This window comes from Anas acuta, chromosome Z, assembly GCF_963932015.1.
Source record: "Anas acuta chromosome Z, bAnaAcu1.1, whole genome shotgun sequence".
In the NCBI taxonomy this organism is placed as follows: Eukaryota; Metazoa; Chordata; class Aves; order Anseriformes; family Anatidae; genus Anas; species Anas acuta.
Window position 1 is genome coordinate 78,023,159 of NC_089017.1, and position 238,450 is coordinate 78,261,608.

A 238,450-nucleotide genomic window follows, 5' to 3' on the forward strand; every position below is an offset into this window, starting at 1 on the left:
GTATCAATTCTATGATCTTAAGGAGACCTGCCCAAACTTGAGGTGATTTCTAGGGCCACTATCCATGTTGAAAACTAATTAGAATATGTGTGATTCTTAGAAAAGATTAAACCCATAGATTTTTCCTCAAGGGGATTGCACTGATGTTTACATTTGTTTTTCATTGCCTGTTCTATGAATTTATGACAAAAGGAATACCTGAAAAACAGAGTTGGCTTAGTAAAACATTTACACGCCGCTGTTAGCTGGAGAGCTCTCACTGTAAGACATGGATGAGAAATTTACAAATTACTGTTGATTTTTTTCATTTCCTGTTTGTCACAAATCACTCTTGGATGGGTCATTCTTCTTAGTCTTTCATTACCCTCCTTCTGCTGAGTAAGTATGAACTGAGTCTGCAACACGTATTTAAACCCAAGCCTGAAAGGTTTCAAAATCTGGTGACCCTACAAATGGGATCAGGTTGATAAAAATGGGTATTGGAAGATTTCTGTCATTTCTGCCTATTTTTAAAGCAATGCTATCATTCTTCTGGAGGATATAGAGGAGAACACAGTGGCTTTCACAGTAGATTAATGTAGTGATAAAGATTTAAAGAAAAAAGCAAATCCTCTAACAAGTTTTTCCAAGCATTATTAATTTCTTTGAAACGTAGACCACTCCTCTGTGCTTCTCTGGCACCAAGGAGAAGGAAATGCATGTAATACTGAAAGTAGTAGGGTTTCTCATACTTGGCTAGGCAGAACAGTTACTGAGGATGCCTCTTCCCACCTCATTTGTGATGCTCAGGGTTAAATTGTTCTGTATAATTGCAGTAATATGAGCAACTTCATTATTTTTCAAACTTAATATTCCAACAGCAAGCAGGAATATATTGATTTAAACATAATAAAATTATATTTATGTAATTTTAATTTATTTTTAATTCAGTATTCGGAAAACTGCCAGACCTAATTCTCACCAATTTCCATCTTACAGACAAAACCAGGACCAATCAAGGCAGCCAGTTCTCACTCTGAGCAGTCGGCTGTAGTGTACTGCTACAACTGTTCCCGGAAAGGACATTTTGGATATGTAAGTCTCAGCAACCTCTACCTCAGTGTTGACTGCATCCCTGGAGCAGAAATTCATCACTCTTCTATAGATCATGTCTGGAGAAAGGAGCAGGAAGAGTCAAGCTAATGCTATACAAAGGGGTGCTCTAATGAAACATTTGTGAGTTTGTAATGTTGAAATCAGTGGAGGCCATCGTACAGTGATTTCACACATCTAATTTTAAAGACATAGAGAAAACAAAGAGTTACTATGTCAGGTTATTGATTTGTTTTTTTAAAGCCTAAGTCAAAATTGGACTGTTGGGAGAAAAAAATATTCATTGGAAAATGGACAGTTACAAAGCAGAGCTATATTTTTTTCTGTTTTTTCCACGGTTCATGAAGTGAAATAGTAGTGCCTTGCTGCCATGTTCTCCATCATGTAAGGTACCACAATCACCACAATCAACCCAACTATGTGAATTTCCATTTTAGGAATTTTCCATTTGCCTGCTTTTGAGGGACCTTAATTTGTAGCTGAATTGAACTTAATGTCAGTCTTCTGTAAGGTACAAAACGTGGTGGAGGTGGACATTATGAGCAGTGAAAAATGGAGGTGTGCTGCGTCTTATAGGATTGGTTCCTAATGTTTATCACCTTTGCTTAGCCTCCTATCATGAGAAGTGTAGCTCTGTACCTGCAAATATCTGAAACCAAAATTAGTTATTTTTATGAAATAAGTCCAGCAAACACAAATATTCCAGAAAATCAGTGTTTCTTCCTCATTGAGTGATATGAGGCCATCATGTACATTATGGGTATGTTCCAGTTCTCAGAGATGGCTTGGAAGAGCCAGGAAGTAAGCAGCTCTTGCAATCCAAGCTAGGTAAGAAATGTGTCAGCAGCGTGACATTACCTGTAAGCACTGCAAGCAATACAGGCACTACCTTGGCTATGATATGTGAATACAGATCTTCAACCTCAGGTGCAAGGTGTTTCCTTAAGACTGGCTACATATTTGGTGACCGTGTGAGACCTTTAGTCACACAAACTAGCTTGTATTCAAGACTTGAGTTGATAAAACTCTTTTTTGAAGGATAAAACCTTTTTGAAGGACTGAAACCAATCCTGTTAAACAAAAACAGAACAAAACCATTACTAGTAGTATATACACTAAAATGAGCTTATATGATAACAACCGCTTTGCCAGGCTTGAACAAAAAATGAGACTGATTGCTGGCAATGGGTAAGGAGTATTTCAGTAAGCTCTCAAAAAATGGCATTTGAGGAAAGCAGCAATACATGGTTACAAATAAGACTGCTTTAAAAATGATTAGTAAATATGTGGGAAGAGATGATAGTCATTACTTTGATGGAAAAGGTAGAAGCTGTATAAAATGAGTAAGGGCATAAAATGACTCACAGTCAACATTTTACAGCTATCAAAGTTTAAAGAAGGTAAAGTAGTATTTTTAATAGCATACAAGGAGCAGAAGTAGCCTCGGCAATGACTGAACGAAAATGAAGAAGTTGGTAATAACACAGAAAGGCAGAACCACTCACGAGATCTTCCAGTATGCTCACAGAAAAACATCCATGGTGCACATTGCATTATGTAATGGTAACCAAGTATTTGCCTTCAAATCACTAAACCTTCTTTACACAAATGGCTGAAGAAATTGGACTAGAGGGTCTGTATGTTCATCTTTATGGTGACCCAGCTGAACAGGCAATGCATTTGAGATTTGTACCTCTCACTGGCTAAGAAAAGTGAGCTCAGAATCAGTGTCTGAATTCATGCAGTAAAGGTAAGAGGGAAAGTAAATCAATCAGTGACAGCCTATGGCATTATTCAGGCTGCAGCAAGTTTTAAGGCAGCAGAGATAGAAAACTGTACAGTACCTGCAGATGTGCCTTGCAATCACATCCTAATATGCCAATCACACATAAATTTCTCCTGCAGGTTGGTAGCAGGCTCTCCTTTCCGTCCTCTGTACGTTACCTCCAATGGTGAAGACTGTGCCAAAAGTGTTTAGCAGTACAAAGTGTATGGCAGCAGTGGCAGCTTACTTGGAAGAGGAGGATATAGCAGCGCACAGACACTGCTGAGTTGATTTTTCAGTGAGGTGAAGTAACAAAGGAAAATACGAGTTCTGATTTTGGTGGTATACTCATTTCATTCGCTAATGCCAACAAATTAACAGCATAAAAAATAATGAAAAGGCTGTATTTCTGCAGCCCAAGCAGCATCTCAAACCCTGCATTTCACAGATATCACAGAAAGAAGAATAAATCTTTGCATACTCCTGTGTAAAGCTAATCTGTGTTATTTTCAGTAACCTCCTTGGCAATGTTTAGGGATAATTTTCTTCCTTTTATTCAAGGTAGACAGCCTTGTGCCCTTCCTAAAGGCCACTCTTAAGTTTAATTCACATAAAACAGGTATTGCAAGTGTCATTTCACTGCTTTCCTTTCCTCTTAAATCTGAAGAGGTAAATGGAGGACCTGGGAAAGGTGAGAGAGGATGTTTCTTTGCAGCACATGCTGGGTGTCCACTGTAGCTGAGTGGTTAAGGTGTTTACAGTGAAAGATTTTCTGTCTTCTAGGGTATGTATATCTCATATGGATAGCTACTGAGAACAGCACCAGGTGACGGGTGGACTTAAACATCCTCTCCTACGTCCCTTTCAGCCTGAGTTCACAGCCTGGCAGGAGTGGAGCTTGCAGACATGGGCTCCAGCTTTGAGCTGCCTTTGCTTGTCCACGTGGAGATGATCCATTGCCACTTAATCTAACGGTACCTTTTTTGCAGACACCACAAAGAATAATATGATTCTTCATATAATTTCAGCCAAGCAAAGAGCAAATAAAAACTGAGAAATATGACATACATGAAATGCATTTTTGATGTATTGTGTCTCTGAAAAGGAAAGGGGAGGACGCAGGAGGACACACAGGGAAAGGGAGGGCTAGAGTTACGGTATGGTAGAAGTGGTAAACACTGGAAGGAAAGCTTATGGTGGAGACATGGTGACTGAAAGCTGCTGAAAGTTTCTTGGGAATGTCCAGACCCAGAGTTCATTAGATTTGGGCAGTGTCCAAGAAGAAGAGACATGATACTACAAAGGACGACAGATAACAAGCATAGTCATGCAGTTCTTGCTGTGTGGAAAGGATGCCCCCATACTCTGCCCTGAAATTATATAAGTTTAAAAAGTTCTCCTGCAATTAGAGGTATTTGGCTTTCAAAGAGACAAGGCATGTGGTTGTGCTGTGAGACCAGAGGGAGCAATAAGAAGCAGTGAAAGCAGGTGCTGGTGGTGGAACTTGGCCCAGCTATTGGCAGGATAGCCTTGTTCCCGAGATCTAACAATGCATTTCCTAATTTGCCTCCTTTTTAATTCATGTTTGCCTCCTTTTAGTCCCCTGCTTTTAAGACTGTATGTATATGTCTGTATAAATTGTGGTAAGACATGAGAATCCTTCCACGTGCTGCAAGAGGACTACAGTTTGTCTCATGGAATGTGTCTTGTATGCAGGAAGGATTGTTGGAACTCTAAAATTATCAGTGTTTAAAGAATTGTTTGCCACATCCTCCATAGGTACGGACCAACACCTGCAGAATCCAGCCCATTTCCTTTACCATAAAACTCAGCCACATCTACACTGATTTAAAATGTGTTTTGCAGGAGTGCTTAGAAAAGCGGATGCATGGGAGCATGTTCCCCACTTCTCCATTCATCCACTACTATGATGACGACTGCGATATCAAGAGGAGAGCAAACAGATTAAAAAGAAAGATTGCAGGTATGGCATGTTTGGGGAGATCTGTTTGGTTTTCAGTTCTTTTAAATATTTTCTTTTGTGCTTGCTACTTTCTGAAATACTGCAGGATTATTTTTGTGATTTGGGAAAAGCGATAGGAATTGGAAAATGTAGTCTGGGGTAGTAAAAGAATTGTGACTTTATTCACCTGTCTGTCATGGAAATTTATTGTGTCAAAGTAACTGAGTGTGAGTGTTGTCACGTGGTTCAATTCTAAAAATCCACTAATATTAAAGTTGTGATAATCTAGCAGGATTAGAGTGTAATTTGTTAAGATTCTCGTCTGTTGACAGAAAAAAGAAACACCATGAAAAAAAATTGTTAGAGAAAACAGGTGGCTGTACTGACTCTATACACAGAGAACGTTCTGATGGCTCGGGCACTGGGTTTTAGCTTTTCTGAAATATGATGATCTGTTTTACAGAACTACAAGAAGCCGGCCTTCTGCCACTACAGTCAGAGATACCATGGCAGGAAGAAAAACATGGGGGATACAGCCATAAGAAAAAGAAAAAGCCTTGTAAAGAACATGGTAAACATAACAAAGATCACGAGCATCCCAGAAAGACAAGGAAGTCCCAGGCAGACAAACACAGAGCAAAGAAACACAGAAGAGATGTTGATAGGGGCCACAAGATGGAGGAAGACTTCCCTAGGGGGTATGAAAAGCAGACATCTAAGGGCCGCAAAAAACATCACAAGTCCATTTTCCAGGCACATGGCAGCAAGACAGAGTATGCCCAGGAGTTTCTGGAAGCTGCTAAAAGGAAGAAGAAAAGGAAAAAACAGAAAGATGCTGGTCCTGATATCGATGAGAATTTATTCCTCATAAAACAGAGGAGAAAAAAGTCTAAACAGAAATCCTTCTGCTGATGAGGAAGTAGATGGGCAGCACTGCTGTTTACTAGCTCTGGCTCTGCCTGTTGTTTATTTTTGTCCCTCTTTAAAAAACAAATTAAAATATGTCTGAATCTGGGTGGTCATGCCCAGGTACAAGTCACAGGAGAAGCATCCATCTCTGTTCCCAAAAGGGATGCTTTGTCTGTCGTGAACTGTTCACTTGATAGGGGGGGTTTAACGCTCGTGTCTGGAATGACTCACTTTTCAGCAATCCCAGGGTAGGCTGTAATTTTATTTTGTTTGCTTCTAATGGGAGGGGGTGGGAAGGAGGAAGGGTGCTCATGCAGGGTTTGGTAGGCTTTCTTTCTTTACTGGTGAGATATTGCTTTACCCGTCAGAGCAGGATCTGCTTCTCAGCAGTGCAGTCCGTCAGACCTGATGCTGCAGAGAGGCTTTCGCATTAGGGGGAGTCAGTGCAGACATGGGGATATGGATGTTCTCCTCAGCCACTCAGTCCCCTCCAACGCACAGCTGAGTACGTTCTCAGCACTCCAGTTCTGTCCCTCCTGAAAAGGTTCTGTGAACTTGTAGCCTCGCAATTTGGGATATGCCAGTCCCCACTTCACAGTGTGATGCCAGAAGTCTACCACCGTCAGTGCCACAGAACTGGGTGCCAAGCACAGGTGAGGTCTGAGTGAGCCCATTCCCTGTCGGTGCTGACTAGTCAGCACAGCAGGAGAAAGCAGCTGAGAAAAGAGAACAGAGTTTACATTTCAAATATGTCCTTGCTCCCCTTGGTGTGAAAGTTGTTTCTGCAGAAATGAGAGCAGAGCATGAAAAGTGTATTTGATTCCAGACATAAATGTGCTAAAATTTAGTAATTTAATTTTTGTAAGACAGTTATTTTTGTACTCTGGAGTTGAACAGTTATGTTGTTAAAAGCTTTGTAACAGTAAATGTTTGATCAAATTAATAATCCAAATAAACCTTTACATGAGAGATATCCAATAAATGTTGGTTTGTTCTAGGTTGTCTTGCATTGGCAAGCAGAACTACCTAAGATGATATCTGCTTCTCTTTCTCGATGTGGAAATACATCATCCTTGACAAGAGATCTTCTGGTTTCCAATAAGATATGACCTATCTGTTACTGATATATGACGTGTACATACATCATGTATGACACCACTTTTGCTCATCAAGAGATAGTAACTAACAGCACATTTTCACAAACGTACATGTCATGTCTTACTGCTTACTAAGACATGGGCCTTTGGCTACTCTTGTGTTTCAAAATCGTCAGGAATTTGTAACTTGTACAAATGCAAGGCTGTGTCTGAGGAGGAGACAGCTGAAGGGTAACTACACTAGAAAAAAATGGCATCAGTCTTTCTGCCAGTGCTATTTCACACTCCTTGAATTCATCAGCTTTTTTTATGGCAAGGTCCCCACCAAAAACACGAGAACTTCAGTGGCTGTATCAATTCCTCTGAGGTGTTTGGAGCAGACCTAAACTTACATAATACTTGGGAAGCTAATGCCCAGTTTTGCCTAAGTGCATCCCACTTGGCAACTGAAATTTATTTTTGCTTAAATTCATCCATTACTTGATTGAAAACTTTGTTTTGTTATTTAAAAAATAAATCACATTTAGCCCTAATTTAAAAAAATGAATAAATCCACTCCTAATAAGACTTGCCCCGAACGTTGAAACTCAACCCATCTCTTGTGTTTTGCATCCCTTTTTACTTATGAGTTCACTGTTGCATTTGAACAGAAGTCTCCAGCAGCCTTGAACTGTAACAGCATGCGGACTGGTAGGTAGGGAAGAAGAGTTGTTTTGGATTAAGTGTTGAGGTCAACTCCAACTTTTCCGATGCGTCAGTTTAGTGACATGGCCAGCAAAGTCATGATGAGGTGAGTAAAAGCTCAGGAGACTCTGTCCTTGCAATTCTGTCCCCTAGCACTTCTTTGGACAGAAGTGTAGGGTATTCCCACAGAATATTGCATATTGCTGGTTGTTCTACCTCCAGAGATAATTAGAAAACACCTAAGTACGAAAACAGAGAATGGAGAACTGCCCTTAGCTGTGGTTAGGTATATTTTAGGGAATCCCCCAGAATTATTTTCTTTACTGTTTTTGAAGCAAATATTCGGTAGTGTTTTTGGTTGGTTGCTTGCTTGCTTGCTTGGTTGATTTGGCTTGGCTTGCTTTTGGTCTAAGGTAAAAATGACTCAGTGAAATTGTGGCCTCATCATTCTATTCGCTGTACAATATTGTGTCCATGCTCTGGAGGCTTTTCAGGTCCACCATGAAGAACGTCAAGAACAGGGAGTTTTCTGTTTCATTCCCACAAAACTGAAGCAGCTGTGTTTCCAACAGTGTCCAAGAGACAGAGGAGAAACTGGCAAACTGCAATAGCATCTAAGAGAGGGAGATGAGTCCTCAGTCTGTTTATGACGGGCTTTACAGATGCTGTGTTGTGTGCTGTAAAAGGAAGCAGACAGTCACTGTTAACCATGAACACCAGAGGAATGTTTCTCTGGGACTCACGTGGGTAGCATGCCTCTTGAGACATTCCCCATGGAGATCTCTGAGTCTCTGCCTCTGAATGCCCTCACTCTGATATTCAGTTCCTCATTTGCTAAGAAAGCTACTCGGAAGTGCAATGTACGCTTCACCCAGGCATTATGCAATGGACGATTGTGCTGATGTGTTAGCAGTGTCAGAGGTGACTGGCAATGGAACGATTTTACGTGTTAAAAACACTCAACACTTTTATACTCAAAGTATAAAAGTATAAAAATATTAATACTGACATGCTAGTAATGAAGGCTGCTATACACATTCTTTTTTTCTTTGTATATTTATGTTTAAATAATTTGTAATTTAATTAATTGAGAAGAGCAACTGATGTCATCTACCTGGAGTTGTGCAAAGCATTTGATACTGTCCCACTCAACATCCTTCTCTGTAAATTGTAGAGACATGAATGGACGAGTCAGTGGATAAGGAATTGTCTGGATGCACAGACAATGTGATGATAGTGGAATAATTATAATTTATATATACACTGACACACAGTATCATGGACAGCAGTGTGTTTAAGAGATGTACATGTACATGTAGATGTCTTCAGGTTGCCAGTGTGCAATTCAAGGTGGCATTCTCACGTGAAATGACTGAGAGTGTTCTGTAACTCTTCCCTCTAAAATGAAGGTGTGTGGCTACTGGAGTTAAATCAGCCAGGAGTCCATGCTGAGTTGTTCCTATGAGGTTAATTGACATGAGACCAGCAAGACCCCATGGGGTTTTGAAGTAGGAGCTGAACAAACATGCGTGTAAGCGGGAGAAGACAGATCACTGAGGAAGCAGGTGAGTGGAGGGACTGCTGAGAACCCTTTCTTTAGTAATCTCTGAGCAGATGGATCCTGCAGCAGTGTCCTGCTCTGCCGCTGGGCAGAGTGGGGTCAGACATGTCCATGGCCAGACACTACTGGAATTGACAGTAGTGGAACCAAGACAGTTTACATCCCACCAGGTGTATTGGACCGTCATGCCTGCAATGACTGGTCTCCAACCTAGGTTAGCACTGGGGTGCCTCAAACTCATTTCCTTACATATCATAATCAGTGTATTGAGCTCCAGCTTTGAAACCTTCCCTCACACTGAGCGCTGGAGCGTTATTACATGTGGAAGAATGTAATAAGAAGGATTTGTCTCCTGCTAGCCAGCAGGACTGCAGCAGGAACCATGCTACAGGAGAGGGATGTGTTGGATGCTGCATACACCCAGCCATGAGTGACTCTGTTCCCCACTCACAGTCAATAAACTCTGTGTGAACAGGGAAGGAAATCATCTTTGCTTACCTGCTGGAGAACCCATACTACGTGTCCGGGCTATGTGCTCGGCTTTTCGTGGCCATGCTGCAGGGCTCCACTCGTAGGTCTCTTCCTTGTGCTACTTGAAACAAAATAGTTTGCATTCAGCACCAGCAGGCTGTCACCGGTAATCCGTGCCTCCCATAAGTATCAGTAGGTTTTCTGTCAAACAACAAATTAATTTTACAGAACTTAGTGCAAAAATAATAAGGTTGAAAATGTTTTTGGACTAGATGAAAAGGACACAATAAGGAACATGACAAAAAGGGTTGACGTATTTTCTACCACCAAAATATTGCTGCATTAGGGACTAGTGAAAGGAAAGCACAGTATTAAAATCCCGTTCTGTACCAGGTGACTTGAAGATTGGGCTACTTTCATCAAGCTCCATGTTATCCTATTAAACTAAAATGTACTTCAGCCTGTCATTCCTCCCACCTGCTATTTTTCCCCTCCTTAAAGGAACTGTCACTCTTTACTCCAGAGATGCCTGGGAGTGAAAAACATACTTATCCCTGGAGAGGATAGTGTATCGAGGTCACAGTTGATGTGCACTGGTAAAGCAGCATAAGGAAACCTACATTGCGTGAATAAATAAATGGCAGTAGCTCAGCCCAGACTGCGTGGAGGAGACGAGATGGATGGATCAAAAGGTCAGAGTCTTGTTCGGTAATGGGGGCAGTTGTCCCAAGAGTGAAGAGGGGAGAAGAGAGTATTTGGTGTATCGTTTGTTGCAGTCACTGCACAGCAACGTTGAGGAAGGAAGAGGTACTGTGAGTTGAGGTGCACATCTCCACAGGATGCTTGTGAGCATTAGAAAGTAATTAAACGTGTCTTTGTTGTAAGACTTCTTCCCATGTTGAAAGGCTTGTAATGACATCTCCCCAGAGCCTCCTCTTCTCCAGGCTGAACAACTCCAGCTCCCTCAGCCTGTCTTTTTAGGAAAGACGCTCCAGCCCTTCTTCATCTCTGTGGCCCTCCTCAAGACTCTCTCTAACAGGTCCATGTCCTGATGGTGCTGGGGGCCCCAGAGCTGAGCGCAGGCTCCAGGTGGGACCTCCTGAGAGCAGAGCATGGGGGGACAATCCCCTCCCTGCAGTGTGGAGCGGTGGGGCTGAATGTCCTGATGTTGCCCAGACGGATGCTGAGGAAGAATGCTGGCCCCCTCCCAGGCTGGTGGGATGAGAAGGGAGGGATTATCTCCCTGTTTTATTGGTGCAGAGCCAAAGCCTGGACAGATGCTTGCGCCCAAGGCCTGTCTGCACAGCCAGGAGCCAAGAGCAGACACGGCCCCAGCCTCTGTTAATACCATCACACGGGCAAGAGCTACACCTCTGGCTCTGCAGACTTGGCTGAGCATGCAGAGCTTTCGGTTCTCCATCTCGGCCAAGAAGTAGTATTTTTCTCCAAGTGATTTACATGGCATTATGGGGCTTTGCTGTGCCTTGCAATGGAGCTCCCTGGCTTTGGGCTTCTTCATTAAACATAGCTCAGAGGACAATGCTGCCTCCCCGCTCTAGAAACCCTAAGACCTATTTGTCTGAATAACACTTCATTTTGTTTTCAGACTAGCCAAAAAAGAAACGGAAAAGGGCTATTTCCCACCGGAGCACAGCAGGACGGGTAAAAGCCATGCTGTTTGAGGACTATTTTCTCACTGTGGCACAAGAAGTGGATCTGCTGCACTGCTTTGGTCCTTCTAAGGCCTACATGCTTAATCCCCCCCTCAGAGGCAGCAGAGTTGGGGTCTGGGTCAGAGATTTTCATCTTCCTCACCCATTCCTTGCAGATGATCTTCCAAACACCCTCACCTGCCTCTCTTGCTACATGGAGAACAAGTCCTTAGGGATGTGGTTTAGTGGGGACTGCTAGTGTTAGGTCAGAGGTTGGACTCGATGATCTTGAGGTCTCTTCCAACCTACAAATTCTGTGATTCTGTGATTCTGTAATTCTGTGATATGTACTGCAGTGAGGGTTCAAAGAGCATGATCCAAAGCCAGCAAAGGGACTGTTCCTGATTTTAAAGGGGCTGAATTTAGCTCGCACTGTGTGCATCTGCTTGGAAGATTCTTTGAGGAGTGAATTGAAATGATAATCCGAATTAAAGATTGTCCCCTCTTTTGCTTCAGCGCAAGCATCACCCAACATTACGGAGGACAGTCAGCTGCTTTATGGATCTTTGGCAGAATGAGGGCAGGCCATGGGTTTGTGGTTATTATTCCTATTATTATTGTTATTTTTCTTGTTATTATTAACAATATTAACGATAACAATAATAATAACAATCAGCATATTTTATTATCTGCAATTTCCAGCACCTAGCATAGCTGATAGCTGCACAGAATTTCTAGAACTACAGTAGAATTACTAGTTACACAGGTTTTTCAGTCACCTGGACCCCTGCAGATTGGGTCAAAATCTTATCAACCGGTGCAAGATACAAGCATAACCTAGACTCGGGATTTACATAGAAGAACAGGAGTCACTCAGTCACTGCTCAGAGGAAGAAGACAACAGCGGAGGTGCCCCTGCCCACTGAGGGACCACAGGTTTTGCCACCCAGCAGCAGCTCCAGTTTAAGACCCCCTTAGGGCTGGTAGCTGCCTGCTTCTATAGACAGCGCTCCTGGTGCCATTACACGTCCCAGGACCAGTGTCACCATCTCCTGGCAACCCCTCATGTGGGCCTTGGCACCGCTGGTGGGCCCAAGAACCCTGTCAGGGTGTGCTCCCCGTACCTCCTGTTGGCTCAGGACCTGCATCTTGGTAATGCTAATGCCCTGTCGCCCTAACAGGGGGCATCCCCACAGCCTAAAGCCAGGGAGAGGGAGAGAGAAGGGGGCAGGGGTGTACGTTAACAGCCTGCTTTCATATTATGGATGTTTGCTTTATTGGCAGGCATGCTAACCACACGGCTGGTGTCAGGAGCAGGGTTACTGGTGATGCAAGCCTTCTCAGGTGTCCTCCGGGTGGGAACCTCTCTGTTCAGGAGCTATTAAACAAGGCAAAATACCACACTTCAAGCTAACAAACGAGTGAGGGAAGCTGCCCACATTGATGAGGCTGCTCAATGAATTGCTGCTACCATTGTAATTGGATGCAGTTTCTAAAGTAATGCTAAAGCAAGAGGGCTAACATCATCCTGAAAGCCTGTCTCCAGCACTGTGACTTCCTAATCACTAGGTGCTCTAAAAATTCATCTTTATCATGTTCTTTAGGGCTTAGGAAGAACATAAGCTCTAAGAAACCCACTGTATGAGAAATTCAGCACATGCTGAAGCAGGCCAAGCAAAGCTTTTATCCTTCCCGTCCTCTTTGCTTGCATGTTAAGAGGTTTCTATTGAACTCCTGGTGGATTTTCTATGCACTATGGTTTTTCATTTTGTCTTACAATTTTTCCTTTAATGATTTACTTTCAACAAAAGAACAAAGTCAACATCAAGCTATAAAATAATAGCAGTATATTTTTAAAAACACATCCACACGTTCTGCACTTTTAAAATTTTAAAAATACGTTTGAAAGGCAAAGGTGTCACTACCTAAACTGCATGCTGTGTGACGATTATACCCCTCCGCAGCACTGTTGGAGTGCTGACTTGATACCTAAAAAGTCCTACTTCTTTGTCTTTCACATGGATGAGGAAAAGCCACGGGAAGTCAGATTAACGCTTAAGCTGTGAGTGCCCTGACAGGTAAATGTACTCACAGCAGTGTGGGTGCCTGAGGAACTTCCAGAGGAGTGCCAGTGCTGCTCCATCGCTACAGAAGACTGAACCAAGAAGACAAAGGCTAGTGGCTGCACATCACCTCTGCTTGTGTCCTCTGGCATGGATGAAGATGTCCTGGAGAGGGAAAGAAAGACTCATTGCATGGGCATAGTCTTCCCAAGCCCCTTGCCGTAACAGGAATTCACCATCTGCAGCTTGCACAGCTCACCAAACAGTTTGCCTCTCCCTCAGCAGTGCTTCCCAGGTAGGAGAACCACTGCAGCAGTGGGAAAACCAGCAGTGGCACAAAAAGCCCCACAGCCAGCTGGAGGGGTAACCTTGGCAAAGCAGAAACCTGGCCTGGGTTTTGTCTCTTGGCCCCACGTAATGCTTGGCGGTGTTCACTGGTAGAGAAGCCGACTTTCAGATAGTTACAACTGGCTGGGGCACTGTGAGGCACGACAGCCAGTAATTGCACTTCTTTGCATTGCAAAATGATTATTAGCAACTCAGTTCATTATCAAAGCAAATTTAATTTTTCAATGTAAAGGAAGCAGTTGTATTCATAAAGGAAACACTGTTTATATAGCCAGAAAAAAATTAATTCATGACAAATGTAAGGAAAATTAATAGTCTTTAACCACGACAATATTTGACTATGTCTAATTGTGCTTTGCCAGTTAAAGTACACTATCACCTTTATGAAGTCCTGACAGAGATTCTTGCAGAAGCGTTTTACAGTTCTGATGAAACCACATTTAAACATTTTTTTTTTTTTTTAATTAACCTTGTACCAGTCTGGTCAAATCATATAAAAAATGTTGTGGAAACTCAGAATTCTCTAGCGTATTTGTGCATTGGCAGAGGCATTGTGTACATTCAGGGAGGTCTTGTCTAATCCAAACCTGTTCAGGCAGAAAAAGAGAAAAGGGAGAGGAGAAAACAACAAGGGCAGAATGGCCATGAAGAGCTCATGGGTGTAAGTCCACAGCGGCAGAACCCTAGTTCTTAAAGAAGAGGCATACACGTGAGAAGGAGGAGGGTAAATCAGAACGGGAGGTTGCCAGCATAGGCGGTTGCTCTGCATTTCTCCTTGAATGGGAAGCCAAAGAACTGAGGTGAGCTGTGGTCCCGGTGGGTTCTGATGGCCCCAAACAGCAGGAGTCCCTGCACCTCTCTGGGGGCTCCTGCTGGCCCTGCTGTCTTCCCACTAAGCAGCGATGGACAGCAACACCGCATCATCACAAAAGCCCAAGAGCAGAAGGACAGCTGCATCCTTCATGTGCAGCAATCCCAGGTTCAGACCCCCAAGGACAGGGTCTCGGTTCGTTAATACATTCCCTGTTATGCTTGGGAGCAGGTCTGTCGGAGAAGCCAGTTACAATGCTCCCACTGGTCTCACTGGGTCAGTGTAGGTACCATGGCATTCTCCAACACTTTTCCACCAGATTACTTCTCAGACCTCAGTGTGTTTACAGTGACATGCAACTCTGAGCCAGCCCTGGGCCATACCTGCATTTCTACCTCTGTATTGTCTGCTGGCTGCCACTGCTGCCCCATGCCTGAGCAGGACACCACTTGCCTGGGTCCTCCTGGTGATGTGTTGATGCTGCCCATGCACGGAAGACTCTGAGGCCTGCAAAGAGGAGCTCCAAAGCCGTACTCCGTGCCACTCCTGATGAAAGCTCTGGGAAGTCAGGACGGACCCCTCACTTTCCCTGTGGGATGAGGATGGTACAGAGAGAATACCTGCCCCCTGTGCTCTACCCTCACCCCACAGGCAGTCCCAGCCTCCCACCTTGCCACCGTGCAGCTTGGCTCAGCTCTCCCCAGGACAGCTTGGAAACAGGCCATCTTTTCAACTCAGCCTGCCAACTTGAAGCCAATTTGCATTGGATAATTATTTTCAATTAAGTGATAACCATCCTGTTCTGAACAGAAATAATCTTGTCCAAAGGCCAAACAGTTTATCCTGTCTCGGAGATGAGGCTGCAGCTTTGTGAAGGTGCACGTCAGTGTCAGTGCCGTTATCGTCTGCTGTGCTGAAGGGTACGGCCCCGTGCTCAGGGAGGGCTGCACAAAACCCCATGCGCTAATTCAGCCTTCTTAAAGTGGCCCACACTGGTAATTGGTTCACGCTCTGGGCCTTTCGCAGGAGCTGCCTCTTCCACGCAGCAAGCATGCAAGGTGACCCCTTCTGCTCCCTGGGCACTGCAAGGTGAATGTTCCTCTGAGGAGTCTGCGTGTAGACTTTCAATCTGTAGGTCAGCATCAATGTGAAAAGGCCAGGGAGAGGGTCTGCTGCCACCAAAACAGAGCATAGGCCGGGCTGCATGCCCTTCCCTCTGTGGGGTCAAGGGCACACCCTCTGCAAACCTTCCGTCAGTTAGAGAGTCTTTTTGGGGAGTCTTGCAGATCCAGCAATTCGGTTGACACTGGCCAAAGGATGCAATAGGCGCTAGGTGGGGTAGCAGTCAAGCAGGAAGACATGCAGAGGAAAAACCCAATGTCGTACACCATTTTCCTCAAGGAAACAGGCAGACAACTCTGTCTGCAGTCTGCTGGGATTTCTGCGGGCCAGCAGAAGGGGCGAGAGGCTGGGCAGACATGACCCTGAGCAGCGTTGCCAGATGAGGCTGTGGCTTCCCCCCATGCCCTCCCAGCCGTCGCTGCTGCCGTCTGCACCAGCACAGTGGGGAAGGGGAGATGGGCAGGGGTTGTCCGGAGCGCAAGGCTCCTGTGCTGCGCTTTGCTTTTTGGAAGTTGTTGGTGGGTTTTTATTTATTTGTTTATTTTAATCCATCACAGCCCGGTCAGCTGGGAAGATTGGACTCCAAAGCTTCTGCAAGTGAAAAATAGCAAATCCAATATCTTTTTAGTGGTGTTTTTATATTCAAATTAGACATAATCTCCATGAATAAAATTACTGTTCCCAAAGGGATCATGCCCAATTTAAATGTATAAAATGTCATTAAAAGGGCACTGGCTTGCTATTAAAATTAAACGCCAGCAAACCCCCAATGTCCTTTGTATTACAGTTTTACAATTAACCCAGAGATGTTGGAAATAATAGTTTAGATGTACAGTCTGGTACTGTACAGTACAGTGCATTGTTTCTAAGACTGCAGCCAGACCACTGCTAGAAACATCACCACATCGGAGTGGGGCATGACAGGGCCTGACGAAACTCCATGAAATCACAGAATCACAGAATTTCTAGGTTGGAAGAGACCTCAAGATCATCGAGTCCAACCTCTGACCTAACACTAACAGTCCCCACTAAACCATATCCCTAAGCTCTACATCTAAACGTCTTTTAAAGACTTCCAGGGATGGTGACTCCACCACCTCCCTGGGCAGCCCGTTCCAGTGCCTAACAACCCTTTCGGTAAAGAAGTTCTTCCTCAGATCCAACCTAAAACTCCCCTGGCACAACTTAAGCCCATTCCCCTTTGTCCTGTCACCAGGCACGTGGGAGAACAGACCAACCCCCACCTCGCTACAGTGGGGTGGTCCCATCCAGGGGTGGTCCCATCCAGGGCAAACTGACAGAGCAATGCCACAGCTGGCACAAACTTGCATCTCCCCAGGTATGGTGTCGCACACCCTCCCCTTTGGGGCCAGGAAAACTGCCCCGGCTCACACCAAGCAAAGGAAGCAGATCCCCTTCCTTAAAGTCTGGTCACCTCAAAAGCAAAATGATCTGGGGAAAGCATGAGGGATGGAGACCAGCACAAGCTGTGCATTGTAAGAGAAGATCGGGTTCAAAACCATCTGAGGAACCCAAACATACAAAACTCCACGGGACCCAACCTGATGCATCCCAGGGTCCTGAATTAATTAGGCTGATGCCATTGCTAAGCCACTCTCCATCATATTTGAAAACTCATGACAGCCAGGTGAAGTCCCCAGATAATGGAGAAAAAAGAATATCATACATATTTTTTAAAAGGGTAAAAAAAGGGTAAAAAAAAAAGGGTAAAGGGGAGGACCCTGGGAACTACCAGCCAGTCAGCCTCTTCTCAGTGCCCGGTAAAAGCATGGAACAAGTCCTCCTGGAAGGCAGGTCAAAGCATACGGAAGACCGGGAGGTGGTTAGAGATGGCCACCGTGGCTTCACAAAAGCCAAAACATGCCTGACTGCTCTAGTGGCTTTTTACAATGCACCGACTGCATCAGTGGACAAGGTAAGAGCAACTGGTACAGCATCTACCTGGACTTGTGCAGGGCCCTCGATACAATCCCCCACATTCATGCCTCTACATGGGAAAGAGATTATTCTGATGGATGGATTATAAGATGGATAAGGAATTGTCCAGGTGACTGCGTCCAAAGAGTCAAATGTTCGATGTTTAAAAGGAAACCAGTAGCAAGTACTGTCCCTCAAGTGTCTGTGTTGGGACCAATGCTATGCAATATCTTCATTAATAAAACAGATAGTGGGAATGTGTACATCCTCAACAAGTCTGCTGATGACACCAAGCTGAGCAATGCAGTTGATATCCTGGTGGGAAGGGATGCCATCCAGAGGGAGCTGGACAGGCTTGACAAGTGGGACCATGTGAACCTCATGAAGTTCAACAAGGTCCTGCAAAGTGGGTCAGGGCAATCCCCAATATCAACAGAGTTGGTGAAGAATGGATTGGGTACAGCCCTGTGGAGAATGACTTGGAGGTACTGGTGGATGAAAACCTCAACATAGGTCATCAATGTGCACCTGTAGCCTAGAAAGCCAGACATATAATGGACTTCAGCAAAAGCAGTGTAGCCAGCAGAGCAAGGGAGGGGATTGTCCTCCTCTTCTCTGCTGTTATGAGACCCTCCCTGCAGCCCTGTGCTCACCTTTGGAGCTCCCAGCAAAAGAAGAACATGGACATATTGGAAGAAGTCCAGAGGAGGCCACAGAGATGATGAAGGGCTGGAGCACCTTTCCTATGAAGATAGGCTGAAGGAGTTGGAGTTGTTTAGCCGGGAGAAGAGAAGGCTCCAGGGAGACCCCATTGCAAACCTTTCAATTCAGAACGGAGTCTTAAAAGAAAACTGGAGAAAGACTTTATACTAGGGCCTGTAGTGACAGGGACATGGTTTCAAAGAGGAGGTAGGGTTAGACTGCATGTAAGGAAGAAATTTGTCACAATAAAGGTGGTGAGGCACCAGCACTAGCTGCCCAAGGCCAGGCTGGATGGGGCTTTGGGCAACCTGGGCTAGCAAGAGGTGTCCCTGCCCATGTCAGTGGGGTTGGAGTTAGATGATCTTTAAGTTTCCTACCAACCCAAACCATTCTCTGGTTCTTTGGCTTCCAAGGTGAGGTAACTCAGCTTTTGCAATGTCTTGCACTGTGAGGATGGCAGCCATCAAGGCAGGTTGGCATCTTCCCCAGAGCAACAAAAAGCATGTGTGTTGCCCATACAGCTCTACTCCTAAATGTGTGGTACTGCAGAAAACGCCCAACAATGCCTGGCCCTCCAGCCTCTCCTGCACACCCCCAAGTGCTGTAGTGCCCGGTCACCGGCTCCCAGGACCTCCTTTGGTTTCCCAGAGAGTGAGGCACAGCATCTGTGGAGGATGCTGTGCAAGTCCTGACTGCCCCTTCCGCGACATGGGAGAAGGCTGATGGCAGCAGTGGTGGCCTGAGACAGTGGGAGAGGCATGGCCAGCGTGGGGAGCAGCATGGGGAGCTATCCCTGTGCTGTCTGCCCTGCTCTGGCCACAGTGGTGGCACGGGGAGCCTGGTGCTGCTCCCCAGGGCAGGTCCTCCCCAGAGTGGAGCAGTTTGTGCTGCTTCGCAAAGCTGCAGATGTCCAGCAGCGCTGTGATGGATCTGGCAGCACGCTGCCAGCACCCCAGAAACATCACAGTGCACCGGGCCAAGGCCAATTCACACGCTGTGACCTTACAGACCTGCAGCAGTCTTGCTCCCAGAGTCAGCATTATGCTGTATACATAAACATCTATTCCCCAGGAAGGGATTTCTCAGAAAGAGTCTTTTTTCTCTACCAAATAATTACTATGCATTAAAGGGTATAATGCATATTTAAATATGCATTTAACTGTCAGAGTAAGCAGGTGAGTGAATACGCATGTTGTAAAAATAAGTATTTAACTAATGCGCAATTAATGGGGCAAAACATTCAAAACTATTTATTACTTGTGGGAACAGAACACCTTCCAAAGCATTTTAATTACTGCAAGAGTATTCCGAAAGCAACGACCACGTTTGATTTTCCTTGCTCTCTCTTCTTTCTCACAAACAATAGAAAAATCATGTTAAAATCTATTTTTTATATGTGTAGAGGAGAGATGCTGAGCTCCTGGAAAGGTTGTGACCAAGCAATCATCAGCAACAGCATTTCAGAAGCGAGTACCCCAGGTTTGGACACTGCAAAAACAAACCCATCTTCCGGCTTGTTCTTCTATGAGATGCAGCTGGCAGCCTCTGGGGGACAGGCAGAGAGGAGCGCCACGAAGAGGGGTCCTCCCTAGAAGGTGTGCAAGGACATGGAGGTGCAGCGGTGCCAGTGGCCTCAGAGTACTCCTCCAGAAGCTCACCATCCTGGCCACCACCCTGGGAAGTGAGAGGCCCTGGGCATGCACCCACTGCAGGCACCAGTGGGAGCCAGCATCACAGTGCTGTTGGTGAGCTTCCTTCTCCTGTCATCTATCTGGCAGTTGCCTGAATTACTGCTGCAGCTCATAACACACTTGCAAACCGCCTGCATTCATCTGAGGGAGGCATTCATCTGAGACATGCAGCCCAAATGCCCTGCTTGTGCTTCAGATTAGCCTTGTCATTGTGTTTATGAGGGTAAGAGAATTTTTCGCTGCTGCGATGTATTCCCGTTAGCCATTACATGAGATGCTGCTGGAGGGAACAGGGAAAAGGCTTCTCCTATGCATGACTGAGCTGCAAAGGCCAAATCAAAGGGATAGGTTGTGTCCTGGGTAATTCTTACCTTGATTTTCATGCCAACACTTGATAAGGCATGTAACAAAAAATCTGTTTCCATACCTGCATGCTGCTGGACCCCACCCTGAGTCCAGCCTCACAGCCATGAATACCACCAAAATTTCACTGATACAGCATCTCTGCCAGGTGCCTCGCACCTGCAGCAGCAGAGCTGGTGGGACTGGGGGGTCTGGTGGCTCACTCTGGAGCTGTTGGTGCAGGGCCGTGGCAGTGGCCGGCAGCAAGGCACACACAGGCAAAGATCAGACCCAGGGACTGACCAGTAGCAGAACAAGTAGAAGAAATGGGTGGATGTTTCTGCTGCCCTGGACAGCAGGGCTGTGCCACCAATGACCAGAGGTGCAGCAGGCTGAGGCCATCCTCTGGTCTCCCTGACTGGTGCCTCCTCCAGCTGGCTCCCCTCCAGCTGCCTGCTGGTGCACAAGCACAATGGGATGGAGAGAAGGCAGCAGCTGGAGGAGCCCCGTCCCTTCTGGGGCTCTCTGTAGGTGCCCAACATCTGCTTTTTCGCCCTGTGGAGAGAAAGAGACCTGTGTGTCCGTGGTGCTCCTGCTGGCTGTGCAGGAGGCAACTCCTTGTGCACCAGGTGGCAAGACGTGTGGCTGTCCCAGGGGGCCCTGATCACACTGGCTGGGTGGAAGGCTTCCAAGGGCGTGCCGCTGCTTATCTGCTGCTTGACTGCTTCTCCCCTCCACAGGGGAACATGCGGGTCTGCCAGTGGCTGCTGCAGTCAGAAACCCATGTGAGGACCAACAGGGGCCTGATGTACAGGTAGCAGCCAAATGTGGTGCTAAGCCTGCATCTTTACAGGCTTCTCCTAATGTGCAAAGCTGCATTGAACAGCTTGCCATGACTCCTGCGTGCACCCAGAGACCAAGAAACAAGCATGCATTCAAGATCCCCCCCGCCCCATTGTTTGCACTGCATGCCCTCCCCAGGCACTTTTTGTACATCTTGCCCCAGGGAGGGAGTTTTGCCTCTATTGTCAAAAAGAGCAGCAACTTAATGAAAAATACATCTCTTTTTTTTAAAGGAAGTTTCCAAATTTATGCTAATGCCTGAATGCTTCTGAGTCATTAGGTGACTGACAACACACCAGGTCATATTTTGTGTTAAAATACATGAATCCAGAATGGAAACGTTGGCACATTTAGCATCTACCAGTCTAGTGGGGAAATGCCCCCATCCGGGCATTTACAACAATAGATTGCATCTAAAACAGTTCTGAGTTCAGTTCTGACCACTAATGCTCTGTTCAATCGTATGAAAAAAGCCCTTTTTAATTCTTATAAGGAAAACAGTTTAATCATTGTAAGAAACTATACCTTCAGGGTATCATTTCAAAAATACAGGCAGAGATTAGAAGGGATTTGTGAGATTGTGTTTATTCCCAATTTAGGTGCTTTCCATAAATTAATTATAAAAGCAAGCCCAAGCCAGTCAGAAGTACACTGGGAAATTCTCAGAGTGTTAGTCATTTTCATGCAGTAATATTCATGCCATCTGCCTGCCTTTTTTCTCTTTTCTCTAAGAGCTCCATTGTTAACTGCAGCTTGCTTTCTTTTGCTGCCTTTAGTCCCTCTCCCTCTCACCCTACAGCAGGTAGTTACTCTGGGCACACTCTTATATTTTTATTGAAAGACCATCAAAAAGAAGGTTTGTTTTTGTAATTGGCATTGATGCACAGCAAAATGTACTTCAACAAGATACAGCCACCACTCATTCACATTGTTCCCGTTCAGAGGATTCGCTCCTGTGTGTGCGCTGTCAGCTTGCTGAACTCCCAGCTGTGGCCAGTTTATAGAGTGCCACGGGCTGGAGACTGCCTCCCAGAATCTCCAGTGGGGAAGCATGGAGATGGTGCCAAAACTTGCCCCCGTTCCTTCACAAAGCAAGGTTTTCAGTCCTAGAAACAGCTTTGAATGCAGTGTGTGAGTAGGAGAATCTCTGAGAGGCGTGGCACTGCCTGTGGCTGTGGGATAAAATGAGGCAGGTTGCTGATGTCTACATGTATTGTATCGTTTTAATGCAATCAAAGACTGATTTTTGAGATCCGTATATGATCAAAACGATAAACAGATGCTGAGTGTCTCCCAGGTGAGTTTCCACCAGCCACCACTAAATCTCTGAAAAACAGTCAGCAACATAAATCTAGCAACATTGTCCAGGGTGAAAACTCACCTGGTAAGACTTTGAGACAAAAGATCATCAAGTGAAAAAAAAACTAAAATAAATAAAAAATAATGAAAAAAATGAAAGTCTAAGGAACAGTCTGCAGCCAATAACACAGGATGTCAGTGAAGTAGCATTTTTATATTTTTATTCGTGATTGCAATGACAGGTGTCCTGCAAGCACGAGCATGCAGCGGAAGTGTATTATAATCTGACAGAAGTGTATCATAACCTGATTCCTCCCTCTGATTTCATCACTGACTGAGCACTACAGGTTCACAAACTACTCAATCCTTGTTACTATACCATATATGTACAAACCTCTAATTTCTCCTTTTTCCTTTTTTTTTTTTTTTTTTCCCCCTTCTTCCCTCATGACTGGAGGGGACCAAGATTTTTTGTTGTTGTCGTTGATGATTCTGCAACTGCTTGTCTTGGCTCCTGCTGGCTAAAGTCCTAGTGGGCAGACAGTGTGCTCCATGTGCAGTTCCTGCCTCCCCTAGCCTAGGAGGGGTCTTGGACATCCACAGGGAGCCAGGGGAGTGGGGAAGTACAGATCCCTGGTAGAGCAACCCTAGTAAGGGCTCCGACTCTCCATGGGACAGGGCAGTCCTTGCGTGTGTAGGAGCTGAGGGGCAGCACGGAGCAGTGCTTGGAGCTACAGAGTGCAAGGCAGGAGAGATGGCTGCTGTAGCTTTATGAGGGGCCACAGGAACACACTTTAAGGCCCTTCTGTGGACCAAAATTCTTCTGTCGTAAGAGGTACTGACAATGACAAGAAGGATGACTGATGGCACAAACAGCCCTTTCTCTCAGCATGCCTCTGTGAGTCCTCACCTCCATGCTTCATCCCCACTCTCCCTCCAAGGCCTGTAATATCTCTAGGATGCTTTGCAAATCCCTCAGCTTGCCAGTTAACCTAGCATTCACAGGACAAAGTGGCCAGAAGACGGCAGATGCTCAGCAAATTAATCCAGAGGCTTTGACTATCTGATCCCTTTCACAGTCCTACCACAGCTGCCACATCAAGATGTGGGATTCTGGTGACCCTAGTCCTGCCCATGGCACCTAAAGCAACCTGCAGGGATGACAGGCCTGTGTCTTATTTTACTTCTGAAGAAGAGACAGTGCAGCCCTGGAAGCAACAGCTCTGGTCTGCAGGTGATGAGAGCTGTGCAAGGCCACAAGTCCTGCTGTGCCGAATCAGACGTGTTTGCTGTTCTGTTCTGCTCTGTTATGTCCTATCCTGTCCTGTCCTATCCCATTCCATTCCATGATCCTTCAGCAGTGGAAGAGCGTTTAGCACCACCAGAATGTTTTTAGCGAGGGAAGTACCTTGCACCAAGGCAGCCAGTGAACATAGGTCCCAATGACAAGGCTGAGGTAGGTCCTAATCTGCTGAAGGGTTCAGGATGGCCACCTTCAGCAGCATATCCCTGGTTTATATCAAGATTAAACCCAAGCTATGGGTGCAAACCACCCACTCCACCACCGTCTGACTTGCAGTGGCAGGACCCAGTCTGAGAGTGGTCAGCAGTCAGCAGCCTCTCAGTGCAACATGGCTATGCTTCCCTTGCGCAGCCACAGAAGAGTTGGAGAAAGCACAGAGCCGTGGCCACAGGCCCGAAGGTCACCTTGCGTGGGCACCCTCTCCACCAAGCCGGCCCTTCCCAGCACCACAGCCTCAGTAAGCTGGGCTCATCAGTGTGCACCCCAGCAGCTCCACACAGCTTGCACAGCTCACCCCCAGCCCCTCTCCTGTGGAGCTGACCTCCACGCCTCCATGTGCCCAGACCCCTTTGCTCCTGGGGACAGTTTTTTTTTGTTGTTGTTACTGCCGTTGTTTTTTGCTGTTGTTCGTTTCTTTGCTTTTGTTTTCCATTTTTCATCCCCGGTAACATACAGCATGTCCTGAAAAAGCAATGCAGCCAAGCCCCGCAGCTCAGTTGTTAATTAGCCCGCCAGGCCCAAACAAATAATGTCTTCTTTTGGAACTGACTGATGTCTGGTTTGGTCCCAGCAGCAGCCCTCTGGGAGGTGCTTTTCTAGTTTGGGTTCATGTAAAACCCCAAGAAATCATTTCTCACTCCAGGCACCTCCTGGAGAGCCACAGCTTCTCCCTCAAGCCCCCAGCTTGTCGCTGGGCCAGGACAGTGACCCAGCCATTCTGCTGACATCTTGCAAGGAGCTGTCAGATCTCTGCATGCCTGTATTCTCTGGAGAAATGTAAGCTCTGTCAGGGGTGACCTGTATTTCGAAGGACATCACCTTTCCATCCTGAAAGCCTGTGATTGTTTTTGCCCTGCACTGACATGCCCTCCTAAGACCCCATCAATCTCCTGGTGTACTCAGGTGGATGACATTTCCACCTCTTTCGGTGGACCAACAAACTGCAGAGGTAGAGGCAGAAACGTACAAACAGTGCTCTGAGAAGGTATTGCAGTGGCAGGGTTTCTGCTGATGAGGTAGGATAGATGTGCTAGCTGCTGAGGCAAATCCCTGTGTGCCTGCACAGGAGGAAAGGAAAGCTGGCCCCGGAGCTGGCTGCGAGGTACTGGTGCCCTGGCTGCCCCAGCAGCAGCCCTGCCATCCACCAGCAAAGCAGAGGAGGATGTGGCTGTGCTCTATCTCATTTCAACTCTCAGAAAGGTTTTGCAGAGCTCTTCAGAGCTTCCCTGAGGTACATTCTTCTGCAGGTTTGGCTGACACAGAGCAGATGGCAAAAGCAGGATTTACAGATCAGGTGCTCAGGTAACAGGAAAGACGCCAGGTCAGGCACGTGTATGTTTATACACACACACACACACGGATGTGATATGTCTATGAAAAACAGAAACTGGGAATTTCTGTCCAGTTTGTCTCATGGGACAAGAAGAAAATCTTAGGTTGAATGGCATCCCATGTAAAACTGAGGAGGGGAGCCTCTGCCTACGGCTGTGGCTCATCCTTGGGCCAGGCAACAATAGGATCTCAAGGACTGCTGGGCTGCATGGTATGGCCTGAGGGTCAGCACTGGTAAGTAAGTGGCTTTGGGACTGCCAGTGTGGCTGCAACAGTTCCTGAGTTCCTCCAGGAAAAAAAAAAAAAAAAAAAAAAAAAAAAAAAAACTTGTGACACAAAAGGATTTTGTCACCAAATTGTGCAATGACTTTATCCAAAGGCGCACAGATCAGTCTGCAAGTGAAATGCATTCTGCTGAAGCTGACCTGCAAGCAGGGAAGCACATGCTGCCTTGTTCTTGCCTGGATCTTGTCACCACAAGCTTCTGGCATCAAGCAGTGAGCTTCTGAGACATCCTATACCGTGTCCTGGGAGCATTTGATGGCCAAGTCCCACAAGCCACTCTGTACCTGTGGTGGAACTGGTGGCCCAGGATGGTGGTGTCAATCCAGGGCACTTCAGAAAAGTGTTTTTGCCAGCTTAGAGCAATTCCAAGCCACACAGGCAAGCAACTGGTTTATACGCACTCTGTGGATTTTAGTGTAACAAGGAACACACCTTTGTTCCAGCATTATTGTTATTATTTTTTTTAGTAAGTCCTTTCAGGGAGTGTCTTGCTCATGAGGCTGCCACTGGAGGCACTGCAGGCATTCCGATGTCTCCACTGTGCACTGAGAAGTGACTCTGGCAAGACTTGGCACCAGCACCTTTCAAAGAAACCACTCCACTGCATCCAACTGCATAAGCAGGAAAGGACGGAAGGGATGGTAAAGGTAAAAAAACCTTGCCACCACTGCACCGCATGATTAGAACAGAGATGTCATGCTGGAGAGCGTATAGTCCTGACACAAATCCTTAGGCAATGAGAAAGGGAGATAAGATGTCAGCACTAATGATAACCCAGCTCAATATAAAAAAATGAAATTTCAAGCAATTATGAAAAAAATAAAATGGCCTCTGCTGGCATAATCTGACAGTATCCTGATGGTGGGAGAAGACGTGCATCATGATAAAGGAAAATCCCACAGGTAGAGTACAGTCTTATTAGATAAGCTGATACCTCATACAGCACAGATGATTTGTGCCAGAGAAAAGTACTGTAAGTCCTTGCCCTCTGAGTTTACTATAAAACTCCCATTAAGATCAGGTGGTTACACACTCTGGATTTCTTTAGGCCTCTTGTTAAAGCTTTCAGCAGATAATGACAGCACATATCTCCTAGGGCAGTGATGTAGGGGAGAAGCCCAGAGGCTGATAGATCCTTTGTTTTCCCATCATGGGCGATGCAGTGAAGCACAGTGACCAAGTCCAGGCTTTGCCCAGTGGTCAGACCACAGCTGTCAGTCAGGATGTCCCAGTGCCTGCAGATTATCATCCCTTTAAACTTAAAAACTGTGGTGAGTGCATGCTGCAAATCATTCACATTTGCTAGTACACACCTGTGGAGCACCTACTGTGTAGCTGCAGAAAGCAACCCAGTTACACATTCTGGGATGTTAATCCCACTTGCCCTCTGTCCATTGATGCGTTATCCTCACTGTTTTGACACCATGTTCATTCCCAAAGGTAGTACACCTGTATCACTTGACCTTTTTATACAAGAACGTGTCTTATTTTCTTTCCCTACCCCCTGCCCTGCACAAACCTGCTGTTTACATACCTGATGACCATTTTATTGTCATCAAGCAGATTCAGATCAGATCTCCAGCAAATTTAAATCCCACAAGATAAGGGTCTGGCTACTGCAGTTTAAAGAGCAAAGTCTGTCTTTAGCACTGGGAGAGGACTTAGTACCAATCTCTAGATGTTGGAGACCTCTCAAAGTAGTCGCTGGAGACTCTGAGGTGGAAACTCCTATCCTAAACCACTACCCAATATATCTAGCACCAAGTCTCTGCTAGTTGTGGCAATACTTTTCAATCCGTGAAACCTGGGCAGCCATCTCAGCCTATACTGTTGCTGTGTGGGTGATGTGTCAGAACTGGGGTGCTCCACAGCGGTTCTTTAAGCAAGTGAGCAGAAGCACTTACGGGGGATAAATGCTGCTCCTAGAGCTGCAAGCAGCACTGTTTGTTCCCCTCAGCCCTGTTTTGGGTTAGATGCACTCTGCTGTGACATACAGACTGGGACCCAGCTGGATCTGTCACCACAGTCCTACATGCCTCCAGGGCCAGCAGGGAAAGAAGAGATGTCTGACAAGCTACACGTGAAAGAGTATAGCTTGGAAGACAGTTTTGATCAGGGAGCTTGCTGGGTGACCACAGCACAACATAATGTGGGAGGATCCGGCACACTGTAAGCAAGAACAGAAATCCACCAACATCTCCCATGAAAAGCATCATCAGCCTAAAATGATGGCATGGGCATAAAGCCATGCCTCAAATCCCTGCTGGGTGATGCAGTTTGCACCCCAACTTACTTCCTTAGTTCACCAGGCCCTTGGCTGATGGGTGACAGTATTATATAGCCACACACATTATGTAACGTGATGAAGACATGAAATTGTCGTCATCGTCACTAAATGGTGGACAGAGTTTGATGCTGTAGCTGGCTGGCCGCGGCCTCCCTCAGTGGTGCTCTGTGCTTGCACTGCGATGGATCCGGAGCATGGGGGCACAGCCCTGGCTCGGTGCCTGCCACCCGGACACAGCATGCAGCCAGCCACCCTCCCAGGAGCGACCTTTCTTCAGGCGTTCCTGCTCTGGCGAGGGGGTTCATTAAAATTATCTCTATTCTTCCTCGCGGGCCACACAATCAGGAGCAGGGATCTCCCCTGGATTCGCATCCGCACCACGCGCACCCCACAGCAGCACAACCTCTGACATTTCCACCACCCCAGCAGCTCTTTCAGCGCTCGTTTCTCGTCAGAAAATCCCGCCTGCAGCCCCCCCCCCGCCACGGCTCCGCGGGGGCCGGGCCCGGGCCGCGGGCAGGGTCCGGGCCGGCGGGGGGCGCTGCGGGCGGCCATGAGGCGGGCCGTGAGCCGGGCCATGGCGGTGTTCGTCACGCGGCGGATCCCGGCTGAGGGGCTGCGGGTGCTGGCGGAGGCCGGCGGGTGAGGGCGGCGGGCAGGGCCGGGCCGGGCCGGGCAGCCCCATGGCCGTGGGCTCGGCGGCTGACGGCTGTCGGCTGTGTCCCCCGCAGGTGCCGCGTCCAGCAGTGGGACTCGGAGGAGCCCGTCCCGCGGGCGCAGCTGCTGGCGGGGGTGTCGGGCAAGCAGGGGCTGCTCTGCCTGCTCTCCGACCGCATCGACCGCGAGGTGCTGGACGCCGCGGGTGGGTGCGGGGACGGGGGGCAACGAGGGGCAACGAGGGGGGGGGGGGGGGCGAGGGGCGGCTCTGACCCTGGTGTCCCGCAGGGCCCAGCCTGAAAGTCATCAGCACCATGTCCGTGGGCTTCGACCACCTGGCCTTGGACGAGATTAAGAAGCGGTAACCTGCGGGCTGCGCGCTGATAACTGGGGGAGCGGGGGGTCAGTGGGTGGAAGGGGGAAGCCTTTACCCCCCCTGAGCCCTGTGCTTTCCTTTCAGAGGGATCCGCGTTGGATACACCCCCGATGTCCTGACCGATGCCACCGCAGAGCTCTCCGTGGCTTTGCTTCTGGCTACGTGCCGCCGGCTGCCGGAGGCCGTAGAGCAGGTGAAGAAGTGAGTATTTGCAGCCCTGTGCCGGAGCAAGGGCTGGCTTTTGCAGGAGCTGGATCAAATTGGAAAAAAAATCCCAGCCCTGGACAAATGAGATGGGGCTGAAGCCAGAGCGTCACCAAGCTAGTGGAAAATCTCGCTGGCTAGTGTGGAGTCCGCTGCAGTCCTGTGATTTTTTGCAGGCATGTTATTCAAGGGCTGCAGAAGGGACACTAGTCTCTTCTGAACACCCCGATGCATGCTGTAGATAGAGGAGCAGGGGTGAGAACCACTGAATCAGCTCTGAACCCCCTGAGATCTGGCCAGACTTCGCTGCCTGGCGCTTGGTCCAAGGCTCTACTTGGTAGCATGCTAAGTTCAACCAGTTCTGAGGCATCTGCTGCATACCCAAGGCTTGAGCAGATTCCTGCACGAGACCCCAGAGCGAGCTTGAAGCAGGAACCTCTAGCTATAAGATCATCCAGAGAGGCTAGCCTGCTGCAGTGCTTATGGTTTGTGGTGTACTTGCCACAGTGCTGGGCCAGGCTGTGTTGGCTCTCTGCTGCTGATTCCTTAACGTTTCCACCTGACTCTCTCTGCTAGTGGTGGCTGGACAACATGGAAGCCTTTGTGGATGTGTGGCTATGGTCTGTCTAATAGTACGGTGGGCATCATAGGTCTGGGAAGAATAGGTAAGTGCATGTCATGTGCAAGATTTGTGTGCCTCTGCTGGTGGGAGGGTGCTTTTGGTTTTGTCCCGTGCTCACTTATTTAAAATCTATTGGAACAACCAAGAGGGCCCAGTACAGCTTCTCTGAGCAGTGATCTTGACCCATCAGGCTTAGACCTTAAAGTTTTAATTATTCACATGCATCCACTGTACCTGAATGCCACAGCAAACTGGACATTGTCCTCCTGGTTTTCACTTAAACAAATACCCTTGACAAAGTCCAGTACAATGTGCTTTTCATCTGATCAGTTGTTGACTTTGTCTGCTGCTGGCTGTTTCTTTCCTCGCTTTTTGGTTTGCTCTCTAGGGTAGCTTCAGGTTTATTATCCCGTGGCTAAGAGTTCATTCCTGCTCCCTTGAGGAGCAGCAGAAGACATCTGCCACTCACCCCACTGGGAAATGAGCCTCACAGGAGCAATCCCAACCAGGAATGTCACAGCAGCCCTTTAGCAAGACATATATTCGTTCCTTCCAGCTAAACCACATGCATGCTTGCTAACAGGTGCATAGGATGGAGCAGCAGCGAGGCTTGTGTGACCCCTGTAGCTAGGTGCTAGTCACCGTGCTGTGTGCCTCTCTGCAGGAATCAGCACAGCAGGTAAAAGGTTTTCTCTCTCATTTTTAGGGCAGGCGGTTGCCCGCCGTCTAAAGCCATTTGGGGTCAAGAACTTTTTGTACACTGGAAGTCGCCCAAAACCAGAGAGTGCTGCAGAGTTTCAAGCCGAGTTTGGTAAGAAATACAAATGAGATGAGAGAAACAGTGAGTCTTCAGTTGTGGGGTAGAAAGCAGCAAAGCTGGGCTGGCCTTGGGAGATGCCACCTGGAGTGGGTGAGTCATTAGGGAGCAGAGGTGTTGAGTAGGGTATTCAGTACAGCTGGGCTGAACAGGTACGAAGGCAGCAAAAGGAGCTGGTGCTGAATGTCTCTTGCATGGTAGCAATGGATGGAAGAGAGGGGGAAAAAAAAGGAAGGAGTCTTCCTTTGACCCAGATGGTTTCAGATAGTAGGTTCGCTTGACGCATTTAGGCTTTAACTGACAAACCAAGATAATAGTGGGCTATGGGTTTTTTCATTCTTTTGTCTTTATATCTGTCTGCTTATAATTGCCAGTTGGTTTCACTCTTAAAATCAAGTGAAAGGTAGCGGTGCCATGGAAGGGTACAGTGGCAGCTACTCCTGTCAGGAGCAGTGGGAAGGGTCTTGTTAACCCAGTGAGATACCTTAAAGTCCCACAATGGGGCAGAAGCAGGGAGGAGGGGAGGGGAGGGGATGGGACTGACTGGAGATTATTGCTGGTAGTAGATGTTGGGTGCCGGAAACGAACACGGGCTTTAACCTTCTGCTTTAAAATGAATGTCATAGTCCAACAAAGCCTAGCAGTATTTCTTAGTTAGTAAACAGGACTTCTCTGCAGGCCTGTTGGAGTCCTGAGTCTTGCATCCAGTGCTAATTTTTCAGTCCAAAGACAATACATTTCCAGTACGTGCTTTTTCTTGCAGTCACTGCTAGTCCCTTGCATTTTCCTCTACTCAGGTCCAGGAGACTGCATGAGTTACATCTGTAGGTAATCTAGGGAGAGATTTAATGTTGATATAAACAGTCACTGCAGTATTTTGCTATCTAAACATGAAATACATTGTAGAGCCTCCTTTTGGCCAGATAACCAAAACATTGCTAGATTTCCCTGTGGATTGATCATAATATAAAAGTGAAACCAAACACTACGATAGTATCTGTAGGAATGTATCTCTGTGTAGTTCGTTTGATGTTTGCCCATCCTTGTGTCTCTCCTTCTGTGGAGAAAGGTTGACAACGTTTTTCCAAAGATAAACTTGCTTGCTGGTGATTCTTGTGAATTAGGAGGGTGGCTGAGAGAGCCTGGTGAAGCCTCTGACAGGAGCTGTGCCCTTTGTTTCTCCACTCAGTCCCACTCACAAGGCTAGCTGAAGAGTCAGACTTTGTTGTTGTGACATGTGCGTTGACTCCTGACACCCAGGGAATGTGCAACAAGGATTTCTTCAGCAGAATGAAGAAGACCTCTGTGTTCATCAACACAAGCAGGTAATGGTATCCCAGTCTCTGGCACAGGCAGCGTGACCCTGGCACCCTGCTGATAGCTCCGGCTGCAGAGGGATCCCGTCAGTGGTGAGATGTGCTTTGTCTGGGAGTCCATGCAGGATGTGAAATCATCATGACTGCAGCCACAGGAGCGGTTTGTCCACACTGTGGCCTGCTCCCTCCATCTCAAGGTTTCTTGGTTTCATCCAGAGTCAGGATAAGTTGCTTAGGGGGCTACAGCCTCTCTCTCCTGCCTGGGGCCCTGTGTCCAGCCCCAGAGGGGCGGATGACCCCAAGGTCTTTGTTGGCCGCTTGGGAGCGGTGTGAGCCCATCTCTCTGCTTTTCCCAGGGGGGCTGTGGTGAACCAGGAGGACCTGTACGATGCATTAGTCAGTGGCCAGATCGCAGCTGCAGGCCTGGATGTCACAACGCCAGAGCCGCTGCCCACTGACCACCCTCTGCTCTCCCTCAAGAACTGCGGTAAGTTGCTGTGTCTGCAGCAGGGGCTTCCCCTGTCACTCTCCTGGCCACCTGCTGCTTGGTGTGCCACCTCTGCTTAAGGCAAGGGACCTGCTAGTTGACTTCAGAAAGATTTTCTGTCTGTGCAAGCTTGAAAATGGTGAGTGAGAACTGAAATGTCTTTAACAGCTCCCCACACTACAAAATGGTTACCTACAATTTGCTTAAACACATGATTTTCCTGCCTGTGAAAGACCTTATTAATGTGATATAAAACAAGCATAAGTGGTATTTTAATACTCCAGAAAGCAGTTGAGATTGTCTTGTCTTACAATATCTTCCTGGTACATCTGCATTCAAAGAACTGAGACGTGAGGTGAAATTCAGGAAGGGGGTTGATATACTGGCAGGTGCTGGAATGTGAAACCTCTGACCATGCCCTGCGAAGTTCTGGTATTCTGTCGGCTCCTGGGCACAGAACTCTGTAAGAAAGGCTTCCTGTGCAGCTAAAAAGCTGGGTGCTGTGTCTGTCTAGAGGAGTCTGAGCCTCGGGAATGCTCCAGCAGGGCTGACCGTCTAGCCCATCCACTGTCAGTCTGGGCAGAAAGGTGTTGGCTCAGCATCGTGCACAGGAGCACAGTTAATTAAGTGCCAAGTTGTTTGATGTATGTCAGGAAACCAGAGAGCCCCCAGCTGAAGAAGCCAGTAAGAGCTTGTGCTGTGGGGTGAGCAGAGGTTTCTTTGCAGGAACACCTGAAACCAGGGACAATCAGTTATCACTTCTGACTTTACCAGTGCTTTCCTGAGAGCTGCCATGCTGGGCAGGGTGATGTTTTAGTGCAGCAGCCCCCAGGCTACAGGATGTTAGTGGCCCTCAGCATTTTCCTAGGATATCCTTGTCAGAGAAGGAGCTGACTATGCTGGGGGCTGTTTCCTGTGTCCTTTAAGCTCTTCCATGCAGCTCTGCCCCTGCAGGCACCACAGGCCATCCAGTGTGATGGTGTGGGAGGCAGCAGAGTGTCCTCTGCCAAGGAGGGATGTTTTTTGTGTAAGGAAAAATCTGTTCTGTGGAGAGAAAAAAAAAAAAAAGTAGGAAGGTCAGGGTGAAAATGTGGTCTTGCCCACAGAAACAAAAGTTCATAGCTGTTGCTTTGACTGTCATTTTATTAAACACCATTTTTGCTGTGTTTTGTTTAGATCCCATAGTAGGTAATGTGAGAAATGATAAAAGCAGAGAAATATTTCTGGAAATATTTTTGGTACTTCAGAGACCTTAGAATCTTGGAATAACACCAACCAAGACAAAAACAAATACCTTTTGTTCTGTTTTGTTTTTTAAGTGGAAATGAGGCTTTGATTTTGAAACTATTGACAGATTTCACCCAAAACTGCCAAGTAATTTCAGCAGTTGGAAAAACACAAGATAAGTAGAGGAGGAAGTGTTGGCCTTGTTTCCACAGCAAACAGAGAACTCACGCGTGGTTCTTGATTGTGAACCAAAGGACCTACATGTCCCCACAGTTTGCATTACAACCTTGGTGGTGAGCAGAACTTCCTACGGGTGTGTGGTAATGAGACCACAGTGAGGGAATTTCACTGCGTGTTTCTGTGTCAAAGGAATGTTTGTTTCACAGCTACCACTGACTCTGTCCATGCAGGAAGTACCAAGCCTGAATGTAGAAAGGAGGACTCGCTCTTGACTGCCTGTCTTCACAAATAGCTTAGTTAGTTAGTTATCAGATGTGCTTGGCAGCCGTGTGTTTTGTGTCAGCTCCTCGCAGAGAGGCAGCTGAGGGAGGACCGTGCTTGCCCACCCCATGGGAAGACCCCTGGGAGGGCTAGGCCAAAGCAAAGCAGTATGAGGTCAGTGAGCATAAGAAATCACTCAGTAACCCTTTCTGTCCATGCAGTGATTCTGCCACACGTTGGGAGTGCCACCTATGCCACGCGGACCACCATGTCGGTGCTGGCTGCTGACAACCTGCTGGCCGGTCTGCGGGGAGAGCGCATGCCCCACGAGCTGCTGCTGTGACAGCCCACAGCCAGCCACCTCTGTGGGGTCACCGTGCAGGATGCCGCATCGCCCTCCAGCCTGGAGAAGCCTGAAAGATGGGTCTGGTGCCTCTTCTCTGCAGCTACCGTGCCAATGACGTCCACAGTGAGAGAATTGTACCCTAGCTATTAAAGAGAAGCAGTGACTGTGGTGTGTCTTTTTTACTCGGGAAGGGGATTCCTCCACACACACGTTGTTGTCACGTTTGTAAAGTGGGGAAGACAACATTCTGGGTCTTTGGGTCAGTTTGAGAGGGCCAGGCAGTTCTGTGCTTGAGCTCCAAGCTCTCATCCAGAAACAGCAAAATGAGGTTATTAGGCAATAGGCAGGGGACCACAGCTGCCATCAAGGGAGCTGCTTCCAGCTCACTGCCAAGCATGCATTAAAAGACCTACCTAAATGAGTGCCAGTGCATGACTTTTCTGTTTTTCAGGTGTGTAGAGATGAACAAAGAAAGTCTTATATGGGTCTACTGGCTCCTCCAGCTTTGCCTTTTGTATCCATCATTAATTCTGGGCATAGCTGCAGTTCCTGATCTTTGAAGTGGGTTGTGAACCACCCTCAGTTGTCCTCCCCGTTCTTTCTATTTTATTTTTTTTTCAGACATGCAGTGATGCATGCTAATGCAGAGGAAAAAAGTCCAAAGTCTCAGGAAAGGCTTTGATGAGCACATTTCAGGGATTTGGATGGGGTTTGCTCTCTCCTGTAGTCTGTCCCGCTCACAGATGGGGAGTGGAATGCATCTCTACGGCTCTTCATCCTGGTAACTCTGCTCAAGCTGATGAAACAATCAGTGAGACATGCCACTTATTGTGCCCTCTGAGGAGGGCATATCAAGATGACACTGTTCCCATCAGAAAAAAAGGTGGCTATGTCACTGTGTGACCATGGAAGGAGGAGTTTAACTTGTATTTAAACATTTCTCAAAAATGCCACTTCGAGCACGTGTGCGTATTGCATGTTCACAGGGGTGTTTGTTCCTTCATTGCCAGCTGCCACCCTGGTACCGTGCCCACTATTTGGGCAGGAACGGGATGCAGCATGGTGCGCGTAGTGTTAGGCTGCTTAGTGCCAAGGGATGGATGCTGAGCTGCTCTGCAGAGCCTCTGGAGGCGCAAGCAGGTGTGTTTGTGTGACCAGTCTGGGAAAACTGCTGCTGGCCTCCCCAAATGAGTGGCTGAGCAGATCTGCAGACCATTGGTACGAGCACAGTTCCACGAAATCATTAAAGGAGTTCAGTTTGTTAATGAATGTGCTTGCTATGCAGCCTTAGTTGTCCTCAGGGATGCTTGCAGTTGCACAGCAAAATATAAATAAAGGCAAGTTATTCTTAGCATTTTTTGAAGTCCCTAATTCTATAGAAATGTGAGCAGAGTCGATGTTACTTTAAATGCCAGTGTGACAAGCCGAATTTCTAACAGAGCTAGGTACTAGTAAAATAACGTAAAGGAGTTGCTGTGAAAGAGCATGTGTTCTGGCTTCCTGACCTGCCCTGTGCAGCCTTGAATAAAGGGACCGTTGTCCCAAGGGGATTTTTTTGGTACTGAATTACGTACATCTTAATTTTCAGGTCATTGGGATAAGGGAGAGCCTGAACAGCGTTCGGCTGTATCAAGTTCCCGCTGGCTGTTTTGGGAAGAGAGCCCCAAGGGGCTTGCACCTCGAGGAGGATGCGGCGCTATGGGCTCCCGCAGCATGAAGTGCACTGGCCCGTGACCTGCCAGACTGTCTGGGGGCCATCGTCACAGCTTGTCACACCGCACGTGACTGCCAACATCCAACCTTTCATGAGCACTTTGGGCCAGTGGAGTTTCCCCACCCTCCTGCGCAGCCAGCACTTACGGAGTACTTCTGAAAAGGTCACTGCACAGCAAAGGACAAAAACGCTTCTAGCATTTTTAGAATAAATGGTGAGCATTGAATGCATAGAGATGCTGCATTTTGAAGCCGCCAGCAAAGAGTGTTAAACGAGCAGAGCAGCGTCAGCTACAAAGTACAAGGTCTCCAGGTTTCTGCTGGAGCCCTACCAAGGATTTACCCCATCCCTAGTCTTGCAGCGACAGCACTGGTCACATCTGTGAATTACAAATTTGTCTTCCCCATCTATGAACACCTGCGTGGTGATGAAGGCAGCTCCATTTAAATTATTTTCGTATGTATGTAAATGTCAGGGGATGGTGAAGCCTCTGCAAGCGCAGCCTGTGCTGGGGCTGAGAGGAGCGATCAGGCTTGCCTTGCCCTGCCTGGCAGCAGCGTGGCTGTTTGAGGAGCACAGGCTGGCCCTGTGGTGGCCCCATCCACTGATCTAAACAGTGAACCCCCTTGTATAATGTGGATTTTATGTATTTATTTCTCTATTTTTAGGTCTTTGGTGTTTTGGGTGGGGTCACAACACACACGCAACACCCATCCAGTCTCTGGATGCTTACCATCACCACACCGGGCCTCCCCAGCCACCAGGAGGGTTGGCATCAGCTCAGGCCTGTTGCTGTCATCAAAAGCTCTGTTTTCTTGTTGTTTGGTGTTCACACACTACATGGCTGCACAGAGCTGCCAGCAAGTGCCTCGCACCAGAGGAGGAAACAACATGAGGGGTGCAGCGAGGACATGCTGTAGGCACCAGCAAGAGCCTGGAGCCGTGCTGGAACGGTGGTGCTCTGTCCAATGGCGCTCTGTCTGGGTGTACAATGAGGCTTGGAGGAAAAGTCCAGGATGGGAACAAACCGTAATGTGCCCCAACTGCTCTATTTACTCTTTGTTATTGTTCAGCCCTGGAAGGATTCTGGCAAGGGTGAATAAAAGTTCTCAAGTCTGTATCTCTGCAAGCAGCAGTGTGCTGTTTTCTCCTACTTTCATCCTGTATAAAAGCAGAGCAGGGTGCTGTATAATAACGCAGAACATTTCTTGAGAATGAGAAAGGAGGTGAGAAAGGCAGCTGGCAGTGTGCTAAGCCTGTCTGTTGTGAGGTGCAAGCTAAAAAAAAACAAAACAAACAAACAAACAAAAAAAAACACGAGAAAGAAAAGCCTGTGCTTGGAAATTCTTTTAAGTTCACCTCGTGTGTCCTGTACTGCTTGTTCTGTCCTACGGAAAGCATTCTCCATGCTGAATTCTGTGCTTAATTTTCCCTTGATGCTTAATGAACCATACTCTGATAGCAATAAAAGCTATAGGAAGGTATTCATTAATTAGTTATCAATGCTGGCTAAAGAAAGACCTGTACTTCATGCCTCAGAGGGTATCTGACATATTCATCAATACAGTTTGATTCACAAGCCTTATGTATTACTACATACCTGCCCACCTTAACCAGAAAGTATTTGGGAAGCTTCTAACAAGACCTCTGCTGTCCAAGGAAAGGTTTGTAGCCGTGGGGGTAAATAGAAGGGAAATGGGCTTCTAAGCATTTTAATTGGCTGGAAAGTTTCCAAATGACATAGCAGAAATCAACAGGATTTACTTTGGTGCTGAAAACCTTTGATTTATTAAACAGTCAAAAGTCAGATTAGTTTGTTGGTCTGTACAATTTCTGAGACCTTTATAAATATTCTGATATTGGTGCAGTTATTGCAACACTGAAGGATGCTGACTCAGAAGGTTATTGCGACCCCTCTAATGATATGAGAAATACTTAAGTGTAAAGTGAACTGCTATCCAAGCACTTCCATTAGATTCCCCAGATGTATTAAGAAATACACATGAACTTGCAAATAAGACTACCTGAGTGATAGAAGCACATTTCAGGTCCTGCGTCTTGGAATTTCTTCACGAGCAGCACCTTCTGCAGTTGTGGATCAGTTTGTTGTGCCAGCCTTTGAAACTGTCAGTTTCTTGTTACATACATGCCTCATTCTTCCTGGCTCCCTGTGATATCAGAAAGAAGACAGTGTTCCTTTGGAGAAATTCATTTTATGCAAGAGTAACTGGTTTAGCAAACATCTTGTTCAAAAACAAGCTTGAAAGTGTTTTCACCAATCACTCCAACTGTGTTAAAAACAAAAACCCTCAAAGGTCGTAACACTGCTTTAAAAAACAAACAAACAAGTAAGATTTACCTGAATTTTTCTGAAGGGAAGTAGCACCTTCCAGGAAATGCTACTGCAGGTGTGCTGCCAGCATCTCTTTTTTTCTTTGATGGTATTATTGTTGTTTCAATAGCAACCATAATTACAAGCTCTAATGAACAATATATCCTACCAGAAACAATTTTTTAAAAATAATTGTACAGGCTTTTACAATTATTTTTTTTGCTAAGTATTTCTTGTTAAAGACTGGCATAAAGAATAGGCAATCACTTGAGATGCCTTTTAAGTGGCCTGTTTTGGAGGTTATTTGGCTGATGGTACTGATGTGAAATAAAGAGACTCCCACTAGCTCTGCTGAAGAGGAAACGGGATTTCACACTAGCAGTGATTTCCACATTCAGCAGCCACATGAGTCCGGAGGAACAGAGCCTGGACCACTGGAGCTCAGCAAGAAAAGCAGTCACCCTGGACAAGCAACTGGTGGCTGTGAAGCTGAGTGTCACACTTGTTATTTTCAGCAGTCTGCAAGGGTCAGGTGCAACCACCTAACACAAAAGCAGTGAAGGTGGTAAAACTGAGCATGTAAGTGAGAGTAACTGGTGTACTAGAGAACCTCTGGAGTACATACTGATGTTTAAATGACCACTGCCAGGGACAGACCCTTGTCTTGTACTGCTTGAATTCGTTCTTTGGCATGACAATGCTTTACAGGGTTGAGGTATGAGCAGGAGATACTGGCGGACAAATTCAGTGTGATCGAGGAACTCTGTGGAAGTCTTCTAGGTAAGACCCAGCCAATTGAGTGTGTGTCCTGCAGTGGCCACTGACAGAGACTGGCAAACCATAGGAAGCTCCAGACTGAACGTATTTGCATGTATTACGAAGAAAAATTAAGAGAACCATATAGTATTTAAAGACTGCTTTTATGGTTTATTTAAATGCTTACACAACTGCCTATTCGAGACATGAATTGTGCTATTATACATAGTTTAGTCTCCTCAGCATTAATACATTTTTTGAAGCAAGCTACCAAACCAGCCTTCATCCCCTTATATTCAGATACCTTAGCTGTCTTCTGCTGTAAAATCGGGAAGGTTAAAGATGGGCATTCAAATGTTTTTATAAAAATTAATCCTGACATTACCCAGACACTTACTCATGGTCCCTTGCCAAGAGGGGATTCCAAGAGGGAGCTCATCCAGCGGAAAAACGTGAATAATCTCTGTACAAAAGCAGGAATGCTTCCAGAATCCAAAGGCTTTCCAGACATCCTTTGGCCAGCCTCCATTTGGGGAGGGAGATCCAGGCAATGGACCGTTTCCCAGCAATGCTGTGGCAGAAGCAAGAATCCCTGCAAGTGGTTCAGCCAGCAGTAGGGCATTGAAAACGATTTGCAGGGGACATCCTAGTTTACCTCTGGAGCACACAGGTAGCCAGAAGGCAACGCACCATGTAGCTACAGTGGCTCCATGCTCGAGTGCAGTCACACTCTGCCAGCTCAGAATAGTTCAAAGTGTTGATCATAGATTCATAAAATTATTCAGGTTGGAAAAGACTGGTAAAATCATCATGTACAACTGTTTACCTAGCACCACATCTACGTATCTTCTGACTACCGTCAGGGATGGTGACCCAACCACTTACTTGGGCAGCCTGTGGATCACATCTGACCCCAAAATAGGACAAAATCCTTCAAGGCTTTATTGGCTCAAATACTGCCCTGCTTCTTGTTGGTTATATACTGTATGGCGTCTCAAAAGTGGTAAAACCCCAGCATCATGGAGGCCTGCCACGAGCAGTGCTATGCACTTTGCCTCACCTGGCAGACATGCCTGTGTGCCCACATTTCAATTTTGCACTGCAAAGTGCGACACAGAGCTCAAACTGCAAACACATAAAAATTACCTGCTTAGTCAATTAATTCTATTGCTGGCAAATACACAATAAAAAGTAAATCAAGTCAAACACAGCAGCACAAAAAATTATTTTCAGATGTTTCAAAACTCTAATTCACTGACGTCTTCACATGAGATCTCACCATAGGGTCTGTAAAGTTTAGTTTTGAACACAAGTTGGGGTGATAAAGCTCTTTGGCAATTTTATCAGGTTTTGAGATGAGCTACTTCTCATTTTACAGTAAGGGACAGCTAAGTGGACCTGTCATTGTAAGATACTGTGTCATACTGGAAGACTAGGAAGGCAACAAGTCAGCCACAAGTTCCTGGATTTGCAGCATGCTCCTCCAAAAACACTAGATGTCAATGAAAATAGAAAATCAAAGTTTCTTCTTACAAGGATGCTGCAAGTTTAATTATTTTTCTTTAAGAAAGGAGAGGAGTCCTCCCACACAAGGTCTGCTATTTCACAACAACATGAAAATTTATTATAAAAGAACAGATTAAAAAAAGTACAGTTTAATGCGTTTACCTGATCACATTAGCTTTTAATTAATCTCCGTACTCACATAGCTGCTTTATTCCTACATGCTGTAGGATTTTCAGATGCGTTGTAGGAAACACACAGAAAATGTACATTAAAAAAAAAAAAAATCTAGTTTTTAACAGAGTGGTAGAAATGCAAGAAAGATGAAACAATCAGCCAGAATGCTACCGATAAGGCAAGACACCAACAAGAATATACTGAAGTACAAAATATTGTATTTTATTAATGTTTTAGTGAGATTATTTAGTATCCCTCAATGCCTTCAGTCCCCCAATATCAAAATGGTTGTTAAAAAAAAAAAAAAGTGGCATGTCCTAAAGCTTTTTAAAAATGTCATACTGTTTTAATTCTTCAAAAATCAAGAGCTACAAATATGACCATTAAATAAAGAACTTTTAACTTGTTAAAGGAATCAATCCAATCACTCATGTTTCCATGTTCCTGTTTACCTTGGATGCTCAAGTTGCAAGTGACACATTGACAGACATTTGGCAATTTTCTTTTCAGCACAGAGAGGTGTAACTAGACATTTCTTCATTAGCTGAGTACTGTTTCACATAAAGCCAGGTGCAGAAAGCTTTTTATGTTTCCTTTGGTCTGACAATGAATGTTTGGTTTGTAATCTTCAACCATGTTCACAGTTCATCTTGATAAATGACCTATGGGACTGTGTATTAGGATTTTGTTTTCTGTTTAGCAAAACACAAGACCAAGATGTTTAAGAGTAACTACTAGGAACACAAACTCCTTAAAACTGCTGAGTATCATCACACAGGGTATCTTGGTTATATAGAACAAAACAAAACAAAAAACAAACAAAAAAAAACCTTTGCAAATCATTTTTGCATTAACAGAAAGCAGTCGCTCTGTGACTTAAATGCCAGGAAACATCAATCATCTGTCTCTCCAGAGTAGTATGGATGTGCTGAAGCCCTGACCCAGCTTCGATATGGTAGAACAACATTTATCAGCAGAAGTGCTCCAAAATGTAGAAACCCAGTGTTCTGAAAGCTGGTAGTTCACATGCATCTTTAACAAAGAAAACAAAAGACGCTGCCAATACTCTTAGATAACAAATGGCATCAAAGAGGAAGAAATTAAACAAGATGTACGCTGTTCTCTCAAAGAACAAAGATCACTGAATTTCTGCTTTACAAAGTGTGCAGTGCTACTTTTTAATTAAATTTATGCTATTTTTTTTACTTTATGTAGAAAGGTACATTTATGACACTACTTTAAACAAAAGGATTGGATTTGTTTACTACACTTTACATACAAATGTAAATAAATATGGCAAACAAGGATCATTCCTGACTCCTCTGATGTAAGAAACAATCCATAATTGCAAGGGAAAGTAAGTGTACAGAGTAGAAAATTAAAGCCTGAAGAGTACCAGAAAAGAGCAACATGCTTATGCAGTAAAATGGATCAGACCGACTATCGGCATGTCTGGGAACAGCAAGAGACTACCTTAAACATTAAAAAAATGCCATCACAAATTATCTCTCTCTCATTCAAAATAACAAAACAGACAAAGACAAGCTCTTTTCAGACTTCCGTGTATATGGAATTTTAAGATAGGAAATACAAATTGCTTAAGATACTGCTAAGAATAGCACAAACAAGAAACAGTACTTCACTTACCACTTAATACAAGTTTCTTCTACAGAAAAAAAAAAAAAAAAATCAGTGAAACATCCAGATCTTGCTGTATTCCAAGTATATATACAACTGGTAGTCCAAAAGTTAATTGCCTTGGATTTAATTTAAGCACCTTCATTACACAGTGTTCTTTACTACAAAACAGGCAAACATACATTCAGAACCCTAAAACTATTTCATAATTAGCATATTTTAAAGCATTTTATGTCAGACAGGTGCATCCAAAGTTGTTTTTCTTCTAAAGATATGCAATCTGCAGTAAACAGCTCTTTGCGTTACTGTTCACACATAATGAGCAACTCGATTTTTGCAGGTTATTTAAATGCTTTCACTTTTACAAAATACTTCAGAGAAAAAAGAAAAAAAAAAAAAAGGGAAATTTGCACTTCAGTTTTTCAATCTTGAAACGCGTTAATTCATGAGATCACTCTCACTCAATCCTGACCCCTCTGCCACGCAAAGGAACGTAGCTTTAGGGGCTGTATCCCCGTAGGCCCCAGGCTTGCATGTACGTAACAGTAATGTTTCACACATCTACGGACTGTGTAGTGCAGACTTCTGCGGACCACAAAGTTTTTCACTAACACTTGTTTAAGCCTCACAACACCCCTGTGAGGTAGGTATGGTATTATCCCCAATTTAAAGAACCAAGACTTTTGCGTGCGGCACAACCACACACAAGTGTTCACGGATCTACGAGAGCAGCTTCTTCGCTTGAGCAAAATAGTGTTAATGTTCCTGCAGTGCTTCAGAGAGTTAAGAGTTTGTACTGGCACTCTCATTCAGGCGGGAGGGTGGAAACGGTTAAAGCAAAGTGCTAGGTAGGTTGCTGCTCTGCCACCTCAGGCAGGTCGTTTTGGAATGTTTGTACAGGTGGCTGGACTGGCTGAATCGTTTGCCACACTTCAGACAGGCGTAAGGCTTTTCTCCTGTGTGCACACGGATGTGTTTCTTACAGTCTGTTAAGGTCAAAAAAGTCTTGCAGCAGATCTTGCATGCGTATTTGCGTGCACCTTCTACAACCAAGACGTTGTGCTCGGATAAGGCTTTCTTACATTTTGAAAGAACATCTGCAGATGCCCTTGTCAGCTGCGGTGGACCAGGTTGTGAAGAATGCCCATTATCGAAAGAAGTGGTCCCATTTATGATCAGCTGGGAACCGGATGAGTTATCCTGCAGCTGGGAGCTCCTGACAGAGGTCACAACAGGCATTTTGGGGGCTATGCGGCGGTAGCCAGGAAAGCTGCTGGCTCCCCCTCTTGCAGAGCCTATCATTGCTCTTGAAAGGGAATGGAGGCCCAAGCCCAACCGTGGAAAGTCCATGCCAAACTGCTCTGCAGCCCGATACCCCGAAGTCTGCACACAGGGAAGACCCATCACATCCTGCATTGGTCTAACGAAATGAGAGTCTGCAGGCTCACTGAAAGGATTTTCAACGTGAGAGACCGTGGCAGATGAATGACCACTAGCAGGCCCTGATTCTGGACTCATCAGGTAAGAGGCTTCGCTGTCCATTCTGCAGTCACTTGTTGTATTTGGAATGTTGTCATCATTATTTTGACTAGCACCATAGCTGCCACCTCTGCTTTTATTCAGGAAATTTGAGATACTGAAAGATGACTTGTGTTCCAGGTTATTTGACACCTCCATGATATGGATATCTCCCACCCTATCAGTACTGGACTGAGGATCAGAAAAGCTACGATCACTGCTCTCAGGACTTAGCTCTATCTTCTCTGCACTGACAACTCCTCCTTCCACTTCAACAGACTCGCTGCCTTCTGCTTGGGACGTGACATCGCTCACTTCATCCTGAGGCTCTGGGGAGCTCAAGGGCTCAGATTTAACCACCACCCGCATGTGCTCCTTCTCGTTTAAAGTGACCTCTGGATTGTCACATGGGAAGTTGTTCTTCTCAGATGCAGCCTCCTGGTCGAAGCTGGTTTCCACTTGTGTTGCCTGGGATGCCATGGACATCTGTGGAATGTTTCCTCCACTGTTGTCAGACTGGCTGGGCACTTGAGTATCTTCCTGAGCACTGAAAGACTGATCAAACATAATAGTACCGTCCTCCTGGTTATCAGTGATGGCATCAGCCTTTGAGTTGTCCACAATCTTCAGTGAATCTGCTGAGAAGAAATCCTCCCGTGAATGCACGACTAACTGCCCGCTCTCCGGAGTCACGTCAGAAACAGACTCATCTATGGCAGGCCTCATTCGCTGCCTGGCCCGATCTTCTGAAGACTGCTTACGCTTGTGGAGACGGCGAATCGGAAAAGTAGTGCGCTGCTCTATGTTACTTCTCATCGTGGAGCTCATTGCGTTCGGTTGCTCCTCCGAGTTCTGACTGGAATTTAAGGCAGAGCTCACAATACTCAGCCCAAGCTGCTGAAGCATGAAAGACCTCTGCATACGTGCATTCTGCTCTTGAACTCTATCAGTCGGTGGAGACATTGGCAGTGTTCTGGTAGTAAGGTAGTGTTTGCATGCTTTAACAACGGAGTTCAAATGTAAGTGAGATGCAGCCAGCAAGACATCCATAACATTGCTCTCTCCAAGCATTAGTGTGGAAGTGTACATCATGTCTAGGAGAGCAGCAAAAGCTTCTGCTGTCACCACTTCACTATCCAGCTGAATCATATTCATGGTTTGATCTCCTTCTGCTACAGTAAAGAGAGCTCGGAAGTGCGTGCTACACGCTGCCAAAACAGAGCGATGGGCTTTGAAATGCCTGTTTCCCACCACAATGACACAGTCGCAAAGTTGGCCATGAAGCCTCTGGTAGTTGAGCTGCTGAAAGATTTGCTCAAAGTGTCCTGGAAAATCCATGATCCTATAAAACAAAGCAGAAGAAACTATAATATTAAAAATGGATGAGGTTCTACTTAGACCACAGCGAGACTGGGTTTAAAAAGGAAGGATGATGGCTAAAATACAGATGAACAATAACTTGATCTTAACTCACCAGTGCTGTACTTTTACTTTTACTGTATCAGAACTAGCAATCTTGCAAAGAGCACAAGGGGAAAAAAAAAACAAAAAACAAAACTGATTCTGTCACGGAGGTGGCCTAGTGCAACAGCTACCTAAGCATCAGACTTGTCACCGGCAGCCCCACTGCAAACTGAATAATGCAGGTCATTTTACCTCTGTTAATTTCTGTCCGAACTAAAACATACTCCATAGTAAAACATCAGATCCTAGTTACATTACAACAATAAAAACAGAAACAACAAAAACTAATTGTGAAGAATCCACTAAAAGTTTTGTTAAATTGTCTATGGTATTAGATAAACTCCTGAAGTCTGAACTTTAATGCCAGTCTCATTTAATCCAGCTCTTTTTGTATAAAATGATGCACTATGCAAGACAACTAGACAAACCCAGGGGTGTTTTTTCAGAAATTTCCAGCAAACAAACATAAATAAAATCTTAGTACTCACCGTAAGACTAATAAGGTGTCACCTCTACTTTTTCTCATAAGAAATCAACAAAGTGCAAAATCTGGGGAAAGGAAAGGTTGCTTGGCGGGAAGGGATGTATGTCCATCTACATACAATACTTGTGGTAACATTTGTTTTTCAAAATCAATACCAAAGTGTCATGTGGCACAACTGTAGGGCAGATACAATAAAAGATCACACAGAATTATTCTTTTGAAAAAGGGTCACATATGAGTCTACTAGTACAGAAATTTTGTCCTCAAATTTACATGTTTACTTCACCTATCACACAAGTCGTGAACAAACCATGTGCTGCATTTGCGTATGAGCAGTCATGTGAATACTGTGCATAAACAGTTTCTGATAGACACATTCTATTAGTAAAGAAAAGTAAAGTCTGCCTGGAAATAATGTTTGTATTTGAGGCATCTCCACAAGTGGTTCACTTAACACAATGACTTTGCTCAGAAGCTATGTGGAGGCTGGAGACAGTACCTGTGAAATGCACACACTCATTCAGAGGAAAACTGGTAGCGTTTGGTAACATGGATGTTAATTACTTTGCAATTTTGTTCACCTGGATATATATCAACCATTTACCTCCGAATCAGCGCATTGTGCAGCATTCTACATTATATAGTGTACTGCATACCATTAGCTTGGAAGGATCAGCAGAAAAGGCATCACCTCAGAAACATGAAGCCCATCTCCAGGCATCCTAGGCATGAAGCAGCAGCACACGATCACAAAGGCTGTCTGAGGATGGAGAAGCATGTGGGCCCTGAGCAGCTTGAAGCTCTGTGTTCTCCTCTTCTGCTAGGCAAAAATCAACACAAGGCAGGGCAGACAGGGGACTACTACTCTTGAGACGCATACTACTGTAAAGAAAATGTTGGCAAAGGTCAAGAAGATGTGCAAGATGCAAAAGGTCACAACCGATGGGCTTACATTTGTGTAACCAGGCAGCTACAGAATGAGAAAGACCTGCGGACTTCCTACAGCAGCTCCAATGCAACTTTGATGCAGAAACATCATCAGTCAGCCTGTCAGGAGGCTACTACAGATGTTAGCATGTGACAGCATGTATCATTTTCTGATTCAGATTTATGAAATCCCGTAGAGGCAATCCGGATAAAGAAAGGACCTGCTCAAGTGTGCAGATTTTGCTGCACACGGGCTGGCACTGGGCTCTATCAAATGAGGGGAATCAGTGATGGAGTAGGCCAAGAGATCCAAATCCAAGGCAGAAGAGATGGCAAACTAACAGAAAAGAACGAAGACTAAAACCGTTGGCTGACAAAATCTGACGACAAGCCCGCTGCCCAGCCTGGCAGCTGGGGAAGAGCAGCAAGAGGCAGCTCCCAAGGCAAGGTGCACAATGCACACTTTGCAGGCCATAGCTTAAGAAACGTTTCACCATACGGTGCACTGGGCTCAGACCCCTCTCCTGGTCAAAAGCATACAGATTCACAAAGAACTGGCGTTTATGTAAACACCAAAAAAAAAACCAAAACTTCTGCTGACAAGAATCAGAGGCAGTTGAGAAGCATTTGCCTCAGCCTTTAATTGGGTCCCGTGTACTTTGAAAGTAGTAACAAATTGTACTCTTTGCCTTCCAGAAATGCTGAGGGTCCAGTTTTTAGTGCATCAAGAATCCTCTAATTTGGCAACACACAACCTATCATGCATGAATGCATGAAATATGCACTGTAAGAAGAATCAATTAAGTAATGTTTCACAGTTCCCATCATCTCTACAGATGGAGATATAACAGAAGGGTATGAAATTAAACTTGTTTGTAAGGAACAGAAATACAGGTAATAGGTGATTTCATCTACCTTGCACTACAAATGCATGTTTAGGAGTAAAACTGGACATTTTCAGGTAAACAAAAAAAAAATAAATAAGGACAGGCAATCTTTGGAATTGCGCAGTTTTTATTTCTGCACACTTCCTCTAAGAGAAGTGTAACACAAAGGAAAGTGAATAAATCCTCCCCGGTGGTTACAGAACGACCTGGAGCAATAGGACCAGCAGACCCTGAATCTCAGCAACCTCAGGCTGCAGGACAAAAGGATCCCAAGGAGACTGAAGAGCCACAAATCCCAGCAGGAAGTATTTGTAATTTGGTAGAGGTCCAGGATGCTCTGTGACCAGTGCTGCTACACAGCTGCCTGCCTTTCCAGCTTTTGCATGTCTAGTTAAACAAACGCTTTCCTCTGTTTCACCAACCACAGCACATTTCCTCCTCTTTAAGGACAACTCCCCTCCATCCAGGCTTCTCTGGAAAGCTGAAAAGGCTCTGAGAAACAATTTCTCGTTTGTCTTTATTTGCTCGGCTCAGATGAACCAGGTGTTATCTCCGGCATGACACTGTCCTTGGCTTTACAGGACTAAAAAATACGATTTAGGGAGAGGAGGAAAAGCAGACAGGGAGGCCTGGGAGCTGCCACAAGCACCAAAGAAACTCTTTCTTCTCTACCTTTGGACTACCATCACCGCAGTATGTTCACCCATGAGGGACCTGTACGCGGGCCAGCTTTGCTCTCAACTCACTCCCCGCTCAAGAGCAGCAGCTTTAAGGCTATGAAGTTTCACAGACCAGGCTGATCTGCACTGTGAACAGTGCTGCAGTCTGCAGGCAAAGACACTGAGAACACCAGGCATCTACTGAAGGAGGACAAAGAAGGGATAGAAGGGATCTCTTTTTCCTACAGCCTGAACAGTGGTATTAATCACAAGTATTTAAAAAAATACAGCAGTGCTGAACCATAACTACCACCACCTACAAATGCAGCCAAGGCAAGAAAGCTTCACTGTGCCACATCTGCAGCTGAGAACAGAGTCGTTCTACCTGCACACCTGGTCCAGAGGCACACAAAGGGCAAGGCCCAGCCAGCATCAGCTGCAAAGGAGCATCAGGAGCAAAGCCATACCCAGACAGCTGAGCACTGCCCATTCTCTGCACACTGCCTCAGGTCATTTTACAGTGCTTCAGGCACTATAAAGCAGATCCAATACTGAGAGCTTGTGTGTTGCCCAAAACAAAGCAGCTCCAGGAGGCAGAGCCCTTCAGCAGATTACACAGTAAGGCATTGTAACCCATGCAGTGTAGACAGGTTAGAAAAACAAATGCAGGACAGGAATCCACATCAGTAGAGAGATGGAGCTGGACGCCAGGAAGGAAAATGTTCCTTTCTGCCCAGGCAGCAACATGTACCGGAGCACGAGGTAATAGGCAAGATCTTCTGGTTTTGATCAGTGGTGAAAAACTGGATTTCTAAATTCAGAAAGGGTTCTGGCTTAAAGGCACCAAGAAATGCCTGAAGCCTGTGTGTATCTGGGACAGGACAACCACCAGTTTTGCTTCACGTAATGCTAATTTGGCTCAGTATTTAACATTTACTGCACTGTAAAGACTTAAGTCCTCAAACCAAAATCAAAAAACAGAGCAGCTGATATCTTCTATGTGACTTGCTTGAAAACCAGGAGACTAGATTTGAGTTGTACACTAAACACAATCCACAGATGTATTAGGTGAGATAGCAGTTACTTCAGGTCACTAAATACATGCAAAGCATCCAAGTCAATATCAAGAAAATTCCGAATGGCCTCTATCTAGACACAACCCCTCAGTCTTTCCTTTCCTGGCTCAGTGACAGCTCAACTTTCAGGAATAGCTGGCCAAAACGACTCCCCTGAAATAGTCCTGTGCTGCACATCCTCACCTCTTCCTTTAGAGCAAGCCAAAGTCTCAAAGTCTCTACATGTCTCTATGACCGAGTCCTGCGCAGCACCAAATGCTGTGCAAATGCCTGCTAGAAGGAAGAACACAGGTGCTTACAGCTGTGTGCGGTGGGCACTGCCAGGGATGGGGCATCCAAAACTTTTCCAGGCAACCTGTTCCTGTGCCTCACCCTCCTCTCAGTAAAAAACTTCCTCCTAGTCCCTAATCTAAATCTCCCCACTTTTAGGTTACAGCCGTTCCCCCTGTCTGCCCAAGCAGAAGTTGCTACCTATGTTATAAGCCCCCTTTAGATACTGCAAGAAGGTCACCCCAGAGCCTTCTCGTCTCCAGGCTGCACACCCCCAACCCTGCAGCCTGTCTTTGTAGGAGAGCTGCTCCAAACCACCCCTGTGGCCTCCTCTGCGCCTGTTCTTACACTTCCCTGTCCTCCTTGTGCTGGGGGCCCAGAGCTGAGCGCAGGCTCCAGGTGGGGCCTCACAGAGCAGAGCATGGGGGGACAATCCCCTCCCTCACCCTGCTGCCCACTGCTGTTGGTGCAGCCCAGGGTGCGGGTGGCTTTCTGGGCTGCAGCTCACATTGCTGGCTCCTGGTGAGCTCCTCACCCACCAGCACCCCCAGGGCCTTCTCCTATGCCCCCCCCCCCCGCCATGGCCGCCCGCCGCGTGACGTCACCGCCCCCCCCCAGGCCGCTCACCTGCGGGCCCCTCCCCCGGCCGCGGGCCCCGGCGGAGAGAGAGAGGAGAGAGAGAGAAGAGAGGAGAGGAGAGGAGAGGAGAGGAGAGGAGGAGGAGGAGGCGGCAGGGCCGGTGCGGGCGGCGCAGCTGCGGTGCGTGCCGCTCCTCGGCCCCTCGGTCGGGCTCCGCCCCGCCTGCCCCTCCGCTGAGGCGGCCGCGCGGCCCCGGCCGGGCGGAAGTGACGCGCGGCCCCGCCTCACCCCGCCTCACCCCGCCTCTCGCAGCGGCCAATCGGCGGCGCGCTTACTCGGCAGCAAGGCGCGCGGCGGTTGGTTGGTTGCTTGGTTGCTGGGCTGGGCGGGCGGGCAAGCAACATGGCGGCGGCCACCTGGAGCTACCGCGGAGACCCTGAGGCGGAGCAGCCCGCGCTGCTGGGTGAGGGGGGGGATAGGGGATGGGGGCGGTGGGGGGGGGCTGGCGGCCTCTGACGGGCTCTGACGGGCTCTCCCCGCCGCCCGCAGTGACCTTCGCCAACGGGCAGCTGCGGCGCCCCGCCGCCCTCCGCTTCCGCCTCTACCTCAGCGCCGCCGGCCCGCGCGGGAGGAGGCGCCGCATCCTGGTAAGCAGCGGGGCTCGGGCAGGGCACAGCACAAACGGGAAGGGGTCTGCGAGCCCCCAGCCCCAGCGCCTGGCTTTGTTTTGCAGGTGTCGGACACGGAGCGGCTGTCCTACGTGGGGACTAACTTCGGCAGCGGCGCGGGGAGGGGCAGCGCGCTCTGCAGGTATGGGAATCGCTGCGGTGCTGCCCTCAGACCTGGCTCAGGAGGGGCGGTGTGAACGCAGAGCGTTTCGGCAGCGCGGTGCTGTAGGAAGCAGTGGTGAGGCCACCAGCCTTCACGTGTCCTGGCTGAGGAAGGTGCCCTTGGTAGCCTTGAGGCACATCCCACTGGGCTCCTAAGAAGTGTTTTGTGTCTGAGATCTTCCTTATCCTCTGCACAGCGATCCTCTGCAATGTGCAGAGTGACAAAATGCTTCTGCCTTGTTATACCCGAAGCTATTTCTTTTTTCCTTTGATGCATATTACTGCCCTACTAGCCTACAGAGGTCTGAAATGTGCTTGATGTGTGTGTCAGGCTCTTGGTGCGATGTGCCCTGCTCTTTCAATGTGCTCGACTTGTCCTGCACTGTATGCTCTGTTAGCTTCAGGAGTCTCACTACTCTGACTCCTTAAATTATGGGTAGGGTGCGGCAGCAAAGAGCAGAGTTGTATAAACCACTAGGAAGAGGAGGTGCTTCCAGACATCAGTGTTCCAGTGCTCATGGCTTCTGAATAATTTCTTTACAATGAACTACTTGCATCCCTGGCAGACAGTACTTCAGAAGAGGCTAAGCTTAGTCTATTCTGTCTGAGAATTCAAACTAGACTAGAGAGCTCACCCTTCGACTTCAGCAGCCTTAAGATGGCATAGCCGAAACAAGGCTTCAAGGAGCTTTTTCTTGAGTTTGCAGAGAGGAGTTTAGTTTACTGAATACAGATAATGCTCCGTATGTTTTGTGACACGTGCACCAATGTAGCAGTATTTCTATACAGACTTGGCACTCCTACTTCTCTACACTTCACATCAATTGATAGTATTCAGAGAGAGTTTTAAGAGTTTAAGTGGTACCTGCCTGCACCGCTGAAAATCCTGAGCTATGGAAACTAACAGGGCAAGCTAACTGAGATTATCTGTTGGTCATTAGGTTTGCATATGCCTCAGAATCACCAGACATGCAGGCAACAACTAATTACATTGTTTCTTGATTTCCTTTCTAATTTTTCCACCTTTTCCATATAACCTAGTTTGTTTCCTCCCACATCTGCCTCACCTGCATTCATGACAATTTCCTGCAGTGTATCCATTCTCATAGATCTCAGCAGCTGTCAGCCTAAGACTGAATTCGCAGCTGCAGATGTTGGTGTGAAAGCAGGAACCACAGCTGAGCAAACAGTCTGGTTTACTCTGAGTGGGAAAAATCAATGAGTGCTGCCAGATCCTCAGGCAGCACTTGTTTCACCCATTTCCTAGAGCAGAAGGCACTGCTTATCACAGATTCAGCTGCGATGAGGTCCCCTCTCAGCCTCCTCTTCTCCAGGCTGAACAGGCCCAGTGCCCTCAGCTGCTCCTCATACGTCTTCCCCTCTAGGCCCTTCACCATCTTCGTAGCCCTCCTCTGGACACTCTCCAACAGTGTTGCATCCTTTTTGTACTGTGGTGCCCAGAACTGCACACAGTACTCGAGGTGAGGCTGCACCAGCGCAGAGTAGAGCGGGACAATCACCTCCCTCAACCAACTAGTGATGCCGTGCTTGATGCACCCCAGGACACGGTTGGCCCTCCTGGCTGCCAGGGCACGCTGCTGGCTCATATTCAACTTGCTGTCAGCCACAACCCCCAGATCCCTCTGTGGGCCTGCTCTGTTAGCAGACAGCCTGTTAGCAGACTTGTAACCAATCCAATGATGACACAGCCAGTACCAACAAATATCACAGTTCCTGTAGTGGCTCAACCTGTATCCAGTCCAGTGAGTACTGTAACAACACGGCCTGTAATACTCAATCCAGATTCCATTATGGATAAAACATCTGGTATGCTGTTTGGTGTGAGACAGAACTCAGGAGTTCCACAGTACCACACTGGGCCATCAGTCCAGCATACATAAAAAAAATCACGTGAAGTATTGTTGTCCAGATACAGTAAATAATTTCTTTCTGGGAGTGGCCAAAACAGAATGTTTGAGTACAACAAGCAAGATCAATGAATCTGAGAAAGGAAAATTGATCCTGTTAGTTAACGACTTCTATTATGGGAAACATGAAGGTGATACCCAGCAGGTACAACAGGAGTAGAAGACTCGTACAACATTTAAGAGCTTCAACTGTCTGAAAGTTCTTAAAAATAACGTAAGGTTTATGAAGCATGTGAAGCATCACTTAGAGCCTGAGAAGCAGAGCAGTGAAATCTGGGAAAGCCACACCACCTGCCAGCACTGCTACCATCAGTTCCCCCCCCATTCCAGCTGCAGTGCCACACTGAAAGTACACACACACCTTATGAAACATCTAATATTTGTAAAAGCCGTGGATTATTCTATGAAACAGAGCAAGTTCGTTTGCAACATGAAGGGACAATCATAAGCCAGGTGAAATGCTGTGTGTTTGCCTGGTATACAGCTACAGATCCTCAGATACATTTTCTGATGTAGAAACACATTTCAGGACAGTTCATGAGAATACAAAACGTTTGCTGTGCCCATTTTGCCTCAAAGTAATAAAAATTGGAGCACCATACATGCATCATTATATGAGGCATCAGAAAAAAGGAATATACTGCTGCACTAAGTGCAGACTGCAGCTTTTGGCTTGCAAAGAAAAAATGGATCACAAGACTCAGCATCACTGAACATTTAGAAAACCTAAACAGTTAGGTTTGCCTCCTGGAGCAATGGTTACTATTCAAGCATCTGTTGGATCTCTTCAGTCAGGATATTCTGTTACTACAGGTACATCCACATTTCAGCTATCACCTAAAGCTAAAAATACAACCACTAGAAATCATAACATTTAATACAAATAAAAGCAAAATGAAAACCGACAACTACATCAAAGAAGCAAAATGCATGGACCAACAGCAGCAGCAAAAAAAAAGTTATGAATACAGCACTGCACAATCTAAGGTATTGTTTGGGAGCTCACAAGTGCATTGAGCATTACTCAGAAATAAAAGGTTTTGCAAGCCACTTTCCTACATATGTCCGTTGTAATTTATGCAGATACGATACTAGCTATAGCAAAGCCTGTGTGAATCACATGGTGATTTTTCACAGTGCCTGTCCAAGTAAAAGATTTCAGTTCTACAAGAAGCATTCAGGAGAGCTATGAGGTGTGACTGTACCATGTCTTAACTGCGATTTTCTGACTGATGGTTCTGGCTTAGATAGCATGGCCACACATGAGTGAAAGCCACGCTCACACTTGTCAAGTTATTATAGAGGACGTTTCTGTAGATTTGCCAACTGCTGAACAAGTGTCCGAGGGAGTTGAAAGTGGGCAGGTGTCCTGTACTGCCTTGGCTCACTAATATATCATTGTGGAGCAGCAAACTGAACCCAGTCGAGTTTGGGATTATTTTGCAAACAAGAGCATAAGTCTTCAGAGGAAACAAAAGAATGCAATAGAAATCAAACTAAAAAAGTTGCATCAGTTGAAAAGATTTAAGAAAACTCATCATTCTTAGGTACAAAAAATGTTCCCAGTTTGGAACTCCATGATAACAGCTCCAAGATTTCTTTGCATGAGAAATGAGCACATTGTGATTCAGGTAGTAGCACACAGTTAGGAGACAAAGAACAAAAATATATTCATGCTGAAAGTGGGTTGAAAACTTGCCAAAGTTCAGATGGTGGTGTCTTGACTCACCAGACTAAAGTACAAAACTTGGATGAAACTACACTTTCAGCAATCAATGCAAAGGAATTAAAACTAACATTGGGTGAAGATGTTAGTTTTGAGCAGTTCCAGAGAAAAAGAAATGAACCTGAATCCGTTAGTTCAGACATTAGGGAACAAGACAGTATTCATTTGGAGCCTTTGGTTCTATCAGAGGTGCTGGAGCATGAAGCGACTGAAACTCTTCAGAAAGGTAATGTTGCACCTTCATCAAAGAAAGCTGAACGACCCTCTGGGCGAACAGACGAGGCTTCTAAAGAAAGTGGAATGGAAAAAAGCAGAATGGAAACAACTGTAAACAAGACAGATGAAAATGAAACAAGCGGAAATTGTGTTCATTTTATTGTTTATTATAAATAATGGTAGGAACACCATGGACCATTCCGGACAAGCGTGCTCATAGTTGCTCATAGGGCTGTTTGAGAGAGATAAAGAGGCACAGCAGGGAAACTTGGCATATGAAGGTAGCATGCACATGTGTATACAACTGAATTAACTAAGTGTATGAAAGGTACCACGTTTCAATTTGTCTGCCTGTCTCTTCTCTGTGGTATTTATTAATAAACCAACATTTGAAAGGAGGAATAAATCCTGGTTTTTAAATATCAAATAAAGTGATTTGCTAGTCAGGAACATTTTTAAGAATCCTTAAGCGAAACGGTGGAATTTAGTATGAATTCAGTTCTGATGCTGAAGTGGAGCACACTTTTAGCAATGGTTGTAGGTCTATTGATAAATTGGGTAAACAAACTTCTGAATTTAGTGTCACATTCCTGTCTGCAAAAGCACGTAAACAAAATTACATAAATCTGTGCACCTCTGTACAGGTGTAATCCTGCCGGACTGTAAGCTTACCTTAATAAACTTTCAGTGAAAGCAGAAATACTATGACAACTTCATGGGGTTTCCAACATACAGGCTGTGCAGAAATACTGAGCATAATTGTATAAAGTAGGACATACTGCTGAAAGTACTGTAGAAAGTACTGTAGCTGTTAGGCTTTTATGATTGTTTTAAATATTCTTAGTAGTAGACCCATAGGAATGGTCAGTAAGTCAAACCAAAGTATGATTTAATGTAAAAATTGTTTTAAGCAGAAGGAAGGAAAACTCCGAACTGGAAATACCAGCTGGCATACATTCTGCCATTTTGCAGCTGCTACTTGCTAACTGCTACAAAAAGGATTGGACAGCATAGGAATGTACAGCTCAGTTTCAGGACTGTTGTAAATTGTTACTTTTTGAGTAAGTATTTGCAACAAAATTTTGTCTTTGTGAATACTTCATTGCTTATTGCTCAGTTCTGAGCTATGAGGACTTAGGCTCACAATGACTTGCAGTAAGCAGAGGAGCATACACAGGGAACACAACTTTTACAAGCAATGTGAAACCAAGGATTAAACCTACCATACTAGAAAAGACAGGAGAAAGTAGTAACTAGCACTCAGGCATGTACAATTGATCTGTGCATTGTGAAGCTAAGTCAGTTGATTTAAGATGAATACATTTACCTAGAGCAACAAGTCTTTTATATATATGTATCATGTATAGAAAACACGTATGTCTATAAATGTATTACCTCAAGGTAACTTTTTTTTTTTTTTTTGAGCGAAATTCTGAATTTTCTTAGAAAATTGGTATTTGCAATGCAAAAGAACTGGCAGGAGATGTGTAATACATGTAACTCTGCCCCATGTCATGTTAAAACATCACTTGCACTGGGCTGTCTCTTGCTAATAATTTGCCCTTGTTCTCTCCAGGTATTTTGTTGGTGTGTTAAACAAGGACTCGGGGCAAATGGAAGTCTACAATGCTGAAATATTCAACATGCAGCCCTTGCTGTCAGGTAGGAAGATACTGTGTTTAACCCTAGCACCATAGTCACAGTGACCTAGAAATAGGTATACATTCAGCTATTGATTGCTTTGTTACTGACAGCATTGCATTCTGTTTTCTCCTCAGCTACCCTTTCTTACTTGTTTCTGCCATATTCCCTCAGCATGGAGGAAGGAGGATACATTACACACTCCCTCTAAGGCACAGCATGGCATGATAAACAGAGGGAGAAGGAAGGTCATAGCTGAAATTTAGGACAGGGCTTAAGCAGGGAGCAGTAGGGGTGGGAGGGATGGACTGACAGAGCTGGGAGCCAAGTTATCACTGCTCAGAACAAATGCAGCCTTGTCGAGGTAGGCCCTGCTGAGAGAAGCCTGGAAATGGCCAGGTCAAGGGACTGAATCACTGAAAAAGAAAACAGCTTTTCTTCAGCAGAACTCATTTTTATTACTGAAGGCAGGAGGATAACCTGGCCAAAGAATATGGTCTTCAGGGATCTATTTTCTGTGCAACAGGACATGACTCTTGCTTCCGTCTATGCATCATGCTTATAGACTTTGTAGCAAAAATTGGGCTGCCTTTCCCTCTTTGATCCAGGTCCATTCTCATTCACTGTGTTCTTTAATTGACAAAGTCCCATAGAATTCTTAGTCTAGTCTTTTATTAATGGCTTAGAGCTTAAGGAGTGCCAAACACGCGTGCTTTCCCAGCTGCTGCAAGCCAAGCCTACTAATTTTTGTTCTTTTATAGATAATGTAATACCTGATGACACAAAGGATTACCAGAATAAATCCTTCAGGGAGAAGGTAAGGTTGAAACCCCATATCACATTCTGCTACGATTATCCAGCTGACAGTGACAGATACTTGTCTGAGACTGAGATGCTTCGTTTACTGCAGTGTAAATGTGCGGGTTCAGCCCTCTTTCTCTGCACTCAGGGTCTGAGACAGCACATTACTAGTGCCTAGTGTTAGCAGCATTTTGATAATTATTTCATTCTTGATTACAGTTCCACGTACTTCCTACCCTCCTCTCCTCTGCCGCAGTGCTTGTGTTGTGGTTGGGTTGTTCCAGTGATATGTTTGAAATTTTTTTGAAAAATGTAGCATAAATGGTGGTTAGCTGGGTTTTCCTCTTGGATCCAAAGTGTCCTGAGTTCAGCAGTGTGTAGTCCTTTGTGTCTTTCTCATGCACAGGTGGATTTGTGCATTGAGGCCTTTGGCACCAGCAAGCAGAAGCGAGCGCTGAATTCTCGACGAATGAATGCAGTGGGCAATGATGTTCTTAACACAGCTGTGACAAAAGCAGCAGCAAATGTTATAGATGCAAAAGGAGTAACAGGTAAGAATGTTGTGTGAGGTGTCACTGAAGAAAATTAGATATGCTTTTCTGTCTGTTGCCAAGTATGGCAGGAAGAAGAAAGGGTTTTTCTTGTAGTAAGCAATGAAGCTGTTGGTTTAACATCTGAAATTGGCACGTGTTGAGGAAATCACAGGCCATTCTGGAAGAAAAGGAACTGCTTCGTTCTGATCCTGCTAGGTTTAGTGTGGGAGTTGCCTGGGTAAAGGAAGGTCCATGTGTCATCAGTGTCCATTTCTGCCCATATTTTGTCAGTGTTCTGGAAGTCCACTTAGAGGCATAAAGGCAGTAAATTCACCTGGCTTGAAAAGAGATGCTTGATGTTCATTAAGGTGAGCTGTACTCTGGCTTCACAGTGGCGAGTGTGTGGAAAATGGTCTATGCCTTATTCTGGGTCCCAGCACCATCGTGTGCTATCCCAAGTGCTGTCTTGAGTCAGTCTGATAGACTTGGTCCTCTGCTATGGAGAAGCTGGCAGGAAAAAATACCTGCCATGGTCTTAGTTATTGCCACTACTGTAGGAAAAATTCTCCCAAGTATCACACTGAAACATGAGCTATGTTTCAAGGACAGCTGATACCCCCTTCTATTGGTGCTGGTGAGGCTGCATCTCTGTCGCCTTGTGCAGCCTGTGCCAGAGAGACTATTAAAACTGGTCAGCTCTCATTGACGTGAAAGCTCTCAGTTCTTGTGTTCCAGATAGGATATGCACTGTACTCTGTGTTGTGCAGGGCCAGATGATGTCCAATGGAACCCAGGGTGTCAAAACAATGTTCTCCCGCTCATGCTAGAGGCAAGAGGTGTAGCAGCAGCAGCCAGTTTTGCCTAGTCTGGAGCAGCATTTCTGAATCTAAAGTAGCAGAGTAGAAAGTTCTTACAGAAGTGATGACACCAGGCTAAAAGGCAGCATGCTGAGTACATTACAGGCAAATTAGAAACTCTCAGCCTCTCTGAGCCTCCTAGAATGCCTTCTGTACCCACACACGGCACTAACCAAACAAAATGAGAAAGAGCTGTGACTTTCCTTGTCACTGTTCCCAGTGAGATAAGTCTTTAAAACTCCATTTCAGCCTCCCACTTAAACTAAACTTGTGTTGACCCAACCCTCCCCTCCTCCCCCCGAATTGACTTGAATTTCAATAAAGTATTTGGGTGTGGTCATATTCTCTCAGTTTTTGTCTGCACGGTCTAAATGCCATTTTGTTTCCTACTTCTCTCCTAAGCTTTGATCCAAGATGTGGCCCAAGACGATGTACAGAACATGTCCGTATTTCTGCCTCCCTGTCATGAAGATGCCGACAAACCGGAACATGTTTACAAGTTTGAAGACAGTATCTTTTTCAGTAGCAGAGTGTGGTTTCTGATTTCTGTATGCTTGATGCCAGTACTCTGGCATGTGGGAGAGAGTGCAGTCAGGCACGTGGCAGCACTGAGCTGAACCTTCACAGAATTGTAGAATGGTTTGGGTTGGAAGGGACCTTAAAGACCATCTAATTCCACCTCCCCTGCTATGGGCAGGGACACCTTCCCCTAGACCAGGTTGGCCAAGGCCCCATCCAACCTGGCCTTGAGCACTTCCAGGGATGGGGCATCTAAACTTCTCTGGGAAACCTGTTCCAGTGTGTCGCCCCCCTCAGAGTAGAGAAGTCCTTCCTTATAATCTACCTAAATCTACTAGATCTAGGTAGATCTAGTAAAAATCTAACCTAAATCTACTGTCTTTGAGTTCAAAGCCGTTATTCTCCCTGAGAAAGAGTCCCTCCCCAGCCTTCCTTTGGCCCCCTTTAGGTATTGGAAAGTTGTTAAAAGGTCTCCCTGGAGCCTTCTTTCCTCCAGGCTGAACAATCCCAACTCCCTCAGCCTGTCTTCATAGGAGAGGTGCAAGCACACTTTGCTGGCTCCTGGTGAGCTTCTCATCCACCAGCACCCCCAGGTCCTTCTCCGCAGAGCTGCTCTCATTCCATTCTCTGCCCAGCCTGTATTTATGCTTTGGATTGCCCCAGCTCAGATGCAGGACCTTGCACGTGGCCTTGTTGAACCTCATGAGGTTTGCACAGGCCCACCTCTCAGGCCTGCCCAGGTCCCTCTGGATGGCATCCCTTTCCTCCAACGTGTTGGCCACACCTTAGAGCTTGTAATCATCAGCAGACCTGGTGAGGATGCATTCAGTCCCTCTGTCCATGTCACCAGCAAAGGTGTTAGATCATGCCGGTCCCAATACTGATCTCTGACAAACACCACTTATTGCTGGTCTCTGCCTGGACATTGAACTGTAGACTGCAACTTTTTGAGTGCAACCATCCAGCCAATTCCGTACCTGCTCAGTGGGCCATCTGTCAAATCCGTGTCTCTCCAATTTAGAGACAAGGATGTTGTGCAGGACAGTGTCAAATGCTTTGCACAAGTCCAGGTAGATTATGTCAGTTGCTCTTCCCCTATCCACCAATGCTCTAATCCTGTTGTAGAAGGCCACCAGATTTGTCAGGCATGTTCTGCCCTTAGTGAAGCCGTGTTGGATGTCACCAATCACCTCCTTATTTTCCATATTCATTAGATTAGTTTCCAGGAGGATCTCCTCCATGATCTTGCTTGGTCCAGAGGTGAGTCTGACTGGCCTGTAGTTCCATGGGTCTTCCTTTTTCAGGGCTTTGGCTTTCCCCACCTTATCCCTGTCTGCTCGCACAGTGTGTCTGTATCCCTCCCAGGCTACTGGCCTTGCTTCCACCCACTGTAGGTCTCCTTTTACTGCTTGAGTTTGGCCAGGAGCTACTTGTTCATCCATGCAGGCCTCCTGGTGTTTCTGCCCAACTTCCTCTTTGTTGGGATTCATCGCTACTGACTTTGGAGGAGGTGGATATCCTTGAATATCAAACATCTTTCTAGGGCTTTGTCCCATGTTACTCTACCAGGCAGATCCCAGAAGAGGGCAGTCTGCTCTCCCAACGTCCAGGATAGCGAGCTTTCTGTGCTCCCTACTTGCTGCCCTCCGAATGCACAACCACACTATTTCATGGTCACAGTGGTCAAAGCTGCCCTTGAGCTTCGTGTTTCCCACCAGCCCTTCTTGTTGGTAAGAATGAGGTCTGGCATAGCGCCTCTCCACATTGGCTCCTCTATCACATGGAGAAGGAAGTTGTCATCAGTGCATTCCAGGAACCTCCTGGATTGCCTCTGCCCTGTTCTGCTGTCCCTCCAACAGTTACCAGGGTGGTTGAAGTCCCCCATGAGGACCAGGGCTTGTGTACGTGAGTCTGTTTCTGTCTGTCTATAGAGAGCCTCGTTCTGCTTGGTCTTCCTGATCAGGTGGCCTGTAGCAGACCCCTGTTATAATGTTCCCTGTCCCTGCCATCTCTGTGATGCTGACCCAGCTCCAGGCACTCCAGCTGCTCACTGACATAGAGGGCGATGGCCCCTCCCGTACCTGTCCTTCCATCCTAATGCTCCAGTCATGGGAGGCATCCCACCACGCCTCCATAATGCCGGTGCCAAAGCCCTGCAGCTGTGCATACATCTCTAACTCTTGTTTATTCCCCATGCTACCTGTGTTAGCATAGAGACATTTGGTTTGGGCTCCCAATGAAGCTGACTTACAGGCTGCAGTGGCTGCACTTCCTTTGCGCTGCTCTTCGGGTGCTCTCTTGCTGACCTGTGACCCTTCTCCAGGCTGTGGGCATCAAACAAAAAGCTGAGAGAGCAGGGGAATACTGCATTGACACTTAGGGCCTGCAAGTTTGCTATCTTTCCTCCTTCCTACAAACAGAAGGATGCCATGCCCCTCCCTGCTGGAAGTACTTCAGCTAAGAGTAGTAATGAGGTTAGAAACGTAGGAGAAACGATTTCTGGTTGAGCCACAGCCCTTTAGAGACTTATTGGTCAGCTTCCAAGTCTTGCTATTACATCCTGCTTATTTATAATTTAATTCCCCACTTTCCTTCCCCACATATTCCTATGGCAAGAGTGAAGAGAGCACATCTTTTTATGGGCTGCTCTTACCAGAAAGGAGAGATGGTATTCATCTTCTTTACTTTAGAATTTCTTTAAAATCCTTCCAGTTCTATCCCCAGCAGAGTTCGAAGCGTTGAAGGGTCCAGCAGCAGCCTTTATTAACATCACTCCAGAAGAAGTCACCAAGAAAACAGAAGAGAAAAGGTAATACTGCTGCAATCACCCTTTTAATAGTTAGGGATGGCCTTGAGAAACTGCAGTTCTTCTGAGGTGCAGGATGGCAGCCGCTACCAGCTTCCCAGTATGGGACCAGCTCCCTCATATGCGTATTGATTGGCTGATCTTTCCAGTCCAAAGGGAAGACATTTGACCCAAACAAGCAGCTCCATCATGCCTTTGTGGAGTATGGAGGGAGCTGTACGGGAGAGGAGGTGGTGTGCACTGCAGTGTGGCTGCCCTTTTGGGAACTGATTACAGAAGAAGAGGGGATAAATCCAAAGTGGGAACCAGAGGCAAATTTGTACAAAAAGGACCATGGAGCTGTGCCGAGAATGGTACACCTGTGGCCAGACACTGTCCCCAGCAAGTCGTTACTGTCTTGGTGTGGAAGTTGCAGTGGCTTGGCAAATTGACATAGAAGTACACTTTGTGTGTTAGGTCCTGGTACTGGGCAGCAAACAAAGTAAGCAAACAAACTGCCTATGCTTCCCATCTGCCCACGCCTAAGTAGAAGTGTCTGTGCCCCATAGTGAGCCTGCAGATCCTACAATACAGGGGCCTGCACAGTGGCTGCGCACTGAAAAGGCCTGGCTGAATGTTGTGGGCACAGAAAATGTACTCAAAGAGCAGCCTTGTGAACTTCTGTTTGTTCCTGTTCTGGGAAACCTGTTCCAGTGAGTCACCTAAAAACCTAAAACAGCTGTGCATTGCAGTCAAGGGTTTGCTGTGTCCTGTTCTGGTAAGTAAGATAGTCCCCGGTTCTTTGGTCCTCATGCTCCCTCTCTTTCCTCTTCAGCCATTGCTCCTTTGTCTTAGAGGAGCTGAAGTTCCTCCCTGTTGATGAGAAGAGCAGGGATTACAAAGCCCGATGCCTGTGGTTCCTGGACATCCTTATTAAGTTCAGCTTCCTGAAAGTCATCAAGAAGAAGCGTAAGACAGTTTTCAGCTCTTCACCTTTTCAGCTACCTGCTGGAACCTGGTTTGCAATGAGTGCAATAGAAAACAATACAGCTGCCCAGAGTTAGCTGTTCAATAAGCAGCCACTTGCAGCAGTTCTAGTTCAACCTATGGCATGGTGAGGTTGAGGATCATTCATGTTGTTGTCGGGTATTAGGTCTGCATCTGCTGGAAGATGGATGTCTAATCCTTTTCAGTCCCTTTCTAACAGTCACACATCAGGGTGGCACCAGGAGATCCTCCTTGTAGGAGATAAGGTTGCTTAGAGTGGAATTTGAGATTTGTTTTTGTTTATTGATACGTTATGGTTTCTGTACTTTAGACATGTTTTATATTTTCAAGCTTTACTTTGGGAGTAGGGAAGTTGGAAATTGTCAGCTCTCTCATCTAGCTTCTACATTCCAGATGCAAGAGGCGTACAGTACACAATACATACTTTATATATCTCTCTGTTCTCTTCAGTATCAGGGTTTTCATTATCCCTTACTTCACAGCTCAGTGTGTGAATCCCAGTAGAATGACAGGATCTGCTTTTTTCAAAAACACCATACAAAATATTTTGGTTGAGATTTTCAGGTCTTGGTATATTTCACAGAACTCTAGTATGTGATTCTCATTCTCAGTCCTGAAAGCTCCAATGGTAGCATTTTCAGTGGCAGGGCAATGGTGTGTGAGGAAAGGGTAAGCCTGTCTGTGGATATCTTCCTGCATAGCTGGAGACAAAGGAGTCATCCTGTAGGAGTTAGTTGAGGAGGCTTGAAATGGATGTTGAAAACGACTAGTTTGGTTCTAAAAGGAATTTGTTAATGTGGTTTTAGTTTTAATCATCTATCTGACAGGACTATCTATAAAGAGACAGGAATCTATTAAAAGAAAGGTTTGTGTAGTTGCACGTGTACATGTTTATTTTAATCTGTCTCGTATTGAGGTGGGACATCCCATTTGTAGTAAACAACAAAAGTTGTTAGGAGCCCCTCTCTTACCTGAAAATTGAGTAGACCCAGAAATCAAGCGTGCAGGTTCTTTTTAGTTTGTCTGCATTCCTGGGTAGAGGTCATGAATGCTGTAGTCAGGAACATGCTATTATGATGGTTGATGGACATTATGAGGAAGAGTACGTGCCTCTTACTTCACTGCAAAAGCTCTTTCTATCCTAGATCCGATGGGTCCTGAATGTCCGCACATTATTAGCAGGAAACTCATGAAGAACTTCACCTCACTGACCTACAACAATGGCAGGTAAGGAACTTCGTTTGCTTTGATATTCTTGAGGTTGAGATATATTAGAATTCAGCTTGGAGGGCCATGGTGTCATTATTGGGAAATATACCAAAACAGAAGACAGCAGAAGCTTCTTGAGTAGCACCCTGGACTGTGTATTCACTGTTTTATGACTGACAGTCCGTGGACAGTGCAAGTCTAAAATGTGACTGGGAGAGGCAGAGTCATGTGTGCAAAAGCCTGTGCCTGTGAATTTAGCTAGCCTGACCAAATGGCACGCCTGTCTGTTTCTGGAGTTTGCTCCCTGATTGCAGGATAGGAGAACATATGCTTGTGTTGCAGCTCACTCAGCTGCATGGAGGAAATGGGTAGCTGTCTACACATACATTTTTTACTGTAAACCAAGGCAGCTGACAGGTGGCTGTGCCAGCTCTTCCACCATCTCAGAGCAGGGTTGGGACAGAGGCAGAGCAGTGACTAAATAATGGTGCTTCATAGCTTAATTAACATAAAAGGGATGCTTTTGCATGAAGTAGACCCAACTTATTTGAATTCTTCAGACCTACGCAGACCAAACCACATACAGATTTGTGCTGCTTAACCCCTGGGCTGAGACCAGTGTGGGCTGATGTACAGAAACTCATGCCATTGCACATGTATGCTTACAGGACAAAGAGCTCTGCTTAAGTTTTGCCCAAGCATTACCCAGCCAGCAGTGGCAAAGCTGCTAAGATGCAGCTAAGATGGGTTCTCACTCCGCCATGGAGATCAGACAAGACAAGTCATCACCTCGTGACAGGAGCAGAGTAGGGGCTGGGAAGCTCATCCTTTCCAGCAGTATCAGAGACACTTGCTCAGGCAGCTGTTGGAGGCTGCCTTTGACCAGATGGCCATTGGTTGCTACCTTACGAAGGATGCCTTTTATAACTAAGCAGTGATAAATCTGGATAAATGTTTTCAGTCGTCCTGTTGAGAGGAAGCACCAAAATACTGGCAAGGGTGAATAGTATTCTAATTCTTGCCACTGTGCCTTTCCTGCAGTCGAGGAGTCAACAGGCTCTGCATGGAAGAGGCGTAACTGCTGTTGCTCAGCCATCATGCAGCTGCACTGTTGATGTCAGACTGAAATTAACAGAGAATCTGGGTCCACATGGGCAAGCATTTGTCTATGAGGACTCAAACTATTGGTGAGCAATCAAAATAAATGCTTCCAAATTTGCTCTGTGTGGACTGTTTATTTAAGTAGCCATTAGTAGTTATACTGAATACCCTCATAGCTTCTCTTTGCTTTCCTCTTTCAAGGAATCAGAGTGCCAGAGAGACAGAAGTGTCATTAGTGGGTGATTTTGTCAAGGCCATAAAGCAATAAACAACTCCAGAGGCCTTTGCTTTTGAACAGAAACATAAGCAGCTAGTGAGACGGACAAAGAAGTCTGAGGTCCTCATGAACAGGGATATTTCTTGCTTAAAGCTCTTTTTTCATGTCTAGGAAAAGTCTGCCATCGCTAACAGAGGCTCCAGTTCTCTCTGTACCTCATGGGGGTTGTGTTTTGGGTTCACTAACACTCCGTATTTCATGTGTTCTCCCTCTTGCCCTTCAGTGTCCAGAATTTAATCTCTGCATCAATGAAGACTAAAATCGCAGCATACGTCATCGCGTTGGCTCTGCACATTAACAAATTCCAAATAGACCTCACCATCCTGCAGAATGACATGAAGCTCCATGAAAGCAAGTGAGTCATCATGTTTGTTCATACCTGCTGAGATGCCCACGGTCCTCATACAAACAGTCCCCCAGGGAAGAGAGCTCTGGAGCCTCTCTCGCACCAAAGTATTACACAGTGTTACCTGCTGTGAGAACCTTTTGTTATAATTGGACTCTGAGTGTGTTGGAGTTTTCTTTTCAAGCCCTACTGCTTGTAAAGGAGGGTGGTTACACATCTCAAGCTTTGTGATGGTGCTTATTGCAATGCATCCTCAGGTGCATTAAGAGGATATTCATCTACATTGCAGGCAGGGAAACTGAGGAGGGCAGCACCCAAACAGCCAACTGGGGCAGATTCCAGCAGAAAAGCTACCCAAATGCTTCCCAGCCCCATTTCTTCCCTGACAAGTCTCATCACTCGTCACTTTCCTGTCCCTGATACGCCTTCTTTCTGCAGAGTTCTGGTCCCTGCTAGGTACCAGTCTGAGTGCAAGCTCAGCTTTGTAGCAGGCTGCAACAGGAAAACTTGAAACAGGTTTTTGTCTCACAGTCAGATAGTAAGTTGGTGGTAACATGGAGTAATCCCATGCTCCTGGGAGAATTGGGGAGAGGTTGGCCGTAGTATTTGAAATAAGGATTTGCCACAGAATGACAGACTGAATGAGGTTGGCAGCGACCTTTGGAGGTCATCTGGCCCTATTTTCCTGCTCAAGCAGGGCTACCTAGAGGCAGTTGTCTAGGACCACGTCCAGACAGCTTTTGAAGATCTTTCCAACCGGAGAGACTCCGTAGCCTCTCTGAGCAACATATTTCAGTGCTGTCACCCACACAGTGAAGAAGTGCTTCCTGCAGTTGAAGGGGAACTTCTTGTACTCCAGTTTGCATCCATTTCCTCTTGTCCTGGCACTGAGCACTACTGTGAAGAGCCTGGCTCCATTTTCTTTGCAACCACCCTTCAGCTGTTTACAGACATTGATGAGATCCCCCTGAGCTTCCTCTTCCCCAGGCTGAACCATTCCAGCTCTCTCAGCCTTTCCTTGCAGAAGTGCTCTGGTCGCTTCATTGTCTTTGTGGCCCTTTGTTGGACCACATTTGTATGTCCGTGTCTCCCTTGGGGAGAGGGGACAGAACTGCACATGGTACTCCAGGTGCAGCCTCACCTGCACTGAGTAGAGGGTAAGGACAACATCTCTTGACATGCTAGCAACACTTTGCCTAATGCAGCTCGGAATACTGTTAGCCTTTTGCAGTGACAGCACGTTCCTAACTAATGCTCAGCACGGTATCCACCAGGATTCCTAGGCCTCCAAACGCTGCAAAGCTGCTTTCCAGCTGGGTGATCCCTGGCATGTCCTGATGCCTGGGATTGTTCCCCCCCAGGTGCAGGACTTTGCACTTTCCTTGTTGAACTTCATGAGATTCTGGTCAGCCCACCTCTCCAGCTTGTCAAAGTCAGTGTAGATTGCAGCACGTCCCTCTTCTGTATCTGCCACTCCTCCCAGTGCCAAGCCAAGGGTAGAGATTATGAGTGGGTAGAAACAAGCTTGCAGAATAAGCAATGGGGCAAACAATGCTTGCTGTGTTAGATTTTTTTGGAAAGTTGCTCCCTAGACTTTAATTTTCTGTAGAAACATAATTATTCCCCTGCCAAGTGGTGTATATGCTGTTAGCTGCAAGGCATGCTTATGCCAGCAGGTGTCAGCCAGAGCCTCCTCCGGCTCCTCAGTCTCCGAGAATTCTTTCATTACAGTTTGCACTGTAGTATCTCTCTGGTGCCTGCAGAATAAATCAGGAATTGATCAGAACTAATCAGCCAGTCTGCTGAGCTTGCTGGGAAATTGCCCAACAAGCAGACATCGGCTTAACAAGCAGCTTGTTACTACTGTCTGGGAATGGGTCAGGTGGCCCTGTTAGTAGCTGTTCAGCCATGCACACATCTCTGTCCCACCCCATCCTGTTCTGTGAGTCATGGTGACTCTTAAGCACATTTACTGCCTAGCTCAACCGTACTGGTCTTTTCTATCGGGATTCTTTAGAGGTAATGCTGCTGTAGAGGAGGTGCAAATGGTCAAAAGCCCTTCGCTACAACAGAGGAAGACATTGTAGAGTATCCTGGGCCTTATTGTTGAGGGACACAATCTCAAGATCCTAGGAAAACTGAAAGTTACCAGAGCCCTTAGGAGCCCTTAGCCCCATCTGGGTTTTATAAACTGTATAGTCAGACCTGATGCAGCAACTTCTGATTTTTTCTGCAATTCTGCTCTTTGCTCTTAGATAACTAACACCTATTTTAACTGGGCTGGCTGGTGCTGGTTACCATTTTTATTTTTTTGTAATGTGTTTTAAAACAAGTTAGTCGGTTGTTGTTGTTTTTTTAATTTCAGGTTTTCCAAGTTTTTGATCTTAAACACTGTACTGGAGCTGGGAGCACAGGTTATAGGATGCTAGTGACAAAAAGGTGGGGGAGGCAATCACTTGTTGGAAAAACAGAGATGAGGCACATGTCCCTGTGACACTTCACTTAGCCACAGGATGATTCGTGCTTGGAGTGGGAGGTTTTGTTGAAGAACACCTGACATCTCTTCCTATCTGAATCTGTATGTATTTCAAAGCCATAAAGTCATCTGGGAGGGTGCTGGGGCTTGTGTGTTCTCAGGGCACCAGCAAAGGCCAGATAACTTACTTCCTTGCTAGATTCCTCTCAGACAAACTTTGTTTGTTGACAGACCTCCAGGTATGTTCTGGCTTGTGACTTCTTGCCCAAACCCATCACACTACAGATCTCAGCCAAGACCCTTCCTTCACATGTAGGCGTGCTGAATTTCAGCAAATGAAGGGAGATGGTCTCACTGTATTAGATTCCCTCCATTGTACTACATATGAAAGATGAGTCCATTGGGAATCTAATATGGGCTGCCTGCAGCAGCAGCTGTAACATCTCTTCACAGAAAAATGGAAAGCTGCGTTATTTTTACCGAGTCAGCTGGCCATTGGGTGCTCTCTGATGCTTATGCTCTCTGAGGTTGTTGTGCAGTTTGGTAGCATTTCAGCCTCCCCAACAAGGCTCTGCCTCATAATCTTGAAATACTTCCAGCTTCTAGTTAGATGATCTTTCAAGGTCCCTTGCAACTCCTAACATTCTGTGATTCTGTCCCCACAGTGGCACTGAGACACAGAGCAGACATCCTGCTTGTGGCTTCCCTCCATCAGGTGGATGGCTGCTCGTATTTTGTATGGTGTCTGTCCCAGAAGATGTGTCTGCCCCACTGACATAGTGTTTCTCTGGTGTTTTCCAGGATGATGGACATTGCAAAGGCCATGCGGTTGAAGATCTCCAAGGCAAAAGGGCTGCCAGGACTTGAGAATGATCAGAACCACAAGCTTGGCACACTGTCTCTCCCCTTGCCTGTGCAAAAGACATCAGGGAGCCAAAGGAAGCGCAAGAAGATGAACTAAAACATCTGAGTGGTCTGAGCAGGTGTGAAAAAGTTCCCCTCAGAACAGTCACCCTGCACATACAGAGTCACGGGAATGCTTTTCTCCGTTGTGTTTGCTTGTCCAGCATTACTACACTGACGTCACAGTGTTGGGCTGGAACCAGTGTTCGTTAAACTGCTGATCTTTTCTATTAAAAAAAAAAAAAAAAGCTCTAATAAACCCTTTGTCTTTCTTCCTGTCTGTATGAGAGAAAAGGATGTAGGATGTGCCGCAGCAAGAGGATACTGGTTGAAACTGCAAGTGCTCCACTGACTGCTTACTTCTGGCAACATAGTGGTCAGCTCATGGCCAGTTTTACGTTTTTGACACAAATGCAGTGTAGAGGGCACAGAAAGAGGGGGAGAAAAAGCTAAGTTTTATATACGCACAATTTCAGCTCCAAGTGTTTCTCCAGAAGTTTCAGCGTAATTCTGTCTTCACAAAGTGTGAACAGACAAATATGTTGTCGACGGAAGGAAGACACAGACGCTCAATAGGAGTGATCAGTGAACTTTGATTTATTGTATAGCTCAGCCGTCTTTTATATGATTCGATATAATTAGCTCATACATATTGCAAAAGCTAAGCTCACCATTGGTTAGTGCAACTTTCCCTATCTTATCAGCAGGCCAGAGCCTTTGCACAGTTTGGAGCCACCGCTGTGCCTGCAGGGCCAGCTCTGGCAGTGCCTCCGAGCAGCCCCCCTGGCTCTGGGATCCCCGCCCCCCCCCGCCCCGCCTCCGGGCCGCGCCCCCGCGTCGCGGCTCTGCGTCAGGCGGCGCGCGCCCCGCGTCACACGGCGGCGGTGGCGGTGGAGGCGGCGGCGGCGGCGCGCGCGGACGGCGGAGGCCGCGGGGCCGGGAGCGGGGCCGCGCCCCCCAGGGCCCGGCATGGCGGCGGGCACGCGCGCAGGTGGGCGGCGGGGCGGGCAGGGCCGCGCCGGGCAGGGCCGCGCCGGGCAGGGCAGGACCGGGCCGCGCCGTCCCCCCCGGCCTGACCTTGGGCAGGGCCCGCGCCGGCCCCGCCGCCGGGAGCGGTTGTGTCCGGGGCGCGGGGTGTGGGCGCCCCTCCGAAGGCCCGGCGGCAGCAGGGAGGGGGCCGTGCTGAGGCACCCCCAGGGGGCCGGGGATGTGGCACAGGGCGCTGCGGGGGGCAGGCAGCCGCAGGCCCGAGGCCTGCACGGGGAGCGTGACTCAAAACCTTCCCTGGGCAGCCTGTTCCGATGCTGCATCGCCCCTTTGGTAAAGAAATCCCTCCTAACATCTAACCTACACCTCCGCTGGCAGAACTTGAGGTCATTTCCCCTCATCTTGGTGCTTGGTGAGAGGAGCCTGATCCCCACCTCATTACACCCTCCTTTAAGGTAATTATAAAGTACAGCATCTCCCCCAAACCTCCTTTTCTCCAAGCTAAACACCTGCAGCTCCCTCAGCTGCTCCTCACAAGTCTTGCTCTCTAGAGCCTTCACCAGTCTCGTTGCCCTTCTCTGGATACCCCTCAGCACCTCAGTGCCCCTCCTGTGGGGAGGGGCCCCAAACTGAATGCAGCATTCAAGGTGCAGCCTCATCAGAGCTGAGGACAGGGCGACAAACACTTCCCTAGCCCTGCTGGCCGTGCCATTTCCGATACACGCCAGGATGCTGTTGACCCTCTTGGCCACCTGAGCACACTGCTGGCTCTTTGTTAGATGTCTATCAGCCGATAGCCCAGGTCCATTTCTGCCAGGCAGCTCTGGAGCCACTCTTCCCCCACCTGTACCATTGCATGGGGATGATGTGACACCGCTCTGAATCACTCTTAATTTGTGATCGCTGTGCCCAAGATGGACTACAGCCTTCACATCCCCCAAAAGTCCTATTCTGGTGACAAGCAAAAGATGCCTTTCCTAGGTGGCTCGCTCCCCAGTTGTGTCACCATATATCTTCCACGCACTCCAGAAACCTCCTGGGCTGTTTCCTCTCCGCTGTGTTGTATTTCCAGCAGAGATCTGGGAAGTTGAAGTCACCCTTGAGAACAAGGGCTAGCGATTGTGAGACTTCTCTCAGTTGCTTGTAGAATGTTTTGTCTGCCTCTTCATCCTGGGTGGGTGGTCAATAACAGAATCCCACCATGACATCTGCTTCACTGGCCTTCTTCCTGATTCATACCCACAATCACTCAACCCTGTTGTCACTCCTTTTGAGCTCTAGGCAATCAAAAGCCCTATAATGTACAGGGCTACCCCCCCCCTCTCCTTCTCAGCCTATCCTTTCTGAATATTTTCTAGCCATACACTGCGTCACTCCACACTGTGGGGTGTGAGCCATCCCTCCGTGTTTCAGTGATGGCACCTATGTCATAGTTTTCCCACTGCAGTGCAGGTTCCAGCTCCTCTTGTTTGTTGCCCATGCTGAGTGCATGAAGGGTTCATATCTCAGTTTGCCTCCCAATTTGTTTCTGTTTTACTTAGAAAATTTACAGGGAGAAAAAACTGCGTTTATTGAGGCCTATGAGACTTGTGTAGAAAACAGCGCAGCATCTGACGGATCTGCATTTACTGCTTTTCTCCTTCAAATTTTAAGGGCTTTTTTTTCTGGCTGTTTGAGTGTTACTGAGCTTGAGTGTCACTGAGTGTTGTTTGAGTAAACCACTGGCGTGAAAAGAAGCTGGGTCACCTGCAGCTTTGCTCATGTTTTTTCTTCTCTTTTTGATGCAGGAAAAGAGGACTGAGATATACAACAGTAAGAAAAACAGTATGATGGATTCAGAAGGTTTTGCCCCAGCAGATTCCAAGGAAGAGCTCAGCAGTGACAGTGCAGATACCTCTGGTAAACATTACCTATGTGGCTACTGTGCAGCCTTCACAAATATAGCAGTTACTTTTCCCATCCAAAAGGTCCTCTTCCGACAGCAGTTGTATGGTTTGAAAACAAAGGATGCAGTACATCAGCTGCAGAAGGATGGAATGAGAAATCTCTACCGCGGCATCCTTCCTCCATTAATGCAGAAAACAACAACACTGGCTCTAATGTTTGGCTTGTATGAAGATTTCTCATCCTTGCTCCACAGCCACACAACCGCTCCTGAGCTGCTCACGCGCAGTATGGCAGCCGTGCTTGCAGGGACTACAGAAGCTGTTCTTACACCTTTCGAGCGTGTTCAGACTTTGCTTCAGGACTACAAACACCACGATAAATTTACAAACACGTACCAGGCTTTCAAGGTACTGAAAGTGTATGGGATGAGAGAATATTATCGGGGATTGGTGCCTATTCTGCTCCGAAATGGACCGAGTAATGTACTCTTCTTCGGTCTGAGAGGACCTATTAAACAATGCCTGCCTGAAGCAACTTCTTACAGCACTCACTTGGTCAATGACTTCATTTGTGGAGGGCTGTTGGGTGCCATGCTGGGATTCTTGTTTTTTCCAGTGAATGTTGTAAAAGCTCGTATGCAAGCACAAATTGGTGGTGAATTTCAGTCCTTCTCAACAGTTTTTGTGAAGATCTGGCTGGAACGTGATAGAAAATTGATCAACCTTTTTAGAGGAGCTCATCTGAATTACCATCGCTCTGTCCTGTCCTGGGGCATAATCAATGCAACTTATGAATTCTTGCTAAAGCTGTTATGAAAACCACTTAATCTTCCTTCAGTCCTGCTGTTCTTTTGGGTGTTGGCATGTTTGATGTCACTTAATCCCTGGGAACAGTTCCTGCAGAGCGTAAAAGGTAATTCGTCTCGGCCTTCACTATATATGGAGTAAATGGTGATGCATCTAAACCTTGGTGCAATTATGACTAGCTTTTTGAAGTATTTATTTGCCATCAGGTGAATTTACCCATAATGAAACTACTAGACAAATGCAAGATATATGTAGAAAAGCAAACCAAAACCAAAACCAAACTGTGTATCCAACGGGTTATTCCATATCAACTCCCAACAGTTTTCAACACTCCGTGTCTGAATGCGCTCCACTGTGCACGTTGTAGAACATGAAAATCAAGAAGGGTCTGATGAAAACTAACTCTCTTGCTTGATAAACTTCAAAATCTTCATTTAAGAACTATGTTTTCAAATGTTTTAGGGTCCGAAGTACTCATTATTGTTCAAAGCTAAATGAACAAATGCAGATGGGGATAACTAAGTTTTTGAATTTTATGCTTAAACTAAGCCTACACAAACTTTTCTGCCAGCTGTTGTGATGCTTGGCTTTAACAGAACATTTCATTCAGCAGCGTAAAAGTAGTTACTGAATGTTGACTCCAGTGTAAGCTGACTCAAGTTCAAAGTGGGATTTGTGTGTGTGTGTGTGTGTGTGCATGTGTGCACACCTTCATGTGGAAAGGGAAAAGTGGAAGGAATGAAACAGAAACTATACTGAAGCTTTAAAGTGTCCTTCCTTGTTAAAATTCTTCTACTTGTAAATGTGGAGCTTGTTCTGTGCTTTTTTTTCATTCTTTTTCTGTTGTTTTACAGCTGTGGGGCCAGAAAGAAGACGGCTCTTTTTGTAATGCTTGTGAAATAGATAAGCTTCCCATTGTTGTAGAAGTAGGTCAGGAACAGCTTTTCTGTACTTAAGGTATCTTGTCTTTTGCAAATTACTTTTATTTTTCACTTGGGCTATGAGTTAATTGATCACAAAAAGTTTTTTTTTTTTTTTTACCTGAAAATTGGAGTTCCGTCTCCTTGATACGTACACTTAACAGTTCTGTAAGACAGAATTGTACTGCAGCACTGAGAAGATAAAATTTCTGGGTCATAACCCACATTGGTGAAGTCTGTGATCATAGTACAAGAAGATAACCAGAAGACAGACAAAGTTTGTGTGAGAAGCAGCTAAGTAGGAAAGATGCAGCACTTGGAGAAGTGTCAGAAGACTTCTGTAGGCACGTGCTGTTAAAGACTTACAGAAGTGTGCAGTATTGTGTGTCTTACAGGCTTGGAAGTTGAGATGTGTAAGACTACAGTCCTTAGGGAAAAGGACAGGAGAGGGATAAGCATGGTTATAAAGCAGGGGACGGTCCTAATGAAAAGCGTTTGAGTCTCCTGGGCACTTTTTTTCATTAAACTATATTTAAAGCCACCGTCAATTTCTGGAAGAGGGAGGGCAGGAAAGCTTTCAGAAACTTTCCCAAGTTGTTCTTTTCATAAACTTTGTAGTAGTTACTGCTTTTCTTGTTTGCTAGACTGTCTTAAAATACTGGTTTTAATCAGTGTGTTATGATTATTATCATAATATACTCCGTAGCTTCACAGTCAAAAAGAGCCTGGCACATTGCTATATCTGAATGTTGTGGTTATCTGCATTGAAATAAAATGTTTATTGAATGTTTGTTAGTGGCAGAATCTGATTTTTACCAGTGTATTGTTTTTTGTAATCACTCCTTGATGGAATAAAAAAAAATGTATCCTGTTTGTCCTGTGGAAGATATTGCATGCTTCTCTAATGTTGCAGAATTTGAAGAGTTGAACCGAAGAGTTTAATGTCAGTCTGCCACTAATTGGTGGTGTTCACTACTGCAGCAAAAAACAATAGCGCATCTGTTGCTGTCTCTACTTATGTGGCATGGTTCAATGAACATGGTGAAAGTGCATCATAGTAGAACTATGTTCAAGTGTAATCTTTGCTTTGTTTTATAAGTACTATCAGTTTTACAACACAAAGCAATTCTATGTTTAACAAATTACAGATCTTTCATGTATAAGAGGAGAGACACTCATCAGGAGTGAAGAGAGGGGTCCAGCGAGCTTTGGCACAGTAAGTCCACGTACCAGTTAGAGTGAGATGGAATAGGATGTGTTGCCAGTGTTGAAAAAGGGCACAGAAAGAGCTATGATGGTTCAGCTGAACTGAGAACACATTGGTTCAAGCTAGTTTCAGGTTTGTTTTCAAATATTAACAAACTGATTATAACCAGGCTGAGTTCCATGTCAGAATTTAAGAGTAGAGCTGACACACACATCTCCAGAGTAGTCATGAGCTAGCAGCATTTCCGTGTGTTGTGTTGTGTGTAGCCCAGGGTTACGAGCTTCACCAGTATTGTTCTTAGGGGCACGACAATGATCATTTCTAGCTGAAGGAGGGAAAGGGAATGCTACTGATGATAAATAACAGGAATACTGCTGTGTGACAGAGTTAATAGCGAGACTTCTGGTGTGATAAACAGCTTGAGCACAGAACAACATTATAGGAACTCCTTTGTCCCTGAGGCATGTTTCTCTTCTGAATACCTTGTACACCTATTTAGGCAAATTAGGTCTCAGCAATTGCATGTGTCTTAGATTTGGCCAGTTCTTAGTTGTAAGTCAAGATCATATTGAGCAAAAGCACTGTGCCTCTTGCATGTGTTACAGCAAAGTGGCAGTCTGTGCCACAAGTGACGCCGAGGCAGAAATAGCAGGTTTTTTTTCTGGCAGGTGCTGTTTTCGTTGTGCTTAATGGTAAGTGACTTTGCAGAAATGCCAGCTTTCACATGACTGCTAAGTGTCATGCTTCACAGGAGCTTGCAGGCCTGCCCAGGCACACCTGTCCCTCACCAAGGTGGGGGAACCAGGTTTCAATTTCATCCTGTCCAGCAGGGGCATGCAGTAGCCTTTCACCACTGCAGTGCTCTTGGGGTGCTGCCTTAAAGGGTATGAAGAGAAGGCACTCTACCCAAGAGGTAATGGCTCAGGCAACGGATAGCTCAGCAACACTTAGGTTTGTGATCATCAGTGTTGCTTCAATGCCTATCCTGCTTTCTAGCTATCAGGAGTGAGCTGTTTCTTCCCACAAATGTGCTCGAGCAAAGAAACTAGTAGAGGGTGATGTGTGTATGCAGATTTCACTCTAAAGCACACTTTTTTCTCTCTTGGTTCAAGTTAATATGCAAGAAGCAGTGAGTGTTACAGAACAAAGCTCAGTGTAGGATAAATACATTAAAATAGATTTTAATTCACTGAATTATTAAATGTTTAATTTATTATGCAAGCAAGAGAAACTGTCCACAAGTAGTAAGTTACTGTACAGCTCTAAGTACAATATATTCAGAGCAGTTCTGATACTTTTTGTATTGTATTAAAAGGCTACACTTCATACTATGAAATCTCAGGTATTTCAAAATATTTACATGCACAATTTGTTCTAGTATTAAAAACCTTACACTTAAATGAAGATACTTAGTGCGTAAGAAAATGCACCATCAACTAAGATCACGAAATTAAAGTTTGTTTTTTTTTCCTGCAGGACAAAAATATTATGGTTGTCAACCTTCTTTTATTCCTACTTAGAATCTTGTGAACTCGATTTTTTTTTAATTTTATTAAAAAAAAAAAAAGCCTCCATAGGGCAAGTTTATTTCTTCTTGCTAAGGGTTTGTATATCATAGAACAACAGACCCACTACTTACGGTATCAGGACCTATTATATATTATACATCAGTGTTACCCAAATTAAAAACAACAAAACCCACAAAAAAAAAAGATCTTTACATTCTTATTCTGGTAGCGGGCAAGCTGTCTTTACTGAGTGTCAAAGAGTGCAAACAAATGCGTATGTGGGTATCAAGTGTGCTTTTCCCCCTATCCCCAATAATTCTGTGGGAGGTTATATTTTTCCCTGAACTAACCATGTCTGAATGATGCCCAGTGGCTGTATATATACTGAAATACACACATGTACTTCATCAAAAAATTGCACATACATGAATGTCAATTTACAGTCCCATTAATAGCATCTCTCCCTCTCCCCACAAATGCGTAACAGTGCTACAGTGATGTAAAGGCTGACCTCCAATGAAATACTTGGAAAATGCATTTACTCCCATGACATACAGTCACTGGACTATTACAAAAGGAGTGCTAGCTTCAAATAAGAGTTTGGTTCCTGTGAACACTGCTAAATGTTGACATTCCCATGGAGATCTTAATTAGGCAGTTTATCTGCTTCTGCTGACCTATGTTGTGAAAGAAGCAATTACTTTACTATGGAAATCAATGAATATAAAAACATATTGCATGCTTTACAATCAAAGAGCTCCATCTTCATTAGAAAAAGTATGAAATGCATCAAGTGATTTAACACTTCAACAGTCAAAAAGTTTAAAGACACTGGTTTAAGCCACTACTGTTAGTGCAGTCTTTAATATACCATTTAAGTTTTATACAGCTTTGTCCCTAAGACATTTAAGGATGCAAGGTTAAGATTTTGTCTTTTGAAACATAACAAACTTTTTTTGGCTACCTAGAGAGATCCAAAGCTCACTGAATTACTTCGGTAATTCAATAAGGCAAGATAAAGGTTTAGAAAGACAAAAAAACTAAATCACTCCTTCCACCAAACTGTAACTGCAAGGCATAACAGTTCTGAGTAATTGAATAGTGTCTCCGTGTTTTATGAAATTTACAGATAAAATATATTATCTTTAACTGAAAACTTCTAAGTACTGCTGAAAAGGAGTAGTCAAATACTCACAATCTAATTTTATCTACTTCTTCTAGTTCTAACTTACCACAACTGTAATCAGAAGAGTTAGGTAAGATTTCTACAGCATATATGGACAGAATGCTTCTTACGAATTGTGTTCCAGAAGCATTCAAAAAGTATGAGTGTTTAAAACTAAGAGTGATGCTGTTTTGGAAAATAAGGCATATCCCCATTCTCTGAAGTTATATATCTGATTTTTTTCCAAAGCACAACTTATTATCATCTGAGAAGTCTGTGGACATGTACCTGCATGTAAAGTTAATTGCGCGTATTCTCCCTCCTCCAGCTGGGATGATATTCTACTTAGACACTAATGCCAAATGATTCAGTTGGAAAACCATGGGAACTGAAAATTTAGGATGCTTACTAAATAATAGGAATTTTGTCAGTTTCATACGCTTGATGACTTGAAGGTACTCCTTTAGCACCCAGTTGCTAGAGTTACTGAAAACCCAGGGCAGTAGTAATTGACCAGTCCTCAAACTATCAAATATCCATTACTGAAGGCTTTTTATTACTAAATAAATTCACCAAAATTTTAGAATCAGAGAATCCCAGAATGGTTTGGGTTCGAAGGGACCTTAAAGCCCCCCCAGTGCCACCCCCTGCCATGCGCAGGGACGCCTCCCCCCAGCCCAGGCTGCCCCCAGCCCCATCCAGCCTGGCCTTGGGCACTGCCAGGGATGGGGCAGCCACAGCTCCTCTGGGCAGCCTGAGCCTCACCACCCTCAGAGTAGAGAAGTTCGTCCTTACATCTTAATCTAAATCTACCTTCTTTGAGTTTAAAGCCATTATTCCTTGTCCTATTGCTATACTCCCTGAGAAAGAGTCCCTCCCCAGCCTTGCTGTAGGCCCCCTTAGGAAAGCTGTTACAAGGTCCCCCGGGAGCTTTCTCTTCTCCAGGCTGAACAACCCCAACTCCCTCAGCCTGTCTTCATAGGAGAGGTGCTCCAGGCCTCGACCATCCTCATAGCCTTCCTCTGGACCTGTTCTAACAGGCCCATAATGCACAGGAGCCTTAAATTTCAATGACTTCACCACTACCACCCTGAGTATGCTACCTTCAGAAATTCAAAACCTGAAGAGAATCATCAGGAGTATACATTCCCAGCTGTCTTCACAGGTATCTCCTAAAGCTGAATTTTTGCAAAAAGCCTTTTTAAGAGACAATCTTTGAAAGCATGCTCAGTAGAAAGTGAATCTGAATAACAAAACGACGGCCCTTTTAGGGTAAAGTTTGCTACTGAAATCATTGTATGATTTCTCAGCAAAATCTTAGTTAAATATTCACAAAATATCTTAGAACACTTATGTGATAAACTCATATGCACATAAGAAACTGAAAAGACTGCATAGGATTAGCTATATTACAGTGAAATAATCAGCATGATGGGTGAGGGAAGAGCAGAGGGCATTGCCTACCTGGATTTCAGTAAGCCCCTTGGCACTGCCCTCCGTAAGATCATAGCAAAGCTGCTGATTTATGGGTGAGATAGGCAACAAGGTGGTTACAAAACCAACTGAATGGTCAGGCCCAGAGGGCAGCACAAAGTCAAGTTGGAGGCCAGTGACTAGTGCTGAATGCCAGGGGTCAATACTGGGTCCAGTCCTGTGTTAATGTCGTCATTAATGATCTGGATGATGGAGCAGAGTGTACCCTCAGCAAGTTTGCAGATGACAAAACCAGGAGGAGTGGCTGATGGGCCAGAGGGTTGTGCTGCCATTCAGAGGGACCTTTACAGGCTGGGTTAGGAGCCTCCCAGAGTTCAATAAGGGCAAGTGCCAAGTCCTGCCCTTTGGCAGAAACAACCACAGGCACCAGGACATGCTGGGGGCCACCCAGCTGGAAAGCAACCTGGCAGGAAATGCTTAGGGGGCCTGGTGGACACCAAGTTCAACGAGCCAGCAATGAGCCTTTGCTGTAAAGAAGGCCACCTGTACTCTTGGCTATCTTAGGCAATGTATTGCCAAGCAGGTCAAGGAAGGTGATCCTTTTCCCCTCTCTCCAGCACTTGAGAGGCCACACCTAGTGCACTGTGTCCAGTTCTGTGGGATGCATGGAGCTGCTGGAGAGAGTCCAGCAAAGGGCCACAAAAATGATTCAAGGCCTGGAGCATCTGTCCTACAAGGAACTAAGAGAGTTGGGACCACCTACAGAAAGCAAGGCTCAGGAAGTATGTCATCAGTACCTAAAGGGACAGTGTAAAGAGTACAGAGCCAGGCTGTTTTGGGTAGTGCCCAGTGCTGGGAAAAGAAGCAATGGGCACAGATGGCAACATAAGAGGGTCCCTCAAAACCTCTGAAACACTTTAGTGTGTGGGTGACTGAGTACTGGAACAGGTTGCCCAGAGAGGTTTTAGAGTTCTCCTTTGGAGATATTCAGAAGCCATCTGGGATATGGCCCTGGACAACCTGCTGTCAGATGGCCCTGCTCAAGCAGGAAGGCTCAGATCAGATCACCTCCAAAGGTCCCTGCCAACTTCTACCAGTCTGGGATTTTGTGATGAACCTGAGGGATAAAACTTGGCATTTGTAACTCCATATGTGATTTAACAGTGAACATTAACATTTTTCAGATTTTATGATTAGCCCTGTTAAATCCAAATAGATCTTACTTTAGACTGGAATGTTTCTAATCCATTCCTTTACTGACAATACATATGAAGAAATATTTATCTAGTTACACTACAGAAACTTCGTAGTTGAATTTCTCTCCTCACATTAATTTGTAGAATGATTAAAGGAAATACGAAATACAGCCTTAAAATGAGCAGAAATTCTGCGGTGTACATTTCCAAACACAGGATGAAGGTTTCTGTAACTGATGTGGAAAGCTTCCCACAAAAGAAACCCTACTGACCGAGGAGTAAGAGACATCCACTAAACATACACGTTGTGTACACATTTTCTTGATTCATTTGCAGTGGATACAGCATAAGATGTTTAGATCTGTTAAGCTCTTGTTTCGCTGCCCCAGCCTTTTCCAACTAAATTTTGAGGAAAAAATGCAGCTACATCTCCATACAGAACCTCTTCCTTCTAGCAATAATCACAAGATATGCAATTAAGGAAAAACAGCCTAGAAAGACTCTTAAGGACAACAAAACATTACGAAAAAAAAAAAAAACTTTTTTTTCTAGCCAATCACAAATAACCAAATGAGTAAATAAATGAAAACATTTTTGTCTTTTTGTGCCAGCTAAACTAGCATGCACAAAACCTGTTCATTATCAATCACGGTATAGCGGTTTTGGCAACAGAAAAAGTCCTTTGAAACAAAGAGGTATTGTAACAGGGAAGCCTGGGTGAGTTTTAGCTGAACTCCTACCCACACACCATCGACATTTTTTTCAGATAGCCCACTTCAAGTCATGTTGCTGAAAATTACTTGCAAGTATTATTGTACAAACCAACCAGAACGATGACTCAATGGCACAGGATCAGCAGGAGCAGGGTTCTGCCTAGAAGGCTAAAAAGACAAAGCATGGAGCTTGACTTGCAGATATGGTATGAGAATGTATACAGTGCTGGACTGAGAACTCATGTCATTATTATGTTCTGAGACCATAGTAACTATGATCTTCTCTGGATTTATGGGATTTCGAACACACTTCAACTGAACTGAAGTAATTGAAACCACAAACATCTGAAGGTCCTGTTGATGCACAATGCGCCTAGAACTTTGGCTGATACAAAGAAACACGTCCACTAAGGCACCCCGAGGCAATCTGACAGTGAGTTGGAGAGAACTTTGTTGTCAGTACCACATCATTGTGAGAATAGAGGGAACGGATTTCTTTCAAGGGACCAGCTTCTTTGGGCAAGCAGTCAACAAGTTCGCTGCAGTATGCATCAAACCCCAACAAGCGGATCCCAAAGCCATGCGGGGATGAAATCATCCGGCCATCAGGACTGAAACAAAGCTCTTTGATGTAACCCCGGCCCACATTGGCTTCTTCAATGCAGTGAGTCAATCGCAGGGAGCAACGAGGTGAGACAGGGCGCACAGGGGCTCCTTCCTGGAATTCATAGACACAAGTCCACTAAAGGGAGAGTCAGAGAAAGGAACACTGAGAATAAAGCACTGCAAATACGCATTCACTTCTGCTGTATGTAAAGTCAGTAACAAAGGAATGACCAACATGTTGCTTATCTACTCCTTGATAAGCGTTTACTATGAGACACTGAAAACTGGCAGGTTCCTTGGCATCTTGTCTTTGAGTGGCCTATGTACACCAGACATTTAGCATAAGAACTTTTTTTTTTTAATTAAATAGTTGCTAGATATAACCTTTGAAATCTACTTTTTAAAAAAGCAAAGCATAATTCTTTGGACTAGAGTCTGCTCTAATGTAGTGAGCGTTTAAGTGAAATCTACAATAAAGCAGAACTCAGCCTTGTCCAATATACAGTTGCCCTTTGACATTTTGTGCCCTTAACTTCAAAAGGAAGAAAGCCTTGAAACAAGACAAGTAGAGGAAGGAATGCAATGAACAGCTCTATAACCAGCTTGTTACCTGTGAGATGGACAGGGACTTTAACGAGTAATCTAATAATCTAATCTCAAACCAAATGCAAGATCACTCCATGACAAACTAAATTTATGTAATCATGGAAGACTCAGATTTAATCACAAGACAGAAGAAATTAGTTTTGTTCTGTTCAATGTATTCTGTTAAAGTAAACACAAAGGAAACAATACTAATGAATATTAAGAGAAAACAGTAAAGCAGACACTTGGACTCTGGGAAATGATAACTAGGTCAGTCATCAGTATCAACCAACCCAATATGATATTTGCCTTTTCAAAAAATTCAGCACTGGGTACTAGTTTAATAAGCTTACAGAATCAGCACTGAAATTTCTAACCAATCTGCTATGTTTCCACTCAGTCCTCTACATATTTGTATGCTGCCATTACAAAGAGTGGTTTTATTCCAAAAGTAAATAAATAAATAAATAGATCAATTTACATCAGTTACCAGATTAACTAAACTATTTGTTAAACACTTAAATATTCAACGAAATCAAGTATTCGAGTAATTATTTGGAATGGGTTGCCCAGGGAGGTGGTGGAGTCACCATTCTTGGGAGTGTTTAGGGGAAGGTTGGCACTCGGTGCTCAGGGATATGGTTTAGTGGGTGACATTGGTGGTAGGGGGATGGTTGGGCCAGATGAACTTGAAGGTCTTTTCCAGCCTTCATAATTCTGTGATCTGTAATTTTGAGATAAATATAAAACCTCTGTCCTAGATTAAATAGGTCTGCACAACTGTTAAAGCAATGATATTGAAGTAAGCTTAGGAGGAAAAGATGGTTACAAGTTGACTGACTGGTGTAATCAAGGTGTTCTGAGACTGGCTGGAATTTGAGTTATAACTGAATTTGAGTTAACTCTGCAAGTTGCTACATCAGAAGCAGATACTCCCAAACAAAGTTGCAGGTTCTTGCTTTTTGTACACAATCCATGAAGAAGGGTTTTTTCATTATTTCTGGCTGCATAATAGACTGCTTGTTTTTCTTTTATGTCCCAGTGCAACATATGCCTTTATGGGACAATTCACAAATACAATCTAGGGAACGTAATACAAAACCGGTCTCAAAGTCCACTGTAACTTATTTAAAGCAGTATTTAGGGGAGTGAAATCTGCAAATGGCATTTGAGCTGTAGCAGGTCTTGTAACTTAGTATTTCACGTAAAGGCTTGAAATGGATTCTGCCACGAAGATCACTGATATCCCCTGTATTTTTAAGTTGCAGAATTTTTCAGATGAGATCTCTTTGAAGTTGCATAAGCATCACTGCAGTTAATAAGGTTCAAACCCATGATGTCGCAGTTTTAAGCAGATGCAGAAATATGCCCCCAATTTTTTTCATAGTGGTGCAGGAGCAGCCTCTGGAAAGCATCCATTGGCATAGCAGAAGCACTTCATCCTTGCAACACTGACAGATATGCACTTGAGAAATTCAGAGGAGTTTCTCTGCTTAACTTAAGATATGCTCACCACTACACAACTGTGTAATCCTCTGTCTTTTACAAGTTCCTTCTTCCTATATTTGGGTGAGTACATCTTTTTAAGTCATGTATTTGGCAGCCCAGGAACTGTTTGAAAAGTTTTAACTGAGCTGTACCTATAAAATGTATTCCATGGAAGAGTTAGGCAAGAGGAATACTGAATAAAAGATACAAAGCTTTGTAAAAGAACTCTTTAAGAAAGAGAAGTACTTCATAGCCCTGGGCTAAAATTAATGATTTCTGCTTACAAATGCACTAATTTATTCAAATGTAAACTTACCCCAAATAACAGATTTTCAGTATAGTTGTATGATTGATACATCTTACTCAAAAGTTCCTAAGAAACATTTGTGTTACCTCTTGGTCATCTGTATTACTTGAGCACCGAAGAAGAGTAGCCCACCCTTTTGGATGTAGCTGTAATGACGTAATGCAGTTGCCTCGGTCTCTCTCTCCAGGAACCTCTGGCGTTAAGACCTCCAGACTATTTCTAGGTGATCCACCTAAAAGGGGAAGTAAACTTTAAGTCTAAATGAATTCTATGCATTAACTTTCACTTCTCTCTTCAGTCTACTGCTGAAATTATGTCAAGTGTATTGACACCCTCGTCTGTCTGTTAGAAAAGATTGTGACTTATGAAAGGCTAGATCAAAGAGAGGTTCTACTAACAACTGAAGTTAATACCAATGAACTCAGTCCTGATTCCAAATAGCTTCTTATTTTGAAATTAATCCTCCAAAGCCTGTGTTAAAGCATCCCATGCTGTGGTCTAAAGTTAGGGTTAATGTTCCACACAAACACATAATTAAAACAAAATATAGAATACTTTTTTTGTTTTAGTAAGAACTGCTATTTTTAAAATGTTAGTGTCCTTCTCAAATTCTTATAAGTCTGCTCAGCTGTGTGCAGGTATACTCCCTTCTCCTCCTCACTCTGAAAGAGGTTTTCAGTGGTAAATGATACCCTAGGGTCCAGATAAGCTTCCTTTTGTCATAACTGTGTTTAACATCTCACAAACAGAAGTAATAAAAACTTTATCCCTAGTTTAAATCAGCAAGCAAATTAAAAAGTATTTATCAATTTGCCAAGTTCATGCTGACTATTTGAAAGTGTGTCCTAGATTCAGAGGAAGCCTGCTAATCATGGGATCATCGGTCTTCCTAGTTCTGTGTTTATGATTTGCATAGAGAAACAGCAGGCACATGTTCCCAACATTAAGGAAAACAAAAAGCAAAACACAGCTATGTACTGCTCTGTTCATTTTTTCCCTTAAGATCATTCAAATGAGGTTTGCTGGAGGGAAAACAAAACAAAACAAACAAAAAACAGAGTAAAGGCAGCACGTCTGCGTAACAAAAATAATGTACTAATATGAAATAAAGTCTCATTCCTATTTTCAGGCTTCCTGGAGGGAAAAAAAAAAAAAAAAAAAAAAAATTAGAACTCCAGATTTTGATGTGCAATGATATTTTATTGGTTTAACAGAAGTCATTGCAAGGCTTTTAAAGTCCACACAGGATTTCCCTGTTATTCTCTGGTCTCTTTTGGCTACAATGAAATTAAGTTCCTGATACTTATTTTCCTACCTTCCCGCTGCGAGGACCGTGACATCTGTTTCTCAGACAGTAGACCTGAATCATTCTGGTGACATGGTGAACCAACAGTTCGAGGAGCAGACGAACTTGAAGATGTCATCTCTGCAAACAGCAACACCACATGAACATAACTAAACACAGCCCATTTACTATGTCCTTCACTTAATTCTCCCTAGCAATGTTAAATAAAGCATAAGAGGAAAGGATCTTGATAAGAAAACAACTTCAAAAGATCCACCTACAGCCTAAAAGTACTGTTTTGATGTGCCTCGTGCAAATAAAATGCCAGCACAACAAACTATTACAAATAAGGAGCATGTTGTACTCCTTCACTACTTTTCCTCTGGCCACTAACAGACATCCGAAACAGGAGTTTGTCACTGTTTGGCTGTTAGTGCCCCAATGTGGGAAGAAGCTGTAAAATTTAAGAGAATATGATTCTACCAAGTCTGTTTTTGAGAGCAACTGCACCAGCACGTAATTGCTGGAGTGTGCACAGTCAGCCTTCTCAACGTGAGTTACTTTTATTACAGGATCAAGGATGCTAGGTAAGTAACCCTAGTATAACAGCCTGAGGTGACAACATTCCACAGACTATGTCCTGTGATGCTCAAGTCTTGATAACAAAAATCACATTGCCTGAGTCACAACGTTATGCAAAGTATAGATGTGAGACCCACGAAGAGCCAAAGAGCTCCTCTGCAAAATCCTTGTGACTCTACCCCTGCCTTCTTTTGCTAAGAGCATCACATAGAACACCTCTATCATAGAAACTGTTAGAGATTTTTGCACAAGCATTTACCTGAACTTGATGTAGTCCTCCTAGCTCTTAAAATTGGGTAGCTGCCAACCTCTAAAGATTTGTTTAGATCAAGGTCATGCAAAATCAGAAGATATCCAGAGGATGTTGAGATCAGCATTTTGGAACAGTCTGGTGTCAACCTCATTCTCATAAGAAAACGGGTGTGAAAAAACTTCTTGTGAGGACATCCATCTTCTGTGCACCTGGACAGTGGAGGAAAAAAAAAAAAAAACAACCAGGAAATTGCCACAATGAACTCTGACTGGGGTCCCTGATAATGTCCAGAGGAGTCCAGGACACACTAAGCATCCTTGCCCACCCTAAACCTTTCTAACCTTTCTGCATGTTGTCTTTATTCTACTTATTTCATTACTGTTTGGTCTATCAGTACTCACATTTTCAAAACATCCTGATGGTGAAGAACTTTTCATAAAGGACAAACTACATTTTGTAGTATTAGCAAACAGCTCTCTTCTCTTTTTAGCAACTGGACTATTACAATATAAAGCTGATGTGAAGTCTACGCAAGAGTAAGAAATCTAACAGCACAAACACAGACACATACCTGTTTGTATCCCAGATGATCACATTTCCATCAAACCCTGACGTTACTAGTAGTCTGGTATTGGTATCATACTCGATGTTCTTAACCCAACTGGTGTGACCATGCAAAGTGCACACTTTTGTGTTCAGCTTTCTCAGATCCCAAAGTGCTATTGTAGTGTCATCAGAACAAGTTGCAAACAGTCGATTATCTAGAAATCTGAAAATTCAAGAAAAATACTGTGGCTGCTTACTGCCTTTTCTAAATAAAATAAACTGGGATTTAAGCTAACACAGAAAAAGCAGAGTGGCTGCACAGAAAAAAAAATCGCATATAGCAATATATTTGTCAGTAAGCTTTGCAGTTCCGTTAAAAAACAGTGCTGCGCTATTGTTTAATACCTCAGCACCTCTAATAACAAAACAATAAACCTGCACAAGCACAGTAGGCTACTTTTCTTCCTCTTTTTACAAGTTAATCATATAAAGATTGCACAACCACCAGTGGGATGAATGCACACACAGAACTCCTGTAGTAATTACATCAGTTACATATCTGTACAATATTCACCTTTAATGAAGCTTAGCAAGTCTTTGGAAAGCCCAAATGCCACAGGAGTAGCCAGCACTAGTCCACTGGCAAGATGTTCAAATTGACTGCTTGTCCCTGCAACAGAAGCCAGCTAGCCTAGGCTATCTGTAATTTATGCCTTTCATTTTCCCCTTATTTGCCAGGTCCCTTTGCCACTAAGATCAGCCATCACTAGAAGACACAAGTTCTATGTCCTTTTCAGACTACACGAAGTCCTATCAGCTTGTAACACATTAAACCCATCCTCCTCTTGACTCTTCAGTTCTACCCACATGTCCCCCCTTATTCTTTCCCTACTACTCTTTAAATCTTTTTTTATCCCACCACAGATGTAAGTTCTATCTACTGAAAAAAAAATAAAATATATATATATATATTTAATAAATACCACTCTTTGTTATTCCTACTGGCACTCCCCTACTGCTTTTAAACATTGCTGCTCTGTACAGTGCAAATCCCACTGACTTTGCCAAAGCACTTTGTACCCACACTTCCTTTAGTTAAAGTCCTGAACTCCTCACTGTGGAAGGCTTGTCTTTGCTAGGCATGATACATTGTTACTTGGCATCTAATTCAGTCATTCACAACTGAAATACCACTCTAGATCTTGAACCCACTATAATAAACAGAACACTTGTCGTAAAGCTTGCGATAGAAGTTCATTAACAGGAACCTGCTTTCAAAAATGCCCTGCTTCATCACCTTACAGGCACCTGCACAAAGAACTGGTGACACCACCATTGCTGGAAATACTTAATGCTAAGCTTACCAGGGTGCTGGTAAACAAATCTGTAGCCCTGTTTGAATCAGAATGTTGGATCAGACAATCTCCAGACACCCTTTCCAGCTTAGGCCTTTGATTCCGAATCAAAATTTTTGATGCTGTGGTATGACTACAACTTTGTACAGGCAGCCGAGGAACTCCTCTCCTGCACTGAAGACACTGAAAAACTGGCCCCATTGTTTCACACAGGATATATAGCAGTGCTTCTCTTAGAGACCTAATCAAGCTGATTAAATGGCCAACGTACTGCTTGCTTTACTAACCACATGGTTTATACCGCATACAGCAGTGCTGTCTTGGAAATATTTATTAGATTAAAATCTGAACGCAGTCATTGCTTGCTTATTTCCCAATAATTTTAACTAAACTTCAATCATCCTTTGTCCATCTTTTGCTGTAGAGCCCATTTGGCTTCACAAAACCCTAGGAAAACTGTTCACTGCAGCTGCAAAGCCAGGAGGAAGAGCCATGTAAACCTTCTGCATCCAGGCTTAGGTAGCACCTGGAACAGTCCCAACCAGCAAAGGGCTTTTGCTCCCACATTCTGCCTTTCCTTTCTCCCCAATACAGTTTATCTGAATCTAGAGGTAGACATATGAACCTGTGTTTCTCAAATGCAAAAAACAATGGGCATACATATCAAAAAAAAGTGTTTACAATGAGAATTCCGGATCATCCTTTGAAACATCTGCAGAAATGGCACAAGCTGCCCAAATTTATTCAGTACTTCAATACAAATCTCCATCAGAAGAAACTGAATTGCAACATAACGTGAAATTCTGTTAAACTAGTGCAAGAACTGCATGTGTAATGCCACGTATGTCACAAGATATTTGCAGATTATTTCTGCATCAGAGAGTAGTGTAGAACTACTACAGAGAGTTGAATTGAATGGATTTGTATAACATGCGTGGTGCTCGATATGCACCACATATGTGGTGGATATGCACTTAACAGGTCTAGAGTTCCTGCTCACCTAACAGATGGCAGGCTTGTCACAATGCAGTGGAAAGAGAAGAAGGGAAAGTGAAAAAGAACATAGGTCATACTAGTGGTATTACTACACTTAACAGATTAAGGTCTTAATATGATCAGATAGTAATTCTTTACCCTGATAATCTTGCCTTCTGACAAAATTAAATATATGTAATCACTCCAAACCAAGGCAGTGTAAGTCTGCTTGACCACCTTCAAGTCATTATATAAAGAATAACATATGATATAAAAATGCTCTATCAGAAAGAAGAGGATGGAAGGGCTAGAATCAGGGTAGAAGAGGATGGATGGCTAGGAATTAAAGAGAATAAATTGAATCTAAAGGTTACTGAAGACAAAACAGAACTATTTTCAAAAACACCATGTGAAGAGAACGCTTCATTTTAAGATGTATTTAGACAAGTTATTCTCCTCATTGAGAAAAACACTGGAAAAAATATTCAGCTTGAATTACCCAAAGCGAAGTTTATCATACTCCAATTCTGCTGTAGTTTTTCAGATTAAAAAAAAAAAAAAAAAAAAAAGGAGTAGCTATGGGAAGACGGAGTTCCAAGAAATCACATCAGCCTAACCTGCTGTAGTTACAGTCAAGATGCTAAAGCAACGATGACCTACACAGAGATGTGGTAAGCTACCCCTAGAAACTGCATTTTATCTTTTAGTGTTAGAACCTGACTACACCCGGTAAGAACAGCAACAAGTCCAATCACACATAACCAACTACAGTGAGACAAATCTGAATGTCTAAACAATAAGTTTATGTCCTTTAAATTTTCTAAGCCCTTCTTTAAGTAGTATGGTGAAGTAGTGAGATTTTAATTGCCCTTATGCCCTAAGCTACAGCCAGTTGTTTATGTCCATTAAAATATCTTCCCACAGTGATATCACTACAGATGCCAAACATGCAGCAGCTGCATTACATGAATGTCACTGAAATAGCCCCTGCATTCAAAACACAAGTATTAGAAAAACAAACAAACAAGAAAAAAAAAAACAGGCAAACAGCATGGTGTCAGTGCCTAGCTATTCAGAAAGAGGCAGACCGCTGCCAGACTGCCAGAGAACAATTCTACAATACTGAGAGCACAAGTGATAAAGTGAAAAGTAAATGTCTGACGTACATAAACATAGCTCTCCTGGTAAGTTGATCGTGCCTCGATTTTTACAATTATGAGCTCTAACTCACAACAAGCCGTAATATTCCTGAGGCTGCACTGGGTTTATGCTGCAAGGTTTTGTTGAGGGGGAGCTGCAGGGGCACCCTCTGTGAGCATAGCCCAGAAGCTGCCCCACGTCAGCTCAGAGCCAGCTCCAGCTGGCTTCACAAGGGACCCACCACTGGCCAGAGCTAGGCCATGAACGACTTTGGTTGGGTTTCTGGGAGAGTGTGTTTTTTGCCCCCTTCTTAGGGCAAGAAAAACACTGCATTGCCGCAGCTGGGAAAGAGGAGTGAGCAACCAAGAGAGAACGAATCCTGCAGCCACCCAGGTCAGTGAAGAAGGAGTGGCAGAAACAAAACATCCTGGACTGACCACAGCCTCCATTCCTTTTTCCCCCTGTGCTGCTTGCGGGGAGGAGGTAGAAGCAGGTGCATGGCAGGAAGGTGGTTTTAGGATGCTTTTAGTTCTCACTGCTTGTCTGGTAATAATTGGCAATAAATTAATCTTTCCGATGATTATTTTGCCCATGATGGTAATTGAAGAGCAACCTCCCCTTCCTTGCCTCAACCCATGAGCTTGACATCATATTTTCTCCCCCCTGTTGTGGAGAGGGAGTGAGAGAACGGCTGTGTGGTGCTTGGCTACCTGTTGGTGTTAAACCACGACAGCATCATATACAGTCACTGCTAAGTAACAATCAAGGGAAAAAAATAGAATGAATCAGATTTGCAGTAAGAGTTTGGAACACACTACTTCTCCTCAGTGCATAAATCCACCTTTTGCCTTGATCTTGAATGCTGTAGGCAACGCTGCTCTAGTCTACCAAACAGGTTCCAGAAGAAATGGAAAAAACACAGGGAGATACAAACAGCACAGAACAGCTTTCATTTAAGTAATGAAAATGTAAACTAGGATTCTTGCACTTGAGGAAGTCCTAATTGAAGGTACATATTATTCAGGTGTATAAAACTGAGTGCCGGGGAGAAAGTAAACAGAAGTTAATGGTTTGTTGTCTCTCTTGTTTTCAAAAAAAAAAAAAAAATAGAGAATATCACATTAAGCTCACAAGTTTTAAAAACCTTCTTAAATATACCTGGAAAAACAATTTTGCTGTGGAACTCTGCCACATGAGGTGCAGTTACTGAAGCTTAAATGAGCTCAAAAACTGACCAAATCCAGGTGCAAAAGATGTCTGTCTCAGGTGATTATACCCAAATCTGTAGCAAGCAGGAGACTAATGAAAGAGGATCAGTAAATACTTCCCTTTTCCTACATACCTCCGAAAGCACCTGGCACAGGTTGCCTCAGTAATAATATTTGTAACATTGGAATGGACTGCCCAGGGAAGTAGAGCCCCTGTCCCTCAAGGTTATTTAGGAGATGTGTGGATGTTGCACTAAGGGACATGGTTTAGTGATGGGACTCAGTAGGCCAGGCAGATGGTTGGGCTTGATGATCTTGCAGGCCTTCTCCAACCTAGATCATTTTATGATTATAAAATAAAATCAAATAATTAATGCCAGTTAAAACAAACACTAATGCCAAGAACTGCAGCTCCTCCATCAACAAGAACGCTTGGCAGCATTAAATACCACCATCAGTGCTTTCAGATTCCTCCTCTGCCCCTTCCCAGCCTCAAACGCAAAAGAAAAGGCAAATGGCACAAAGCAAACTGCAGCCTAATGGCTACACAAAATACACCTTCCCCAAAATAAAGCAGAACACATACTTACTACACTCTTATCAGAAGAGCACCCATGTTAAGAAAAAAAATAAATCTTTATTCTGACCAACCTGATATTATTTACACAATCTTCATGAGCTTCAGAGAGAGTTTTGATGTGCTTTGAAGATATTGGGTCAAAAAGCAGCACTTCAGTCTGTTCACAAGCAACAGTCAACACAGACCTGAAGAGAAGCAGAGCAAAACGGAAACATTTGCATTTGGTAAAAGAACACAACACTTGTGCACACTCAACACTTGTGCAATCTTCAATCCCTTCATCCATAGAAACACAGCTTTGTAATTATTTAGCTTGGCTTTCTCTTCACATTGCACAGAACCTACAACAGTGTTGTAAGTGACTGCTCTCAGACATCACATTACTAACCAAAAGAAAAGTAAGTTCTCTGACGAAAGGTGTTTTCTGAATGCGGTAGTACTGTGACCATCAACAGAAGTGATAGTCAAGGACATCAAAAGCAAGGCACTGGCACCAGTCTAACTTTGGTTTTAGCAGAGAGTCGGCTGGGAGAGCAGGGAGGCTGTTATCCATGTAGTCAAATTAATCTTAAAAAAACAGCCATCGAATCAGGCTGCCGTTACTAAAATAAGGACATGCAAAAGTCTGGAGCAAGATTTACTATCTTGTATCAACTAATTCATTTTCTGGGAACAGGACAACTGTTATGAACTGCAATATGAGGGACGTACTTTACTCAGTCTAAAACAACAAAAAAATCCTTTTCTTCTGCATATAAGACCTCCATTTATCCACCCACAGCTTGTCATGGAGATGAAAATCAAAGACCTTTTCCACATTACGCATTATTTATGAATGAGATCAGAAAAATTTGCAGTAAGTTCAGAGGCCCCATATAGGCATTGAAAACATCACCTGATTTCAATTTTGGCAGGTTGTCTAGTTTTCCATTAGCCTGTTCTAAGTTATCGATATTTATTTCTGTCATATACATGGAAAGTCTGATTTTAACTACAGTAACAATACAGCAACAGTGAAGTTTGTCCCGAAAATTAATGAGCTAAATTAGTGAAGGCGACCTCCACGAAAGCTGTGATGTTCCCCCAGCTCAGCAACAACTCCGACCAGTTACAGGAAGGGGGCAGAGTACCCCAGCAGTCCTTGGCCAGCAAAGCAAGAGCCTGAACAGCAGCACCCCATGGGGAGGCCAGATCTAGCTGAAACTGCACGGCCAGTCGACAGGGTCAGATCCTTGCCCGCCTCCTGGAGTAGTATTTTGAGGAGCCAGAATCCAACAGCACGTGCAAGCAACGGGAGCACAGCACAGCTCACCACAGTTGGCTCTGCTGAGGGAGGCTAAAAAGGAATCAGAAGTCACCAAGGCACAGAGGTGTTCTGGTCAGCACAGGTCAGAGCAGGCCTGCAACAAACAGTCTGACAATTAAGCAAGCGTAAACAAGGCTTAGGCTGCTTCACCTGATATTAAGGTAACTGAGGTTCAGCGCCAGTTTATGCCCAACACCACTTGTGGCACACGGGGACAGGGAAGATGTCCCTGCGTAACCACATCCTTTTTGCTGGATTTGGCTTTGGACAAGAAAGATCTCTGCTTTAGCTACAGGGCAGCCTCTCGAGCACCAGATACAGGGGGCAAGAAGAATGCAGAATTGCACCTTGTGCCAGAGTCCTGCACAAATAACCTTAAATCGGAGTGCAGTTGTACAACTACCACAGGTGAAACTTCTGACACTGCTATAGGAAACCTCTGTGTGGGTATTTTTCGTATCACATCACCACGGCTAAGCCAGAACTTTCTCAGCTAACTGCTTTACCCTGCAGAGAGGCGATGGTAGCACCTCGCGTTGTGGGAAGTCGGTGCACAACCTGGTGAGGATCTTCAACAGACGCTGGCTTCCATCACGGCAGTCTTTCAGGACTAGTTTTGGTAATAGTGGGAGCTCGGCTTTACCTTCTCTGAATAACAGCGGGGTGGGTAAGGAGGCAAATTGTGGCACTACAGCGCAACCATGGCCAAACTGCCACGAGTCCAGGGAGCTGGCACGCGGCTCCAACTAAAACCGGCTGGGCACAGAGGAGGTGACTGGCTATGGCAGGTGAGGCGGGTTTCAGGTGAGCCTGCACACCCAGGACGCCACCGAGGTCGCTGCGTGAGGTGATCCCAGTCCCTCTCCGTGCCAGGAGCACGCAGCACGAAGCCCCCCGCCAGGCGGGATCCCGCAGACCCCTCCGGGCAGGCACCTTGTGGGGTGGGCTCCCCGCAGCCGGACCCCGCGGCCTTTGCCCCTTTTCCTGCCGCAGCTCCCCGGGCTCTGCCCCCCGCCCGTCCCGCCCCGCAGGCCCCGGGCGCGGCCCCTACCCGTCGGGCGAGTACTCGAGGTTGAAGACGGCGCCGTGCGTGCGGGTGCTGAGGTACACGGAGTCGGCGGGCTGGATGGAGCCGTACAGCGCCGTCATGGCGCGGAAGCTGTCCCGCGCCGGGTCCACGGCGGCGCTGCGGCCCAGGCAGCGCCCGCGCAGCCACCCGAACAGCCCGGGGCCGGGGCCGGCAGCCGGCGGCGGCTCCATGGCGCCCAGCGGCGGTGGCGGCGGGGGGGGCCCGGGCCCGGAGGGGGCCGCGGCGCTGCGGGGCGGCTCCGGCTCCGCGCTCATCCCGCGCCCGCCGCCCCCCGGCCCGCACCGCGCCTGCGCCGCGCCCCCTCCTCGCGTGAGGCGCGGCCCCCGGTGACGAGGCGGGGGGCGGGGGCCGGGCGGGCTCTCATGTTGTCGGGGCCGCTGCTGAGGCGCTCCGTGAGCCATCAGGCAGCGGGGACACCTGTTCGCAGCACTGGTAGCCACGACGATGAGCTCTGTGTCTGCCTTGCTGAGTTGCCCTGAGGGGAAAGCAAAAGATTTGGGAGGCTTTGTTATCAAAAATATCCGCCACAGCACCGCTGTTATCAAAAATATCCGCCACAGCACCGCTGTTATCAAAAATATCCGCCACAGCACCGCTGAGGCAACAGGGAGGAGAGGGCTCTGTGCTGGCTGCAGGCAGAGCTGCAGAGAGCACACAGCCAGGCCCTTAGGCCGTCCAGGCCACCAGCTAACCTCGACTGCTGCTTCTGACGCAGCTGCTTATGAGGGACACGACAGGGTAACGAGGGTTCTACATGATAGGAGAATTCAGAGCACAATGCCTTGTTCTGTCAGGCAGAACGCTCAGCCGGTACTTTCCTGTTCCTGTCTCTGCAGCAAGTGGCTCAGGGCAGGGGGTGGTCTGTTCTTTCCCTGACACATACTTTATTGCTGCTTTTACAGGAAAGGGCAGCGTTCTAGAATTTGCTAGGTAGGCTTAAACAAGTAAACAACTTTTGAAGTTAGAGAGAAGAAAGCAGACAGGAGCAATGAGATACCCTAGGACTGCGGCTTTGAGAACTTCTAGGAACCACAGCTTCGTCAGTGTCCAGCCCTGTGACTTCTCCAAAGAAGCTCTGAAGAAGATGGCTGTACTGTGTTATACTCAGAATCAACACTAATCATTTCGACAAACAGCTTCACAACAGGGCTGTGCACAGGACTGGAGTAACTTACCTGCCTATCAGCACTCATATTCTTTGCCCTTTTTATCACATAATTAGAAACTGAGTATTTTGAAACCACACTTCACAGTGAAGGCCAAGGTCCCTCTTCCTCTCCACAAAAGCTATGCTTTACTGGACCTTGCAAATACTTCCATAAAACAAGTGTCTTGCAAGAAAGAGTGTGAAAGATGCTAATAAAACCTCTTGGATGAAGAGGAATCAGAAGAGGACTTCTTGCTCTGAAATGGGGTAGTGCCAGAAGGTGGCAATTCTGTGATACTTCCAGATAGATGCTGAAAAGAAAAGGGAATGATGCAAGATCGTACTAGAATCCTGAGCCAAACAGGATGGAAGCGTGGCAATGAGAAGGGAAAAATATGACTCTTGTATAGTTGGCAGCATGGCTTCACTCCAACAGCACCCCCAAAGAAGAAAGCTTCATGCATAGACTGTATGTATGACTGTGTGATCCATAAGGTTCCACTCCTTGCTGTCCACAAAGACCCTGCCTGCAAACCCTCATCTCCTCTAAGCAAGAGTCTACTCATGACAGCTTATTTTACACAATCCTGATCTTCCTTATGTACCAGTACAACAAAAACAATGAGAACAGGCACCTCAGTGGCCCACAGCACAGGAAACAGGAGGGGGGATGAAGCAGTCCTCAAACTCTGTTTTCTCAAGGGTTAGAAAACTGCGCAACATTCCCTACATGAAGCCCAGCCCGAGCTGCACTGCAGCAACCAGCCCTCCATCACCTTCTACTCCAAGGACACCCGAATCTCCCAGACGGTATGGAAGCAGCATCGGCTTCTTCCTGCTTCTACTGGATATGTTCAACAACACAGGTTTGGACATCCACGGCAGTGTGTCAGGGCCCACAGCGTACATCCTCTCTCACACAAATTTTCTGTACGGCTGATGGCCAGTTCACTGGGAAGAACTGTTGTGAAGAAAGAGCCGCAGGAAGCCTCAGCAAGGACCTTGGAACATCTCCCTTTCCCTGGAAGCTGTTTTTATGCTGCGCCCTTAACTATAGCTCCCATCTGACCTACGTGGCAGCTGCAGTGTCTGGACATGTAACCGTGCTGATCTGGAACTTGACGCAGACACAGACCAGCTTTCTGCCTCGATCTTGGATCCACCTCATCTCTATGGCCATGTCTGGGGAATCTGGACTCTTGGCAGACTCTGGTCACCGCTGGCAGACCTACTGTGTTCACCTCGCTCAGGTAGTGAGACACTGTAGCACTGTCTGTGAATCCAGTGCCTCTGCCTGTGCTCTACTCATGCTCTACTCCTGACACCTATTCCCACAGGCAGCTAACTGTCCTTTTCTGTTGTGACACAGAGCATGGTGTAGCAAAGTAGCTCAGCGTGGCTTCAGAGCTGCTTTTTAACCACAGGATTAAGTATGAAGATTTACACAACATGAGAAAGCCATAAGTACCTACGCAATTCTTAGCTCTGACTGTTGTTATTATGAGGTGAGACAAGGCTGGTGAGGGAATAAAACTGACAATGTCAGAAATGCTGCTTCTAGGACTTTTTACATCTATAAAGAGATGGGCAGTTTTGAGGTGGTTGTATGGTTTACCTGTCTCCTTGTTCATAATGGCATTGTAATAAGCAAAAAAAGCTCTGAACTCGTCAGGTCGGTGAGACAAGGCTTTGAAGACATTGGGCAGAAATCCAGTCTGTTCAAGGAAAAAGATAAACAAGTCAAGAACTGTAACTTAACAGAGAACAGCAGGCCACACTAAGCTTAGATAATAATTAATTAGCACAGCAGTACTGAGCAATCTCCACAGACCCAATCTCTTTGTGCTTTGAACCCATTTATACATGACTAAAAATGTAATGACGTTGTCCTTAACTAAGTGTTGCTGCAGTTCCATAGCAGGACTGATTGCCTTGCTCACTTCAGACAGTATTGCCTTGGGGCAATATGACAAACTCCTTTGCAAAGAGAAACATTATCATCTGTTTCATCTCCCTGCTCAGCAGCGACAATGCCCCTTTGACTATCCTACAGCTCCTGGAGCTCTCCTCATTCCTTCAAGTTTACTAGACACAAGACAGAGCCAGTCCAGCCCAAACAGCACAGTGTAGGAGGTACAGGCACACTGAGTATAACATGCTGGCACAGTGATGTTCCTCTGCTTCTTTCTCCATTCTCTCCCGGGTAATTGGCGATGCACAGCACATCTCTTTGATGGCATGCCATTCACAGGGAATCACTTGCTACCTCCTACAGGCAAGAGAAGCTCTTACAGCGCCCACCTGTTCCAGCAGCCAGCATTTATCAGTATGGGATATCAATTGCCCCTCAGTGCCTGGCTGCCAGACATGGTGAGATCCCACTGCAGTTTTACACGCTCATTTTTTTGTCGTGATTGCAGTAATCATCTGTAGACTCTACCAGCGTATGGGCTGCTGTTCTTCAGGGTGTTTATGTAGAGTAGCTCATAGCGTAGCTCAGGTGTGACTGGCTCTCCCAACAATCTCCCTCCAAACAACTGCCTAAGTATTCCTCCCGTCTCACACGTCTATTAATTGATAGCTAACAAAGGGGAGGCTCATCCCCTTAAGCCAACACTGAATAGTTGGGAGCACTTTTTGAAAAGCAAGTTTTCTATGTAGCTTTGATACTATACATAGGTCTTTTCTGAATCTTCTATGCATTGGCACAGAAGGGTTTTTGTCACAGCATCTGAAATCTGTGCTGACTCTTTCTCAGTGTATCAGATTTGTTATTTGACTCGTTTTGTTAATAGACAACTTCCCTGAGGTCACTGTAACAAAGCAAAGATTCAGCAGACTCACAGGACAGGAAGGGATGGACCAGCTTTCCTGTGAGAGGAAGGTCTTGGAAAAGAGAAGTCTCAGAAGAGCTGTGGCTTGTGCAATGTTTCAGCATCAGTGAAGCATGTGCAACGTTCGCTCTCCGCAGCAGTAGGGAAGGAAACTCTCGTCCTCCATACACTCAGCTGTGTGTTAGGCTTACTGTTCTGTTGTGCCAGTATGACAAATGTGGTTCCCCATGTAGTGTTGGGTAAAAAAGTCAAAGCACAGCAGCAGAAGTACCCTCTTAGCCTTTTCATGCTATCATCAAAACAGCTGCCACCACTTTTTTTTTCTCCAATTCAAATATATATATATATATATATATATACATATATATATTTGTAGCAGTGTTTCAATTGAATGCAGATGCTCTCCCCAGAAAACATGCCAACATTCCTGCTTCCACCCTATACAACCCAGTCTGACACACTAGCCTCAGGGAACCAGGAAGACATACAGTGTTTACCCTGCAGAATTACCAGTAAAACCCCCATCCTATAGATTGGAAAGAGCTTTGGAAGAAGTGCAGCTCACCTCAGTCTTGTATCAGGATTGTGTTACATCAAAGTGTACGGGAACTTACAATGTATTACAACGTCTTACAATGTATTACCTACTCAAAGTTTGGATGCTTTCCACTGATGTAATTTTACAACAAAACTTCTTACCTTCCTTTCTACTTCCTCCATGAGCTCCACAATATCGTATGGCATGTCCTTCTTATTTGGCACTGGGTATCGTCCAATAGGTTTGGCAGAGCTATCTTCCGTGGTGCTGTATGCATGGCACAGGGCTGCCATGCGGGGCCTTGTCTTTAGTCCCCCAGCGGCTAGGAAAGGCAGATGCTGGTGAAAAAGGAGAGAGGAAAATGTATTATTTGGATGGACATTTATCGTGTTGGGAGCCTGGGAAGGGAGGGTTTTTCCTCAGCTATGACAGGACTGAAGGGCACCTCTGTCTCTGTAAGTCACCCTGTGCTGTTAGCAGGCAGCTGGCACACTGGAAAAGAGAACCCAAGCCTCACGCTTGGCTTTAGCACTACACTGCTGAGTGGACATCAGATGAGCATGACATCCCCTCACCTCCTTCCTACACATTTGTCTCAGATGGCAGGCTAGCGCTGCTGTTCTGCATAGCTCTCACTATTCGTGGATGACCCCATCTGCTCCAGTGCTGAACCTGAGGCATCTCACAAGCTAAAATGTTTTCTCCACTGCTCTTCATACAACATCACGTAAACATCCAGCAGTAGACCTAACAGATCTTCAGTAGCGGGCAGCACTACGCATAAATTGAAGACTTTGTTTTTTTCTTGTCTGATCCACCTTTTTTACACCAGTCAAAGCAGCCTCACCTCCTGCAGGCCAGTAAAGTGGCACCAGATTCAGGCCTTTTGGTGGCCTGTAGTAAACAGCATTGTCATACCAAGACCATTGGAAAGAGTTTGGTACTGACAGGACTGTGTGTCACACTTTGAAATACTGCACTAATGTATTAAGTAAGGTGTTGTGATCATGCAGTGTTTGGTAGAGAAGCTATAGGCATTTCTAGGTTATGGGTCTTGGTAGCTCTTCAGCTGTGTCTCAAAGCGCTGTACTCCAGCAGCTCTAATTTACAGCTGAGGAAAGTGGCATTCAAGGAGGGGTGACTCCCGCTGGGTGAGCCTTAGGTCGGTGGTGAAGGTGTGGGAACAGCACCAAGGTGTCTCGACTCCCTGTACAGAGCGTACTGTGAGCAGTCTCCACAGCTCTTCATCACTCACCACAGCAATACCCAAACTCCCAAGGAACACCGTGTAATTGCCAGTCATTCCAACAGCATTCCCCACAAATTTGGGGTGAAAATTAAACCCGTTAGATCATGCACACTCCAAGTGTTCTTTTTTGGCATGGGTGTAGCTGAGTTCCAAACCGAACTGTCAATCCACTCCTACAGCATGAGCGAGTCACCGTGATAACCAGGGTCACGTCTGCTTGCTGCTGTGAAGGATGACTCCAAAGCAACTGCACCAGGAGGCGTCTACGCAGCACAGATGAAAACGAGCAGGACGCTGCAGCAAGTAACTCATGAAAGGAAAAACCATCTCAGAATGAGACTGCTGAGGCTGAATGGAAAAATAAAGATGGAATACGAGAAGCAACTTTTAAAATAAATAAAATAAATAAATAAAATAAATAAATGAATAAATAAATAAATGAATAAATAAATGAATAAATAAATAAACGAACGAACGAATAGATGAATTAACGAATTAATAAATGAATGAATGAATGGATGAATGAATGAATCAGCCCGTGCCCAGACGGGTAGGGTGGACACTCTCCGGCAGGGCTGTGCCTCTCTCTCTCTGCGCGACCCCATCCCGGGGGCAAGCCACCCCCTACAGCTGCCGCGCTGTTCAGCGGCTTCAGAAACCTCTCCAAGCGCAGGAAGGGCGACGCCGGGGCCGGCCGCCCCCCGCTCCGCCCCGCTCCGCCCAGCACGGGCAGCGCCGGAGCGGAGCGGCGCCGATGGAGGGCGGCGAGGGCGAGGCGGGGGAGGCGGCGGCGCTCCACGAAGCGCTGCGGCTGCTCCGCATCGAGCCGGCGGCCGCGGGGCCGAGCGCGGCGGCGGGGGCGGGCGGAGCGGCGCCGTGCTCGGTGGGTGCCGGGGCCGGGGCCGGGGCCCGGTGGGCGCCGGTCGGCCGCGGGCCCTGAGCCGCGTGTCCGCCCCGCAGAGGAACGTCCTGCGGAAGCGGAGGCGCTGGGAGCGGGTGCTGGCGGCGCGGAGGAGGCGGCGGCGGCAGGAGAGGGAGCGGAGCCGGGCGCGGCGGGACGGGGGCCGAGGTGAGCGGCGCGGGGCCGGGGGAGGGCGGCGGGGGAAGGGGGGGGGGGGCAGCCCCTGGAGGTCTCTCGGCTCTGTCCCGCAGGGGCCGCCCGGCGGCACAGCAAGGCCCTGGCGGAGCAGCGGCTGCTGGAGGCGCGGGCGTCGGGGCCCCGGCTCTGCGTGGACCTCGGCATGGCCGACCGCATGTCGCTGAAGGTACGGGGCCGCCCTGCAGCCGGGGGTGTCCCGGGCTGGACGCCGCGGGGGGCGCAGCACCCCCCTGCTGCTGGCCGTGTCACTCAGTAACGTGGGGCTCGGTGTCTCCTGGAAGGAAACCAGCCGCCTCGCTTCGCAGATCAGGAGGCTCTACGGGGCCAACAGGCAGGCCGAGAAGCCGTTCTGGCTCTACCTGACGGAGTTTGTCGTGGGCTCGTTGATCTACGAGGAGTGCTTCCGCATGAACGACGGCTTCTCCAATTACTTGGTAAGGGTTGCTGCCTACAGTGCTCTTCAGGCCTAGAAGGAAAGGCTGCCCCATTGCAGCGGCTTGTGCTCCTGCCTAATGGCACCCTACAGCCGTGCTGCTGGCCCTGTGCGGGTCAGTGGTGGGCTGACCTGGCCTGCTGTACCAAGCTCCGTGGGGCTTAGGGATGGGACCTACGCATGCAGGTTATGGTAGTGACACTGGGGCCGTGTGTTGTGACAGTGAGGGGAGAAAATCACGTGAAACAGAGATTCCTGAATCTTTCAAGAATTAAAATCTCACTTGAAATGAGGAAGTTGTTTCTCTCTCTTTCTCAAACCATGTCCAGAGATTTTGATGAGAATTTAATGGATCTTGACGTACTCAATCAGTGCCCATGTAGAATTATTTTTTTTTTTCAGTTAAAAAAAGAAAAACAAAACAAAACGTATTTGTAGGGGTTTAGACGCCTAAAAGCAGTGGCATCACTTTCAGTATGCTTCTTTCTGTCTGGAAGCTTGTGGCAGCTGAACTGAGGACTAATGGGCTTCTCTTACTGTGTTGCATTTTTCAGATGGATACTACTCAAGAAAGTTACCTGGACCTGTTTCCTTTAGATGCAATTGTTTATCTCACTCCTGACTCTGAGAATGGTAAATATTTTATTTGCTTTAAGCACAGGGAACCAAGGCATAGGATTGATTTTTTTTTAAAGCTTTTATTTTAGGAATATTTCATGCATCGTATTCCAAGCACTCGTTGTCTCAAGCTGCATGAGATATACTGTGTCCTTAGATCTTACGCTCAGTCTACTCCAATTTCAATCTGTTTTGGCACAGGATGAAGTTCTGAAGCAATGCTGCTTTGATTTGCAGCAAACCTAACCTAAAACTCTGTGTAGACACCTGCAGTTTGTTATACTACCAAGTAGAAAAGTGGAGATGCAGTGGCAGTTTTGGATGCATTATAAATATCCCCTTTATTGTTTAATTTGGTGCTGAGTTCATTTTCTCCTCTCCCTCCATTTCTACCTGGCCCCATGTTCATGGGGACACAGATCCCTTTCTCATTCTGTGGAAGAAAGCAGCTCTGGTAAAGAATCTGGTGAGGGGGTGCGTGTGTGTGTGCGTGTGTTTGTTTGGTAGGTGACCCTGACAGTGGGAAGCTAACTTCAGAGCAGATTAGGATCACACCACATCAGCCTTGTGCCAGAATAGAAGTTATGAAAAGGAGCAAAGCATTGCTTATAGAGCTGCATCCCTGGCAGTCTGTGCTTTCAGTCTACGTGTGCTCTCCCCTTTTCACGCTGCCTGCAGGTTCAGGCAGACACTTCTGTCTTAGAAGCCTTGGCTTCCTGCACAGTCTGAGGGTGAAAGGTGACTGGCCACAGCTTTCTCATGTAAGTTGGGCCTTGCCTGGAGAATGGTGTAGCGCATGACTTTACTGTTTTAGGTGATGAGCATGTACTTATCTTGTTTCTAGTCCTTGAAGATATTGATCCCAAAAAAGTGTACATCCTTGGAGGCCTGGTGGATGAAAGTATTCACAAGGTGGGTAGTAGCCTGTTGGAATCTGAAAGTCTTGTCTGCCCTACATTCTACTGAGCAGACATCCAAGTGGCAGCACCCAGTGCTGCTGCTGCCCTGATTTGAGACATCACTATTGTGCCACCATCCATTTTTCTGACAGAACTTCAAGGTTCTGCCTGGATCCAGCACCAGGCAGAGACCAGAACAGTCCGAGTGAAATGAACTCCAATACAGTTTCCAGCTTCATAGCTGCTTGTCCTCAAAATGATGTTCATGCTATAGATGTTTGTGCACGTTGGGTACCTTGTTCTTGTTCCCCTTGCAGAAGCTGACTCTGCGAAGGGCACAAGAGCAATCCTTGCAGACAGCCCGCCTCCCAATTCGTGAGTACATGGTAAAAGCTGTAAACACCAAGAACTACCACTCGGAGACACTAGCAATTAATCAAGGTGAGGGGCTGAGCCATGTCCTGTCATGTGCCTGGGTGGGTAAAGTTAACAGGCTCTGAGAGAGCATTTAAAATGAGTGGTGAGGGAAACTGGTAGCAGACTTCTCTTTTGCTAGGCCTTGTCCCTAGTGTTTCAGTTTTAAAAGTCTCACACTTCTCTGTATCAGCCCATTCTCAGGGAGCAGGACTGCACCATTCAGCTTTGCACAATTCAATGTGAGGAGGCTGCCCTTGCTAGAAGTCACTCAAGCTCCTAGGCAAGGGAGGACAGGCCAGTGTCAGCCTGAATCAAGGCAAGTTGCTTTGGTTGTCAAAGCCTATGCTTTTCCTAGTCAGAGCTTCCCCGTCATCATCAAAATAGGTACGTCGCTTGCTCTCAGATAAGCTAACTTAAACATTTGCTCGTAAGATTTGAAGTGAAAAGGAGCACAAGCCCTATGCTAATCTACTCTGGCATCATCTATTCTCAGTTCCTAATGTTCTGCAGCCAGTGGAATATGTAGTATGGCTTGCCATGGATAAGCGTATCAGAGCATGGTACATGTCTCTGTTCCTAACAGTCTTTGATGTCTTGTCAACTTACTACAAGACCCGAAGTTGGCCAGATGCCTTGAAAGCTGGAGTTTCTTCTGGAAAAGGCTACGTGCTTCCAGATGCAGAGAAGTAACTGGAGATACCTCAGCATGACGATGCACAAGAAAACTCTTTTATTTTATGATGTTAAGGAGTTCTGCAGGGAAGAGCAGCAAACTTCAGATTTCAAGCAGAGGCACTAGCATGAACATGTATAGAAAAAACAGCTCTGCTTAAATTTATTTGCATACAGACCTCGTCAAGAGTGACACATTCTGCCTCAACAGTACAATGCTGGAAATGACTTTTCATCCTGAAATGAAAAACAAAAGCCAGTTGAGCCTTGGCATCAACGAAGAACTGACAGGAATTCAGTTTAGCAGGCATCTGCGAATGAAAATAGAGAATCTGTTACTCTTAAACCTGCAACTGTTCTAAGACGGGGAGGAGAGCTTAATGGTTATTTCTTTCACCTTGATTAAATAGGAGGAATTACAGAGCACATTGTTGAATAAAAGTCCTTCCTAAAGAAAAGGGCAGTGCTGTTCTAATTGGGGAACATGGGATGGGAAGAGATTCTGCAATGAATCAAGTTCACAGGTACACCATGTGCTATTTTCTTCATACCTCTTGTACTGAAGAGTTGGCTGAAGCCTGTAGGTAATTCTGTGCATGCTGCTCACAACCTAAAATAAAATGTTTAAAGTCACATTGCATCCTTACAGCTACTGCTGTGTTACCATTATCCATCATCCTGCACTAATGTGCGACGTTCACTAACTCTGATGTTCCTCTTGAAAAAGGTATCTGGGATTTGACTGTGCTCTGCACAGAACCATGATGCATTTTATGTCCTGAGCAGAGAGCATTTTTGATGCACACAAGATAAAGTTATCAAAATCATTGTTGCTTTAAAAACAAACAAGAACACCACTGTCAATGACTGAAGCTGTTGATAGGCAGTAGTTGTTGATCCCCATATAGGCAGAATTTGTCTTTGCAGGTGCCTGTTGCTTTATTGTAGCCTGTGGGCTCTTTCTGTTTGTAGTCACACAGCACTGCTCATCAGTTGTTAGTGCATAGTTATGTGTCACTGCACCCTGCTAAAGCAGCAAGTCTGCACTTTGGCTTAAGTATAAGAGATTTTGTCTTGCTTATTCATCCCCTGAGATTGTTAGGCAGCAGCACACACACTAACTAAAACAACCTGCCAGCGATAACTGTCACAAAATCCTGCTTCAGTGAATATTCATCTATCCTCCCCCCCGTGGCTGAAGGCACTTTAGCCTCTGCAGCCAGGAAAGCAGATGGCCCTCGGGCAGCTTGCCTAGCTTTCTGCCTGTAGGTGCACAGTGAGAGGCAGCACCTGCACTGGAGTCAGTGTAGGGCTGCTAAAGGCTGCCAGATTCCTATGGGTGTTTTTCAGCATCTCCATGGCATGGGAGGTCCCTTAGGACTGCTACAGCATCCATGTAGTACCCACCCGCCAGCACCCTCAGCGGCCTCCATCTCCTACACTAGGGTTCAGCTGCAAGGACTTGTCCTTTACTTCAGAAGCATGGGACAGTCCTGACCACCCGCTTCCTGGGCACATGAGGAGATGGGGTGACCTTGTGTGGAACAAGGCAGCTGGGAGCCTACCTGCTCCCCTTTGCTGCCTTAGGCAGGCCCCTCCATTCTGAGCACACTCATCTGCAGGGACTGTTGGAAGCACCACCCCTGCAAACAAATTCCTAAAGTCAGGAAACAGCACTCGGGGACCTTTTGCTGCCTTCTTTATCACTGGAGACCTGAGGATGTACCTCCAGCACTGGAAGGCACACTGATTGACCACGCAACTTAGAAAACGTTTACATGCTAACAGCTCATACGTAGCTAGGGACACCTAGCACATAATGCAAGATGAGCTATTGGTAAGAAAGTTGGGAAAAGGGGCTTGCCTTCTCCAAGGGAGGCTAACATCATGGCTCATCTCAAGGGCTGTCAGGTTGGTACTTCAGTCTTAGGACTTCCTTTTTCGGAAGACAGGGATTCTTAAACACTTACACGGCTGATATATCATAGCGAGGGGGGGCAAAGGGAAGAAGATGCTGATTAGGGACTTTCTTTAGCATCAGCAAATGGGAACAGAAGATATGGCTGACCTGCAGAAACCATGTCAGAAGGAGAGGATATGGTGTATCCCCAGCCTGGGAAAACCTTCTCTACCCCCTTTGCAAAAGCAGTCAAACAGCACATATATAGTGGTTTCCCCCCCCCCCCGCCCCCCGAAGTGTTTTCAATCACAAGCTCAGCCACAGAGACTGGACTAAGCAGCCTGGGTTTCTTTGTCAGACCAGGGTGGACGTCGATTTCACTCAACTTCAGAGCCTGCTTGGTCATCTCCCTGCCTGGCATGTTTGTAAGGACTGAGGAAAGGCAGACAAAAGGCTGTCTCCGCAGGTGACAGAAAAAGGCTACGACACCACCCTGAGACTAGCCGTCTGCAAAGCATTCGGGAGGTGAGGGACAAACCCCAGGCTAGATAGGTAAGTTACTGAAGTTACTGCTCTATGAGTTTGCATATTACACAGTGCTTGTGTACACAGAATTACACAAAGCTTGGCTAGAGCGGGGCATGCCCTTCCCCATGGCCACCCTTGAACTGGGCAGTTGCCAATGCGCATGGACATGCCCTTCCATGACTATTTGCTGAGCTGGGGGTCTAAACATCCAAGGCAGGAGAGCCTGGTATTGCACGGAGGGAACACATCTGAGCTCCTCTCCACTCACCGCATCCATCTGCCACCAACTGGCCTGTCAAAACAGCGGGGGCACCCTGAACTGCTGCATGAGGCAAAACATGGCAGCAGTGAGGGCTGTGTGCTGGCGAGTGAGGAGCTTGGTGCCCAGGTCTGGGCATCCTTGCCTGTGAAGCTGCTGGTGAACAGCCTGCAGAAACTGGTGATAGGTGCCTACCACATCCACAAGTGCGGCCCTGAGCTCCTGCTGCCTCTGCCTGCACAGCTGGCAGTGTGTCACCTGGAAGCAGGCCACTGCCAGCTGAACAAGGTGCCCAAATGTCACCCTCAAAGCATCCTGCAGCTCTTCAAGTGGCCGCTCTATTTTCAGAAGCTCCTTGCAACTGGACAGCAGGTCCTGGGAGGCTAAGCCAAGGGCACCCTTGCTCTCAGCACCCTGCTCAGCACATCGGTCTTGCAGGTGGGTTGCTTGGTTCCCTGAGAGGTTTCCCACAACCTCCTTGAGCTCTGTGGTGTAGGCCAGGAAGCAGGAGAAGTCTGCGGGGCTCATCTGTGCCTGGTCATTCAGCTGGCTGAGGGCTTGGACATGAGGGTCCCACACCGCCTTGTCCCTAGCGATGGTCACAGGGTAACTGTCCACAGAGGACCCAGGAAGACTGCGGTTGGTGGATGGTGGGGTGGTGAGGGGCTGCAGAAACAAGCTGCACATAGGAATGGTGGTTTCCTGCTCTCCTTCTTCGTCAGGCCTGTGAAAGCAGCTGACATAGGATAGCTGACAGCTGCACTTGTCCATTCCAAATTGTGGTGGTGATGTCTTCATCATGGAAAATCCCCAAAATCTGGTCATGATAGGTCCAGAAAGTGCCTGCTCATCCTTCTTTTGGTTAAAGCAGAGGAAGGAGTAATTTGAAGTCCTGTGGTCTCCTGCTTTTTTTTCCAATGAGCCCAAGGGAATTGCGCCTGAGGAGATGGAAAGCCCTTGAGAAGGAGTCAGGGGAGAGTCTTTCTCCACTTCTGTAACCTGTTCTCTGGGAGAAATCTGAACAGACCAGGTCTGTTCGTGAGCAACATTTTCTGTGTCTTTTCTGGACACCCCTTCATCCAGCCCATGTCTGCTTTTCAGCTCTTTCTCAAAGGGTAGTGTAGCTGAGGATATCTGCATCTCCTTTCTGACAACATCAACCTCGAGGCACCTACTGGTCCTCTGAGAGTCCAAAAGCTCTAGTGGGGCATCTGTTCTCTTCTGAGATGGGCTGGGTGATGTTAGGTCTGATCTTGCACCAAATGAGAGCCAGGAGAGGCGAGTTATAACCCCTGAGGTGCTGCTGCAATCTGTTAACAGCTGGGTTGCATCTGGAAAGCCCATGTGACTTTTACTGTGCACTTTCTGTAAGGCTTCCTTGTTTATTTCTTGTCTGGTTTTTGCCTGCAATGAGGCATGGTCACTCTCATAGTCAGCACAGCTGTCAAGGTTAGCTTTTCCTTCCTCACAGGGAGCCAGGACAGGCTTCTCCCATGCAGCTTGCTCCCCAGCAGTAGGAAGCAGATCCTGGTCCTGTGTCACCCCATGGGGAATGGCCATGCTGGCAACACAGCACGAAGAGGGCAGAGTACCTTCATCAGCAGGGCAAGTCACCTCTCGGACCTGGAACAGAGGGACATTGCCAGCCTCATGCTTGACTTCCATCATCTCACCCTCCCCTCCCAGTGCCGCTTGGGCCAGCCAATCTCCGATGCTCACACAACTCTCATCACTTGGCCACCCAGCATTTACCTCCACTGTGGGACTTCCCTGGACAACTCTGCTTTGTTCCCTGGGAAGGTACATGGGTTCCTCCAGGAACAAGAAAGGTGGGTATGCAGCACGTGCTGGACAAAGGTCATCCACAGGTATGGCAATGCCTGCACTCTCCTCCCTGTGGTCACCCTGCAGGCGAACAGCTGAAATGGAAGAAACCACCAAATCAGTCACTGACTTTGTTTCCATGGTGTCAGGTTCCATTTCCATCATGTCAGAGGATGGGTTTGTGCTAGCCGTGTCTCTCTGGGCCTGGGTGGCAGCAGGAAGTCCTGACTCTGCATCTTTCTCGAAGTTCTCTGGGGATGGTGGATCTGGGGGCTGAGCAAGCAGTGGTGGTGTGGGTGGCCAAGTGCAGTAGCTCTGCAGGGAGTCTGGTAAAGCCAGCGGGAAAGTGACCTGTGAGGTATAATTGGTTTTCAGAAAAGATCTCCTCTTCCTCAGGCTCTTGGCATATGTCAGCTGCTTCTCCTTTCCATTCTTCTCTCTTGCTGTCTGCCTTGTCATTAGGTTTTCCCCCAGGCTGTAACACCTTGGTTTCTTTGGGATGCAGGAGTTGTCTATACCTTCCTGGGACATTATCTTGTAGGCTGCTGGCAAGGAAAGAGGATGCAAGTCAGAAAATGGCCCCAGGCAGCAGGATACACATACACCTACATAGCGGGCCAAAAAGCTTTTAACTCAAGTCCTACAATTGCAGACATAAGGGTTTGGCAACAGAGCCAAACTTCCTAAGTGCCAAAGGAAAGCCTCTCTTATTGTCATGCACCGACTTAGACCAAGCTACATCAAGAAAAATTTATTTGGACCTATGGCTATAAAAACTGAAGTAGAGGATTAGTTATGAAAGGAGCTGGATAGATAATCTCTCCCCTTGCTTACTGAAGTCGCTTGGTCTGACTGCAGGTACAGCTATAATTCTCATGTTAAATTTGGTGTTATAAGCAGCACGCTAGAGTATTACCTACAGGAGCAGATTTATTAACACTGAAGAGAAGCCTCAGAAATTCCCAGCCTGGATATTTAGACCATAAAAACACACAGAGATAACAGCTTTGTGCCTGAACATTGTATTGTCACCATGCAAGAACTCAAAAGCCAACACTATTTTAACTACATAAAATGAATTCTTTGGTTCAGTTAGTGCTAGCAGAGCTGGTTAATTCAGAAAACAAGAATCCTCTCCTTGGTGAGAAAATACGATTACAGAGAGCTGTTGCTCAGCCGTAAGTCTACCCTCCCCATTTACATGGCATGCCTCTAACCCCAGAATTTGTTTTGATCTCAGGGGTGCATGGAGCAATAAGCTGTTTTACTGCTTCCAGCTTTCCCAAAACTTGAAGAATAGCAGAGTGAAGGTAGTGCCTGACAGGAATATCTGCCATCAAGGTGTCTGCTAGTGCAAAGGCATATATCTTTCTTGCATTCTGTTTCTGGAACTCGTTACCTTTTCCATCACCAAAGACTCAGCCTATACAGAAGGATGCACAGAACTTACTCCTGCAGCATGATGGCTTCAAGATCAGCCAGAGCCATGCTTTGGTATTCTGGAATTCCTCCAGAAACCTGGGGACTTCCCAGAATGCCAAACTCATTTGAAAACCGACTCTTTTCAGATTGAGTGCTTAGATGTGATGACAAATCTCTCTGCCAAGCTGCTGTTCTGACCTCTATATGCACATTCACTGGCAGCTTTGTAAAGTATTCTTTGATGAAGAGTGGCTTGCAGAGAACGGGCGTTCAAAGGTCTTACAACAGTCTTGGGAAAACTCTGAACAGCTGAAGGATGCTCTTTCCCAGAAGACTGACATGGCAAACAGCCATCACCCTAGCTTAGGAGAAGGGAGGAAGGAAGGTGAGGACAGGAGGTGACCTGCAGTGGGGTGGGTACAGGTTTACCTGCCAGGGTGTCCGGGGGGCTGAGGCTGTCTGCAGCATCATAGAACTCTTCCTCAGAGCTGGTGTCACCAAAGCCTGGGGGTGGCTCCAAAATGAGATCACTCGCTTCTGCTACCTGCTCTGCTCCACAGTGTGCCTCTTCTTGGGCTGACACATCTTTCCAAGGCCTTCTTCCAGGGCTGTGACTGGTGTTGCTCTTCTCTACACTGCCTGCAGGGGATACGCTGCAACACAGGCTGTAATAGCCCATGGCATTTCTCTCAGATAGCTTGGACCCTAGCATAGACACACCTATGTCCACTCCTCTCTCCTCCCAGGGGCTGTGCTCACGTCCATGCTCCTCTGCTTCTGGTACCTGCAAGAAACAGAAGAAGTCCCTGCCTTTTGCCCTGCTGGAGCCTTCTGCAGCACAAACAGGAAAGAAACTCTCATCTGAGTTGTTCATTTCGTGTACAGTTGGTGTGTAGAAGTGGAAGAACTCTGGCCTGGAGGAAGAGCAAGCTTCCAACTCATCTTCCTCCAGTGCATCCATCGAGTCACTTGAACCGCTTGTCTTAAACCCTCGGCTCTCTGTGTTGGCTGAATCTGAAGCCTCAGATGTACTGTCTGTTGTGTTGCCACCTGCATCGTGTTGGTCACTTCCTCCAGCCTGGGGCTTTGTGCTGCTGTCCTTCTCTCGGCTGTGAAGCTCTCCCAGCTCCTTCTCACACGCAGGAGGGGTGCTGCTGTATGCTGCGGGCATGCCCAAGCAATGCTCTAAGGAGGAATCCAGTTCCCAGGAGTCTTCAGAATCACTGCAGGTTCGAGATTCGTATCCTGTGATTTAAACACATCTGTCAGCCTGTCCTTTGCGGTGGCAAAGAGGAACAGCCAGAAAAGGGTTTACAAACTTGGTCACAGAGTAGGGATTCAAAGCCCAGAGAACTCTGCCTTCAGATCCTCATCAGTAAACAATGTAAAGATGCAATCTGACCTGCAGGACCATAACCCGTAAGTGGAGGCTTGGTCCTTCCCGCCTGCTTTGTCTGCTTTTACTGCAGCACAGTAACCAAAGGGAGCTGCAGAAAAGCAGCCAGGCAACACGTTGCCTAAAGCCTCTGCCTGCAAACCCTATTAGACTGGAGTTACCCTTACAGGAGACAGGACAGCATGGCAAACAGACTCTCCTTCTCCTGGTCAGCAGATGCTGGCCAGAGGGTAAATTGTTCTGGAGGCTGGTAAAAGCGCAAGTGCTCAGTAACAGGTTCAATGGCAGAAACCGCCTCCACTTCTTGGAAATAGATGATAATCATTGCTTCTCTCCCCCTGCCCAACATGTCTGGGGTTCAAGGAAAAATGGCAGTGCCACTAAGGCTGATAGTCTCAACATTTTGTAGATGTCACTGTTCATTCCCAGGCTACTGTTCTAGCATGACACTGCTCTTAAGAGGGAATAACACCAATACTGCTGGATGATCCACCCACTTTCTCCCCATTCTTTGGCAAATTAACCTTCTTCAGCTGAGACACGGTGCGGTTGCTGTCTTTTCTCTCCCCAAGTAAATATGGAGGCATTCGCATCCACGAACAGTCTGTAGTAGCCAATGATGAGGCAAACAAGATCTTTTGCACTGTTTGATTCCAGCAGCAGAGTCAGCATCTTTTTTTTTTTCCAGTAAGGGAACAGAAAACAACAACGTTAGAACAGGCGAACATCACCTGTACCACAGTCTGCAGGAACATGCGGCACACTGAAAAGACATTTCTTCTCCCCCATATGGCCATATTTGTACAGCACTCTGTTTCTGTATGAAACACAGAGAAAGAAGAGAAATAGTTTTTGTTGGGTTTTCTTTGATAGGTCTCGCTGATAAAGCACAGCAAGAATAATAACTTTTCTTCACTCATTTGGTATTCTTCCTAGAATAGACTCAGAAGGAGAGCTCATAAGCCTTTTGTACTAATGATACCATCAGCTTAATGTCAGATTTAATTAAAAAAAAAAAAAAAAAAGACAGTGTGCATTACTCCCCCCTTTTTCTCTGTCCCTGATGCAGCCACATGCTGGCTACCACAAGAGCACCACTTACCTTCAGATCCTGTAGGTAGATTTTTACCATGCTCACTTTCTCAGACTCCTCTGTAAGCTCCACCCTGCTGATGTTTGCAAACTCTGCCAGACTTGTTATGATGTTTAGCTTGCTATTGATAATCTGGCTCACCCCATACTTGGCACCCACCAGCAATGCAACGTATGATTCTCTGTCCTGTAGCTGTAGGGAGAGAGGTTGAATCTTTAGCTGAAATCTAAGCAGGAACCCATTTGCCTGTACTGGGCAGGGACTCCTCAGCCACCCCTTCTTTTGTGGTATCTTTAAACACTGGACTCCCTTTACAACTGGGCTCTAGCCAGCTGCAAAGGGAGCCCCTTGTTACTTACAGGCCGTCAGGTCACCTGCTCCTGGCCGTTCTCTTCTCTGACTTGGGGACCGCAAGTTTCCCTGTGCCCCCAAGGCAGGTGGCCCCAGAGGTGCACCAGGCATCTAACAGATCCAAAGAGGTGGTCAGCAGCAGCTTGCTATCAGAAGTGTCACCTGGCTGGCTGTGCCAGATAGACCTAGTAAGACCTACTGGAGCTGGCCAGAAACTTCAAGAAGGCATTTTTGGATTTGGAAGCAATATCAAGACTTTCTGTTAGGATCTGACACTTAAAAAAAAAAAACGTGTTAACTTAATGTCCATATAGTTTGGCAGAAATATTTCAATTTGCACATACGTGTAAACCTAGACATTCCTGCAAACCATTCAGAAAGCTCCTCCTCTGGTACAGGCCCACCTATACTGCTCAGCACTCCATGAACTGTGGTCCATCATTCATTACAGATCCACATGGGGAGAGGCAACTAGCCAAGAAACCTCTTGCCTGAACAGAATTCTTTTTTACAGAAAGGTTTAAGATTGGCCAAAATATTTTCATAACAGTTGTTTTTTGAAACATGCTCAGATCTTAATCTTTGAATACCTTTTGACATTCAGAACATGGACAGATTTCATCTGAAGGGCCAGTCACAAACTTCAATTAGGAAACTACACATAATTATTGGGTAACTGTTTTGTTATTGACTTCAGTGGAGCTACGCTGAGTTACCCTTGCAGACACCCTGGCCAATATTTACCAAGAGGTCCCAAGGAGGGGAAGAGTGGTATCATACTAGAGCTCATTGAAACAGAATCAGCAGAGCCTTCTATTACATTTTCTACAAGCATCAAAGCAAAGACATGGAAGAAGGCTCAGCTGCTAGTCTTATGTCAACAGTGTAGAACAATATTTAAATATTCTTGCTTTAGATAGGGTTTGCTTTGGTTTAGAGCTGATCCTGTTCACCGTTGGAAAAAAAGGGTAAAACTACTCCTTGTGTCCTGGATTTCCAGTTATTGTCCAAGTATACTGCATGGAAGATGCACAGAGGAGGCGCTGAGACAGCATATTAAACCCCAATTACATTGATAAATAGCACTCATACCATCAGGGTGGCATTAAAGATCTTCCCATTGTACATCTTCAGGTCACTCAGGATTTGTAGGTAGTTCAGACGCACTTGGACTGCTGCGAGCATATGCTTCATTTTGCAAGACAAGGAACATTGTTTAGAAACATGACAGAGAATAAAAATTTGTCAGCTAGCCTATTGGCTAGAAGACATTCTTTTCATACAGGACACAGTATTTGACCAACACATAAAGCTTGCTTTCCATATGCAATAAATCTGAATAGGACCATACTATATTACCACAATTACCATCTGACAACTGCACAAGCAAACTGCATCACAACACACTATATGGGGAAATTAAGGTGCATATGCTGCAGAGATTACAGAATGAAAATATGAGGGGAAAAAAAAAAAAAACAAAAACACAGCAAGCAGTCACATAGAGAAGAGACCCGCACAGGAAAGACATGCCCTCTTTGGCCTTGAGAAATGCTGCCAGTATTCCAGGAGGCACCTCCAACCCAGGCCACGCATACTACCTTCTGCCGAGGGTCCAGCAGGATCTGGTTCCGCTTCATATGGTAGCTGATGGCTTTCTTGATATCCTTCCCTCTCATGTTTCGAAGCAGAGTTGGTGAGATGAAGTTTTCAATTCCCCAGTCTCTCCTGACAGAAAGACAGGAAGGGGAACAAAAGAGGTCCCAACTGTGCTGTCCCACAGCAGCAAGAGAACATGCTGAACGGCAGCCAGCTGATGGGGCTGGAGGAGCATGTGGTCTCATGTAAAACGCCTGTTTTTCCACTGTTACGCAGGTAACAATCTAAAAGGTCAGTAAGCATATTGGTCTTGTCTGTCCTTGCTACGCACAGGATGAAAACTGTCTTTACATGCACTTTACTTCGGTTACAAGATTACCATGTTTCAACACCTCTGGTTCCCTACACCTAAAAATTGGGCACATCTGCTTTGCTGAAAGGTTTACTCAACTGAAGTATTAAATATCCATGAACTAAGAATGGCGTACTTGTCTGTACTTGCTTCTCACTCTCTGCTGACTGCATGTGGTCGAGTATGTCTGGCTGTACACAGGGAATTAGTGGCACTGTATAGGGTGGTTTTGGCTCTGTGGTGCAGTTACAGCACAAATGCCAGTTACTTAATGATTGACCCACGACAATTTCTTAAAGCAGGGCTGGTCTTCAGGGAAAGTTTGATTTAACATCACTGGCAGGCAGCACAGCACACCTGCTGGTTTTTCTGTAGTTTTCCAGATCTTATTATTTCACATAATGACAGAAATTAGGTATTTCTGGGAAAGTTCTGGTGGGTGAATGGATGTAAAGTACTGACTGTGAAAAGTTGGTGATTATTCTCTCTCCAAATTACAGCTTGTGTATTTCAGTATACTGGCAGAAGCAGCCTTAGTAAGCACAATTAAGCAGGAGATTTGCAATTTGATGTCCCTCCTGAACCAGAATCTCTGCCTGGTTAGGGAGATGCTCAGATGTTATAATACCCATACTATTTAGGCAACTCAGCAGGTTAAAGACAGGGAGGCTCAGGCAGCTAGCTACCTTGCATTAAAACACCAGGCAAAATGAACGGAGTGTAGTCTCTTTGGGTCAGAGACAGTCTCCTAACCGGAACTAAACACTAGGCAAACATAGAGATGATGACACTATTTTTTCCAGGCTTACTCACAACATAACACAGAAATTTTCAAACTTACTCAATGTATTTCAAGGATACTTTCTGTGGGTGAGCACAAGCATAGATTCTCTCTTGTATGTGTAGAGCAGCCAGACGTAATGCCACACTGCATTTCATTTCCACAGCAAACCTTTCCTGAAGCACATCGCTGCAGCTCTGGAACAAACTCAGCTCAGTTAGCATGATGTCACTATTACAAAGCTCAAAAAGAAGTCAGGATAAGACCTCCTATATGACTAGTATGGGCCAAATAGAGGGAGTCACCCAGCTCATTTCATTGTCATTCTGTTAAAAAGCCAAGCTCGCAAACTGATTTAAGAATTTACTGCAAGTTCAGTACAAATGCTTTATTCTTATATGCTCTGCATTTCATATTCACGTAACTGAACTGGCTTAAACCATGCTTCAGCATAAAGAAGAAATGAGTACTGGATGGGAAAAGATCCAGAATTATGAAATGCCTCAATTTCACCTGCAGGTAAAGATATTCGAAGGCAACTGGGTCTTCCTGCAGGAGGTCTAAGGGATCCTTTGGGACAAAGCAAATTCTGAAGAGGCACCGGTAGTCGTGGGATTCTCTTTTTTGGACCACCTGCAATGGACAAACAGCATCATGCCAGAACAACTGGTGCAGTCCCTCCATACATGCATACTGAGCACCTGGCTCATATGAACTCACAGAAATCATTCAAAGCACTGGCAAGTGGGATGGCTGCAGATCAGCCACTGTCCTTAGCAAACACAGGGAGATGCTTCTGTATTTATATCTTAGATTCTTTTTCTGGTTTTCGCTTCTTCCTGTGGTAGTGCCCAAACAGCATTTGATAGAACTTTATTAGTATCTACTGATCTCATATTTGTAGCATAAGAATGACAGAGGTTTCAAGGCCATATGAAAATTGCAAAGAGGCAGGTTTCTCTGCTTTAAAGTTTAGTCTTCAGATACAGCAGCCCAAAGCAGACACTTGGATCATCATGATAATTTCACCACAATGTAAAATCCCTGGGTTAATATTAGCATATTTAATTCTGGGCAAATCCAGTAAAAGTTAATCAACAAAATCTACACAGAAATTCTCAGACACATGCTTAAGGGATAGATGGTATTACCTACCAAACCTCTCTGCATTACAGTGGATCACCAACCACCAAAGCATCATGTTCATACTGTTGACTCACAAGTAGACTCATTCTCCCACATTAGATTAGCTCAGAATTACTAACAGAGCTAACAACATGTTTGTTTCCTTGCTAGGAGCTTGATCAAAGTTGTTGCTTGGCTGGGTTAACTCTCTTTGACTATCAAAGAAACTGCAAATGGCTCAATACAGAGCTATTTTAAGACAATTTCAACTGATCCTCTGTGTTGATGGGCCTGTCTGATAGGTGGCACAAACCATGCTTGTTCCCTGATTGCTCTACGTAATCCAAGCCCTATCAGCCTGTGGGTATTGCTTTGCAAGTTCTCTAAAGGGAGCGAGGCACTTCTGAAAGCTCTGTTACTCAGGGGGCTCTGGCTAATGCAGTGGTAACACATGCAAAAAGCAGAGAGAAGAGGGAAGCATCTCTCTCTGGAGATGGGGCAAAGCCCATTCTCTTGTGACACCTGCAGAGTTGGGCCTTCTCCGCACCTCACTAGCTACAACTCACTGGTATCCGTGCCCCCTAGCACGGCTGTGGGGCCATGCAAGGGGTTCTCCACACCTGCTCAATGAGCTCCTCCTCATGCAGCAAGTGGACCTTTGCTGCATTGTACTGCTCCTCCAGGGTGAGGGCGAAGTGTGCAATGCTCCGGATAGAGAGCTTCTCCTTCAAGGTGAGAACAATATCCTGGGAAGGGAAGGCACATGGATGGTCAAATAATTAAATATAGTTGTTGATCAATACTAGCACACTCAGCGTAGACAATTCCGGTCAGCCTCTGGAAGCTGTGTGGGACAGCAATGAAAAGGCAGCGGCCAAACCCAAGAGTCTCCGCAGCCAAGAACAAGCTTGCTGCAGCAACACAGCAGCAGATTTTTTAGTGGTGTTTCACAATAAACCCGTGCCTTCCTTTCTTCACTGACAACTTCTGAACACAACGATCTAGACCACAGAGGTCTCAAGGTTAAAGAAAGCCTGTAAGTTCATCAGAAGTGGGGGTACAGATGATGACAGACTCTCTGTGATGCCACACGCAAGCTTGGGGGTTAGCTGCTGTGCTATCCCAGCAGGACAGCCAAGCAACAAAAGCGTACATCGGCCAGGCAGGACAGTGTTCAGAGCCACCCATGTCCACTGATGCTATCCCGTGGGCAATGAAGGGAGCCAAAGGAACTGCAGGGGAAGCATGGGAAGAACAGATGAAGGCAGGAAAACACATTATTTTTAGTAGGTCAGGAGGTCAAGGGAGGGAAACTGCAGCTTGCTAAGAGCGCAATAAGATGCAAATCTTCAAGATGTAGTAGGCATCAAATTAATTTCCTAGAATTGCATTGCCTGGGCTGCTTCATGTCCAAAGTTTTTGCATTACGGTTTTTAAGTTTGGTGGTTTTGAACACTTTGTCACCTTCAATTCAATTGTTTGCTGTTAACCATTCTAGCTTTCTAGAACTCTACAACACTTTTTGAAGAAAGTGAAAACAACTGGTGAAAAACATTTTTCTCCACCAAACCCCAAGAATTTGAAACCATAATCATTAGTGAAAATCTTACCAAATTTGATGTAATATTTCAGTTATATGAAGAGTTCTGTTGGAATACTAAGCGTCATGGAAATAAATGGGTTTTTGGCAAACAGAAAACATTGTGTAAGGCTTGACTAAGTACAAACTGAAACAGAACTCCTCCAGTGCATTCAGTTCTCATGGGGTGAGCATAAATATTTGACTTGTATCAGTTTTATGCAAGGATCTCTAACACAACACAGGAACTTTAGAAAACAATTATTTCAGAAAGTATTTTACACATTTGAGTGTTACTGTGATGATGCTGGTGAGGGTTTCACTCAACTCCGGTACAGAAAAGGTTGTTCCAGGTTAGAGGTGAGAAACTCAAGTCAAACATGAGGAGCTAATCCATCTTTTAGAAGTAAATCCCTTGCAGGTGTACATTCAAATCTTTTTTCAACTCATTCCCCACATCCTCACTGCCTCCTTGTTTGATTACGCTATTTTCTTTTTATTTGCTCAGCAAATGATTCTCACAAGGTTTGCAGGGACTTCACTGCATGAGAGACCACAACAGTTTTGTGAAGTTGGGATGAAGCAGACAAAATTCTTCTTCAAGAAAATTTTCATTGCATTACAAATAAATTCTCCTTGCTTTGCCCTGAATATTCTTCCAGCCCAATTATCTCTAGTCTGGTCATCACATATCTTTCCACAGTGACTGCACTGCTGCAGGATAATACTTAACACTTAAAAGAAATTACGGCCTGCTATCAATGTGAACGAGCCAAGTTCATTAACTCCAACAGAAACAGTGAGCAACACTGCAGATCAGGCCAGGAAAAAATCAGTTTTTAGGCCTCAATCTAAATAAGACAATTATGGAAAGTGTTGTATTAATGGCTTTAGAATCTGGTGCCTTGTACTTTGAAGAGAATAATGGTTAACTCATCTGTGATGCTTCCAAGCACAACTAATCCTAGGGAGGTGGTGCTGCTTTTCATCTCAAGGGGTTCATTGGTTTTCATGTCCCTGCAGGGAAGATGTTTTCACCAATGCAGAAATGAGGCTGCAACGTGGACATGGGCTTCAAATAACAAGGCAAAAGTGCACTTGCTGAGCTCACACAATACCCACACCTGGACTCCACTCTCCACGTCCCAGACCAGGAAACTTTTTCTCCTTCTCAGGTACGTACATCATCAGTGCTGTATTAAACAACCTTCTCCTCTGCATTTGGTCATGTGGCTTCCTAGGAAAGCAAAGTTTGTGTGGACAGCTGGTGATCTGTCAGTCCTCCAAGTAAGCTGTCTTCTTGCACAACTTCAACCACACTTAACAAAGTTGTAGTGGTCTCCTAGCCAAGCTCCTGTAAGTTCTGTGAAAACCAGTTGCTGAGAAGAAAAAGAACCAAAGTAATGCTTCCCCTTCAGGAAGGACAAGGAAAATCCAGCTTGATCAGCAGCAGTTGACAATCCAATTGGCACCAGCTGGCCAATGCAACTAAGAGGTTGCAAGTTCCACTACATGCACTGTTGCAACTGGACTGAATAGAGGTGGTGGGAATGAAGACAGATAACCACGTTACCTTTACAGTAGTGCTTGTCTCAAACCTGAAAGCTTTTGTCTGCCCATTTTCCAAGTATACCTTGAGAACGTTTGGCATACAAAGAAGAGAATTCCCCTGCAGAACAACAACAACAAAAAAAAACACTAATTAATCATTAGACATTATGCCTCTGGGCACCAGGCTGCTCTGCCTGACACAATACATCCTAGTATAAACCATAGAATGGTCTGGGTTGAAAGAGACCTTTAAAGACCACCTAGATCCAATCCATCTGCCACAGGGAGGGGCACCTTCTGCTAGATCAGGTTGCTCAAAGCCCCATCCAATCCAGCCCTGAACATCTCCAGGGACGGGGCTTCCACAACTTCTCTGGGTAACCTGTTTCAGTGCCTCACCGCCCTCACAGCAGAAATTTTTTTCCTTACATCTAATCCAAATCAACCCTCTTTTAGTTTAAAACTGTTACCCCCTTGTCTTATTACTACAGGCCTTGGTAAAAAGCCTCTCTTTATCTTTCTTATAAACCCCCATTGAAAACATTGAAAGGCTGCAATAAGGTCTCCTAAGATCCTTCTCCACACTGAACAACCCTCTCAGCTTTTCTTCACACGAGAGGTGTTCCAGCCCTCTGATCATTTTTGTGACCCTCCCCTGGACCTACGTTAGCAGGTCTGTGTCTTGCTTCCTGGGCTGAACACAGCACTCCAGGCAGGGTCTCATGAGACCATTGAAGAGGGTCAGAATCACCTCCCTTGCTGCCATGCTTCTGTTTATGTAGGTGTGCTGGGTCTGGCTGGGATGGAGCTACCTTTCCCGCAGCAAACCACAAAGTGCTGTGCTCTGCACATGCAGTTAGAACAGCGTTGGTATCACACCAGTGTTTTTTCTATTGCTGAGCAGTGCTGGCTGCAGTCCCTCCAAGCCCCACAGAGCCACCCTGCTGGGGGTGGGCAAGAGGTGGGAAGGGACATTTATCAAATGAAAATCTTTCTCTACGTTTACAACTGTCTTTATGGCACCACTTATTCTGTAAGTATGTTCCCAGGACAGAGCAAGGGAAGGAGAGTCTAACAAATACCTTTACCAGGTATCTCCAGCTAGTTCAACAGCTGCACATGGCCCAGATATGCCCACTGTCTGGTTCCCACATAGCATAGGAAGACCTGACAGGTACAGAAAAGCTGAGAGCTATCCTCCCGCCTTATCAGAGAAGGAGAAATGTCTGTCAGAAAAGACATCTTCCTGTTACTGGGCACTACCCTCCCACTCTGACACTTTCCTCCCACTGGCAGCAGCCATGCCTTCAGCTCGAGACATACTTAAATCATCCATGCTACCAAAATAGCACCTCCCTTGAATGCTCTGTGAAAGAACTGGGAACATATTATATTCTTTCTGGGGCTGTCTAGAGTTCTTCCTTTAGTAGAGGTTATTTGCACCTTCCTTCTTGTTTTTAGCCTTGTTCTTGTTCTTCTTCTGTACTGAGAAAGCTTACTCCTCCATCCTTGGACATTCAGCACATCTTTATGTTTTCGAAGCAGCATATTCCTCCAATTTTAAAGCAGTTCATTCTACTTCTCATGATATTCCCAAGGTTGAAAATGGCATTTTGAAGATGACCTCTCTTATGTTTCATTTGCTGTGCAACACCTTATAAATCTCACAACCTTAATTGCTTTTGATAGTGAGTCCATATGCCATGTAAGTACCACAAGTAAGAATATAAAGACACTTCTGAATTTTGTTCCTTGTTTCTCCACTGCCTGTTTTGTTGGGTTCAAACAACTTACAGTCACCACTGAGAAAAATGAGCAAACATTGCCACTGCTCCTGAGCACAAGCTCTAACTCTTTCATGCTAAGTAACATGAACACATCACATTTTTGACAGCCTTTGCTTCCTCCACCAATTTCAGAAAAGTTGTGCTGGTTTACACCTAATCCAATATTTTTCTAGTAGCTCCACATATTGTCATATGAATATCACCTTGTACAGCCAGAACTTGAAATCTATATATAAATTCTCATCTACAATTTAAGTATCATCACTTCCCTGGTCAGATCCAATTAGCTGACCAGAATATCCAGATGGGATTTCTCTCCTTTCATGCAGGCTCTGATAGACTACTACAAATTCATTCTGAAAGCTTCACCTATTGCTTAAGCCTGTACCCCTCATGTTTTGTCTGGTACAAGCTTGATTTACTCCAGATTACAGCTAGGCCCACAGGTTCTAGTAATACATTGACTGATGCTGACTTCATGATCCTGAGGGACCTGACTCTTGCATATCATTCAGCTGTATGGAAATATGTACTGAGCTCGTAACATAAAATGGAGGCTGGGTAGCGCTGAGGCTCATCAACAATTTATGTTTCTAAACTGTGGTTTCAGGTTTCAACTGCAAAAGGCAGCTTCTGGGTTCCTTCCAATTGCCATAGAGATAATTTAGTCATCAGCATTAATGCTCCATTAAGATCACAAGAGTGGTGTATTTACTGAAACAGGAGTCTCTGCAGTTTTTCAGGGCCATGATACATTCGGCCAGGGCCAGAAGGAGATAACCCAGGTACTTTGGCAGAAAAAGAACCAGCACTGACAGCAGGATTCACCTCTTATCTTTAGGGTTAGGATTTTTCATGCCCAAACTTCAGTCTAGGTTTACTACGGAGAGAATGGCAATTCAAGAGATGACTAGTACATCCCTTGGTAGCAGTGTCACAGCTGTCTAATGCTTGCATAAAGTTTACTTAAACTTTAAGTGGCAAAAGGATAGAAGTAGTACATGCAGATATTTTTCATTAGCCCTAATAAGAAAATGAAAGATAAAGCCTTCTGGAGATGCCAGCACTTCACCGAGGAGCACAGGAAACAAGATGGGACCAAATGCCTGGATAAAAATCCAAGTCAGACAAGCACAGTGAAGGTACAGCCACTCTGTGGGTCCTGGCCATGTTGACCCAGCCCAGCATGGGACCCATTTCTTCTCAGCACACAGTGCTCACAGTGCCCACATGCAGCCATACCCCACTGACCTGTGTGTGTCCATTCACCAGCACTTCCTCTGCAAAACGTACTTTCACAGGGTTTGTTTTCAGCCTTGCCCTCTTCTCTGCCGTGAGGAACGATGACTTAGGCCCACCCTGAAAAGATAACAGCACTCAGTTGGCAGCTCGGCCTGTTGTACCTATGCACAGAAGGAGCAGCCCACAGTATAGTCATGGGTGCAATCACAGCCAACGCTGCTTCCACCACACCACCTCGCACCTACAGAAGCGGGAGACGTTAGGAGCCTCTCATCTTCCTGCACAATCCAGGCATGCTGCAGGATTTCAGACCTATCTGGGCAGTCACTGAGCCCAAACCCAGCTGCCCAATAACAAGTGGACAAACATGCAACACATACTGTGCACAACCAATTTCACTACATATTTGTACAGTTACTGTGTTTAAGCACCTGCCCAGCTCCTGCAATGAAACCAGGATCCTGCAGAAAACCTGTTAACCCAACAGCTGGCTTGTGATGGGTATGTGCATATATATATATATATATATAAACACAGCATACCATAAACTGCCACACACAGAGTGCCTGAAGTCATAGACAAAAACTCTTCTATCAACGTATCACATGAACACAGCAGTGTATGTAGCACCGATGAGATTTCTAGAGCATACTGACCTATTGCAAGTGTTTTAAGAAAACTGCAAGGCTAAAAAGACATCTTGATGTCATCGTGCTGCTGTCACATAACCACAATTTCACCATGACACTTTCACAAGAGATAACACGAGCTTAGGAACCAGAACCACTAGGTTTTTGCACCAATAGGTCCCTCCTCTTGTAAACCATGATATTCCCTACAGAGATGCCAACAGGCGATCAGAGACAGCATCTCTTAGTATCCACCCAAACAGCTTCCAGGTGGAGCACTTACCACAGTCTCAGCAGAGGCACAAATGCCTCCCAGCCTGCCACAGAATCATCTTATTCCAAGCGCATTTGGCAAGGACAGAGGAAGAGAGGTGGGCAGGAGTCTCTGTGCCCTGCCAGCAAGTCCTTCTAGAGACTGCCAGGGCACAGAGAGCATCATGCCCATCAGCTACTCCCAGGAAAGCCTAGAACATCCTGTCTGGCATGGCCAGAGCAGCCACGTCAGAGGGTCTGATAGCCATCAGTGGGAGTTGTTACCTCTCAGCTCTAAGCACAGCTGCCTTCAGAGTGGGGCAAGAGCCAACCCCAAACCCAAGAGATAAGCTGTGGCTGTACTTGGAGGTGTCCTTAAAGTGACCTGCAAAGGAAACGACAAAAATGGATTTGTGTCCCATTTGCTTCTAAAGCAATGCATAAAGGCCTGTGAAGGGTTTTTCCAAATCTCATGAAGGGTTTTTCTAATCTCTTTTTCTCTGAAAAGCAGTTGCATTTCCCCTTGCTGGCTGACATTCAAGTCTTGTACATCTCTCATTTTTCTTTTATCTCCAAAGCTAGACCAAGCATTGGCAAGACTTACTGATGTACTGGACGTGGGAAATCCAATTAACAAAAGACAGGAAGCCACCATTCATGGGATTTGCCTAACACTTTGGCTTTGTGCACATCTGTTCAATGCCAACACCTAGAAGACTTTGTGTAGGAAAAAGGTATTTAGGAGGCTTTGTCTTTAGTGCATTTTCACTGAACTGTCAAGAAACCTCATTAACCTTAAGCCTGAGAGCTCCAGCAACAATTCTGAAGGAAACCAAACATTTTTCTTTTTTCAAAGAACAGAGCTAAATTTAAAAGTCCAAACAATCAAACGAAAATAACTTCCCAAAATGCTTTGCTAGAGGGAAAAAAAAGTTATCTCCTACAGGCCACTGTCATACATTAAAAGAAGCCAAAAAGCACACAAACCCAATTTTGTCCTTGCTTTGCAGCTCAGCTTTTACCCACTTTGAAATCTATGTTGGCACACACATTATGCTGGCAGTACACCCCTGCTGGTGATTTTTACACTGTAGGAATGGGCAACCAGCACTAAAGTTTGTATTAAAACTTGGCTTCTCTTCCCAAAGTAGGATCAACACCCAGGTTCCAGACCTTCCTAGAGATAGATCAGGGAAGCACAACCCAGCCGGCACAAGCATGCTTGCTTGCTCAGGAGAGATGGAAGAGTAAAGAGCAGGGGACAAATTTATAGGCCATAGGACGAATTTATAGGCTCAGCTCAGTCACAGGGCCTGCTGAACTATCAAGGGGAAATCCTCAGGTGATTAGTACTGAGTCCTCAGGTGATTCAGTACTGAATAGGCAGGCAGAGCCCAGAGAAAAAGGGATAAACGTTTTCCTACAGTCAGAAGGAGTGCTAGAAAGCACCCGAGGCTTGAGAAAAACTCAAGAGCTTTAAAGGAGTGAGGGCAGGGCGGTGGTGGGGGATTCCACAGCCTCAGCATTTGCCTTACAAGTCCTGGAGTGTAGAAGGCTTCCTGACCCCTCTGGGGCCAAGACAGCTGTGGCACGTGGGGAGCATTCATGCTGCTCCTGGCGGGCTGGCACGAGACATGGCATGCTGGGTGAGATGCCTGTGGCCTTGGGGGAGGCCTCCCCATGGCCATGCCCTCCTGGCTCACAGGGGGCTGATGCAGAACCATGGCCAGTCACCTCCTGAGCCCTTCTCAGGATGCCTCTGGCTCCAAATCACTGACTGAGCCCCCCGCATGGGGCAGATTCTGTGGGGGCTCTTGCCCCCTGACCAGGGGAGCTGTGAGGCATTACCACTGATTATCCCTAGAAGCTCTTCAAAAGGCACAGGTGTGCACAAAGGCAGTAGTTCCTTGCAGCTCCCTCACAGCTTCGGCCAAGCCCATGCGTCCTGCAAGCCAGCCCATCTGCCCCACCTTCCCAGGGCTGCCCAGGATGGGAAGCACAGCTGCTGAGAGTGCTCGAGAAGCCATTTACCGACGTGCTGCGCAGGACGGTTAGGAAGAGCTCGTCACCAGCCTCCCTGTAACAGAGACAGATGCAATCAGCCAGGGTCAGCAGCTGCTCGTACCATTGTAAACCCTGGTGAAAGTGGGTTCCCACACTTCCACTCTTTGCCCCCGTCCCCTTGTCCGGACAGGGTGAACAGGACCATACCTGATCATGTCAGCCACCCGTTCAATGGACATGTCCTCTACCATGGTGGAGTTTATCCGGAGGAGCTGGTCACCTGGCAGCAGCTTCCCATCAGCAGTGCTCCCTGTGGACAATTGGCACACTGTTAGTCATGGACTGGCAGACCTCCTTCCCAGGGGATGCACACTGAGCTCTCCTCTTCCCACCCACCACCCGCTTGCCTCAGCAACTCCCTCTGTGTGGCAAAATAAAAAGGGGCCAAGAGGCTCGGGGCGCTGGTGTGAGCTGGTACACTCAGCCTGTATTCACACCACCTAGCCTGGGCTGCTCTCTGGCCACCAAACCTCTTAGCAGCCCTCCTGTGCATGCCTTGTCCATTGTCACAGCACATTATATAGCACTCACAGGCACTGTGTGCCTTGGGCATAGTGGGGATGTTCATAGGATCTTGGGAGGCCACAGGATGACTGAGAGGGATCACCAGGCTGCCTGCTACACCTCTCCCTGGGAGAGAGAGGCTACGCTCCTGGCATAATGATGGCCCTTGGCCACCCAGGAGAGCATGGAGGTCTTTTCAACCACACTGGTTGCTGTGAAGACCCACAAAGAGGTTTTCTAAAGACTAACAGCCACAGGACCCAAGAGGCTACAGAGCAGGTAGACTTCTGGTCTGAAGAACAGAATTGTGCAGGCAGCCCCTGGCTCCATTACCACAAGCCTACTGGTCAAGGTATTTTATTTCTCCACCAGACAGGTTTGCCCACATAGCACACTAGCACCCAGCACCCTGGCACACAGAAAAACGCAGAACATAAAGACAAAGGGTTGGAATTAAACACAGGACTCGTAGCCATGGCCAAGACTTAAAAGGACAAGTTTCTCTGTGTCTGTTTTAATAAAACACTGATGCTTTCAAATTAGGAAAAAAGAAGAGCCTAACAGAAAACACTCCATCTACACTTTTTACCCCTGAATACTCAGCTAATTTAGTCACAGGTTTCACATGGGGGGATGTCACAGCCTACATAGCCTGCTGGAGTCAGAGCCCAGACCACTCTTCAGCTACCTTTACCACACCATCTACCTGTCCAGCTTGGGCAGTTTTTCCTCTGGCTGTCAGACTGTTACCAATGGGGTACAAAGCAAGATTTTTGTGTATCTATTAGGAAAAACAAACAAACAAACAAACAACAAAAAACACTTTAGAAGCAGAGTTATGTCCCTTCTTATGGGGAAAAGTTGATTTGCTTGACGTAAGCAGAACTCCAGCTAGATTGCCTGTATCTAGCAGTGATCCTCTCTCTATTACAGGGCATTAAGCCCAGACAGCATTTTCGGCAACAGGATCTCACTGCAGAGTAAGAACTGTAAGATTAGATAAAATTCTTCCTTGGCATTTCAAATTCAACTCCAAAAAGAACTTTTCTTTCAAACAGCTTTTTGTGTCTCTCAAGATCAGCTGTGTCTGAGTGCAACCAAACAATTCATGGTGAAGCTGGCACTGTTTTAGATTTCCTCTGTGCTGTGAGAAATCAGACAGATGTTCAAACACTCTGCATGTCACAGGCACACAGGCTTTCTCTCTTCAGAAATCAAGGTTCACGTGCTAACCATAGGCATCTGGCAGAAGTTTATCACAAAGGCTATCTGGGACAGCTCAGGCTTCTCACACACATGCTTGTAGGGAGAAGAAAATGGTGCTTACCTGCAGTGACAGATGCAATTGTAAGAGGAAGGTTTGGGCAAATCTCAAAGCCATAGTGATGGAGGACCAAGTCTTTGTACACTGTGACAGTGAGCCTGACATGGCTGGCAGGCTGGCCTCTGCCATCCCTGGTGGCATTTGTCACAGGCAGTCTGCCACTGCGAGACAAGAAATTGGTGATTAATTAAGATATAGTCAGAAAAAATGTTATCAAAGGGGCTTAGGTTCCACAACCCCCCGATTTCAATGGGCTGCACAAATATACATAGAGGTCAGAACTCTTTCGGGTACCCATGGGAGTCTCCATGGTGGGCAGGCCAGCAGTGCTCCCCTGTGCTCCAGGGAAATGTGAAGATAACAGGCCAGCAGTACCAGGCAATTGCAGCCACAACTCTTTCAGCCACCTCAGTCCAGTGGTTGCATGGAAGGAGAAATCCAGGTGAGCCCCACAGCAAGCCCTGACCTCCATGGGTCCAAGCAACACCTTCACCCAGCAATGTGGTGAGAGAATTTGCAGCTCTCAGCTCCTGCCAGGATTCCATCCAGTTTAATTTTGATTCACAGACCTTAGAAAAGCAAAGCAGATACAGGCCACGATCTCTTGCAAATGCAACACTGCCTTGTCCTTAAGACCTGGGCCAATGGCAAGACACAAGAGTTACAAGCCCATCTTCAAGCACATTTCACATTGAACAGTATTGTGTTTCTGTAGGTATGGTTCACAAAATAGGAATGGGTGAAAGAAGGAACGTTTGGCCCACTTGAAAATGAGGGAGATGCTTGAAAACACTGCTTATTTCTATGGAATGCAGTATGCATATTTTGAAGGAACTGTGACAATGAGCGAGAACTGTGACCTATGACTCTCCACGTTCACTGGAAACAAGCTTGTGCTGTCTCTGATCAAAGCTGATCAACAAATGCAATGTTTACCTGGACGCACCATCCCGGGAGCGATGAAGCCATTTCGCTACCATTTGCTCTATTCTACATGCTTTACGTGTCTGGATTAGGTTAGTCTCCAAATCTTCCATTTATCTGAAAGTGACAGAAATCACAGGAAAAAAATCATAAAAGATTGAAAAGTCTGAACAGTGCCTAGAAGATTTAACACCACCAACTCACAACTCCTGTTTCCCGTGCCTGCACTTTTGTTTTGTCCAGAGTGATGGTTACACTGCATTAAATTCTCATAGCAGAGGACAACCTAGTAGTCTCTGCAGTCCTTTCTCAAGGTATCTGGATCCTGCAATTAGTTCTCTCAGAAAAGGGAAAACTGAGCTTTCTTATGACTATGGGAAATGCCTGGGATCTCCAATTAATATGGTCCTGCCCAGGACCACATCCGGATGGTTTTAAATATCTCCAAAAAGGGAGACTCTAAACCCCTCTGGGCATCCAGTGCTACTACTGCTCAGTTGAAAAGTGCTTCCTGATGTTCACTGGGAACCTCCTGTGTTTCAGATGGTGCACACTGCCTCTTGTCCTGGCACTGGGCAGCACTGAAAAAGATTCTGGCTCCATCTTTGCACCCTCCATTCAGGTATTTATACATATTGAGATTCCCTCTCTGGCACTCTGTTCTCCAGCCTGAACAGTTTCAGCTCTCTCAGCCTTTCCTCATAAGACAGATGCTCCATTTCCTTTATTGTTTTCATGACCCTTTGCTGGATATTCTCCAGCAGCTCCGTGAATGCCCTGGGGAACACAGAACTGGACACAGTGCACTAGGTGTGGCCTCTCAAGTGCTGGAGAGAGGGGAAAAGGATCACCTTCCTTGACCTGCTTGGCAATACTTTCTTTCTCTAATGTAGCCAAGAGTACAGGTGGCCTTCTTTACAGTGAAGGCTCACTGCTGGCTCATGTTCAACTTGGTGTCCACCAGGCCCCCTAAGCATTTTCTGCCAGGTTACTTTCCAGCTGGGTGGCCCCAGCACGTCCTGGTGCCCGGAGCTGGTTTCCTCCAGGGGCAGAACTTGGCACTTGCCCTTATTGAACTCTGGGAGGCTCCTAACCCAACAGCACATTTCTCCAGCCTGTAAAGGTCCCTCTGAATGGCAGCATGACCCTCTAGCCTATCAGCAACTCCTCCTGGTTTTGTCATCTGCAAACTTGCTGAGGGTACACTCTGCCCCATCATCCAGATCATTAATGACAACACTAAAACAGGACTGGACCCAGCATTGACCCCTAGTATACAGTGCTAGTTACTGGCTTCCAACGTGAACTTCCAACTCCGGGCCCAGCCATTCAGCCAGTTTTTGTTTCACCTCACTGTCTGCCCATCTTACCTGTATATCAGCAGCTTCTCTACGAGGTTCTCATGGGGAGCAGTGTCAAAAGCCTTAAAAAGTCCAGGTAGATAATGCCCACTGCTTTCCCCTCATCCATCAGGTTGGTCATTTCATCATAGAAGCTCATCATATTAATGAAGCATGACCTCCCCAATGTGTATCCATGCTCACTCCTGCTGATGATTTTCTTGTCCTTCAAGAACTGACCCTTGACTGCCTTCGGAAGGCAGATAACTAGTATATCCCCTCATTGTGAGGGGTTTCCTGGGATTAATATAACCACAGAAATTAAACGTAGAGCAGTAAGGAAGCAGAAAACTGAGTGGCCAGTGCAAGCTTCTGCACATAGCTCACAAACTTAAATTGAGTTCATAAATGATCTCAAATGAATTTCTCTAAATGAAGTTCATAAACTTAAACCTGTCTCTGGTAAAACTGATCTAGAGTACTGATGTCTACTAATGCTAGAACTCTGAACATACGTGGTTCCAGAAATAATCAGTGAAGTGAATGGCTCATTCTGGATCTTCTAATTAAAAGTTCTAGTTAAGCAATATGAAAATGGTCACTCAGCCAACCTGTTCCTTGTGCTTATACCTCCTACTGTGAAACCTATGGGATGGGGCATGACACAAGCAACGTGGTGAAAAAGTGTATCTACCAGAGTAGTAAGGAATGACACCCAACCCTCCAAAATAGGTTCTGTGAAAAAGGTTAGGCAGTCAAAGACCCAAATGAAGTGCCGTTATACACAAATGCACACAGTATGTAGTAACAAACAAGAGGAGCTGATAGCCACTGCCCAGCTAGAAAACTGAATTTGATTGCTGTCACGGAAACTTGATGGTATGAATCAAATGACTGCAGTGCAGCAAGCAATGGCTATAAACCATTCAGAAGGGATAGGCAAGGAAGGAAAGGTATGGGAAATGCCCTGTGCAAAAAATGGAACTGACTGCACAGAGAACAGCAACGCACAGATTGAGAGCTTATGGATGAAAAACAGAGACTAAGCCAACAAAGGAAAATTTGTGGTTTATGTCTACTACAGGCCACTCAATCAAGGAGAGGATGCTGAGAGGAGTTCTTTCTTCAGCAACAGTAAATATCATGCTCACAGGCCCTGACCCTGCTAGGGGACTTCAACCAACCTGGTATCTGCTGGAAAAGTGGCACACCAAACTGCAAGCAGTCAAGGAGACTACTGTAGTATGTTGACAATAACTTCTTAGTACAGATGATGGGAAGACCAACAAGAAGAGAGATGTTGCCAGACCTGTTATTCACCAATGTGGAAGAATTTACGGGACAGCTCAAGACTGCAGGTAGCCTGGCCTGTAGTGAACATGCCCTGGCAGAATTCTCAATCTTGAGGGATAGGCAAAAAGTAGAGTTAACACCCTAAACCTCAGAAAGACAAACTTTAGGCTGTTTAAGGGACTAGTTCATGGGATCTCTCGGGAAACTGCCCTAAGAGATGAAAGGGAGAATGAGAGCTGGGAGATATTTAAAGACATTTTTCTTCGGGCACAAGAGCTCTCAATCCTGACATGCAAGAAGTCAGGCAGGGAAGACAGGAGACCAGTTTAGCTAAGTCAAAACCTCTTAGCCAAACTCAAAGCAAAAACAAAGTGCAGAGGCAGGAGATACACATGCTGGAAAGATTATAGAGAGATGGCCTGAGAACACTGGAAGTGTACCAGGAACCACAAGGCACAGATGGAGCTGAACTTGGCCAAAGATGTGAAAAATAATCCAAAGGTTTCTTCAAGTACACAGGACAACAGAGATAGATAAAAAACTGTGCACCCCACAATGAGTGGTACAGGAGACCTGGCTACAATCAACATGGAGAACTCAACTTCTTTGCCTCGATCTTCACCAGCAAGCTACATCACCCAAGTTGCAAAATCCAAAGACAGGTACTTGGAGAATGACATAATGCTGATGCGCTAGGGGAGTTTTAGGTTGGATCTTAGGAAGAACTTCTTTACCGAAAGTGTTGTTAGGACATTGTAACGGGCTGCCCAGGGAAGTGGTAGAGTCACCATTCCTGGAAGTCTTTAAAAGACGTTTAGATGTAGAGCTTAGGGATATGGTTTAGTGGGGACTGTTAGTGTTAGGTCAGAGGTTGGACTCGATGATCTTGAGGTCTCTTCCAACCTAGAAATTCTGTGATTCTGTGATTCTCAACATTTTTGGAGATGACATCAAGTTGTGTAATGCAGTTGACATGCTGTACAAAGGAATAGCATCCAGAGGGACCTTGGCAAGCTTAAGAGGTGGGCCCGTGCAAACGTGAGGTTCACCAAGGTCAAGTGCAAGGTCCTGTGCCTGGGTTGGGACAATCCCAAACATGAATACAGACTTGGTTACAAGTGGACCTTGCAACCCATGAAGCCAACTACATCCTGGGCTGCATTAAAAGCAGCATGGCCAGCAGGGTGAAGAAGGTGATTCTCCCCTTCTGCTCTTCTCTCAGGAGACCCCACCTGGAGCCATGTCCAGCTTTGGTGCCCCCAGCACAAGAAGGACAGAAACTTGTTTGAGCAGGTCCATAGGAGGGCCACAAGAATTATCTCTGATCGTCCAAAGGGCTGCTCTCATCCTCTAATCTTCAGATGGCTGGAACACCTCTCCTACAAAGACCGGCTGAGAGAGCTCGGGTTGCTCAGCCTAGAGAATAGAAGGCTCTGGAGAAAACTTACACAAGCCTTCCAGTACCTAAAGGGGTGAAGACAGGGAGGGACTCTTTAGCTGGTAGTGTAGTGACAATGGGCAATGGTTTTAAACTCAAAGAATGTAGATTTAGATTAGATATTAGGAATAAATTCTTTAATACAAGGGTGGTGACATATTTGAACAGGTTGCCCAGAGAAGTCATGGATGCCCTATCCCTGGAAGTGTTTAAGGTTGGATGGGACTTTGAACAAACTGGTCTAATGGAAGGTGTCAAGTGGAAGGTGTACTTGCTCACAGCAAGGGGACTGGAACTAGATGATCTTTAAGGTCCCTTTCAATCCAAAGCATTCTGTGATTGTTTTAGTCCTTCTGAAATGAAGAACTGTGGCACTGAAATCCTCTGGCTCAGATTTATTTAATTCATTATGACTTTAATTGCACCTAAAAACGTTAAAAAAAAATGCTGTTTCTTTTGAAGATGTGAAGGTCAGGTCAGCTTCCAGACCCCTAACATAATCTGCCAGTCTACCTCTGCTCTACAAAGTCGGCTCATTAGTAATTTTAATATCATACCTTCCAAGTTACAGAAAGCCTGTAGCCACCATTCTTATTACTTGTTCAAATGCTGTAAAGAACTGTGGGCTGCACGTGGACCAAATGCAAAATGAATCAGAAAATATGTTTGCATCTACAAAAATTTATAAATAATATCAACACTTTGTATGTCAAACATTGCCAAAGAAACAATCACCTTTCACACTGTCTTCCACTCAATCTGCAAGATTTGTAAGTCCTCAGCTCTTGATCTTCTGCTCAGACAGTAAACTCAGCACGTCAGGGACATTCTTTGTTCTGCTGAGATGACAGCAGCTGCTGATCCATGGCAGAAGCTCTGCTGCAAGAGAAACATTAGTAAGTGAATATCAGAATAACAAGGTATAAAAGAGACGCTTGGAAGCTGACAGAAATGAGGCATGAGACATTTTGTCTGAACACAAACTGGATCTCTATTCCTCTTCACATTCTCCACTCACTACATTCTTCCTAACAATGATGAAAGGATGGGACCAACATTTGTTGATTTCTCTTTTCCTTCCCCGGAAGCTGTTTTGGCCCCTTTCACTACCCAACCACATAGCAATGGACAGAAAAGAGGGTCATAAAATTCAACCCTTCATTTCTTTCATGAGCATTTTTTTGGCTGCTCTTTCTTATGCAGCACAATCAGAAAGTGATTCTAGCCACACTGCTCCTACACCTGCCTCTGAACAGCATCTTTGAGCTGAAATGAGCATCCTTGCAATCAAACAGTACTTTCTGAAGGAAGAAATAGATTATTGGATAGGAAATCTGGCCTCTTTCCAGATGGGTGACTGGGGAATAATCATAGCACAAGTACAAGCATAGCAGTTCTGCAGCCAGGAAGACATAAATCGGACATTTCAAGCCAAGGCCTAATCATTCATCATCTACACTTAACATCACTCTTTTAGTCAAAATATTTCACCTTCTCTGTCTGTAGGCAGCCCTAGACACTGTTACACGTGTGTCACAGTGTGGCCGCTCCGTCCTCTATCCCTGCCCCTTCTATTTTTCTTCTTTGCAGAAAGGACAGACTTTCCTTTCCATACTTGTGCTGCCCTTCATAAAAAAAAGGATTTCTGGAGGAAGTCTGAGTCCACATGACAAGGACAAAAATCTTGAAGAATGAACATAAACGCTCAGAAACCCTTGATGGAATATAAAAGAAGAAAAAAAAATCACTCTTCTTCCTGTAAAACATAACGTTTGAGAAAGGCGTCTCAAAAGAGAATGCTTTGGCAGTTATTTCTTCAAGCAGTGCAAAACTCAGTGCAGTTGGGTTTGTTTTCTTTCTCAGGGTATCCCCTGGGCACGCAGGCACCTACACGTGCTGTGTGTGACAGGGTTATCCCTTTGCATGTGCAAACCAAGCTTGTGTGACTGGCACCTCCTCTTTGCTTCAAAACATCCCCAGAAGAGCTCTAACCGGAGTCTTTTTCCCACTTGCACCTGCCATTTTGAAACATTTTTGGATCAAGTCCTCAAACACATCATGGAACTGCTTGAGTGGACCAGAATCGTAATACCAAAAGATCCTTAAACTTTGTTAGAGGAAAACAAGACTTAGAGGAAAGCAAAGAGCTGCACAAACAGAAACAGTTGAAATAACCTGTCATAAAACATCTCTAGATGTGGTCCAGCCTTACTGCCACTGACCTGAACCTAGAAGCATCATTCTCAGTGATGACTACAATACAATCAAAATAGTGCACCCTTTCCTTCCCCAGTTCCCAAACCCCAGTACAATAACATATACTGACAAAGAGCTTCTTCGACCTCCCAAGAGGGAGGCTTAAAGAGCTTCTTTAAGGCTTCTTCGACCTCCCAACCTCAGGCCAGCTTCCTAGTCACTCTGCAACAATGCTTGCAGGCAGAGATAATCATGGAAGTACATAGTTCAGGCACCCAAGCTCCAGCTAATACTGTGCAGCCCCGACATGAAGCCTTGCCATGCTGAGCTGAACTGTCTGACCATGGAAGACACTGAAACCTTGCCTCTGGCCACCCTAGCATGCCACGGACCAAATACTAGCAGCAACCTCCACAGCAGCTGGGGTGTTGAAAATACAGGCAAATAAGATTCAATGTCAGTCACTGCCACGATCCAAAGCATAAATACAGCCCTTTGTGTTGGTTCTGTCTATTTTTCATTTAAATCAAATCTCTCTTTTTGTGCATGATCAAAACCTGAACACTAAGTTAGATCTTTAAAAAAAAAAAAAAAAGCTGTATGTTGTCCCTCAGGAGCAGCTCAAAGTTCCTAAAATAACCTCTTGTCCTCTTCCCAATTGTCCTTTATGGGGCTGTTGAGTCTCACAGAAGCTGCAAGACTGCTCCATTCATTGAAGCTCATCAGGCCTCAGCATCTTTTCATATCCTTTGATGGACGGCTAACTTCCTGATCAGACCTCTCGGTCTTCAACGTAATCCTAATGATGTTGAACTTCAGCAGTTCCCCCGGAAAAGGAGCAGAGGTGTCTCTGCCTTGCATGCAGTGCTACGGGGATACTATGCTCTACAGCAGTGAAAGCCACTAGAGAATGAGCTGTGAAAAACCATGACACGGCTGTGCACTTCGAGATGTCTTCTGCTTTTGCCTTCTTGTGGCACAGACACGGCAATATAAACAAGTCCACAGTCCTGCTGGTATCCAAACTGCAGCTAGTCCTGCTGAAAAGGCTTGTGCAGGAGAATTTTACCTCCAATGTAGCTGGCGACTGATCCTCAGACAGTGCAGTTCGGAGACAAAGCGGGGCTGCTCCCTGCACAGGCTACCCAAACTCGTTAAGGCCTGCTATTCCCTAGAGACCAGTCACCTTCTACGTGCTGCCATCACAAGCTCTAAGAAGCAGAAACTGCAGCAGCAGAGGGTTTTCTTGTGCAACGTGGCTGATCTTGGTTTGGAGAACAGCCCAGAAACACTCTAGCTTACAACTCAGCCTCTCTGCTGTCAGGAAGTGTCAGAAAGCCCCAGTTTTCCCACCTGCTTTCAGAGATCAAAAGGACAGTGAATAAAGGGTTCAGCTCAGGTGCTCTTTGAGGTCATCCCCAGGCAATGAACACGTCTGACTCTGGAGGAAGGCTGGGCTCCTACAGGACAGTTTGGGATCCCTCGGGCAAGGGATGGCTCTCCACTCTTGACAGCGTAAGCAGGCGTGGAACCAGGCAGATGCAGGTTCAAGAGAACAGGCAGGTTCTCACACAGCCAAACTCATGTCTCTGTGACCTGCCAGGGTCATGGAGTGGGTCCCCTACGGGGTAGAGAGGTATCAGGGAAACTAGCCATGTCTGTCCTCGATTCTTAAACACTTCTTCTCCTGCATGTGCCATCAGAGGGCAAGCCCATTCCTTGCTTTCCAGGCAGACAGTAGAAAACTAAGCTAATTCCTGACAAACGTAGTCATTGTGAGCCTGAACTGCATCAGAAGACACTTTTGGGAGGACTGGCTGTCTCTGCAGCAAAGCTTTTGAAGGTCAGCCAGTCCTGACAAGTCACTGGGACAAAACAGTATTTTACAGACATTCCACATACTAGCTTCTAAAGATGTTCTCTGAGATGTGATCAGAGGAGATAGCTGGTCCAAAGGACCAGGATTAAACCTGCAATGGCAACCTGCACTCCCATCAGAACGTGAGAAAGCCCCAGCCAGGAGGATGATACTAGAGCCCCCTCCCCAGAACATTGTCTCCATTGCACCTGCCCATAAGGGCTTTCCTCTTCTTTGGAGACATTCTACCCACAGCACTGACCCTGCAGTGCTGCTGAGATGCACACACCAAGGATTCAAGCTGTGCCATGAGGCAGGACAAGCTGGATGGCACATGAACACAGAGGAAAAGCACATGCCTGCAGCTGCAGCCCAGCAGCCAGCACTCGCCCACTACCTCCCAGGTCCCACATCTCCTGAGACTCTCCTCAGGCTCGCTCCCATGCTAACACAGCAGATGCTGACAGGGCAGGCCTCATTCCTCCTCCAGTGGACACGACTTTTACAGAAACCAAAGACTGTTACATCCCCATCACAGCTCCCTTCTTCCACCTCTGTAGTGAGGCAGGTGAAGATTTGAGGAAAAATAAACAGGAGCACACAGGCTGGGGCAAGCTATGCTGCTTTCGTTATTTGAGTGTGATTGAGCTGTTGCTAACAAGTTTTCCACAATCACACAGTTAAGTAACATGCCTTTGGAGAAGAAAAAAAAAAGCATAACGGAGGGGAAAGGAGAGGGGAGAGAGTAAAGAATCACCATGGTCATCCTGTCTTATAAGTCAATTCAGTATGAGGAGTAGCTCTCCCTGAGCAGATCTATAACTCTTCCCTGGCTTCCGCTGAAACAAGCTGCATTCACACAGACTTGCCCAGCTCACAGGACAGCCCAAAGAGCCCAAATGCATTGTGGTGTCTCCTGAGGGGCATGGGCCTGCCTGGGGCTCATCCCAAGGAGTCCCTCTCTATGCTCAAAGGGCAGGCAGCCACAAACATCCTTTTCTGTCGGTCCCCTCACCCATGCAGCAGTGCAGATTCTACTCATGAGGAAAACACCCCCATGACACTGTTCAGCGTTGCCAGATGTCTCTAATGGGATTTAGACTATCCTCCACGCCCTTATGTCAGCTACTTTTCCAGTCACCCTGGGGCTCTCATTATAATCGCTTTGGTACCACAGAACAGCCTGCTCTCTTACAAGGACTTTACAACTGAGCTAATGTCCCCCTGACTGTACGACTGTTCCGAGTGTTTTTCCTCAGCTTCCCCATGTCAAAAAAGCTCATCTGGGACAAAGAAATTGAAAAGCTTTGACTTGGTTAAAAGGGGAAGGAACCCTACAGCATCAGTCGGTGGGTCAGCAAGCCCATGGCCTAGCACTGAGGAGCAGGTGACAGTTGCTTTTCTGCTACCAAGAAAGGGATCTAGCACAGTCCACGTGACTTACAGCTTGTGTTAGCAAAATGTCCTCCAAGGTCTGTACACACACCCTTTTACCAAGCTGTTCCTAGAACACCTTAAAAACAACCGGCATTGGGTGTTTGTGTTGGGGTTCTGGGGGAAGGCAGACAACAGTGACTACATGAATTCCTCTTGCGGTCAACCTTCCTCTGAAAGCTGGCAGACGACGCTGATGTGTGCTCTGAACAAGTACAACCCCAGCCTCACTGCTTCCCTGCTCAGGGAGATAACAGGCAGAAGAACAAACGTTGCAAGAAGAATAGGTCTGCGGCATCACAGGACCCTTCCTCTGACAGTGCAGAAGTGTGGACCACATCCCTCCAGCCTGGTCCTGCAGCACACCAGCAGATCCTACATAGTCTATTGTACAGCCTGTGGTTCACCTCCTGCCATGGGCAGCCAAAAAGAGAGGCTGTGCTGCTCCGGAAACATATGGTCTTCTTTGCTAAGCAGCACCAGGCAAGTCTAGCAACAACTAATTCCTGCTCCAATGTGAACAGGCCTTCTTCTTGTGTTCCAGTAGTCACCATTTCTGATTGCAATGCTTTCAGTGGGGGCAAGCAAGCAAGTTCTGGCTCGTCAGGTGTTGTCACTAACCACCTTAGAAAAAAGCACCAATCCAACTTAGTTTTTTTTATATAGCCATCAATGTATCTTGGGCTTCAGGTTTTTGTCTTAACACAACAAAAGGACTTTTTGCATGAGTGGTACCTCACACCTCAAGGAACGAGACACCACCATCAGCCCACCCACAGAGCCAGGACCAGCCTCTGACACTGTGGGTCAGGCCCTCACTAGCTGAACGTGTTGCAGCAGCCTAAGGGACTTGTCATTTCTAGTCTGCAGCTAGTAAAGTCATAGTCCTTGACTGGACTCCTCCTCCCACAACATACCATATCCGCCACTTTGAACTGAGGAAAACAAGGCAACATGGTAATGAAGCTCTGAAACATTTCAGGAGGTGCAGTCTGTGTCAGAAACACGATGTGTCCCAGTCATTGCCCCCAAAAAGTGCTTCCAAGTCATAGCGTTATTTCCTTCTTGTTTTTCTTCTTGTTTAAAATGGAAAAAAAAAAAAAAAAAAAAAAACCAATATTCAGCACTGTTTTTTTGTTTTGTTTTTTTTTTTTTTGTTTGTTTTGTTTTTTTAATATCAGGGAGAATTGCCACTTGCCTTTCTGACTCTGTAAAACAAACAAACAAAAAAACAACAGCCCAAAAAAAACCAACAACACTACTGCCTTTTAATCTTAATGAAAACCCAGGTTTTCACCTAAAAACAGGTGCTGCCAGGAAAACAAACAAACAAACAAAAAAAAACAACCAACCAGCCAAAAACAACAACAACAACAAAAAAAAAACTGTCCACCTTCTTGAAGTCAAAAGCCTTCACCACAGAAATACCAAGCACTTTGGAAATGCAGGAAAGACAAGAGTTTCTCCTTCAGGCCTTCTTGCTGGTGAACCCTGCCTGATGAATATGCTGCACACAGAAAAGGATTTCCAGGAACATCAGGGATATCTAAAGACACACCACTCATGTTGCCTCTACTTGGATATTCCAAATACCCCTGGAAATCCTATGGTCTTTCTGTTTTCCACAGTGCTGGTCAGCAAGGATCAGGTTTCCCTCAGACTCACTCTGGCTCACCCAGACCACAGCATCTTCACAGGTGCCTGTCACTTGGGACAGAGCTTCTCAGGGCCCCAGATTCACCTTTCAGGTGCTCTTCACAGGGGAACCCGCCTTGCAACATAAAATCATAGAAAATCCCGAGTTGGAAGGGACCCATAAGGATCATCAAGTCCAACTCCTGGCACCACACAGGTCTACCCAAAAACTCAGACCGTATGACTAAGAGCACAGTCCCATCGCTTCTTAAATTCTGACAGGCTTGGTGCAGTGACTACTTCCCTGGGGAGCCTGTTCCAGTGCGTGACCACCCTCTTGGTGAAGAGCCTCGTCCTGATGTCCAGCCTAAACTTCCCCTGCCTCACCTTAACACCATTCCCGCAGGTCCTTTCACTGGTGATTACGGAGCACAGGTGAGTGCCTGCCTCTGCACTCCCCCTCGCTAGGAAGTTGTACGCTGCGATGAGGTCCCCCCACAGCCTCCTCTTCTCCAGGAGGAACAGGCCAAGCGACCTCCGCCGCTCTTCTTACATCTTCCCCTCCAGGCCCTTCACCATCTTCATCATCCTCCTCTGGAGGCTCTCCAACAGTGTTGCATCCTTTTTGTACTGTGGTGCCCAGAACTGCACACAGTGCTCGAGGTGAGGCGGGACTAGCACAGAGTAGAGCGGGACAATCACCTCCCTCAACCTACTAGCGATGCCGTGCTTGATGCACCCCAGGACACGGTTGGCCCTCCTGGCTGCCAGGGCACGCTGCTGGCTCATATTCAACTTGCTGTCTACCACGACCCCCAGATCCCTCTCTGCGGGGCTGCTCTCCAGTGTCTCATCGCCCAGTCTGTACGTATAGCCAGGCTTGCCCCATCCTGGGTGCAGGACCCGGCCCTTGCTTTAGTTAAGCTTCATGTGGTTGATGATCGCCCAGCCCTCCAATCTGTCCAGATCTCTCTGGACAGAGATGATTAGCAGATGTGTCCAGTGGAGCAGCACGGCCTGGGGACGAGTTGACCATGGAGGAGAGGAATGTCATGAGACCGCTCAGCCTGCAGACACACCGTCCACTGGCAGAGGTACAGACTCAGCCCTGCTGAGGACCTGTGCAAGGTGGCTCCATGCCCCACCCCAGAGGAGGAACTTATTGCAGCAGAACAGAGGAAGGGACACAGCAGCTATTGACAAGCTGAAAGACGAATCTGAGGGTCCAAATGAGCCATGCCCTCCACAGGAATTACCTAGAGTAGCCACTGCCCAAGAGGCCCAGAAGAACCACTGCCATTTGGAATCTGTAAGCAAAATCCAAGTAATGCTTGGCAAGATCTGAGGAGGCAGGAGCGCTTCTTGCGGTTTGCCTGAGAACAGGCACAAACAGCAAGCTGACAGTGTGCTACCAGATAGTCGTTAACACAGTCCCTCTCATTAGCCTGACCACTCTTACTACTGGTGCCCAGAAGCTGCTACTGAACACAAGCTGTTGGCTGCTGTGCAGCTCAGCCAACCTGCAGGGCCGTGCCAGCTGCTGGCTTTTTGTCGGCAGTCATTTGCAGTACTTTGGACTATACCGTTACACCTTCATACTGCTTTGGTTTAAGAACTTTCTGCAGACCTAAGAGGATTCAAGTCCAAATTAGTTTCAAAATACAAGGTTCTAGACATAGTATGGAAAGAGTTTACGCACCGAATAACAACATTAGCAAAGACCTCACATTCCTGCCTTGCGCGTAGATTCAGAACAGAAGAAGAGAGTAGTAAGAATAGTGCCATGGGCCACTGCACACAAACCAAAGAAAATTATACATGTTTTTGAGCAAGGGGGAGAAAGGAGAAAAATCAATGCCTCTCTTCCTGTATACCTTTCACTTCTAGAACTAGACTGGTGTGGAAGTGTGTGAAGACTTTGATCCCTTCAGTTATATTTCTCTGGACAAGAACTACCAGCATATAAGGAACTGTTCCCCTTTAATTTCACACAATCACAGAATTGCTCAGGTTGGAAAGGATGTTGGAGGTCATCCAGTCCAACCCTCCTGCCCAGTAGGCTCACCTATAGCACATTGCACAGGATGGCATCTAGATGGGTTTTGAGTATCTCCAGAGAAGGAGACTCCACAACCCCTCTGGGCAACCTGTTCCAGTGCTCCGTCACCCTCACGGTAAAGAAATTTTTCTCATATTCAGCTGGAACTTCCTCTGTTGCAGTTTATGCCCATTGCCTCTCGTCCTGTTGCCAGGCACATCTGAAAAGAAACTGACTCCATCCTCTCAACACCCTCCCCTCAGGTATTTATATAGATATTGATGAGGTCTCCCCTTGGTATCCCCTTTTCCAGGCTAAACAGGCCCAGTTCTCTCAGCCTGTCCTTGTGTGACAGGTGCTCCCATCCTCTAATCATCTTAGCAGCCCTCATCCGAACCCACTCCGGTACTTCTATGTCCCTCTGGTACTGAGGAGCCCAGAACTGGGCACAATACTCCACGTGTGGCCTCAGCAGGGCCAAGCAGCTGGGGAGGATCACCTCTCCTAAGCTGCTGGCAACACTCTTCCAAATGCAGCACCTGAAGCTTGCACAGCATGGAGGGAAAACACACACACAAAGCAATCCTGTGCAGAACTCCACGTACTGGCACTGGTCTCCATGTTCTGGTGCAGACCTTGAACCGAGAAACATGCCTCTGAAATTCAGCACTCTGCAGTATTCCCAGGATCTTCCTGTGGTCGCTCATGCAGAAGAAAACTAACCTGATCATGCACAAGCTCAGGGCAGGCAACGTAACAGGTTCTTCCACGTCTGGAGGTGGTCGTCACTTGTGCTTGGGGTTTTATCAAGCTTGAGGACTACATGTTGGGAAACAACTTCTGCATAACCTTTCAGTAAATGATATGAAAGGAAGATTAAAGAAAGGAAAACCACACGCGCTTAAAGAACACTGACTTGGGAATGTCATGCTGCATACAGAGCCGTTCATTTCACAAGCAGCCTAGGAATCCTCTTCAGTTTTAACAGTATCAAGCTCTTTGGAAGCATTACAGCCCAGATGGCTAAGCAGCACTAAACACATCGCTCTATTTGCTGGCAGTTTGCTTAGAGAGTAATTTACTAAAACTTAGATGGGTGAAATCACCTAGGGATGGTTAGATACATTAGATAGCACGACGCTTGGAAGCATGTGCCATATGCCTGCTACCAAAGGCTACATTACGGAAGCAAAGGAGTCTCTATGGCAAGCTCCACACTTAACTGCAAGCCCCGCTGCAACTGAATGCTTGCGGTTCTGCTGCCCAGCTGCTCTTCCCCACAGCAGCCATAATTGGCACAGAATGCAGCTGAGAGGCTCTGGTGGAAAAGAATTTCCCTTGCTATTCCCTGGAAGTTTTCACTGGCTTCTTTCATGCCTCCTTTTCTTCCAGAGCACTCCTACCCCAATAGCCAATCTGAGAACCCATCTCCACACTGCCATCTCTACCATCCCCTTTTGCACAATGGGGCCAGCACCTCGTTTTCAGTTATGCTGAGTCCTTGCAGATGGTCCCAGTGCCTCTCCCCCCCCCCCCCCCCACCTCCAGTCTTCCCACCCAATTCAGTCCCTGAGCTTACTCATCACAGGCAATTCAGAAACAGAGAACTGGACCACAAGCGAAGTGCCTCTCTAGTTGATGTCAGGTAAAATGTACACAGAGAGAAAAGTTCCGCTTTGCAGGCTTCTAGATTTTTTTTCCCAGCTTTGATTTTTATCAGGTTGTATGACAGCCTTCTCAACATTTCACGATTTGCCTTGTTACAGATCACCCAATATGGGAGTGGGAACTGCAACAAAGGAAAAGCGGAGAAAATGGTTCACTGAGGGCTTCGTATCTCACATCACTACACTTCATCTCCAGTTCTGCAGATTCTTCTGCATCGGTAGGACTGCTCCTCCAGGAGGAGACCCTTGTAGCTAACACACTTCCTGGTATTTCTGGTCTTACAGCCCCTTTAGACCATTGGTCCGATATATATCTCACAAACAGGTAAGTCTGGAACCCAAATCTGCCACGAAGGAGAAACCTCAGATAGTTGCCCATTGCTTTAGTTACAATCACCTTCAACAAAAGAGCCACAAAGCACACAGAGTGTTATCAAAAACACAGAAGGTAGAGATCAACACCTACATCCAGAACAGGTTTCTCAGGTGGAATGTGGCAGGTGCGTTTCAGTGCTTAGATAGCCACCGTAAGCACATACAAGTGGAGCAAATCCGACCGAAATCCATAGCACCTACCAGACAAACACGCACAGGGCGTCTGATCCTACCTACTGTCCCCTGCAGAGTTCTGATTTCTGCATGTCATCAGACCCACAGAGACCCTGCCTCTGCACAGCAACACCAGTGCCCTTGGTCACGAAGAACCCCTCTGGAAACCAGTTCACCCACCACTCACATGTTAAAGCCGCTTTGACTTCAGCTCCCTCAACCTCAGGTAAAATTGCTCCCGTCATATTTTCCCATTGCGGTTAAAAAGCCAGTATCACGCACTGAATTCTACAACTGAAAGCCTTCTTTGAGAAGAGGGGAGCATCTAGAGCTTCTTCCCACGCAAAGGAAAATCAGCTCACGGCATTTGGTGCGAGAGCGAGATCAGGCCAGGAACAACCAAACAAGTCACACGCAGACAGCCACGCAACGTGCAAGGTCGTTAGCATTTCATTCAGACTGACGGAACAGAAAGAGCTGCCATGCAGGTAGGCACGCATTTTTTGGCTAAGAGAGAAGAGCAGGACGCGAGACCACAGCCCAGAGCCGCTGTTTTTCTGCTGGACCCGACGCAAAGCGGGGCAACCTCTCCCCTTTGTACTGGGCTGACCACTGCCAGCAAAGCCCCCGCCGTGGCTCTCGCGCCTCAGCCGGCAGCTTTGGGCCGGACAGCACCGAAGCCAACCGAGCACGTCGGGAGGACACCGGGAGAAGCCCGGGAGAAGCCGCGGCAGCGCCGCGCTGCCCTCGCCCCCCCCCCGCGCCCCTGCCTTGCAGCCGCGGCTCGGGCGGCGCCGCTGGGAGCGGAGCTCGTTACCTGCTGCGCGGAGGCGAGCGCAGAGCCGCCGGCGACAGCGGGACAGGCGCGGCCTCTGCCCGGAAAGGCGGAGCCGGGGCGGTGGGGGCAGGGGGCACCGCCCCCGGCCCGCCCCGCGCAGGAGGGCGCAGCGGGGGTCCCGGCGGCCCTCGGCTCCGCGCCGCCCCCTCCCGTGCCTCTTCCTCGCCGCCGCTGCGCCCTGCTCGGTCCCGCTGCCTGCCCCTTCGGGGGCGGCTGTCCCGCTCTCTCGCCCCCCGCAGGTCTCCTCCGCGCAACCTCCGCTGTTTCGGAGAGGCTCTTTCCGACTGTGCGCCGCGTCTCCGGGCAAGTCTCGGGCTTGCTCGGTCTCTGCGATGTCTTGAGGAAGACAAGTCCGGAATCCTTACAGAGGTGAATGCGCTGCAACTCTTTGCCCCGGGTAAAAGCAGCAGTGAGACTGGGAATGCGTTCCCCAAAGGCAGACACAAAACACATTTACACAACACACCTCAGCGAGATGAAAAGAGATGCATGAAGTACCCGCAGAAACACAAACAGCACCAGCTGTCTCATCCTGTTCTCGCTGGATGCTTGGCATGAAGGTCCATTACTGAGAAAATGATCTATGGATATATAGATATACGTACGCACACATGCATGCAGATATGTGTGTTAGAAGTAGAACGCTTCAATTGGATGGGACCTGCAAAGATCATTGAGTCCAGATGCCTGACCTCTTTCAGGGCTAGCCAAAAGTTAAAGCGGTTACTGAGGGCGCTGTCCAAATGCCTGTTGAATCCTGACGTGCAACCACCTCCCTAGGAAGCCTGTTCCAGCGTCTGACTGCTCTCATGGGAAAGAAATGTTTTCTGACGTCTGGTCTCAGCCTGCCCCGGCGCAGCTCTGTGCCATTACCGCGTCTCGCCATCAGCTACAAGGAGCAGAGGCAGGCACCTCCCTCTGCGCTTCCCCCCTCCTCTGGAAGTTGCAGAGCGCAAAGTCACCCCTCAGCCGCTTTTTCTCCGAGCTAGAAAACCTGAGTGTGCTAGGAGACAAAGCTGCGCATTTCCAACCTCACCTGCAAGGGAGACCTCCCTCCCTTAGTAGCACCTCTGCCTCTGATTGCAGCTCCTGCTCACAGGCAGCGTAACCCCTTCTGCACCCAGGCCTCCTTGCCAGGTTGTTCCTGGGTCACAAATCACCAGTGGTACCAGCAACTGTGATCTGAAATTTCCCTTTATGCCCCTCAGTCCCGCTTGCCCTGGTTGCTGGCGCCAGCAGGTGGGAGCCCCTTGCAGCAGCAGCACTGCTCCAGCTGCTGGCACAGCCCGCCTTGCACGCACTGAGCTTCACGCAGGCACCGGCACACAGCTGCCCAAGGCTGCCCTGGTCCCCCCTCAACAGCCAGTCCCTCCGGTGGTCTCACGCCTTGAGACCCGCACCCCCTGGCTCCCCAGCCACATCCCCTCCTTGCCCACCTGCCCGGCTGGATCTCCACTTGTGCTTGCACGCTCACGTGCACACCCGCGCTGCTCCAGGTGCTGCACCACTGACACGTGGGCCCTGTGACCCTGTGCACACATACACTCCAAATAGAGACCCTCCCCCAGGAAAGCAACTAGAAGTGGAGTTCAGCTGGGAGGCAGGATCAGGCAGAGGGCGTCAGAAGACAAGCATCCTGACCAGCAAACCATTTATATGCTGCTGGCCCTTTTTATCCCATTCTCTCTCATTTTTCCCACATTTGTTCACCACAGGCTATCCACCATCCCTGCCCTTCCCTACGTTTGGTTCCTGCCCTGAGCATCGTGCAATAAGTCCTCTGCAATCTTGAAATGCTCTTCTCCTGCACGCCATAGCATTTCCCATGCTCCTGGCAGGGACCCTCCTAGGTCCCAAGGGTGCTTGGGCTCTGACCCCCATTGAAGAGTTTTATGCCCGGACCCTGGGGCTGAGGTTCTCCTGAGAAAGCTCTGGGAGGGTCCTGGGTAGGGTACCCCTTCTGCTGAGTTCCTAATTTGAGTTTCCACCTGCCTTTGTGCTCCTCTGCTCCTCTGAGCTTGTGGAGACAGACCTTTGTTAGGCTGATGGCTCCTGGGAGTAAGTGGCACAAGATACTCTTTGGGTTCCTCCGCCACCATTGCCTCTCCGTGCTCCTCTGAGTGTGCAGAGCAGCTTCTATCACATAACACGGTGTGCTGTGCTCTTTCTCCTGATGTGGACAAAGAAAGTGGGTGTAGGGCTGCTTGGTGATTGCCCAGCACTGCACAAATGGGTGTACAGGAACCCACATCCACTGTGTCAGCTCTTCCTCTCCATCTCTGACACTAGCCTTCCCTGTAAAAATGCCCTGTTCTGTATTTAAACGCCTCTGCTACTCTCTGCAGCCCTTTATTTAGCATAGGGTTGGACAAGAAAAGAGTCGCCTACTGAAAGGTATTGATTTTTTCTGTTTTGTGCCTTTCTGGTTTTGCTTTTTCAGACTCCCTAATTAGCCAGAGTATTTCCGCACTGCGGGTCCTTCTGCCTTTACCTTTGTTCTTTTTTGCTCCCGGCTCAGGAACTGCTCGTCTCCCAAATCAACACTGATTGAAACTATCATTATTTTTCTCTTCTGCTGTTGTAAAAGCTGAATTTGTCTGTCACTGTTCATGACCAGTACTATTTTGTGATTGCTGAACTTAGCCAAAATTACATTTGCTCCTGCCATCTGTAACTAATATAGCATTAAATAGTGCCCTGGAATAGGTTTTGCATCAACTGCTGATTCATGTACCTTTCATGGACAATGGACAAGCATACATCTGTACCTACCAGTGCCGATAGATGGTGTTTCCAAAGCAATCTACACAGGAAGCAGAATCTGAATTAAAAACAAAATTAAACAATAGTTGTCTTTCATGTGGATGAAAAGTGGAATCCATTAACAAGATGAATCAGAGCTCCATGTCAAACTATCAGATGCATTAGGTATCTACCTGTGTACATTGTAGAGCTGAACATGTAGTTTTCCTCTCTCTGAGTTTTCCAAGTTTCAGAAGTTTGGGAAACATCTATCTAAAAAGGTATGAGACACTTTATCTCTCAGCAGTGTTCTTCCTTGCCTGTGTATTCATCACGTCAGAGCTGATCTATAAAAGCCTTCCGTCTGGGGAAACATTGCAAAACCATGCGGAAGCGTCCAAATGGTTGATTCTGAGATGTTCTTCTGAAGAATGCAAGAACAGTTCAGATGTGTGGGGGTTAAACTAGATGGCCCACAATTTGGCCTTGAAACTTGTGACTTCCTTCTTACACCTTTGACAATGTATTTCAAAGGCAGAAAGCTCAAAAAGGAACCCACACATTTTATATCTGTTGTAAAAGGCAAAAAGGGGAGAGAGTGACAAGAGAGATGCTTCTGCTAATGAAAGTGACCAGAAAACATTCCCAAGTGACCAGAAAACATTTCTCCAGAAGGTTCAGGCTCACTCAGACTGCAGACACACATCATAATACTCTGTCATTCTTAAGAGTAGCAACTGCTTCTCAAAGTCACCCGCACAAATGATACAAGTGATGTTCCCTTTCTTGTTCTCCTCAGTATAAAGTGCATTAAACTTTCAGAAGACATCAGAAATAATTTTCAATCATGTCTGGGCAGAACAGGAGGAAAAGCCTTCCCTTGGAGTCCTAGCAGAGCCAGGGTACCCCCTTGGAGCTGTAGTCCCAGGCTAGAATAGGAAAACGGGACTGGCCGAAGACCTGGGGTGTTGGGGACATCGCTGGGATTCCTGAATCAAGAACCGATGGGGGATTTCAAACTGTCTGACCTCACCTGGGTTGACTAATGCAGATTCCAGCCTGACTAGTCAAATAACACTTCTCTAAGCATTGTCTCTCAGAAAAGAAAACGTACTTTGCAGGTGCTTACTTTGGCACCAAAAAGCTCCTTTGCACAAACAAGAAGAGCCCCGGACTCAAGGGCTGTCAAAGGATCCCCACTGATACACTCCAAGACAGAAGCCCCTGCCCAGTCCCTTCTGGAAAAGGTAGCTTGGCCACGTGTGGGGGGTGGACACCCACCCTACCCTGACCACCCCACAGACCCTGCCAGGAGCATGGGAAATGCTATGGCGTGCAGGAGCAGAGCATTTCAAGATTGCAGAGGGCTTACTGCACGATGCTCAGGGCAGGAATAAACGTGGGGAAGGGCAGGGATGGTGATAGCCCGTGGTGAACAAATGTGGGAAAAATGAGAGAGAATGGGATAAAAAGGGCCAGCAGCATATAAATGGTTTGCTGGTCAGGATGCTTGTCTTCTATGCCGTCTGCCTGATCGGGGCAGCCTGTCCTGCCTCCCAGCTGAACTCCACTTCTAGTTGCTTTCCTGGGGGAGGGAGTGTCCTTTTCATGTGCAGGTGTTTTTTGGCATTTCAGAGACAGAAAGAGAAGCAGAATAAGGTTGTTTGGGCCATCTGAGTTTGTAGGAGTGCTGAGGGGGTCTGTCTGTGTTGGTGTGTGTGGCCAGCCATGTACCTAAGTGTGTGCACGCACCTTCTGGTAACACACATTCAGATTTGCTCCTGGCAAATCCTGGAGATGCAGCAAACTTGCCACTCTTGAGCTGCTGGATCCATCATCCCCTGACAGGGAACAGCCAGAGATCATGTCTTTGCTGATGAGGCAGTTGCAGCACTGTGGCAGAGGCACACAAGGGAAGATTGAAGCATTACCACTAGTAGTACCCAGTAGTGGTAATACTGAAGTATTACCTGAGTATCTGTCCAGGTGTGTTTTTTCCCCATATTATCCACTTGGTTTACATAACACAGGACAGCGGGCCTGAATGCTGCTTTATTTGTTGTTACTTGGTCTGCAGGAAAATAACATCTCTCCCACGGTCCTAATGTCACCTGAGGATTCCACTTTCTCCAGGAGTACCATGTTGAATGTACTCCTGCATGAGAATCTATGCAGTCTCCTTCCTTATGCCTAACAGAGGTCACTGCAAGATAGTATTTTAAGTCTCTTTCTCCGATTAAGCTCCTTACCATTCTGCTTCCCCTTCAGATTAGGAGTTGACAGCACTACTACAGCAGAGCATTCAAAAGAGTAATGTAATTTCCATTTTGGTCTCTGTCATTCAATGCAGTTATCTGGGCCAGAACATCTTCCCCCCTTGTACAGTCACCAAAAGAACCCTGCTTGGCTCTGCTGACTCTCCTGGACCTAAGAAGCAGACATGAGCTGCAATCCATGGCGGAGCTTCTGGCTGGAATTAGTTGAAAGGACAAGATTTCCAGTCTGGTGAACTCAGAAGCAGAGCTTTAACTGTGCATAGTTAGATGCCTGTCTTGCAGACTTTGTCTCTTCAGTGACCTGGGGATGGTTTTACCTGCTGCAGATATGAAGAGAGGGACTAAACAGAGGGAACACTGTGCCCCCTCTGGGTGTCTGTTACGATAGCCCTGGATGCTATGACTGCTGTGAACACTGACCGGACACTGATGTTGCTGTACAGCTGCCCCTGACACACCATGTACAATGTCTGGATTTACATGTGCACCATTTGAGTAGATACACTGGCCAGAAACTCGCAGAATCCCTACATAATAGCCATTGTCATCTTCCATGGAAAACAAATGCAATTAATAAGAAAGCTATCCAATATTGACTGGCCCAAAAGAAAACAGCTTGCACAATGACATGGCAGACCAAGCCTCAGAGGCAGTTCTGCCAGTGCCATCCTGTCTGGGAGGGTCTGCCACAGCCTGGCTTAGATACCTGCATCTTCCCATGTGCCTGTGCAGTATTGTCTGCAGAAGATACATGCTGTAGTTTAACACTGGTGGGTAGCTAATAACCACACAGCCACTCTCTCACTCCCCCTTCTCAGAAGAACAGAGGGAGAAAATATGATATATATATAAAAAAAAAAAAAAGTGGGTTGAGATAAGGACAGGGAGATTGCTCACTCATTACTGTCATGTGCAGAACGGACTCAGCTTGGGGAAGACTCATTTAATTTATTGCCGATTACTAATAGACTAGAGCAGTGAGAACTAAAAGCAACCTAAACCCACCTTCCCATCACCCACTCTCTTTTACCTCTCTGCCCAAGCAGTGCAGAGGAATGGGGAATGGAGGTTGTGGTCAGTCCAGAATATTTCGCTGCTCTCCCACCCAACACTACAGAGGACGGGCAGGTTCCTCAGGGACCTTTGGCAGAATGAGGACTGGCCACAGGTTTGTGGTTATAATTATAAATATATATATAAAAAGAGATTAACAGTCAACATATTTTATTATCTGCAATTTCCAGCACCTAGCATAGCTGATAGCTGCACAGAATTTCTAGAACTACAGTAGAATTACTAGTCACACAGGTTTTTCAGTCACCTGGACCCCTGCAGATTGGGTCAAAATCTTATCAACCGGTGCAAGATACAAGCATAACCTAGACTCGGGATTTACATAGAAGAACAGGAGTCACTCAGTCACTGCTCAGAGGAAGCAGACAACAGCGGAGGTGCCCCTGCCCACTGAGGGACCACAGGTTTTGCCACCCAGCAGCAGCTCCAGTTTAAGACCCCCTTAGGGCTGGTAGCCTGCTGGCAGACAGTGCTCCTGGTGCTGTTACGCTTCCCTGAACCAGAACCCATGCTGACGTGTGCTACTAAGTTCTACATCTACACATTTCGTGAAGACCTCCAGGGATGGTGACTCAACCGCTTCCCTGGGCAGCCTGTTCCAATGCTGCATAAGCCTTTCAGTGAAGGAATTCCTAATATCCAACCTAGACCTTCCCTGGCACAACTTGAGGCCATTTCCCCTTGTCTCACCACTTGGTGCTTGGGAGAAGAGCTCGATCCCCACCTCGCCATAGCCTCCTTTAAGGTAACTGTGAAGTACACTAAGGTCTCCCCTGGGCATCCCCTTCTCCAGGCTAAACAATGCCAGCTCCCTTAGCCACTCCACACAAGACCTGTTTTCTAGAATATTATGGATATTTCACATATTCTTTGTCATGCTCACCATACTGCCAGGGATCAGGAGCAGGGAGCACCAGTCACATACTTCTTCACGGTCACTCTCTGCCCATGCGCCATGTGGGGTCCCTCCCATGGGATGCCATCCTTCCCAAATTGATCCTACGTGGGCTTCCCACAGGAAGTGGGAGCTCTTCAGGAACATCTCCAATATGGGTCTGTATCATGGGGTCCATCCCTCAGGAGCAAAATGCTGCAACATGGGTCTCCCGTGGGCAGCAACTACCCCCAGATCCCCAGCTCCTGTGTGGTCTCCTCTCCACAGGCTGCAGCTCATTCTCTGCAGGGTGTCTGGAGCACCTCCTTCCTTCCTTCTACACTGATCTTGGTGGCTGCAGGGTTTCTTCTCTCTCAGTTTCTCAGTCCCCTCTTCCAGCTGCTACAATGCAGCATTTTTTTTTTTTTTTTTAAACTCTTCTTAAACACCTCCCAGAGGCACAACCGGCATCACTCACTGGCTCGGCTCTGGCCAGCAGCAGGTCTATTTTGGAGCTGGCTGGAGCTGGCTCTGATCTGACATGGGGCAGCTGCTGGGCTTTGCTCATCCATGCCAACCCTGCAGCCTCTCCCACTACCAAAACATTGCCACGTAAGCCCGTTGTATATGCATCAGTCCTAGACTCAAAACACACATGGAGGGGTGGCATGGCCATAAACCAAGCCTGAGAAGCTGGGGAGGCGTCAGTAGAGTGGATGGGAACCGTCCCTTCAACTTGAAATAGCACTGACATTCACTTGTTTTCAGGCTGGCTTAATGAAACCCAGGAAATGCATCTTTGCACAGTCTGACTGACTGTACGGAGCCCATACAGAGAGATCACAGAGCTGAAATTTATTGGCCAGATGAAGACAGACAAACTCTTTTTGCTTTCACAAAGGTAAACACTGCCATTAGTGTATGATCAATATTGATCCTTTTGATGGGGCGAAAGGGTCAACGTAGTAGGTAGCACCAAGGCTCCACCGTTATCTACTTTGCCTCCCCTTTGTGCTTCTGCAAGTCTTCCCCTGGGTCTCTGAAACCTCTTTGGTATGCATCAGTGATAAACGTCCTGATCTGACTGCAGCAGCGAAGGTTTCTGGTACTTCTCTGGATCTTCTTAGCAGGTGCTCAAGGGGCCAGAGAAAGCTACCGTTGCCTTGCCTAAAGGGAAGGTGTGCTGTCCTTTCAGGTGGCTGAGGAGCCATCTCCTGGAGGTTGGAGCAGCCCTGGAGAAACACCCCAGAACAGCGTGTGCAGGGCCACCTCACAAAGCATCTTCATCAAGGAGGATGCAGGCGTCTCGCCAAGTTCCTTTCCCCCCACAGAAGTGCTTGAGATCGCAGATGATGAGATCTGGTGTACTTTCGTTTAGGGCCTTGCCCTAGAACCCTTGGGAGGACAGCCTTCCAGCTGTGGTAACGAGGAAGGGCTGCCCATTCCTTCGGACTCGGGGCTGCAAGCTGGGAAAAGTCCCAGTTCGGAGCAGGGCGCTTTGGGAAGGCTCCTCCTCGGCCATCCTCTGCCAAAGCCAGGGCTCTGTGGGAGCCCCTAAGGGCAGAGCAGCTTCCCCAGGCGGCAGGGACGCACCGAGCCCCACAGCCCCCCGCCCCCCAGAGGCCCCGCCGCGGGGGGCCGGGACCGCCGCCGCCCTCCGTGCGCATGCTCGGAGCCCGCCCCGCTGCCCGCCGCCGCCTGTCCCTGCTCGGCAGCCGTAGCGGCGCGGGGCCGGCGGCATGTTCCGCATCGAGGGGCTGGGGCCCAAGATGGACCCGGAGGAGCTGCGGCGGAAGATGCGCCGCGACGTCCTCGCCTCCGTGCGCAACTTCCTCATCTACGTGGCGCTGCTGCGGATCAGTGAGTGCGCGGCACCGCGCCGGGCCGGGCCGGGCCGGGCCGGGCCTTGCTGCTGGCGGGGCCGGGCGGGCAGAGCAGCGGCGGCGCGGCGGGGGGAGGGAGCTGGGTGGCGGAGACGCAGCCCGGCTGGGTAGGCGAGGTGCGCTGCAGCTGGGCGGCAGGCTCGGCGATGCTCCTTCTGTGTTCTCTTTTCAGCTCCTGTCATCCTGAAGAAGCTGGACAGTGTATGAACAGCGGACGAGGCGCAGAGAAGACGCGGCTTCTGCAGACGTGAAATGAACTGTGGCTGCTTTCCCTTTCTTGTTAATTAAACGCTGTGCGAGAGACAGGCGTGCGGTCCTAAATGGTGTTAAAAATGGACATTTAAGCATATCTGACCTGAAAATGATAGCTTGGTTGGGAGTGTGGGGAAGATGTCTGTTTTTCCTGCAGCTGACTTCTGGTCGCAGAGTACTCTGTACTACAGGAAGCAGTATGTTATGATGGAATACTTCTGGTACTGTTTAAACAACAACAACAAAAACCCACCTCCATCTTCTTTTTGTATAAAGTGCCAGGACGTTGCTTTGTTACGCATCTGCCTCTAAATTGCCACATAGCTGTTAATATTACTGAACCTGTCTGTATGAGAAATCAGGTTGTTAATGAATCCAATTCAGAAAGTTGATTTAAAATAAATGGAAGAGCAGTCCTATCAATTAATGAACAACTCTGGTACTGATTGATTTATAAAGTCTCCCAGGGGGAACAAAGTCACTCCCATAGTAAGCAAAAAGAAGGATTGATACCACCTGATCAGACTGAACAGGTACAAGTCTGGGGGGTTCATGGTGTGCATCCCAAGGTCCTGAGAGAACAGGCTGATGCAGATGCCAAGCCTCTCTCCATCCCATTTGAAAAGTCCAGCGATCTGACCCAAGGAAGCCAGCTGATGTAGTCTCTCTGGATTTCACTAAAGCATTCGATACTGTCTCGCAGAACTTGTCTGGACAAAATGACCAGAAAGCAGTTAGATAAAATCACAGTAAGATGGGTGAACAATGGGCTGACAGGTGAGACCCAGAGGGCTCTTGTAAATGGGGTTACATCAGGCTGGTGATCTATCACTAGCGGGGTTCCCCAGGGCTCCATTTTAGGACCGGTCCTCTTCAGTGTTTTCATAAACAATCTGGATGAAGGGCTTGAAGGATTTTTGAGCAAGTTCACAAATGATTCCAAACTGGATGGAGCTGTTGACTCCATCAAGGGTGGTGAGGCCTTGGAGAGAGATCTGGACAAATGAAGAGAGCTGGACAGTCACCAACAGTATGAAGTTTAACAAGAGCAAGTGCCAGATTCTGCACCTGGGAAGGGGCAACCCTGGCTATTTATAAAGAGTGGGGGATGAGAGGCTGGAGAGCAACCCTGCAGAAAGTGATCTGGGGTTTTTGGTTGACAGCAAGCTGAACGTGAGCCAGCAGTGCGCCTTGGTGGCCAGGAGGGCCAACCATACCCTGGGGTGCATCAAGCACGGCATCGCTAGCTGGCCAAGGGAGGGGATTGTCCCAGTCTGCTCTGCGCTGGTGCAGCCTCACCTCAAGTGGTGTGTGCAGTTCTGGGCACCAGAGTATAAGGAAGAAAGACGTAAAACTGTTGGACAGTGCCCAAAGTAGGGCAATAAAGATGGAGAAGGGTCTAGCGGGGAAGACGTAGGAGAAGCAGTTGAAGTCGCTTGGATTGTTCAGCCTGGAGGAGACAGGAGGAGACCTCATTGTGGTCTGCAGCTTTCTCACAAGGGGAGAGGAGAGGCAAGCACTGGTCTCTGCTCTGGTGACCTGCAACAAGACCTGAGGGAATGTCAGTGTTCACCGAGAGGGTGGTCACGCACTGGAACAAGCTCCCCAGGGAAGTGGTCACAGCACCAAGCCTGCCAGAATGGAAGAAGCGCTTGGACAGTGCTCTCAGGTGCATGATCTGATCTTATATATTTTATTATTATTTTGAGTGGCTCTTTGGGGAGCCAGGAGTTGGCCTTGATCCTTGTGGGTCCCTTCTAACTCAAATATTCTAAGATCCTATGATTCGATGAAGTCTGTTGGGCCTGATGACGTGCATCCCAGGGTCCTGAGGGAAATGGCTGATGTCGTCGCCAAGCCTCTCTCCATCCTACCTGAAAAGTCTTGGCAGTCAGGTGGAGTAGCTGGTGACAGGAAAAAGGGAAACATCACTCCCATTTTTAAAAAGGATGGAAAAGAGGACCCTTTTTTTAAACTAAGAGAGGGGAGACTTAGATTAGGGGTTAGGAGGAAATTCATCACCGTAAGCAATGTGAGGCACTGGAACAGGTTGGCCAGAGAAGGAACCTGTGGATGCCCCATGCCTGGAGGTGTTCACAACCAGGTTGGACAAGGCCCTGAGCAGCCTAATCTAGTGGGTGGCATCCCCGCCTATGGCAGGGGGCTTTGAATTGGATAGTCTTTATGGTCCCTTTCAACCCAAGCCGTTCTATGGTATGATTCTAAGGCCCTCTCTCGTTCACAGTACTTCATAAGGCACTCTGACATAGTCCATTGTCTTAAACTAATGTGAGAAAAGTGCTGACATTCATGAGACCCTTCAGAGAGATGAGGACAAGACCCACCCCCAACAGGTGGCAGATGGGTACTCCAAACTTAAGAAGTGTTGGAAGAAGCTGTCCCTACATTGCTATCAGCAAGGAAACAGATAGTGAACTAAGTTACCTGAAATGCAGTATGACAATAGAGAACCTAAGCGTGGGAATGCAGAGCCGCGTCTGCTTTTAAATGCTTAAAGTGGTCTTCCTGTACAAGTTCCTACTCATACCTTTCTCCAAGTGGTGCCAGGAGTGGGCACTTTATTCAGTTCATGGGGTAGATATGGCCAGGCCCCTGTGACATTGTGAATTTTCTTCGGTAACGGAATGAGCACAGGAGCTGGAAGAAACTAAACACTTACCTAGATGTGGCTACCTGGCATGGCTAGCATTCCCCCCGTGGTATGCCAGATGCACCAGGCAAGCTGTCTTTGTGCAGGCAGGCGGGGTGTGAAATCATCTACTGGCAGAAATAGCTTGGGCTTTCAACTCAGCTGTCAGGGAAGCTCACATTCTTGTGAACCAGAACTAGGTGGTTTGCAATTTCTGATGTTTAAACATGCAAAGAGACTGTCAAAATTAATAAAGATTTAATCATAGAATCATAGAATACCCCGAGTTGGAAGGGACCCATAAGGATCATCAAGTCCAACTCCTGGCACCACACAGGTCTACCCAAAAACTCAGACCGTATGACTAAGAGCACAGTCCCATCACTTCTTAAATTCTGACAGGCTTGGTGCAGTGACTACTTCCCTGGGGAGCCTGTTCCAGTGCGTGACCACCCTCTTGGTGAAGAGCCTCGTCCTGATGTCCAGCCTAAATCTCTCCAGATTCCCAAAATTGTTGAAAAATAATTGAGAGAGGTCCCGTGATGACATCAGCCAGCTTTTTAAGCACTCTGGGATGGATCCCATCCGGACCCACGGACTTGTATGGATCCAGGTGGAGCAGCAAATCCCGCACACATTCAGGGTCGGTTGGGAGCTTGTCACATCTTAAAGGGCATATTTTGTCTGTGTTGACGCACTGAGGCTGTGACCATCACGCTCACAAGCTAAACATCATTAGCTGGTTTTACCCACTCTGTACCGTGTCTTTCAGTGAATGAAGAAAGATCAATCAACACAGAAGAAAATTGCAGAGGGCCCTCCGGTACCACCTAGCTGCTGCACAGGAATGCATCTGTTCCAAATCAAACTTCACTGGTCCCTCCTGTGAAGGGAAATGTCTCCGGTGGAAGTGTCCCATGCTCAGTCAGCCTGCTCCCAAATACAGGAAATCTTAGAATTTCTGTTGAAAACCAACTCTCCTTGGGAAAAAAACAAGCAAACAAACAAACAAACAAAAATACTCTGATTTAAGGACTAAACCTCCTGCACACCTTGTCCTATCATCTTACTTAGTGCATGTATACTGCATTCCTCACTTGAAACTCTGTGGGGACATTGCTCCCCACATTCCTACTTCTGGAAGACAGCTCAGGAGGCAAGCTAATAAACATGTCTTCATGGAGCAAGCATTCAACCCAGTCCCAAGAAAAGGAGAACTGTTATTTCCAGGCAGAAGGTTTAGCCTCTAATAAGGACAACTATTTTAACAGCGATACCAAACCCATGGTCTCAACACCTATGGGTGCAATACCTTCACAGGTTTTTACAGTGGGTCAGTGTGTCCTTGGCTTTGAGTCATACACTAAAATTATTGGCTTGATCAAACGACACCCTCTGTTGGGACAGGAGCCTTCTGGGTCAGGGCATTTCACATGTACGGCAGGTCTTAGATACAGGGGATTTAGGATGGCTTCACACACTCTTACAAGCAGCAGCAACGATGCATTTTCACTCTGAAGAACTTTGCAAATAGTAAGGAAACTGCATGTCTCATCCCTAGGGATCAAATATCAGCTCAGATACATCAAGGCAAGCATCCACTGAAGGAAAGGCTCCAATGGAAACTTGAGTGCAAGAACTTTCCCTGTGCAATCTGAACTCCAGCTCAGGTTGGAAAGATCCCAATAGTCTGGAGCGTGTGCAGTAACAGCAAGAATAGGTTTTACTCCAGCATATTACACCAGTTCGGAGACCTACATCTCTCCCATAAGATTTGCTGGTGTCATACTCTATATAATGTAGACAGATAATGTAGATTCAACTGCATCCTAGTCCCTGCCTGTTAAGAACACCTCACAAAATCATCAGTTTCATCACCAATTTCAGTAAGAACTGGTCTGACCTCAGGCAATGTCCCTTGTAAGTATATTCCTATTCTACTGTGAGCATCTTCCTCAAGCAAGAATCTGGATGTCCCTGATGAAACATGGGGATTCACCTGAGTAGAGCCAAGGACCTTTTAACTCATCAGCCCCAACCATGACCAGAAAGGCTCGCTGTGGCCCCATGGCAATGGCAGAACTTCATAAAACAGGCTCTCTTGAGTCCCTAGGCACACTTCATCAGACTGCACCTGTGCTGGGGCAGGCACTGGGTAGAACCAATGAGAATGGCATGCTCCTAACTGCTCTCACTAGTACTCCTCTTCAGGACCTGAACCATGGCAGAAAAGCAACTGTAAGCAGTCTGAACATAAGCCTGAGGAGATTAGATCCATCCACAGACATGGCTCATTCTGTAGCAAACGAGGTGCAACAACTAGCAAGCAAGGAGGTCGTTTTTTGAAAGGAATGAAAAAACCCGTCAGTGATGGGACAAAAGAACCGTTCTTGCAGCACAGATCACAACATCACACATAAGGGGAGCATGCAAGCATTTGGACATAGCATGAGAAGGCAGACATAAGCAACATGGCACAGCTGTTGGACAATTGTATAAGCCCCAGAAAGAACTTCAGTTCTCCTGACCTCAGCGTGTTTCTCCTGAAGTGCTGGAGCCTCTTGAGAACATTTTCATTTGTACTGCATCAACCTGGCTGGTAGTTCAAAGCAGCAGAAGGGTGGTCTGGCACCCCTCTGACCTTTCCCCATCCCCTCAAGACCTTATCTGCACTGGTGGATGAGCAGATAAAGCTCCACTTTTTCTGTTATCCTCATCCCATGCTTCCTCTCGATCCTCAGGTTCTGCATTGTTATTGTGATTTCCCAGCTCCTCTTCCTCTTTTAGGACTCCCTCACTGTTCAGCCCCTGCAGGAGTGCCACCACTACCTCCGGCTTGGGCAGTTTAGTTATCTTAAAAGTGTTTCTTATAATGGGGTGTGTCCTTGTGGATAAGCCTCTGTTTCTGCACTGGGAATGGTCACTTTTCATCTTCATCCTCATCTTCACTCCTTATTAATGTGTCCTCAGTAAAGTGTACAGTGGGCTGCAATGGCAAAGCCCCAGAAAGGCTGCGAGCCTCAGATAACAGCCATAGCTGCAGGCAGCACATAAATCTGCTGTCCCTCTACTACCAACACATGCAAAGCCAGCATTTCTGCTTTAATGTTAAAGAAGATGCAGGAATACATACCCCAATTTCCCTATACTTGTTTTTGCCCCATCTCCCATATTAACTCCTTCACCTAGACACATCTGTCAGCTTCATGGGCACTCAAACCTGTAAGCCTGACTTTTGCACAGTCCCTGCCCCATTCCCATGCTATTTTTCCTAGTCTTTGATGGACCCTGTTCCACCACGCTCCCTGAATCTCTCCTTGCAGTTAGCTTCCAGGGCCTTTACTTGCCTCCAGCAATGCCCAAATCATACTCTGGAAATCCATTTATCATTTTCTCAGAAACTTTCAAATCCTTCCACTTTTTAACATGACCCTGATGCAGTTCCTAGATTCCTACCTCATTGTATTCTACTTCTACATCTTCCTCCTCTTGGACAGCTGCTTCTTTATGCTCCTCTTCAGCTTTTGGCTTTACAACCTTCCCCAGCTCCTGCATCTCAGACAGCTGCCCATTTGGCCAGCTCCTTTGTCCCTCTTTTCCCTGCTCCTCTCCCCTAAGGTCAGCAAGAGGTGGTGCTGTTAGAAAGGTGGCAGTCCTCACTGTGATTTGATGTGGCACTCAGTCTTTCTCCTGGGAAGATGATAGATTACAAAAATCAAGACGGAAACCAAAGTAGGAAATGGATCAGTATAATCTGATTGGTGCAGGGTGGGGTATGGTCCACTGCCAAAAGAACCAGCTTTTTCAAGTTGCCCACTACCTTCCTAGCTCTACCCCTGTTTCACCATCTATGTGGGCATTTATTGTCAATATCACACCTGGGCAGCAAGGCAACATCCCCCAGTACTCTATTCCCATCAATCTTTATTCAGTATATCAGAGCCATCTTTTTCTCTCCCTCTTCTGTGACTGAAGTGGCACTGAGGCACACATTCCCCGTTATGGCCTTTTCTGTATCCTTGCTGCATCTTGTGCTGTCTCAGTGGCCCTAGCAGACACCACAAGGTAGGTTCTAACTCATGAAATGCAAGCAATCCATGCTCAGTCCAGTCTCACATTTCCCAAAAGTTAAGTTCTTTCTGCCCAGCTTACAAACACTGCCTCTCCATTTCCCCCATCTGCGACATGCTCTGTACAGTTATCCATTTCTTAGTGAACAGCACTCGCTTCTGACTTAGGTGAATTCAGGTCTGTGCCAGGTTTTGCAGCATGTACCTCATTGCATGGAACTTCAATCACTTTCTTCATACCCTTCAGCTCGCTGGGATGAGGGGTTGCTCTGCGCTGTAGGCCCTACCGAAGAAAAAGCACTCATGCAGAGCATGACATTTAACAATCAGAGGAATACGTGTCATACCTCAAGATTGAATCAGTTCAAATGACATGTTTTATCAGACCACTAGAGCCCAAGCTGGACATGAACAAAATGTCACAGAATCTGATGCGGACTTCTCTGCTATTACAGCGTGCAGCTGGGTACGGGACTTCATTCTGGTCTAACCAAAGCTCGCACAAGTTTGGTAGCACTCCCAGAGTTATCTGGCTGTAACAGAGCAGGGCAGTAGCAGTGTCACAGCAGTAGCAGTGTCAGTCCTTTCCAGGGGAGAAACTGCTCTAGGATATTCCAAATCACACTAAAACTCTGCAAAACTCGATGGTACTGCTTTCACACCTCCGACAACCATTCATCAAATGGTTTATGAAACTAACATTTTGGTGTGCCACAATACTGCAGCAAATATGTTTGGAAGTGTCTGGGTTAGCATACTGGCTGCAGAAGCTCCCAACAGGAAACATAGAAGACAACAGGAAGGACTGTCCAGTAGCAAGGTTTTGGAAATGCTGGACCCACAGTAGAAATGTGTCTTTCTCCCCCTCCTCCCAGACATGAATAAAAGCTTTTGGTTAACACTGACAATCCCAACATGATATAGCAGCGCTATCAGCAATGGTAGACGTGTTCATAGTGTTGCTCCTTTTGTTACCTGTAAACACAACACACTCTGATGAGTGTTTGGTTTAGGACTTAAAGCACCACTCGAGTGCTGTTCAAGCGTCAGCCAACTGTTCTCACAAGCAGGCTGCAGCTTTGTGCGTAGGAAGCTGCAAAATCTCTTCTGTCCCCATTTTAGTTGGCTTTCTGCCAAAAAGCATTTCAGAACATTAAGAACAGGATTCAGTAACAACTTGATCCACAACTGCAAAGTTAAATATCACTGGATTTCCCCCAGTGTCAAGACGAGCTGAAATTCAAGATTATGCACTGGCTCTCAGCATACTTAGGTTTAGGCTTGGGTTTAGAGCCCTCCATGGAGGCACCCTGATCCAGAGGGCACACACCACATGCTAGGCTGACATAACTGTCAGGAACAACATGGAATGGTCCTGTACTTTCTAAAGGAGAAAATAAATTACGAAGGGAAATGCAGAAAGTCAGCCCAGCAGAAGTGGAAAATGACAGCTGGTGGCAGTGCAACACCGCAGATAAATAAAGTACCAGACAAGAATTTCATTGGAAAGGAAAGATCTTTAGGCAGCTAGATAGCAACAAAGAATGTCTCAGAGCAAAGGGGCTTGGAAAAAGCAGAGCAAGGTGTGTATAGGGGTAGTAGAAAGTGAAACAGGGCCAACACACAAAGAAAACATTATACTGGGAACAATGACTAGGCCATCCTGGGCAGATCAGAATCTTCCCAAACAACCTGAGGGTCTACCTCTTTGCATTTCAGACAAAACAAAACAAAACAAAAAACACGTCCACAAAGGTACAGATGCTACCTCTACCAACCACCCATATTCCCTCCCCACCATCCCTCACCTACCAGTAATTCCAGGTCATTAGCACCAAGGTCCAACTGTTCTAACTTGACAAGGAATGAGAGCGAACTGCAACACACAGGGAATGGAAAGGGAAAAAGAGAGGAAGAGGAAGAGAGAATGAGAGAGAGAGAGAGAGAGAGAGAAAAGAAGGGAAGGGAAGGGAAGGGAAGGGAAGGGAAGGGAAGGGAAGGGAAGGGAAGGGAAGGGAAGGGAAGGGAAGGGAAGGGAAGGGAAGGGAAGGGAAGGGAAGGGAAGGGAAGGGAAGGGAAGGGAAGGGAAGGGAAGGGAAGGGAAGGGAAGGGAAGGGAAGGGAAGGGAAGGGAAGGGAAGGGAAGGGAAGGGAAGGGAAGGGAAGGGAAGGGAAGGGAAGGGAAGGGAAGGGAAGGGAAGGGAAGGGAAAACTAATAATACAGTGTACAAACAAGTGATGTACAATGCACCCGCTGACTGATGCCCAGGCTATTCCTAAGCAGCCAGACCCCCCACCCCGTCCAGCCCCCCATATAATTGTTCAGCATGACGCCATATGGTATGGATTAGTCCTTTGGCCAATTTGGGTCAGCTGTCCTGGGTTTGTCCCCTCCCAGCTTCTTCTTCACCCCAGCCTGCCTGCTGGCAGGACAGAGCAAGAAGCTGAGAAGTCCTTGGCTTAGTGTAAGCACTGCTCTGCAACAATTAAAACATCAGGGTGATACCAACGTTAGTCTCATACTAAATCCCAAACACAGCTCTGTAACCTGCCCTGACACTGACATCAGACTGACGGGCCTGTAATTCCCTGGAAAGTCCTTCCAGCCCTTCCTGTTGCCTGGAGGCACGTCTGCCAGCCTGCAGTCCACTGGGGCCTCCCTCATCACAGTGGGCAGCAGAAGAGACCTGCTGCGCTCCTCCCTTGCCACGGGAGCCCCACGGCTCCCACCGTCCCTCCAGGCCACAGTGAGCTCCACAGCCCTTCCAAGGAGGCAGGAGCAGGTGGTGCAGCAAGGCTGCCTCTGCCCTCCGCAAGCAACCTCAGGGCCCGATACACAACAGCCTGGCAGCATGGCTCTTACCCTCCAAACCGTCACACAGGTAGTCATTGTGGGCTTACATATGATGTTACAAGCACCCTGAAGTCCATAGCACTAATATCTACCTCTCTGTGAATATAACAGGCCATCAAATTATGGTCCCTTCATTTCGTATTTCATGTTAACAGTTAATATGTCACTCAGTAGTCATATAACTTATTTCTCTTGAGACCTAAGACAATATTAAATTACATCTCATGCTTCTTCTATATTTGTCAAGGTGTGTGATTTATGGACTAATCAACACATTTCATGTGAACTTTTACAATATTCACCTCTGTTTCATTTCCATACTCAATATGATGTTCATGAAGGTGCATGACTACAGGACTGCTTTTCTCCAGTTAATTAGAAATCAGAGCATTTCTCTAGGTTAAAAGCAAAGAGTATGCAGCCACTTATGTTAAAATTGTTGCCCTGATTTTCACTGCTAGTGATTTCAAATTCTTTTCAGGCTGATCGGTCTGCTTTTCACATTACTTAGCTTTCATCATCCCTTTGCACTTCATTTATAACATATTCATTTTTTATATATCAGAATCCTACTCACTGCACTTTAGAAAACAGTCTTCCTGGCAGGGGAGAAGGAACAGAGGTCTATGAAATAGGATACAGCTAATGATGTAATTAGCAGAATACCAAGCTAGTACCAGACCCAAAGGATTATAAATTTTATAAATATTTCTAAATCTAGTTATCTGATTAATTATATATTTTGGCTTTTGGTTTTGGTTGGATGGTTTATTGGTTGGTTTGGTTTGGTTTGGCTTGGTTTTGTTGTTGTTTTGTTTTGTTTTTGAGAAAGCCTGAGAAAGTCATAATTTTGATAAGGCTGAAACTCATGAGTGGTATATGGATAACTTTTCAGCCCAGGGAGGTTTGCATCTCTTTTTCCAGTGAGCTATTCATTCAAGAATAGCTCTAGAATAGTTGAGCTATTGATCAGCATCCAGGTGACTTTTTTATATTGTTTTTGCAGATGTGGAGGGATGAGGCATGTGCTACAGGGTAATGGATGCAGTGGAGTTCTCTGTGAAGGTGATCTAGTGTATAGTGTTGGAGGGAAGGCACTACAGTTGGTGACTACACGAAAATGGTTTTTGCTTGTTTGGAAGCTCTCAACAGGTACCTCAAAGGAGGCTGTAGCGAGGTGGGGGTTGGCCTGTTCTCCCACGTGCCTGGTGACAGGATGAGGGGGAATGGGCTAAAGTTGCGCCAGGGGAGTTTTAGGTTGGATGTTAGGAAGAACTTCTTTACCGAAAGGGTTGTTAGACATTGGAACGGGCTGCCCAGGGAAGTGGTGGAGTCACCATCCCTGGAAGTCTTTAAAAGACGTTTAGATGTAGAGCTTAGGGATATGGTTTAGTGGGGACTGTTAGTGTTAGGTCAGAGGTTGGACTCGATGATCTTGAGGTCTCTTCCAACCTAGAAATTCTGTGATTCTGTGTGATTCTGTGAAGATGCAAAGCAGGGCATGACGTGGAATGTCAGCACCAGAGTCTACCTGAGCAAGTTAAGTGATGACCACCATGTTGAAACAGAGGTTATTTATTTGAGGTACTGGTGTGGCAGTTTTAAGTATTTCCCATTTGGGTATTACAGGTGATGCCCAGTCCTCAGTGTGGGAGAATTATCCTTGGGGCAGGTGAATGGTTTGGGTAAAGGAGTGGGAGAGAAGAATCACGGGAGGTAGATGCAGAGAATAGTCAGACTTGCTAGTGTCTCTGATAAGCACTGGCCTTGGGCAAGGTGGGAGTTGAGCAGCCTGCTTCCACTTCTCTCTTACACAGATGTTGTGGATGGAGGTCTGTAGGCTTGGTATGAGAGGCTACTGAGGGACAGTGTCTTGCCATATGAGGATGGTCCTTATCTGGCAGCAGAAGAGAATCTTGAAGGCCATGGTGCCTGGAGTGAAACGTTTCATTTGATTATTTGTAAAATGAATCTTAATGAAATACATGCTAAACATACATGTCTTTACTATTTGACTCTCCACACAAATCATGCTAAACATCACTCCAGGGAAGGGAACAGATAATGTAAGGATATAAAGGAAAAGGTTTTAGTGTTAGGAAAAAGCGTTGGTGTTAGCATTAGTTGATAAAGTGAGATGAATGTCATAAAAGAGCTGGGGGGAGAAAGAAGAGATTGGAAAGCTGGAAGAGGTAGTTGAAAGGCTGTGCTCCGTCTTCTCCACCAAGACAGGGATGCCTTGTTGGTAAGCTCTGCACCTTCATCTGTTGGAGAGGAATACCTGAGATAGCATTTTGCTAGCACTGTTTTCAGATATGAGCGCTATTGCAGAAAGGGCATTTACCAAAAGCAATTCCAAATCTCATATAGAAAATAGAATCATAGAATCATCCAGGTTGGAAAACACCTCTAAGATCATCTAGTCCGGTCCCATCTGTCACCTTATTAAAAGTTTTCAACTTTGTGAAACTGTCTCAGTGAAAGTCCTTGGCAGGGCTCTTCAACAGGCAAGTGTTTGACTTTGATAGGCACCTTTCAATGTGACACAGATCCTACTCCCACTCCACCTAGGTCTCCCACAAAAAATTATTTACAACAGAAGCCATTTGGTATATCTCAACTTCCTTTAGCAGTGTGAGAAAAATCTCAATTAATTTTCTTCAGACAGGATCTTCTGCAAAGCTATTTTATTTGTGATTGGAATAGCGGAAGTCCTTTCAATTACGAGTGCATTTTAGTAAACAAATCATAACCTTTTATTTCCTATTACCCGACGCCTGATCACCTCCCCTGTTTCCTCATTGACTGAGTACTACAGGTTCACAAGCTACTCAACACTCCTCTATAGCATATATGTACAATCTTTCTTTCTTTCTTTCTTTTTCTTTCTTTCTTTCTTTCTTTCCTTCTTTCTTTCTTTCTTTCTTTCTTTCTTTCTTTCTTTCTTTCTTTCTTTCTTTCTTTCTTTCTTTCTTTCTTTCTTTCTTTCTTTCTTTCTTTCTTTCTTTCTTTCTTTCTTCCTCTTTCTTTCTTTCTTTCTTTCTTTCTTTCTTTCTTTCTTTCTTTCTTTCTTTCTTTCTTTCTTTCTTTCTTTCTTTCTTTCTTTCTTTCTTTCTTTCTTTCTTTCTTTCTTTCTTTCTTTCTTTCTTTCTTTCTTTCTTTCTTTCTTTCTTTCTTTCTTTCTTTCTTTCTTTCTTTCTTTCTCTTTCTTTTTTTTCTTTCTTTCTTTCTTTCTTTCTTTCTTTCTTTCTTTCTTTCTTTCTTTCTTTCTTTCTTTCTTTCTTTCTTAGTTTCTCACAGCAGCCTTTTCACACACTCACTCACAACGGAAGTCTGTACTCTCTCTGTCTCCACATCCTAACCCTAACTCTGAACTTTCTGTGAAACAAAACAATTTGTGGACTTTGACTGATTCCAAAGTCCTGCCCATACAGCAGAGCCCCACGTGCCCCAAGGCTCCAAGAGCCCTGCTGGCATATCATAGTGGGACTGGCTCTGGTCTGCACTCAGCTCACAACCACAAGATGTGTGCTGCTGTGTCCCCAACCCCAAAGGCACATCCTTTGAAAGTCCCTTCACAGTCACACTAACAATGGGAGTCTGTGTTTTCTCGCTCTCCAAACCCTAAGCCTCACTCTAGACAGCGCCCAGGTCCAACACACACCACACCCAGCACTTCCATGAAATGCTGCTTGCAGCGGAAGCAATTTATTTAGTAGCCCTCGATGTCCTTTGGCAGCCTTTTAATGAAACTGTTCACAATGGGAGTCTGGACTTTCTCTGTCTCTCTCTAAACCCTAACCCTAGCCCTAGACATTGCCTAGATCCAAGAAACATTTCACCTAGTGCTCCCAAGAAAAATTGCTCGCAACAGAATCTTTTGGTAGCCCTCCACTTGCTTTGGCAGCACTCTCACAACTTCAGTCACAAGGGGAGTCTGTGCTTCCTTTCTTTCCAAACATAAGGACAGGGCTAAGACAGCTCCCAGGTCGAACATTCATCCTAGCAAGAGCTCCCATGAAAAAGCGTTCACATCTGAAGCATTTGGTAGCCCTCAACTTCCTTTGGCAGCCCTTTTACGAACCTTAGTCCTAGAGAGAGTTTGACCTTTCTCTCTCAAAACCTTAATCCTAACCCTAGACAGTGCCCTAGTCAACACCCTTTTCCAATACCCACCCCACCTAGGCTCCCATAGAATAGTGCTCACAACAGAAACCTCTTGATAGTCCTTGGCCTTCTTTGGCAGAATTTTCACAAACCCACTCAAAAAGGGAATCTAAACTTCTTCTGCATCCAAACTTATCTGTAACAGTGACCATAACTCTACTTGACCCTTGTTACTCTAGGACATGTTGGAATGCTGTGAGGACATCCTTTAGTGTTCCTTGGAGAACCACTCTTTCTCCCAGAAGATGCTTGGTTTGCCATGGAGGTGCTTTGGTCCACAGGGAAATGCTAGCTTGTTAAACTGCTAATTACATCATTACCTATGTCCTACTTCATAGACCTCTGTTTCTTCTTCCCTGACAGGAAGACTGTCTTGAAAGTGCAGTGAGTAGGATTCTGATCACACTAATAACAGAAGGATTCTGATAACAGTAGGATTCTGGATAGGTACACAAGCACTACTGGGCCCGTCCGGCCTGGACCCCAGCTCCAGGCTCCCCAGCAGGCTTTTCAGACAAAAAACTGCTGTTAGAGCTCCTCCTTTTTGCCCTTATCAGTGGTCGCTCAGGAGGTTTCTGCTTCTTAGGTGCACAGCCAAAGTTCCAAGGGGCCACTTGGGCCTTCTCAAGGATTAGCAGTCTGCAGGCTGACTGGCAGTTGCGTCTGCCAGTGTTTTAGCAGACCTTTGCTGTCAGAATGTCTCCCAGGATTGCCAGCTCACATCCATGGCTGCTCTGGCCACTGAGTGGGAGAGGCAAGGCTCTGGTGTGCCCATGAAGACAAAGGGAGGTCCTTCAGGCACACTGGCGCTCTGGGACACGCCACAGAGCCACAGGGTGGTCCCAAGAGGGTGTGAGGGCACACAGGTGACGCGCGGAAAAGACTCCACAACCATAGGGTTGTAAAGTAGGTACACTTTATTGCGGTGCACCAGGCGCACTGGGAATGGCTTCCCTGAAAAAGTGCGCACCTGCCTGGTCGTCTCTCACAACTTTATACACGAATACTGTTACATATGACATGAGCTCTCATACATATTCTTTATTGTCCCCCAAAAGGCGGACCTCTTCCAAGTACTCATTTCCATACTCCCCGCCCTTGGCTCCTCCCGGTTGCACCTGCGCAGTGTAGCCTGGTGGTCGTGGGCAGGGGTCTTTCAGGATGAAGGCAACGAGGAAGAGCAGGTTAAACTCTCTTGACCTTTCTGGACTTGGACCTGCTGTTGGACAGTATTTAGAAGTTTTTTGTTCATCTTTGCCTTGTTTCCTGCCAACAAGTTGTTCATCCTTCCCTAATGAGTTGTTTGTCCTTCCCTCACCCGTTGGCCTTGAGCGATATCTTCCTTTTTACACCTGCTTCTCATCTACGTCCCTATAATTAGGATATTTTACCATATATGTAGCTAGATACTAATTTGGATAAGTTTTAGCATCTTCCCCATCTCACAGCGGCCTTGTGGCATCTGAGAGGAGTCAGGTGCCTGGGCCTCACGCCCTCCGCCCTGGAGACAGCGTCCCCCTTCTGGCCTGGGTGACATCACAGCAGAGCCCTTTGTGACTCACCCCTGGGACAGCTACAACTACCCAGCACCAGCAGGGCAGCCCCACAGTGTCCAGAAGGATTACAATGGGACAGTGCGTGAGTCGTGTGGCTCCTCGCCAAAACGATGCTGACGATCTTACCCTGGCGGGGCTGCTATTAGTTATCCCCAAGATCCTGGACGCTGAGAAGGATAGCAGATCTGCTGCATATTCTATGTGGGAGACCCATGTGCTTCAGAGGGGTAAGTACGCAGGCACCGCTGGGCCCGTCCAGCCTGGCCCCAGGCTCCACCGGGGACAGGTGCCGCAGCATGGCACTGCCATGCCACTGCCAGAACTGAGGAAGCCAAGCGAGCGAGGGTCCCCAGCGGGCTGGACGGGACCAAAGCGAGCGAGTGCACCCTGTTCTGCAGCAGGAGCCCGCTTCCCTGGAACATCAGCAGAGGGGTACAGCCGGCGGGGGGCATGCCGGTTCCTGAAGGGCAGGGCAGCTGTGAGCCAGGAGCCAGCCCCAGCACAGCCTCCCCTGGCAGCAGGAGAGGCTCCCGGCCGGAGAGAGTGGAGGGGACCCAGCTCTTGCTGCGGGGACAGGCAGCGGAAGGCTGCTCACCCGGCAGGAGGCAGCGGTGCTGCAGGACAGGGACCTTTCCTGCTCTGCTGCCAGCGGCAACCTTGAGGAAAGGGGGCATCAGTGCTCCGACCCAGGGCTTGCAGTCGGCAGGGCGGTGGGCACAGGGTTCAAGAGAGGGCACGGCTCTTCCCTCTGCCTCCTGCCCCGCTTACAGCTCTGTCCATTCTTTCTTAATCAGATAATGTTTCTGCTGTCTCCATCTTGTCTCTGGCGCCCGAGGACATGGAAGACTATGACTACTTCTGGGATGTTCTCACTGGCACCAAAATGGTAACTGCAGACTTTGTCAGTGCGTGAGGCTCAGCCTGCTTCTCCCAGCTGGGGGCTGCTGTGTTTGCTGCCCACGCACAGGCTTTTGGAGGGCTGCTGGCTGTGCTGAGCTGCTGCCCTCCTGGCCCCTTGTGCCATCACTGCACCCCTGTGGTGCAGTGGCCCTGCTGGCCATGTCGCCGCCCTCTCAGCGTCCCTATTTGTCTCTGTGCTCCCTGACTGTCAGGAAGGGGACTGGAAGCTGAAGTTTCTGGCCTCGATCCGCACCATCTGCAGCAACACGGTGCAGAGGAGATACATGTACCTGCCCTGTGACATGCTGGGAGTGGAGAAGAAGGTGAGGGGATACCCAGTGGGGCGGGGAGGGGGAAAGGGTGAGCTGTCCGGGCACCAGCCCAGCAGTCAGAACAGCACAGGGGTTTCTGCGCACAGGGGAGGGTGGGACGGGCCTCTGTGGGCACAGAGCAGCCTGGCCCGTGCCCCCCTTTACCCCGCCCCCGTCTTGACGCCAATGCTGGTATAGTGCCAGCAACGCTCTGCCTGCCCTGCAGATCAGTGCCAGCCCCTGGCAGCTTCCCGTGTCCCATCCTGACCATGTTGTCTCTCTCCAGATGCAACTGCCTGAGTCTTCCTCCGACCACCTGCGCACTCTGATGCTCCTGGGCTGGCAAGCTGCGTATGCCATCAGTGAAAGGAGGTACCTGCCCCAGACCTTGGCTTGGCCAGGGCCTCTCCACAGCATGGGCCTGACAGTAGCGGGCTTCCCCCGCCCGGGCAGGACTTTGGTGCTCTGTCTTAGGGCCTCAGCTCTCCCCTGCGCCAGATAGGAGGGCAGAGGGTGCCATGCCGGCAGAGCCAGCCGGCAGAGCCGGCAGGGGCTCTCCATTGTCTCCCTGCCCAGCTTTTTTCCCTGAAGGGAGAGAGGCAGGAGCTGGAAAGGGCTTTGTGCACTGCATGCCATGACTGCCCTCTATCCCCGGCTCAGCAGCACGGGAGAGGGAGAAGATGCCTCCACACAAGCCTTGCCCACCCAGTACGGGTCCCACCTGGTGACCCCAGGCCCTGACATCTACGGTCACCTTCCCAGGGCATCTGGGCACTGCTCCTAGTGCCAGCCTCCAACGGGCACCTTCTCCCCTCTCCTTGCAGCGAAGAGAACCTAGCACTGCTGTCACAGCACCTCGGCCCCTGCATCAACGCCATCGGCTCTCTTGCTTCAACGAGGGAGAGGGGCAGGCTGGATGCTTCACTTTATGCTGAGGTAAGCACCGAGTGAGCTACAGAGAGCCTGCTGCCAGTCAGTTCCTGCGCACTAGTTAGCTTTGGCTGCTGAAAGACCACGGGAGAAACAGAAAGACAACAGAGATCCTGAGACACCACTGGGCAGGTTGCCGGCACCACTGGGCAGCTGAGGCCTGCCTCAGGCAGCAGGCGTTCAAGCCAGCTTCCCATGAGGAAGGACCAGCGAAAAAGCACCACCCGCTCTGTCTTCCTTGCAGATTCTGAAATCTCTGGACAGCGTGCTGGAAGTGCTGGTGTGTACTTCGTCGGACTACACTGCTGCTACGCTGGAGATCATCTTGCAGGTCTGTCCCCAAGGCCGCGACGGGGTACACCCCCTTTCCAGGCTCTTCTCTTGTTCAGGAGAAGCCTGGGCACGCTGCGTAAACCCTGCCCGGTGCTTGGCAGAGCTGCTGCTACGGGAGCTGCCACTGCCTCCCAAGGCAAACCAGCAGCTTTTCTCTTCTCAGGCCCTGCTGCCCTTCACAAGATCCGAGAATGTGGCAAAGCGTCGGTATGCCGTGGGGAGGATTGCCAGTCTGAGCGAGGTGCTGATCCCCAGTTCTCTGATGCAGGTAAGGAGCTGGTGGCTCAGGCAACCTCTAAGCACTCCCTCACCCCTTCCCGGTGTCTCAAGTGCACTAGCTCAGCCAAGCTGCCACTGTCCATCCTCTCAATCCCAGGACTCGTTCAGAAACAGAGTGGGCACGGTCAGCGTTCGCACCTTCCAGACGAAGCCTGTGCCACTCCTGGGGCAGCTGATGGGGTGCCTCACCCTGTGCTGCGCCGAGGAGGACAAGGACATCAGCTGTGGCTCTGCAGAGGCTCTTCACGCCTTCCACAGGATCGTGATGGTGCGACAGAGTAAGAGAGGCTGGGGTGGGCTAGCACCTTCCAGACACGAGGGCCCTGTCAAGACCAGGCATGGTGATACGCCGCTTTGTCCGCCCTCCCCAGCTAGAGGAAAGAGCAGCACATTCCTCCAAGGGTGGAGCAGGGGAGCAGCCATGCTGCACCAACCCTAGGGGGCTCCCCCAGCCCCTATCGGAGCAGCAGCATGTCCCCTGGGGTAGTGGCTTAGTAGCACTCCTGAGAACCAGTGGACTGGAGAGCCTGTAGCAGTAGCAGCATCGTGGGGCTTCTCTCCTGCTTCAGAGCAGAAAGCCAGACCAAACTCTCCGGCCTTTCTGCAGACTGCGAGGCGGTTTGCCCTCCTCCCCCTTGCAACAGAAGACCCATTTCCTCCCTGGCAGGTCTCCTGTCCCCACCCCCTACCCTCCACCCAACACAGAGTGCCCCTCTTTGACAGACACAGCGCCCTGCCACAATCCCTGCCGCAAGCTCTGCTTGGTGTTCTCAGCTGTCTTCTCCAAGCAGCAGCTTCTCCATCATTCCTACCACTCACCCACCCTCTGTTTGCCTTGCTGCCCAGGCCACTTCATGACACCTACCTATCCGTATCTCTTTCTGGAGCGGGAATGCCCAAGCACCTTCCGGCCCAAGGACGCTGCTAACGAGCTGACGGTAATGAGCCCCTCCCTTCCTGGGATTCTTGGCTGTGAGGTTGACAGGAGACCCGGATGAACCAGTGCCCCAAGAACTGCGGGCAGGAGGCAGGGTCCGTCACGGCCTGCCAGCAAGCCGGCTGCAGGGTGCCACCGTATCTCAGCGGGGAGCAGCCAAAGGCTAATGTCAGTGGCCAGCGTCAGCACTGCAGGTCCAGCTGTCCTGGCCACCCACAAGGCCTGGCTGCCTACACACTGCCAAGTGTGCCCTGACCCTGACCTCCACCACCTGCCTTCACCCTGCGGGGCAGTTCCCTCTCCGCAGCCACTGAGGCTACAGTCATCCCAGCCCAGGCTGGCCCTTGCAAGCCCACGCCAGCTCTTGCTCCTGCCTGTGCTGGGGGCACAGTGCCAGCACTGCCCTGGCTCTCTCTGCAGAGCTGCCCTCGCTGCTCAGCTGCAGCCCGCCACCAAGGCAGGCTGTGTGACATGTCTTCCCTCTCACAGGTATTTGGCAGCTTCCTCTTCCCCGTCGAGAGGACGAACTTCATCCTCACCATCTTGGAGGGCATGACACACCCCAGGGTCTCTGACACAAAGGTGGTTGCCCGTGTGCTGGATATGATCACAGACTCAGACATGGAGGAGGTTAGCAGTTTGCAGACAAATTGCCCTGTGCTGTTGCCCTCTCGGGGGCCGTTCTCCCTGGCCCGGGTCCAGGGCTTGGGAGTTCCCGACAGCCATTCGGGCTGGCAAAGAGCCACAGGAGGGAAACATTTGCTGGTGGCAGCTGGGGCCATGGCTGTGCTCTGCTCCATTCTCCCTCGTCTCTCCTCCAGGTGCCACGGGTCATGCGGATCATCCATGACTGCCTGGCGACGGTCAGCAAGGAATCACTCCTGGACATCCTGAAGAGGACCCTTTTCAAGATCACCTCCTTGCACCCTGGGCACGCGGTCCAGGGCCTGCTGGAGGTCTTCCCGTGGCGCGACAGGTACAGGGCCCACCCACCCACCTCTGGCACAGCTCAGGACCCTCAGGGCCGGCACAGGCCAAGGGGCAGTGGCTGGGGTGGCCCCATCGACAGCATGCTTTGTCTCTGCAGGGTTGCCACGGCCATGTGGCAGACGATGGTCTCCGAGCCCTGCGTTGCAGAGGACGTGCTGAGAAACCTGCTGAGGCAACGCATAGGGCCTGAGCACGATGTCCTTGGCTCACACCACAGCTGTGTCCGTTCCTGGGCTGTGAGTTCCTGGACCAGGCCTCGCTCACCCCCAGTGGGGCTGCACTCCCCTCCCCATCCCCTCCTCCCCTCTTCCTCTGTCCCCAGTCGACAGCCTCCCCTGGGGCTCCCCAGTCAGGGGGGCTGGGAGCCAGAGCCCAGCAGGGCCACATGCACTGCTGGGGCCCCACTGCGCACAGGCACGCAGCCCACCCCTGCCCTGCCGCTCTCTGTCCTCCTCCCTCCCCGCCTGCTCCTGCCTTGCTGGGCAGCCCCGGGCAGGGCGGCTGCCTGGCCCAAGCAGGCTGCAAGGTTTGGCCCAGGGAGCTGAGGACAGCTGGCAAGACCCCCGGGGCCTGCTGGGCCCTTTGCTCTGGACACAAAAAACTGGCTTGCCCATGCCACAAAGCAGAGGCGAACCCAGGGAGCTGCTGGGGCTGGGCCCCAGGCCAGGCAGCCAGGCAGCGGGCTCTGGCCCGGTGCCTCCGTCAGCTCAGAGCGACGCCTCACCCCCACCTCCCTCACCCCCCAACCCGCAAGCTCTGGCAGTGCTGCAGGGACATCCGTGCACTGAGAGCTGCACCTGACTGTTTTCTGCAGGTAACCAGCGCCATGAACAAGATCTTCCAGCTGCCCTCCAGCAAGAACATTGCGCAGTCACTTTTCCACAAGCTCTACATTGCCGTGCTCTTCCAGATCTCCTCCATCCATGAGTGCACACTGCAGGACTTCAGCAGGGGCAGCAGTCAGATGGGGGAGTGCGTGTGGCCTTCAGGCAGCTTTCTCAGGTGCTCCATCCCCTCTGCCAGGTCTGTGCCCCAGGCCGGAGCCAGGGCCGGGGCGCCACACGTGACGCGCATTGTGCTCTGCATGCAGGACTGCGGTGATGACCATGAGAGCTCTTTTCCAACACCTGGGGGGTGCCACTTTGGTTGAAGACATCCAGACGCAGGGTGGCTGGGACCGGCTTTTAAGACATGAGACCTTCCACACAGGTGTTGCTGTGCTGACTAGGTGAGCGCCTCATCAGTTGTCCTTGTCTCCCCTGGCACTCTTCCCCCAGAGGTGGATCCCCTTCCTCGTGGCTGGTGAGGTGTCCCCAGGGGTCTGAGGGACAGCGTTGGTGACTGAGGGATCTCAGGAGAGACCGGCAGGGGGAGTGGCCTCTTTGATCTTTAAGGTCCCTTCCAACCCGAGCCATTCTATGATTCATTCTATGATTTCCATGCTGCTGCCTCCGAGAGCTCCTTGGTGAAGGGCTGCTGTTGCCCAGTGCAAGAGGAGGACTCGCAGGACCTGTCACCTTCCAACGCACTCCTTCCTCGGGGACCAGTGGTGCAGGAGAGTGCTGGGGCTGGCTCTGCAGGCAGTGCCACAGCCTGCACTGGAGCTGTGTGGCAGAGCAGCCAGAAGGGTGGCCAGAGAGCGCGGGAAGGCTCAGTGGCCTGGGCATCCAAAGTGGTCAGGAAATGGCATCTGTTGGAAGGCCACAACTTGTGTGTAGGCAGGGCGTCTCTCAGTGAATCGAGCACATCTGTGCTCGTCACCCTCCACGTTTGCAAAGGCAAGGTACATGGTGAAGGGCGGGCGGCCTCTCCTCAAGCGGATGGCACCAGCTGCTGAAGCAGAGTGCAGAAATGCAAGCCTTGCCCTGATCTGGCCCATGGGATAACAGCTAGTGCTGACAGCACAGTCCCAAGGAGGTTTGTTTGCCCGGCTTGGTACTAGCAATGCGTTCTTCCCCTGGCCAGGGCTCTGGGAAGCAAAGCACCGCTCTTCGGTGCCTCGGTGTTTGAAGAGGCAGTCGTACGTCTCCGGCAGAGACAGAAGCACGAGGAGATCACCGCCATGGCTGTCTTCACGGAGGTAGGGCCTAGCAGCAAGCGGTGCCTCTCCAAGGTGCCTTGAAACTCTGGGCTCTCTGGCAGATTCAGCGTGCTGCCAGGAGTCCTGCCGGCTGGGCCAGGCTCTCACTGGGCTGCTGGGTGTCTTTCAGTTGCTGGACTGTGTAGACTTTGAGCAGCTTGTTGATAACTGCATCCCGCACCTTCTTCATTCACACCTGCGCAGTCAGTCCTCGGTGCTGCGTAGGATGGCGGTTACAAGCCTCGTCACGCTGTCTACGAGACCCAAGCTGGTGAGTGGGGGCATCTGGGCCAAGTGGCGGCATCTGCCTGGGGCTGGGCTGCAGGTGCTGTTGCCCGCAGAGGCTTGCTTGGACTTTGCCAAGAATCGGGAGGGGCGGTAGTGGCTCCACTGCTCTCACTGCCTTCTTCATCAGCCCCTGAGCGCTTCTGGGCAGCCCCTGCCTGGACTGTGCAGCACGAGGAGAGCGGCACCAGTGTCCGCTCAAAGGCACCTCCTGCTGTGCCAGAAAGAGGTCAATGCCAGGCCCCAGGCCAGCCAGCGCAGGGCTGCCTCAGCTGCAGGAGCACTCTACCCAGAGCAGTCATCCTGCTGAGGTTGGGAAGATGAGCCCCCGCACGGGGCCAGGCTGACACAAGTGGCTGCTTCTGCAACCCAAGGCAGCAGCCTTCTGTCTCGAGGGGCCTCAGCACGCTCCTGGAGACAGACCTCTGCTCTGGGCTGTGCCTGCTGTAAGCAAAGGGCTTCTGCCAGGATGGTCTTCGGTGTTTCTGAAACAGAACTGCTGTGTTTCATGTAGACAGTAACTCTGCAAGACCTGCTGCCAGAGGTCATGCAGCAACTGCAGGATGCCAACAGCGACATCAGTATGCAGGCCATGACTGTCCTCCGCAACACTCTGCGCCTAGCAGATGGGCAAGTGGCTGGCCCCATCGCTCTGCAGCTGCCTGACAGGCTCCTGCCCCTCTTTGACAACGTAAGTCTGGTGGGCAAGCAGGAGGTTTGGCCACGGGGCACGTGAGTGTGGCCTGGGGGTGGTGCGTCCCTCTCCACGTGTCTCTCCGGCCTGTGAGACACGATCCCTGGGCACGTGCTAGAAACGTTTTGCTTGGTGCTTCTTGGGCTCTCCCGCTGGGGCAGCCCCTCCCTGTGCAGAGCCCTGCGGATGTGTGCTCCACAATGGCAACTTCTCCTCGGCCCCTCGCTGCCCATGGCCGCTTCTCCCCTTGCCATGTGTCCCCTTGCCAGCCCCAGGGTGGACCATCTGCAACCCACTGCCTTGCCCTTCCTGTGTCTTGAGCCATTTTGCACTGCCCACACACTTGGCCTACCTGCCACAGCTCACTGCAGAGTGAGAGCCAGGAGCGTGTGTCTCCCTGTCTGCCACACCGACCCCTTGCTCACTGTGAGCTCGGAAGAGCCTGGACTGAGGTCCTCCCTTGTTCTGTCTCACCAGGAGTCCAGCTGCATGAGAGAGCTCTCCATCCTTCTCTGCAAGGATGCCATGGAGGTTGCAGAGGGCACCCATAAGATGGAGATGAAGAAGCAAGTGCACAGGACCGTCCTCCCCCTCTTCTTCCACCTGCATGACCAGAACCAGCATGTGGCTGAGGTGGGGACACTAAGCTGAGCATTCACTTGAGGGGGCAGCACCCCTCAGGAGGGCCTGCCTGAGCATTAGGGGCACGGGCTGTTAGCAAGGCTCCCTCTGAATGTGCCTCACCTGAGGGCCGAAGCTCCCGAATCCAAAAGAAAGGTGCAGAGCCCCTCTGTGCCTGCACCAGGCCCACCACAGCCATTTTGCCCCTACTACGCCTCCGCCTGCACAGAGGGCCAGAGCGGAGGGGCCTCTCCCTGCCCCACATCCAGCCCCGCATGCAGCCCTCCACAGAAAAGCCCGCTGGGAGGCTTCCTGCAGCCCCAGAGCTGTCAGGGGCCAAGAAGGTGGGCACGGACATTTTCCAGACCTGCCCTGCCTGCTCCCAGCTGTGCTCAGCAGTGCTGCGTAGCCACAGATACCTAGGCACTAGAGTTTTCACGGGCATCCCAGCGGTGCCTGCAGGTGTCTGAGGCCAGTGGTGAGGTGCCCAACAGTTGTCGACCCCATGTTATGCACAGGGACCCGCCAGATGCCTAGGCTGAATGCTCCTTTGCTCTCTTGGGCACGAGCACCCTGGAGCCGCCAGCGTGCTCACTGCAGAAACCCTGGCCTGCAGGCTGCCCTGGGCCACGCAGAAGGGTGCAGCCCCTGCCAGGGGTTGCAGGAGCCAGCATGGCTGCCAGCCTCACCAGCCTGGGAAGGGAGCCGCAGCCAGGGCAGGGGTCTGGCCCTGTGTCCGCGGTGGCGGGCTCTGGAGCCCAGGCCCTAGGGAACAGCCTGCTGGGGTCCCCGTGCGTGGTGTCCCTGGCTGCCTCCTGCCCTGGTGCCTCAGTGACTGCAGCGCTTCAGCTGCCTGCTGGCCTTGGCTGCAGATGAGCAGCTCTGGGGGACCTCTGTCCTGCAGCCCCAGCAGCATGACGTGCCGAAGCTGGTGGTTGCCCCACACCTCTGCCCGAGCACCGAGCCCTCTGGCAGATGCCTTCCCCAGCTGCTGCACCTCCCCAGCAAGGGCCAGGAAAGCCCCCAAGCCTCGCCAAGGTGCGGGACAACCAGGGCCTGTCCCATGCGCAGTGGTTTCATCTCCCACTCTCTGCTGCTCTGCAGGCCTCTCGGGAAGCCCTCCTTGGTGCTGCCAAGCTCCTGAAGTGGAAGCAGCTCAGGAACCTGCTGGAGACAGCGCAGCCACAGAGGATTGGCGAGTGCCTGGTAAGGACAACTGCCCGAGGGCTCCCAAAACCTGGCCCAGACAAGGCCTGCCAGCCCTGGCCCAGGGTGCGGGGTGGCTACCCTTGCCTCTAGCCACTGCTGCAGGCCAGAGCCCCCAGCCTGCAGCCATACACGCACCCCTACCCCCACGCCCCGGCACGTAGCAGTACAGGCTCTTCGACAGCCTCGTCGCTCTCCCAGGTCCCAGGCATACCGACAGCTGACCCTTGGCAGCGGGGTGGCACCTCAGCACCCTGCCCCTTGCTCCCTCCAAAGCCTGGCCCCAGCAGCAGCTGGCTGCTGGTTGGCCATCAGGCTATCCCAGCAGGGGAAGCCAGTCCCACGTACAGGGCCGGCCTGGCCAAGGGGCAAGGCTGCACCAGCCCCATCCACATGTACTATTCTCTTCCAGCTGGTGGGGCACAGCAGCAGAGTGGATGACTACCTGTGCCAGAGCCTGCAATACCTGCGGAGCCCCCAGGAGCCCCTGCAAGAGGCGGCCATCAGGTTCATTGGTGAGTCACAACCCCATGGGCCCTCTGTGCCCCACAGCAGCTTGGCCGCAGCCCCAGCTGCTGCTGAATCAGCCACGTGGCTGCAGAGCACTGCCGGCTCAGAGTGGGCCTGGAGTGCCTGTGGGGGCTCCCTGCTGCCCTCGCCCACCCCCTGCCCACGCAGTGGTTGCTGGTGGGAAGCTTAGCGGGTGCCTCGCAGCCTCCTTGGGTGTTGTCACACTTGGGCACACATGGCCAAGCCGGCAGGGATGTTGAGGGGGGGACTGTGTCTGGGGCGAGCTGGCCAGCGGGATCTGTGATGGGCTGTGTGTACCTAGGGCTTGCCGGGCAGCACTTGGTGGATGGGCGCGAGGAGAAGCTCAAGATCATCGAGGGTGAGTGAGGGCAGTGGGGTATCAGCAGGAACTGGCTGGGAGGAGAAAAGACCCTGGGCAGTGAGCTGCGACCCCTGCCCCAGCTGAGGAGGTGGGGTGGCCTTGGCAGGAGGGGTTCCTGGGCGTACTTCCCAGTGATACGGGCTCTGACCTCCACTCTGTTCCTTTCCATGTCAGCCCTGAGAAGCATGGAGGGCAACAGCAGCCCTTCGGTCTCCTCCCTGGTGACTGAAACCATCCTGGTCCTGAGAACTTCCTCCACATTCAGCCTGCAAGCACTACGTTACCGGCTCCGGAGGGTGTGGGAGAGGAGGCCCCGTGTCCCGAGAGCTGGCTGGCTATGCTGCTGCAGCTGTGCTCAGTGCTGAGCCCTGCTCCAGCCCTCGGGCCCCACCGAGTAACCCCTCTGCTGGACTTTCCCCAAAGAAACAGCCCTCTTTCTTCACCGCTTGAACGTGTCATTTTTTTGTGTGAAAACTGAACGGTTAGAAAACTCCACGGCACCAAGCTGCTCTGCTAGGCTGTGAAACCAAGAGGAAGGAAAGCTTTTGCTTCCCTGGCCGCAGCGTGTTAGAGCAACCCACCGCCTCAGCCTTCCTGGGCCTTGGGCCATTTTGCTAGGAACAGTGCGATTTTAGAGTGAGCCTGATGGTACGGAACTGATAGATTGCATGGCCAGCCCTGAGTCTAACTGACAACCTACTCATGTCCTCTGGATGAGCTTTGCTCATTATAATCTCACTACAGTGCCAAAATACACCTCCATCCCCAAGGCTACCCGCCTCCAAGGTGCAACTACCTCTCACTGAGCACGCGCTCTGAATTTCCCTGAGCAAAAACAAAAGCCAGGAAAATGTATACCAGTCACAACAAAGGCGCATATGACTTGAGTCACTCACTACCTCAAAGCAGGAACATAGTAAAAAAAGAGCTCAAGAGAGGAAAATGTCGGGGAAGACACCACCACAGACAAGTCGGGAGGATGTCACTGACTCCTGGCATCAGCCAAAGGCTGCTGTGCTGCCTGCTTCCACTTCTCTCTTACACAGATGTTGTGGATGGAGGTCTGTAGGCTTGGAATGAGAGGCTACTGAGGGACAGTGTCTTGCCATATGAGGATGGTCCTTATCTGGCAGCAGAAGAGAATCTTGAAGGCCATGGTGCCTGGAGTGAAACGTTTCATTTGATTATTTGTAAAATGAATCTTAATGAAATACATGCTAAACATACATGTCTTTACTATTTGACTCTCCACACAAATCATGCTAAACATCACTCCAGGGAAGGGAACAGATAATGTAAGGATATAAAGGAAAAGGTTTTAGTGTTAGGAAAAAGCGTTGGTGTTAGCATTAGTTGATAAAGTGAGATGAATGTCATAAAAGAGCTGGGGGGAGAAAGAAGAGATTGGAAAGCTGGAAGAGGTAGTTGAAAGGCTGTGCTCCTTCTTCTCCACCAAGACAGGGATGCCTTGTTGGTAAGCTCTGCACCTTCATCTTTTGGAGAGGAATACCTGAGATAGCATTTTGCTAGCACTGTTTTCAGATATGAGCGCTATTGCAGAAAGGGCGTTTACCAAAAGCAATTCCAAATCTCATATAGAAAATAGAATCATAGAATCATCCAGGTTGGAAAACACCTCTAAGATCATCTAGTCCGGTCCCATCTGTCACCTTATTAAAAGTTTTCAACTTTGTGAAACTGTCTCAGTGAAAGTCCTTGGCAGGGCTCTTAAACAGGCAAGTGTTTGACTTTGATAGGCACCTTTCAATGTGACACAGATCCTACTCCCACTCCACCTAGGTCTCCCACAAAAAAGTATTTACAACAGAAGCCATTTGGTATATCTCAACTTCCTTTAGCAGTGTGAGAAAAATCTCAATTAATTTTCTTCAGACAGGATCTTCTGCAAAGCTATTTTATTTGTGATTGGAATAGCGGAAGTCCTTTCAATTACGAGTGCATTTTAGTAAACAAATCATAACCTTTTATTTCCTATTACCCGACGCCTGATCACCTCCCCTGTTTCCTCATTGACTGAGTACTACAGGTTCACAAGCTACTCAATGTAATACACAATAAATGTTTGTTCATTGTCTTTTGTAAAAACAAGGAGTTCTGTTTGAGGAACGTGAGTTGTGAAAACTCCCTGCTGAAGTAAGGAGCTGTATAATGCTTAGCTAGACACTATGAAAATTCCTTTGCTTAATGTAACAAAAAAGAGAACCCTCTCCCCTTCTCTCCTTCTGCATCTCAGTAGCCTCTTTTGTTCAAAATAACACTGCTGCAAAGTTCATGTAACCATCTCCTGATAAGTTGTTAAACTAGTGTATCAACATCTTGCCTTCCTGTCTCACGCTGGGCCAACATGACCAAATAAAGAAAGAAGTTGAACCACAACGCCGAGGAAGACTACGGCCTTCATCTTCACGACCACCAGAGGGACAGAGACGACCCCCTAGCAACAGTGCGCGCAGTCGCAGAATATACCAGGATGTGCTGCGTAATCCCAGAATTACCAAGATATAAAAAGGGACCCTGGGGGGGGTGAGGTGCGCGCCGTTGGCGGAGCCGAGACTCCCCGGCCGCCCAGCGCTGTTTTGCTTGCTGTTGCTTACTCAATAAATTCCTTTCTATTATTAATGCAATGCTCTCTGAAAATTAAGGGGGCAACTTATAACAAATTTGGTGCCGTGACTCGGATGAAGGCAATCTGATTGAAAGACCTTCGGAGGGGGCGCCCCGCTGATTTCAGCGGCCTTCGCTAGGATTACTTTCATTCAAATCCTTCACCGACGAACCCTAAATTCGGCAGCAAGCAAATAAAGCCGGCAACCCCTAGTAATCTTTGTGCACGAAGACCGAACGAAGACTCAGGAGTGAGTAAGTATAGGCCGGTGATCCGTTCGGTTGGGGTTGGGTATCCTGGAGCGTAGCGTTGTGAGACGTCCAATTGCGGACGAAGCGAGTGCGGACCCCTCGGTAGTGCGGTTCCCACATCCCGCGAGGGACTGGGCCACGAAAAGGGGGAAGCGATTTGTGTGTGTGTGTGTGAAGGCGCTCCAGAAGATGGGACAGAAGAAGAGTAAGCCTTCTGGTCCCATGGGCAGGGTAACGTCTGGTGTTAGGTTACCCTGGGATTAATAATTAAAAATTGGGAGGATTCCCCTTTTAGGCGGGGAAGGAATAAAGTAAAAATGATACATTATTGTGTTGAAGTTTGGGGTGGTAAACAGATTCGAGGAGACCACCTTTACTGGCCTGTATTTGGGTCCTTTGAAGATTGGGTTTGCCAGGCCCTAAATATCTATGTAAACTCAAAGGAACCTTTTAGTTTGGAAGAAAGTGAATATGCACATTTGTGGATCAGCTCGGAAACTCGAGCCAATTTATATCCTCTAAAAGAAAAAGGAGGGGATGGGAGGCACAAGCAAAACCGAGAATTAGGGACCCCAGCCCCACTGCCTCCCTATATTTCACCACCACCACCTGCAGCCCCTCCGACTGCCGGGCTTCCTAATCCGCAACCCCAGGGAGACTTTGATAGCAACTCTGACTCTAGCGTTCAGGGACCAGTGACTAGGAATATGTGGCCGTCCCCATTAACTCCGGGGACGTCCGAGATTTTAAGAAAGAGACAGGAGGAGGGTAAGTGAGCTTTAATGGCAACTGGCACAATGTTTCCAGCTGCTGAGGAATAATTGTAACTGGAATAATAACTGTACATTGTATATTGTATATATAAAAGCCCGGGCATTTTTGTTAAAGTGTTCTTTTATACATATGTTAATATGTAAATATGAAAATATAAGAACTGCCATTGAGGTGTATGTTTAAGGGAACAAAATTTTCCCAGGCATATTATCGGCTCATCAGGTTTAAATGTTCCCAGTGTAATTGTCTACAGGCAATTAATTTACAGTGGTCTGATTTTACTTGTGTATCTATATATTGTGGATTTTGGAGGGATTGGGATTGACTAGTAAAGAGCTTCTAGGAAAACGGTGGAATATTAACCACTGCAGATTACAATAGGAAAAGTTCAAAGCAAAGAAATCCCGAGGAAAAGCCCCCTAGGATGTATACTAACACATTGGAGGGATATAGTGGGATGAGAGGGTACAGAGAGTAAAAGAACCCTTATCAAATATTGTAATCAGTGGTGGCCACTTTATAAACTAGAGGATGGAGCGGAGTGGCCCCTAAATGGAAGTATTAATTATAACACCATATTACGGTCAATGTTGTTTTTGTGGAAAGAAGGAAAACAGGATGAAATGTTGTATATTGAGGTTGTTTCAGCATCTTGGAGGGAAAAGGTACGGAATTAAGTTGGCCCCTGACTGAGCCTTTGATGTCGGCATTAGAAAAGTAAAGGCTAGAGAAAGATAAAGGAAGTGTTAAAAGGTTTGTTGAAAGTGTTAAAGGTATTCGAAGTTGTATGAGCAGGGAAAGGTGATGTAGGCATTATCTAAGTAACAGTCTAGAAGTTTTGGTATATTTGCATATTTGCTGTGGTGTTTGTTCAGTTTCCCAAGCATCGGGGAGGGGGGAACAGTCTGCTCCACCAGGGGCCTCTCCAGCGGCCGCAGGGGGGCTTCAGCTCCAGCGCCTGAAGCGCCTCCTCCCCCTCCTTCTGCACTGACTTTGGTGTCTGCGGGGGGGTTTCTCGCTCTCCCAACTGCTGTTACTTGTAAAGTATCAGGGATTAAATTAACTAATGAAACCCTAAATGTGATGGGGGTAGAAGGGACTGGGATAACAGTGCCACTTTTGGGGGATACCAAGCTGAGACTAGGGGATAAAATGATCACTGGGCAATTATTGTATATATCCAAGGCAGAGACTAACTTGTTGGGAAGGGATTTGATGATTAAATTGGGCATTCAACTAGTAAATTGTTAGACTGGAATAACAGTGTTATTAATGGAGTGCTCTCTGGCCCTGAGAGCAAACATACATGTATATTCACCTCTGACTGGAAAGACCCTGAAATGGGGGCGGAAGCAACAATATAGATGGACAATTTTACCTCAGAGGTTTACAGGGCCACCTATCTATTTGGGTAAATTCTAAAAAAAAAATATTTTGGAGCAATTACAACTTCCCAAGGAGGTATTAATGTTACAAATATGTGGATCATTTTAAGGAAAATCGATACTCCCTGATGGGAGAGAAATGCTGAATAAAGTGATAATGAGGCAAATATTAACTGTTTTACATCAGAAGAGTCATTGGGAGGTGCAAGCAATGTGTGATGTTGTTCTAAGAAAGCATGTCTGTGTAGGAATATACACTTTAGAGAAGCACACATGCAGAGGATGTACTATATGTCAAAAGGTAAATAAAAAGGCCTTCTGTAACCTATCTAGAGGGGGACGGGAGCCAGGGCTTTGACCTTTCCAAAGTATACAGGTAGACTTTACTGAGTTACTTGTTTGTCCTAATTGACCACGTGACTGAATGGGTGTAAAGCTTTACTGCAAGGATCAAAGCAGGCCTTAGAGATTGAGTGGGATTTTCACAGCCCCTAGCACCCCTCCTCTTCTGGAAAGGAAGAGTGAATGAATGGTGAAATTAAGAAACAACTAACAAAACTTGTGCTGGAAACTAAGGCTTCTTGGGTAAAATGCTTACCCCTTGCACTGTTAAACATATGGACACAGCCCAGAACTGATGTAGGAATTTCTCCTTTTGAAATGCTATATGGTATACCCTATGACTTGGCATTGCCACTTGATCACCCTCAATTCTAATTAAGACTTGGAAAGAGACTGCTTTAACACCACGATGGGGAAGGCCCCTATGTTGTTTTGCTTACCACAGAAACGGCTGTTCGAACTGCGGAGAAAGGATGGACGCATGCCAGCCGTGTGAAAGGACCAATCCGGGAAGGTAAATGGGAGGCAGCTCCAGGCCCTGACGACTTGAAGCTGACACTAAGACGGACTCGATAAGTATTTTATATTATCTGTGTATCGTGGGAAGGGGAGGAGGCCCTGTTTCAAAGGCTCCCTAGTAGGTTCCCCTGAAGAACACTGCTGCTGCCAAGAAGAACCGATACCTTGTAGTTCGCTGCAACCGAACTGACAAGCGAGGCAGAGAAGTGAAAACGGTGGGGGACTGAGGGGCTGACAATTTAGATGGGCTCCAACCACCTCCTACGATACATGGGAGTCAGTATCATCGTTTTGGTCAGCTATGGGTCTGCGCATCCCCATCAGCCTTTTAAATGGAGCTTGATCAGATGGAAGGATCAATTCGTCATCCAGCAAACAACGACAGCGGGTGCTCCCAGTTTCTGCATCACATTATGTGACCTGGTGTCAGTGCAGCCATGCTTTAACCGATCAGGATTTTATTTCTGCCCAAGTTCTAACTCAGGAAAGGGGTACTGTAATTACCCGAACATGTATTATTGTGCATACTGGGGGTGTGAAACCATTGCTATGGACTGGACACTCGGGGCTGGTCGGAATAAATTCTTACAAGTGGGATATGTAAGATACATAACACACACCACACCACACCCAGCACTTCCATGAAATGCTGCTTGCCGCGGAAGCAATTTATTTAGTAGCCCTCGATGTCCTTTGGCAGCCTTTTAATGAAACTGTTCACAATGGGAGTCTGGACTTTCTCTGTCTCTCTCTAAACCCTAACCCTAGCCCTAGACATTGCCTAGATCCAAGAAACATTTCACCTAGTGCTCCCAAGAAAAATTGCTCGCAACAGAATCTTTTGGTAGCCCTCCACTTGCTTTGGCAGCACTCTCACAACTTCAGTCACAAGGGGAGTCTGTGCTTCCTTTCTTTCCAAACATAAGGACAGGGCTAAGACAGCTCCCAGGTCGAACATTCATCCTAGCAAGAGCTCCCATGAAAAAGCGTTCACATCTGAAGCATTTGGTAGCCCTCAACTTCCTTTGGCAGCCCTTTTACGAACCTTAGTCCTAGAGAGAGTTTGACCTTTCTCTCTCAAAACCTTAATCCTAACCCTAGACAGTGCCCTAGTCAACACCCTTTTCCAATACCCACCCCACCTAGGCTCCCATAAAAGAGTGCTCACAACAGAAACCTCTTGATAGTCCTTGGCCTTCTTTGGCAGAATTTTCACAAACCCACTCAAAAAGGGAATCTAAACTTCTTCTGCATCCAAACTTATCTGTAACAGTGACCATAACTCTACTTGACCCTTGTTACTCTAGGACATGTTGGAATGCTGTGAGGACATCCGTTAGTGTTCCTTGGAGAACCACTCTTTCTCCCAGAAGATGCTTGGTTTGCCATGGAGGTGCTTTGGTCCACAGGGAAATGCTAGCTTGGTAAACTGCTAATTACATCATTACCTATGTCCTACTTCATAGACCTCTGTTTCTTCTTCCCTGACAGGAAGACTGTCTTGAAAGTGCAGTGAGTAGGATTCTGATCACACTAATAACAGAAGGATTCTGATAACAGTAGGATTCTGGATAGGTACACAAGCACTACTGGGCCCGTCCGGCCTGGACCCCAGCTCCAGGCTCCCCAGCAGGCTTTTCAGACAAAAAACTGCTGTTAGAGCTCCTCCTTTTTGCCCTTATCAGTGGTCGCTCAGGAGGTTTCTGCTTCTTAGGTGCACAGCCAAAGTTCCAAGGGGCCACTTGGGCCTTCTCAAGGATTAGCAGTCTGCAGGCTGACTGGCAGTTGCGTCTGCCAGTGTTTTAGCAGACCTTTGCTGTCAGAATGTCTCCCAGGATTGCCAGCTCACATCCATGGCTGCTCTGGCCACTGAGTGGGAGAGGCAAGGCTCTGGTGTGCCCATGAAGACAAAGGGAGGTCCTTCAGGCACACTGGCGCTCTGGGACACGCCACAGAGCCACAGGGTGGTCCCAAGAGGGTGTGAGGGCACACAGGTGACGCGCGGAAAAGACTCCACAACCATAGGGTTGTAAAGTAGGTACACTTTATTGCGGTGCACCAGGCGCACTGGGAATGGCTTCCCTGAAAAAGTGCGCACCTGCCTGGTCGTCTCTCACAACTTTATACACGAATACTGTTACATATGACATGAGCTCTCATACATATTCTTTATTGTCCCCCAAAAGGCGGACCTCTTCCAAGTACTCATTTCCATACTCCCCGCCCTTGGCTCCTCCCGGTTGCACCTGCGCAGTGTAGCCTGGTGGTCGTGGGCAGGGGTCTTTCAGGATGAAGGCAACGAGGAAGAGCAGGTTAAACTCTCTTGACCTTTCTGGACTTGGACCTGCTGTTGGACAGTATTTAGAAGTTTTTTGTTCATCTTTGCCTTGTTTCCTGCCAACAAGTTGTTCATCCTTCCCTAATGAGTTGTTTGTCCTTCCCTCACCCGTTGGCCTTGAGCGATATCTTCCTTTTTACACCTGCTTCTCATCTACGTCCCTATAATTAGGATATTTTACCATATATGTAGCTAGATACTAATTTGGATAAGTTTTAGCATCTTCCCCATCTCACAGCGGCCTTGTGGCATCTGAGAGGAGTCAGGTGCCTGGGCCTCACGCCCTCTGCCCTGGAGACAGCGTCCCCCTTCTGGCCTGGGTGACATCACAGCAGAGCCCTTTGTGACTCACCCCTGGGACAGCTACAACTACCCAGCACCAGCAGGGCAGCCCCACAGTGTCCAGAAGGATTACAATGGGACAGTGCGTGAGTCGTGTGGCTCCTCGCCAAAACGATGCTGACGATCTTACCCTGGCGGGGCTGCTATTAGTTATCCCCAAGATCCTGGACGCTGAGAAGGATAGCAGATCTGCTGCATATTCTATGTGGGAGACCCATGTGCTTCAGAGGGGTAAGTACGCAGGCACCGCTGGGCCCGTCCAGCCTGGCCCCAGGCTCCACCGGGGACAGGTGCCGCAGCATGGCACTGCCATGCCACTGCCAGAACTGAGGAAGCCAAGCGAGCGAGGGTCCCCAGCGGGCTGGACGGGACCAAAGCGAGCGAGTGCACCCTGTTCTGCAGCAGGAGCCCGCTTCCCTGGAACATCAGCAGAGGGGTACAGCCGGCGGGGGGCATGCCGGTTCCTGAAGGGCAGGGCAGCTGTGAGCCAGGAGCCAGCCCCAGCACAGCCTCCCCTGGCAGCAGGAGAGGCTCCCGGCCGGAGAGAGTGGAGGGGACCCAGCTCTTGCTGCGGGGACAGGCAGCGGAAGGCTGCTCACCCGGCAGGAGGCAGCGGTGCTGCAGGACAGGGACCTTTCCTGCTCTGCTGCCAGCGGCAACCTTGAGGAAAGGGGGCATCAGTGCTCCGACCCAGGGCTTGCAGTCGGCAGGGCGGTGGGCACAGGGTTCAAGAGAGGGCACGGCTCTTCCCTCTGCCTCCTGCCCCGCTTACAGCTCTGTCCATTCTTTCTTAATCAGATAATGTTTCTGCTGTCTCCATCTTGTCTCTGGCGCCCGAGGACATGGAAGACTATGACTACTTCTGGGATGTTCTCACTGGCACCAAAATGGTAACTGCAGACTTTGTCAGTGCGTGAGGCTCAGCCTGCTTCTCCCAGCTGGGGGCTGCTGTGTTTGCTGCCCACGCACAGGCTTTTGGAGGGCTGCTGGCTGTGCTGAGCTGCTGCCCTCCTGGCCCCTTGTGCCATCACTGCACCCCTGTGGTGCAGTGGCCCTGCTGGCCATGTCGCCGCCCTCTCAGCGTCCCTATTTGTCTCTGTGCTCCCTGACTGTCAGGAAGGGGACTGGAAGCTGAAGTTTCTGGCCTCGATCCGCACCATCTGCAGCAACACGGTGCAGAGGAGATACATGTACCTGCCCTGTGACATGCTGGGAGTGGAGAAGAAGGTGAGGGGATACCCAGTGGGGCGGGGAGGGGGAAAGGGTGAGCTGTCCGGGCACCAGCCCAGCAGTCAGAACAGCACAGGGGTTTCTGCGCACAGGGGAGGGTGGGACGGGCCTCTGTGGGCACAGAGCAGCCTGGCCCGTGCCCCCCTTTACCCCGCCCCCGTCTTGACGCCAATGCTGGTATAGTGCCAGCAACGCTCTGCCTGCCCTGCAGATCAGTGCCAGCCCCTGGCAGCTTCCCGTGTCCCATCCTGACCATGTTGTCTCTCTCCAGATGCAACTGCCTGAGTCTTCCTCCGACCACCTGCGCACTCTGATGCTCCTGGGCTGGCAAGCTGCGTATGCCATCAGTGAAAGGAGGTACCTGCCCCAGACCTTGGCTTGGCCAGGGCCTCTCCACAGCATGGGCCTGACAGTAGCGGGCTTCCCCCGCCCGGGCAGGACTTTGGTGCTCTGTCTTAGGGCCTCAGCTCTCCCCTGCGCCAGATAGGAGGGCAGAGGGTGCCATGCCGGCAGAGCCAGCCGGCAGAGCCGGCAGGGGCTCTCCATTGTCTCCCTGCCCAGCTTTTTTCCCTGAAGGGAGAGAGGCAGGAGCTGGAAAGGGCTTTGTGCACTGCATGCCATGACTGCCCTCTATCCCCGGCTCAGCAGCACGGGAGAGGGAGAAGATGCCTCCACACAAGCCTTGCCCACCCAGTACGGGTCCCACCTGGTGACCCCAGGCCCTGACATCTACGGTCACCTTCCCAGGGCATCTGGGCACTGCTCCTAGTGCCAGCCTCCAACGGGCACCTTCTCTCCTCTCCTTGCAGCGAAGAGAACCTAGCACTGCTGTCACAGCACCTCGGCCCCTGCATCAACGCCATCGGCTCTCTTGCTTCAACGAGGGAGAGGGGCAGGCTGGATGCTTCACTTTATGCTGAGGTAAGCACCGAGTGAGCTACAGAGAGCCTGCTGCCAGTCAGCTCCTGCGCACTAGTTAGCTTTGGCTGCTGAAAGACCACGGGAGAAACAGAAAGACAACAGAGATCCTGAGACACCACTGGGCAGGTTGCCGGCACCACTGGGCAGCTGAGGCCTGCCTCAGGCAGCAGGCGTTCAAGCCAGCTTCCCATGAGGAAGGACCAGCGAAAAAGCACCACCCGCTCTGTCTTCCTTGCAGATTCTGAAATCTCTGGACAGCGTGCTGGAAGTGCTGGTGTGTACTTCGTCGGACTACACTGCTGCTACGCTGGAGATCATCTTGCAGGTCTGTCCCCAAGGCCGCGACGGGGTACACCCCCTTTCCAGGCTCTTCTCTTGTTCAGGAGAAGTCTGGGCACGCTGCGTAAACCCTGCCCGGTGCTTGGCAGAGCTGCTGCTACGGGAGCTGCCACTGCCTCCCAAGGCAAACCAGCAGCTTTTCTCTTCTCAGGCCCTGCTGCCCTTCACAAGATCCGAGAATGTGGCAAAGCGTCGGTATGCCGTGGGGAGGATTGCCAGTCTGAGCGAGGTGCTGATCCCCAGTTCTCTGATGCAGGTAAGGAGCTGGTGGCTCAGGCAACCTCTAAGCACTCCCTCACCCCTTCCCGGTGTCTCAAGTGCACTAGCTCAGCCAAGCTGCCACTGTCCATCCTCTCAATCCCAGGACTCGTTCAGAAACAGAGTGGGCACGGTCAGCGTTCGCACCTTCCAGACGAAGCCTGTGCCACTCCTGGGGCAGCTGATGGGGTGCCTCACCCTGTGCTGCGCCGAGGAGGACAAGGACATCAGCTGTGGCTCTGCAGAGGCTCTTCACGCCTTCCACAGGATCGTGATGGTGCGACAGAGTAAGAGAGGCTGGGGTGGGCTAGCACCTTCCAGACACGAGGGCCCTGTCAAGACCAGGCATGGTGATACACCGCTTTGTCCGCCCTCCCCAGCTAGAGGAAAGAGCAGCACATTCCTCCAAGGGTGGAGCAGGGGAGCAGCCATGCTGCACCAACCCTAGGGGGCTCCCCCAGCCCCTATCGGAGCAGCAGCATGTCCCCTGGGGTAGTGGCTTAGTAGCACTCCTGAGAACCAGTGGACTGGAGAGCCTGTAGCAGTAGCAGCATCGTGGGGCTTCTCTCCTGCTTCAGAGCAGAAAGCCAGACCAAACTCTCCGGCCTTTCTGCAGACTGCGAGGCGGTTTGCCCTCCTCCCCCTTGCAACAGAAGACCCATTTCCTCCCTGGCAGGTCTCCTGTCCCCACCCCCTACCCTCCACCCAACACAGAGTGCCCCTCTTTGACAGACACAGCGCCCTGCCACAATCCCTGCCGCAAGCTCTGCTTGGTGTTCTCAGCTGTCTTCTCCAAGCAGCAGCTTCTCCATCATTCCTACCACTCACCCACCCTCTGTTTGCCTTGCTGCCCAGGCCACTTCATGACACCTACCTATCCGTATCTCTTTCTGGAGCGGGAATGCCCAAGCACCTTCCGGCCCAAGGACGCTGCTAACGAGCTGACGGTAATGAGCCCCTCCCTTCCTGGGATTCTTGGCTGTGAGGTTGACAGGAGACCCGGATGAACCAGTGCCCCAAGAACTGCGGGCAGGAGGCAGGGTCCGTCACGGCCTGCCAGCAAGCCGGCTGCAGGGTGCCACCGTATCTCAGCGGGGAGCAGCCAAAGGCTAATGTCAGTGGCCAGCGTCAGCACTGCAGGTCCGGCTGTCCTGGCCACCCACAAGGCCTGGCTGCCTACACACTGCCAAGTGTGCCCTGACCCTGACCTCCACCACCTGCCTTCACCCTGCGGGGCAGTTCCCTCTCCGCAGCCACTGAGGCTACAGTCATCCCAGCCCAGGCTGGCCCTTGCAAGCCCACGCCAGCTCTTGCTCCTGCCTGTGCTGGGGGCACAGTGCCAGCACTGCCCTGGCTCTCTCTGCAGAGCTGCCCTCGCTGCTCAGCTGCAGCCCGCCACCAAGGCAGGCTGTGTGACATGTCTTCCCTCTCACAGGTATTTGGCAGCTTCCTCTTCCCCGTCGAGAGGACGAACTTCATCCTCACCATCTTGGAGGGCATGACACACCCCAGGGTCTCTGACACAAAGGTGGTTGCCCGTGTGCTGGATATGATCACAGACTCAGACATGGAGGAGGTTAGCAGTTTGCAGACAAATTGCCCTGTGCTGTTGCCCTCTCGGGGGCCGTTCTCCCTGGCCCGGGTCCAGGGCTTGGGAGTTCCCGACAGCCATTCGGGCTGGCAAAGAGCCACAGGAGGGAAACATTTGCTGGTGGCAGCTGGGGCCATGGCTGTGCTCTGCTCCATTCTCCCTCGTCTCTCCTCCAGGTGCCACGGGTCATGCGGATCATCCATGACTGCCTGGCGACGGTCAGCAAGGAATCACTCCTGGACATCCTGAAGAGGACCCTTTTCAAGATCACCTCCTTGCACCCTGGGCACGCGGTCCAGGGCCTGCTGGAGGTCTTCCCGTGGCGCGACAGGTACAGGGCCCACCCACCCACCTCTGGCACAGCTCAGGACCCTCAGGGCTGGCACAGGCCAAGGGGCAGTGGCTGGGGTGGCCCCATCGACAGCATGCTTTGTCTCTGCAGGGTTGCCACGGCCATGTGGCAGACGATGGTCTCCGAGCCCTGCGTTGCAGAGGACGTGCTGAGAAACCTGCTGAGGCAACGCATAGGGCCTGAGCACGATGTCCTTGGCTCACACCACAGCTGTGTCCGTTCCTGGGCTGTGAGTTCCTGGACCAGGCCTCGCTCACCCCCAGTGGGGCTGCACTCCCCTCCCCATCCCCTCCTCCCCTCTTCCTCTGTCCCCAGTCGACAGCCTCCCCTGGGGCTCCCCAGTCAGGGGGGCTGGGAGCCAGAGCCCAGCAGGGCCACATGCACTGCTGGGGCCCCACTGCGCACAGGCACGCAGCCCACCCCTGCCCTGCCGCTCTCTGTCCTCCTCCCTCCCCGCCTGCTCCTGCCTTGCTGGGCAGCCCCGGGCAGGGCGGCTGCCTGGCCCAAGCAGGCTGCAAGGTTTGGCCCAGGGAGCTGAGGACAGCTGGCAAGACCCCCGGGGCCTGCTGGGCCCTTTGCTCTGGACACAAAAAACTGGCTTGCCCATGCCACAAAGCAGAGGCGAACCCAGGGAGCTGCTGGGGCTGGGCCCCAGGCCAGGCAGCCAGGCAGCGGGCTCTGGCCCGGTGCCTCCGTCAGCTCAGAGCGACGCCTCACCCCCACCTCCCTCACCCCCCAACCCGCAAGCTCTGGCAGTGCTGCAGGGACATCCGTGCACTGAGAGCTGCACCTGACTGTTTTCTGCAGGTAACCAGCGCCATGAACAAGATCTTCCAGCTGCCCTCCAGCAAGAACATTGCGCAGTCACTTTTCCACAAGCTCTACATTGCCGTGCTCTTCCAGATCTCCTCCATCCATGAGTGCACACTGCAGGACTTCAGCAGGGGCAGCAGTCAGATGGGGGAGTGCGTGTGGCCTTCGGGCAGCTTTCTCAGGTGCTCCATCCCCTCTGCCAGGTCTGTGCCCCAGGCCGGAGCCAGGGCCGGGGCGCCACACGTGACGCGCATTGTGCTCTGCATGCAGGACTGCGGTGATGACCATGAGAGCTCTTTTCCAACACCTGGGGGGTGCCACTTTGGTTGAAGACATCCAGACGCAGGGTGGCTGGGACCGGCTTTTAAGACATGAGACCTTCCACACAGGTGTTGCTGTGCTGACTAGGTGAGCGCCTCATCAGTTGTCCTTGTCTCCCCTGGCACTCTTCCCCCAGAGGTGGATCCCCTTCCTCGTGGCTGGTGAGGTGTCCCCAGGGGTCCGAGGGACAGCGTTGGTGACTGAGGGATCTCAGGAGAGACCGGCAGGGGGAGTGGCCTCTTTGATCTTTAAGGTCCCTTCCAACCCGAGCCATTCTATGATTCATTCTATGATTTCCATGCTGCTGCCTCTGAGAGCTCCTTGGTGAAGGGCTGCTGTTGCCCAGTGCAAGAGGAGGACTCGCAGGACCTGTCACCTTCCAACGCACTCCTTCCTCGGGGACCAGTGGTGCAGGAGAGTGCTGGGGCTGGCTCTGCAGGCAGTGCCACAGCCTGCACTGGAGCTGTGTGGCAGAGCAGCCAGAAGGGTGGCCAGAGAGCGCGGGAAGGCTCAGTGGCCTGGGCATCCAAAGTGGTCAGGAAATGGCATCTGTTGGAAGGCCACAACTTGTGTGTAGGCAGGGCGTCTCTCAGTGAATCGAGCACATCTGTGCTCGTCACCCTCCATGTTTGCAAAGGCAAGGTACATGGTGAAGGGCGGGCGGCCTCTCCTCAAGCGGATGGCACCAGCTGCTGAAGCAGAGTGCAGAAATGCAAGCCTTGCCCTGATCTGGCCCATGGGATAACAGCTAGCGCTGACAGCACAGTCCCAAGGAGGTTTGTTTGCCCGGCTTGGTACTAGCAATGCGTTCTTCCCCTGGCCAGGGCTCTGGGAAGCAAAGCACCGCTCTTCGGTGCCTCGGTGTTTGAAGAGGCAGTCGTACGTCTCTGGCAGAGACAGAAGCACGAGGAGATCACCGCCATGGCTGTCTTCACGGAGGTAGGGCCTAGCAGCAAGCGGTGCCTCTCCAAGGTGCCTTGAAACTCTGGGCTCTCTGGCAGATTCAGCGTGCTGCCAGGAGTCCTGCCGGCTGGGCCAGGCTCTCACTGGGCTGCTGGGTGTCTTTCAGTTGCTGGACTGTGTAGACTTTGAGCAGCTTGTTGATAACTGCATCCCGCACCTTCTTCATTCACACCTGCGCAGTCAGTCCTCGGTGCTGCGTAGGATGGCGGTTACAAGCCTCGTCACGCTGTCTACGAGACCCAAGCTGGTGAGTGGGGGCATCTGGGCCAAGTGGCGGCATCTGCCTGGGGCTGGGCTGCAGGTGCTGTTGCCCGCAGAGGCTTGCTTGGACTTTGCCAAGAATCGGGAGGGGCGGTAGTGGCTCCACTGCTCTCACTGCCTTCTTCATCAGCCCCTGAGCGCTTCTGGGCAGCCCCTGCCTGGACTGTGCAGCACGAGGAGAGCGGCACCAGTGTCCGCTCAAAGGCACCTCCTGCTGTGCCAGAAAGAGGTCAATGCCAGGCCCCAGGCCAGCCAGCGCAGGGCTGCCTCAGCTGCAGGAGCACTCTACCCAGAGCAGTCATCCTGCTGAGGTTGGGAAGATGAGCCCCCGCACGGGGCCAGGCTGACACAAGTGGCTGCTTCTGCAACCCAAGGCAGCAGCCTTCTGTCTCGAGGGGCCTCAGCACGCTCCTGGAGACAGACCTCTGCTCTGGGCTGTGCCTGCTGTAAGCAAAGGGCTTCTGCCAGGATGGTCTTCGGTGTTTCTGAAACAGAACTGCTGTGTTTCATGTAGGCAGTAACTCTGCAAGACCTGCTGCCAGAGGTCATGCAGCAACTGCAGGATGCCAACAGCGACATCAGTATGCAGGCCATGACTGTCCTCCGCAACACTCTGCGCCTAGCAGATGGGCAAGTGGCTGGCCCCATCGCTCTGCAGCTGCCTGACAGGCTCCTGCCCCTCTTTGACAACGTAAGTCTGGTGGGCAAGCAGGAGGTTTGGCCACGGGGCACGTGAGTGTGGCCTGGGGGTGGTGCGTCCCTCTCCACGTGTCTCTCTGGCCTGTGAGACACGATCCCTGGGCACGTGCTGGAAACGTTTTGCTTGGTGCTTCTTGGGCTCTCCCGCTGGGGCAGCCCCTCCCTGTGCAGAGCCCTGCGGATGTGTGCTCCACAATGGCAACTTCTCCTCGGCCCCTCGCTGCCCGTGGCCGCTTCTCCCCTTGCCATGTGTCCCCTTGCCAGCCCCAGGGTGGACCATCTGCAACCCACTGCCTTGCCCTTCCTGTGTCTTGAGCCATTTTGCACTGCCCACACACTTGGCCTACCTGCCACAGCTCACTGCAGAGTGAGAGCCAGGAGCGTGTGTCTCCCTGTCTGCCACACGGACCCCTTGCTCACTGTGAGCTCGGAAGAGCCTGGACTGAGGTCCTCCCTTGTTCTGTCTCACCAGGAGTCCAGCTGCATGAGAGAGCTCTCCATCCTTCTCTGCAAGGATGCCATGGAGGTTGCAGAGGGCACCCATAAGATGGAGATGAAGAAGCAAGTGCACAGGACCGTCCTCCCCCTCTTCTTCCACCTGCATGACCAGAACCAGCATGTGGCTGAGGTGGGGACACTAAGCTGAGCATTCACTTGAGGGGGCAGCACCCCTCAGGAGGGCCTGCCTGAGCATTAGGGGCACGGGCCGTTAGCAAGGCTCCCTCTGAATGTGCCTCACCTGAGGGCCGAAGCTCCCGAATCCAAAAGAAAGGTGCAGAGCCCCTCTGTGCCTGCACCAGGCCCACCACAGCCATTTTGCCCCTACTACGCCTCCGCCTGCACAGAGGGCCAGAGCGGAGGGGCCTCTCCCTGCCCCACATCCAGCCCCGCATGCAGCCCTCCACAGAAAAGCCCGCTGGGAGGCTTCCTGCAGCCCCAGAGCTGTCAGGGGCCAAGAAGGTGGGCACGGACATTTTCCAGACCTGCCCTGCCTGCTCCCAGCTGTGCTCAGCAGTGCTGCGTAGCCACAGATACCTAGGCACTAGAGTTTTCACGGGCATCCCAGCGGTGCCTGCAGGTGTCTGAGGCCAGTGGTGAGGTGCCCAACAGTTGTCGACCCCATGTTATGCACAGGGACCCGCCAGATGCCTAGGCTGAATGCTCCTTTGCTCTCTTGGGCACGAGCACCCTGGAGCCGCCAGCGTGCTCACTGCAGAAACCCTGGCCTGCAGGCTGCCCTGGGCCACGCAGAAGGGTGCAGCCCCTGCCAGGGGTTGCAGGAGCCAGCATGGCTGCCAGCCTCACCAGCCTGGGAAGGGAGCCGCAGCCAGGGCAGGGGTCTGGCCCTGTGTCCGCGGTGGCGGGCTCTGGAGCCCAGGCCCTAGGGAACAGCCTGCTGGGGTCCCCGTGCGTGGTGTCCCTGGCTGCCTCCTGCCCTGGTGCCTCAGTGACTGCAGCGCTTCAGCTGCCTGCTGGCCTTGGCTGCAGATGAGCAGCTCTGGGGGACCTCTGTCCTGCAGCCCCAGCAGCATGAAGTGCCGAAGCTGGTGGTTGCCCCACACCTCTGCCCGAGCACCGAGCCCTCTGGCAGATGCCTTCCCCAGCTGCTGCACCTCCCCAGCAAGGGCCAGGAAAGCCCCCAAGCCTCGCCAAGGTGCGGGACAACCAGGGCCTGTCCCATGCGCAGTGGTTTCATCTCCCACTCTCTGCTGCTCTGCAGGCCTCTCGGGAAGCCCTCCTTGGTGCTGCCAAGCTCCTGAAGTGGAAGCAGCTCAGGAACCTGCTGGAGACAGCGCAGCCACAGAGGATTGGCGAGTGCCTGGTAAGGACAACTGCCCGAGGGCTCCCAAAACCTGGCCCAGACAAGGCCTGCCAGCCCTGGCCCAGGGTGCGGGGTGGCTACCCTTGCCTCTAGCCACTGCTGCAGGCCAGAGCCCCCAGCCTGCAGCCATACACGCACCCCTACCCCCACGCCCCGGCACGTAGCAGTACAGGCTCTTCGACAGCCTCGTCGCTCTCCCAGGTCCCAGGCATACCGACAGCTGACCCTTGGCAGCGGGGTGGCACCTCAGCACCCTGCCCCTTGCTCCCTCCAAAGCCTGGCCCCAGCAGCAGCTGGCTGCTGGTTGGCCATCAGGCTATCCCAGCAGGGGAAGCCAGTCCCACGTACAGGGCCGGCCTGGCCAAGGGGCAAGGCTGCACCAGCCCCATCCACATGTACTATTCTCTTCCAGCTGGTGGGGCACAGCAGCAGAGTGGATGACTACCTGTGCCAGAGCCTGCAATACCTGCGGAGCCCCCAGGAGCCCCTGCAAGAGGCGGCCATCAGGTTCATTGGTGAGTCACAACCCCATGGGCCCTCTGTGCCCCACAGCAGCTTGGCCGCAGCCCCAGCTGCTGCTGAATCAGCCACGTGGCTGCAGAGCACTGCCGGCTCAGAGTGGGCCTGGAGTGCCTGTGGGGGCTCCCTGCTGCCCTCGCCCACCCCCTGCCCACGCAGTGGTTGCTGGTGGGAAGCTTAGCGGGTGCCTCGCAGCCTCCTTGGGTGTTGTCACACTTGGGCACACATGGCCAAGCCGGCAGGGATGTTGAGGGGGGGACTGTGTCTGGGGCGAGCTGGCCAGCGGGATCTGTGATGGGCTGTGTGTACCTAGGGCTTGCCGGGCAGCACTTGGTGGCTGGGCGCGAGGAGAAGCTCAAGATCATCGAGGGTGAGTGAGGGCAGTGGGGTATCAGCAGGAACTGGCTGGGAGGAGAAAAGACCCTGGGCAGTGAGCTGCGACCCCTGCCCCAGCTGAGGAGGTGGGGTGGCCTTGGCAGGAGGGGTTCCTGGGCGTACTTCCCAGTGATACGGGCTCTGACCTCCACTCTGTTCCTTTCCATGTCAGCCCTGAGAAGCATGGAGGGCAACAGCAGCCCTTCGGTCTCCTCCCTGGTGACTGAAACCATCCTGGTCCTGAGAACTTCCTCCACATTCAGCCTGCAAGCACTACGTTACCGGCTCCGGAGGGTGTGGGAGAGGAGGCCCCGTGTCCCGAGAGCTGGCTGGCTATGCTGCTGCAGCTGTGCTCAGTGCTGAGCCCTGCTCCAGCCCTCGGGCCCCACCGAGTAACCCCTCTGCTGGACTTTCCCCAAAGAAACAGCCCTCTTTCTTCACTGCTTGAACGTGTCATTTTTTTGTGTGAAAACTGAACGGTTAGAAAACTCCACGGCACCAAGCTGCTCTGCTAGGCTGTGAAACCAAGAGGAAGGAAAGCTTTTGCTTCCCTGGCCGCAGCGTGTTAGAGCAACCCACCGCCTCAGCCTTCCTGGGCCTTGGGCCATTTTGCTAGGAACAGTGCGATTTTAGAGTGAGCCTGATGGTACGGAACTGATAGATTGCATGGCCAGCCCTGAGTCTAACTGACAACCTACTCATGTCCTCTGGATGAGCTTTGCTCATTATAATCTCACTACAGTGCCAAAATACACCTCCATCCCCAAGGCTACCCGCCTCCAAGGTGCAACTACCTCTCACTGAGCACGCGCTCTGAATTTCCCTGAGCAAAAACAAAAGCCAGGAAAATGTATACCAGTCACAACAAAGGCGCATATGACTTGAGTCACTCACTACCTAAAAGCAGGAACATAGTAAAAAAAGGGCTCAAGAGAGGAAAATGTCGGGGAAGACACCACCACAGACAAGTCGGGAGGACGTCGCTGACTCCTGGCATCAGCCGAAGGCTGCTGTGCTGAACCTCTCTTCCCCCCTACAGGGATGCCTACAGGGCGAGATCTGAACCCTCAGTTACAGCGAGTGCTTCCCTGGGAAACCTAACATTCTCTATAGAGTTGTTCCACAAGTTAACGTATATGCAGCTGGTTGTGTTAGTCATATTCTTGGTATTTGCACGTGCTTTGCATCACCGGCAATCCAAAAGAACCTGTGCTCGTGTTGCTCCAATAAACTACACCAGTCATTTGCTAGACTGAAAGTGTATTACACGATATGTGCATCCATGATCACGATAATTTAGTCTATTGAATACAACCGGATTTATAGTTCCAAACAGGGCATCGCTCAGAATCCAAACCCAGCCACCCCCAGCCCCTCTGATATCTGAGGAGAAGTTGGAACGCAAGGGGGTTTAGGTCCTGCCAAGCTTCCTTAGCTTTTAACACAACATGCTATGCTAAACATCCGCTACAGTGGAGCAAATTACTAATGTTCCGGCAGATTCTATCACCTCAGTGCTACAGAAGGTCACATCCTTATCAGCAGGGGTAGTTCAGAACCATGAGGGGTTAGACTGCATAGTAGCATCCCATGGAGCAGTAGGTACACGGCTGCGTTGGAGCTGCTTGCTTCCACGTAGGTGAAAATCAGGTGATCGCCAGTGATGCTGTTATCTCGAATCCTTCGTGCCCCACGCTGGCTGCCCAAAAGGACTGCTGTGGCTGAACCCCAGTGGGCAGCTGAGCACCACACAGCTGCTCTCTCACTCCGTCCTTGCACCGGGAGTGGGGAGAGAGCTGGAGGGGCCAAAGTGAGCAAAGTCATGCAGGTAGTGCCCAAAGAGAGTGGGCTGGCTTCTCCTGGGAAGTCAGCCATTGCTGTCATGAGCGCTGAGCCAGGGCCAGGGAAGGCGCTGCAGCTGACATGCGGGACAACGGAGGGATCAGAAGTAGCTGGTTTGGGTTTCTGAAGGGCTGGTCTTTGTGCCTAAAGGCAGGACTCCGTAGAACCACCAGCAGGGGACAGGTATCAAGTCAGGGATTACTTGAACAAACTCAGCCACCATAAACAGAAATGGAGGTGGGTGCTCTGACCAGCTCCCCAAACACAAGTAGCGGTATGCCATGACACCCCAGGATCACAACCCTATGGTTGTGGAGTCTTTTCTGCGCATGAGTTTGGTGAGCCTGGCAGGAGGACTCTGGCTGCAGGATCGACTGTGGAGCGGACCTCCTAGGCATGCCCCGAGCCCCTTTTTCTCTCTCGGAGGAGCTCCTCTCCCAGCCTCTCACTGCAGGGATATAGGAAGTTCCTGTGGTTGCGGGCAAATGGTACACCTTAATTAAGGTAAGCCAATTGGCCGGGGAGGTCAATAAGCCGCATAGAGATGTCTAGCGTGTGACACGAACCCTGAGGGCGTCCTGGGAGGTGGCCAGTAGAGCGGCCAAAAGGGGTTTTGAGTAGAAGCTGCCATACCCTGGTTCTAGGAACCACAAGGAACATCCTGAAGATCATAGAAGAGACGGGAGGAGGGTAGGCGAGCTTTAATGGTAACTGGCATAATGTTTGCGGGTGCTGGGGAATAATTCTAACTGGAATAATAACTGTATGTTGTATATGTAAAGGCCCGGGCATTTTTGTTGAAGTGTTCTTTTAAACATATGTTAATATGTTGTGCTTTAACCTGGCTGGCAGTTAAACACCACGCAGCCGTTCGCTCACCCTCCCCCCTCCCTCTCTGGGACGGGGGAGAGAAATGGAAAGTGAAGCCCGTGAGTTGAGATAAAGACAGTTTAATAAGACAGGAAAATAATAATAACAAAATAATAATAACAATAATAACAATAATAATACAATGGTGATAATAGGGAAATAATAATAATATGTACAAACAAGTGATGCACAATGCAATTGCTCACCACTCGCTGACCGATGCCCAGCCTAATCCCGAGCAGTCCGGCTCCCTCCCCCCGGCTAGCCACCCCTATATATTGTTTAGCATGACGTCAAATGGTATGGAATACCCCTTTGGCTAGTTTGGGTCACCTGTCCTGGGTCTGTCCCCTCCCAGCTCTTACTGCACCCCCAGCCTGCCCGTTGGCAGGACAGGCAGAAGGCTGAGATGTCCTTGGCTTAGTATAAGCACTGCTCTGCAACAATTAAAGCATCGGGGTGTTATCAGCACTCTTCTCATCCTAAGCCAAAACACAGCATTCCACCAGCTACTAGGAAGAAAATTAATTCTGTTCTAACTGAAACCAGGACATATGTGAATATGTAAATATAATATAAGAACTGCCATTGAGGTGTATGCCTAAGGGAACGAAATTTGCCCAGGCATATTATCTGCTCGTCGGGTTTAAATGTCCTCAGTGTAATTGTCTACAGGCAGTTAATTTACAGTGGTCTGATTTTACTTGTGTATCTCTATATATTGTGGATTTTGGAGGGATTGGGATTGACTAGTAAAGAGCTCCTAGGAAAATGGTGGAATATTAACTGCTATGGATTAGAATGGGAAAAGGCCAAAGCAAAGCAATCCCACGGAAAAGGCCCCTAGAATGTATACTAACACATTGGAGGGATATAGTGGGAAGAGGGGGGCCAGAGAGTAAAAAAACTGTTATCAAATATTGTAATCAGTGGTGGCCACTTTATAAACTAGAGGCTGGAGAGGAGTGGCCCCAAAATGGAACTATTAATTATAACACCGTATTACAGTCAATATGTCCTTTATTACAGTCAATAAAGTCCTTTTTGGAGAGAAGGAAAATAGGATGAAATGTAGTATACAGATATGTTGTTTCAGCATCTTAGAGAGAAAAGGAGTGGAGTTAATTGGCCCTTGACTGAGCCTTTGGTGTTGGCATTAGAAAAGTACAGGATGGAGAAAGATAAAGGAAGTGCTAAAAGGGTTGTTGAAGGTGTTAAAGGTGTTTAAAGTTGAATGAGCAGGGAAAGAGGTGTAGGAATTTTAAAAGCTCTGTCTCAGCCCCAGGCTGAGATCTCAAAATCACAGGTGTTAGCCCTCTGGGGCAAAGAGGTCATGATGGGTCCCAGAGAGAGTTGTTATGGAAACAGAAAAGCAGTTAACTCTTCAAACAACATGAGTTCAAGTGCAAGCTCAGATTGCCAATGGGACCGCTCAGGGAACTGTTGACAATTGCATTCCCCTGAGCAACCCCACTGAGACCCTAATCATCCCGAAAATTATGAAGTTAAGTTAATACTCGAATCTGTTTGAATTGGGAATTGAGAATATGCTTCCAACAAGGTCCAAAAGAAACCCCCATGGAATTTTTGGACCAACTTTGAAATGTAATGGAAAAAAGAAAAAAAAAAAAAAAAAAAGATTCGGACCCAGATCTCTCGGATTCAGAGAACAAACTGACTAGCCTTTTCCTAGGGTAATCAGCCCCTGATTTTGGCAGGAATCTACCCTAGCGGATCCTCCACTGGTTATTAGGAAGATAGGGGAGGAACAGAAGTGAAATTTCTTATTGGTATGGGGGCAACATATTCGGTTCTAAATCAAGCATTAATGCCTTTAGGGAATGATTATGTTAGGGTAAAAGGTGCAACCGATCAACCTGAAAAGGCTTATTTTTGTCAACCTTTGAAGTACAAGTTAGGGAAACAATGGGGCATACACAGATTTTTATATATGCCTAACTCCCCAAGGGCACTCTTAGGTAGAGATTTATTAGAGCAATTAGAAGCAGTAATAAAATTTGAAAAAGGGGAGATTACTCTGGAGGTAAATGATCAACAATATATACAGGTAATGAGTTTAGCCCTAGTCAACCTTCCAGTGGAAGGACAAGTTAATGAAGAAGTCGTAAACCAGGTATACCCAGGCGTATGGGCTACTGATGTACCTGGGAGAGCTAAAACTGCCCCACGTGTTGAGATTGGACTCAAGGAGGGAAAGCAGCCAGTAAGGATCGAGCAGTACGCTCTAAAGCAGGAAGATAGGGAAGGAATTCGACCAATAATAAAACTGAAAGTAGGATTGTTGAGGGAATGTGAATCCAATTTTAATAGGTGTTTTCTAACCGTTCAGTTTTCACACAAAAAAATGACACGTTCAAGCGGTGAAGAAAGAGGGCTGTTTCTTTGGGGAAAGTCCAGCAGAGGGGTTACTCGGTGGGGCCCGAGGGCTGGAGCAGGGCTCAGCACTGAGCACAGCTGCAGCAGCATAGCCAGCCAGCTCTCGGGACACGGGGCCTCCTCTCCCACACCCTCCGGAGCCGGTAACGTAGTGCTTGCAGGCTGAATGTGGAGGAAGTTCTCAGGACCAGGATGGTTTCAGTCACCAGGGAGGAGACCGAAGGGCTGCTGTTGCCCTCCATGCTTCTCAGGGCTGACATGGAAAGGAACAGAGTGGAGGTCAGAGCCCGTATCACTGGGAAGTACGCCCAGGAACCCCTCCTGCCAAGGCCACCCCACCTCCTCAGCTGGGGCAGGGGTCGCAGCTCACTGCCCAGGGTCTTTTCTCCTCCCAGCCAGTTCCTGCTGATACCCCACTGCCCTCACTCACCCTCGATGATCTTGAGCTTCTCCTCGCGCCCATCCACCAAGTGCTGCCCGGCAAGCCCTAGGTACACACAGCCCATCACAGATCCCGCTGGCCAGCTCGCCCCAGACACAGTCCCCCCCTCAACATCCCTGCCGGCTTGGCCATGTGTGCCCAAGTGTGACAACACCCAAGGAGGCTGCGAGGCACCCGCTAAGCTTCCCACCAGCAACCACTGCGTGGGCAGGGGGTGGGCGAGGGCAGCAGGGAGCCCCCACAGGCACTCCAGGCCCACTCTGAGCCGGCAGTGCTCTGCAGCCACGTGGCTGATTCAGCAGCAGCTGGGGCTGCGGCCAAGCTGCTGTGGGGCACAGAGGGCCCATGGGGTTGTGACTCACCAATGAACCTGATGGCCGCCTCTTGCAGGGGCTCCTGGGGGCTCCGCAGGTATTGCAGGCTCTGGCACAGGTAGTCATCCACTCTGCTGCTGTGCCCCACCAGCTGGAAGAGAATAGTACATGTGGATGGGGCTGGTGCAGCCTTGCCCCTTGGCCAGGCCGGCCCTGTACGTGGGACTGGCTTCCCCTGCTGGGATAGCCTGATGGCCAACCAGCAGCCAGCTGCTGCTGGGGCCAGGCTTTGGAGGGAGCAAGGGGCAGGGTGCTGAGGTGCCACCCCGCTGCCAAGGGTCAGCTGTCGGTATGCCTGGGACCTGGGAGAGCGACGAGGCTGTCGAAGAGCCTGTACTGCTACGTGCCGGGGCGTGGGGGTAGGGGTGCGTGTATGGCTGCAGGCTGGGGGCTCTGGCCTGCAGCAGTGGCTAGAGGCAAGGGTAGCCACCCCGCACCCTGGGCCAGGGCTGGCAGGCCTTGTCTGGGCCAGGTTTTGGGAGCCCTCGGGCAGTTGTCCTTACCAGGCACTCGCCAATCCTCTGTGGCTGCGCTGTCTCCAGCAGGTTCCTGAGCTGCTTCCACTTCAGGAGCTTGGCAGCACCAAGGAGGGCTTCCCGAGAGGCCTGCAGAGCAGCAGAGAGTGGGAGATGAAACCACTGCGCATGGGACAGGCCCTGGTTGTCCCGCACCTTGGCGAGGCTTGGGGGCTTTCCTGGCCCTTGCTGGGGAGGTGCAGCAGCTGGGGAAGGCATCTGCCAGAGGGCTCGGTGCTCGGGCAGAGGTGTGGGGCAACCACCAGCTTCGGCACTTCATGCTGCTGGGGCTGCAGGACAGAGGTCCCCCAGAGCTGCTCATCTGCAGCCAAGGCCAGCAGGCAGCTGAAGCGCTGCAGTCACTGAGGCACCAGGGCAGGAGGCAGCCAGGGACACCACGCACGGGGACCCCAGCAGGCTGTTCCCTAGGGCCTGGGCTCCAGAGCCCGCCACCGCGGACACAGGGCCAGACCCCTGCCCTGGCTGCGGCTCCCTTCCCAGGCTGGTGAGGCTGGCAGCCATGCTGGCTCCTGCAACCCCTGGCAGGGGCTGCACCCTTCTGCGTGGCCCAGGGCAGCCTGCAGGCCAGGGTTTCTGCAGTGAGCACGCTGGCGGCTCCAGGGTGCTCGTGCCCAAGAGAGCAAAGGAGCATTCAGCCTAGGCATCTGGCGGGTCCCTGTGCATAACATGGGGTCGACAACTGTTGGGCACCTCACCACTGGCCTCAGACACCTGCAGGCACCGCTGGGATGCCCGTGAAAACTCTAGTGCCTAGGTATCTGTGGCTACGCAGCACTGCTGAGCACAGCTGGGAGCAGGCAGGGCAGGTCTGGAAAATGTCCGTGCCCACCTTCTTGGCCCCTGACAGCTCTGGGGCTGCAGGAAGCCTCCCAGCGGGCTTTTCTGTGGAGGGCTGCATGCGGGGCTGGATGTGGGGCAGGGAGAGGCCCCTCCGCTCTGGCCCTCTGTGCAGGCGGAGGCGTAGTAGGGGCAAAATGGCTGTGGTGGGCCTGGTGCAGGCACAGAGGGGCTCTGCACCTTTCTTTTGGATTCGGGAGCTTCGGCCCTCAGGTGAGGCACATTCAGAGGGAGCCTTGCTAACGGCCCGTGCCCCTAATGCTCAGGCAGGCCCTCCTGAGGGGTGCTGCCCCCTCAAGTGAATGCTCAGCTTAGTGTCCCCACCTCAGCCACATGCTGGTTCTGGTCATGCAGGTGGAAGAAGAGGGGGAGGACGGTCCTGTGCACTTGCTTCTTCATCTCCATCTTATGGGTGCCCTCTGCAACCTCCATGGCATCCTTGCAGAGAAGGATGGAGAGCTCTCTCATGCAGCTGGACTCCTGGTGAGACAGAACAAGGGAGGACCTCAGTCCAGGCTCTTCCGAGCTCACAGTGAGCAAGGGGTCCGTGTGGCAGACAGGGAGACACACGCTCCTGGCTCTCACTCTGCAGTGAGCTGTGGCAGGTAGGCCAAGTGTGTGGGCAGTGCAAAATGGCTCAAGACACAGGAAGGGCAAGGCAGTGGGTTGCAGATGGTCCACCCTGGGGCTGGCAAGGGGACACATGGCAAGGGGAGAAGCGGCCACGGGCAGCGAGGGGCCGAGGAGAAGTTGCCATTGTGGAGCACACATCCGCAGGGCTCTGCACAGGGAGGGGCTGCCCCAGCGGGAGAGCCCAAGAAGCACCAAGCAAAACGTTTCCAGCACGTGCCCAGGGATCGTGTCTCACAGGCCAGAGAGACACGTGGAGAGGGACGCACCACCCCCAGGCCACACTCACGTGCCCCGTGGCCAAACCTCCTGCTTGCCCACCAGACTTACGTTGTCAAAGAGGGGCAGGAGCCTGTCAGGCAGCTGCAGAGCGATGGGGCCAGCCACTTGCCCATCTGCTAGGCGCAGAGTGTTGCGGAGGACAGTCATGGCCTGCATACTGATGTCGCTGTTGGCATCCTGCAGTTGCTGCATGACCTCTGGCAGCAGGTCTTGCAGAGTTACTGCCTACATGAAACACAGCAGTTCTGTTTCAGAAACACCGAAGACCATCCTGGCAGAAGCCCTTTGCTTACAGCAGGCACAGCCCAGAGCAGAGGTCTGTCTCCAGGAGCGTGCTGAGGCCCCTCGAGACAGAAGGCTGCTGCCTTGGGTTGCAGAAGCAGCCACTTGTGTCAGCCTGGCCCCGTGCGGGGGCTCATCTTCCCAACCTCAGCAGGATGACTGCTCTGGGTAGAGTGCTCCTGCAGCTGAGGCAGCCCTGCGCTGGCTGGCCTGGGGCCTGGCACTGACCTCTTTCTGGCACAGCAGGAGGTGCCTTTGAGCGGACACTGGTGCCGCTCTCCTCGTGCTGCACAGTCCAGGCAGGGGCTGCCCAGAAGCGCTCAGGGGCTGATGAAGAAGGCAGTGAGAGCAGTGGAGCCACTACCGCCCCTCCCGATTCTTGGCAAAGTCCAAGCAAGCCTCTGCGGGCAACAGCACCTGCAGCCCAGCCCCAGGCAGATGCCGCCACTTGGCCCAGATGCCCCCACTCACCAGCTTGGGTCTCGTAGACAGCGTGACGAGGCTTGTAACCGCCATCCTACGCAGCACCGAGGACTGACTGCGCAGGTGTGAATGAAGAAGGTGCGGGATGCAGTTATCAACAAGCTGCTCAAAGTCTACACAGTCCAGCAACTGAAAGACACCCAGCAGCCCAGTGAGAGCCTGGCCCAGCCGGCAGGACTCCTGGCAGCACGCTGAATCTGCCAGAGAGCCCAGAGTTTCAAGGCACCTTGGAGAGGCACCGCTTGCTGCTAGGCCCTACCTCCGTGAAGACAGCCATGGCGGTGATCTCCTCGTGCTTCTGTCTCTGCCAGAGACGTACGACTGCCTCTTCAAACACCGAGGCACCGAAGAGCGGTGCTTTGCTTCCCAGAGCCCTGGCCAGGGGAAGAACGCATTGCTAGTACCAAGCCGGGCAAACAAACCTCCTTGGGACTGTGCTGTCAGCGCTAGCTGTTATCCCATGGGCCAGATCAGGGCAAGGCTTGCATTTCTGCACTCTGCTTCAGCAGCTGGTGCCATCCGCTTGAGGAGAGGCCGCCCGCCCTTCACCATGTACCTTGCCTTTGCAAACATGGAGGGTGACGAGCACAGATGTGCTCGATTCACTGAGAGACGCCCTGCCTACACACAAGTTGTGGCCTTCCAACAGATGCCATTTCCTGACCACTTTGGATGCCCAGGCCACTGAGCCTTCCCGCGCTCTCTGGCCACCCTTCTGGCTGCTCTGCCACACAGCTCCAGTGCAGGCTGTGGCACTGCCTGCAGAGCCAGCCCCAGCACTCTCCTGCACCACTGGTCCCCGAGGAAGGAGTGCGTTGGAAGGTGACAGGTCCTGCGAGTCCTCCTCTTGCACTGGGCAACAGCAGCCCTTCACCAAGGAGCTCTCGGAGGCAGCAGCATGGAAATCATAGAATGAATCATAGAATGGCTCGGGTTGGAAGGGACCTTAAAGATCAAAGAGGCCACTCCCCCTGCCGGTCTCTCCTGAGATCCCTCAGTCACCAACGCTGTCCCTCGGACCCCTGGGGACACCTCACCAGCCACGAGGAAGGGGATCCACCTCTGGGGGAAGAGTGCCAGGGGAGACAAGGACAACTGATGAGGCGCTCACCTAGTCAGCACAGCAACACCTGTGTGGAAGGTCTCATGTCTTAAAAGCCGGTCCCAGCCACCCTGCGTCTGGATGTCTTCAACCAAAGTGGCACCCCCCAGGTGTTGGAAAAGAGCTCTCATGGTCATCACCGCAGTCCTGCATGCAGAGCACAATGCGCGTCACGTGTGGCGCCCCGGCCCTGGCTCCGGCCTGGGGCACAGACCTGGCAGAGGGGATGGAGCACCTGAGAAAGCTGCCCGAAGGCCACACGCACTCCCCCATCTGACTGCTGCCCCTGCTGAAGTCCTGCAGTGTGCACTCATGGATGGAGGAGATCTGGAAGAGCACGGCAATGTAGAGCTTGTGGAAAAGTGACTGCGCAATGTTCTTGCTGGAGGGCAGCTGGAAGATCTTGTTCATGGCGCTGGTTACCTGCAGAAAACAGTCAGGTGCAGCTCTCAGTGCACGGATGTCCCTGCAGCACTGCCAGAGCTTGCGGGTTGGGGGGTGAGGGAGGTGGGGGTGAGGCGTCGCTCTGAGCTGACGGAGGCACCGGGCCAGAGCCCGCTGCCTGGCTGCCTGGCCTGGGGCCCAGCCCCAGCAGCTCCCTGGGTTCGCCTCTGCTTTGTGGCATGGGCAAGCCAGTTTTTTGTGTCCAGAGCAAAGGGCCCAGCAGGCCCCGGGGGTCTTGCCAGCTGTCCTCAGCTCCCTGGGCCAAACCTTGCAGCCTGCTTGGGCCAGGCAGCCGCCCTGCCCGGGGCTGCCCAGCAAGGCAGGAGCAGGCGGGGAGGGAGGAGGACAGAGAGCGGCAGGGCAGGGGTGGGCTGCGTGCCTGTGCGCAGTGGGGCCCCAGCAGTGCATGTGGCCCTGCTGGGCTCTGGCTCCCAGCCCCCCTGACTGGGGAGCCCCAGGGGAGGCTGTCGACTGGGGACAGAGGAAGAGGGGAGGAGGGGATGGGGAGGGGAGTGCAGCCCCACTGGGGGTGAGCGAGGCCTGGTCCAGGAACTCACAGCCCAGGAACGGACACAGCTGTGGTGTGAGCCAAGGACATCGTGCTCAGGCCCTATGCGTTGCCTCAGCAGGTTTCTCAGCACGTCCTCTGCAACGCAGGGCTCGGAGACCATCGTCTGCCACATGGCCGTGGCAACCCTGCAGAGACAAAGCATGCTGTCGATGGGGCCACCCCAGCCACTGCCCCTTGGCCTGTGCCGGCCCTGAGGGTCCTGAGCTGTGCCAGAGGTGGGTGGGTGGGCCCTGTACCTGTCGCGCCACGGGAAGACCTCCAGCAGGCCCTGGACCGCGTGCCCAGGGTGCAAGGAGGTGATCTTGAAAAGGGTCCTCTTCAGGATGTCCAGGAGTGATTCCTTGCTGACCGTCGCCAGGCAGTCATGGATGATCCGCATGACCCGTGGCACCTGGAGGAGAGACGAGGGAGAATGGAGCAGAGCACAGCCATGGCCCCAGCTGCCACCAGCAAATGTTTCCCTCCTGTGGCTCTTTGCCAGCCCGAATGGCTGTCGGGAACTCCCAAGCCCTGGACCCGGGCCAGGGAGAACGGCCCCCGAGAGGGCAACAGCACAGGGCAATTTGTCTGCAAACTGCTAACCTCCTCCATGTCTGAGTCTGTGATCATATCCAGCACACGGGCAACCACCTTTGTGTCAGAGACCCTGGGGTGTGTCATGCCCTCCAAGATGGTGAGGATGAAGTTCGTCCTCTCGACGGGGAAGAGGAAGCTGCCAAATACCTGTGAGAGGGAAGACATGTCACACAGCCTGCCTTGGTGGCGGGCTGCAGCTGAGCAGCGAGGGCAGCTCTGCAGAGAGAGCCAGGGCAGTGCTGGCACTGTGCCCCCAGCACAGGCAGGAGCAAGAGCTGGCGTGGGCTTGCAAGGGCCAGCCTGGGCTGGGATGACTGTAGCCTCAGTGGCTGCGGAGAGGGAACTGCCCCGCAGGGTGAAGGCAGGTGGTGGAGGTCAGGGTCAGGGCACACTTGGCAGTGTGTAGGCAGCCAGGCCTTGTGGGTGGCCAGGACAGCCGGACCTGCAGTGCTGACGCTGGCCACTGACATTAGCCTTTGGCTGCTCCCCGCTGAGATACGGTGGCACCCTGCAGCCGGCTTGCTGGCAGGCCGTGACGGACCCTGCCTCCTGCCCGCAGTTCTTGGGGCACTGGTTCATCCGGGTCTCCTGTCAACCTCACAGCCAAGAATCCCAGGAAGGGAGGGGCTCATTACCGTCAGCTCGTTAGCAGCGTCCTTGGGCCGGAAGGTGCTTGGGCATTCCCGCTCCAGAAAGAGATACGGATAGGTAGGTGTCATGAAGTGGCCTGGGCAGCAAGGCAAACAGAGGGTGGGTGAGTGGTAGGAATGATGGAGAAGCTGCTGCTTGGAGAAGACAGCTGAGAACACCAAGCAGAGCTTGCGGCAGGGATTGTGGCAGGGCGCTGTGTCTGTCAAAGAGGGGCACTCTGTGTTGGGTGGAGGGTAGGGGGTGGGGACAGGAGACCTGCCAGGGAGGAAATGGGTCTTCTGTTGCAAGGGGGAGGAGGGCAAACCGCCTCGCAGTCTGCAGAAAGGCCGGAGAGTTTGGTCTGGCTTTCTGCTCTGAAGCAGGAGAGAAGCCCCACGATGCTGCTACTGCTACAGGCTCTCCAGTCCACTGGTTCTCAGGAGTGCTACTAAGCCACTACCCCAGGGGACATGCTGCTGCTCCGATAGGGGCTGGGGGAGCCCCCTAGGGTTGGTGCAGCATGGCTGCTCCCCTGCTCCAGCCTTGGAGGAATGTGCTGCTCTTTCCTCTAGCTGGGGAGGGCGGACAAAGCGGCGTATCACCATGCCTGGTCTTGACAGGGCCCTCGTGTCTGGAAGGTGCTAGCCCACCCCAGCCTCTCTTACTCTGTCGCACCATCACGATCCTGTGGAAGGCGTGAAGAGCCTCTGCAGAGCCACAGCTGATGTCCTTGTCCTCCTCGGCGCAGCACAGGGTGAGGCACCCCATCAGCTGCCCCAGGAGTGGCACAGGCTTCGTCTGGAAGGTGCGAACGCTGACCGTGCCCACTCTGTTTCTGAACGAGTCCTGGGATTGAGAGGATGGACAGTGGCAGCTTGGCTGAGCTAGTGCACTTGAGACACCGGGAAGGGGTGAGGGAGTGCTTAGAGGTTGCCTGAGCCACCAGCTCCTTACCTGCATCAGAGAACTGGGGATCAGCACCTCGCTCAGACTGGCAATCCTCCCCACGGCATACCGACGCTTTGCCACATTCTCGGATCTTGTGAAGGGCAGCAGGGCCTGAGAAGAGAAAAGCTGCTGGTTTGCCTTGGGAGGCAGTGGCAGCTCCCGTAGCAGCAGCTCTGCCAAGCACCGGGCAGGGTTTACGCAGCGTGCCCAGACTTCTCCTGAACAAGAGAAGAGCCTGGAAAGGGGGTGTACCCCGTCGCGGCCTTGGGGACAGACCTGCAAGATGATCTCCAGCGTAGCAGCAGTGTAGTCCGACGAAGTACACACCAGCACTTCCAGCACGCTGTCCAGAGATTTCAGAATCTGCAAGGAAGACAGAGCGGGTGGTGCTTTTTTGCTGGTCCTTCCTCATGGGAAGCTGGCTTGAACGCCTGCTGCCTGAGGCAGGCCTCAGCTGCCCAGTGGTGCCGGCAACCTGCCCAGTGGTGTCTCAGGATCTCTGTTGTCTTTCTGTTTCTCCCGTGGTCTTTCAGCAGCCAAAGCTAACTAGTGCGCAGGAACTGCCTGGCAGCAGGCTCTCTGTAGCTCACTCGGTGCTTACCTCAGCATAAAGTGAAGCATCCAGCCTGCCCCTCTCCCTCGTTGAAGCAAGAGAGCCGATGGCGTTGATGCAGGGGCCGAGGTGCTGTGACAGCAGTGCTAGGTTCTCTTCGCTGCAAGGAGAGGAGAGAAGGTGCCCGTTGGAGGCTGGCACTAGGAGCAGTGCCCAGATGCCCTGGGAAGGTGACCGTAGATGTCAGGGCCTGGGGTCACCAGGTGGGACCCGTACTGGGTGGGCAAGGCTTGTGTGGAGGCATCTTCTCCCTCTCCCGTGCTGCTGAGCCGGGGATAGAGGGCAGTCATGGCATGCAGTGCACAAAGCCCTTTCCAGCTCCTGCCTCTCTCCCTTCAGGGAAAAAAGCTGGGCAGGGAGACAATGGAGAGCCCCTGCCGGCTCTGCCGGCTGGCTCTGCCGGCATGGCACCCTCTGCCCTCCTATCTGGCGCAGGGGAGAGCTGAGGCCCTAAGACAGAGCACCAAAGTCCTGCCCGGGCGGGGGAAGCCCGCTACTGTCAGGCCCATGCTGTGGAGAGGCCCTGGCCAAGCCAAGGTCTGGGGCAGGTACCTCCTTTCACTGATGGCATACGCAGCTTGCCAGCCCAGGAGCATCAGAGTGCGCAGGTGGTCGGAGGAAGACTCAGGCAGTTGCATCTGGAGAGAGACAACATGGTCAGGATGGGACACGGGAAGCTGCCAGGGGCTGGCACTGATCTGCAGGGCAGGCAGAGCGTTGCTGGCACTATACCAGCATTGGCGTCAAGACGGGGGCGGGGTAAAGGGGGGCACGGGCCAGGCTGCTCTGTGCCCACAGAGGCCCGTCCCACCCTCCCCTGTGCGCAGAAACCCCTGTGCTGTTCTGACTGCTGGGCTGGTGCCCGGACAGCTCACCCTTTCCCCCTCCCCGCCCCACTGGGTATCCCCTCACCTTCTTCTCCACTCCCAGCATGTCACAGGGCAGGTACATGTATCTCCTCTGCACCGTGTTGCTGCAGATGGTGCGGATCGAGGCCAGAAACTTCAGCTTCCAGTCCCCTTCCTGACAGTCAGGGAGCACAGAGACAAATAGGGACGGTGAGAGGGCGGCGACATGGCCAGCAGGGCCACTGCACCACAGGGGTGCAGTGATGGCACAAGGGGCCAGGAGGGCAGCAGCTCAGCACAGCCAGCAGCCCTCCAAAAGCCTGTGCGTGGGCAGCAAACACAGCAGCCCCCAGCTGGGAGAAGCAGGCTGAGCCTCACGCACTGACAAAGTCTGCAGTTACCATTTTGGTGCCAGTGAGAACATCCCAGAAGTAGTCATAGTCTTCCATGTCCTCGGGCGCCAGAGACAAGATGGAGACAGCAGAAACATTATCTGATTAAGAAAGAATGGACAGAGCTGTAAGCGGGGCAGGAGGCAGAGGGAAGAGCCGTGCCCTCTCTTGAACCCTGTGCCCACCGCCCTGCCGACTGCAAGCCCTGGGTCGGAGCACTGATGCCCCCTTTCCTCAAGGTTGCCGCTGGCAGCAGAGCAGGAAAGGTCCCTGTCCTGCAGCACCGCTGCCTCCTGCCGGGTGAGCAGCCTTCCGCTGCCTGTCCCCGCAGCAAGAGCTGGGTCCCCTCCACTCTCTCCGGCCGGGAGCCTCTCCTGCTGCCAGGGGAGGCTGTGCTGGGGCTGGCTCCTGGCTCACAGCTGCCCTGCCCTTCAGGAACCGGCATGCCCCCCGCCGGCTGTACCCCTCTGCTGATGTTCCAGGGAAGCGGGCTCCTGCTGCAGAACAGGGTGCACTCGCTCGCTTTGGTCCCGTCCAGCCCGCTGGGGACCCTCGCTCGCTTGGCTTCCTCAGTTCTGGCAGTGGCATGGCAGTGCCATGCTGCGGCACCTGTCCCCGGTGGAGCCTGGGGCCAGGCTGGACGGGCCCAGCGGTGCCTGCGTACTTACCCCTCTGAAGCACATGGGTCTCCCACATAGAATATGCAGCAGATCTGCTATCCTTCTCAGCGTCCAGGATCTTGGGGATAACTAATAGCAGCCCCGCCAGGGTAAGATCGTCAGCATCGTTTTGGCGAGGAGCCACACGACTCACGCACTGTCCCATTGTAATCCTTCTGGACACTGTGGGGCTGCCCTGCTGGTGCTGGGTAGTTGTAGCTGTCCCAGGGGTGAGTCACAAAGGGCTCTGCTGTGATGTCACCCAGGCCAGAAGGGGGACGCTGTCTCCAGGGCAGAGGGCGTGAGGCCCAGGCACCTGACTCCTCTCAGATGCCACAAGGCCGCTGTGAGATGGGGAAGATGCTAAAACTTATCCAAATTAGTATCTAGCTACATATATGGTAAAATATCCTAATTATAGGGACGTAGATGAGAAGCAGGTGTAAAAAGGAAGATATCGCTCAAGGCCAACGGGTGAGGGAAGGACAAACAACTCATTAGGGAAGGATGAACAACTTGTTGGCAGGAAACAAGGCAAAGATGAACAAAAAACTTCTAAATACTGTCCAACAGCAGGTCCAAGTCCAGAAAGGTCAAGAGAGTTTAACCTGCTCTTCCTCGTTGCCTTCATCCTGAAAGACCCCTGCCCACGACCACCAGGCTACACTGCGCAGGTGCAACCGGGAGGAGCCAAGGGCGGGGAGTATGGAAATGAGTACTTGGAAGAGGTCCGCCTTTTGGGGGACAATAAAGAATATGTATGAGAGCTCATGTCATATGTAACAGTATTCGTGTATAAAGTTGTGAGAGACGACCAGGCAGGTGCGCACTTTTTCAGGGAAGCCATTCCCAGTGCGCCTGGTGCACCGCAATAAAGTGTACCTACTTTACAACCCTATGGTTGTGGAGTCTTTTCCGCGCGTCACCTGTGTGCCCTCACACCCTCTTGGGACCACCCTGTGGCTCTGTGGCGTGTCCCAGAGCGCCAGTGTGCCTGAAGGACCTCCCTTTGTCTTCATGGGCACACCAGAGCCTTGCCTCTCCCACTCAGTGGCCAGAGCAGCCATGGATGTGAGCTGGCAATCCTGGGAGACATTCTGACAGCAAAGGTCTGCTAAAACACTGGCAGACGCAACTGCCAGTCAGCCTGCAGACTGCTAATCCTTGAGAAGGCCCAAGTGGCCCCTTGGAACTTTGGCTGTGCACCTAAGAAGCAGAAACCTCCTGAGCGACCACTGATAAGGGCAAAAAGGAGGAGCTCTAACAGCAGTTTTTTGTCTGAAAAGCCTGCTGGGGAGCCTGGAGCTGGGGTCCAGGCCGGACGGGCCCAGTAGTGCTTGTGTACCTATCCAGAATCCTACTGTTATCAGAATCCTTCTGTTATTAGTGTTATCAGAATCCTACTCACTGCACTTTCAAGACAGTCTTCCTGTCAGGGAAGAAGAAACAGAGGTCTATGAAGTAGGACATAGGTAATGATGTAATTAGCAGTTTACCAAGCTAGCATTTCCCTGTGGACCAAAGCACCTCCATGGCAAACCAAGCATCTTCTGGGAGAAAGAGTGGTTCTCCAAGGAACACTAACGGATGTCCTCACAGCATTCCAACATGTCCTAGAGTAACAAGGGTCAAGTAGAGTTATGGTCACTGTTACAGATAAGTTTGGATGCAGAAGAAGTTTAGATTCCCTTTTTGAGTGGGTTTGTGAAAATTCTGCCAAAGAAGGCCAAGGACTATCAAGAGGTTTCTGTTGTGAGCACTATTTTATGGGAGCCTAGGTGGGGTGGGTATTGGAAAAGGGTGTTGACTAGGGCACTGTCTAGGGTTAGGATTAAGGTTTTGAGAGAGAAAGGTCAAACTCTCTCTAGGACTAAGGTTCGTAAAAGGGCTGCCAAAGGAAGTTGAGGGCTACCAAATGCTTCAGATGTGAACGCTTTTTCATGGGAGCTCTTGCTAGGATGAATGTTCGACCTGGGAGCTGTCTTAGCCCTGTCCTTATGTTTGGAAAGAAAGGAAGCACAGACTCCCCTTGTGACTGAAGTTGTGAGAGTGCTGCCAAAGCAAGTGGAGGGCTACCAAAAGATTCTGTTGCGAGCAATTTTTCTTGGGAGCACTAGGTGAAATGTTTCTTGGATCTAGGCAATGTCTAGGGCTAGGGTTAGGGTTCAGAGAGAGACAGAGAAAGTCCAGACTCCCATTGTGAACAGTTTCATTAAAAGGCTGCCAAAGGACATCGAGGGCTACTAAATAAATTGCTTCCGCTGCAAGCAGCATTTCATGGAAGTGCTGGGTGTGGTGCGGTGTGTGTTATGTATCTTACATATCCCACTTGTAAGAATTTATTCCAACCAGCCCCGAGTGTCCAGTCCATAGCAATGGTTTCACACCCCCAGTATGCACAATAATACATGTTCGGGTAATTACAGTACCCCTTTCCTGAGTTAGAACTTGGGCAGAAATAAAATCCTGATCGGTTAAAGCATGGCTGCACTGACACCAGGTCACATAATGTGATGCGGAAACTGGGAGCACCCTCTGTCGTTGTTTGCTGGATGACGAATTGATCCTTCCATCTGATCAAGCTCCATTTAAAAGGCTGATGGGGATGCGCAGACCCATAGCTGACCAAAACGATGATACTGACTCCCATGTATCGTAGGAGGTGGTTGGAGCCCATCTAAATTGTCGGCCCCTCAGTCCCCCACCGTTTTCACTTCTCTGCCTCGCTTGTCAGTTCGGTTGCAGCGAACTACAAGGTATCGGTTCTTCTTGGCAGCAGCAGTGTTCTTCAGGGGAACCTACTAGGGAGCCTTTGAAACAGGGCCTCCTCCCCTTCCCACGATACACAGATAATATACAATACTTATCGAGTCCGTCTTAGTGTCAGCTTCAAGTCGTCAGGGCCTGGAGCTGCCTCCCATTTACCTTCCCGGATTGGTCCTTTCACACGGCTGGCATGCGTCCATCCTTTCTCCGCAGTTCGAACAGCCGTTTCTGTGGTAAGCAAAACAACATAGAGGCCTTCCCCATCGTGGTGTTAAAGCAGTCTCTTTCCAAGTCTTAATTAGAATTGAGGGTGATCAAGTGGCAATTCCAAGTCATAGGGTATACCATATAGCATTTCAAAAGGAGAAATTCCTACATCAGTTCTGGGCTGTGTCCATATGTTTAACAGTGCAAGGGGTAAGCATTTTACCCAAGAAGCCTTAGTTTCCAGCACAAGTTTTGTTAGTTGTTTCTTAATTTCACCATTCATTCACTCTTCCTTTCCAGAAGAGGAGGGGTGCTAGGGGCTGTGAAAATCCCACTCAATCTCTAAGGCCTGCTTTGATCCTTGCAGTAAAGCTTTACACCCATTCAGTCACGTGGTCAATTAGGACAAACAAGTAACTCAGTAAAGTCTACCTGTATACTTTGGAAAGGTCAAAGCCCTGGCTCCCGTCCCCCTCTAGATAGGTTACAGAAGGCCTTTTTATTTACCTTTTGACATATAGTACATCCTCTGCATGTGTGCTTCTCTAAAGTGTATATTCCTATACAGACATGCTTTCTTAGAACAACATCACACATTGCTTGCACCTCCCAATGACTCTTCTGATGTAAAACAGTTAATATTTGCCTCCTTATCACTTTATTCAGCATTTCTCTCCCATCAGGGAGTATCGATTTTCCTTAAAATGATCCACATATTTGTAACATTAATACCTCCTTGGGAAGTTGTAATTGCTCCAAAATATTTTTTTTTTAGAATTTACCCAAATAGATAGGTGGCCCTGTAAACCTCTGAGGTAAAATTGTCCATCTATATTGTTGCTTTCGCCCCCATTTCAGGGTCTTTCCAGTCAGAGGTGAATATACATGTATGTTTGCTCTCAGGGCCAGAGAGCACTCCATTAATAACACTGTTATTCCAGTCTAACAATTTACTAGTTGAATGCCCAATTTAATCATCAAATCCCTTCCCAACAAGTTAGTCTCTGCCTTGGATATATACAATAATTGCCCAGTGATCATTTTATCCCCTAGTCTCAGCTTGGTATCCCCCAAAAGTGGCACTGTTATCCCAGTCCCTTCTACCCCCATCACATTTAGGGTTTCATTAGTTAATTTAATCCCTGATACTTTACAAGTAACAGCAGTTGGGAGAGCGAGAAACCCCCCCGCAGACACCAAAGTCAGTGCAGAAGGAGGGGGAGGAGGCGCTTCAGGCGCTGGAGCTGAAGCCCCCCTGCGGCCGCTGGAGAGGCCCCTGGTGGAGCAGACTGTTCCCCCCTCCCCGATGCTTGGGAAACTGAACAAACACCACAGCAAATACGCAAATATACCAAAACTTCTAGACTGTTACTTAGATAATGCCTACATCACCTTTCCCTGCTCATACAACTTCGAATACCTTTAACACTTTCAACAAACCTTTTAACACTTCCTTTATCTTTCTCTAGCCTTTACTTTTCTAATGCCGACATCAAAGGCTCAGTCAGGGGCCAACTTAATTCCGTACCTTTTCCCTCCAAGATGCTGAAACAACCTCAATATACAACATTTCATCCTGTTTTCCTTCTTTCCACAAAAACAACATTGACCGTAATATGGTGTTATAATTAATACTTCCATTTAGGGGCCACTCCGCTCCATCCTCTAGTTTATAAAGTGGCCACCACTGATTACAATATTTGATAAGGGTTCTTTTACTCTCTGTACCCTCTCATCCCACTATATCCCTCCAATGTGTTAGTATACATCCTAGGGGGCTTTTCCTCGGGATTTCTTTGCTTTGAACTTTTCCTATTGTAATCTGCAGTGGTTAATATTCCACCGTTTTCCTAGAAGCTCTTTACTAGTCAATCCCAATCCCTCCAAAATCCACAATATATAGATACACAAGTAAAATCAGACCACTGTAAATTAACTGCCTGTAGACAATTACACTGGGAACATTTAAACCTGATGAGCCGATAATATGCCTGGGAAAATTTTGTTCCCTTAAACATACACCTCAATGGCAGTTCTTATATTTTCATATTTACATATTAACATATGTATAAAAGAACACTTTAACAAAAATGCCCGGGCTTTTATATATACAATATACAATGTACAGTTATTATTCCAGTTACAATTATTCCTCAGCAGCTGGAAACATTGTGCCAGTTGCCATTAAAGCTCACTTACCCTCCTCCTGTCTCTTTCTTAAAATCTCGGACGTCCCCGGAGTTAATGGGGACGGCCACATATTCCTAGTCACTGGTCCCTGAACGCTAGAGTCAGAGTTGCTATCAAAGTCTCCCTGGGGTTGCGGATTAGGAAGCCCGGGAGTCGGAGGGGCTGCAGGTGGTGGTGGTGAAATATAGGGAGGCAGTGGGGCTGGGGTCCCTAATTCTCGGTTTTGCTTGTGCCTCCCATCCCCTCCTTTTTCTTTTAGAGGATATAAATTGGCTCGAGTTTCCGAGCTGATCCACAAATGTGCATATTCACTTTCTTCCAAACTAAAAGGTTCCTTTGAGTTTACATAGATATTTAGGGCCTGGCAAACCCAATCTTCAAAGGACCCAAATACAGGCCAGTAAAGGTGGTCTCCTCGAATCTGTTTACCACCCCAAACTTCAACACAATAATGTATCATTTTTACTTTATTCCTTCCCCGCCTAAAAGGGGAATCCTCCCAATTTTTAATCATTAATCCCAGGGTAACCTAACACCAGACGTTACCCTGCCCATGGGACCAGAAGGCTTACTCTTCTTCTGTCCCATCTTCTGGAGCGCCTTCACACACACACACACAAATCGCTTCCCCCTTTTCGTGGCCCAGTCCCTCGCGGGATGTGGGAACCGCACTACCGAGGGGTCCGCACTCGCTTCGTCCGCAATTGGACGTCTCACAACGCTACGCTCCAGGATACCCAACCCCAACCGAACGGATCACCGGCCTATACTTACTCACTCCTGAGTCTTCGTTCGGTCTTCGTGCACAAAGATTACTAGGGGTTGCCGGCTTTATTTGCTTGCTGCCGAATTTAGGGTTCGTCGGTGAAGGATTTGAATGAAAGTAATCCTAGCGAAGGCCGCTGAAATCAGCGGGGCGCCCCCTCCGAAGGTCTTTCAATCAGATTGCCTTCATCCGAGTCACGGCACCAAATTTGTTATAAGTTGCCCCCTTAATTTTCAGAGAGCATTGCATTAATAATAGAAAGGAATTTATTGAGTAAGCAACAGCAAGCAAAACAGCGCTGGGCGGCCGGGGAGTCTCGGCTCCGCCAACGGCGCGCACCTCACCCCCCCCAGGGTCCCTTTTTATATCTTGGTAATTCTGGGATTACGCAGCACATCCTGGTATATTCTGTGACTGCGCGCACTGTTGCTAGGGGGTCGTCTCTGTCCCTCTGGTGGTCGTGAAGATGAAGGCCGTAGTCTTCCTCGGCGTTGTGGTTCAACTTCTTTCTTTATTTGGTCATGTTGGCCCAGCGTGAGACAGGAAGGCAAGATGTTGATACACTAGTTTAACAACTTATCAGGAGATGGTTACATGAACTTTGCAGCAGTGTTATTTTGAACAAAAGAGGCTACTGAGATGCAGAAGGAGAGAAGGGGAGAGGGTTCTCTTTTTTGTTACATTAAGCAAAGGAATTTTCATAGTGTCTAGCTAAGCATTATACAGCTCCTTACTTCAGCAGGGAGTTTTCACAACTCACGTTCCTCAAACAGAACTCCTTGTTTTTACAAAAGACAATCAACAAACATTTATTGTGTATTACATTGAGTAGCTTGTGAACCTGTAGTACTCAGTCAATGAGGAAACAGGGGAGGTGATCAGGCGTCGGGTAATAGGAAATAAAAGGTTATGATTTGTTTACTAAAATGCACTCGTAATTGAAAGGACTTCCGCTATTCCAATCACAAATAAAATAGCTTTGCAGAAGATCCTGTCTGAAGAAAATTAATTGAGATTTTTCTCACACTGCTAAAGGAAGTTGAGATATACCAAATGGCTTCTGTTGTAAATACTTTTTTGTGGGAGACCTAGGTGGAGTGGGAGTAGGATCTGTGTCACATTGAAAGGTGCCTATCAAAGTCAAACACTTGCCTGTTTAAGAGCCCTGCCAAGGACTTTCACTGAGACAGTTTCACAAAGTTGAAAACTTTTAATAAGGTGACAGATGGGACCGGACTAGATGATCTTAGAGGTGTTTTCCAACCTGGATGATTCTATGATTCTGTTTTCTATATGAGATTTGGAATTGCTTTTGGTAAACGCCCTTTCTGCAATAGCGCTCATATCTGAAAACAGTGCTAGCAAAATGCTATCTCAGGTATTCCTCTCCAAAAGATGAAGGTACAGAGCTTACCAACAAGGCATCCCTGTCTTGGTGGAGAAGAAGGAGCACAGCCTTTCAACTACCTCTTCCAGCTTTCCAATCTCTTCTTTCTCCCCCCAGCTCTTTTATGACATTCATCTCACTTTATCAACTAATGCTAACACCAACGCTTTTTCCTAACACTAAAACCTTTTCCTTTATATCCTTACATTATCTGTTCCCTTCCCTGGAGTGATGTTTAGCATGATTTGTGTGGAGAGTCAAATAGTAAAGACATGTATGTTTAGCATGTATTTCATTAAGATTCATTTTACAAATAATCAAATGAAACGTTTCACTCCAGGCACCATGGCCTTCAAGATTCTCTTCTGCTGCCAGATAAGGACCATCCTCATATGGCAAGACACTGTCCCTCAGTAGCCTCTCATACCAAGCCTACAGACCTCCATCCACAACATCTGTGTAAGAGAGAAGTGGAAGCAGGCAGCACAGCAGCCTTCGGCTGATGCCAGGAGTCAGCGACGTCCTCCCGACTTGTCTGTGGTGGTGTCTTCCCCGACATTTTCCTCTCTTGAGCCCTTTTTTTACTATGTTCCTGCTTTGAGGTAGTGAGTGACTCAAGTCATATGCGCCTTTGTTGTGACTGGTATACATTTTCCTGGCTTTTGTTTTTGCTCAGGGAAATTCAGAGCGCGTGCTCAGTGAGAGGTAGTTGCACCTTGGAGGCGGGTAGCCTTGGGGATGGAGGTGTATTTTGGCACTGTAGTGAGATTATAATGAGCAAAGCTCATCCAGAGGACATGAGTAGGTTGTCAGTTAGACTCAGGGCTGGCCATGCAATCTATCAGTTCCGTACCATCAGGCTCACTCTAAAATCGCACTGTTCCTAGCAAAACGGCCCAAGGCCCAGGAAGGCTGAGGCGGTGGGTTGCTCTAACACGCTGCGGCCAGGGAAGCAAAAGCTTTCCTTCCTCTTGGTTTCACAGCCTAGCAGAGCAGCTTGGTGCCGTGGAGTTTTCTAACCGTTCAGTTTTCACACAAAAAAATGACACGTTCAAGCGGTGAAGAAAGAGGGCTGTTTCTTTGGGGAAAGTCCAGCAGAGGGGTTACTCGGTGGGGCCCGAGGGCTGGAGCAGGGCTCAGCACTGAGCACAGCTGCAGCAGCATAGCCAGCCAGCTCTCGGGACACGGGGCCTCCTCTCCCACACCCTCCGGAGCCGGTAACGTAGTGCTTGCAGGCTGAATGTGGAGGAAGTTCTCAGGACCAGGATGGTTTCAGTCACCAGGGAGGAGACCGAAGGGCTGCTGTTGCCCTCCATGCTTCTCAGGGCTGACATGGAAAGGAACAGAGTGGAGGTCAGAGCCCGTATCACTGGGAAGTACGCCCAGGAACCCCTCCTGCCAAGGCCACCCCACCTCCTCAGCTGGGGCAGGGGTCGCAGCTCACTGCCCAGGGTCTTTTCTCCTCCCAGCCAGTTCCTGCTGATACCCCACTGCCCTCACTCACCCTCGATGATCTTGAGCTTCTCCTCGCGCCCAGCCACCAAGTGCTGCCCGGCAAGCCCTAGGTACACACAGCCCATCACAGATCCCGCTGGCCAGCTCGCCCCAGACACAGTCCCCCCCTCAACATCCCTGCCGGCTTGGCCATGTGTGCCCAAGCGTGACAACACCCAAGGAGGCTGCGAGGCACCCGCTAAGCTTCCCACCAGCAACCACTGCGTGGGCAGGGGGTGGGCGAGGGCAGCAGGGAGCCCCCACAGGCACTCCAGGCCCACTCTGAGCCGGCAGTGCTCTGCAGCCACGTGGCTGATTCAGCAGCAGCTGGGGCTGCGGCCAAGCTGCTGTGGGGCACAGAGGGCCCATGGGGTTGTGACTCACCAATGAACCTGATGGCCGCCTCTTGCAGGGGCTCCTGGGGGCTCCGCAGGTATTGCAGGCTCTGGCACAGGTAGTCATCCACTCTGCTGCTGTGCCCCACCAGCTGGAAGAGAATAGTACATGTGGATGGGGCTGGTGCAGCCTTGCCCCTTGGCCAGGCCGGCCCTGTACGTGGGACTGGCTTCCCCTGCTGGGATAGCCTGATGGCCAACCAGCAGCCAGCTGCTGCTGGGGCCAGGCTTTGGAGGGAGCAAGGGGCAGGGTGCTGAGGTGCCACCCCGCTGCCAAGGGTCAGCTGTCGGTATGCCTGGGACCTGGGAGAGCGACGAGGCTGTCGAAGAGCCTGTACTGCTACGTGCCGGGGCGTGGGGGTAGGGGTGCGTGTATGGCTGCAGGCTGGGGGCTCTGGCCTGCAGCAGTGGCTAGAGGCAAGGGTAGCCACCCCGCACCCTGGGCCAGGGCTGGCAGGCCTTGTCTGGGCCAGGTTTTGGGAGCCCTCGGGCAGTTGTCCTTACCAGGCACTCGCCAATCCTCTGTGGCTGCGCTGTCTCCAGCAGGTTCCTGAGCTGCTTCCACTTCAGGAGCTTGGCAGCACCAAGGAGGGCTTCCCGAGAGGCCTGCAGAGCAGCAGAGAGTGGGAGATGAAACCACTGCGCATGGGACAGGCCCTGGTTGTCCCGCACCTTGGCGAGGCTTGGGGGCTTTCCTGGCCCTTGCTGGGGAGGTGCAGCAGCTGGGGAAGGCATCTGCCAGAGGGCTCGGTGCTCGGGCAGAGGTGTGGGGCAACCACCAGCTTCGGCACTTCATGCTGCTGGGGCTGCAGGACAGAGGTCCCCCAGAGCTGCTCATCTGCAGCCAAGGCCAGCAGGCAGCTGAAGCGCTGCAGTCACTGAGGCACCAGGGCAGGAGGCAGCCAGGGACACCACGCACGGGGACCCCAGCAGGCTGTTCCCTAGGGCCTGGGCTCCAGAGCCCGCCACCGCGGACACAGGGCCAGACCCCTGCCCTGGCTGCGGCTCCCTTCCCAGGCTGGTGAGGCTGGCAGCCATGCTGGCTCCTGCAACCCCTGGCAGGGGCTGCACCCTTCTGCGTGGCCCAGGGCAGCCTGCAGGCCAGGGTTTCTGCAGTGAGCACGCTGGCGGCTCCAGGGTGCTCGTGCCCAAGAGAGCAAAGGAGCATTCAGCCTAGGCATCTGGCGGGTCCCTGTGCATAACATGGGGTCGACAACTGTTGGGCACCTCACCACTGGCCTCAGACACCTGCAGGCACCGCTGGGATGCCCGTGAAAACTCTAGTGCCTAGGTATCTGTGGCTACGCAGCACTGCTGAGCACAGCTGGGAGCAGGCAGGGCAGGTCTGGAAAATGTCCGTGCCCACCTTCTTGGCCCCTGACAGCTCTGGGGCTGCAGGAAGCCTCCCAGCGGGCTTTTCTGTGGAGGGCTGCATGCGGGGCTGGATGTGGGGCAGGGAGAGGCCCCTCCGCTCTGGCCCTCTGTGCAGGCGGAGGCGTAGTAGGGGCAAAATGGCTGTGGTGGGCCTGGTGCAGGCACAGAGGGGCTCTGCACCTTTCTTTTGGATTCGGGAGCTTCGGCCCTGAGGTGAGGCACATTCAGAGGGAGCCTTGCTAACGGCCCGTGCCCCTAATGCTCAGGCAGGCCCTCCTGAGGGGTGCTGCCCCCTCAAGTGAATGCTCAGCTTAGTGTCCCCACCTCAGCCACATGCTGGTTCTGGTCATGCAGGTGGAAGAAGAGGGGGAGGACGGTCCTGTGCACTTGCTTCTTCATCTCCATCTTATGGGTGCCCTCTGCAACCTCCATGGCATCCTTGCAGAGAAGGATGGAGAGCTCTCTCATGCAGCTGGACTCCTGGTGAGACAGAACAAGGGAGGACCTCAGTCCAGGCTCTTCCGAGCTCACAGTGAGCAAGGGGTCCGTGTGGCAGACAGGGAGACACACGCTCCTGGCTCTCACTCTGCAGTGAGCTGTGGCAGGTAGGCCAAGTGTGTGGGCAGTGCAAAATGGCTCAAGACACAGGAAGGGCAAGGCAGTGGGTTGCAGATGGTCCACCCTGGGGCTGGCAAGGGGACACATGGCAAGGGGAGAAGCGGCCATGGGCAGCGAGGGGCCGAGGAGAAGTTGCCATTGTGGAGCACACATCCGCAGGGCTCTGCACAGGGAGGGGCTGCCCCAGCGGGAGAGCCCAAGAAGCACCAAGCAAAACGTTTCCAGCATGTGCCCAGGGATCGTGTCTCACAGGCCAGAGAGACACGCGGAGAGGGACGCACCACCCCCAGGCCACACTCACGTGCCCCGTGGCCAAACCTCCTGCTTGCCCACCAGACTTACGTTGTCAAAGAGGGGCAGGAGCCTGTCAGGCAGCTGCAGAGCGATGGGGCCAGCCACTTGCCCATCTGCTAGGCGCAGAGTGTTGCGGAGGACAGTCATGGCCTGCATACTGATGTCGCTGTTGGCATCCTGCAGTTGCTGCATGACCTCTGGCAGCAGGTCTTGCAGAGTTACTGCCTACATGAAACACAGCAGTTCTGTTTCAGAAACACCGAAGACCATCCTGGCAGAAGCCCTTTGCTTACAGCAGGCACAGCCCAGAGCAGAGGTCTGTCTCCAGGAGCGTGCTGAGGCCCCTCGAGACAGAAGGCTGCTGCCTTGGGTTGCAGAAGCAGCCACTTGTGTCAGCCTGGCCCCGTGCGGGGGCTCATCTTCCCAACCTCAGCAGGATGACTGCTCTGGGTAGAGTGCTCCTGCAGCTGAGGCAGCCCTGCGCTGGCTGGCCTGGGGCCTGGCATTGACCTCTTTCTGGCACAGCAGGAGGTGCCTTTGAGCGGACACTGGTGCCGCTCTCCTCGTGCTGCACAGTCCAGGCAGGGGCTGCCCAGAAGCGCTCAGGGGCTGATGAAGAAGGCAGTGAGAGCAGTGGAGCCACTACCGCCCCTCCCGATTCTTGGCAAAGTCCAAGCAAGCCTCTGCGGGCAACAGCACCTGCAGCCCAGCCCCAGGCAGATGCCGCCACTTGGCCCAGATGCCCCCACTCACCAGCTTGGGTCTCGTAGACAGCGTGACGAGGCTTGTAACCGCCATCCTACGCAGCACCGAGGACTGACTGCGCAGGTGTGAATGAAGAAGGTGCGGGATGCAGTTATCAACAAGCTGCTCAAAGTCTACACAGTCCAGCAACTGAAAGACACCCAGCAGCCCAGTGAGAGCCTGGCCCAGCCGGCAGGACTCCTGGCAGCACGCTGAATCTGCCAGAGAGCCCAGAGTTTCAAGGCACCTTGGAGAGGCACCGCTTGCTGCTAGGCCCTACCTCCGTGAAGACAGCCATGGCGGTGATCTCCTCGTGCTTCTGTCTCTGCCAGAGACGTACGACTGCCTCTTCAAACACCGAGGCACCGAAGAGCGGTGCTTTGCTTCCCAGAGCCCTGGCCAGGGGAAGAACGCATTGCTAGTACCAAGCCGGGCAAACAAACCTCCTTGGGACTGTGCTGTCAGCGCTAGCTGTTATCCCATGGGCCAGATCAGGGCAAGGCTTGCATTTCTGCACTCTGCTTCAGCAGCTGGTGCCATCCGCTTGAGGAGAGGCCGCCCGCCCTTCACCATGTACCTTGCCTTTGCAAACATGGAGGGTGACGAGCACAGATGTGCTCGATTCACTGAGAGACGCCCTGCCTACACACAAGTTGTGGCCTTCCAACAGATGCCATTTCCTGACCACTTTGGATGCCCAGGCCACTGAGCCTTCCCGCGCTCTCTGGCCACCCTTCTGGCTGCTCTGCCACACAGCTCCAGTGCAGGCTGTGGCACTGCCTGCAGAGCCAGCCCCAGCACTCTCCTGCACCACTGGTCCCCGAGGAAGGAGTGCGTTGGAAGGTGACAGGTCCTGCGAGTCCTCCTCTTGCACTGGGCAACAGCAGCCCTTCACCAAGGAGCTCTCGGAGGCAGCAGCATGGAAATCATAGAATGAATCATAGAATGGCTCGGGTTGGAAGGGACCTTAAAGATCAAAGAGGCCACTCCCCCTGCCGGTCTCTCCTGAGATCCCTCAGTCACCAACGCTGTCCCTCAGACCCCTGGGGACACCTCACCAGCCACGAGGAAGGGGATCCACCTCTGGGGGAAGAGTGCCAGGGGAGACAAGGACAACTGATGAGGCGCTCACCTAGTCAGCACAGCAACACCTGTGTGGAAGGTCTCATGTCTTAAAAGCCGGTCCCAGCCACCCTGCATCTGGATGTCTTCAACCAAAGTGGCACCCCCCAGGTGTTGGAAAAGAGCTCTCATGGTCATCACCGCAGTCCTGCATGCAGAGCACAATGCGCGTCACGTGTGGCGCCCCGGCCCTGGCTCCGGCCTGGGGCACAGACCTGGCAGAGGGGATGGAGCACCTGAGAAAGCTGCCTGAAGGCCACACGCACTCCCCCATCTGACTGCTGCCCCTGCTGAAGTCCTGCAGTGTGCACTCATGGATGGAGGAGATCTGGAAGAGCACGGCAATGTAGAGCTTGTGGAAAAGTGACTGCGCAATGTTCTTGCTGGAGGGCAGCTGGAAGATCTTGTTCATGGCGCTGGTTACCTGCAGAAAACAGTCAGGTGCAGCTCTCAGTGCACGGATGTCCCTGCAGCACTGCCAGAGCTTGCGGGTTGGGGGGTGAGGGAGGTGGGGGTGAGGCGTCGCTCTGAGCTGACGGAGGCACCGGGCCAGAGCCCGCTGCCTGGCTGCCTGGCCTGGGGCCCAGCCCCAGCAGCTCCCTGGGTTCGCCTCTGCTTTGTGGCATGGGCAAGCCAGTTTTTTGTGTCCAGAGCAAAGGGCCCAGCAGGCCCCGGGGGTCTTGCCAGCTGTCCTCAGCTCCCTGGGCCAAACCTTGCAGCCTGCTTGGGCCAGGCAGCCGCCCTGCCCGGGGCTGCCCAGCAAGGCAGGAGCAGGCGGGGAGGGAGGAGGACAGAGAGCGGCAGGGCAGGGGTGGGCTGCGTGCCTGTGCGCAGTGGGGCCCCAGCAGTGCATGTGGCCCTGCTGGGCTCTGGCTCCCAGCCCCCCTGACTGGGGAGCCCCAGGGGAGGCTGTCGACTGGGGACAGAGGAAGAGGGGAGGAGGGGATGGGGAGGGGAGTGCAGCCCCACTGGGGGTGAGCGAGGCCTGGTCCAGGAACTCACAGCCCAGGAACGGACACAGCTGTGGTGTGAGCCAAGGACATCGTGCTCAGGCCCTATGCGTTGCCTCAGCAGGTTTCTCAGCACGTCCTCTGCAACGCAGGGCTCGGAGACCATCGTCTGCCACATGGCCGTGGCAACCCTGCAGAGACAAAGCATGCTGTCGATGGGGCCACCCCAGCCACTGCCCCTTGGCCTGTGCCGGCCCTGAGGGTCCTGAGCTGTGCCAGAGGTGGGTGGGTGGGCCCTGTACCTGTCGCGCCACGGGAAGACCTCCAGCAGGCCCTGGACCGCGTGCCCAGGGTGCAAGGAGGTGATCTTGAAAAGGGTCCTCTTCAGGATGTCCAGGAGTGATTCCTTGCTGACCGTCGCCAGGCAGTCATGGATGATCCGCATGACCCGTGGCACCTGGAGGAGAGACGAGGGAGAATGGAGCAGAGCACAGCCATGGCCCCAGCTGCCACCAGCAAATGTTTCCCTCCTGTGGCTCTTTGCCAGCCCGAATGGCTGTCGGGAACTCCCAAGCCCTGGACCCGGGCCAGGGAGAACGGCCCCCGAGAGGGCAACAGCACAGGGCAATTTGTCTGCAAACTGCTAACCTCCTCCATGTCTGAGTCTGTGATCATATCCAGCACACGGGCAACCACCTTTGTGTCAGAGACCCTGGGGTGTGTCATGCCCTCCAAGATGGTGAGGATGAAGTTCGTCCTCTCGACGGGGAAGAGGAAGCTGCCAAATACCTGTGAGAGGGAAGACATGTCACACAGCCTGCCTTGGTGGCGGGCTGCAGCTGAGCAGCGAGGGCAGCTCTGCAGAGAGAGCCAGGGCAGTGCTGGCACTGTGCCCCCAGCACAGGCAGGAGCAAGAGCTGGCGTGGGCTTGCAAGGGCCAGCCTGGGCTGGGATGACTGTAGCCTCAGTGGCTGCGGAGAGGGAACTGCCCCGCAGGGTGAAGGCAGGTGGTGGAGGTCAGGGTCAGGGCACACTTGGCAGTGTGTAGGCAGCCAGGCCTTGTGGGTGGCCAGGACAGCCGGACCTGCAGTGCTGACGCTGGCCACTGACATTAGCCTTTGGCTGCTCCCCGCTGAGATACGGTGGCACCCTGCAGCCGGCTTGCTGGCAGGCCGTGACGGACCCTGCCTCCTGCCCGCAGTTCTTGGGGCACTGGTTCATCCGGGTCTCCTGTCAACCTCACAGCCAAGAATCCCAGGAAGGGAGGGGCTCATTACCGTCAGCTCGTTAGCAGCGTCCTTGGGCCGGAAGGTGCTTGGGCATTCCCGCTCCAGAAAGAGATACGGATAGGTAGGTGTCATGAAGTGGCCTGGGCAGCAAGGCAAACAGAGGGTGGGTGAGTGGTAGGAATGATGGAGAAGCTGCTGCTTGGAGAAGACAGCTGAGAACACCAAGCAGAGCTTGCGGCAGGGATTGTGGCAGGGCGCTGTGTCTGTCAAAGAGGGGCACTCTGTGTTGGGTGGAGGGTAGGGGGTGGGGACAGGAGACCTGCCAGGGAGGAAATGGGTCTTCTGTTGCAAGGGGGAGGAGGGCAAACCGCCTCGCAGTCTGCAGAAAGGCCGGAGAGTTTGGTCTGGCTTTCTGCTCTGAAGCAGGAGAGAAGCCCCACGATGCTGCTACTGCTACAGGCTCTCCAGTCCACTGGTTCTCAGGAGTGCTACTAAGCCACTACCCCAGGGGACATGCTGCTGCTCCGATAGGGGCTGGGGGAGCCCCCTAGGGTTGGTGCAGCATGGCTGCTCCCCTGCTCCACCCTTGGAGGAATGTGCTGCTCTTTCCTCTAGCTGGGGAGGGCGGACAAAGCGGCGTATCACCATGCCTGGTCTTGACAGGGCCCTTGTGTCTGGAAGGTGCTAGCCCACCCCAGCCTCTCTTACTCTGTCGCACCATCACGATCCTGTGGAAGGCGTGAAGAGCCTCTGCAGAGCCACAGCTGATGTCCTTGTCCTCCTCGGCGCAGCACAGGGTGAGGCACCCCATCAGCTGCCCCAGGAGTGGCACAGGCTTCGTCTGGAAGGTGCGAACGCTGACCGTGCCCACTCTGTTTCTGAACGAGTCCTGGGATTGAGAGGATGGACAGTGGCAGCTTGGCTGAGCTAGTGCACTTGAGACACCGGGAAGGGGTGAGGGAGTGCTTAGAGGTTGCCTGAGCCACCAGCTCCTTACCTGCATCAGAGAACTGGGGATCAGCACCTTGCTCAGACTGGCAATCCTCCCCACGGCATACCGACGCTTTGCCACATTCTCGGATCTTGTGAAGGGCAGCAGGGCCTGAGAAGAGAAAAGCTGCTGGTTTGCCTTGGGAGGCAGTGGCAGCTCCCGTAGCAGCAGCTCTGCCAAGCACTGGGCAGGGTTTACGCAGCGTGCCCAGGCTTCTCCTGAACAAGAGAAGAGCCTGGAAAGGGGGTGTACCCCGTCGCGGCCTTGGGGACAGACCTGCAAGATGATCTCCAGCGTAGCAGCAGTGTAGTCCGACGAAGTACACACCAGCACTTCCAGCACGCTGTCCAGAGATTTCAGAATCTGCAAGGAAGACAGAGCGGGTGGTGCTTTTTTGCTGGTCCTTCCTCATGGGAAGCTGGCTTGAACGCCTGCTGCCTGAGGCAGGCCTCAGCTGCCCAGTGGTGCCGGCAACCTGCCCAGTGGTGTCTCAGGATCTCTGTTGTCTTTCTGTTTCTCCCGTGGTCTTTCAGCAGCCAAAGCTAACTAGTGCGCAGGAACTGCCTGGCAGCAGGCTCTCTGTAGCTCACTCGGTGCTTACCTCAGCATAAAGTGAAGCATCCAGCCTGCCCCTCTCCCTCGTTGAAGCAAGAGAGCCGATGGCGTTGATGCAGGGGCCGAGGTGCTGTGACAGCAGTGCTAGGTTCTCTTCGCTGCAAGGAGAGGAGAGAAGGTGCCCGTTGGAGGCTGGCACTAGGAGCAGTGCCCAGATGCCCTGGGAAGGTGACCGTAGATGTCAGGGCCTGGGGTCACCAGGTGGGACCCGTACTGGGTGGGCAAGGCTTGTGTGGAGGCATCTTCTCCCTCTCCCGTGCTGCTGAGCCGGGGATAGAGGGCAGTCATGGCATGCAGTGCACAAAGCCCTTTCCAGCTCCTGCCTCTCTCCCTTCAGGGAAAAAAGCTGGGCAGGGAGACAATGGAGAGCCCCTGCCGGCTCTGCCGGCTGGCTCTGCCGGCATGGCACCCTCTGCCCTCCTATCTGGCGCAGGGGAGAGCTGAGGCCCTAAGACAGAGCACCAAAGTCCTGCCCGGGCGGGGGAAGCCCGCTACTGTCAGGCCCATGCTGTGGAGAGGCCCTGGCCAAGCCAAGGTCTGGGGCAGGTACCTCCTTTCACTGATGGCATACGCAGCTTGCCAGCCCAGGAGCATCAGAGTGCGCAGGTGGTCGGAGGAAGACTCAGGCAGTTGCATCTGGAGAGAGACAACATGGTCAGGATGGGACACGGGAAGCTGCCAGGGGCTGGCACTGATCTGCAGGGCAGGCAGAGCGTTGCTGGCACTATACCAGCATTGGCGTCAAGACGGGGGCGGGGTAAAGGGGGGCACGGGCCAGGCTGCTCTGTGCCCACAGAGGCCCGTCCCACCCTCCCCTGTGCGCAGAAACCCCTGTGCTGTTCTGACTGCTGGGCTGGTGCCCGGACAGCTCACCCTTTCCCCCTCCCCGCCCCACTGGGTATCCCCTCACCTTCTTCTCCACTCCCAGCATGTCACAGGGCAGGTACATGTATCTCCTCTGCACCGTGTTGCTGCAGATGGTGCGGATCGAGGCCAGAAACTTCAGCTTCCAGTCCCCTTCCTGACAGTCAGGGAGCACAGAGACAAATAGGGACGCTGAGAGGGCGGCGACATGGCCAGCAGGGCCACTGCACCACAGGGGTGCAGTGATGGCACAAGGGGCCAGGAGGGCAGCAGCTCAGCACAGCCAGCAGCCCTCCAAAAGCCTGTGCGTGGGCAGCAAACACAGCAGCCCCCAGCTGGGAGAAGCAGGCTGAGCCTCACGCACTGACAAAGTCTGCAGTTACCATTTTGGTGCCAGTGAGAACATCCCAGAAGTAGTCATAGTCTTCCATGTCCTCGGGCGCCAGAGACAAGATGGAGACAGCAGAAACATTATCTGATTAAGAAAGAATGGACAGAGCTGTAAGCGGGGCAGGAGGCAGAGGGAAGAGCCGTGCCCTCTCTTGAACCCTGTGCCCACCGCCCTGCCGACTGCAAGCCCTGGGTCGGAGCACTGATGCCCCCTTTCCTCAAGGTTGCCGCTGGCAGCAGAGCAGGAAAGGTCCCTGTCCTGCAGCACCGCTGCCTCCTGCCGGGTGAGCAGCCTTCCGCTGCCTGTCCCCGCAGCAAGAGCTGGGTCCCCTCCACTCTCTCCGGCCGGGAGCCTCTCCTGCTGCCAGGGGAGGCTGTGCTGGGGCTGGCTCCTGGCTCACAGCTGCCCTGCCCTTCAGGAACCGGCATGCCCCCCGCCGGCTGTACCCCTCTGCTGATGTTCCAGGGAAGCGGGCTCCTGCTGCAGAACAGGGTGCACTCGCTCGCTTTGGTCCCGTCCAGCCCGCTGGGGACCCTCGCTCGCTTGGCTTCCTCAGTTCTGGCAGTGGCATGGCAGTGCCATGCTGCGGCACCTGTCCCCGGTGGAGCCTGGGGCCAGGCTGGACGGGCCCAGCGGTGCCTGCGTACTTACCCCTCTGAAGCACATGGGTCTCCCACATAGAATATGCAGCAGATCTGCTATCCTTCTCAGCGTCCAGGATCTTGGGGATAACTAATAGCAGCCCCGCCAGGGTAAGATCGTCAGCATCGTTTTGGCGAGGAGCCACACGACTCACGCACTGTCCCATTGTAATCCTTCTGGACACTGTGGGGCTGCCCTGCTGGTGCTGGGTAGTTGTAGCTGTCCCAGGGGTGAGTCACAAAGGGCTCTGCTGTGATGTCACCCAGGCCAGAAGGGGGACGCTGTCTCCAGGGCGGAGGGCGTGAGGCCCAGGCACCTGACTCCTCTCAGATGCCACAAGGCCGCTGTGAGATGGGGAAGATGCTAAAACTTATCCAAATTAGTATCTAGCTACATATATGGTAAAATATCCTAATTATAGGGACGTAGATGAGAAGCAGGTGTAAAAAGGAAGATATCGCTCAAGGCCAACGGGTGAGGGAAGGACAAACAACTCATTAGGGAAGGATGAACAACTTGTTGGCAGGAAACAAGGCAAAGATGAACAAAAAACTTCTAAATACTGTCCAACAGCAGGTCCAAGTCCAGAAAGGTCAAGAGAGTTTAACCTGCTCTTCCTCGTTGCCTTCATCCTGAAAGACCCCTGCCCACGACCACCAGGCTACACTGCGCAGGTGCAACCGGGAGGAGCCAAGGGCGGGGAGTATGGAAATGAGTACTTGGAAGAGGTCCGCCTTTTGGGGGACAATAAAGAATATGTATGAGAGCTCATGTCATATGTAACAGTATTCGTGTATAAAGTTGTGAGAGACGACCAGGCAGGTGCGCACTTTTTCAGGGAAGCCATTCCCAGTGCGCCTGGTGCACCGCAATAAAGTGTACCTACTTTACAACCCTATGGTTGTGGAGTCTTTTCCGCGCGTCACCTGTGTGCCCTCACACCCTCTTGGGACCACCCTGTGGCTCTGTGGCGTGTCCCAGAGCGCCAGTGTGCCTGAAGGACCTCCCTTTGTCTTCATGGGCACACCAGAGCCTTGCCTCTCCCACTCAGTGGCCAGAGCAGCCATGGATGTGAGCTGGCAATCCTGGGAGACATTCTGACAGCAAAGGTCTGCTAAAACACTGGCAGACGCAACTGCCAGTCAGCCTGCAGACTGCTAATCCTTGAGAAGGCCCAAGTGGCCCCTTGGAACTTTGGCTGTGCACCTAAGAAGCAGAAACCTCCTGAGCGACCACTGATAAGGGCAAAAAGGAGGAGCTCTAACAGCAGTTTTTTGTCTGAAAAGCCTGCTGGGGAGCCTGGAGCTGGGGTCCAGGCCGGACGGGCCCAGTAGTGCTTGTGTACCTATCCAGAATCCTACTGTTATCAGAATCCTTCTGTTATTAGTGTGATCAGAATCCTACTCACTGCACTTTCAAGACAGTCTTCCTGTCAGGGAAGAAGAAACAGAGGTCTATGAAGTAGGACATAGGTAATGATGTAATTAGCAGTTTACCAAGCTAGCATTTCCCTGTGGACCAAAGCACCTCCATGGCAAACCAAGCATCTTCTGGGAGAAAGAGTGGTTCTCCAAGGAACACTAACGGATGTCCTCACAGCATTCCAACATGTCCTAGAGTAACAAGGGTCAAGTAGAGTTATGGTCACTGTTACAGATAAGTTTGGATGCAGAAGAAGTTTAGATTCCCTTTTTGAGTGGGTTTGTGAAAATTCTGCCAAAGAAGGCCAAGGACTATCAAGAGGTTTCTGTTGTGAGCACTATTTTATGGGAGCCTAGGTGGGGTGGGTATTGGAAAAGGGTGTTGACTAGGGCACTGTCTAGGGTTAGGATTAAGGTTTTGAGAGAGAAAGGTCAAACTCTCTCTAGGACTAAGGTTCGTAAAAGGGCTGCCAAAGGAAGTTGAGGGCTACCAAATGCTTCAGATGTGAACGCTTTTTCATGGGAGCTCTTGCTAGGATGAATGTTCGACCTGGGAGCTGTCTTAGCCCTGTCCTTATGTTTGGAAAGAAAGGAAGCACAGACTCCCCTTGTGACTGAAGTTGTGAGAGTGCTGCCAAAGCAAGTGGAGGGCTACCAAAAGATTCTGTTGCGAGCAATTTTTCTTGGGAGCACTAGGTGAAATGTTTCTTGGATCTAGGCAATGTCTAGGGCTAGGGTTAGGGTTTAGAGAGAGACAGAGAAAGTCCAGACTCCCATTGTGAACAGTTTCATTAAAAGGCTGCCAAAGGACATCGAGGGCTACTAAATAAATTGCTTCCGCTGCAAGCAGCATTTCATGGAAGTGCTGGGTGTGGTGTGTGTTGGACCTGGGCGCTGTCTAGAGTGAGGCTTAGGGTTTGGAGAGCGAGAAAACACAGACTCCCATTGTTAGTGTGACTGTGAAGGGACTTTCAAAGGATGTGCCTTTGGGGTTGGGGACACAGCAGCACACATCTTGTGGTTGTGAGCTGAGTGCAGACCAGAGCCAGTCCCACTATGATATGCCAGCAGGGCTCTTGGAGCCTTGGGGCACGTGGGGCTCTGCTGTATGGGCAGGACTTTGGAATCAGTCAAAGTCCACAAATTGTTTTGTTTCACAGAAAGTTCAGAGTTAGGGTTAGGATGTGGAGACAGAGAGAGTACAGACTTCCGTTGTGAGTGAGTGTGTGAAAAGGCTGCTGTGAGAAACTAAGAAAGAAAGAAAGAAAGAAAGAAAGAACGAAATAAAAGAAAGAGGAAGAAAGAAAGAAAGAAAGAAAGAAAGAAAGAAAGAAAGAAAGAAAGAAAGAAAGAAAGAAAGAAAGAGAGAAAGAGAGAAAGAGAGAAAGAGAGAAAGAGAGAGAGAAGAGAGAAAGAGAGAAAGAGAGAAGAGAGAAAGAAGAGAAAAGAAAGAAAGAAAGAAAGAAAGAAGAAGAAAGAAAGAAAAGAAGAGAAAGAAAGAAAGAAAAGAAAGAAAAGAAAGAAGAAAAGGAAAGAAAAGAAAAGAAAGAAAGAAGAAAGAAGAAGAAAGAAAGAAAAAGAAAGAGAAAGAAAGAAAGAAAGAAAGAAAGAAAGAAAGAAAGAAAAGAAAGAAAGAAAGAAAGAAAAGAAAGAAAGAAAGAAAGAAAGAAAGAAAAGAGAAAGAAGAAGAAGAAGAAAGAAAGAAAGAGAAGAAAGAAGGAAAGAAAGAAAGAAAGAAAGAAAAGAAAAGAAAAGAGAAAGAAAGAAAGATCTGACATATATGCTATAGAGGAGTGTTGAGTAGCTTGTGAACCTGTAGTACTCAGTCAATGAGAGAAACAGGGGAGGTGATCAGGCGTCGGGGTAATAGGAAATAAAAGGTTATGATTTGTTTACTAAAATGCACTCGTAATTGAAAGGACTTCCGCTATTCCAATCACAAATAAAATAGCTTTGCAGAAGATCCTGTCTGAAGAAAATTAATTGAGATTTTTCTCACACTGCTAAAGGAAGTTGAGATATACCAAATGGCTTCTGTTGTGTAAATACTTTTTTGTGGGAGACCTAGGTGGAGTGGGAGTAGGATCTGTGTCACATTGAAAGGTGCCTATCAAAGTCAAACACTTGCCTGTTGAAGAGCCCTGCCAAGGACTTTCACTGAGACAGTTTCACAAAGTTGAAAACTTTTAATAAGGTGACAGATGGGACCGGACTAGATGATCTTAGAGGTGTTTTCCAACCTGGATGATTCTATGATTCTATTTTCTATATGAGATTTGGAATTGCTTTTGGTAAACGCCCTTTCTGCAATAGCGCTCATATCTGAAAACAGTGCTAGCAAAATGCTATCTCAGGTATTCCTCTCCAAAAGATGAAGGTGCAGAGCTTACCAACAAGGCATCCCTGTCTTGGTGGAGAAGAAGGAGCACAGCCTTTCAACTACCTCTTCCAGCTTTCCAATCTCTTTCTTTCTCCTCCCAGCTCTTTTATGACATTCATCTCACTTTATCAACTAATGCTAACACCAACGCTTTTTCCTAACACTAAAACCTTTTCCTTTATATCCTTACATTATCTGTTCCCTTCCCTGGAGTGATGTTTAGCATGATTTGTGTGGAGAGTCAAATAGTAAAGACATGTATGTTTAGCATGTATTTCATTAAGATTCATTTTACAAATAATCAAATGAAACGTTTCACTCCAGGCACCATGGCCTTCAAGATTCTCTTCTGCTGCCAGATAAGGACCATCCTCATATTGGCAAGACACTGTCCCTCAGTAGCCTCTCATAACCAAGCCTACAGACCTCCATCCACAACATCTGTGTAAGAGAGAAGTGGAAGCAGGCAGCACAGCAGCCTTCGGCTGATGCCAGGAGTCAGTGACATCCTCCCGACTTGTCTGTGGTGGGTGTCTTCCCCGACATTTTCCTCTCTTGAGCCCTTTTTTTACTATGTTCCTGCTTTTAGGTAGTGAGTGACTCAAGTCATATGCGCCTTTGTTGTGACTGGTATACATTTTCCTGGCTTTTGTTTTTGCTCAGGGAAATTCAGAGCGCGTGCTCAGTGAGAGGTAGTTGCACCTTGGAGGCGGGTAGCCTTGGGGATGGAGGTGTAT

General features: G+C 49.2%; 14 protein-coding genes, 2 long non-coding RNA genes and 2 pseudogenes across 43 annotated transcripts in view; 11 read left to right on the forward strand and 7 right to left on the reverse strand.

Moving 5' to 3' along the window:
• Positions 1–6,702, forward strand: part of ZCCHC7 (zinc finger CCHC-type containing 7) — a 115,025-nt gene extending 108,323 nt beyond the window's left edge. For all 7 annotated transcript variants that reach the window (XM_068666263.1, XM_068666264.1, XM_068666268.1 and 4 more), the window contains 3 exons: positions 979–1,074; positions 4,724–4,841; positions 5,284–6,702. In XM_068666263.1, the coding sequence (XP_068522364.1) occupies positions 979–1,074; positions 4,724–4,841; positions 5,284–5,732 (663 nt within the window). In that variant the 3' untranslated portion in view covers positions 5,733–6,702. The remainder of the gene's footprint in view (positions 1–978; positions 1,075–4,723; positions 4,842–5,283) is intronic.
• Positions 6,703–6,842: 140 nt separating this feature from the next.
• Positions 6,843–13,637, reverse strand: LOC137847770 (uncharacterized). The gene is made up of 4 exons (XR_011091066.1): positions 13,517–13,637; positions 13,287–13,422; positions 9,570–9,743; positions 6,843–8,187 (listed from the first exon to the last, which is right to left on the reverse strand). It is a non-coding gene; the product is annotated as an uncharacterized lncRNA (long non-coding RNA).
• Positions 13,638–28,263: 14,626 nt separating this feature from the next.
• Positions 28,264–34,436, forward strand: GRHPR (glyoxylate and hydroxypyruvate reductase). Its single transcript, XM_068665893.1, has 9 exons — positions 28,264–28,421; positions 28,511–28,641; positions 28,725–28,797; positions 28,897–29,013; positions 29,593–29,681; positions 30,345–30,449; positions 31,645–31,780; positions 32,128–32,258; positions 34,148–34,436. Exons 1-9 carry the CDS (start codon positions 28,333–28,335, stop codon positions 34,267–34,269), a joined length of 993 nt encoding a protein of 330 aa, XP_068521994.1. The 5' UTR covers positions 28,264–28,332; the 3' UTR covers positions 34,270–34,436.
• Positions 34,437–40,955: 6,519 nt separating this feature from the next.
• ZBTB5 (zinc finger and BTB domain containing 5) lies at positions 40,956–50,528 on the reverse strand. Of its 3 annotated transcripts, XR_011091014.1 has the most exons (3): positions 45,863–50,015; positions 42,402–45,252; positions 40,956–41,786 (listed from the first exon to the last, which is right to left on the reverse strand). XR_011091014.1 is itself a non-coding variant. In XM_068665892.1 (2 exons), exon 2 carries the CDS (start codon positions 45,246–45,248, stop codon positions 43,224–43,226), a length of 2,025 nt encoding a protein of 674 aa, XP_068521993.1. In that variant the 5' UTR covers positions 45,249–45,252; positions 50,305–50,528; the 3' UTR covers positions 40,956–43,223. The 3 variants fall into 3 exon arrangements, 2 of the variants coding, with proteins under 2 accessions (XP_068521993.1, XP_068521992.1); XM_068665892.1 differs by lacking the exon at positions 45,863–50,015 and adding an exon at positions 50,305–50,528 and having other exon boundaries at positions 40,956–45,252; XM_068665891.1 differs by having other exon boundaries at positions 40,956–45,252.
• Positions 50,529–50,555: 27 nt separating this feature from the next.
• Positions 50,556–69,684, forward strand: POLR1E (RNA polymerase I subunit E). The gene is made up of 12 exons (XM_068665894.1): positions 50,556–50,719; positions 50,806–50,903; positions 50,990–51,066; positions 56,533–56,618; positions 57,359–57,414; positions 57,805–57,949; positions 59,191–59,298; positions 62,020–62,116; positions 62,928–63,061; positions 64,246–64,327; positions 65,911–66,042; positions 69,311–69,684. Exons 1-12 carry the CDS (start codon positions 50,659–50,661, stop codon positions 69,468–69,470), a joined length of 1,236 nt encoding a protein of 411 aa, XP_068521995.1. The 5' UTR covers positions 50,556–50,658; the 3' UTR covers positions 69,471–69,684.
• Positions 52,787–54,446, forward strand: LOC137848163 (zinc finger protein 280D pseudogene; annotated as a pseudogene).
• On the forward strand, positions 53,909–56,526 carry LOC137848164 (zinc finger protein 280D-like; annotated as a pseudogene).
• Positions 69,685–70,269: 585 nt separating the features above from the next.
• SLC25A51 (solute carrier family 25 member 51) lies at positions 70,270–74,885 on the forward strand. 3 transcript variants are annotated; one of them, XM_068665958.1, is made up of 3 exons: positions 70,680–70,854; positions 71,472–71,573; positions 72,187–74,885. In XM_068665958.1, the coding sequence occupies exon 3, from the start codon at positions 72,226–72,228 to the stop codon at positions 73,099–73,101; it is 876 nt and encodes a 291-aa protein (XP_068522059.1). In that variant the 5' UTR covers positions 70,680–70,854; positions 71,472–71,573; positions 72,187–72,225; the 3' UTR covers positions 73,102–74,885. The 3 variants fall into 3 exon arrangements, with proteins under 3 accessions (XP_068522056.1, XP_068522059.1, XP_068522058.1); XM_068665955.1 differs by lacking the exons at positions 70,680–70,854; positions 71,472–71,573 and adding an exon at positions 70,270–70,403; XM_068665957.1 differs by lacking the exon at positions 71,472–71,573.
• Positions 74,886–76,413: 1,528 nt separating this feature from the next.
• DCAF10 (DDB1 and CUL4 associated factor 10) lies at positions 76,414–100,365 on the reverse strand. 3 transcript variants are annotated; one of them, XM_068665953.1, is made up of 9 exons: positions 99,222–100,365; positions 97,304–97,403; positions 94,503–95,016; positions 92,217–92,330; positions 86,913–87,110; positions 86,348–86,550; positions 85,537–85,647; positions 84,308–84,453; positions 76,414–81,953 (listed from the first exon to the last, which is right to left on the reverse strand). In XM_068665953.1, exons 1-9 carry the CDS (start codon positions 99,351–99,353, stop codon positions 81,609–81,611), a joined length of 1,863 nt encoding a protein of 620 aa, XP_068522054.1. In that variant the 5' UTR covers positions 99,354–100,365; the 3' UTR covers positions 76,414–81,608. The 3 variants fall into 3 exon arrangements, with proteins under 3 accessions (XP_068522054.1, XP_068522053.1, XP_068522055.1); XM_068665952.1 differs by having other exon boundaries at positions 76,414–81,977; positions 99,222–99,914; XM_068665954.1 differs by lacking the exon at positions 86,913–87,110 and having other exon boundaries at positions 76,414–81,977; positions 99,222–100,363.
• A 667-nt stretch (positions 100,366–101,032) lies between these two features.
• TRMT10B (tRNA methyltransferase 10B) lies at positions 101,033–105,080 on the forward strand. 7 transcript variants are annotated; one of them, XR_011091061.1, is made up of 9 exons: positions 101,033–101,192; positions 101,270–101,378; positions 101,462–101,574; positions 101,690–101,842; positions 102,396–102,474; positions 103,138–103,220; positions 103,304–103,371; positions 103,676–103,799; positions 104,359–104,461. XR_011091061.1 is itself a non-coding variant. In XM_068666231.1 (8 exons), exons 1-8 carry the CDS (start codon positions 101,064–101,066, stop codon positions 104,463–104,465), a joined length of 972 nt encoding a protein of 323 aa, XP_068522332.1. In that variant the 5' UTR covers positions 101,033–101,063; the 3' UTR covers positions 104,466–105,080. The 7 variants fall into 7 exon arrangements, 5 of the variants coding, with proteins under 5 accessions (XP_068522332.1, XP_068522333.1, XP_068522334.1 ...); XR_011091062.1 differs by having other exon boundaries at positions 104,388–104,461; XM_068666231.1 differs by lacking the exon at positions 103,138–103,220 and having other exon boundaries at positions 104,269–105,080.
• On the reverse strand, positions 104,483–153,687 carry FRMPD1 (FERM and PDZ domain containing 1). 9 transcript variants are annotated; one of them, XM_068666226.1, is made up of 19 exons: positions 145,199–145,292; positions 133,740–133,883; positions 128,946–129,050; positions 128,304–128,578; positions 128,013–128,170; positions 126,329–126,431; positions 126,149–126,194; positions 123,246–123,353; positions 120,230–120,325; positions 117,698–117,823; positions 116,466–116,585; positions 116,013–116,149; positions 114,822–114,948; positions 114,313–114,408; positions 112,879–113,061; positions 112,301–112,448; positions 110,810–111,625; positions 108,887–109,503; positions 104,483–108,757 (listed from the first exon to the last, which is right to left on the reverse strand). In XM_068666226.1, exons 3-19 carry the CDS (start codon positions 128,976–128,978, stop codon positions 107,171–107,173), a joined length of 4,776 nt encoding a protein of 1,591 aa, XP_068522327.1. In that variant the 5' UTR covers positions 128,979–129,050; positions 133,740–133,883; positions 145,199–145,292; the 3' UTR covers positions 104,483–107,170. The 9 variants fall into 9 exon arrangements, with proteins under 9 accessions (XP_068522327.1, XP_068522323.1, XP_068522324.1 ...); XM_068666222.1 differs by adding an exon at positions 142,889–143,014 and having other exon boundaries at positions 104,483–109,503; positions 145,199–145,251; XM_068666223.1 differs by lacking the exon at positions 145,199–145,292 and adding an exon at positions 152,195–153,687 and having other exon boundaries at positions 104,483–109,503.
• Positions 153,688–153,831: 144 nt separating this feature from the next.
• Positions 153,832–154,569, forward strand: TOMM5 (translocase of outer mitochondrial membrane 5). Its single transcript, XM_068666236.1, has 2 exons — positions 153,832–154,045; positions 154,241–154,569. The coding sequence occupies exons 1-2, from the start codon at positions 153,925–153,927 to the stop codon at positions 154,273–154,275; spliced, it is 156 nt and encodes a 51-aa protein (XP_068522337.1). The 5' UTR covers positions 153,832–153,924; the 3' UTR covers positions 154,276–154,569.
• Positions 154,570–168,985: 14,416 nt separating this feature from the next.
• LOC137848587 (maestro heat-like repeat-containing protein family member 1) lies at positions 168,986–175,528 on the forward strand. The gene is made up of 14 exons (XM_068667808.1): positions 168,986–169,843; positions 170,411–170,502; positions 170,729–170,839; positions 171,114–171,199; positions 171,652–171,763; positions 172,002–172,088; positions 172,254–172,358; positions 172,467–172,647; positions 173,216–173,307; positions 173,796–173,936; positions 174,128–174,282; positions 174,394–174,532; positions 175,111–175,298; positions 175,387–175,528. The coding sequence occupies exons 1-14, from the start codon at positions 169,687–169,689 to the stop codon at positions 175,526–175,528; spliced, it is 1,788 nt and encodes a 595-aa protein (XP_068523909.1). The 5' UTR covers positions 168,986–169,686.
• Positions 175,529–177,183: 1,655 nt separating this feature from the next.
• Positions 177,184–180,953, forward strand: LOC137848399 (maestro heat-like repeat-containing protein family member 6). 2 transcript variants are annotated; one of them, XM_068667476.1, is made up of 6 exons: positions 177,184–177,352; positions 177,833–177,988; positions 179,081–179,182; positions 179,595–179,697; positions 180,015–180,071; positions 180,249–180,953. In XM_068667476.1, exons 1-6 carry the CDS (start codon positions 177,209–177,211, stop codon positions 180,437–180,439), a joined length of 753 nt encoding a protein of 250 aa, XP_068523577.1. In that variant the 5' UTR covers positions 177,184–177,208; the 3' UTR covers positions 180,440–180,953. The 2 variants fall into 2 exon arrangements, with proteins under 2 accessions (XP_068523577.1, XP_068523579.1); XM_068667478.1 differs by lacking the exon at positions 180,015–180,071.
• A 7,688-nt stretch (positions 180,954–188,641) lies between these two features.
• Positions 188,642–200,367, forward strand: LOC137848589 (maestro heat-like repeat-containing protein family member 7). The gene is made up of 21 exons (XM_068667809.1): positions 188,642–188,882; positions 189,450–189,541; positions 189,768–189,878; positions 190,153–190,238; positions 190,691–190,802; positions 191,041–191,127; positions 191,293–191,397; positions 191,506–191,686; positions 192,255–192,346; positions 192,835–192,975; positions 193,167–193,321; positions 193,433–193,571; positions 194,150–194,337; positions 194,426–194,563; positions 195,301–195,415; positions 195,546–195,686; positions 196,215–196,391; positions 196,872–197,027; positions 198,120–198,221; positions 198,634–198,736; positions 199,288–200,367. The coding sequence occupies exons 1-21, from the start codon at positions 188,726–188,728 to the stop codon at positions 199,476–199,478; spliced, it is 2,769 nt and encodes a 922-aa protein (XP_068523910.1). The 5' UTR covers positions 188,642–188,725; the 3' UTR covers positions 199,479–200,367.
• Positions 200,368–203,650: 3,283 nt separating this feature from the next.
• Positions 203,651–215,129, reverse strand: LOC137848590 (maestro heat-like repeat-containing protein family member 7). The gene is made up of 22 exons (XM_068667810.1): positions 214,883–215,129; positions 214,224–214,315; positions 213,887–213,997; positions 213,527–213,612; positions 212,963–213,074; positions 212,638–212,724; positions 212,368–212,472; positions 212,079–212,259; positions 211,419–211,510; positions 210,790–210,930; positions 210,444–210,598; positions 210,194–210,332; positions 209,428–209,615; positions 209,202–209,339; positions 208,350–208,464; positions 208,079–208,219; positions 207,374–207,550; positions 206,738–206,893; positions 205,544–205,645; positions 205,029–205,131; positions 204,655–204,711; positions 203,651–204,477 (listed from the first exon to the last, which is right to left on the reverse strand). Exons 1-22 carry the CDS (start codon positions 215,037–215,039, stop codon positions 204,287–204,289), a joined length of 2,826 nt encoding a protein of 941 aa, XP_068523911.1. The 5' UTR covers positions 215,040–215,129; the 3' UTR covers positions 203,651–204,286.
• Positions 215,130–217,551: 2,422 nt separating this feature from the next.
• LOC137848336 (uncharacterized) lies at positions 217,552–221,028 on the reverse strand. The gene is made up of 2 exons (XR_011091297.1): positions 220,811–221,028; positions 217,552–217,867 (listed from the first exon to the last, which is right to left on the reverse strand). It is a non-coding gene; the product is annotated as an uncharacterized lncRNA (long non-coding RNA).
• Positions 221,029–223,098: 2,070 nt separating this feature from the next.
• LOC137848591 (maestro heat-like repeat-containing protein family member 7) lies at positions 223,099–234,848 on the reverse strand. The gene is made up of 20 exons (XM_068667811.1): positions 233,922–234,848; positions 233,263–233,354; positions 232,926–233,036; positions 232,566–232,651; positions 232,002–232,113; positions 231,677–231,763; positions 231,118–231,511; positions 230,458–230,549; positions 229,829–229,969; positions 229,483–229,637; positions 229,233–229,371; positions 228,467–228,654; positions 228,241–228,378; positions 227,389–227,503; positions 227,118–227,258; positions 226,413–226,589; positions 225,777–225,932; positions 224,583–224,684; positions 224,068–224,170; positions 223,099–223,516 (listed from the first exon to the last, which is right to left on the reverse strand). Exons 1-20 carry the CDS (start codon positions 234,076–234,078, stop codon positions 223,326–223,328), a joined length of 2,877 nt encoding a protein of 958 aa, XP_068523912.1. The 5' UTR covers positions 234,079–234,848; the 3' UTR covers positions 223,099–223,325.
• Positions 234,849–238,450: the final 3,602 nt, after the last annotated feature.

Excerpts from the sequence above, each read along its gene's own strand:
- GRHPR (XM_068665893.1), top strand. The coding sequence starts at position 28,333 with ATGAGGCGGGCCGTGAGCCGGGCCATGGCGGTGTTCGTCACGCGGCGG. Across the intron at positions 29,682-30,344 it reads CATAGGTCTGGGAAGAATAG|GGCAGGCGGTTGCCCGCCGT; the intron begins GTAAGTGCATGT and ends TCTCATTTTTAG. Across the intron at positions 31,781-32,127 it reads GTGTTCATCAACACAAGCAG|GGGGGCTGTGGTGAACCAGG; the intron begins GTAATGGTATCC and ends TGCTTTTCCCAG.
- ZBTB5 (XM_068665891.1), bottom strand. The coding sequence starts at position 45,900 with ATGAGAAAAAGTAGAGGTGACACCTTATTAGTCTTACG. Across the intron at positions 45,253-45,862 it reads GACACCTTATTAGTCTTACG|GATCATGGATTTTCCAGGAC; the intron begins GTGAGTACTAAG and ends TTTGTTTTATAG.
- POLR1E (XM_068665894.1), top strand. The coding sequence starts at position 50,659 with ATGGCGGCGGCCACCTGGAGCTACCGCGGAGACCCTGAGGCGGAGCAG. Across the intron at positions 56,619-57,358 it reads CATGCAGCCCTTGCTGTCAG|ATAATGTAATACCTGATGAC; the intron begins GTAGGAAGATAC and ends GTTCTTTTATAG. Across the intron at positions 62,117-62,927 it reads AAGAAAACAGAAGAGAAAAG|CCATTGCTCCTTTGTCTTAG; the intron begins GTAATACTGCTG and ends TTTCCTCTTCAG.
- SLC25A51 (XM_068665955.1), top strand. The coding sequence starts at position 72,226 with ATGATGGATTCAGAAGGTTTTGCCCCAGCAGATTCCAAGGAAGAGCTC.
- DCAF10 (XM_068665952.1), bottom strand. The coding sequence starts at position 99,353 with ATGGCAGCCCTGTGCCATGCATACAGCACCACGGAAGATAGCTCTGCC. Across the intron at positions 97,404-99,221 it reads TGGAGGAAGTAGAAAGGAAG|ACTGGATTTCTGCCCAATGT; the intron begins GTAAGAAGTTTT and ends TTCCTTGAACAG. Across the intron at positions 84,454-85,536 it reads ACGGTCCTCGCAGCGGGAAG|GTGGATCACCTAGAAATAGT; the intron begins GTAGGAAAATAA and ends TTCCCCTTTTAG.
- TRMT10B (XM_068666231.1), top strand. The coding sequence starts at position 101,064 with ATGGAGGGCGGCGAGGGCGAGGCGGGGGAGGCGGCGGCGCTCCACGAA. Across the intron at positions 101,575-101,689 it reads CCGACCGCATGTCGCTGAAG|GAAACCAGCCGCCTCGCTTC; the intron begins GTACGGGGCCGC and ends GTCTCCTGGAAG. Across the intron at positions 101,843-102,395 it reads ACGGCTTCTCCAATTACTTG|ATGGATACTACTCAAGAAAG; the intron begins GTAAGGGTTGCT and ends TGCATTTTTCAG.
- FRMPD1 (XM_068666223.1), bottom strand. The coding sequence starts at position 128,978 with ATGGCTTCATCGCTCCCGGGATGGTGCGTCCAG. Across the intron at positions 128,579-128,945 it reads TCCCGGGATGGTGCGTCCAG|GTCTGTGAATCAAAATTAAA; the intron begins GTAAACATTGCA and ends TGCTTTTCTAAG. Across the intron at positions 126,432-128,012 it reads AATTGCATCTGTCACTGCAG|GGAGCACTGCTGATGGGAAG; the intron begins GTAAGCACCATT and ends AATTGTCCACAG.
- TOMM5 (XM_068666236.1), top strand. The coding sequence starts at position 153,925 with ATGTTCCGCATCGAGGGGCTGGGGCCCAAGATGGACCCGGAGGAGCTG. Across the intron at positions 154,046-154,240 it reads CGTGGCGCTGCTGCGGATCA|CTCCTGTCATCCTGAAGAAG; the intron begins GTGAGTGCGCGG and ends TTCTCTTTTCAG.
- LOC137848587 (XM_068667808.1), top strand. The coding sequence starts at position 169,687 with ATGGGACAGTGCGTGAGTCGTGTGGCTCCTCGCCAAAACGATGCTGAC. Across the intron at positions 172,648-173,215 it reads GATCGTGATGGTGCGACAGA|GCCACTTCATGACACCTACC; the intron begins GTAAGAGAGGCT and ends CTTGCTGCCCAG. Across the intron at positions 173,937-174,127 it reads CAGACTCAGACATGGAGGAG|GTGCCACGGGTCATGCGGAT; the intron begins GTTAGCAGTTTG and ends TCTCTCCTCCAG.
- LOC137848399 (XM_068667476.1), top strand. The coding sequence starts at position 177,209 with ATGCAGCAACTGCAGGATGCCAACAGCGACATCAGTATGCAGGCCATG. Across the intron at positions 177,989-179,080 it reads AGAACCAGCATGTGGCTGAG|GCCTCTCGGGAAGCCCTCCT; the intron begins GTGGGGACACTA and ends GCTGCTCTGCAG. Across the intron at positions 180,072-180,248 it reads GAAGCTCAAGATCATCGAGG|CCCTGAGAAGCATGGAGGGC; the intron begins GTGAGTGAGGGC and ends TTTCCATGTCAG.
- LOC137848589 (XM_068667809.1), top strand. The coding sequence starts at position 188,726 with ATGGGACAGTGCGTGAGTCGTGTGGCTCCTCGCCAAAACGATGCTGAC. Across the intron at positions 189,542-189,767 it reads TTCTCACTGGCACCAAAATG|GAAGGGGACTGGAAGCTGAA; the intron begins GTAACTGCAGAC and ends CCTGACTGTCAG. Across the intron at positions 197,028-198,119 it reads AGAACCAGCATGTGGCTGAG|GCCTCTCGGGAAGCCCTCCT; the intron begins GTGGGGACACTA and ends GCTGCTCTGCAG.
- LOC137848590 (XM_068667810.1), bottom strand. The coding sequence starts at position 215,039 with ATGGGACAGTGCGTGAGTCGTGTGGCTCCTCGCCAAAACGATGCTGAC. Across the intron at positions 209,616-210,193 it reads GCTGTGTCCGTTCCTGGGCT|GTAACCAGCGCCATGAACAA; the intron begins GTGAGTTCCTGG and ends TGTTTTCTGCAG. Across the intron at positions 204,712-205,028 it reads GGCGGCCATCAGGTTCATTG|GGCTTGCCGGGCAGCACTTG; the intron begins GTGAGTCACAAC and ends GTGTGTACCTAG.
- LOC137848591 (XM_068667811.1), bottom strand. The coding sequence starts at position 234,078 with ATGGGACAGTGCGTGAGTCGTGTGGCTCCTCGCCAAAACGATGCTGAC. Across the intron at positions 233,037-233,262 it reads TTCTCACTGGCACCAAAATG|GAAGGGGACTGGAAGCTGAA; the intron begins GTAACTGCAGAC and ends CCTGACTGTCAG. Across the intron at positions 225,933-226,412 it reads TCCTGCCCCTCTTTGACAAC|GAGTCCAGCTGCATGAGAGA; the intron begins GTAAGTCTGGTG and ends CTGTCTCACCAG.